Source organism: Chlorocebus sabaeus, chromosome 21, assembly GCF_047675955.1.
Source record: "Chlorocebus sabaeus isolate Y175 chromosome 21, mChlSab1.0.hap1, whole genome shotgun sequence".
NCBI classification, from domain to species: Eukaryota; Metazoa; Chordata; class Mammalia; order Primates; family Cercopithecidae; genus Chlorocebus; species Chlorocebus sabaeus.
Genome location: NC_132924.1, coordinates 110,854,617 through 111,142,974, shown reverse-complemented (window position 1 = coordinate 111,142,974; position 288,358 = coordinate 110,854,617). Strand labels below are relative to the sequence as shown.

Sequence of the window (288,358 nt, the reverse complement as noted above, 5' to 3'; positions counted from 1 at the left end):
CATAAAACTGCCCTTGTGTTGTCTGAGTGTCAAAATGTCATCCAGGGGACCTAGAGACAGAGAGTTTACAGGTGGAAAGTCCAGCTGTAAATTAACTCCATTGTCCATATCCTCTTATTTTTCTGAATTTGGGGCCTAAATTTGGGGAATGCAAAATGAAGAGTTTTCAGAGAAGAAGAGATATAAAACATAAGACAGTCTCTAGAGGCAAGCAATAGTTACCCTAATGTTTGTTCTCTCCAGACAATATTTGAAAATGTACCATAACCATTAACAAGAAACAATAATTAGTAGAAACTTTTAATTCTTTTAAGCTGTGAAAGTTTTTTTTGTTTGTTTTGTTTTGTTAAAACGATTTAAAAGCATGCCCAAAGGAATGAGGGCTAATAGAATATTATAGTGCTAAAAAAGGTATATCTGTGACAAAAAAATAACTGAGTCATTTTACAGAAAAGCACAAATTATAATTTTCTCTTTTTGGTTCACTATTCATGTAACAAATTGTGGTAAATCATTTACTAATACTGCCCTACGTGTAAGAATTTAGACATGAGAGATACATAATACACAAACAGATGATAAACATAAAGGTTTTAACTTTAATCTTAATATATAATTTTATAAATATATAAAATAAAATAATGCTTATTATATTGCATTTACCATTTTAATCTTCTGCACAATTTCCTGAATAGAGAAATCATTTTTGTACCATCTATATATTTATATATTTTACAAATTTTTGTATCTATTGTACCATTTACATTAATTGCCATATTTAACAAAAATAATTCTATTGCCTTCAGATGGAAAAGAAAATTAAAGAACATGAAGCCAAGAATTGTCTTATCTTTTCTTTCAGTGAATACACGTTAGATTATTAACTCAAATATAAAGTGGCAAAAATAAATATATGACATTATTCTAAAAGCATTGACACAAACTTTTAATTTCGCCATTTTAAGAAGTAATGGCAAATTAAAGCTATGTTTAGTGATTAAATTTCTGTATCTTTTTCTTACTAATATACTTTTTGGGCATTCAATGATAACTTATTAATGAGCTAAATTTAACTTTTATCTAAGGTATCAAAGCTAATTAAGGATCTGGAAATTACAATTTTAGCCAGCACATTAAGCCTTTATGATTTGTAGCAGTATAAATATTTCACTATATTAAACCCTTTAAAAAGACATCTGCTATTACCATTTCAATTTGTTGAATACAATTTTATATTTTTGTCATCTTTTTTTAAATTTTCTTTTCTTTATTATTATTATACTTTAAGTTGTAGGGTACATGTGCATAACATGCAGGTTTGTTACATATGTATACTTGTGCCACGTTGGTGTGCTGCACCCATCATCTCATCAGCACCCATCAATTCGTCCTTCACATCAGGTATAACTCCCAATGCAATCCCTCCCCCCTCCTCCCTCCCCATAATAGGCCTCGGTGTGTGATGTTCCCCTTCCCAAGTACAAGTGATCTCATTGTTCAGTTCCCACCTATGAGTGAGAACATGCGGTGTTTGCTTTTCTGTTCTTGCGATAGTTTGCTGAGAATGATGGTTTCCAGCTGCATCCATGTCCCTACAAAGGACACAAACTCATCCTTTTTTATGGCTGCATAGTATTCCATGGTGTATATGTGCCACATTTTCTTAATCCAGTCTGTCACTGATGGACATTTGGGTTGATTCCAAGTCTTTGCTATTGTGAATAGTGCCGCAATGAACATACTGTGCATGTGTCTTTATCGCAGCATGATTTATAATCCTTTAGGTATATACCTGGTAATGGGATGGCTGGGTCATATGGTACTTCCAGTTCTAGATCCTTGAGGAATCGCCATACTGTTTTCCATAATGGTTGAACTAGTTTACAATCCCACCAACAGTGTAAAAGTGTTCCTATTTCTCCACATCCTCTCCAGCACCTGTTGTTTCCTGACTTTTTAATGATTGCCATTCTAACTGGTGTGAGATGGTATCTCATTGTGGTTTTGATTTGCATTTCTCTGATGGCCAGTGATGACCAGCATTTTTTCATGTGTCTGTTGGCTGTATGCATGTCTTCTTTTGAGAAATGTCTGTTCATATCCCTTGCCCACTTTTTGATGGGGTTGTTTGTTTTTTTCTTATACATTTGTTTGAGTTCTTTGTAGGTTCTGGATATCAGCCCTTTGTCAGATGAGTAGATTGCAAAAATTTTCTCCCATTCTGCAGGTTGCCTGTTCACTCTGATGGTAGTTTCTTTTGTTGTGCAGAAGCTCTTTAGTTTAATTAGATCCCATTTGTCAATTTTGGCTTTTGCTGCTGTTGCTTTTGGTGTTTTAGACATGAAGTCCTTGCCCATGCCTATGTCCTGAATGGTATTACCTAGGTTTTCTTCTAGGGTTTTTATGGTATTACGTCTAACATTTAAGTCTCTAATCCATCTTGAATTAATTTTCGTATAAGGAGTAAGGAAAGGATCCAGTTTCAGCTTTCTACTTATGGCTAGCCAATTTTCCCAGCACCATTGATTAAATAGGGAATCCTTTCCCCATTTCTTGTTTTTGTCAGGTTTGTCAAAGATCAGATGGCTGTAGATGTGTGGTATTATTTCTGAGGACTCTGTTCTGTTCCATTGGTGTATATCTCTGTTTTGGTACCAGTACCATGGTGTTTTGGTTACTGTAGCCTTGTAGTATAGTTTGAAGTCAGGTAGCGTGATGCCTCCAGCTTTGTTCTTTTGACTTAGGATTGTCTTGGCAATGTGGGGTCTTTTTTGGTTCCATATGAACTTTAAAGCAGTTTTTTCCAATTCTGTGAAGAAACTCATTGGTAGCTTCATGGGGATGGCATTAAATCTATAAATTACCTTGGGCAGTATGGCCATTTTCATGATATTGATTCTTCCTATCCCTGAGCATGGTATGTTCTTCCATTTGTTTGTGTCTTCTTTTATTTCACTGAGCAGTGGTTTGTAGTTCTCCTTGAAGAGGTCCTTTACATCCCTTGTAAGTGGGATTCCTAGGTATTTTATTCTCTTTGAAGCAATTGTGAATGGAAGTTCATTCATGATTTGGCTCTCTGTTTGTCTGTTACTGGTGTATAAGAATGCTTGTGATTTGTGCAGATTAATTTTGTATCCTGAGACTTTGCTGAAGTTGCTTATCAGCTTAAGGAAATTTTGGCCTGAGATGATGGGGTTTTCTAAATATACAATCATGTAATCTGCAAACAGGGACAATTTGACTTCTTCTTTTCCTAACTGAATACCCTTTATTTCTTTCTCTTGCCCGATTGCCCTAGCCAGAACTTCCAACACTGTGTTGAATAGGAGTGGTAAGAGAGGGCACCCCTGTCTTGTGCCAGTTTTCGAAGGGAATGCTTCCAGTTTTTGCCCATTCAGTATGATATTGGCTGTGGGTTTGTCATAAATAGCTCTTATTATTTTGAGCTATGTTCCATCAATACCGAATTTATCGAGAGTTTTTAGCATGAAGGGCTGTTGAATTTTGTCAAAAGCCTTTTCTGCATCTATTGAGATAATCATGTGGTTTTTGTCTTTGGTTCTGTTTATATGCTGGATTATGTTTATTGATTTGCATATGTTGAACCAGCCTTGCATCCCAGGGATGAAGCCCACTTGATCATGGTGGATAAGCTTTTTGATGTGCTGCTGGATTCGGTTTGCCAATATTTTATTGAGGATTTCTGCATCGATGTTCTCAGGGATATTGGTCTAAAATTCTCTTTTTTGGTTGTGTCTCTGCCAGGCTTTGGTATCAGGATGATGTTGGCCTCATAAAATGAGTTAGGGAGGATTCCCTCTTTTTCTATTGATTGGAATAGTTTCAGAAGGAATGGTACCAGCTCCTCCTTGTACCTCTGGTAGAATTCAGCTGTGAATCCATCTGGTCCTGGACTTTTTTTGGTTGGTAGGCTATTAATTATTGCCTCAATTTCAGAGCCTGCTATTGGTCTATTCAGGGATTCAACTTCTTCCTGGTTTAGTCTTAGGAGAGTGTAAGTGTCCAGGAAATTATCCATTTCTTCTAGATTTTCTAGTTTATTTGTGTAGAGGTGTTTATAGTATTCTCTGATGGTAGTTTGTATTTCTCTGGGGTCAGTGGTGATATCCCCTTTATCATTTTTTATTGCGTCTATTTGATTCTTCTCTTTTCTTCTTTATTAGTCTTGCTAGCGGTCTATCAATTTTGTTGATCTTTTCAAAAAACCAACTCCTGGATTCATTGATTTTTTGGAGGGTTTTTTGTGTCTCTATCTCCTTCAGTTCTGCTCTGATCTTAGTTATTTCTTGATTTCTGCTAGCTTTTGAATATGTTTGCTCTTGCTTCTCTAGTTCTTTTAATTGTGATGTTAGAGTGTCAATTTTAGATCTTTCCTGCTTTCTCTTGTGGGCATTTAGTGCTGTAAATTTCCCTCTACACACTGCTTTAAATGTGTCCCAGAGATTCTGGTATGTTGTATCTTTGTTCTCATTCATTTCAAAGAACATCTTTATTTCTGCCTTCATTTCGTTATGTACCCAGTAGTCATTCAGGAGTAGGTTGTTCAGTTTCCATGTAGTTGGGCGGTTTTGATTGAGTTTCTTGGTCCTGAGTTCTAGTTTGATTGCACTGTGGTCTGAGAGACAGTTTGTTATAATTTCTGTTCTTGCATATTTGCTGAGGAGTGCTTTACTTCCAATTATGTGGTCAGTTTTGGAATAAGTGTGATGTGGGGCTGAGAAGAATGTATATTCTGTTGATTTGGGGTGGAGAGTTCTGTAGATGTCTATTAGGTCTGCTTGGTGCAGAGATGAGTTCAATTCCTGGATATCCTTGTTAACTTTCTGTCTCATTGATCTGTCTAATGTTGACCGTGGGGTGTTGAAGTCTCCCATTATTATTGTATGGGAGTCTAAGTCTCTTTGTAAGTCTCTAAGGACTTGCTTTATGAATCTAGGTGCTCCTGTATTGGGTGCATATATATTTAGGATAGTTAGCTCTTCCTGTTGAATTGATCCCTTTACCATTATGTAATGGCCTTCTTTGTCTCTTTTGATCTTTGATGGTTTAAAGTCTGTTTTATCAGAGACTAGGATTGCAACCCCTGGTCTTGACTCTTTATTCAGTTTGCCAGTCTGTGTCTTTTAATTGGACAATTTAGTCCATTTACATTTAAGGTTAATATTGTTATGTGTGAACTTGATCTTGTCATTATGATATTAACTGGTTATTTTGCTCGTTAGTTGATGCAGTTTCTTCCTAGCATTGATGGTCTTTACATTTTGGCATGTTTTTACAATGGCTGGTACCAGTTGTTCCTTTCCATGTTTAGTGCTTCCTTCAGGGTCTCTTGTAAGGCAGGCCTGGTGGTGACAAAATCTCTAAGCATTTGCTTATCTGTAAAGGATTTATTTCTCCTTCACTTATGAAACATAGTTTGGCTGGATATGAAATTCTGGGTTGAAAATTCTTTTCTTTAAGAATGTTGAATATTGGCCCCCACTCTCTTCTGGCTTGTAGAGTTTCTGCCAAGAGATCTGCTGTTAGTCTGATGGGCTTCTTTTTGTGGGTAACCCGACCTTTCTCTCTGGCTGCCCTTGACAGTTTTTCCTTCATTTCAACTTTGGTGAATCTGACAATTATGTGTCTTGGAGTTGCTCTTCTCGAGGAGTATCTTTGTAGCATTCTCTGTATTTCCTGAATTTGAATGTTGGCCTGCCTTACTAGGTTGGGGAAGTTCTCCTGGATGATATCCTGAAGAGTGTTTTCCAACTTGGTTCCATTTTCCCCCTCACTTTCAGGCACCCCAATCAGACGTAGATTTGGTCTTTTCACATAATCCCATACTTCTTGCAGGCTTTGTTCATTTCTTTTTCCTCTTTTTTCTTTAGACTTCTCTTCTCACTTCATTTCATTCATTTGATCCTCAATCTCTGATACTCTTTCTTCCAGTTGATTGAGTCAGTTACTGAAGCTTGTGCATTTGTCATGTATTTCTCGTGTCATAGTTTTTATCTCTGTCATTTCGTTTATGGCCTTCTCTGCATTGATTATTCTAGTTATCCATTCTTCCATTCTTTTTTCAATATTTTTAGTTTCTTTGCACTGGGTACATAATTCCTCCTTTAGCTCTGAGAAGTTTGATGGACTGAAGCCTTCTTCTCTCAACTCGTCAAAGTTATTCTCCGTCCAGCTTTGATCTGTTGCTGGCAATGAGCTGCCTTCCTTTGTAGGGGGAGATGTGCTCTTATTTTTTGAATTTCCAGCTTTTCTGCCCTGCTTTTTCCCCATCTTTGTGGTTTTATCTGCCTTTGGTCTTTGATAATGGTGACGTACTGATGGGGTTTTGGTGTGGGTGTCCTTCCTGTTTGTTAGTTTTCCTTCTAACAGTCAGGACCCTCAGCTATAGGTCTGTTGGAGATTGCTTGAGGTCCACTCCAGACCCTGTTTGCCTGGGTATCAGCAGCAGAGGCTGCAGAAGATCGAATATTGCTGAACAGCGAGTATACCTGTCTGATTCTTGCTTTGGAAGCTTCGTCTCAGGGGTGTACCCCGCCGTGTGAGGTGTGGGGTGTCAGTCTGCCCCTAGTGGGGGATGTCTCCCAGTTAGGCTACTCAGGGGTCAGGGACCCACTTGAGCAGGCAGTCTGTCCATTCTCAGATCTCAACCTCCGTGTTGGGAGATCCACTGCTCTCTTCAAAGCTGTCAGACAGGGTCATTTGCATCTGCAGAGGTTTCTACTGCTTTTTTTTGTTTGTTTAGCTGTGCCCTGTCCCCAGAGGTGGAGTCTACAGAGACAGGCAGGCCTCCTTGAGCTGCTGTGGGCTTCACCCAGTTCGAGCTTCCCAGCGGCTTTGTTTACCTACTTAAGCCTCAGCAATGGTGGGCACCCCTCCCCCAGCCTCGCTGCTGCCTTGCCGTTAGATTGCAGACTGCTGTGCTAGCAATGAGGGAGGCTCCGTGGGTGTGGGATCCTCCCAGTCAGGTGTGGGATATAATCTCCTGGTGTGCCGTTTGCTAAGACCCTTGGTAAAGTGCAGTATTGGGATGGGAGTTACCCAATTTTCCAGGTGTTGTGTGTCTCAGTTCCCCTGGCTAGGAAAAGGGATTCCCTTCCCCCTTGCGCTTCCCAGGTGAGGCGATGCCCAGCTCTCGCTGGTTGGGCTGCAGCAGCTGACCAGCACTGATTGTCCAGCACTCCCTAGTGAGATGAACCTGGTACCTCAGTTGAAAATGCAGAAATCACCTGTCTTCTGTGTCACTGGCGCTGGGAGCTGGAGACTGGAGCTGTTCCTATTCAGCCATCTTGCTCTGCCCCAACCTATTTTTGTCATCTTATATGTACTTGACCAATGAAAGGAATTTCTAAAATTTTAATCTTGAGAAACTTAACTTCAGTCTTGCACAAACTAAAATATTGTGCTAACAAACTTCTCATATGACAAAACCTGGGGAAAGACAGTGTTATCTCTCAATCAATATTATTTGTCTCTAAACCAATATTAACTCTAGTTTGTTGGAGTTAATAGTGACTCAATCTGAGATTTACCTTTTTAATCAAGAATATTACATAAACCTTTAAAATATAATTTATAAACATCTGTATTAACAACTGAAGTTGAAAGACTCTAAAGTATGCCAAAAGTTCTGTATAGTCAACTTTTTAAATCTTGTAACCCTAACCAATGACATTAGTTTAACTTACAATTAAATCTCTCATTATTTCCTTTAAACGCTGAGCTTCTAGCAAGATGAAATAGTAAAAGACAACACATTTTACAAGTTTAATGTTTTTGCTTTTCCTTTTAGTTAGGATAGGACTGTTAATTTTCCCATAACCTCTTTGTTTAAAATGTTGACAGGTCTCTTTGTTGAAAAAAATTATTAAATTTCCCTTAAAAATTCATTAATTTGTAAATCCTTCTCATGATTTTACTAATTACATTTTTTGCCAAGTTTTTGTATCTTCTGGTCTTATCAAAATATAATTGCAAGTGGTCACAACAGGTCTGAATTCTTCAATATACCTTTTCCTGTCCATCCTGCGGTTTGAGAAGTCTTTTATGAATATATGGCATAGGGATACGAATATGATCAAGGTTTGAAATGCACACACCAGTCAAAATCTGAAGAGAAAAAGGAAAGATACAAACAAGAATGAGGGGAATAAGGCCAGGCGCGGTGGCTCAAGCCTGTAATCCCAGCACTTTGGGAGGCCGAGACGGGCGGATCATGAGGTCAGGAGATTGAGACCATCCTGGCGAACACGGTGAAACCCCGTCTCTACTAAAAAATACAAAAAAAAAAAAATTAGCTGGGTGAGGTCGCAGGTGCCTGTAGTCCCAGCTACTTGGGAGGCTGAGGCAGGAAAATGGCATAAACCCGGGAGGCAGAGCTTGCAGTGAGCTGAGATCCGGCCACTGCACTCCAGCCTGGGCAACAGAGCGAGACTCCGTCTCAAAAAAAAAAAAAAAAAAAAGAAAGAAAAGAATGAAGGGAATAGGATTCAGATGGAAACATACATTATTAACCTGCTTTGATGGTGAAGTTCAATACTTTCTCTCTGAGTTGCACTGGGGAGAAGGTCTCCATTTCCAGTTTACAAGACTGGTGCTTTGATTTATACTACAAGGGCAGGTTCATTTAAGTAGTTTATTTTCAATTAGAGAGGAGTGGTATTAGGGTTAGAATTGTGGTGACGTATATTACTAAGTTCTCGAACTTTTCAATGGACTTAAAGAATTTTTTAGAGAGGTAGTTTTAAAGGGCAAATTGCACTTGGAAGCCTCCTCATCTTAAGTAAAGAAAGCAGACTAGGTGGGGTCAGGAGCAAAAAAGAAAAAAGAAAAAAAGAAAGCAGACCACTGGACAGTTAAAATTGTGTTTTGTTTTCCTTAAGGAGCATCTTGAATGAATAATCTTATTTATACCAAAGATTTCTAAAAGTGGCCACTATAATCCCAGGTTGTCTCTGTAAATTGTGCCAGTTGGAAGGATAGGTGCATGAACATCATGCTGTATACTATAAATAATACCATTTTTATTTGTCACTTCAAATTGATAAATAAAAATCCATTTTACCCCTGCCCTGAAAAAAAAGAAAGAAAAGAAAAAGAAGGAATGATAGCTGCATGAATTGACTCTGAAGCAAGACAGCATGAAGAAAGATAGGTATTTGGCCTGGAGGAGGCAGAATTTTAGAGTCAGGAGACTTTTGAGACTGATTAGAATGCTGCTCATGAAACTACGTGTCTTCCAAACCTGGCCAAAGACAAGTCATCACCAGTGAAACCTCTGGGGAAATGAAACAGAATAAAGATGTTTTCAGAGATACAGAGACAAGATTGCAGAAACAATTCTTGAAGAGTTTTGAAAAAGAGATCTGAGGCAAAGCTTATGTAAAGGGCCCTAGTCTAATGAGACCCTTGGAACTCTTCAGCCCTGGGCCACCTGGAGGATGGACTCACTGGGCCTATGCTCATCCTCTCTCCATAGACTTTTCCTGTTATAGAAAAATGAGACTCAAGATACTGGATAATAACCCAGAATAACAGAAGCAAGTTTTAGAAGACTGGACATCTTTATATCAAAGAACAATAAACTTATAACCAGACAACCCAAAAAGTTCTGGAGATGTTATTTCTAGGAACACAAGATAAACCTTACCTTGAATGGCTTCAATCAAATAATCCGAGTTCAGATTCAGATTCAACTCAACATACACATTGCTGTGTCAGGCGGGTGGTTGGGGGGGACTAACAGATAAAGACGAAAAGGATCTCAGATAATGCATATACATTCTTACTGGGTTAAATATCTGTTTATAGCAGAGACAGTCTCAGGTTTATCCTCCACATCTATTAACACTCACACACTATCAAAGACTACCACAAATACATCTTGTAGTTAATACATTTATTGGGCTTGGTGCAGCAAGGGAGACCGTACTCTGGGGAAATAGGGAGTGTCTTGGCAAGAGGGAGTGAAAAGATGCTCCTTGTAGAATTGAGCCTTTATGTTAAGATTATTTTTATTTTATGTTTTTTAAAAATTTGAGACAGGGTCTCACTCTGTCACCCAGGCTGGAGTGCTCACTGCAGCCTTGACTTCCCTGGGTTCGGGTGATCCTTCCACCTCAGCCTCCTGAGTAGCTGGTACTACAGGCACATGCCACCATGCCTGGCTAATATTTGAGGTCTTTTTTATAGAGATGAGGTCATACTATGTTGCCCGGGCTGGTCTCAAACTCCTCAGCTCAAGCGATCTTCCTGCCTCGGCCTCCCAAAGTGCTGGGATTACAGGCATGAGCCACGCATGCCTGGCGTAAGGTTATTTTTCAAAGAGTTCAAGAATCAGAAGTTTGATCAGGATTGAGCACTGTCAGAAAGTGGGGGTACAATTCAATGATTTAGTATCATAATTTTTATCGATGAAACAAGAGGATTGGAAAGAGGTTAAAACTGTCAGTGGAGATGCAGCAGCAACTCATTTATACCAGGCGTGGGGTGTTTTGGTTGTGTGTGTGTGTGTGTGTGTGTGTGTGTGTGTGTTTCCAAAGTGCCTTAGTTTCTTTTTTTCTTTTTTCCAACTGAATTAGGCTCTTTTTATTCTCTTGGCAATCTCTTCCAGAGTTACTACTTCCGTTTTAGGCGATAAAATGGGTAAGGCTCCACTTCCAATGCTGTCACTGCAAAGAGCATGGTCTTTCTCTTTACTGCAACTCGGAATTAAAACTTTTGATTCTTGTTTTTTAGACCAGGTATGGTGGCTCATGCCTGTAATCCCAACACTTTGGGAAGCCGAAGCAGGAGAATCGCTTGAGTCCAAGAGCTCGAGACCAGCCTTGGCAACATAGGGAGACCCCTGTCTCTACAATAAATAAAAAAATGATTCTTGTTTTTTATATTCTAGCCCCAGAAGTATTTTCCACTGTAGAAGTTATCTGATGACAGTATTACTCTTTCTTGTAGTGGCCTACAGCCAGGTGTCTTCAGGAAGAAGCAGCTACAGGATGAATTTAGTTTAAATACTAAAATGTGTTAAACTAAGAGTCATTCTCTCAAATGAGTTTAAATGCATTATATTTTTAGACAACCTACATAACATGTCATTTCCTTAAAAACAATACCTCTACTTCAAATAAATCAAAATAAATGAAAAGTTCAAGATGACTTCAGTTCCATTTGTCTTAAATCCTGGTGTTATGTGGATGACAAGCAGCAACAATTATGATGACAGGTGATAGATCCAAAGTAATTGCCAAATTAGTTAGCATTTTTCCATTTCTAAACCATCCCTAAAGAAAATCATATATGGGGGTCACACCACCCTCAGGGTAATCCGGTAGAGCAATCATGTCATTTGGAATCATGTGTCACCAATAAAGAACTGGTAGTTTTTGAAATTAGCAAGGATATGTTTGATTTGTTCTGCAGACGCTGCCACAAAAGTTTTTCTGACCCCTGTTCAAGTTTGCCTTTGATTAATTTCATGTACTTTTTTTTTTTTTGTCTTGAGATGGAATCTCACTTTGTCACCCAGGCTGGAGTGCAGTGGCCCCACCTTGGCTCACTGTAACCTCTGCCTCCCAGGTTCAAGCGATTCTCCTGCCTCAGCCTCCTGAGTAGCTGGGACTATAGGCACCCACCACCATGTCCGGCTAATTTTTGTATTTTCAGTAGAGACGGGGTTTCACCATATTGGCCAGTCTTGTCTCAAACTCGTGACCTTGTGATCTGCCCTCCTCAGCCTCCCAAAGTGCTGGGGTTACAGGCGTGAGCCACCATGCCCAGCCTATAGTTTCATTTTGTTTTTTGTTTTTTTTTAGAGATAGGGTCTTGCTCTGTCACCCAGGCTAGAGTGTAGTGGTGCAATCATAGCTCACTACAGCCTTGGACTCCTGGGCTGAAGTGATCCTCCTCCCTCAGCCTGCTGAGTAGCTGGGACTACAGGTGCACACCACCATGCTGGATAAATTTTTAAAGGCTCTTGCTTTGTTGCTTAGGGTGGTCTTGAACTCCTGGGCTTCAGCAATCCTCCTGCCTCAGTCTCCCAAATTGCTAGGATTATAGGAGTGAGTGCTGTGTCTGGCCCAGGATTATTTAATTCTTTAGTACCCTTTACTAGTTGATAAAAATCTTCTTTTTGAATTTACATGTTAATTTGTAGATTTTGTCTGGTAGCAAAGATAACCCCCAAATTATATGTATTACCCTATGGGACAATAATCAGTTTTATATCCAACCCAGCAATTTTTATTTCTAAATTTTTGAAAGGCTGTTCCTGATGGATTACTTAAACCCTTGCTACTAGAATCCTCTTGGAACTAGCTTTACCATCTCTTCTTCTTATCTCCTTCTTTATCTCCTTATCAATAAGTTAAATAAACCTTTGGCATCTTTTGATTTTATATATATGCTTTTGGAGACAGGGTCTTGGTCTGTTGCCCAGGTTGGAGTGCAGTGGCACAGTCATGACTCACTGCAGCCTTGACCCCCTGGGCTCAAGTGATCGTCCTACCTCAACCTTCTGAGTAGCTGAGACTATAGGTGTGCACCACTATATCTGGATAATTTTTGTATTATTTATTTATTTTGTAGAAATGGGGTTTTATCATGTTGCCCAGGTCTCAAATTCCTGGGCTGAAGAGATCCTCCTGCCTTGGCTTCCCAAAGTACTTGGATTGAAGGCATGAACCACTGGACCTGGCCTCTTTGATCAGTCATATTTTCAGTGCTTTGAAAATTATAGCTTGACAGAGGAGGGGGACCAACGTGTAAGTTCCTCTTGGTCCTCCAAAGGTTTGCTGAAAAAAAATCACTGGAAATATGCACATTCATAGGAGAAAAGGCACACAATTTTATTTAATGTACATACATTACCCATCCCCCAATGGGGTGCGGAAGCTTACATACCATCCTGGCAAAACAAGTTACGGGAGGGCAGAGAAGAGGAATTCTGTTGATAAAATTACTAGGGAGCATGAATGGATCAGGGAGCAGAGATCAAGTTGTACATTATCTTGTGAAAGTGCCTGTTCAAATGGGGTTACCCTATTGGTGTTATGTGGAGGGGAATAAAAAGTGGTGGGTCTGGATGTCAGGCAGATAAAGGCTTTGGGAGAGATGGCGGGGGCCATAGTGGGTAGGGGGCCAGGCCAGAGAGATCTTGAGCCTTCTCCAGTTCATCATGTCAAAGAACCATATTTTGGGTTACTGGTTTCTGAGCCCCAACAACAGATAATTGTGGAGAGTAGCCTTGTCCTTAAATAAGGTACCAAACTTTCAGGGTGAGGATAAATTCGTTGTCAGCAATGCATTCCAGGTGATGACTCATTATGTAACTCCTGTCTCTGAACATTGGAAGGACCCCCTTAGCCACTTTGCTTAAGATTTTATAAGAGATCACTAGAAACAGCAAGATTATGATGGCAGAGGAGTTTCTGAATTTTCCCAAATGTCTTTATATAAGAGAGAGGGGAACTAAGAGGGCAGAAGAAAAAAGATGACAGACATCTTCAATACAACTGGGAACAAAGAAAACTCCATGAAACCCTAAACACCAAGAGGTAGGGCTAAATGACCTCCAAAAAAAAAAAAAAAAAAAAAAAAAAAGCAGGATCCTCTAGAACTCACTTAGATTTAAAGTCTATATAAACCTATGTAGAAGTAGTGGATGGAAAGGACAGAGGAATTCTGATCTCCAGAGAAACCTGGAACACAGGGATTTCCCCCAAACACTTTCTTTCTTTCTTTTTTTTATTTTATTTTTTTTATATTTTGGAGACAGAGTCTAGCTCTGTTGCCCAGGCTGGAGTGCAGTGGCACAATCTTCGCTCACTGCAGCCTCCACCTCCTGGGTTCAAGTGATTCTCCAGATTCAGCCTTCCCAGTAGCTGGGATTACAGGTGCATGCCATGATGCCCAGCTACTTTTTGTATGTGTGTGTGTGTTTTTTTTTAATTTAATAGAGATGGGGTTTCGCCATGTTGGCCAGGCTGGTCTCCAACTCCTGGCCTCATGTGATTTTCCTGCCTCTGTGTGCTAGGATTACATGTGTGAGCCACTGTACCTTCCCCCAACCCCCACCCCAAACTCTTGTCATCAAAGAGAAGAAATATGTCTGAGTGGAATCCTCGGACAGCAGATGTGAATGAAAGTATCAGTGAGCAAAATCAATGTGCAAAAATCACAAGCATTCCTCTACATCAATAACAGACAAAAAGAGAACCAAATAATGAGTGAATTCCCATTCACAATTGCTTCAAAGAGAATAAAATACCTGGGAATCCAACTTACATGGGATGTGAAGGACCTCTTCAAGGAGAACTACAAACCACTGCTCAACGAAATAAAAGAGGACACAAACAAATGGAAGAACATTCCATGCTCATGGATAGGAAGAATCAATATTGTGAAAATGGCCATACTGCCCAAGGTAATTTATAGATTCAATGCCATCCCCATCAAGCTACCAATGAGATTCTTCACAGAATTGGACAAAACTACTTTGAAGTTCATAGGGAACCAAAAAAGAGCCCGCATTGCAAAGATAATTCTAAGCCAAAAGAACAAAGCTGGAGGCATCACACTACCTGACTTCAATCTATACTACTACAAGGCTACGGTAACCAAAACAGCATGGTACTGGTACCAAAACAGAGATATACACCAATGGAACAGAACAGAGCCCTCAGAAATAATACCACACATCTATAACCATCTGATCTTTGACAAACCTGACAAAAACAAGAAATGGGGAAAGGATTCCCTATTTAATCAATGGTGCTGGGAAAATTGGCTAGCCATAAGTAGAAAGCTGAAACTGGATCCCTTCCTTACACCTTATACAAAAATTAATTCAAGGTGGATTAAAGACTTAGATGTTAGACCTAAAACCATTAAAAACCCTAGAAGAAAACCTAGGCAATACCATTCAGGACATAGGCATGGGCAAGGACTTCATGACTAAAACACCAAAAGCAATGGCAACAAAAGCCAAAATAGACAAATAGGATCAATTAAACTAAAGAGCTTCTGCACAGCAAAAGCAACTGCCATCAGAGTAAACAGGCAACCTACAGAATGGGAGAAAATTTTTACAATCTACCCATCTGACAAAGGACTAATATCCAGAATCTACAAAGAACTTAAACAAATTTACAAGAAAAAAATCAAGCAACCCCATCAAAAAGTGGGCAAAGGATATGAACAGACATTTCTCAAAAGAAGACATTTATGCAGCCCACAGACACATGAAAAAATGCTCATCATCACTGGCCATCAAACAAATGCAAATCAAAACCACAGTGAGCTACCATCTCACACCAGTTAGAATGGCAATCATTAAAAAGTCAGGAAACAACAGGAGAGGATGTGGAGAAATAGGAATGCTTTTACAGCATTGGTGGGACTGTAAACTAGTTCAATCATTGTGGAAGACAGTGTGGCCATTCCTCAAGGATCTAGAACTAGAAATACCATTTGACCCAGCCATCCCATAACTGGGTATACACCCAAAGGATTATAAATCATGCTGCTATAAAGACACATGCACATGTATGTTTATTGTGGTACTATTCACAATAGCAAAGACTTGGAACCAACCAGATGTCCATCAATGATAGACTGGATTAAGAAAATGTGGCACATATACACCATGGAATACTATGCAGCCATAAAAAAAGATGAGTTCATGTCCTTTGTAGGGACATGGATGAAGGTGGAAACCATCATTCTGAGCAAACTATCGCAAGGACGGAAAACCGAATGCCGCATGTTCTCACTCAGGTGGGAATTGAACAATGAGAACACTTGGACACAGAGTAGGGAACATCACGCACTGGGGCCTATCGGGGGGGTGGGGAGAGGGGGGAGGGATAGCATTAGGATATATACCTAATGTAAATGACGAGTTAATGGGTGCCGCACACCAATATGGCACATGCATAGGTATGTAACAAGCCTGCACGTTGTGCACATGTACCCTTAAGTTAGAACTTAAAGTATAGTTTAAAAAAAAGTCAGCAAATAATAACAGGCAATTTATAGAAAGTAACTGCAAATGGCTCCTAAACCTAGTTAAACATGACCAAGTTCACTCATAAGAGAAAAGCAAATTAAACAAAATGAGTTACTGTTGTTCTACTTCTCAGCTAACTAGAACACATTGTACCAGTGGAATTGTAAATTGGCAGAACTTTCTAGGGAGTGCAGTTTGACAATATGTAGCCAAAATTTAAAGTGCATATACCCTTTGGTCTAATGATTCTAATTTCAGAAAGTTATCCTGTAGAAATAGTCACGTTCGAAATGACACAATTGCATGGTTATTTATTGAGACATTGCTTACAATCCCAAAATATGGAAAATAATTTAAATGTCCATCAATAGGTGAAATAAATTAATGTGCAGCCTGCACGATACCATACATCTCTAGAAAGGAAAGAGGCAGCTTTTCATGTATAGATATGGAAGGATCTCCAACATATACTAAGTATGAAAAAGTAGAATGAGCATAGAATACCTGCTCACTTTGTTGCCCAGGCTGCCTTGCTCCTTCAACAAAGATCATTTGACTATATACTGTGGGTCTATTTTGGGGCTGTGCATTTTGTTTCATTGAACTATTGAACTATTTGTCTGTTATTTTCACCAATATCACACTGTCACTGTACTGATTACCCATGGACTTTTTTTTCCCTTTTTTTTTAAGACAGAGTCTGACTCTGTTGCCCAGGCTGCAGTGTAGTGGTGCAATCTCAGTTCACTGCAACCTCTACTTCCCAGGTTCAAGTGATTCTCATGCCTCAGTCTCACAAGTAGCTGGTGTCAGTAGCTGATTACGAGCATGTGTCACCACACCCACCTAATGTTTGTATTTTTTTAGTAGAGATGAGGTTTCACCATGTTGGCCAGGCTGGTCTCGAACTCCTGACCTCAAATAATACCATTTGTTTTTTGTTTTAAAAAAGATTTATATGGAGTTCTTTGCATAGATTACCTTTAGAAAAAATACAGAAGAAAACTGGTAGTAGTGGTTGCCTTTGAGAAGGGTAACTTTTACAAATATAATTAATATTGAAATATGAACTTATGAATTCAATTTAGAGAAAAATGAGTACACATAGAAAAATCTGAAAGAATATAAACAAGCAACATTATAGGGAATTTTGACTTTTAAGTTATATATTTCTATAATGTTTAATAGTAGATAGATGGTAATTTTTTAAAAATATGATGGAGATAAAAGAGAGCAAAATTTGGTTGGGTGCAGTGGCTCACACCTGTAATCCCAGCACTTTGGGAGGCCGAAGCAGGTGGATCACCTGAGGTCAGGAGTTCAAGACCAGCCTGGACAACATGGTGAAACCCTGTCTCTACTAAAAACACAAAAGTTAGCCAGATATGGTGGCGGGCGCCTGTAATCTCAGCTACTCAGGAGGCTAAGGCAGGAGAATCACTTGAACCAAGGAGGCGAAGTTTGCAGTGAGCTGAGATCGTGCAATTGCACTCCAACCTGGGTGACAGAGCAAGACTCCATCTCAAAAAAAAAAAAAAAAAAAAAAAAAAAAGAGCAAAAATTAGCATGAGGTTTCATTCAGAGATATGGGTAATAGGACTAACCATGACAGCTACTAAAACTACCAAATCATCTAACAAATGTAATCTGGCTTCATGTGTGACATTATTCTCTGGAAATGGTACTCTCTAATGGACTCTGTTTCACTTTATAGGAATCCAAAAGCACTTGGCCATACATAAGTTCCGTTAAAGTGGATAAAAGTTTATTTCATCTGATGCTGCTCTCATCTAAATCTTTAGCACAACAAAAACGCAGTGAGGTCCTAATGAGTTATTTCCGATATCGCTCTGATTACATATATTAACAGGTGTTTTAGGAAATTTAAAAATATCCTTTCTGTTTGTTTTTTGTTTTTGTTTGTTTGTTTTGAGACAGAGTCTTGCTCTGTCGCTCAGGCTGGAGTGCAGTGGTGTGATCTCGGCTCACTGCAAGCTCCACCCCCCGGATTCATGCCATTCTCCTGCCTCAGCCTCCCAAGTAGCTGGGACTACCGGTGCCCACCACTGTGCCCAGCTAATTTTGTTTTTGTATTTTTTGTAGGGATGGGGTTTCACCATGTTAGACAGGATGGTCTTGAACTCCTGACCTCGTGATCCACCCGCCTCAGCCTCCCAAAGTGCTGGGATTACAGGCCTGAGCCACCACGCCCGGCTCCTTTCTGTTTAAGAAAAGTTGTCCAACTTCTTTCTCCATCTATCAAAATACAAAAGTGGCTCCTAAGGACGCTGGAGGAAGACCATGACACTCTCAGTAATGGTAGCTATTTTCTTAAGCATAGGACACATTTCCCTGTAAATGAATGCCAGGCATTTCTTGATTTTGAGTTGGGTCTGTTGTTTTGCATCCTCAAGTTAACATCAGTCCACAGATCAAGACATAAATCCTATATAGTGCCCTGTCTTTGTATTTTCCAGAATTCAGTTGGGTTTGGTGCCAACCCAGAAGATTTTGTGTATTTAAAGTCATTTCTCATATGAAAGACAAGGGTTCTGAGGCAACATAGGGATTGGAGTGAGGGCTTAGAAAGCTCATCAAGTGTGCTGGCAATACCCAGAACAGATATTTATTGGTGTGGATCCATCTATGTTATCCAATACAGTAGCCACTGGCCATGAAATGTGGCAAGACAAATTGAGATGTGCTACAAGTATAAAATACAGACTGGATTTTGAAGATTGGGGGAATAAAAGATAAAATATCTCACTAACAATGTTTTATATTGACTACATGTTGAACACAATTTTGTGATGTACTAGGTTAAACAAAATATATTAATAAAATTAATTTCATCTGTTTCAAAAAAACACAAAGAATCAGTGAGTTGGAAGGAGGATCCAATATGTGGATGAGCACCAAAAGCCCACGAGTACTCTCTAAGAGGCTGCAGGAGACCAGCAAGTCCTGAGGCAGCCTCATTCAAGAAACTCAGAAATACCCAGGAAAAACTCACTTAAAATTGCACAGAAACATATTGTATGGAAAAGACTGCCTAGAGCAGAACAGAGAATAAGGGAGTACTTAGGAGCAGAAAGGGAGAGTGAGAGAGAAAAAAAGTTTCAACTGCTGGTGGAATGGGTCCAGAGGAAGCAGATCTCAAAATTGTGGAAATGGCTTTATGGGGAGCCCACATTTTTGGATTCTGGATGGTAACAACAGAGGAGGAGCCTCCAGCAGCAGAGTTAAGGCAGCTATTCTGGCTTACGTCCATCCCTTACAGAAATACTAAATACAAAAATACTTCTCTGATTAACTATGCAGGAAGACACATCTCATTTAAAGATGAACAACAGAAAAGAATTACATTCAAGTTCCATATAAATATGCTGGAAGGAAAACAAGGCAAGATGAAAAGGAAGTGAATCACATACAACATATGGAAAAGTCACATTAGAAAAAAATTTAGAAAATTAGCACAGGGTCAAGCACCATGGCTCATGCCTGTAATCTCAGCACTTTTGGGAGGTAACCCAGGAGTTCGAGACCAGCCTGTGCAACATGGTGAAACTCGGTCTCTACAAAAGATACAGAAATTAGCCAGATGTGGTGATGTGCACCTGTAGTTCCAGCTATGTGGGAGGCTGAAGTGGGAGAACTACTTGAGCCCAGTAGGTCGAAGTTGCAGTGAACTGTGATTGTGCCACTGCCTGCATCCTAGGCAACAGAGTGAGAAACTATCTCTAAGTAAATAAACAAATAAATAAAACAAAAAGATTGTGTTTCAAATTTTGTATCTTTTAAAACTTGTGTTTGATTATTTGTAGTTTTTCTCTGTGAGCCTCCTGCTCACCAAAACGTATTGAGAGGTGAAGCCAAGCTGGACTTCCTGGGTTGAGTGGGGACTTGAAGAACTTTTCTGTCTAGCTAGAGGATTGTAAATGCAACAATCAGCACTCTGTAAAAATGCACCAATCAGCGCTCTGTGTCTAGCTAGAGGATTGTAAATGCACCAATCAGCACTCTGTAAAAACGCACCAATCAGTGCTCTGTGCCTAGCTAAAAGATTGTAAACGCACAATCAGTACTCTGTAAAAATGCACCAATCAGCACTCTGTGTCTAGCTAAAGGAATGTAAACACACCAATCAGTTCTCTGTAAAAACGCACTAATCAGCACTCTGTGTGTAGCTAAAGGATTGTAAATGTACCAATCAGCACTCTGTAAAATGGACCAGTCAGCACTCTGTAAAATGGACCAATCAGCAGGATGTGGACAGGGCCAAATAAGGGAATAAAAGCTGGCCACCTGAGCCAGCAGCAGCAACCCACTCGAGTCCCCTTCCACACTGTGGAAGCTTTGTTCTTTTGCTCTTCACAGTAAATCTTGCTGCTGCTCACTCTTTGGGTCCCGACTACCTTTATGAACTGTAACACTCACCACAAGGGTCTGCAGCTTCATTCCTGAAATCAGCGAGACCATGAACCCACCGGAAGGGAAAAACTCTGGACACATCTGAACATCTGAAGGAACAAACTCCGGACACACCGTCTTTAAGAACTGTAACACCACGAGAGTCCGCAGCTTCATTCTTGAAGAAGGAATCAATTCCGGACACAGTATGTCCACACGAAGACTTATACACTGATGTTCATAACAGATTTCTTTGTGAGTCCCAAACTGGAAGCAACACAAAAGTCCATCAACAGGTGAATAGAGAAACAAACTGCAGCATATACAAACAAGCAAATGCTACCAGGGAGTAAGAAGGAATATAAAATAGTTGTATGTGCAACAACATGGAGGAGTCTCAAAATCATTAGGCTGAGTGAGAAAGACAGGCACAAAGCATACATAAATTGAAATTCCATTTATTTATTTATTTAAAGTCAAGGTCTCACTTTGTTGCCCAGGCTGCCTTGCTCCTTCAACAAAGATCACTATATTTTCGGGTCTATTTTTGGGCTGTGCGTTTTGTTTTATTGAACTAATTTGCCTGTTATTTTCACTAGTATCACATTGTCACTGTACTGATTACCCATGGACCTTTTTTTTTTTTTTTTTTTTAGACAGTCTCACTCTGTTACCCAGGCTGCAGTGCGGTGGTGCAATCTCAGCTCACTGCAAGCTCCACCTCCCACGTTCAAGTGATTCTCATGCCTCACCCTCACAAGTAGCTGGGATTACAAGCATGTACCACCACACCCAACTAAATTTTTGTATTTTTTTAGTAGAGATGGGGTTTCACCATGTTGGCCAGGCTGGTCTCGAACTCCTGACCTCAAGCGATCCACCCACCTCGGCCTCCCAAAGTGCTGGGAGTACAGGCGTGAGCCACCACGCCCAGCCTCCATGGACTTTTGATATGTAGCAATCTCTTCATTTTTGAGAGGATTACAAAAGGATTGCTACAATCCTTACAAAAGAGGATTGAATTAACCCTCTGCCTTTGATTTTTTTTAACGTACAGTTAGTTTAGAGATCAGACAAAAATCATTAGATTTTATATCATATATCACATGAATTAGTGATTTTAGTAGGTATGTAGTGGTATCTTAATGTTTTAATTTGAAATTCTTTTTTTTTTTTTTTTTTTTTTTAAGACAGAGTCTCACTCTGTCACCCAGGCTGGAGTGCAGTGTCGTGATCTCGGCTCACTGCTAGCTCCACCTCCCAGGTTGACGCCATTCTCCTGCCTCAGCTTCCCGAGTAGCTGGGACCACAGGCACCTGCCACCATGCCCAGCTAATTTTTTGTATTTTTAGTAGAGATGGTGTTTCACCGTGTTAGCCAGGATGGTCTTGATCTCCTGACCTCGTGATCCACCCGCCTCAGCCTCCCAAAGTGCTGGGATCACAGGCATGAGCCACTGCGCCTGGCCTGAAATTCTTTAATGACATACGATGTTGAGCATCTTTTCCTATGCTTATTTACCATCTGTGTATCTTTTTTGGTGAGGTGTCTGTTCAGATCTTTTGTCCATTTTAAAATTGGGGTATTTTCTTATTGTTTAGTTTAAGAGTTCTTTATATATTTTAGATACCAGTCCTTTATCAGATATGTTTTGCAAATATTTTCTGCCAGTTTGTGTTTTTTCAGTCTCTTAACAGTGTCTTTCTTGAAGCAGAAGTTTTAAATTTTACTGAAGTTCTACTTATTGTTTCCTTTCATGGGCCATGCCTTTGGTGTTGTATCAAAAAATTCACTGCCAAACCCAAAGTCACCTAGATTTTTTCTTATTTTATAATCTAGAAGTTTTGTAATTTTGTGTTTTACATTTACAGTTCTATGATCCATTTTGAGTTAATTTTTATGAAAGCTGTAAAGTCCATGTTCAGATCCAGTTTTATTTTGTTTGTTTTGTTTTAAGAGACAAGGTTTTACCCTGTTACCCAGGCTAGAGTTCGGTGGCATGAACATAGCTCACTGCAGCTTCCAACTCTTGGGCTCAAGTGATCTTTCCACCTCAAGCTCTTGAGTAACTAGGGCTATAGTACTTTTTGTTTGTTTGTTTTTGGATTTGTACTTTTGGTTTGTTTGTTTGTTTGTTTTTGGATGTCTGGTTGTTCCAGCACCAGTAGTTGAAAAGACTACCTTTTCCCCATTGAATTGCCTTTGCTCCCTTATCAAAGATCAGTTGACTATATTTATATAGAGCTGTTTCTGGTCTGTTGGTTCTGTTCTACTGATCTATTTGTCTGTTTTTTCACCAATACCACACTGTCTTCATTACAATAGCTTTATAGTAAATCCTGAAGTTAGATAATGTCAGTTTGCTATTCTAGGTCTTCAGCTTTTTATATAAACTTTAGGATTAGTTTGTTGATTTTCACAAAATAAGTTGAGATTTTGATTGAGATTGTGTTGAATGTATAAAGTTGGGAAGAACTTACATGTTGACATTATTGAGTCTTCCTATTCATGTGCATGGAATATATCTCCATTTATTTAAGTCTCCTTCAATTTTTCTTAATCAAGTTTAGGAAATTTTGAAATTGAGCCAATTGTCCCAAAGACTGATGTTCATGCTTTCTTTTGAATAAACGTAGAAACTGATTCTCTCAATTTTGAAACTTGAGAAAGTTACATTTGTCTTATCTAAGCTCCCTTCTCAGGAAATTAATCATCAGACCTCCCATATAATATCAAGGAACTGAAACTCACCAGGTCACTGCATTTGGACAATGAATTGTCAGACCCCTTACCTATCATGATTGTCTAACCAACCACTGGCTTCCCATTGACTAACTTCTCTTCCTTACCCCTCCCTAGTTCCTATTTTCCTGCATGTAGTCACATTTCTACTATATAAACCCCTAATTTTCGTTGGTCAGGAAGCTAGATTTGAGACTGATTCCCCATCTCCTTGGCTGCAGCACCCAAATAAAGTCTTCACTTCTGGCAATACTTGTTGTTTCAGTGATTCACTTTCTGTGCAGCAAGCAGCAGGAGTACACCAAACCTCTAGGTCATTTTGGTAACAGTTTTCCCTATTCCTAGTTTGCTAGAGTTGTTTTTGTTGTTCTTACCATGAATGGGTGTCATAGTTTGTTTGTCAAATGCTTTTTCTGCATCTATTGATATGACTGACCATATGCCTTTTCTTCTTTAGCCTGTTGATGTGAGGTATTACATTAAATGATTTTCAAATATTAAATCAGCCTTGCATACCTGGGATAAATCTCACTTATTTGTGCTGTATTTTTTAATACATTGTTGGATTTGATTTGCTAATGTTTTACTGAGGATATTTACATCTAGGTTCATGAGACATATCAGTCTGTAGTTCTTACTTGTAGTGTCACTCCCTGGTATTAGGGTAATGTGACCTCATAGAATGAGTTAGGAAATTTTCTCCGGTTCTGTTTACTGCAAGAAATTGTAGATAACCAATACAATTTTTTAAAAATATTTGGTGGAATCCACCAGTGAAATCATCTTGGTCTGTATTTCCTGTTTTCGAAGGTTAATTCTTGATTCAATTTTTTAAATACATATAGGTCTTTTCAGATTATCTACTTCATGTATGTTATTTTGGGTTGTGTCCCTTTCTTCCTTCCTTCCTTCCTTTCTTCCTTTCTCTCTTTCTCTCTCTCTTCTTTCTTTCTTTCTTTTCTTTTCTTTTCTTTTCTTTCCTTTCCTTCCTTTCCTTCCTTTCCTTGCCTGCCTTCCCTCCCTCCCTCCCTCCCTCCCTCCCTCCTTCCTTCCTTCCTTCCTTCCTTCCTTCCTTCCTTCCTTCCTTCCTTTCTTTCTTTCTCTCTCTCTCTCTCTCTTCTTTCTTTCTTTCTTTCTTTCTTTCTTTCTTTCTTTCTTTCTTTCTTTCTTTCTTTCTTTCTTTCCTTCTGTGAGAGAAAAGTAGAATTCAGTTTTATTTTGTCCTCTCTGAAACTTACATTTATACCATGTCCTCATCTGTCAAAGAAGAGAAAGGAAAAGCCCTGCCTTACACCATAGAATCCAAGTACTCATATACTTGTTATGGTGGCAGGATGTTTGTTGCTCCAGCTTTTTGGCTTCAAGAGATTACACTTTCAGTACCAGTGTAGTGAGAAACCACTGGCAAACTGCTAGAAATGTCTTCTGAATTTGTCAGTGTACCATTTCATAAAGTGCTCCTGGAATTAAAATCTGCTAGGCTGTCAAGTGTCCACACTTTTGCAACAAAGGATAAAAGAATCCCAGTGGGTATCACTGGGTCCTTCTCAGCTGGGTCTCATTATTGGCACTGCTGCTTTAACCTTTGAGGTGCTGGCCCTCACCACAGGTGAAACCTTCTGGCCATTCTTCAGGTGTGAATTGTAATTTGGATCCTTATCTGGTGTATCAAAAATCGCTTTCAAAATAGATGGTGTTTTCAGAATTCTTATTCCATCAGGCTGACCAGGAAATAGATCTTCCAAGAAAAAAATATATGTATCCAATTGCAATGCCTGGTTAAAAGTTCCTCTGACATGCTCATCCTGTTTGACCTCTAGGCTTGGAAAGTTGTCACAGAAAATGTGCTGTAAAATAAATGGCAGTGCCCTGAAGTGAAAATCTGGAAGTCTACTTTTATCTGTTCAGAATATCTAGTGAATCATGGGAGACAGATGAACAGCTTTAGGAAGAGACAGGGTGTTCTTTAACATTTTCCTGTATGTGTTCTATTTGTTGAAGGATACGGTCATTAAGAATCCACCAGAAAGGAACATAAATACAAAGTCTACTGTCCAACCTTAGAAACAACCTTCTAGCATTTGACAGTAATGATAGAAAAATTATGTCAAATAAAAAATGGAATCCAACTGCCCCTCAAAATAAGAACTTTGTTATTAATCTCCGTATTTGAAAGTGTTTAAAGATTAATTAAGGAATTGAAGTATAACTGAAAAGGTGTGATCACTTCCAGCTGTTGACCCCTCATGAAACAGCACATTGAGAATAAGCATTCTCAATGCCAACTTGAACCCTAGAGTAATTATTTATTTATTTATTTTTGAGACGGAGTTTTGCTCCTGTTGCTCAGACTAGAGTACAATGGCATGATCTTGGCTCACTGCAACCTCTGCCTCCGGGGCTCAAGCAATTCTCCTGCCTTAGCCTCCTGAGTAGCTGGGATTACAGGTATGCACCACCTCGCCCGGCTAATTTTGTATTTTTAGTAGAGATGGGGTTTCTCCACATTGGTCAGGCTGGTCTCGAACTCTCAACCTCAGATGATCCACCCACCTTGGCCTCCCAAAGTTCTGGGTTTACAGGTGTGAGCCACTGCACCCGGCCACCCCAGACTAATCTTTGTATGCTCCCACCAACCCTGTTACCAGCCCCTCTGGGCATCCCCAAGGCTCAATCCTCAGTTTCCTGAAGATTCAGTTATATCCAGCCAGGATAATGAGAAGGTGGCACTGCAGCTGCTTACTACAGCAGTGGTGGTGAGAACTCAGGCGGTTGTGTAGGCTGAGTGGCTGACTGGCAGGATCTAGTTTGTGCCATTCAAGAAACTGGTCTGTTTTATATAGGTTTTCGAATTGGTGGACATAGATTATTCATTGCATTTTTTTAAATGTCCATGGAATTTGTAGTGATGGTCCCTCTTTAATTTCCGATATTGGTAACTGTGGTGAGAAAGCTGGTTGACCACCTCAATCTCACTTTTCCTAGTGTAGAAACTGTAGGTTGAGGAAAGATTTTTCACAAGTAGGTTGCTGGGCACAATGAGGAGATGCAGCATCAGGTATATGAAAGTCTGATTCTGCTATCGGCTTGGAATTTTTTACTTTTTTTGTGGATCTGGTATATCTCTCATCTTCATGTTTGAGTTCTGAATTGTTGCTGGTAAAAATCTCAATGCTCTCTATAGATTTTTTGGTTTTCTGTAGGAGGGCAGTGAAGCCAGCTTGCTTCTATGCTGCCATTTTAAAATCAGAAGTCTTCCTTTTTTTCTGGTGTACACATTCAGTGCTATCAGTGCTATACATTCCTGTCAAAGTATTGCTTTCACTGTATCCTATGCATTTTGATAAGTTGTATTTTCATTTTAATTTATTTCAAAATATTTTACAATGTATCTAGAGACTTTTTAAACCTATGTTTATTTAAAATGGGATTGTTTAAACTGAAGTATTTTGGGGCTTTGGGGGTTTTCCAGCTATCTTTCTGATTTGATTTCTGGTTTAATTCCATTGTAATCTGAGAGGATACTTTATATAATTTCTGATTGCTAAGGTGTGTTTTATGACTCAGAATGTGGTCTTATATCATAGGGAATGTTGTGTGTGAACTTGAGAAGAATATGGATTCCTCTGTTGCTAGATGACATATTCTATAGATGTCAATTAGATCCCGTGGTTTGGTGGTGCTGCTCAGCTCAACTGTGTCCTCACTGATATTCAGACTGCAGGATCCATTCATTACTCCAAAGGGGCATGGAAGTATTCACATATAATAGTGGGTTAATCTGTTTCTCTTTGCAGTTTATCAGTTTTTGCCTTGTATATTTTGATGCTTTGTTGCTAGGTGCACACACATTAGAAATTATGTATTCTTGAAGAACTGATTTCTCTTTCATTATGTAATATCCTTCTTTATTCTGGGTCATTTTCCTTGTTCTGAAGTTGGCTTTGTCTGAAATTAATAACTACTTGACACATCTCATTTAAAGATGAACAACAGAAAAGAATTACATCAAGCCCCATATAAAGATGCTGAAAGGAAAAAAAGGCAAGATGAAAAGGAAGTGAATCACATACAACATATGCAAATGTCACATTAGAAAAAAATTTACAAAATTAGCACAGGGCAAAATAAAGCAAATAAATAAATATCTTAAAGTTATTAGGAATCAAGATTTAAAGTGTCAAAGAGCTATAAACATAAAATCATGCCATGTCATATCAAATTTGAGTTGGATAGATTAACATAAACTCAAGTTAAGAAGATATTCATATATTCTTCACACTGAAGCCACCTAAAAGTAATGATAGCTTATAGTGAACCCTCCTAGAGCTCAGATCTAAGCGTCTAAATACCTTTCTCTAATCCAGGAAATTAAGGCTCTTTAGAGGTATGACTGGATATGGACTGGGGCAGAAAAAGGACAGGGTGAACTTGCCTTTCTGGATGTGCCAAGGGAAGAAAGTGCTCAAAGACATCAAAAGGACATCAAAAGGACACAGACATCAAAAGGACACAGAGATCAGTTTGCTGGAGCAAACTGGAGCTAGTCCAATTTGGGACAATTTAATTATTTTAAAAATAGTGATTATAAAACTTTAAGGAAATAAAAATTCATGAGTCTAGAATCATCGTTTATATATTTACAGACAGGTTCTCATTCTGTTGCCCAGGCTGGAGTGCAGTGGTGTGATCATAGCTCACTGTAGCTTCGAACTCCTAGGCTCAAGTGATCCTCCTGCCTTAGCCTCTTGAGTAACTAGGTCTGCAGATGCATGCCCACCACTCCCAGCTAATACAATTATTTTTAAAAAATTAAGAACTGAAACAAAAAAGAAAAAAAACACTTCGTAGACTACCGCTGCAGGCAATTATTACATCTACTCCCATTCCAAAAACTGATAGTTAAATACGAATGATTACATTTTCATCTCAAATTTTGTAACACAGTTTATTTACACTTGGTGAGAAAAGACTCTTATTTTCTGAAGAATGCAACTGATAAATGTAAGAATTATAATATCACCATTTTGCAATTACCAATAGATAAATTAAGGTGAATATCATAGTCATTGTGAAAATGTCTATTTTCAAGTATATTGGGCAACAAGATTTGCAGTCTGCTAGAATATCACTGAAATGAGAAAAACACACCTGGAAATGAAAATATCTATGTAAACAAAAATTTAAATTCAGGTCAACAACAAGAAAACTGATATAATTCTAATATTTTTAAAAATCAGTTTTTATTCAAAGGAGAAATACAGGATTTCATGCTATTCTTTCTGGTATCACTGTCTTTCATTGTCTAATATTCAGTGTCTTTAAAAAATGTTTTTATATGTTTTGTCTGGTTTGTTAGATTGTTCCAGGGAGAAGGTTTGCTATAGTCCCTGTTATTCTGTCTTGGACAGAAGCAGAAGTCTAAGCATTAGTTCAGTAGGACCAACTTATTTGTAAAGTAAGTTTTAGTCCTATTACATTTGGCTTAATTATTTGCATAAAGTGCAGCAAGAATAATCATTTGCCATATAGGCTCTCTGTCTCTCTTTTCTAAATTTCTTTTTTTTTTTTTTTTTGACCTTAAAGACTTTTATCCCTAACCCTTCTAACAATTTGCTTTGCTAGAACCTTTTTCATAAGAAATCTAAGATTAGACCTTTTTAAAAGCCTGGAGCCTAGCCAAGGATTTACCTGTGTCTGCAAAGTCCTGTATGAATTGGGACAATTCCTCTTTTTAAGGTCCTGAGAAAACTTAGGGTTCCTGGGCCTATCAGAAAGTGTCATTCTTTTTTTTCTTTAACGTGCTTCAGAAAAGGAAGAAAGTGACGTTCTTTGCTTACCCACAGGTCAGGACCCTGTAAAGGACAAAATATCAGGCCAATTTTTCCAAGGGTGTTTTATTGGCTCTATAGGTCAGCCTCATTTTCTTAAGGCAGTATGAAAATGTCATCCCACTCAAAGCCTTGGTAAAATAATCAGTGACTCCAATTATTCTCTGTTATGAAAGAAAACAGACTCTTATTAAAATTATGCAAATAACTATATTATCGTATATTAAGAATACTCACTTAATAGTTCCAAAATTTGTAGAAATTCAGAGAGAGAAAGGAATTATGTTTTAAATTTTGCTCACAAGAGTATACTTTACTCAATTGTTAAGAGCTGTAAATAGCTTAAAAGAAGAAAAAGTTCTCTTAACTGAAAAACAAAAGAATAAGCAAATGTTTTAAACAAAAAGTCACAAAACATTATTTCAGTCTTCTATTAGTTTGGCCCATGCAATTAACTCCTGTTCTTCCTGATACTGGATTAGCAAACCTCATGAATTCATCAGCTCTCCATGAAAGTCCTGTAAGTTTTTCTCTTTATCGTTCTCAATGGAACAATCTCTAAAGTTATCAGAAATCTATATTTAAGAGTTCTCCTCAGAGTTCTATTAGCTGATTATAAACTGCCTTATAAAAGTAGCAGAGTAAAACAACAATTATGAATGACAAAAATCTTAGAACAGCTATGGTTAAAGACACAATTGACAAAGAAATTTGGTTACTTCTGTGGTGTACAAGAACTTTTCATAATAATCATAATTAGTATTAATAATATACACTAAGACATCAGAATCACATAGGAATATCACACAAAAGTACATGTTTTATAACACATACTTTTTTTTTTTTTTTTTTTTTTTTTTTTTGAGACGGAGTCTCGCTCTGTCGCCCGGGCTGGAGTGCAGTGGCCAAATCTCAGCTGACTGCAAGCTCCATCTCCCGGGTTTACGCCATTCTCCTGCCTCAGCCTCCGAAGTAGCTGGGACTACAGGCACCCGCCACCTTGCCCGGCTAGTTTTTTTGTATTTTTTAGTAGAGACGGGGTTTCACCGTGTTAGCCAGGATGGTCTCGATCTCCTGACCTCGTGATCCGCCCGTCTCTGCCTCCCAAAGTGCTGGGATTACAGGCTTGAGCCACCGCGCCCGGCCAACACATACTTTTTTTTAAAATTATACTTTAAGTTCTAGGGTACATGTGCACAATGTGCAGGTTTGTTACATAGCTATACATGTGCCATGTTGGTTTGCTGCACCCATTAAGTCGTCATTTACATTAGGTATTTCTCCTAATGCTATTCCTCCCCCTTCCCCCCACCCCCTGACAGGCCCCAGTGTGTGATGTTCCCCACCCTGTGTCCAAGTGTTCTCATTGTTCAAATCCCACCTATGAGTGAGAACATGCGGCGTTTGGTTTTCTGTCCTTGCGATAGTTTGCTCAGAATGATGGTTTCCACCTTCATCCATGTCCCTACAAAGGACATGAACTCATCCTTTTTTATGGCTGCATAGTATTCCATGGTGTATATGTGCCACATTTTCTTAATCCAGTCTATCATTGAAGATATGATGAGATAATCTGCATCTGTTGAGATAATGTGCATCTGTTGAGATAATCATGTGGTTTTTGTCATTGGTTCTGTTTATGTGATGGAGTACGTTTATTGATTTATGAATGTTGAATCAGCCTTGCATCCCAGGGATGAAGCCAACTTAATCTTGGTAGATAAACTTTTTGATGTGCTGCTGGATTCGGATTGCCAGTATTTTACTGAGGATTTTTGCATTGATGTTCATCAGGGATATTGGTCTAAAATTCTTTTTATTGTGTCTCTGCCAGGCTTTGGTATCAAGATGATGCTGGCCTCATAAAATGAGTTAGGGAGGATTCCCTCTTTTTCTATTGATTGGAATAGTTTCAGATGCAGTGGTACCAGCTTCTCTTTGTACCTCTGGTAGAATTTGGCTGTGAATCCATCTGGTCCTGGACTTTTTTTGGTTGGTCAGCTATTATTTATTGCCTCAATTTCAGAGCCTGTTATTGGTCTATTCAGAGATTCAACTTCTTCCTGGTTTAGTCTTGGGAGGGTGTATGTGTCCAGGAATTTATCCATTTCTTCTAGATTTTCTAGTTTATTTGCGTAGAGGTGTTTATAGTATTCTCTGATGGTAGTTTGTATTTCTGTGGGGCCGGTGGTGATATCCCCTTTATCATTTTTTATTGCATCTATTTGATTCCTCTCTCTTTTCTTCTGTATTAGTCTTGCTAGCGGTCTATCAATTTTGTTGATCTTTTCAAAAAACCAGCTCCTGGATTCATTGAATTTTTTAAAGGGTTTTTTGTATCTCTATCTCCTTCAGTTCTGCTCTGATCTTAGTTATTTCTTGCCTTCTGCTAGCTTTTGAATTTGCTTGCTTTTGCTTCTCTAGTTCTTTTAATTGTGATGTTAGGGTGTCAATTTTAGATCTTTCCTGCTTTCTCTTGTGGGCATTTGGTGCTGTAAATTTCCCTGTACACACTGCTTTAAATGTGTCCCAGAAATTCTGGTACATTGTGTCCTTGTTCTCATTGGTTTCAAAGAACATCTTTATTTCTGCCCTTACTTCATTATATACCCAGTAGTCATTCAGGAGCAGGTTGTTCAGTTTCCATGTAGTTGTGTGATTTTGAGTGAGTTTCTTAACCCTGAGTTCTAATTTGATTGTACTATGGTCTGAGAGACAGTTTGTTGTGATTTCTGTTCTTTTACATTTGCTGAGGAGTGCTTTACTTCCAACCATGTGGTCAATTTTGGAATAAGTGCAGTGTGGTACTGAGAAGAATGTATATTCTGTTGATTTGGGGTGGAGAGTTCTGTAGATGTCTCTTAGGTCTGCTTGGTGCAGAGCTGAGTTCAAGTCCTGGATATCCCTTTTAATCTTGTGTCTCGTTGATCTGGCTAATACTGACAGTGGGGGGAACACATATGTTTAACACATTTATATAAATATAATTCAAAGGTTAAATATCAATTCATATTTGACAATGCTTCCTGTATGATTTTATTATACCAAGTAAGCCAAATATGTCACTTTTGGACTTCAGGGGACTTAATATCAAACAAATTAAATGATGTCAAAAGGACTGAATTTAGAATATGATTTTGGAAACTTTGAAAAATATCAAATGTTTGAAACTCTTGATATCGCTAAATAGGATCACAAGTCATTGTAAAATAAGTCATTCATTTGACCAAAGTGATAACTCAAATATATTTTTAAAAGCAAAACCTTTATTCTTTCAGAGAGGAGACTTAATTTCCCAAACAGTAAGCAAGTCCTAATAAAGATAGCATGAGGCCAGTCAAGTTTGTCTCTCATATGTTATAAACAAATCTATTAAATTGTAATCATCTTGATCATAAGATATAAATTCCATAAGCCTTTTCTTTTTTTTTTTTTTTTTTGAGACTGAGTCTCACTCTGTCACCGAGGCTGGAGTGCAGTGGCAGAATCTTGGCTCACTGCAAGCTCTGCCTCCCAGGTTCACACCATTCTCCTGCCTCAGCCTCCCAAGTAGCTGGGACTATAGGCAACCACCACCACCCCCTGGCTAATTTTTTGTATTTTTAGTAGCGATGAGGTTTCACCGTGTTAGCCAGGATGGTCTTGATCTCCTGACCTCATGATCCACCCACCTCAGCCTCCCAAAGTGCTGGGATTACAGGCGTGAACCACCATGCCTGGCCTCCATAAACCTTTTTTATAACATTTTATAATTTATTTAAATTAGAAAGTGGGCTAATGCTCCAAGAAAACTTTGTTAATTTGACAAGGCCTAGTAACATCAATGTGCCTTTGATATTAATGTTTACAGAGAAAATATGAATTAATTTTATCTCTCAAAAAATGTCTCACCTTTACAATCTCATGCATCCACCTCTTCCATAATAGTCCCTGGGCTTAGAAGGGTTCAGTAGTTTTAATTTCTGGCCCTGGGTCTCATGAACACAGTTTATTTTGATTGTCATCTTTTCCCAGGTTTGAAGATTAAGCTTTAACTGCCATCAGTGTTTAAGATTTAGCAGGACGGCCGGGCGTGGTGGCTCACGCCTGTAATCCCAGCACTTTGGGAGGCCGAGGCGGGCGGATCACAAGGTCAGGAGATCGAGACCATGGTGAAACCCCGTCTCTACTAAAAAATAGAAAAAAATTAGCGGGGCGCAGTGGCGGGCGCCTGTAGTCCCAGCTACTCGGGAGGCTGAGGCAGGAGAATGGCGTGAACCCGGGAGGCGGAGCTTGCAGTGAGCCGAGATTGTGCCACTGTACTCCAGCCTGGGCGACAGAGCGAGACTCCGTCTCAAAAAAAAAGAAAAAAAAAAAAAAAAAAAAAAAAAAAAAAAAAAGATTTAGCAGGACTTGGTGTCCTTTTTAGACCCAAGAGTTACAGTCCTGTAACTTAATGGCATAAGGACTATGAAAGAAATACAGAAAGTTACATGGGTGTAATAACCTTACATTTTAAAAGTTTAATTTCAGTTTTCCTAAGCAAATCAAAACTTAATAAAAATGTCATAGGAATTATTTTGAAGAAACAAAAATCTGTTTGAGGCCAGTTACCAAAAGGCAAAAACAACAACAACAACAACAACAAAAAACAAAAAAACATCTTCAATGTGATTGTTATTCCCTATGAGGAGTCCATTTCGATACTCTGGAAGTCAAAACTCACGAAAAGTGTACTTGAATTAGTTAGACATAGAAAGAGTAGGCCGGGCGCGGTGGCTCACGCCTGTAATCCCAGCACTTTGGGAGGCCGAGGCGGGCGGATCACAAGGTCAGGAGATCGAGACCATCCTGGCTAACACGGTGAAACCCCGTCTCTACTAAAATAGAAAAAATTAGCCGGGCGCAGTGGCGGGCGCCTGTAGTCCCAGCTACTCGGGAGGCTGAGGCAGGAGAATGGCGTGAACCCGGGAGGCGGAGCTTGCAGTGAGCCGAGATTGCGCCACTGCACTCCAGCCTGGGCGACAGAGCGAGACTCCGTCTCAAAAAAAAAAAAAAAAAAAAAAAAAAAGAAAGAGTATGTCCTGGGTCGTAAGTGAACATTTTAAGTTTCATAGAAGAATTTAAAGCCAAGAGCACAGAATGTTATCTTAGAAGACAACATTTCCTTTAAAGTAAAACCTTTTTAGCATCAGGCCGCAACTGCAGTTAGAACCTAGGAAAAAGGTCACAAGAGCTGATGAAAAAGTTGGAGGAGAGAGAGTTATTATCTACAGCCTTCTCAAAATGAAGAGAAAGCTAAAAACAGTGAGAAGCAGTAAAAGTTGAACTTTTGGGTTAAAAAATAAAAATCTCAGCTGGGCATAGTGGCTCACACCTGTAATCCCAGTACTTTGCGAGGCCGAAGTGGGCAGATCATGGGGTCAGGAGTTCGAGACCAGGCTGGCCAACATGATGAAACCCCATCTCTACCAGAAATACGAAAAATCAGCTGGGTGTGGTGGCATGCACCTGTAATCCCAGCTACTTGGGAGGCTGAGGCAGAATTGCTTGAACTCGGGAGGTGGAGTTTGCAGTGAGTGGACCACTGCACTCCAGGCTGGGCAACAGAGCAAGACTCCATCTCAAAAAAATAAATAAAAATAATTTTAAACAAATCTCTTGTAATTTTATTAGGAGAAAATTAATACTTTAAGAAAATGTTGTTATAACTCATTCTTTAGTGTATTCATGGGTTTTATTTCATATCAAAGCCAAATTTTTAGAAAGACTATCATAAATAATTTCCTTTTTTTTTTTTTGAGACGGAGTCTCACTCTGTTGCCCAGGCTGGAGTGCAATGGTGCAATCTCAGCTCACTGCAAGCTCTGCCTCCTGGGTTCACGCCATTCTCCTTCCTCAGCATCTCAAGTAGTCCCAAGTAGCCCCAAGTAGCTGGGACTACAGGCACCTGCCACCGCACTTGGCTAATTTTTTTGTATTTTTTTTAGTAGAGATGGGGTTTCACCATGTTAGCCAGGATGATCTCAATCTCCTGACCTTGTGATCCGCCCGCCTTGGCCTCCCAAAGTGGTGGGATTACAGGCATGAGCCACCGCACCCGACCAATAATTTCCTTTTAATTCTAGCCAACTTGATTACATAAAGTTTTTTTTCTCATAAATCCTCTTTTTACAAACCTTATTACCACTTACACAAAACATTTATGACATGCTTGGGCTTCCCATTTTGCCTTAAACATCGTCTTTCTTAAATAACTAGTCATTGCAGAAAATTTACCATACAAGATTCTTTCTCATATAAAATTATTTTCCTTTTAATCTTTCTTACCAAAAAATGTCTCTTTATAACTATGACTGTCTTTATGTCTCTCTTATTTACTGGTTCCTTTTACCTTGTTTCATAAATAACCTTTGAATTAGACAAAAATTATTTTCCTTTAAATAAGAACACGTTTGATGTGTGTGTGTGTGTGTGTGTGTGTGAGTGAGTGTGTGTGTATGACAGTCAGACCCTGTCTGTCCTCCACAGGCTTGAGTGCAGTGGTACCATCTCAGATCACTGCAACTGCCACCTCCCAGGCTGGACTGGTCCTCCCACCTAGGCCTCCTGAATAGCTGGGACTACAGGTGCATGCCACTATGCCTGGCTAATTTTTGTATTTTTTGTAGAGACAGGGTTTCACCAACTTGGCCAGACTGATCTTGAACTCCTAAGCCTAAGTGATTGCCCTATCATGGCTTCCCAAAATGCTAGGATTATAGGCATGAGCCACTAAACCCAGCCAAGAGCACAATTTTTTAGAAAAATGTTTTCCTACAATTTTCTAAAAAAAAATTGGAAATGACTCAGACATACAATGAATATTATTTAATCCAATGTAATTTTAGATTCTAAATTATATGACAAGTTTATGTATAAGAATTTACTCCACTTACCTAATTATTATTATTATTATTTTTTTGAGGTGGAGTTTTGCTCTTGTTGCCTAGGCTGGAGTGCAGTGGTGCGATCTTGGCTCACTGCAACTTGCACCTCCCATGTTCAAGTGATTCTCTTGTCTCAGCCTACTCCATTTTGGAGCTTTAGAATTTGACTGCCCCACTGGATTTTGGACCTGCATGGGCCCTATAACCCCTGGGTTTTTGCCAATTTCTTCCATTTGGAATGGCTGTATTTACCAAATACCATACCCCCATTGTATGTAGCAAGTAACTAGCTTGCTTTTGATCTTACAGACTCATAGGTAGGAGGGACTTGCCTTGTCTCAGATGAGACTTTGGACTGTGGACTTTTGGGTTAATGTTGAAATGAGTTAAGACATTGGGGGACTGTTGGGAAGGGGACTGATTGGTTTTGAAATATGAGGACAAGAGATTTGGAGGGTCCAAGGGTGGAATGACATGGTTTGGTTCTGTGTCCCCACCCAAATCTCATCTTGAATTGTACTCCTATAATTCCTACATGTTATGGGAGGCACCCAGTGGGAGATAATTTGAATCATCGGGGCAGTTTCCCCCATACTGATTTCGTGGTAGTGAATAAGCCTCACAAAATCTGATGGTTTTATCAGGGATTTCTGGTGTTGCATCTTCCTCATTTTCTCTTGCTGCCACCATGTATGAAGGGCCTTCTGCCTCCTGCCGTGATTCTGAGGCCTCCCCAGCCATAGGGAACTATAAGTCCAATTAAACTTTTTCTTTCCAGTCTCTAGTATGTCTTTATGAGGATTATGAAAACAGACTAACACACCCTTTCTTATGTTAAACACCCTTTCTTATGTAAAACAAGAGTATCCCTGTTGTAATAACTTTTTTTTTTTTTTTTTTTTTTAAGATGGAGTCTCGTTCTGTCACCCAGGCTGGAGTGCAGTGCTGCAATCTCAGCTCACTGCAAATCAGGTAAGGCTGGGTACAGTGTCTCATGCTTGTAATCCCAGCACTTTGGGAGGCCAAGGCAGGAGGATCACATGAGGTCAGGAGTTCAAGAAAAATCTGGCCAACATGGTGAAACCCTGTCTCTATTTAAAAAATACAAAAATCAGCTGGGTGTAGCGGTGCATGCCAGTAATCCCTGCTACTCAGGAGAGTGAGGTGGGAGAATTGCTTGAACCCAGGAGGTGGAGGTTGCAGTGAGCCAAGATCTTGCCACTGCACTCCAGCCTAAGCAACAGAGTGAGCTCTGTCTCAAAAAAAAAAAAAAAAAAAAAAAAAAAAAAAAAAAAAATCAGGTAACACAATACAAAAGCAAGCAGATTATGATATGAGAGGACTTTGTCTGTTTACACTCTTGGGGTCATAAGAAAAGCAGAGGTCTTGCCCCAAAAAGGAGTTTAGCACCTTCTGTTTTCTTCAAGGAAGCCCAGGCTGTTAGAAATTATTTTAGTTTGACTGGGCATGGTGGCTCACACTTGTAATCCCAACACTTTGGGAGGCCAAGGCAGTCAGGAGTTCGAGACCATCCTGGCTAATGTGGTGAAACCCTGTTTCTACTAAAAATAAAAAAAAAAAATGGCCAGGTGTGTTGGCAGCCACCTGTAATCCCAGCTACTTGGGAGGCTGAGGCAGGAGAACTACTTGAACCCAGGAGGCAGAGGTTGCAGTGAGCTGAGATTGCACCATTGCACTCCAGCCTGGGCAACTACGGCAAGACTCCATCTCAGAAAAGAAAAAAAAAGAAATTATTTTAGTTCCCTCAAGCAGCAGAGGGTGGCAAGAGGAAGGAGAGACAGGTAGAAGTAAATGGACAAAACATAATTTAGCAAAAAACAAGACCCTAGAGAGAAAGAAAACATAAAGACCTTTTAAATATATATATACATTGTGTATATTATGTAAATATGAATTAAATATTATAGATAATATATAAATATGAATTACATATTATGTAGGTAATATATAAATATGAAAACGTACACAGACACACATTTGTATCTTGGATATTAGCTTTTAATTAAGGTGACTTTTAACCATTGAGCTCTTAAAAAATCCTTTTAAATCTCAATACCATTTTTTAGCTGGGACAAACTACTGATATTTCAAAAGTAACAGAAATATCAAGCCAGAGAGGACCTGATTTAGGAACCAACCCAGGCTGTCATGGTGAAAAAAAGGGTAGAATCTTAGCTACTGAATTACAATGTGAAGTGACAGTCATTGCTCTATCAGTTTGGCTTAGCTAGCAAAAGGTGGCCTAGTTATGCAAATGCAGTCCCTCAAGTAGTAAATATCTTTCTTTTTTTTGCTGGCCTTTTCCCACCCACCCCCCACCAGCTATGGGAATTTAGCCAATTCAGAGGCTTTGTTCCCCATAATTTGGAACTTTTTTTCAGACTTGATCAAGTTGGGTAGAGTTGGTCAAACCCAATGGAAAAAGACCAAAACAACGACAAAAACAGAAACAAACAAAAACCAGTTAGCAAAACAAGCAATTGCATAATTCATACAATAACTGAATGCTCTAATGGTAAGGAAAAATTAAGATCAGCTGGTTGGTAATGTTAACTTTAGTCATTAAGGAGAATTTCCAAGACAAAACCCAAATTCAGCTACTTATCTAGGAATGGGGCCCAGACTGAAGACTGCTCTCTACCATCTTAGAAGCAGGAAAAATCTCAAACATGCCTTCCCTGTTGGAAGTGAGCTGAAACTTCAGGAAGGAATTGCCTGCTGTCCAACGTCATGGAAGCAAAACAGCTGGCCTTCTTGTTGGAAGTGAGTAAAACTCCAGAAAAAGGAGCTTTACAGCAAAATAAACCTTAAATCTCAACCAAATTTGGGGAGATCAAGGATCCTCTGGAGGGGAGTAGCTCCCAGACCTCAGCAAAATGTCCTGTCGGTTTGAGCATTAAAGATATTCATTCAAGCTGGTACCAAGCACCAATAGGAGATTTGTCAAAGGTAAGGGACACCTCCACTCAGAGCCCCTTACCTGGGTTGCCAATTTATAAACCAAAAAGTATTCAAGAGAGGTCTCAATAGATTAGAGGTTTATTTTGCCAAAGTGAAGGATGTGTGCCTGGGAGACAGGCCTATTCTTTCTCCAAAGATGATTTTGAGGGCTTCAGTACTTAAAGGGGAAAAGCAGGCTGGAGGAGAAAGAGGGAGGATTTGGTCACATTACTGAATCCACATGTTGTAAGAGAAAAAAGTAGGTAGGGGAATAGTCAATTATGTATTCATCCTGTGCTCACTATACCATAAGGCGACCACAGAATAGCTACTTGTGGAGATACTTAACTTACCTGTAGCTTGCTGCTTAGTAACAAAATGGAAAGTAGCTTCTTGCATGACTCAGTTTTCAGGTTAATTTTATTTCTTTTGGCAGAGTGAGTTGGGGTCCCAACGTTTTACTTTCCTTTCACAGATCATATATTTAAATGTGAAAAGTAAAAATATAAAGCTGTTTGCGGCTCAGAAACCAATACCTCCAAGTATGGCATTTTGACTTGCTGAACTGAAAAGGCCTACGGTCTCTTTAACCTTTCCCTATCCTCCACTGTCTCTCCCAAAGAAGCCGAAGTTCCTTTGTCTGCCTAGGATCTGGACCCAGCAAGGAGGACAGCTGTTTTTTCTTCCGCTCCCCGTTATCTCATTGTCTATTGCAGAAAAGAAGACCCAGACGTGACCATACCTGAGAAGACAGTATAATGACTGTCTCCAAGGATCATTGAAATTCCAAAGAAAACGATTTGCAAGTTGATCTCTGCTCCCCAGTCCAGTCATTCTCCCTATCAATTATTTATTGCCCCTCAATGGAATTCCTCTTCTACCTGCTCCCATAATCTATATTACCAGGGTACAAGCCCCCATTTTTTTTTTCATAACTTTAAGATAATATAGCAATTTCTATAACTCGAAAAGTTTCTATTACTCACTGGGAAGTTGGGTCTTCATTCTGAAGGCTCCTATGTAGACACATTGAATTAATTTGTATGTCTTTTCTCCTCTTGATCAGTCTGCTTCACGCCAGTGATTTTTCAATGAACCTATAGTGGGTGAATGGCCATAGCCCCCACAGTATGGCAGTGTAAGCAGGATGGTCAAAGCCATGCTTCTCTCCTGCAAGCTGCACTGAAGACAAAACAGGAACCTGGGTAGAACCTTTTTCAGCAAAGAGGTAAGAATTTCTTACCAGCCAGGGGGCCTCTCTCCCTCTGTGCTCTCCAGCTGATGAGATGGTAAAAGTCACTGGTTGTCTCCTCTACATGGTTTTGATCAATGGGAAAAAAGAATGTGTGTGACAAGTCTTGGGTTGTAGTGACTCTGGTGTACACTTGGTACTTGTGGTATGAATATTCATACTGTTTGACCCACTTCCCCATTTCCTCTCAGAAATAGCTTTTTCTGTTGCTCTTTTCCTTCGTCTTTTTTTTCTGTGTTTTTCTGTCATTAAGAGGGGTACCGTAGGGGAGAACATGAGCCTTTAAACCCACTGTTCAAGGCCCTGCAGACTGATCAGTTTTCACAGTTCTATGTTGGCATCTGTAAAGACAAACTTTGCTGTAGGTTTCAGAAATAAAAATCAGATGAGAGTCCCCTCTCATCTTGTTTTATGGCCTTGAGAGCTTTACCTTGTGACTAGATGAGGATACCCTCTCTTTGTCTCTGCCATTTGGAATGCATGAATTTTTTTTTTTAATTTTAACTTTTATTTTTGACACAAGATCTCATTCTGTCAACCAGGCTGGAGTGCAGTGGTGTGATATTGACTCACTACAGCTTTGACCTCATCGGTTCAAGTGAGCCTTCCACCTCAGCTCCCCAAGTAGTTTCGACTACAGGCACGTCCACAATGCCTGGTTAATTTTTTTGATTTTTGGTGGAGATAGTATCTCATTATGTGGCCCGGGCTGGTCTTGAACTCCTGGGCTCAATGTTGGAGGTGGGGCCTCATGGGAGGTGATTGGATCTTGCCTCAGCCTCCCAAAGTGCTGGGATTACAGGCATTACACTGTGCCCAGGAGGAGGGCATGACTTTTTGGGTTCACATCAGGGGACTAGTCTGAAAGGATTGGGAGTCCAAGACATGTAATATTTTAAGCAGCATACTCTTCACCTCAAGTGTCTCAAGCTCTTAGGGGAGGTTGAAAGGTTCCGTCTTGAAAGGTTCCGTCTTGAAAGGTTTCCATCTTGAAAGGTTCCGTCTCTATGGGGCTTCTGTTGTGTAAAACAAAAAGTATCTGAGATAGGTCTCAATCCATTTAGAAGTTTATTTTGCCAAGGTTAAGGACATCCTTGGAAGAAATAAACATAAAATCACAGAAAGAGTCTGTGATCTGTGCCTTTCTCTAACTGTGAGTTTGAGGGCTTCAGTTTTTAAAAGGGAAAAGTGGGCTGGAGGGGAAAAAGGGAGGGTATGGTAATCCACATGTTGCAAGAGAAAAGGAGCAGGTAGGGGAATTTATGTATTCAATTTATGTATACAACTATGTATTTATCTCATGATCAGTAAATCAGCACTTTACATAAGATAAGGTGAACACAGAGTAGCTGCCTGTGGAGATGATTAACCTTTTATCTGCAGCTATCTGCTTAGGAACAAAAAAGGCAAGGCAACTTCTTACGTGACTCAGCTTTCAGGATAATGTTTTTCTTTTGGCATAATGAATTAGGGCCCCAAGTATTTATTCTCCTTTCACACTGTCTTTTGTTATTTTAAGTCTATTTCTGACAGTAAGTTTTTGATGATCATGGGGACTGTCTCCTCGAAGCCCTCTCCAGGAATACCTCTTGCTTATGTAGAAAAAAACCTGGAAAATTACTACCTGGGCTTTCAAGAGGCTTTTGCATTGAGTTACTATCGGAACTAAGTACACCACTGAAAATAAAAAACATTTTATACATTTCTTATTCTAAATAATTAATGGGAAAAACAGAAATGTTAAAAGGACATATACTAGTATCATGGCTAGCCTTAGAAATTCTCTTGATAAGAGAGTAAAAAAAAAAGTTTTGACCTAAAAGTTAAAATCATTTGCAAGTTCAAAACGGCCTGCTCTAGATTCCTTCCGGGAAGATCAGTGGAGATCACTTGATATGGTTTGGATGTTTGTCCTCTCAAATCTCATGTTGAATGTGATTCTCAATGTTGGAGGTGGGATCTGGTGGGGGGTGATTGGCTTATAGGAGCAGATCCCTCATGAATAGTTTAGCACCATTCCCTTGATGATAAATTAGTTCTTAGTTCATGCAAGATCTGGTTGTTTAAAAGAGTCTAGGACCTCTTTTCTTTCTCTCTCTCTCTCTCTCCCCCCAACTCTTGGCATGTGACACGGCCAAGAGAAGGCTCCCTATCACTTTCTATCATCATTGTAAGTTTCCTGAGGCCTCACCAGAAGTAGATGCCAGCACCATGCTTCCTTTAAAGCCCTCAGAGCCATGAGCCAATCAAACCCCTTTTATTTATAAATTACCCAGGCTCAGGTATTTCTTTATAGCAACGCAAATACAGGCTAACACACCACCCCATGCTATACTGCAGTAGCTAAGTTTCTCCCATTTGACTAATGCTGCATGGGTTCAATACCGATATTTCTGTGGCTTTCGCCATTTATTGATCTTTTTTCCTTCCATGGGCAGTTTCTGATTTCTTGTCCTGCGTTTCCCTTTCTCTGAGCTATCTCTAGGGTGATTCTGGATCATGTAAAAATTGTTTGCCACCTCTTTGGAGATAACTCGTGCACCCATGATTAAGTCATAATTTTGGTTGAGACGCTTAGAAAGATACGTTTGCTAAAGAAACTCAAAAGCCAAAAATATCAGCTGTTGTCCTGGCTAAAATCTGGTAACAGGAGACTTGAAAGAATTGTTTTTTTTAAAGAGCTCTGTGGCTAAAAATCAGCTTAATTAAAAGCTGATATTCAAGTGTTCTCTCTCTCTCTCTCTGTCTCTCTCTTTCTCTATAAACATATACACATATATGTGTGTGTGTGTGTGTGTGTGTGTGTGTGAGAGAGAGAGAGAGAGAGAGACTATTTAAAAGGCCTTATACTTTTCTTCCCTTTTTTTTTATTCTATTTTTGGGAATTTTTTTTTTTCAGATGACTGGAACCTTTTTAAAGAACCCATGTGTTTGGTTTCTATGTTCACTTCTTTTTTTAAGAATTGTTCTTCAAGTTAGTTTTATTTCACCCTATTCTTCATATATTGTAAATTCTAACAGTCCAAGAACCCTTAAGAAAAACATAAAAAGGTGCCACAGACTCCTTTTCAAGAGCAGCTGCTTTTTTTCCTCAGGGAATCCCAAGTTGTAAATGGACGTAGTCCTCTCAGATCTAAAACTGTTCTCTCTGGATTGTGTTATGTAGTCTTTTTGGCTTTTGGGGGTACCAGAAATTACTTTGCATGGTGCAAAAATAACCTTGGTGTGTGTAATAGCTAAGTAAGAGATATACTCTTAGAGATGGCTAGTGGTAGTTACTTATAGTGAATGGTTATTACTCCAAGGTGCTACTTATTTTGTGGCACATTTGGAGGGGAAAAAAGGTGCTTTTGGGTGTTTAAAAGCTATGTAAACACCCTCACTCTCCAATAAGGGATAAGACTCCTGTGGGGGATGGGCTGATCAGAGTGGGCTGATTTGTGTTGAGTTGTCCACCAATCTTGGGAGAATGTCCCTGCAGTGAAGTGTATTGCAAAAGCATTGCACTCTCACATTCCACTGTACTCCCCTCTTTTTGGGGACCCAAGATTCAATGTAAAATGGGATCCTTGATTTTGGGGCATCTGTGCTCTGCCTTCCAGCTTTGCCTACTTGTTGCATATTTAAACATTAAAGCTGCATGCTTTCCTGGCCCTTTCCTTACCAAAAACCAGTTATCTACATAGGGAATAAGTTAAGTTAAAAAGCCAAAATAGAGGCAGAGCACAGTGGCTCACATCTGTAATCCCAGCACTTTGGGAGGTCAAGGTGGGAGAATCACATGAAGCCAGATGTTTGAGACCACCCTGGGCAACATAGTGAGACCCCACCTTTACCAAAAAATATTAAAAGTTAGCTGGGCATGGTGGCATGCCCTGTAGTCTTATAACCAAAATGGAGGCTCAGCTGCTCACTGCCAACAGAGTCCATTTAATAAGGGTGAGGTCTGGTATAAAGAAAGCGATATTTTATTCTGAAGCTAGCTTAGGGGAAGAAGTCATAAGACTTCTTGCCTAAGGGTACCACTTTTCTTTTGGATTAGAAAGCAAGCACTTTTAAAGGGGGCTTAGCATTCATGGCACAAGGGGTGGGGGGAAGTGAGCAGGTGAGGGGTTGGCATGTTAGCTTAGTGCTGTATCTACCAGGTGATCAAGCCAGTGACTGTTGGTGTCTCCATGGGCAGGCATACTCTGGGTTGTAAATTGACTGTTATCTCTCTAGGCAACCTCCTGGTGGGTGAGGTTTCCTTTCTGGAGCTCCTAAGCATATAGTTAGGTGAATTTGCCCTGTAGGGAATGTCTGGTGAAGAGGGGGTAAAAGGCTATTAAAATTTAGAAATTTGCGTTTCTAAAGGACTAAGTAAAAAGTAGGGACAAGGAGGAAAAAGAAAAGAAGAGAGAAAAAAATAATTAAACTATTTCTTAGGAAAATGGGAGTACTTGGTTACAATTCCGCACTACCAAGTTCCCTTCCATCTCTGTGAAATTGGGGTACTGTATTTATTCTGGCTACTTCCTGCTGAAAGACAGTGTAGTTATTGGGTGTTGGTATGGAATTGATCTGTTTGGATTTGGAAATATTTACGAATACCTGGACTTTACAGATGATATTTGTTGGACCATTATGGTGCAAGGTCTGGAAAGTCTCTGGGGAAAGTCCGTCTTGCATTGCCATACAGAGGGTGCAGCAGCATTGAACTCCACAACAGAGGGACATGCTTATCCTTGAAATCAGGGCCAATGTTACAGCCAGCTTTTGCTACCAGGATGGTACTGATCTGAGTCAGGACAATAATCACTGGTCTAGTGACAATGTGGAGTCAGACATAGCTTTGATTTGTTGGGATGTGTCTTGCAGGGCTATCTGAGACATTTCCCAAATTTACTGGGATGTGTACACAGCAGTTAGTCTTAACTATCATATAGGTTGCCCACTGCCCATCATAATTGGATATAATGACAGGTTGGCTAAATATGTATTTAACAGGTTCCAGGAAGAGCTATGAATACTCATGAACGTAGTCATAAGCACTGTCTAGTTCTTGAGAATGGATCAGGTTAGTTAAATAGTTGCGTCCCATCCCGGAAGTGGCATTGCAGATGGGCTAGGCCTCTACATGTGATGAAGATAAACAGATTATTTAATAAGAGGCATTTCTATGGAGACAGAAGAAAAACAAAGGTTAACACTGAGCACAATTTATTCAGATGTTAGACTCAAAGCATCTTTAGTTACAGAGGAGGAAGGCTGTGGTAGTCTGACATGTCTTTCTCATCTATATTACAAGGAATAATGCAGTAGTAATTTCATTGATTCCAAGCCAGAAAAATCTGAAAGCAATAATTTGGGACTTGAAGGCTGGATGGAATTCAGGATTCAGTCCAAATTGCAGAAAATAAAAACTCACAAACAGTGAACACAACTAGACTCTAACAACAGGTGTACTATGGGTTTTTTTCTAAAACATATTTTTTTCTCTCTAGTTATTTTTACTAAAGACAAGTCATTGTAGAACCAATTTATTTGCATAATAAATTTCAGTCTTATGTGTGGCCTGAATATTTGCATAAAGTATAACAAGAATAGTTACTTGCCACGTAGACTCTTTCTAAAATTGGCTTCGCTGGTAGTGTTTGATTCCTTTATTCCATAAGGAATCTCAGATTAGATTTTTAAAGCCTTGAGCCCAGTCATGGAGTTATCTGTACCTGCAAATACCTGTATGAGTTGGGGGAATTCCTCTCCTTAAGACCTTAAGATAATTTGGGGCTCCTGGACCTGTCAGAAGGTGACATTCTTTACTTACCACAGGTGAGGACTCTATACAAGGACTGTGTAGACAAGGTACGAGGCCAATTTTCCCAAGGGGCTTTTATTGGCTCTGTAAGTCAACTTTGATTCCTTAAAGCAGTTTGTTTATACCTGAAAGTATGCCACTCTAGTCAAAGCCTTGGTAAAATAACCAGGGTCTCCAATGGTGTCTTGTTACAAAAGAAAAAAGATTCTTATTGAACTTGTGCAAACAACTATACTGCCATAAATTAAGTATACTTACAAATCGTTTTCAAATTCTAAGGAAACCAGGTAGAGAGAAAGAAATATGCTCTAAATTTCGCTCACAAGAGTGTACTTTACCCAATTGTTAAAAGCTGCAAACAGTACAAAAGACAAAAAGTTTTCTGAACTCTGTAAAACAAAAGAATTAGCATGTTTCAAACAAAAAGTCATAAAAAGACTATTTTGGTCTTCCATGTAATTAACTCCTGTTCTGCTTGACATTTATGAACACATTAACTCTCTATGGGAGTCTTGGAAGTTTTTCCCTCTGTTCTAATTTCACAATTTTCAAAGTTATCAGAAACCTAGATTCCAGGGCACTTTTCAGAGTCATATAGCTGATTATAAAACTGCCTTTGAAAAGAATCAGAGTGAAATAACAATTGGCAACTGCATACAGAGGGGTTTGAGGCTCCCTTTCCTCTGGGGATTGCCAACTCTCTCCCCGAGCCTAACAAATAGCTTGGCTCACTGCCACTCAGGCCTGCAAAGTGAGTGCCAGGCCACCAGGTCCTGAAGAGTACTGGGGCAAGGGGGCTGCTCATGGCAGGGTCAGGGGAGGGGCTGCCCAGGCCAGGTGAGGGGCTAAAGGCTCAGAACAGCTATGGTTAAAGTCTGATCACCTTATGGCACAAAATAATTTAACTTAACAATTATAATTGTTACTGATAATATATAGACATATCAGAATTATAGGGCATATCAGAATTATGGGAATCTTATACAATTTTGGAACATAAGCTAATAATATATTTATATGAATATAACCCAAAGAAAGTTTAAACACCATTTTATATTTGGTAATGTTTTTTGTATGGTTTTAATATGCCAAATAAGCCAAATATAAGTCCCTTTTGGACTTTAGGCTACCTAATATCTAAAAGAGTTAGCCAGATCAAAGAAAAAGCTTAGAATTTGACTTTGGAAAGTTTGTCAAATATCAAAGGTTTAAACACTTGCTATTACAAAATAGAATCCCAGGTCACTATAAGTCATTTAGTTAGCCAAAATGATATCCCTCCTTCTCAGGATGAAGATATAGTCCTATCTTATAAAAGCATTCAAGTAACACCCTGGACGTTTTCATGTTACTCTCTTTTTTAGTACCTCATGATTGGCTTTGGTTAGATTTTCTATTTTAACCAATGCTTCTTCCTGTTCTTTCATTTTTAGCTTCTCTTTCAGTTTCTCTGCTTTGAACAGTTAGGTACAGTCATTAAATAGCTTTTGGTTCATCTCCATGAAGAGCTTCAGGATGCTGGATATCAAGCCATGTATTGTCTTGTTCCAATGGGTCTTTGAATTGCAGTACAAGGATGGAAACATGATGAGCAGAATCTTTGCTGCGTTGTTACTGATCAAGCTCATAAGGTATTCATTATTCCAGTAATAGAGTGCTTGCTCTGCCACCTGCCACCTGGAAGTGTGAGCTGGAGACACATTTGGCTAGCTGCCAGAAGAGAGGCTCCATGATCTTCCAAATCCCAGTGGTTCAATTACATCTAAAATTTCTTCTAATTTGTTTAAGAACATTACTTCTTTTGGACTGTAAGGCTTTGGCCCATATTTGAGAAGTGTCTTCACCACTGATTCAGTGAGGGTGCTATCCTTTTCTAAAAACTGTACTACGTGATATGCCAGCTGGGGATGGCATATCAAAGTGATTTCACTTTGTGCAAAGGTATAGCACCTTGAATGGCATGAACCCGGGCGGCGGAGCTTGCAGTGAGCCGAGATTACAAATTTCAAAGAGATTTCACTTTGTGCAAAGGTATAGCACCTTGAATAAGAAAATCTGCGCTCTTCTTTTAGTGGTAAAACAAATCCATTAATTATACTTCCCAATATATCTAGTAACTCTGCTATACCATCGTGAAGCTGTTTCATAAATAAACCTATGAAATGTAATATTTATCTGTTTTCTTATGTAAGCTCTCAAGCCTAAGAATTTCCAATATATTCTGCAAAGGCTTGTTGAAGGAAAAGCTCTCTCCCAGGTCAGGCACATGGCTTACACCTGTAATCGCAGCACTTTGGGAGAGTAAGGTGGGTAGATCACTTGAGGCCAAGTGTTCAAGACCAGCCTGAGCAACATGGTGAAACCCCGTCTCTATAAAAAATACAAAGATTAGCCAGGTGTGGTGGCACATGGCTGTAGTCCCAGCTACTCAGGAGGCTGAGGTGGGAGAATTGCTTGAACCTGGGAAGCAGAGGTTGCAGTCAGTGAACTGTAATTGTGCCACTGCACTCCAGCCTGGGTGAGAGAGCAAAATTCTGTCTCAAAACAAACAAACAAAAAACTAAACAGCAACAGAAAACTCTTCCCTCAGCATCTTCACTGTCAAAGCACTCTAAAAGCTGCAGTGCAAATTTCTGACCAATATATTACTTTGCTGTTTTAGGTTGGAAACCTGGAGACTCTAAAAATCTTTTTTTTTTTTTTTTTTTTTGAGACGGAGTCTCGCTCTGTGGCCCAGGCTGGACTGCAATAGTGTAATCTCGGCTCACTGCAAGCTCCGCCGCCCGGGTTCATGCCATTCTCCTGCCTCAGCCTCCTAAGTAGCTGGGACTACAGGCTCCCGCCACCATGCCCAGCTAATTTTTTGTATTTTCAGCAGAGACGGGGTTTCACCGTGTTAGCCAGGATGGTCTCGATCTCCTGACCTCGTGATCCACCCGCCTCGGACTCCCAAAGTGCTGGGATTACAGGCATGAGCTACCATGCCCGGCCCCTAAAAATCTTAAGAAAAATTCATAAACAAACTGTAAATGAGGCCACGTTGCTTCTGACATTGGTTTGTTTTTCTCTGGGCCAAATTCAGCTTCTGGACAATAGAAGGTGGTAATGTTTGAAACATGTCAACTTCAAACATATGGACTACCTCTGGGTAAACAGGCTCTGTGATCCAATTCCAATGATGGGTGATAAATTCTTCCATTTCACTTAAAGTAGCTCATTGTACTTCCTTCCACTTTAGGTCATTTTGTGGATCAGAAACAAAGTCAAAGAGGACACAACACTGATGTAACTTCCAAATGAAAAGTGTCTCTGGATCAGCAGGAGGAACATCGTTTAAAGATGGTAGTGTTTGAGTTCTTTATTATTGCTCACGCTAAACCTTGACGAATTTTGCTGTTTGTCTTTCTTCACTATGGGCTGACAGATTGGTCCATTTACTTTAGCAGATACTGTAGATGGGACAGCAACAAGGCTATTCTTCCTGAAGGAAATTTGCTCTGATCTTACTGTGTCTTGTCCTTCTTTTAAACTTTTTCCACTTTTCCCTGCTTTTGATGATTCTTTTTATTCACGTGCTGCCCCCAACACCCCGCCCTGGCCCCACCCCAAACACACCACCCCACCATTGCCTACTCCTCAAAGCCGCAGCACCCCCACCTCGCCATCATGCCTCCCTGGCCACAACCACCACCACTGCCATCGGGGGACTGAGTCATTCACTCTTCTCATTCCCCTTTTCTAGGCACCCAGAGGCTGCAGTAGCTCTGGTGGCAGCTCAGAAATTTTTTAAAAAGCAAAAATGTTACTTGTTGATTGAGAGTAAACTCAACTTTCCATACAAGACTCAGTAAAGACAGCATGAGGCTAACCCAAATCTGACTTTTCTCTCTCTCCCTTCCCTCTTTTTTTTTTTTTGGTTGTTTATTTAAAAGGAGAAAAAAAATCTTTCATTATCTTTTAGCAAATGCATGAAAGTGTTGTTCAAAAGCAAAAGTGAAATTTCATCTTTGCATTAGTGTACTATTCTTAATAAAAGGCCAGGGGTGGTGGCTCCTGTTATCCCAGCACTTTGGGAGGCTGAGGTGTGAATTGCTTGAGCCCAGGAGTTCAAGACCAGCCTGGGCAACATGATGAAATACAAAAAATACAAAAAAACCCCCAAAAAAACAACTAGCTAAGCATGGTGGGGCATGCCTGTGGTCCCAGCTACTTGGGAGGCTGAGGTGGGAGGACCACCTAAGCCTGGGTGGTTGAAGTTGCAGTGAGCTGTGATTTCACCACTGCACTCAGCCTAGGCAAAAGAGGGAGACCCTGTCTCAAAGGAAAAAAAAAAGGAGGCCCAGTGTGGTGGCTCATGTCTGTGATCCCAGCACTTTGGGAGATTGAGGTGGGTGGATTTCTTGAGCTCAGCAGTTTGAGACCCGTCTGGGCAAACGTGGTGAAGTCCCATCTCCAACAAAAACTACAAAAATTAGGTGGTTGTGGTGGCTTGTGCCTTTAGTCCCAGCTGTTCAGGAGGCTGAGGTGGGAGGATTGCTTGAGCTCAGGAGGCGGAGATTGCAGTGATCCAAGCTTGTGTCGCTGCACTCCAGCCTGGGTGACAGGCTGTCCTGCAGAATTGAAGGAAATGATATAGGAAAAGACAGTACAATGGTTTCACTGGTGCCTTTCACTTCAAGGGCATTCTCCAGAGGCCGATGGGCAAACCAAAGCCAATCAGCCCATTTAATAATCGACCCATCCCCCATTCCATGCCTTTTAGGTGCCAATAGAGTGTGCTTTTCTTCCTATTTAAATGCAAGAAAGAAGTACCAGCCTGTACTAATGCCTACACACTGTAAGCAACTGCCATTAACCATCCCTAAAAATATATTTGTTACCTAGCTATTACGCACCAAGGCTAAAAGTTCTACTGTAATGCAAAGTAATTTCTGATGTCCCTAAAAGTCAAAAAGTTCGGGTAACACAATGCAAAACAGAACAGAGCCTTAGATTTTGATAGGGATCTTTCTACTCACAATTCTTGGAGTTCCATGAGGAAAACAGAGGTTTCTCCTGAAATAGTGTCCACGGTGCCTTCTCTGTTTCTCCCAAGGAGTCCCAGGCTATCAGAAATTACCTTAGGCTCTCTCATGTGAGCATTGAGGGTAGCATGAAGACAGACAGAATTCAGTTGACTGGATATATGCATATGTCAATAATATATAAATTATTATCTCATATAAAAATATATTAAAATTATATATGTTGTATTATATGATTATATATTACATATACTTATATAATATGTATATAATACATATCAGCATTTAGTTGGGCTGACTTTTAGTGATAGAGCTTTTTTTTCTTAAAAAAACAAAAAACAAAAATCTTTTAAAATCTCTTATTAGCAGATTCTAGCTGGGAAAAACAGCTGACACCTCTGGCCTTTAAGTTTTGTTTTGTTTTGTTTTGTTTTCCCCCAAAAGTATTCTCCCAAGTGAAACCAATAAGCTTTAATGAAGGTTATGACTTAACCATGGATGTATGAGGTATCTCCTTTAAAAAGATAGCAAGCAGTTTTCACAAGATCTAGAATTCCCAGTGGGGTAGCTCAGAGAAAAGAAAATTCAAGAGAGGAAATCAGAAGCTGTCCATGGAGAGGAAAAAGAATCAACAAATGGTAAGTCCCATGACTACCATGGAAGTAACCAGAAAGGACTTATTTCCAAAGCCAGGAGTTGAACCTAGGCTGCCAATGTGAAAGAGCAAAGCCTTAGCCACTGAGTTAGCACAAGGTGGTTGCTATTGCTTTTTCCAGGAGTCTAGAGCAGTTACTATTGAGCTTGCAAAGGATTTTTAACTATTCAAGAGAATTGAGGCTAGACATGACATTATCATGTGCCCTTTTTAGATCTAAGGAGTCAAAGCCCTATGACTTAATGGCAGAAGTACTTTAAAGGCAATACAGAAAGTTACATGGATACAATAACCTTTTCAAATCCATAATTTGAATTAACTTTTAGATAGCTTTTGAATTAGATGAAAGTATTCTTTTTCTCAATAAGAACACATCTTCTTTGGCACATTTTATATAAACCTGGGAAGTAATAAATTCTGAACTGCCTGTCAGATACTAGCATTTTATAGATGCAATATTAGCATTTTATAGTTCACGATTTTGGAACATATTTCCCATATAATAAAACTTTCTTAATTGGAAATGATCCAAATATTCAATAAGCATCCAAAATAGGTTAGGCACGGTGGCTCACGCCTGTCATCCCAGCACTTTGGGAGGCCAAGGCAGACAGATTGCTTGAGCTCAGGAGTTCAAGACCAGCCTGGGCAACATGGCAAGACCTTGTCTCTTCCAAAAATACAAAAAAAAAAAAAAAAAAAAAAATTGCAGGGTATGGTGATATGCGCCTGTGGTTTCAGCTACTTGGGAGGCTGAGGCAGAAGAATCACTTGAGCTTGGGAAACAGATGTTGCAGTGAACAGAGATCACTCCACTGCACCCCAGCCTGGGTGACAGAGCAAGGCTCTGTCTCAAAAAAAAAAAAAAAAAAAAAAAAAGATTTAAGATTTTAAATTATACAAAAAGTTTATTTTTTCTAAGCATTTGTCTCATTTATTTTCTCATTTTTAACCATTTTCTCATTTTTAACCATTTATTTAGATTACTTCTGAAAACTAGGTTATGACACAAAGGTGGTCATTATTTAAAGTTATTTCTCTATTAACCACTTTTAAAGCTTATGAACATCAGTTGTTTATTTAAGTAAGAACCTTATAGTCAAATACATGGACATTTTGTTGATAACTTAGAACAGGGGTCCCTAACCCTTAGGCTAAGGACTATGGACCAGTCCATAGCCTGTTGGGAGCCAGACTGCACACCAGTAGGTAAGCAGCAGGCAAGCAGGCGAAACTTCATTTGTATTTACAGCCACTCCCCATTGCTTGCATTACTGCCTGAGCTCTGCCTCCTGTCAGAGCAGCAGTGGCATTAGAGTCTCATAGGAGTATGTACCCTATTGTGAACTGTGCATGAGAGGGATCGAGGGTGTGTGCTTCTTTTAAGACTCTAATGCCTAATGATCTCTCACTATCTTCCATCATCCCCAGCTGGGACAGTCTAGTTACAGGAAAACAAGCTCAGGGCTCCCACTGATTCTACATTGTGGTGAGTTGTAGAATTATTTCATTATATATACAATGTAATAATAATAGAAATAAAGGGCACAATATATGTAATGTGCTTGAATCATCCCCAAACTATTACCCTCTTCACAGGGTCCATGGAAAAATTGTCTTCCACGAAACCAGCCCCTGGTGCCAAGAATGTTGAGGAGTGCTGACTTAGAAGATTTAGCTGTCCCTGTTAAACAATATTAAATGTCCTATTTGTCAGGCCTCTGAGCCCAAGCTAAGCCATCATATCCCCGGCGACCTGCCCGTATACATCCAGACAGCCTGAAGCAACTGAAGATCCACAGAAGTGAAAATAGCTTAACTGATGACATTCCACCATTGTGATTGTTTCTGCCCCACCCTCACAGATCGATGTACTTTGTAATCTCCCTCACCCTTAGGAAGTTTCTTTGTAATTCTCCCCACTCTTGAGAATGTACTTGGTGAGCTTCACCCCCTGCCCCCAAAACATTGCTCTTAACTTCACCGGCTATCCCAAAACCTATAAGAACCAATGATAATCCCACCACCCTTTGCTGGCTCCTTTTTCGGACTCAGTCCGCCTGCGCCCAGGTGAAATAAACAGCCGTGTTGCTCACAAAAAGCCCGTTTGGTGATCTCTTCACACAGACACGTGAAATATTTGGTGCTGAAGACCCGGGTCAGCGGGACTCCTTCGGGAGACCAATCTGCTGTCCTCATCCTCACTCCGTGAAGAGATCCACCTTGGGTCCTCAGACCAACCAGCCCAAGGAACATCTCACAGATTTTAAATCCGGTAGGCGACCTCTTTTTACTCTCTTCTCCAACCTCTCTCACTATCCCTCAACCTCTTTCGCCTTTCAATCTTGGCGCCACCCTTCAATCTCTCCCTTCTCTTAATTTTAATTTCTTTCATTTTCTGATAGAGACAAAGGAGACACGTTTTATCCGTGGGCCCAAAACTCCGGCGCCAGTCACGGACTCAGGAAGGCAGCCTTCCCTTGGTGTTTAATCATTGCGGGGATGCCTCTCTGATTATTCACCCATGTTCCATTGGTGTCTGATCTCCATGGGGATGACTGACTTGGCCATTCACCCACGTTCCCTTGGTGGCAAGTCAATTGTGGGGACACCTGCTTTGGCTGCTCTCCCATGTTGCAGTCCAGGGCTGCTCCCCACCCGCTTCTCCGTGTCTCTATCCTTCTCTTTAAACTTGCGTCCTTCACTATGGGCAACCTTCCACCCTCCATTCCTCCTTCTTCTTCCTTACCCTGCGTTCTTAAGAACTTAAAACCTCTTCAACTCTTGCCTGACCTAAAATCTAAGCATCTTATTTTCTTCTACAATGTCGCTTGACCCCAATACAAACTCGACAGTAGTTCCAAATAGCCAGAAAACGGCACTTTCAATTTTTCCATCCTACAAGATCTAAATAATTCTTGTCGTAAAATGGGCAAACGGTCTGAGGTGCCTGATGTCCAAGCATTCTTTTACACATTGGTCCCTCCCTAGTCTCTGTTCCCAATGCAACTCGTCCCAAATTCTCCTCCTTTCCCTCCCGCGTGTCCCCTCAGTCCCAACCCCACGTATTGCTGAGTCTTTCCAATCTTCCTTTTCTACAGACCCATCTGACCTCTCCCCTCCTCGCCAGGCCAAGCTAGGTCCCAATTTTTCCTCAGCCTCCGCTCCCCCACCCTATAATCCTTTTATCTCCCCTCCTTACACCCAGTCTGGCTTACAGTTTCATTCCTTGACTAGCCCTCCCCCACCTGCCCAACAATTTCCTCTTAAAAAAGTGGCTAGAGCTAAAGGCATAGTCAAGGTTAATGCTCCTTTTTCTCTATCAGACCTTTCCCAAATCAGCCAGCGTTTAGGCTCTTTCTCAATCAGACCCCACTAAATATATACAGGAATTCCGTCCTACAATTTAACCTGGAGTGACTTAAATGTCATCCTAACTTCTACCCTCTCCCCAGATGAACGGGAAAGAGTTTTTTCTCTAGCCCAATCTCACACCAGTAACCGCCAGCTTCATGAGCCAGACCTCCAGGAAGACATTACAGCAGTTCCCCAGGAAGATCTCCAATGGAACTATCAGGCAGATTCCCCAGGTATAGCTAGGCGAGATTACATGGTTTCCTGCCTAGTCGAAGGGCTTAAAAAGGCAGCTTACAAAGCTGTTAATTATGACAAACTTAAAGAAACTACCCAAGGTAAAGACGAAAACCCAGCCCAGTTCATGGCACGCTTAGCAGCAACCCTTAGATGCTTCACCGCCCTAGACCCAGAGGGGCCAGAGGGCCGCCTTATTCTTAATATGCATTTTATCACCCAGTCAGCTCCCGACATTAGAAAAAGCTCCAAAAATTAGATTCCGGCCCTCAAACCCCACAACAGGACTTAATTAACCTCACCTTCAAGGTGTACAATAATAGAGAAGAGTTGCAATTACTTGCCTCTGCTGTGAGAGAAACCCCAGCCATATCTCCAGCACACAAGAACTTCAAAACGCCTAAGCCACAGGGGTCAAGCATTCCTTCAGGACTTCCTCTCCCAGGATCTTGCTTCAAGTGCTGGAAATCTGGCCACTGGGCTAAGGAATGCCCATAGCCCCAGATTCCTCCTACGCCATGTCCCATCTGTGCGGGACTCCACTGGAAATTGGACTGTTCCAACTGGTCCAGAGCTCTGACTGACTCCTTCCCAGATCTTCTCGGCTTAGCGGCTGAAGACTGACACTGCCCAACCGCCTCGGAAGCCTACGGGACCATCACAGACACTTTTGGTAACTCTTACAGTGGAGGGTAAGTCCGTCCTCTTCTTAATTAATATGGAGGCTACCAACTCCACATTACCTTCTTTTCAAGGGTCTGTTTTCCTTGCCTCCATAACTGTTGCGTCAATATTTATACTGACTCTAAATATGCCTTCCATATCCTGCACCACCATGCTGTTTTATGGGCTGAAAGGTTTCCTCACTACCCAAGGGTTCTCCATCATTAATGCCTCTTTAATACAAAACTCATCTCCAGGCTGCTTTACTTCCAAAGGAAGCTGGAGTCAGACACTGCAAGGACCATCAAAAGGCATCAGATCCCATCGCTCAGGGCAATGCTTATGCTGATAAGGTAGCTAGAAAAGCAGCTAGCTTTCCAACTTCTATCCCTCATGGCAGCTTTTCTCCTTCTCCTCTGGCCACTCCCACCTACTCCCCGGCTGAAACTTCCACCTATCTCTTCCAACACAAGTCAAAGGGTTCTTGGACCAAGGAAAATACCTCCTTCCATTCTATTCTATCGTCATTTCATAACCTCTTCCATGTAGGTTACAAGCCGCTAGCCCATCTCTTAGAACTTCTCATTTCTTTCCCATCGTGGAAATCTGTCCTCAAGGAAATCACTTCTCAGTTGTTCCATCTGCTCTTCTACTACTCCTCAGGGATTGTTCAGGCCCCCTCCCTTCCCAACACATCAAGCTCGGGGATTTGCCCCTGCCCGGGACTGGCAAATTGACTTTACTCACATGCCCCGAGTCAGAAAACTAAAATACCTGTTAGTCTGGGTAGACACTTTGACTGGATGGGTAGAGGCCTTTCCTGCAAGGTGTGAGAAGGCCACCGCGATCATTTCTTCCCTTCTGTCAGACATAATTCCTCGGTTTGGCCTTCCCACCTCTATACAGTCTGATAACGGACCAGCCTTTATTAGTGAAATCACCCAAGCAGTTTCTCAGGCTCTTGGTATTCAGTGACACCTTTATATCCTTTACCATCCTTAATCTTCAGGAAAGGCAGAATGGACTAATGGTCTTTTAAAAACACACCTCACCAAGCTCAGTCACCAACTTAAAAAGGACTAGACAATACCTTTACCACTTGCCCTTCTTAGAATTCAGGCCTGTCCTTGGAATGCTACAGGGTACAGCCCATTTGAGCTCCTGTGTGGACACTCCTTTTTATTAAGTCCCAGTCTCATTCCAGACACCAGACCAATTTGGACTGCACCCCAAAAAACTTGTCATCCCTACTATCTTCTGTCTAGTCATACTCCTATTCACCATTCTCAACTACTCATAAATGTCCTGCTCGTGTTTACACTGCTGGTTTACACTGTTTCCAAGCCATCACAGCTGATATCTCCTGGTGCTATCCCAAACCACCACTCTAAATTCCCTCTTAAAGTAAATAAATAATCTTTGCTGGCAAGGCTATGCTGAACCTCCTTGGGCACTCGAATTAGTGTTTTAATTTAATTTAATTTAATGTAACTTAATTTAGGAGAGCTAAGTAATTAAACATGAGGCCAAAGTACATAAGAAAGTGGCAGTCTTTTATTGCAAATATGCATACACTCTCGGATGAGGTTCTCTGGTCCTCAGGTGTGGGGGGCCAGGGAAGTCGCGCCGGCGCTCTCAGGTGATGTTCTCCGGTCCACAAATGCGGGGGCGAAGAAGTCACCCCGGCTCCTGCCGGCAGCGGACTTTTATGCATTGGTACTGGAAGGGGGAGGGCAGTGGGCGGGATAAGGGTGTGATAGGGGCGTCTCCGTAGGCGTGGCCGGGTAAGTTTCGATCTCTTCGGATTGACATCACCTGGCGCATGCTCAGTTGATCTGCATCTTCCCGGGGCGGGCTGCATTTTCCCGCCCGCGGGAAAGTTGGTGAGGAAGAACCCGGAAGCAATATGGATTATGCCTTCTTGTTCACCTTCCTCCATCTTGTCCCTTCTCCCTCACCCAAACAATTAGATGTCCTAGGTCCTCCCAATTCTTAGTCCTTCAATACCTGTTTTTTTCTCCTTCTCTTACTCAGACCTTTTATCTTCTGTTTAGGTTTTCAATTCATACAAAACCGCATCCAGGCCACCACCAATCATTCTATACGACAAGTGTTTCTTCTAACAAACTGACAATATCGCCCCTGACCACAAAGTCTCCCTTCAGCTTCATCTCTCCCACTCTAGGTCCCCACACCACCCCTAATCCCGCTTGAAGCAGCCCTGAGAAACATCCCCCATTATCTCTCCATACCACCCCCCAAAAATTTTCACCACCTCGACACTATTTTGTTTTATTTTTCTTATTAATAAGAAAGCAGGAATGTCAGGCCTCTGAGCCCAAGCCAAGCCATTGCATCCCCTGTGACTTGCAGGTATACGCCCAGATGGCCTGAAGTAACTGAAGAACCACAAAATAAGAGAAAATGCCCTGCCCCTGACTTAACTGATGACATTCCACCACAAAAGAAGTGAAAATGCCAGTCCTTGCCTTAAGTGATGACATTACCTTGTGAAATTCCCTTTCCTGGCTCAAAAAGTTCCCCCACTGAGCACCATGTGACTCTCACTCCTGCCCACCAAGAGAACAACGCCCCTGTGACTGTAATTTTCCTTTACCTACCCAAATCCTATAAAACGGCCCTACCCTTATCTCCCTTGGCTGACTCTCTTTTTCTCCCGCCTGCACCCAGGTGATTAAAAAGCTTTATTGCTCACACAAAGCCTGTTTGGTGGTCTCTTCACATGGACATGCATGACACTATTTATCAAAAATTACACAAACAAAGATCATTATTTTTGGGGCTAGGTTTACAGTTTTATAACTTTTATGCCAAATTTTGATGCCTTATAATATCTAGCAGAGATAAATATGAAACCACTTGATCAATAAATCTGAACAAAAGTGTATATTGACAATTCATAAGACATTTCTAATATTATTTCACCAATAATTTTAAAGCCAGCTTATTTATTGAAGATTTTACTTAAGTCTCATGAGTCCTCCTTAACTTTAAGTGAATTTGGTACCTTGTAGCAGCAACATATAACAAAATACATGTGTGTACACATAAACACACATATACATACTCATATAAACAAAGATCCTATAGCTTTTGTTTTTGAACTCTAGCCAAGAGATATCAATGCAGACTCATCCGTTTATTAAAAAACAGTTGAATCCAAATGGTCGTTTTTATTTTAACACCAGTATAACAGCAGATTTAAAGCAGGCAGAAAAGAAAATAGAGGAATATATAGTCTGGCCAGCCTGTGCATAGGAGCCAGGTTTTACAAGCAGGGCATGAGAGAGAGGAGAAGGAAATAAAAAGAAGAAACAGTAAAGTGATAGAAAGGGAGCTCAAGAGCTTCCAGTCACTTACACAGCACAGGGTTGATACTCCCATCACCCTTGTGTATCTCCCATTCAGGAGAGACTCAGACCCAGGGTCCACATGATATGGGATGGGACCCTCCTACCTTCACAAGTCACTGGTCAAGATGAGCTGTTTCAGTCATAGAGAGATAGGGGAGCCTGCAGTTGAGAGGACTAAGGCTGTAGGTGGCTCTCTGAAGATAGAAGAGTGAGATTGGAAGTAGTGAGGAAAGAAAGAAATCAGGGCCCATTCACAAAGTACTTGCAAACAAACAGCATACTTCCAAACGAGTCTCCAATCAAGGAGGCTGAGTGAGGTCCTGAATGCCCCTCCCCAGGTCCAAATGGTTCCATAGGCCCAGCAAAGCTTCTATGGTGCTGCACTTACAAATAGAAATACCCAAAAGGCTCAGATGCTGTCACTAGCAGCCAAGTCTGAGGTAGAACAGGGCCCCAGTGACACCCCAAAAGAAGCAGAAGGTGATCGGGTGCACTTCCAGCTAACTCAGCCACTTTCAAAGTTTGCCAGGTTTTACAGAGGTCACTCACTTTGTACCAGCGGAGAGTTGAAGGCAGCAGGTGTGCCGTGAGGCACAAGGGAGGCTCCCCCAAAACAAAAGCATTTTTGGCAGCTGCTGAGAAGTTCCTGGATGTTCCTGTCATGAGATCTGCTAGCCACGAGCAGCTGGTGCTCACAGGTGACCCCACACCTTGCCCAGTAGCGAAACCTGGCTGTCAGGCACAGACTCACCCAGAGCACGCAGCACTTTCCCTATATGTGCCACCAAAATTGTAACCGAAATGTAGGTTCAGCTATTTGCTGCTTGCAGAGTCCAATTAAGGTCTGGTATAAAGAAAGTGATTCTTTTTTTTTTTTTTAAATTCCAAAGCTAGATAAGGGGAACAAGTACAGGCTTCCTGCCTAAGGGTATCACTTTGCTTTTGGAACAGAAAGGGGAACAAGTACAGGCTTCCTGCCTAAAATATAACTTCGCTTTTGGAGCAGAAAGTGTGCACTTTTAAAGGGGGCTGAACATGAACGGCACATGGGGTGGGGGGAAGTAAGCAAGTGGGACTTCTACATGTTAGCTTGGTACCTTATCTACTAGGTGGTCAAGGCGGTGACTGCCTGTTTCTTTGTGGGCATGTGTACTTTGGGTTGTGAATTGACTGTTATCTCTCAAGGCAACCTCCTGGTGGGTAAGATTTCCTTTCTGGAGCTCCTAAGCAGATAGTTAAATGAACTTGCCCTGTAGGGAATATCTGGTGAAGGGGAGGTAAAAGGCTATACTTACATTTCTAAAGGACTAACTAGAAAGTGGGAAAAGGAGGAAAGATAAAAGAAGATAGAAAAAATAAATAAATTTTCTCTTACAAAAAATGGGAAAGTTGGTTACAGTCCCAGCTACTTGGGAAGCTGAAGCAGGAGGATTGCTTGAGCCTGGGAGGTCAAGGCTGCAGTGAACCATGATCACACCACTGCATTCCAGCCTGGGTGACAGAGTGAGACCCTCTCTCAAAAATGAAAAGTGATATGGTTTTGCTCTGTGTCCCCACCCAAATCTTATCTCGAATTGTAAGTCCCATGCACTGAGGAAGGGACCTGTAGTCTCCACGTGTCGAGAAAGGGAGATAATCGGATCATGGGTGCAGTTTCCTCCATGCTGTTCTCGTGATAGTGAGTGAGTTCTCATGAGATCTGATGGTTTTATAAGTGTTTGGAAGTTCTTCCTTCTCTTTTTTCTGTCCCTCTCACCTCTGCCATGTGAGACATGTCTGCTTCCCCTTCCACCATAATTGTAAGTTTCCTGAGGCCTGCCAGCCATGCACAACTGTGAGCTGATTAAACCTCTTTCCTTCATAAATTACCCAGTCTCAGGTATTTCTTTACAGCAGTGTGAAAACAAACTAATACAAAAAGAAAGAGAGAGAGAGAGAGAGAAGCAGAGAGACAGAAAGAGCAAGTAAGCAAGCAAACTTTTCCTGGCCATCTTAACTGAACTTTTACTTATACCATTTTGTCCTTGGTTTGAGCAAATGATGGTACAATATATAGGACTAATGTCTTAGCTCTGTGCTTTTGAAATAAACATTTTCTATCTCATTTCACCTAAGAATGGTCCCTTTATAAAGACAAATATAGGGTTACCTACATAATAATTGCCTAGGGCAATAAAATAGGCAATTGGAAGAGTGTATGGGGAAAAAAAAACCTATTTAAAAACTGGCTAATGAGACTCGTGTAAACCTTTAAGATCTGCTTCTATCTATGTATCTGTGTCATGTGTATGATGTTTCACTACCAAAATATATAATAGAGCTCCAACTAATTGGCTTAAAGAAAAAAAGTAAGTGCTTAAATCAAATACTTTATCAGAAAAACAGAAACTTTAACTCAAATATCTTTTCGTTCACATGACCTTAATAATCTTTAGTAAATAAAGATAATTTTATAATTACTGGTGAAATAAAATAGAATCATCTTCAGGATTTAATGTAGACATTTGATCTGAATTAGGTAGGTCAGATGCTATCTTTGATAGATGTTTTACGGTTATAAACTGCTTCTGGAATATTTTTGATGCTTGTTTGACTTGCCTGTGTTAGCACCTTTAGATTCTGGGCTCTAAAAGGTGGCATGGTAGGGCCTGGGGACATGTGGAATTCTCTCTGGCCCAACTATGCCGCCTCACTGTGGTAGGAAGGGTCATGTATTATCTGCAGCTCTCTCCTTTTGTCCTGGGCTACACATCTGACACATAACTTAAATTGCTTACCTCCTAGGTTTTTTGTTTAAAAATTATGGAAAGTTAACATTGTAACTAATGTATGTAATTAAAACTACTAGATAGAAGAGAAAAATTCTGTATGTAAAGTATATAAGGAAAGTAGGATGTGTTTTTGGTAAAAGGTCAGAGAAATTTTTTTTTTTTTAAAGGGAAAGTGATTTTTCCTAGCTTAGAGGTTTTTAAGTTGTTTTAAATGGAAGGAAAAATGATAGATAAAATGAAATGGATATAGAAAATTGGAAAAGTAAATTTTTGTCCTAAGATAAAACGATAGGATAAAACTGAAGCTTTAAGTAAGATTTGTGATGAATTGATCTTATGAAAGGAATTTTTTTGTGTGATCAAGTTGGTTACAATTTAAAGGGTATTATTTAGTTTTTCTGTAAATTAAACATTAATATCAAGAGCACACTGATGCAGGGCCAGAGTCAGAAACCCTGTGTTGGAATAAAAGGGTTTTCTTAGAGCACTGATCTGTTCTTTACTAGAAAATTCTAAAAGATTTACAGATATCTTACCTTATAGTCAAAGTGATTGAGATTAAATGGATTTGTTTATAAGATTTTATTTAAAATTAACTATGAAGTAATATACTATGCAAAGGCAAAATTTGGTTTTCTCTTTTAAACAAGATTTTCATGTAATAATTAAGAAACAGTAAAATATGTTTGCTTACTTTTTGAGTAAACTGCCAAAAAAAAAGGAAAAAAGAGGAAAGTAAAGAGACAGATTCAGTTGGCTGCATGCTGTCTTTATTAGGTCTTATTGTTTGGGAAACTGAGTGTCTATCAAAGAGCAAAGATTTTTTTTTCTTTTTGGCAATATTTGAGTTATCACTTTTGGCTAAATGAATAACCTGTGATCCTATTTTGTGATCTCAAGTGTTTTCAACTTTTGAAATTTGACAAACTTTCCAAAATCAAAATTTCAGGTTTGAAATTTAGTCTTTTTGACCTCATTAGCTTTTTTAGATATTAGGATCCCTGAAGTCCAAAAGAGATTTTGGACTTACTTGCCTTATTTGGTGTGTTAAAATCATAAAGGAAGCATTGTCAAATATCAAATGTTTATTTAACTTTGAGTTAAATACATATTAGTATGTGTTCCAAAATCGTATGAGATTCCTGTAATCCTGATATGTCTTAGTATATATTATATTATCAGTAGTAATTATGATTCTGATGTAAATTGCATGTCACAGAAATAAGCAAATTTTCTTGCCAATTGTACCTTCAACCATGACTGTCCTAAGACTTTTTTGTTTTTTAGATAGGAGGCTCACTCTGTCACCCAGGCTGAAGGGCAGTGGCATGATCTCGGCTCACTGAGCAACCTCTGCTTCCCAGGCTCAAGTGATCCACCCACCTCAGCACCCCTGTAGTTGGGACTACAGCCTCATGCCACCATACCCAGCTAATTACTTTATTTTTTGTACAGATAGGATCTCCCTGTGTTGTCCAGGCTGATCTTGAGCTCCTGGACTCAAGTGATCCACCTGCTCAGCCTCCTAAAATGCTGTGATGACAGGTATGAGCCACTGCACCTGGCCTGTCCTAAGACTTCTATCATCCATGGACAGTTATTGTTTTACTTTGATTCGTCTCAAAAAGTAGTTTATGATCAGCTACAGTTCAAAAGTTACTTCTTCTTTAGGGAAGTTCATGGAAAGGACTCTGACGGGTGCTCTTGAATGCAGGTTGCTAGTAAGTTTGGAGGCTGTGTCATTGGACTAGAGAGAAAATTGCCAGATCTTTCATTGAAGAGCTGATATGTCCATGAGGATTACTGTCCCAATCTTGGACAGAACAAAGGTTAATTACATAGAACTGAACTAATATATAACTGAAATAATTTTTTATGCCTTTTTTGTTTGGAACATTGCTATTTTGTTTTGTTTTTCAGAGTCAAGAAAACTTTTTTTCTTTTCCTTTTTTGAAGGGTGGGTTCTTGCTGTGTTGCCCAGGCTGCAGTGCAGTGGCATGATCTCAGCTCACAGAAACCTCGACTGCCCAGGTTCAAGCAATCCTCCCACCTCAGCCTCTCGAGTAACTGGGACTACATGTGTGCACCACCACACCGAGATAATTTTTTTGTATTATTATTTGTAGAGATGAGGTCTCACTATGTTTCCCTGGCTGGTCTTGAACAACTAGGCTCAAGCTACTTTCCCACCCTAACCTCCCAAAGTACTGGGATTACAGGCATGAGCCACTCTGCCCAGCTGAAAACTTTTTGAGTTATTTATAGCTTTTAACTATTGAGTATACTCTTGTGAGTAAAATTTCTCTCTACCTGATTTCTCCAGAATTTGGAAACCATTTGAGTATTCTTAATTTATGGCAGTACAGTTATTTGCATAGGTTCAATAAGAATCTGTTTTTGTTTTTGTTCAGTAACAGGTCACAAGTGGAGACACTGGGTATTTTACCAACGCTTTGACTGGAATGGCATATTTTCAGATATAAGAAGACTGCTTTGAGTAATTGAGATTGACTTTATAGAGCTCATAGCCTGTCGGAAAAACTGGCATGGTGGTGTGCCTGTAGTCCCACCTACTCAGGAGACTGAAGTGGGAGGATTGCTTGAGCCAGGGAGGTCGAGGCTGCAGTGAGCCATGATCCCGCCACTGCACTCCAGTCTTGGTGACACAGTGACAGCCTGTCTCAAAAACAACAACAATAAACTCCACAGACCAAAGTACAAATACAGTTGATCTTTATTTACAGATTCTGTGTTTGAGAATTTGCCTACTTGCTAATATTTATTTGTCACCCTAAAATACTCATGGTATTCTTATGGTCCATATTTTGGACCTGCACAGAACAGTGAAAAATTTGAATCTCCTGGTGTGCCCCACTGCACCCCAAATTTGAGTTATCCCAGTGAGGTAAAACAAGACCAAGTTCTGCCTTCTTGTTCTGGCTGTCATACGGTAAAACAAGTGTCATTTTTGTGGTCAATTTAGTGCTAAGCATAGCATTAAATTCATTTGTGTGCTGCTTTGTTGCTGATTTTGCTGTTTAAAATGGCCCCAAGCATAGGGGTAAAGTGCTGTTTAATGTTCCTAAGTGCAAGAAGGCTGTGAGGTGTTTTTTTGGGTAAAAGACACATAGATAAGTTTTGTTCAGTCATGAATTACAGTGCTGTTGGCCATGAGTTCAACGTTAATGAGTCACCAATACATATTTAACAAGGTGTCTTTAAACAGAAATACACATAAAACCAGGTTATTTGCTTTTATTTTGTTTCTGCATATTTATCAGTTGATACACGTTAAACATAGATTGATACATTTGTCTCTTTATATGTACTGATTGCCTGATGAAATTGTCATGAGCAGAGTCTCCCAGGAACCGAAACCCTATTTTCCCTATGAGCAATGGTTCAGTATTTGTTGATTCAGCGTCTGTGGTGATTTTATAGAACAGAGCTACTGCAAATAACGGGAATAGGCTGTACATGCAACAGCATGGACCCAGCTCACAGACACGTGAGTCAGACAAGGAGTATGTGCCGCAAAATTCTATTTGCATCATGCTCAAGACCAGGCAAATCTGATCTATGGAAGCCAGAAAGGCAATGACCTCAGGAGGCGCACTGACTAGCAGACAGCGTGAGGGCACTCTTTGGGTTGATGGAAATGTTCTCTCTCTCCACCTGAGGGTTGCAAATTAATCTGGACTGTGAGATGTGGTTTTATTTTACCACTGCTGGGGCCGGGAGTGGCGGCTCACACCTATAATCCCAGCACTCTGGGAGTCCGAGGCAGGAGGTTCTCTTGAACCCAGGAACTCGAAACCAGCCTGGGCAACATACTGAAAATAAAAAAATTAGCCAGGCGTGGTGGTTTTACTTACGACAGCCCAGCTCTTGCAATCTTTCCCTTTGGGTTTGCTAGTTGCATTGTTCCTCTACAGCCACTTGGTGGCAGTGTTGGAGAAGTGACCAAAACGGCTGAAATTGAAGTTCCGGTCCTTTCTAGTTCAACTAAAGGGCTGTTTCGCTTCTGGCTGTGTCTTTCGTCCTCCTTTAAGGAAACTCTTGCCTCCACCAACCTTTCTTGTGACACGGTGCCAGCAATGTCCTAAGGGGAGCGCTCTACAGGGGTCGGAGGAAACATTGTGGTGAAGCAGTGTCAATCCTTGAGCCTCTCTATCCCTGCGGCCTAACCATCCCGCAGGCCCTTCACACCATTTCATGCCTGATCCCTTTCTCTGTTCCTCTCCTGCCGTCCTAGCCCCGCTCCTTGGGCACTGGGTGTGCCCCTAGGCTGTCAAATTCAACACCCTGAGGCCGTGTGCGGTGGCTCACGCCTGTAATCCCAGCACTGTGGGAGGCCGAGGCGGGTGGATCACGATGTCAGGAGTTCTAGACCAGCCTGACCTACATGGTGAAACCTCATCGCTACTAAAAATACAAAAATTAGCTGGGCCTGGTGGCGTACGCCTGTAATCCCAGCTACTCAGGAGGCTGAGGCAGAATTCCTTGAATCCAGTAGGTGGAGGTTGCAGTGAGCTGAGATGGTGCCACTGCACTCCAGTCTGGATGACAGCCAGACTCTGTCTCCAAAAAAAAAAAAAAAATCAACACCCTAAGCCTGATCTTCCATCACTGGGAGAAGGTCACATACCAGGAAATTCAGTTGCACAAAGTGTATGATCCCCATGTCACACAACTGATGTTTCTAGAAGTAAAACCTGTTTATCAACAGGGAATGAAAAATGCTTCATCCTTTTCCAGTCAGCTGCTAACAAGAATGAATTAAATCCACACTGGAGAACTGGGGGTATTTTCAAGATCTCTTATTAAGCCGTAAGAGCAAATGCAGAGAAATGAGCGTAATAAAACAATGACCAAACTTCTCTCTGTCTCCGTGTATTTTTATATGATTATATGAGCATAAAGGAAGTATGGAACAATACGTACCAGGCTGTTACCACTGTGTTCTTGGGATGGGATGGCCATGAGCAGATAAACAATGGGGGAAGAAAAAAAAAACCTTCACTGCAAGATGACTCATGCGAACAGCAACATGTATAACATTTTAATCTCTTTTATTTAATTACAAGTTAGATGTATTATCTCTGTATAGCTATGAGTGTGCATACATAGACACACAGACACATATACTTATGTATAAATTAAAGCTGTTTTTTTCCTATTTATTTTCTGCCTTTTACATTATGCCTAGACCTTGGTCACACCAAAATTAAAAGTATAAAAGCATTTTATCTCTGGTTTCTCTGGATAGCTTTGTTTTATTTTACACTAATATCCTTAGTCCATCTGAAGCTTTTTTTCATATAAGTTGTAAGGTAGGGGTTTAATATAATAAAGTTTTATTTTCAAATTTTCTACAATCTTTAAAGCTGTAGTGCATTAGCAGGCACCACACAGTGGCAAGTTAGTACGAGTATAGATTCAGCATGTAATTGTGAAGCCGAGGGGGCGTGGCCCTGGGAAGGTGGAGTCCAAGATCTCCTGAGATCAGTAGAGGTGGAGAAGGACCAATGTATGTGACTCTGGCTACTCGTACCTGTAGCTCTTCCTGTTGTCCCGGGGACTTTGGCCATTTCTGAATTTGCCAAGATGGGAAAAGGTCTGTTTCCAAGGGTAGCCTGCTTTGTAGGTTTTCAGAGTGCCCCCACCCCTTTCAGAAACCGAGAGGCAAACAGACGTGTTTCCTTGACTTCAGGCAGAAAGGTTCCATCCAGGACCCCCATCAGGGGCTATTCTCTATCAATAAGCAATCTGCAGCCAACTGAAGCCAAGGCACCTGTGTCACCCCTTTCCAGCTCATTTTCTACCCCAGGTGGACTTCTCAGCGGTGGGGAGAAGCACTCCTTCTCCCCTCCTTCTGTCTGACTCTTTATCCCAGTACTCAGAGTTCTCATTACCAATTTACTTCATATTCCTGAGGCCTATCTTGATTTCCTGAATTTCCTAGGAAGGTATTAGATTCTTGCAGATATCTTCTCTCCTGTTTGTCCTATATACACTAAAGAGGCCAGGTGCAATGGCTCACACCTGTAATCCCAGCACTTTGGGAAGCTGAGGTGGGAGGATAGCTTGAGCCCAGGAGTTCGAGACCAGCCTGGGCAACAAAGCAGAAAACCTGTCTCTATACAAAATAAAAGATTAGCTGGACATGGTGGCCTACACCCGTAGTCCCAGCTACTCAGGCAGCTGAGGTGGGAGGTTCACTTGAGACTGGGAGGTTGAGGCTGCAGTGAACCATGATCATACCACTGCACTCCAGCCTGGGTTATAAAGCGAGACTCTGTCTCCAAATAAATAAATAAATAAATAAGAAATAGAAATTGAAAGAAAATCCTCAAAGCTGGGACATTTCTATTATACTGAACACTGTTAGAACAGGAAGAATTAAACAAAGGAAGGCCAGAGGGTGATAAAAGTTCGCTCCCATTCCAAATTGGAATAGAATGATAGAACACGTTAAAATAAAAAGAAAAATCTCAACAGATGGTAGAAAGTCAAAAGTGCGGAGGAGCAAAATAAATACATCTTCAGAATTTATTAAAACAATGTCAGAGATGAAATGGGCAGGATTCCGTGGTTTGTTATATTGTTTAAAAAAAAAAAAACTGCCCATGAGGAATGAGATGATCTTAAAAATGCAGCTCTGATTGAGTAATCCCAAATGGTTTCAGTAAGGATGGCAAGGGGGCTGCACTTGGAGAACTCAGTGTGTTGGTTGGGAAAGGGCTGAGATGAGCTCTTGAATGGACAGGTACAAAGGAAAGAGAGGAGGCGGAGAACATTAGAGGGTGACATACACCTTGGAGAGTCATTGCTGTTGTTTGGAGCCTCCCAGGCTGTCGTACTTTGTGATGGGATCCTTGAGAAACCAATAGAGTATGCCTTCCTCTCCCCTTCACATAATCCTCACCATTCGGTGAGGGAGACCTTGATAAGCCAACTGCTGTCTACCCCACACACATTCTTTGGCCGACAATTTCACTTGAGAAGACTGAGTCTTCACAGCTTGTGTCATGTGTGGGTGTCAGGATGTGGCACCAGGGATGCCTTTGCACAGCCTTTTCACAGTGGCTTAGGCAGACTTTCCCAGGCTGGAGGGCAGTGGGGTAATTATAGCTTGCTGCAGCTTTGACCTCCTCGGCTCAAGCCATCCTCCCGCCTCAGCCTCCCAAATAACTGGGACTAAAAGCGTGTGCCACCACATCCAGCTAAGTTTTAAAATTTTTTTGTAGAGACAGCTTGCTATATCATCCAGGCTGGTCTCAAACTCCTGGCTTCAAGCAGTCCTCCCACCTTGGCCTCCCAAAGTGCTGGGATTACAGGAATGAGACACCATGCCTGGCCCCATTTATTTTTTTAAAGAGTTTTAAACCTGGAAAAATTTATACGCAATGGTGTCTGGAATTTAGCAGGTAGTTAACAGTTATCCCTGTGAATAAACTGAAAAAGTACCGGACACAAAAAAGGAAAATTCAATAGATTAATTTTTGTTGAGTAGCCAAAGAAAAAGCATGCTGATGAATGGGGCCATGAGAACTTGGCAGGTGGATTCTATTTTCATGATGTGGAGGATCTGTCAAGTGCCCAATTCTAGATACAATTTGTCTTAATAATTGAGATGAAGGTATAGAAAGCACATAGAACAAATTTATAAATAGATTGACACGTGGAAAGATAGCAAATAATATCAGAAAAAAGAAACAGAAATGTCTTGTTGGCTAATGTATCTGATTTTCATTTTGGGAAAGTATGACTTCCAGTCATGCAAGTGCCATCAATCTATTAATAACAGAGACAGGACAACAAGGATGCCAGAGAAGCTGGAAGGAGAGTCAACTACATTACTAAGTTGTAGTAATGTACATTACTGGAGAAACTCACCATGAGGGATCGTGATGTTATTAATAGATTACAGGTAAGTTTAACCAAACTATTTAGGGTGCCAATGATCATAATACATATTTTACAAAGGAAAAACCTAGTGGCTTAAAACAACATACATTTATTACCTGACAGGTCAAGAAGTTGAGCGTGGCTTGGCTGGGTCCTCTGGCTTAGGGGCTCTCACAAGGCTGCAGTCAAAAGTCTTGGCTGGATCTGTGGACATATGAAGGCTCGCCTGGGGAAGGACCCACTTCTGTGTTCACTTACATGTTTATTAGTGGAATTCAGTTGCTCATAGGTTGTTGGACTGAGGGCCTCAGATCCTTACTGGCTGTTGGCTGGACACATCCTTGCTACATTGGCCTTTTCATATTGCAGTTCATGGCATGGCAGCTGGCTTCTCTTAGAGCAGGCAAGCAAGAGAGGAAGAGGAAAAAAGCAAGTCAGGAGCCATAATCTTTTTGACATCCTCTCACTTTTGGCATATTCTTTCTGTTAGAAGAAAGTCCTCAGGTCTAGCCCAGACTCAAGAGGAGGAATTACACAAGAGTATGAGCACCAGGAAGTGGGATCACTAGATGCCATCTTGGAAACTGGCTACTACATGGGGGCATAAGCAGGATTAGACTTTGTCAAAAGCAGAAATGCTTCACAGATAAATGTTTGTATTCCTACATTAAGGAAGATGTACAGATGGTTCCTGACTTATGACTTATGGTTTTCTGACTTTATGATGGTGTGAAAGAGATATGCATTCAGTAGAAGCTGTACTTTGAGTTTTGAATTTTGATCTTTTCCCAGGCTAGCAATACGCAATATTGTATTCTCTCTTGGTGCAAGGGAGCCATAGCTCCCAGTCAGCCACACAATCATGACAGTAAACTAGTACTGTGTTGCCAGATGATTTGGTCCAACTGTAGGCTCATATAAGTGTTCTGAGCACATGTAGGGTAGACTAGGCTAAGCTATAATGTTTGATAGGTTAGGTATATTAGATGCATTTTTGACTTATGATATTTTCGATTTATGATGGCTTTATGTGGATGTAATCCCATTGTACATTGAGTGCCAGATTAAAAAAATAAGAAAGGCCTCTAAAAATGGAAAGAGCAATCTATGGAAAGAATATGGTGAAAGGGATACCTGGCTGGAAAAGAAAAACCAAGAACCTAAGAGAAAAATGAGAAAACTATTATATAAGGAAGGTGTGTGCCCATAAACTAGAGCTTCTATTTAAGCATTAAAATAATCTCAAAAGTGGGTGTGGTGGCTCATGCCTTAAATCTCAGCACTTTGGGAGACTCAGGAAAGAGGACTGCTTGAGCCCAGGAGTTTGAGGCCACCCCGGGCAACAAAGTGAGCTCTTGTCTCCACAAAAAATTAAAAAATTAGCCGGGTGTGGTGGTGCACATCTGTGGTCCAAGCTACACGGGAGGCTGAGGCAGGAGAACTGCTTGAGCCCAGGAGGTGGAGACTGCAGTGAACTGAGATCGTGCCACTGCACTCTAGCCTGGGTGACTGAGTGAGACTGTCTCAAAAAAAAAAAAAAAAAAAAAAATCTCGAAAGACCCCAGAAGATAGGACCAACCAGACAAATGGAATAGTTTATATGATAAACTGCTCCTTTAAAGACAACATAGAGTTCAAAGACTTTTGTCCCCAACCGCCAAAAAATACTTGCCAAGGAGACAACACGATAGCTAATAACTGAATGTGCCATTGTAAGAAACTTCTAGAGCTAACTGGCAAAGACCTACTTTTATATTTAACACAGGCAAACTGTATTTTCAAGGGCCTCTTTTTTTTTTTTTTTGGAATTAAAAAGGAGGAAGAATCACAGTGTTGGGGGAATTCCTTTAGAACAGGCCATCTCTTCCCTATTCTAGGAGGTGGGCCTGGTGCTCTGGCCCTGGCTCACCTTTCCAGCCTTTCCCACCCCTCCCTGCCAAGCACCTCTGCTGCAGCCACACTGGCCTCCCCAGCAGTCATGGGAACACCAGCTTCTCCCGAAATCTCATTTCCTTTAGGAAGAACTTCCCTGATCAGCACGTAAAATAGCATCGATCTTGACACATCCTGTTTTCCTGCTTTTATTTTTCTTTATAGCAATTTCCACTTTCTGAATTTAAATGTTTATTTCTTTGTTTATTGCCTGACTCCTCTGAGATAAAAGCTCTATGAATTCAAGGACTGGGCTCACTTCTGTAGGACCTGGAAAAGCATGCCATTGACTCTTACCAAGCGGATGAAAGAAAAAAATACAGTAAGTGAAGTCCATAAAAAATAGAAGAACCCAGCAGAAAATGGGCGAAAAAGGTGAAGAACAATGACAATTTGCTAGAGCTGCACTAATATAAATTTATGTGCATGAGGAATATTTGGATTTTTGTATAATATGTAATTCATTTAAAAAATTCCGAGAGATCCAAATGAACTAAAGTACCTGAAAATGTGTTAAGTCCCCCGCGCAGTAACTCTCGCGCCCCCTGTTGGCGCGCTGGCTAATTTCTGAGGATTCTCAGCAAGACTAAGCTCACCCTCCCCGTTTTACAAAATGTATTCTTGTCGCTATTTCATTGGCTGTACCTTTCAGACGCCCCTTTCCCATTAGTCAAGCCTCCAGTCCATCACTTCCGGACCCAAGCCCTCTATTGGTCCGCTGTAGGCGACAGCCGTCAGCGGGCTGCGCTCAGGCAGGAGGAGTTCCTCGGTGACGTCACAGACACTCCCTGGCTACTTTCCAAGGCGTGGGCGGAGACTTCCCGCGGCCTCTGCCTTTGGGGGGCGGGACAAGACCGAGAGTGAGACTTCTGATTGGGTCTGTTGGGCAAGACTGATATCCGATTGGTCAAGCCTGGGAGGGAGGTGCGGCCGCAGCTGGGTCCTGGAGCAGAGCCTAGGAGCCCTGGGGTGTCTCAAAGTTTGTGTCTGGAGCGGTAGCGGCAAGTGGGCTTGCGGCGAAGGGATTTTCCTGGGATGAGAGTGGGTCTCCTGCCTTCATTTTGGATGCACATCCCGCTTTAGCCCCGGCAGCGTTTGGTCCGGCCCGTGTCCCTGGGGATTCTCGGATCTCCGAGGACACCGGACGGGAGCGCTTGGCCATCCTCTCTCCGGCCGACGAGCAGTTTGCCTTCCGAGTGCAAAACTACACACACACGCGCGCACACACGCACGCACACGCGGAGAGAGAGGAACCTCGCCGGTCCGAGGCAGCTCTGCGCGTCCCCTCTGCGCTTAGCATCCTCGGCCCAGCGCGGCCCGCACCGCCATGGAGGTGCTGGAGAGCGGGGAGCAGGGCGTGCTGCAGTGGGACCGCAAGCTGAGCGAGCTGTCAGAGCCCGGGGACGGCGAGGCCCTCATGTACCACACGGTGAGGACCCGGCGGGCGGGGCAGGAGGGCTTTCAAAGCGGGGAAGTGTTGTCACGCGAGGAGGAGCTAGAGTCCTGGGACCCGGGAAGGCAGGGTTTGGGGCAGGGCATGGCCAGAGTCAAGAGGTCCTGGGCGAGGTGTACTTTAATGTCTGGGCAGATGAAGGAGGGCAACTGGCCCCTTTGCACTTCTTGTGAGAGTAATGCCACTTTGTATTCCTTTAACAATTCATGCTTTTTTCCCGAGGCTTTTTCCATCTGTAACATCATTTGCTGTTGCTAACAGTACTGTAATGCGGGAGGAGTGTGTGTTTTGAGAATAACATGCCTCCGCCTAGTTTGCTATTGATTTTTTTTTTTTTTTGAGGTTTTCAAAAACTGGACAAGATTAAGTAGCATTTCCTTTTCATCTGTCTCGTATTCTCTCTCCCTCCCTCTTCTTTCATATTTATGTTTTAAAAAGTACACGTGTGTGTGTGTGTGTGTGTTGAAAGGGCTCCCCTACATTAAGGAGAAAGGCGGCTTTATTTGCCTTCTTAAACTGTACTACCAAGAAGTCTCCTTCCTCCCTCTTCAGAGGAAAAACCAGCAGAGGAGTATGGAAAATCTGAGACAGTTGCATATTTAAGAAAGGCTCTGGGGAAGGTGGGACAGCTCACCAGTTGCTTGTTCACTCTTATACTAATGCCTCAGAGATCTCTTTGGGGGTTAGGCTGTCGCAGAGCACACACATTTCTTTTAAAGTTTTTAATGTCAACTTTTTGGGATTAAGTTTGCAAAATGTTATTTTGCTTCCAGTAGCCAGTACTGATCATAAAACTTTATGCGAAATCTCTTTGTTTGATTCTTATCCATGCAGACGTTTGTAATGGTGGTGGGGCTGGGGTGAGGGGGAACACTAATGAGAAAACCACTAAAGGCTTGGCTGCTTCCCCTTCACGCTTTTTTAATGGGGTCAGTACCAGGATATTTGAAACTTCTGCAAAATGGCCTGCAGGCTCCACCTCTTTGGCCTTTGCCTCTGGCTGACGTTATTTTGGGACAAGGAATGAGGGCCTCCCTGCTGATTCCCACCAAAGTATTTGTGGTGGCTGAGAGTGGCTTGTTTAAAAAAAATGCAGAGTGCAGGGCTGAGAGGGAGTGGTAGTTCATGCTGGGGCAAAAGCCAGATGTTCAGTGTGATCTTCTGGGCTTTGCTTGCTGAGCCTGTCCTGGGGACACCATGCGGGCAGCATGGGGGTTGGGGTCTGAGATGTGCTTCCTGTCCTCAGTAAAGAACTTGGAGTATGTTGGCCCTCAAGTATGTTTTGATGATTGGGTGCTCCAGGAGTTTCTACTGACAGGCTACATTTTATCCATATGCAGAGGGGCAGCCCTTCTCTTTTGTTCTTAAAGTATCAATCTTTTGCTGTGACAGTGTCTCATCCAACAGCTGCAATGCTACAGTTAGGGGGTTGTCTTTCAGCTGGTGGGATGAATTACGCACAGGCATCTACCTTGCTGTTGTTTGAGCCCGTAGCTTGCATTTGTGAGTTCACAGGGAAGGGTGCGAGATGCTACCTGTGACTGTGGCATTCACTCCAGGAAGAACTGCTTGGACTGGCTCTGACTAACATCTTTATGCACAGTTTCAGGGAGTAGAGACCTTACATTTTCCTTGATATTAACAGCCCAGTTTTTCTGTCATTGTGATAAAGCAGGAATGTGTGATTAGTTTTCTTTTAATTCTATTTTTAAAAAATGCTTATTGTGTCCTCCACTTAGGTACATGTCTGTTGTGAACAGCTCATTCCTATAAAATGCTGCTTATCATTGCTGCAAGTCAGTGCAACAAACTGTGCATATGAATTACTGTTGAAAGAGGTATTGGTTTAGCAGTACAGATGATTGGGTTATATTTCTCTCAAACTAAGGGACGTTTGGAGGAGGTAGGGAGATAGATAACTTTCCCATCTGTTTCCTGAACTCTGTTAGATATCCAGGGGCAGAGCTGTTTGTTACTCCAGCTGAATCTTTATGTGGAAAAAGGATGGCCTGATTATGCATTCAGTCAAAGAGATATTTGTTCTTTCGATTAGTATTTGTGGAATATATAAAGCACTTGGGAACATGAGTGAACAGAAGCAGACAGAAATCCCTGACCTCTAGAAGCTCATATTCGCGCGCGCGTGTGTGTGTGTGTGTGTGTGTGTAGGGGAACAACATAATAAAGAAGTGATTATATTGGATGAAATAAATGCTATGGAAAACGTATAAGCAGAACAAGGTGAGGGGGATAGAGAACACAGGGTGGAAGAAGAGCAAAGTATGGGATTGAACTGAGTGATCAGAGCAAGCTTCCCATAGAAAATGGACCTGAACAAAGATTGGAAGGAGGTAAGAGTGTTAGGTGAGCAGGATGAAAAACCTGAGCAAAGGCCTAAGGTAAATGTGCATTTTCATGAGCCTGTGTTAATATCATGTATTTTAGGTTACTCATTTTGGTGAGTTACTTGTCTTATAAACTCCAGGTGCTTCTGAGACACCAGTGCTTGTTTTTGGAATGATTTAGTAAAACTTTCCAAGTGGAGGAGAGCCTGAGGGGAGGGTGGGGTGTGAGGGTGGTAAGAGATGATGACAGCTACCATCTATTGAGTGTTTATCATCTGAAAGGCAGGGCTGACCACATGGCCTGCCACCCATGCAGTGCCACGGGGTCCACACTTGGTTTGATGCTCTGCTGTCACCATCTTGAAAATCTGAATTCTTTTTAAACAGGGGACCTTACATTTTCATTTTGCACTGGGTTTCACACATTCCGTAGCTGGTCCTGCTGACAGACATTGTGTCTAGTGCTTTACAAAGATTATGCCATTTAACCCTTGTAATGACCCAATGACATGAGCCGTTTTTATTACTTTTATTTTACATATGAGAAAAATGAGGCTTAGTGAGTTTAAGCACTTGGCTCAGTTCCCACAGCTCTTTAGTGATAGAACCTGGATTCAAACCTGTTGTCTGCCTGCCTCCAAGTACTTGCCCATCAGGCTGTCTGAATGAAGAATCCTGACTTAAAGAGAAGGAACTGAGTAAGAGGTTGGAAGAGAATGATTGGAATATAGGAACTGCTGAGCCTGAAAGCAGCTCATGTTTAAATGAGGCTGACAGTGGCAGCCACCAAGCCTTCCTAGTGAGATCACTTTTGTTGCTCTTACTAGGGATGTAATTACTACATGCATGATTGCTAATGCTCTGTTTTAGCAAACCTGTCACATACTTGATTTAAACAATTTAGAAGGTTCAAGTTTGTTGCCCAAGGCTGAGATTACAATGTTTCTCAGGAGCCTTCTGTTAGCCATTAGGAGCAGTGTTTTGTTTTGTTTTGTTTTTTTCCATTTGGTTAGTTATGAAGACATCTTGGTCTACAAGGACAAAGGCAGACAGGTTCAAAGTGTACAAAATAATGAAGCATATGGATAGGGCAAAGGTGGATTGATCATTAGATCCTGAATTGCTAAAACTCTGGGCTTCCTCTTGAAGCTTAAAAAATTGTTTCCATACAGATGATGAAATGTTATTTTAATTCAGTGAGTACTGATTTTAGGAGAACTGTTGCTTCAAGGTGGAATACAGGCTAAAATTGGTTCAGAAAAGATGGCAGATCTAAAAATCAGGAGAATGTCTCTTGGGGTTTGGTACCACCGTGAGAAGAAACCTTGCCTCTTTCCCCAAACCTGCCTGTATGTTGGACTTTTCTGCCATTTGTATTGTATTCCTGTAAGATTCTCTGAAAATTACTTTCTGGGAATTATCTGTGCTTTTGTAGTTTATTTTTTACTTTACTTTTATTTTATTTTATATTTTTGAGATGGGTCTTTTTCTGTCACCCAGACTAGAGTGCAGTTGCTCAATCATGGCTCACTGCAAGCTTAACCTTCCAGGCTCAAGTGATCCTCCCACCTCAGCCTCCAGAGTAGCTGGGAGTATCAGTGTGTGCCACCATGCCTAGCTAATTTTTTTTTCTTTTTTTTTTTTTTTTTTGGTAGAAACGGGATCTCAGTATGTTGCCCAGGTTGGTCTCCAACTCCTGGATTTAAGGGACCCTCTTACCTTGGCCTCCCAAAGTGCTGGGATTACAGGTGTGAGCCACTGTGCTCAGCCCCCTTTTGCCATTTAAAGAGCAAAATAATCTATAAATTTTAAAATGTATTTTATATATGTTTGAACTGTATCTGGAAGGATGCTCAAGAAATGGATAATTTTTGGGAAAGCGGCTTGAGGAAGTGGAAGTCAAGAGATGAAGGGAAGCATGTCTACGCACTACACCCGTTGGTATTATTCAAATTTTTATCTCCTGACTATGTCTAGAAAATGGAAGAAGTACAACTTGTGGGCACCATGTAAAACTGAACTAGGGGTAATTTTCAACCAAGTGTTCTTCTGGGGAAAAGGGAGCTTCAGTATGTAGAATATATACTTCAGTATATAGCTTGAGTATATAGAAACTCAATGCCACTCAAGGTCGGTGGAGGCCTTGGGTGAAGAACAGGAGAAGTGGGAAGTCCCTGTGGAAAGAGGCTTTAGGGGGAGAGGTCGGCAGGGGGTTTGCCTATGATAAATGTCAAGATCTTGATAATGTTCTGTCTTTCTTCTATCTCAGTTTAGCCATCTGGAAAATAAAACAATTTTTGCAATTTTTGCCATGATTATATCCTTTTAAAAAAGTGTATAATAAAAACTAAGTTTTTGTGAAAGTAACAACAGAAGTTCTGCTTGTTTAAAATGCAGAATTCCTATAAAGCCAAGTTATTTGTAAAATCATTTGCTGGTTATGCTACTACAGTTTTATATCTGGTTGGTTCTTCAAGTGAAACTACTGGTCCCAGACAGTGGTAGGTAGGGAGTTGGGGGAATATCCGACCTGCCTGGTCCAGATGGAAAGGCTGTCTGGCTTCCATGTCTTACTGAGTGCTGAAAAGGACTTGGCTGATCTCACAGACTGTGTGGTTTCCTCTTCCTCCTGCCTGGCCCGGAGAGTGATATGATTTCAATGCGATCTTGAAGCTTTTGGTTTGATGTTCCACTTTCGAGTCGCCTCCTAGGCTTGGCCCCACGCCAGGTTCTATAGGGGGACCCGGGTCCTTGTGGGCTGAGAATGGCATTACTTATGATCACATGACCTCCACAAGCTGAATAAATGTAATCAGTTCTAACGGGAGACAGAATTGGGAAGTAAGTATAATTTTTCCAGACCCTTGGGGTACCTTTCAACATGCTCACCCCTTTTGTGTTCCCCTCCTTTCTCAGACATCAAGTGTTCACTGTAATGTTCTCTTTCCAATTTCCTCTCTTCAAATTTTGCTGTCAGGAAATATTTGATAAGCTTACACTAGAAATTTAAGTATTAGTAAGATTTGACATGTTACCCCGAAATGGGCATTTATATTTAATAATAATTACTTCAGGTCAAAAGGGTGAATCTCTACTTGGAGAACCTAGGGCGATAGCTAGGTAGTAGTGGGGGACTATTTGGGGAATGGGAGAGGAACCCTCACTGCCCCTCCATTATTTCATAATGTGGCTCTTATTGATAAGGCAGCCTTGTTTATATGTTGCTAATTTGTCTGTGATCTAAAGGATTTCCACTGGCTTAGCAAAAATTCTGTAACAAATGATTTTATTGTCTCTGAAATTGTTCTCATGATAGTAACATTGGTTGGGAGGCGGTAGACATAGGCACAGTCCTGAAAGATGAGAGGGCAGTACAGAGTTTTATATTTGCCCTCCTTCTCGAAAGATCCCTGAGTTATAGTGTTCAGTGGAAATAGGGATCTGTGATGTGACATTGCTTTTGAAGGAGTTATAAGGTATAGAATCTAGATTAATAATTGAATTCATTACAATGCTTGCAGCTGGAAATAACTGAAAATGGATTCAGATTGGCTCATATAGTAAGTAAATTATCTCATGTTGCAAGAGGTTTTTAAATAGAGCCCCTGGCCGGGCGCGGTGGCTGACACCTGTAATCCCAGAACTTTAGGAGGCTGAGGCGGGTGGATCACAAGGTCAGGAGTTCAAGACCAGCCATGCCAAGATGGTGAAACCCTGTCTCTACTAAAAATACAAAAATTAGCCAGGCGCTGTGGCAGGCGCCTGTAATACCAGCTACTCGGGAGGCTGAGGCAGGAGAATCTCTTGAACTTGGAGGGGAGGTTGCGGTGAGCCAAGATCATGCCACTGCACTCCAGCCTAGGTGACAGAGTGAGACTCTGTCTCAAAAACAAAACAAAACAAAACAAACAAAAAAACAAAAACAAATGAGCTCCTTGTTTGGCTGATTCAGCAGTTCCTCAGTGTCCCCATGGACCTTGGTTCCACCCATGTGCAGCTTTCATCCTCAGGTTGGATGTGTGATAGACACAGGAGTTACAGGTGTTATGTTCAAAATGACAACCTCTAGAGGAAGAAGAGAAGTTGTCTCTTTCTTGTGTCTCTTTTTTAGAATGGAAGAAACTTTTCTTAGTAGCCCACTAGCTTCTTTTTCTTAAAGGTTTATTGGTAAGAATTGGGCCACATGACCATTCTTAAGCCAATGGCTGGAAAGGAGAATGGGATTTATGTAATCAGCTTAGATTAATCATATGGGGATGGAAGAGATATTAGAGACTCAACCAACATGACCATTGGGATCATTAGTAAAACAGTCTGAGGTAACAGTTCTTTCCTTAGTCAAAAGGTATGTTTCTTTTCTCATGAACCTGGGCTAGCAACTAGAAAATTTAAAATTCACAGTAATTTGCCCTGGGCGTAAAACAGTAAACCCAAGTACTGGGCCATTTGCAAAGTTCTTTTGTTTTTTGTTTTTAAATAGAGACAGGATCTCCTTATGTTGCCTAGGCTGGTCTTGAACTCCTCGGCTCAAGGGATCCTCTGCCTCGGCCCCCCAAAGTGCTAGGATTATAGGCATGAGCTATCATGTCCAGCCCAGCAAAGTTCTAAGAATGTTATTTAGCTATGCTACCAGTGCCCAGTGAAGGAAGACTATAAATGTAGAAATAGCCTCTTGAAAGTCCAGGCAAAGGCTGTTCAGGGAGGGGTGGGAGCCAGGAGGAGATTATGGCTACGTCTTGACTCACTAACTAGGAGATGTAGAATTAACTGCATTATCTGGACTCTTGGCAGCAGAGTAGAATACCAGGGCTGGAGGTAGCTAGCTGAGCCTGTAATCATGCTTACCATGCGGGACAAGAATGATTTGTTCTGTTTGGGATCGACAGCAGGTAGAAAGCTAAATACCATTTTTCAAATAAGCTATTTTTCCAGTTGCATATGGTTGTTCAAATATTGATGAGGCCACATGTGCCCGTCTGCAGCTTAAACTGCTGGCCTCAGCCTGACATGGCTCCACCCTGTCTGGTGACTCTCCTGGGGCAAATAGCCTTAAGCCTTAGCTGGGCATTTGGTAGGGTTGAGGCCTATGGTTGCAGGGCATCTGAATTGTTCAAGTGAGTGATCTCATGAATGAGGGAGTGCTGCCCATGTTTTCTGCCCCTGTGGAATCAGGATGGAAAGGAAATGATGAGACCCACTGTCTCTGGATCAACCTTGAGCCTATTTCTCCTTTTCCCTGCTCAGTAGATGCTCTCTGGCCCTTCCCAATGAAGTGCTAAGGGATCTTGATTTTTCCCTGAATTGAATTATATAGGTTATTCATGAGACACATGGGAGAAGACGGGCCATTTTATCTATGGGAAATGTGAGACGTAGAGCAGTAGAGAGATTTGCTCAGCACAAGTTCCTTGAGGACAGGAGACATGACTGTCTCTTCTATACCCTCAGGGTCCTTAGTCAAGTGCAGGATGCCCAATCATAAGTGCTTGATGCATAGTTAAGTAGAGTGAGGCAGTCCTGGAAAATGGATAAGCTGGGTGGCTCTGGCCTCTTTTTATATATTTTTAAAACTCTGGGCAGGACGTGGTGGCCCATGCTTGTAATCCTAGCGCTTTCAAGAGGCTGAGGCAAGAGGATTGCTTGAGCCCAGGAGGTTGAGCTTACAGTGAGCTGTGATCACGCCACTACACTCTGGATTGGGCAACAGAGCGAGACCCTGTCTCAAAAAAAATAAATAAATGAACAAACAAATAAATTCTGGATTCTTGTAAATGGTTTTGCAAATGTGAAAATTCAGTATAATAGTGACTTGGGTAATTCAGTGTCGATTTCTTTTTTTGTTTTGATTAGAGAACAAGATGGGCATGGGGTGATTGAGTGACAGTCCCTGTTTCCAGTGGGAGTCGAGTTGATGGCATAGTGGAAAGGATGGGCTCTCAAGGCAGACCATTTTGGTGTTGAGGGACATAGGCTCTCTGGTGACCTTGGGTACATTACTTCACCTATGTGGATTCCAGTTTCTTTGCATGTCACTGCCTGACCCGTAATAGAAGTACTTTTCCAACCTATCCCCTAAGTCACATGTCTTCTCTTTGGGAACGAAGTGTCCCAACCTTGGGAGTCTGACATCATTCAGAAAGTGGAGAGAGCCTGTCATTATTCTCTCTCATGCATCTTTATTTCCTCTCCTCTTCTGCTGTAAACACAGGCCTCTGCCTTGAACACATGTTTGCCAGATGCTCCCTCTTACTCATTTCTTTTCTCTTGTTTACTGCCAGGTTTTCTCAAGTGCCTGGTCACCAGCTATGGCCTCCATTTCCTTAGTCTCTACCCTGTATCCTCTGCCCCCTGGGTCCTACTGCTCAACCTCTCCCTAGCTGCTAAATCCAATAGTCATTTCTCTGTCGTTACCTGCAGGGCCTCATGGGATTATTTGGCAATACTGACCACAGGATTGCCTCATAACTCGTTTTTGCTTTGGCTTCCATGACACTCTGGCAAGCTTAGTTCTTCCTCCTCTGGCTTCCATACCACCTGTTAAATGTGAGTGTTTGGTACTTGGCCTTCTCTTCTCTCTGTATGTTCCCCTGGCCTCCGCTATAAACTTCGGTGCAACTGGTTCTCAGTTTTTTATACTTGCTATTTGTCTTTTGATGAAAAGCAGATCTTTGGAGTCTGACTCAAACCTGCTAGGTCCACATGAACAGCAGCACAGCTCTGGCCGGGTAACCATTGAATTTTCGTATGTTTCTTGATGTGTTTCAAAGAAGAGCTGGGACGTTGATCCTTCTTATCGCTGCACCCATTTATCTCAGGGAATGTTTAGTGACTCAGCTCTCTTGCAGTATAAACCCAAGAGGAGCTCATGGGTCATTCCTGGGATTCAGCTGCTTCCACAGTCAGTGTCACTCGGTAGAGACAGGCTGTGTTTTGCTTGTACTTTGGCTTGGGAAACCCTCTGTGGCATCCTGTGGGGATAGGTCTAATCTTTTCGACTGTGTGGAAGGCCAATTCGAAAGTGAGACATAACTTTTTAGATAACGTACCATATTTTCATCTTGTGTGTACAGCAGCTCTGGGACTCAGCTACAGTTGCCTCATGTTGAATTGCCTGCTTTTGAGTTGCTGTGTTCTGGTGTAGGTGTCTGATATTACTTTGGGGATTTTTTTTTTAAAAGAATTGAGATGAGTTATTCTGAACCATCCATATTTTATTGCCTGATTTTTGTTAGAATTATCAGTGGTAGTTCTTGGAAGAGAGATTTTCTTTGGAGGATAAAGCCTTTTTTTTTTTTTTTTTTTTTTTTGAGACAAGAGTCTTGCTCTATTGCCCAGGCTGGAGTGCAGTGGCATGATCTTGGCTCACTGCAACCTCCACGTCCCGGGTTCGAGTGATTCTTGTGCCTTAGCCTCCCGAGTAGCTGGGATTACAGGTGCCCACCACCACACCTGGCTAATTTTTTGTATTTTTAGTAAAGGCAGAGTTTCGCCATGTTGGCCAGGCTGGTCTGAAACTCCTAGCCTCAAGTGATCCACCCACCTTGGCCTCCCAAAATGCTGGGATTCCAGGCGTGAGCCACTGCACTCGGCCATGCCTTTTGATGTATGAACTCATCACAGTACAATTTACTTCATATCTTTGGTGATCACTTTGTAAATTCTACATTTTTATTACATGATCTCAAAATCCCAAAGGTATTACATGTGTTATGCCCCTACCACTGAAGATTCTTTAAAAAATAAGCTGTTTAAGGACGGGCGTGGTGGCTCACGCCTGTAATCCCAGCACTTCGAGAGGCTGGGGCTGGCAGATCACGAGGTCAGGAGATCGAGACCATCCTGGCTGACATGGTGAAACTCTGTGTCTACTGAAAATACAAAAAAAAAAAAAAAATTAGCTGAGCGTGGTAGCGGGTGCCTGTAGTTCCAGCTACTCAAGAGGCTGAGGGAGAATGGCGTGAACCCAGGAGGCGGAGCTTGCCATGAACCAAGATCGCGCCACTGCACTCTAGCCTGGGAGACAGCGAGACTCTGTGTCAAAAAAACAAAACCAAAAAAAAGCAAAAAGCAAAAACAAACAAACAAACAGAAAGCTATTTAAAACAACAACAGCGACGACGACAGCGGCACCAGCAGCATTCAGTGGATTGTGTATTTCGTTTGGGCAACTCAACGGGCAGGTGTAGTTTTGCATTTTGTGGTCTCTGTTTTCTGACTTAAAACTTTGTTTAAGTGAAACCCAGACAAAATAAAGAATGGAAAAACAGAGAGACACAGAGGTAGGAAACTTTTTTTTAACATTAGAAAATCTCTTCAGACTCCTTGGCAAATAAAAGGAGTCTGGGGAAAAAAAAATTTGCAAACAGTTTCCTAGTTGTCTGAGTGGAAAATCCTGGTTTTTCACATTTCGTATCTTGGAAATGTCTGAACAGTTTTTGTTTAAAGGGAAATTCCTTTTGGCTGAGAAAGAGCTTGCAGGATTCAAACTGATAGGGTGACGTTTTTAGAAAACTTGGAGGAAATAGGATTTGTGATGAAAATGCTTTCTCAGTGGCCAATTGTGTTAAAACGAAATTTAAATCCAAGGTTACCAATCACAGAGTTTTAAAGGTTCAGCCATTAACTCCTTCCTTCCCCTCGCATCCTGTCTGCGTGCATCCTGGGGAAACCTCTCGCATAGCTGGTCCTTCCTCCAATTCGAGGAACCTAACGAGCTGCTTGTCTAAACATGTGCATGTTCTAGGCAGGGGATAAGCATTCTTGACCTGTGGCTTTCCAAGTAGAGTAGGAAGGAAGATGTATAAACACGTCATTGAATTATAAGGCATTAAATGCCTGATATATGTTTTGCATGAGAGCTGTGTTCAAAGTATATCTGTAGCAAAGAGGATGGAATGACAAATCTGAAAGGGGTGAAGAGTTGGGGAGCACTTCATGGAGGAGCAAGTGATATTTACAAAGGGTTCTGAAGTATGCATAGGAGTTCACCAGGCAGTGGGAACAGCAGGTACAGAATAGGAACGTGTAAAAAGTCATGACTGATCCTGGGAATCTGAAGTCGTTTTATGCAGTTTGAGAGTAGGGTGCTCTATGGGGAGTCTTGGGAGATATCACAAGATCATGAGAGGTTTGCGTGCTTGGCAAATGACTTGGACATTCTTTTGTAAGCAGGAAGGTGAGAGGCTTTTAACAAGAGAGACTGGACAGGAGCAGAAATGTATTTTAGAAAGGATGGACTGGACGGCAGAATTGATAGTGGCAAGTTGATGTTCTGGCTGGCTATTTCATCCATGAAGTAGAACAGGATGCCATGAGGGCCTGAACCCAACAGGGAGGAGTAGATGAATTCAAGAGAGGATAGGGGAGGCTAGACTGGAGATGTGATCACAGGGCGTGAGGGCTATGGGAGACTTCTTGTTTTCTGGCTTGGCAGGCTGAGTTGACGGTGTTGCCATTGACCTCGAATGGGAATATTTGGAGGGAGGATGAGTTTGGCAGGGAAGATAATGAGTTCACTTTCAGGCACAGTAATTCTGATGTACTTGCAGAACATTCACAGGAGCGACACCTAAAAGGCATTTGGAAACTTGGGTCTGGAGTTCTGGAGAAATGTCTGGACTGGAGATATAGATTTGAGTGTTAGGATCCTGGTGAGGGATTAGTGAAGCCAATAATCCATATAAGATAGTCCAGAAAGGTTAGAGTGAGAGGGAGGAGTGTGAGAGAAGGGCTGAGTGTGGAACCCTGGGGGCACCGGAAGGATTGGCCAGGGAGAAGACCCTACAGATAGAACCCAGAAAGAATAATAATAATAAAAAAAAAAGTCGAGAAAAGCCAGGAAAATTCCATCATAGGCTCCAAAATAGGGAAGAGTTGCTACAGAGTGGTCAGTACAAATAAAGGTTGAGTGTGCTATTCAACTGACCGCTGAGTCCCCCAAGAACTTACTAGCATGTTAGCTCAGGGTGGTGTCTGTGTCTCCGCAGCCACAGGTCTTCTCTGTAGCAGACCTGTGTGCATGGGATGTGGCATTCTGCTGGGAAGGAGAGGCCTGGTTTCCAGGTAACAGCACGAACTGCAGGCCAGGAGGTCAGAGTAAATGGACAAAGTGTAGAACACAGCACTGCCTTTTTTGATTTTTTTGGAACAAGATTAATATCAGTCCTCAAAATTGGCATTGGGGACCATCACTGGTTCATTGGTGCCTGTGTAGTTTTATGAGGGTCCTTTCTTTCTCTCTTTCTTTTCTTCTTTCTTTCTTTCTCCCTTCCCTTCCCTTCTTCCTTCCTTCCTTTTTTTCCTTCCTTTCTTCTCTCTCTGTTTCTCTTGCTTTCTTGCTGTGTTGCCCAGGCTGATCTCGAACTCCTGAGCTCAAGCCATCCTGCTCCCTCCGCCCCTCAAAGTGTTGGGATTATGGGCATGAGCCACTGAGCCTGGCCTCTGAGGGTCCTTTCTTCATTCTTCTCTCCAGATAGGTCCATCTATCTCTGGATGTCCTTCCCATCGGCTGGATGGAGTTGGTGCCTGTGTCTGTTTTGTGACTGTGTCATTTGCAGTTCTTAGTTTTGGGGCTTTGCAAAAGGATAGCCTTCGTTCTCATTACACCTGCTCAAGAGTGTTGGGATTCACCACAGGACTCCAAGGTGTGAGTCTTTTCCTCTCTTTATTCTTTTGCCTCTTCCACCAAGGAAGTATCAGGTGGATCCACTGAATGCTGAAGATGAGTTTGATCACAGAGCATCAACAATACTCAAGTGGTAGAAACATAGAAACAAGCCCTAATTGGTTCCATTTTTGTATGACATAATAATAAGGACAGGTGAGGACAAATGGCTTTGTAATAAGAATATGAGCCTGTAAAAAGGAACATTAAGTAAATAATTGTAGCTTCAAAGAAAATGAGCAGCTGCTAGCAATGCCCAGGTTTCAGGACCCGCAAAGGTGCTCTGGCTGGACACATCCCTGCTCCCTTCCTGTGTCTCCCATGTGCCATGGCTGGATTCTGGATTCTGCCCTTGCACTCTGCTTCACTGAATCTCTGTTCCTGTCCTGACCCTCGGGCCTCCCAGGGACATGAGGAACAGGGGTGGGAGGAGGAAGCCCTTCAGCTGGGCCTGAGGTCGGGCATGTGAGTACTGAAGACAGAGGTGGGTGGAGAGGAGGGAGAATCCTGCCTCGGACTGCACAGGGAGGAAAGGGCCACCCTTTACCGCCCAGAGCAGAGCAGGCTCTTGGAAGGAGACACAGAGTTTAGGATTCACTCCACAGTTTAGCTCTGTGGTGAATTAAGCGGGTTTCTGAAGCCTGACTGGGAAACAGATGATTTTTTAAATCACATTATGTCAATGAGAAAATGTCTTGTGAGTTTGAACCACCTGTGTTAAAAACTTTTAACAAAAGATGGAGAAAGGTGTGGTGGCTTACGCCTATAGTCCCAGCTACTTGCGGGAGGCTGGGGTGGGAGGATCGCCTGAGCCCAGGAGGTTGAGGCTGCAGTGAGCCATGATTGTGCCACCGTACACCACCCTGGACAACAGAGCCAGATCCTGTCTCTCCAAAAACAGAAAGCATTTTAGAGCAGTTTTATGTTCACAGCAAAATTGAGCAGAAATACAAAAAGTTCCCATAGATCTCTTGTGCCCCTCAACACACAAAACCTGTCCCACCATCCACATCCTGCTATTACAGACTTTTGGCATGTGAATTCATAAGCTGGGGTCACCTGGGGCAGCTTTTGATTTTAACTTAATTTTTTAAGATTAGTCACAGGTAAGCCTCCCTTTATAGTCTAGCAAGAAGCCAGATTGGCCACAAGAGCCTTGAACACCAAAGGTTGTATCCTGTTTTTTGTTTTTTGCTACTGAAAACTTATTCACATGACTAGGTACATACCTATAGATTTCAGTACCATTAAAAAGTCAAACTATGGTGCCGCGTTTCCCTCCCTCTCTCCATTTACAGATGACTTAGGCAGTAGATGTTATTCTTTGAAAAGACATGGGATCTAGTGAGGAAACAGTATATATTTTTTGTAACCAAAGAACCTGACTCCGATCTGATCTTCGTAGTTTTGACTTTTAACTTCCTATCCCTGAATGGTATTTGTTTCTGAGGCACTGCCAGGAATTGTGTTTCTGGTTCTGCACTGGGTTTGCAAGCTTGCTCTCCAGGCTCTCCTGCAGCCCATGACCCACGTTGGAGCCGCTGGGAGAGCTGGGGCAGGGGGCTGAGGAGGTCAAGGCCCAAACCAGCTGCAGGCGAACAACTGCTGTACAGCTGTGATGATATCTGCATGGTGCAGTGTGGTCGCCCTTGGGCTTGGGGCATCATGTTCTAACGAAGGCACCCAGTGACCCTGGCAATCTTCACAGACACGTTTTCTTGTGTGGTAAGAGAGGGACAGAAACGGAGCTGCCAGAAAAACCATTTGGTTTCTCAGCTGTGTTTACAAGCTGAGGAACACGAGGCACGTCGAAACCCAGTGTTTCATTTTGACTGAAATACAGACTTCTAGGAAGACACTGAAAGGAGGGTGGGATGGCTGGGTGGATGGAGCATGAGGATGTTTCAGCTTCTTATTCCTACCCTCCCAGTTTCAGTGGTGGGGTTCTGAATGTCTTCGTGTCTGCAGATTGCTCAACCTCTGGAAAAGTCAGCTGGTAGGAGGAGCAGGGATTTTGAGTCAGCACAACTGCATAGCCCTTATCACCACTGGCAAATGATTTCTTTAGTGCCCCCGAGCCCTGCTGACATGGCACTCATGGAAAATGATGATATGTGCATGGTGCTGTGTGTCAGAGTAACGGATGAGGCTAATCATTGTGGGTGGAATCCATCTCAGGGGTGCAGTCGCTCCAGCCTCTGCTACTCTCTTGCCCTCCTTCCCAGTCCCACGGAGTGGGGCCCTCCCTGGTATACCTGTTGGGAAGTCCTGATAAGTGTGCTTGTCTGTTTTCTCCTCTAACAAAATGGAAACACCGTGAAAGCAAAGACTTTGTTTTATGCACTGCTGTTTATCCCCAGCTAACGGAACAGTGCTGGGCGCATGGTAGGTGTCCAGGAAAATGTTTGGTGAATGAATGGACGAACAAGCGAATGAGTCTAGGCTTATAATCTGGTTCTGGCTCTCCCTACAGTGAGCACCTTTCTGAGACTGTTTCACAAGGCCCTGGTGGAGGAAGATAAATGACAAGACATAAGTAAAGTGTCACTGTGTCTGATATGTGGCCACTAGATGGGTGATATTTGGTTCCTTTCCTCCATTTTTTTTTTTTGCTCCAATAATTTCTGAGAGGCCTAGGAAGAAGAAAATGTTTGCTGCATTCTGAACTCATGGATAACATGCATAAATAGAATAAGACCTCTGAATTGTGGCCTGATTGTGAAAAGGTATTTAGGGAAAAAGACCTGAAATATTTCTTCAGTTCTTACCTGAGTCCTCTTAGGTTCAACGCCTGGTATTGATTTGCATGACTGAATTAACACTTCAAATTTTCAGGCACCTGCTTCTGAGGAACTGAAATTTTTTGGGTCAGTTTTGAGGGAGTGGGTTGGCGGCAGGTGTTAGCACTCTGAGTTACAAGAAGGAAGATGAGAAGGGGACAGCTTGTTCCATGCCCCTTCCATTTCCTGAAACACCATCTATCACTGGACATTGAGGTCACTTACATTATTTTTTCCAAATGAAAATAGTTTTTCTGAGGCTGATTGTGACCTGTTTAGGTGTCTGTTAACAGCAGGAAGGTGAGTAAGGGACAGCAGGATGGCACTGAGCAGCCCTGGCGGGGCTGCTGCCTGTAGCATCAGGGACCAGCTGAAGCGCTCTCCATCCACGAGGCCTGGGGCTTCCTGGCAGAGCACCTTTGGAGTGCTGTTGATACGCTACTGCAAAGGCATTTAAGCCACATGCTCCCTCCAACCCCTGGCCTGAACTGCATCTAGCCTTGGCTGTTCCCAAGCAGTCCATATACATATTGTTGAGTGAGAGAACCTCTCTGAGTCCTGCTTTCTTGGGAATCAGGTTCTAAGTTGCTCTCCCGTGCCTTCCTTTTATCTGGACCAACCAGCATTTTATCAAACAGAGGTTATATGGAGATTCTGACATGTGAATGGGCCCCCTTCCTCCTTTTCATAATGTCTTATTATTACTTTGGCAGTTTCAGTAGGTCTTTGAAGAGGGAGCTGACCAAAACCTGTGCCCAAATCTCAATCTCTCTTGGAAGTTAAGTTACACATTTGTATTTTAAGCAAAAGCAAAAGAAAACAAACAAAGCCCCCAACTCCCCACAGAACTTATTGCTGATAATGGAGTTCAATGAGAAAGAAAGAAAATCTTAGCTATTGAGGCCAACAAGCTTTAATGAGGTACCTGATGGTTCTTCTCTATTGGGCTATGTTACTATAAAGTTTGGGAGACTTCAAGACCTTTGATCTTTCATGAAACGTAGACTTCTTTCATGGAGAAGTTTGTTCTTTGGTATTTGCCAACTGAAAGAAAAATATCCTGGTAGGTAGATGTTTTCTTCCCCCCATAGCTTTTTTTGAGGAACTATTACTTGAGCCAAGTTTGCTTTTAGAAAAACCAAACAAAAAGCTGCAGCAGCAACAAAATAACAAGAATGAAAGTATGAAGATGATAAGATTATCTGTCCCTTGGCTTTAGCATTTGGTAATTTAAACATGTAAGGGCCTATTTATGTCGTGGACCGAACAGTCCTGAGCTAGGCCCTCCGGGGCTGGTGTAGTGCTTGATCAGGGCCAACGGGGCCCCTCCGTGAGGCTGTTTGTCACCTTTGTCCTCATGACTACAAGATGACTGCTTCACTTCCAGCCTGTCATCAGCCTCACTGGTGGAAGAAAGTGGCGGGGCAAAGCAGAAAGGGTAGTACCCGTATTAGCACAAGCCGGGGCTTTCTCTGAGGCCTCCAGCAGAATTCCCTTAGATTTCACTGGCCATCGCTAGCTGCAGAAGAGGCCAGGAAGGTGTGAGTGTGTTAGCTTAATACTTGCCACCCTGAAGAAGATTGGTGTCTGATAGTAAGGAGGACGGGTAGGATGGATATTGAGTGGTCAAGCAGCAGTGTCCACCACATCCCAAAATAACATTTTCCCAAATTAATAGAATGCAGGGTCTGGTCGGGACCTGTGAGATGGCTGAGAATGACGCCTGCATCTCACAGATAAAGGAACTACTTTATTTCCTTCTACTTCTACTCAGCGTGCCAAAAACCTCAGTGGCACTTTTTGGCACTTCTGGGTGTGGCTGCTCTTCCCCTGATCCCTAAACTGTGCCTGGATTGTGAGTGGGCCGAGAAGTTCCTTCACTGGACAGCAGAGTGGCTGGGAGCGGGCAGTGTGCGTGTGGGAATCAAAAGGCCTGATTGTGCTTTCTCAGGAAAAGCAGCCGGCCAACAATAATGACTGGGCCGCCCCTGAGTGCAGAACCTGGAATCCAGCCTTCTGGAATGAAAAAGCCATACAAGACTCAGTCCCTGCCCCTGAGGAGTGAAGGCCTAGCAGGGCGGACAGAACAACCACAGGGGAGAGAGAAAGCAGAGAGGTATGCGAACAATGAAGAAAGCCCATAGCAAATGGAGTGACCAGGCCGGGAAGGTGGCTTGGAGGAGCTGGCATTGACTCGGGATTTGTAAAGGTCTATTATTTGGTGGCTCACAATGGTGTATAAAAATACTAATTGAGAGTCAGCAGCTTTGCCTGGTTGGAGCAATTTAACAACACCTGCCTGAAGCCTGCTGTGTTTTCTTTAGAAGAACAGCCTGAGTCAATAGTGCTTACGGACTCCTTGATGGATGTAGAGGGAGTATTAAGTTAGCCAGATTTATTGGAACATGTCTAAAAGACCGCTAGCTCTGTACCAGCGTTTCCTCTGAACTTTCAATCTCCATCCTTTCTTCCCTTCCCCACTGCCTGGTGGCTCTGATGCTGCATTTCTGCCCTTGCTTCTGCTGTTTAAGATTCCTTCTTCGAGGGCCCAGCCAGTCTCCTCTGTCCTGGGGCTGTGTGGTAGATAGTCCTCTGGAAGGCATTCACCGCCTTGTCATAGGGCCATGTGGTTGGTGGAGGGGGCAGAAATTGGGGGACTAGTGTTTTAGAGGCTCTTAGGGCACACATGGGAACAGGTGGACTGTATTTTGGCATTGAGAGTATCTGGGCATATTAGTCTGCTCAGACTGCTATAACAAAATACTACAGATGGGTGACTTAAACAACAGGCATTTATTTCTTATAGTTCTGGAGACTGGGAAGTCTAGGATCAAGGTGCTGGCTCATTCTGCTCCTGGTTAGGGCTCTCTTCCTGGCTTGCAGATGGCCACCTTCTCACTATGTCCTCATGTGGTAGAGAGAGCATCTTCTTTCTTCCTTTTTGCTATGTCCTCTTCCGATGAAGTTGCTAATCCCACCATGAGGGCACCATCCTTTCAGCCCATTTAACCCTCAGGCCCAGTCTCCAGATACTGTCATGTTGGTGGTTAGGGCTTCAGTGTATGAATTTGCAGGTGTATTAGCCCGTTCTCATGCTGCTAATAAAGACATACCCAGAACTGAGTGATTTATAAAGGAAAGAGGTTTAATTGACTCACAGTTCATATGGCTGGGGAGTCCTCATAGTCTTGGTGGAAGGCAAAAGGCACATCTTACATGGTGGCAGGCAAGAGACAGCTTGTGCAAGGGAACTCCTCTTTATACAACCATCAGATCTCATGAGACTTATTCGCTATCATGAGAATGATACAGGAAAGACGCATTCCTGTGATTCAATGACTTCCCACCAGGTCCCTCCCATGACACATGGGAACTGTGGGAGCCACAATTCAAGATGAGATTTGGGTGGGGACACAGCCAAATCACATTAGCAGGGGACACAATTCAACCCATAGCACTGGGGGTTAACTGGAGTTTCATAAGTTTCCCAAGGACTCATGGTGGTGACCAGAGCAGTGTGTTTTCTACTGAAAGAAACCTGTGAGAGTTGAAAACCTACATACTGAAGGTTCTTAAGCTGAGTTCATGACCTCAAGAGGGTCTGGGAATTTCCAGAAATGCCCTTCAGGGTATCGTATGTGTAGTGCATATGTGCATCTGTCATCACGTTTTCAAAAGGTTTGCTGACCTGACAGTGGTAAAAGCTACTGTCCCAGAGACTGTACCTCTAAAGTAGAGGCTGCGAGGGAGCAGGTCTGTGCACAGTGATGTCCACCACCAGCATCCCGTGTGCACCGGCCAGGACCCCCACCTCATTGTGCAGCCCCATCCCCTCGGAGCATTCCAGAGAAGCTCTGTTCCCTCTTGCTGCTAGACACTAATTAGACCTTGACTGCTGGCAGGTGAGCTTACTGCCCAAGAACTAAAGAGAGAGAGCTCTTCCCCCAAAAGCTACCCTGTGCCTCTGTACTTGAAACCTAACCCTTTGTTGACTTCTTTTACTCTTTATTTTTGGAGCAAACTCTATTTTTGGAGAATACATGAAACAAGTGACTGTCTGACATCATAAACCAGAAAAACCACTGTGCTTATTAAAGACATTTCACAGTATTCTCAAGATTCGGACTCAAAGCAGGCAACAGTAGAAGCTGGCTTTTCTGCCTCTCAGTGGAGATTTCTGGCCCCCACATTCATTCATCCCTGCTTGAGCTCAACCACTGCCTGCCTGGCTAACAGATCTCAGGAGCAGGGCTGGGACTCATGGGCATACATTTTTTGTCTGTGACTTTTTTCCTAGTTAATTTCTGTGGGATCTGGACTGTTTTCTAGCCCCATACTTATTTTTTTTCTCATTCTCTACTTCCTGGTTCTCCCACATGACTAATCCTTCTCTACACCCATGTTGAATTTTATTTGACCTCATTTGATATGTTTTCTCTAAGTCACTTCAGTCCTTTTTAAAACTTGGTAAACATGAATCCATTTTACAAGCACAGGCCCTCAGAGAATCTGGGTTTATCCTCAGGCTAGGTCACTGCTACCCCTGACCCCAAAGGACGCTGGAGGCCTTTGCCAATGCTCCACCTTCCCATTCTCCACCCAGGCTCCCTTTTCCTCCTCTCCTTTCTCTCCTTCTCTTTCCCTTTTTGTCTCCTTTGCTCTCTTCTTTCTTTTGTTCATGCAGGTCTTCCCCTCCTCCTCTGGGCTTTAACTCTGCCAGTGTTCCTAGAGCTTTGCTCAGTCCTGATAGATGTGAGGACCTGAACTCAGGGCTCGGGATCTTGTCTCAGGTTCTCTTACCTTATTGCAAGGACTCGGAGCCTTCAGCAGACCGTGCCATTCTGGACGGTGTCACATTATTTGTGTGCATTGTTAAGAGTCTTTGGAGGGGATTTCTATCTGGCATTTGGAAATTGCAGAATTGACTTTGTAAATGTCTGGAGTAGCTGGCTACAAAGGGGGGTCACATTGTGGAGGAACAGGGACCAGTGCATCAATAAAGAGCAGGAGATGTGAAGAGAGGAGCTGGTCACTCTTAGAGATTAATGAGGAATTTTGTTGGTGGCCAGTGGAAAATTGTTTCCTAGTTTGCCCTTCCCACCTCCTCCCTCTCAGTAGAAATCCTGAGGACCTTCAGCCTATAGCTCTAGTAGCTTTGGAGCCTATACAGAGAAATCCCATGTCATGTATTTTAGGAGCCTGGACCACTGGTTGGGGAAGTCTGAAAGCAGGCCTGCTTTTTACAGGTGTCTGCAATGCTTGGGGTAAGCCCTGGGCACCAGCAAGTGCCTCCCCCTTTCTCTGATTGTGTTTGTCCAGACCTGGGGTTGCTGCCCACCAATTTGGAACCTTTTTAACTGAGCCTGTGGTCACCTGCGCAACTCAGCCTGGGTGACCACTCCCCTGAGCTGCCCCAGGCCAGGTGAACCCAATGGAACGATGAAGCTCCGGCTCTGCCCATCCCCACGGTCTAGAGCAAAGAGTCTCAGTCTTGGCTGCATATCACACTTACCTGGGAGCCTAAACAGTTTTCATGCCTGGCTCCCAACCCAGGAGATTCTGATCTAATTGGTTCTGGGATGTGGCCTGGGCATCAGGCATTTTAAAAACTTTCCTAGTGCTTCCAAAGTGAAACCAAGGTTGAGAACCACTGGCTTGGAGCGTGACTGCTCAAAGCATTGTCCATGGTCTGGCAACATTCATCTCCTGGGAGTTTGTCACGAATTCAGAATCTCAGGCCCTACTCTAGACTTCCTGAATTATAATCTGAAGATCACCACATGATCCATGTGCATGTAAAATTTGAGCACTGCTGGCTGGAATATTCTGCTGCCCCTCCTGTGAGGCTGATTGAACTCACCCATCATCCGCAGGTACAGTACCACCAGGTACTGATGCCAGATCAAGCTAGATGGAGCCCAAGAAACTGACGTGGCCTCCCCAGGATCCCTTCTTGGGGGTCCATTCTATATCTGAGTTAGGCTCCCTGCTCTCTCCATTTCTGACTGATCCCTTTTATACCTGCCCACTCAGAAGTCTCAGTGTGTCTCAAGGCCAGGGATTGAAAGAGCCAGGCAGTGTTCTTTTTTTTGTTTGTTTGAGATAGAGTCTCACTTTGTCGCCCAGGCTGGAGTGCAGTGGCGCCATCTCGGCTTACTGCAGGCTCCGCCTCCCAGGTTCACGCCATTCTCCTGCCTCATCCTCCCGAGTAGCTGGGACTACAGGCACCCGCCACCACACCTGGCTAATTTTTTTGTATTTTTAGTAGAGACAGGATTTCTCCATGTTAGCCAGGATGGTCTCGATCTCCTGACCTCGTTATCCGCCCGTCTCCGCCTCCCAAAGTGCTAGGATTGCGGGTGTGAGCCACCACACCCGGCCGGCAGTGTTCTTATTTTAAAATAAGGACTGGTAGGACCAATTGCAGCCTGTGCTTTTTGATGTCTTGGCCTCATGACCCATCCTTGCTGTGCTTTACTTAGTCAGCCTGGCAGAGCCTGCCATCCTGACCCTGGAGGGTAGGAACAGGAAAATCAGGCTAAAAGGAAACGTTTCATGAAAGAAAATGGGTACAATACACTAGAGCTGGGATCTATTAGAACAGAGATGACAGGCACAAAGCACTGGTGTTCTTCCCTCCCCGTGTGTCCTGAACATGCTTCTTTTCTTTTTTTTTTTTTTTTTTTTTTTTTTTTGAGGCGGAGTCTCGCTCTGTCGCCCAGGCTGGAGTGCAGTGGCCGGATCTCAGCTCACTGCAAGCTCCGCCTCCCGGGTTTACGCCATTTTCCTGCCTCAGCCTCCCGAGTAGCTGGGACTACAGGCGTCCGCCATCTCGCCCGGCTAGTTTTCTGTATTTTTTAGTAGAGACGGGGTTTCACTGTGTTAGCCAGTATGGTCTCGATCTCCTGACCTCGTGATCCGCCCGTCTCGGCCTCCCAAAGTGCTAGGATTACAGGCTTGAGCCACCGCGCCCGGCCAACATGCTTATTTTCAACACAGATCTTTCCCCTACTGAGCTCAGACTTAATGCTAGTTCCTCTGTCAATAGGGCACACCAGGCAGACATATTCAATTACTTATGATGCAACTATTTTGAAATTTCTTTTTCCCAGAGTAGCATCATTTACCGCTCTCGTTGTGAGTCTTGAGTTTTGTCCCACAGCTTCCAAGTTCTCAGATCACATCTTTGAGGTGCCATCAGACCTTCGCCTCATCCCACCATGCATGGGGCCACTCTAGGCCCTCACAGGCAGTTGGTGAAATGAGTATGTGTTTCTCGTTGAGGTTTTCATCCACAGCTGTCTTCCACAGATGTTTCCTGAGCAGCTCTGTGCCCAGTGCTGCAGTGGGCTATGTGTTGGAAGAACACAAACTTAGTGGAGACCCAGCAGCCTGCCTCAGCTGCGTCACTTACTGCCCGAGTCAGGACAGCCCCAGTCGTCTCATTTCTCATCACCCAGGGGGAATGACAGCACACTGAGTCACTCAGCTTCTTGACCCCTGTGTCACTGCCTGACCAGTGTCTTACGTTCTTTTCCCACTCACCACTATTTGAAAACAATATGACATGACTTCCTAACCTTTACATCATACCAGGGCTGCCATTGCCACCTTCCAGAACCACCTCAAATCACCATCTCGGTTGATTTGAGCTCAGGAGTCAGGCACATGAAGGAGTGAAGCTGGTCAGGGACATCATAGGGAGGAGGAGGGACAGAGGGGATAGGGAAGTTCAGGACCTGCTTAAAGGAAGCAGCTGCCACTCAGCTCCAACGGACCCTTACCATTTTTAATTTGGACCCAGTGTTTTCAGATGATCTGACTTCAAAAGATGTTAGAAATACAGATTTTATATGTGTGTAAAATCTCTTGCTTTATATATAGAAACAGATGATCTCTTGAGAGATATAGAGTTATCTCTGTATATAGAGATATGTATAGAAATAATCTCTCTATATATAAATAGAGAAAGTATAAACTTGCATGCATTAATCTTGCAGTGTATTTTCTCATTGTGTATGTATATATCGCTTTTCTCTACAGCATAATTCCTCTTTGATAATGCCCTTTAGGGCACAACTAGTTATCGGTAACTGAGTGTATCTTAATCATTATGGCCGCTTCTGTTTTTTCATGAATAAAGGTTATTCAAATGTTATCATATAGTTTCTTTGCACCCAGTATTTATTTCTGAATCATTTGTCACAAGAGAGAGTGTGCTGATGAAATTCTAAGTGTGTGTATTTAAACATTTTTTTTTTTTTGAGCGAGGGGAGAAAAAGCTATATGCATTTCATTGCCGTCTACAAGTTTCTTTCAGGTTATGTTCATCGGTTTGTGTATATACAATATGAAGAATGATCTGAAGTAATTGTGCTGTATTTGTGCTGTATTTATGTTTATCCACCAGTCTTTAATTAAATGTATATAATAATATATATAAACATATATAGTATATATTACATGTAAATATATATTTTATGTATTTATATATAGAGAGAGAATGAGAGAGAGAGAGAGAGAGAGAGATTGTTGCCCTGGCTGGTCTTGAACTCCTTGGCTCAAGTGATCCTCCTGCCTTGGCCTCCCAAAATGCTGGGATTATAGGTATGAACCACCATGCCTGGCCAAATCTCTTGCTTTTAAAAAGTTGCCCACTATATTCTGCCAACAAATGCAGGGGGAAAAAAAAAACTACAAAAAACATAAAGTAGGTGTCTTATGGGCCACTCAGAGATAAATTGTGGACTTTCCCAAAATTCAGACAGATTTAACAGATACTCACCTGTGTAAACTGCACTGAGATAGTCTAGGTCTAGGCATGCACTGTATTTTACCTGTGTTTTATAAACAGACAGCTATTTCTGCAACCCTCTGAAATGCCTGTGGAATTAGACCCGGGACATTCTATTTTCTTTTTTTCTGCTTTTCAAGCTCATCTTTTCTATCATAAAGTCTATTTTAAGAGTAATTATTCTATATGGCCTTGACTTCAAGTTTTCTTAAAATGCTTTGAGATTAGAAGAAGTTGTCCAGAAGTCAAGATACTTGCATTTTTGGATTCCTTGTTCTCCATGGTCTCTGATTTGTTTTTGTTTATCTTGGTCTCTTCTGCTTCATTTGTAAGGTAAAATGATAATACCTATTGATTTCACAAAGCTGATATGATTACTAAGATTGTGAGGAATCTCTTCAGAAAAGGCTAATTGTAAGGCATCAAGTTTGAACTATAAGGCAGTGTTGGAAACTGCTTCTACATTTCTTCTCCTTTTTTTTTTTTTTTTTTGAGACAGAGTCTTGCTTTCTCACCCAGGCTGAAGGGCAGTGGCATGATCTTGGTTCACTACAACCTCCACCTCCCAGGTTCAAACAATTCTCATGCCTCAGCCTTCCAAGTAACTGGGACTACAGGTGTGCACCACCACACCCAGCTAATTTTTCTGTTTTTAGTAGAGTCAGGGTTTCCCCATGTTGACCAGGCTGGCCTCAAACTCCTGACCTCAAGTGATCCACCCACCTCAGCCTCCCAAAGTGCTGGGATTACAGGTGTGAGCCACTGTGCCCAGCCCTACATTTCTTTTTAAACAAAACAAGATTTGTTGTTACATATGGTTATCTGTCTGTCTATCTATCTATCTATCTATCTATCTATCTATCTATCTATAATTTACTGCCTTCAAAATGAAATTAATTTTCCAGGTCTTTTGGAAATGGCTACTAATGATGTAGTTAGATGCCCAGTGGGTTATACCAAGATTCTTTCCTGAGTCATTATTTGTCATTCCTTTTTCCAAGCCCCTGTAAGTATTAACTGTCCCCACAGTCTTATTTTGTAATCGTTGTGTTGTTGCATAACCATTTCACTTGTGTGCTCTGGGTCTCTTAGAGGACAGAAGTGGAGATGCTGCTTACCAGTAGCTTCTGCCACCTTGGCGCTTTGGTTTTGAACTGTCTGGACTAGAAAATCTAGGCAGGGTTTATTGCTAATCCCATTTGCTTCCTTTTGCTGGATTTTGAGAGGCCCTGCAACCCCATTTCCATGCAGGCTTCCACTGTAGTTGGGAGGCAGAATAATGGGGGAGGAACCCGGGAAGGATGGTTGGAGGTGCAGGTGCAGGGGCAGGGGCTGTGTTTAAGTGTGGAAGCTCAGGGGGTGTCTGTTTTTAGACCTGGATTTCCCCTTCTGCAGCCTCATTTCTAAAGGAATGAAGGGAATTTTCTCTTTCCACCTCCCACCCCATTCCTTGGCCTTTGCTTCATTTGTCGATGGTTGGTGTCATGTGTGGGTGCGTACGTGCAAGAAGATGGCAGGCTGCTGGCTGCGTACCCTGTATAGCTTATGATGTTCCTCAGGCTCCACCCACTGGCCTCTCCCACCCTCTCTGGGCAGGGCTCATGGGAGGCAGAAGCATTCTCCCCTATTCCTTGGGTTGCACATTTGAATTACTTGGGGAGATTTTTAAAAAAAATACTAATGCCTGAGCCCCACTCAAAACTGACTAAATTAAAATTTCTGGAGATGGGGCGTAAGATTTTTAAAAATAATCTCCAGATGGGATTTGTATTTATACTGAGGTCTGCCATTTACTCTGTAATGCATAAAAAATAAAGTGGGGTGATGGATGAATATATCAACCGGTAGGTTTGTGATAAGCAGGAACAATGAAATATTAATGGTGTTATTTAGGAGGTAGGCATATGGTATTCATTATAAAGTTCTTTCAACTTTGCTCCGATTTGCATATTTTAAATTAGAATGCAGGGAAAAAACCAAACATAACCACTTCTCCAGATGATTGTAATATGCAGCCAGGTTTGAGGCTCACTGGACAAAAGGATAAAATAGCGAGTGGCCACTGCATTGAGGTGCTCAGGGCAGGAAATCTGGGGCTGATGCCACCCAAGGCTTGAGTGTGGAGATCAGTGGAGAGAGACTACATTAGTTCTCTGGGTAAGGGGTGTCGAGTAAGCAGATTTTGGCACATGCCTGGTGGCTGGGTGGCCATATATTTAGGAAAGGGACCCAAGGATGCCCAACCGGGAAAGTAGGTAAGAGCAGACTCCTGGCTGATAAAATATCCATGTTGAACCCAATACTTGGTTAATCAGAGTTCTGAGGGCCATTGGGCCACATTATTAGCAAAGAGAAAGAGTTGTTTTTGGAAGATGCTGATTCCCTAATTGGAGATGATGTGTGCGGAACATCTGGTTCCCACTTATGGGATCATACTCTTGGAGCAGAGAAACACTGAGGGTCATCTGGCTCAGCTTCCCACTCGGTGTCTTTCCCAGTGGCCTGAGCTGAATTGTATTGGATTTATGCAGCTGGATGGAATGATTCTAAGGTCAACCTTTTAAGGGCAAAACTACTTTGAATTCCAGAGAATGACTGTAGTTTAAACCTGTTTTCCCAAAAGAAAAATAAAAGTTGTTTTATGCAAAGCTTGATTGTCTCTCTCTTTCCTGCTGTTTAATCAATTTATTTACTTCTTTTCTTTTTTAATTTTTAAATTTAGTTTTGGGCTCTAACTGAATCTTTCCTGCTGTTTTAAAATTGGATGTTGAGGTGCTGGAAGACGCAGAGAGCGTCTAGAAGTGTGTCGTGTGCTACTTGTGTGTTACTTCCTGTGGAGTCATGGGTCCTGGTCCTCCCCGAAGTGTGCAGAATGAAGTCTCTTTCTAATGCTTTTAAGAAGTACAGAAGCAAAGGCTCTTCTGTCCTGCCTGTGAGGCTGGGGAACAAAGGACAAAGGCCCTTTAAAAAAGAGAGAAGGGGCGAGAGTCCTGCAGATGTGAGGTTGCAGTGTGTGTCAGCCCGCCTGGGAGCTGCAGCCAACTGATTGCAGAGGCCCAAATATGGGACTCATTTGTGGGTTCTGCAAGAAGAAATAGCCTGCTGGTTATGAGTAACCGTAAGTCCCCTTCTGAGAGCCTCTTGGGCTCACAGCAAATTTAATCTGTTCTCCTGGACTTTTGGAGCTTTGATATGGATTAAACTCCTCATGAGTTCTATACAACTGATGGCCTTGTTGAGCTTGATCTATAGCTTTTAATGTCAGATAAATATTAATTTCCATGCCCTTTCATCTTTTAGAGTAACCAATATTTTTATAATGCTTTACAGTTTATAAAACATATCCATATACCTTATCTTCCTTGATTCATGCAACTTCCTAAAAGGTCTGAGTATTTCAAGGCTTGATGCTGAAATGTCATCTCTTCTCATTCTGTAACTTTTTCTTGGGCAGCACTTCAGTTGGCATCTCTATCATGATGGGCCCATAATTTTTATCTTTAGAAGACTGGATTATCCAGTTGCCACCTTGTCTCTCCACTGGACTATCTTAAAGGTTCCTCAACTTTCAGAGGCTCTACCCCAAACCTGTTCCCTATCTCCAGCAAATGGTGCAGTCAAACATTCACTGGGGCAGGCCAGGCACCTAGGAGCCATCCTTGATGTCATTCTTTCTCTCCTAACTTGTATCCCATCTGTCACTCAGTCCTGTGGCTCTTCCCTCTTGAATAGCTTGACTCCATTCACTTCTTTCCATCTCCTTGGTCACCTCATTAGGACTGAGCTATCCCTGTCTTTTGCCAGGACTATTGCAGTAGCCTATTAACAACTTCCCTCATATCTATTCTCCCTTCTCTCTCTTTCCTATCATCCCCAAGTTTAGGAGAAATCTTTTCAAAATGCAAATCTGACTATGTCACTGTCATTCCTTAAACCCATCAATGGCTTTATATTGTGGTTATGATAAAAGCACAATTCCTAATAAGGCCTTCACCTCCCTCTATGGTGTGACTATTATAGCTCTTCCCTGACAATCTGTGTTCCATCCATGAGTCTCCTTCCCGTGTTTTTTTTTTTTTTTTTTTTTTTTTTTTGAGACAGAGTCTCTCTCTGTCGCCCAGGCTGGAGTGCAGTGGCGCGATCTTGGCTCACTGCAACTTCCGCCGCCTGGGTTCACGCCATTCACCTGCCTCAGCCTCCCAAGTAGCTGCAACTACAGGTGCCTGCTATCACGCCCGGCTAATTTTTTATGTTTTTAGTAGGGACAGGGTTTCACCATGTCAGCCAGGATGGTCTCGATCTCCTGACCTCGTGATCCACCTGTCTCGGCCTCCCAAAGTGCTGGGATTACAGGCGTGAGCCACCGCGCCCAGCGTCCTTCCCCTTTTTAAGATCTTTAAATACATTTCTTCCTGCCATGGGGCCTTCGTACCTCCAGTTGGTCCTGGCTGGAACACTCTTTTCACCCTTTTCCCTTTGCCTGGTGCTTAGCCTTCAGTTTGTGCTCAAGCCATAAGGAAACTCTTCCTGCTTTTAGAGATCTATGTTCCTTTATTTCAGAGGGGTTATAATGTTTCATATCGTTGATTCATTATTTTGATTGTTTCGCCTCTTCTCTCCCATTATTGTAAGTTCCAGTAGAGCAAGAGTCTATTTGCTTTTCATCACCATCGTACCTCAGTACCCAGCTCTCAGGAATATTTGTTCAATGAATGAAACCAGTGGGGTAGGCAGGACAAGTATTTTTATTCATTTTCTTTTTACACACGGAGGTTGATTTTTTTTAAACAGCAGATGCTTGGCATTATTTTATTTCTAATTTTATAGTATGGATATTTCTGCCTCAGGTAGGTTCTCTGTGCTATCATTTCTCGGTGTTGGCTTGTTCCAGATTCACTACAGCAGAGACAATGATGAGCAGTGATTGGTTTGGGAATACTCCCCAGAACGTGCAATGCCAGCTTATAAAATGTTTTCAGGTTGTTGGAAACCTTGTGAAAACGTGCATACTTAACTACTGGAGAATTTAACTGTGAAGATGAATGGGGGAGCCATTCATCAGAAGCCCTGTAGGGATAATTGATTAAACAATGCCAGGAGGTTTGTAAGAGGAGGATTTGAAGACTGAGTTGTAAAGCTGTGGCTGACTAAGGTCCTTCTGGCCAGTCTGACTTTTTTGCTTTGTGGCATTAGGCATTAGTGTCTCAGATCCATCATATTAAGTCTCTGGGCTTACTCACTGATCTCATGTTGGATGGGCCCTGGGCTGCTACCTTCTTGACTTTAGGACATCTCTTGTTACCTTTTTGCTGCTCTCCCACCGAGGAGCACAGTAGACTCCAACTCACTCTAGGTGAGTTTTCCTCTAGCTCCTGAGGGTCATGTGCCTTTCCATTGTGTTCAAGGAGAATAGGCACTGGTGGGCTATTGTTTGGGAAACTGTGTTCCTTGGTGCAGTACTAAACCTATTTAGTTAAAGTTATCAACTTTAGCACACCCTCACCATGAGTGTATGGATTCCCCTTAGGACCTAAGTCTTCTACACAAGGCAAATAAGTTGGAATAGGGATCTCTGTGATTAAGGTCATCATTAGTTGAAGAATTTCAAACCATTTTAGTTTTTCATGATATGCTATTTCTTCAATTTTCTCATGTGGATTTGGGGTGTGTGTGTCTGTGTTCTCTCATGTGTAAATATTTTCATAGAGGCCCTGAAGCTGCTTTCCTATATCGGGATTTGGGGACATTCCCCCAAACAAGAGGACTTTGTTACCAGGGTGTCCATCCGGGGCCTTGCTGGTATGAAAATGCTCCCTGGGTTGATCCACAGTGTATTTATTCATGCATGTTACAGACGCCTTAGAGTTTAGCTCCCTTAGGTGACTGTGGAATTTAAAATAAGAAATCAACCTTTATCCTAGGTTTATTATTTTTCTTTTCTATATATAAGAGATATATATATATATTTTTCAGAGACAGGGATCTCACTGCATTGCTCAGGCTGGTCTCAAACTCCTGGCCTCAAACTATCCTCCTATCTCAGCTTCCCAAATAGCTGGGATTACAGATGTGAGCCACTAGACCTGGCTTCCTTTTACTTATTAAGAAAAAAATACTGTTCTTATCGTTCATTACAAAAAGAGTATTACCTCATTAAGGAAACTAAAGAACAAGCAAAAAAGACAACGCTCTCTTTTTTTGTTTGAGATAGAGTCTTGCTCTGTTGCCCAGGCTGGAATGCAGTGGCATGATCTTGGCTCACTGCAATCTCTACCTCCTGGGTTCAAGCAATTCTCCTGCCTCAGCCTCCCAAGTAGCTGGGATTACAGGCGTGCACCCCACTCCCGGCTAAGTTTTGTATTTTCAGTAGAGCCGGGTTTCACCATGTTGGCCTGGTCTCAAACTCCTGACCTTGTGATCCGCCTACCTCAGCTTCCCAAAGTGCTGGGATTACAGGCCTCCCAAAGTGTTGGGATTACAGGCATGAGCCACTGTGCCCAACCAAGACATCTGTCAAAAGCTCATTATGCACTCCCCAAACTGCTGTTAATGTCTCTTGTGTTAGAGTTCAGATTTTTGTTTATGAATACTTCTTTTACATAGCTATTAATATAACTTATATTCATATAACTATTGTGACATGCTCCTTTGTATTTAATAATGGACATTTTCCTATTTTAATACTTAACCATTACTTTTTTTTTTTAAGAAAGTAAATAAATGAACGAATGGTTACTCCATAGACAGAGCAGCCCATCCATCACTTTTTAATGGCTGTGTATTATTCATTGAGTGTATGTTTTGTAGGTTCTTAAGTGACATTCAGTTGTTAGGATTTTAGGTTATTTCCCATTTTTCCCTCTTTTAAATAGGTTGGCTTAATGTTTAATTAATAGTTTTAGAAAAATGGAAAGAGCAAGAATATACATTAGAAACAGTCCGTGGCTTTTTTGTTTTTGGACCATCCAGAGAAGTTAATGATTAAGGTAAGAACATATGATAAGGTTCTTTACAATGGGAAAAGAGATCCAGGGGATTAGGGTTGCAGGGAGCAAGGACCGGTGTTTTGTGCGCACTCACACATCACAGCATAGCCGCAAAAAGATCGAGTTCTGCGGTGTCTGCAGTATGCCTTAGTGTCCTTCATAACAACTTGTATGTCTCCCCGGATCCAATTTTTTTTTTTTTTTTTTTTGAGACAGAGTCTCGCTGTGTCTCCCAGGCTGGAGTGCAGTGGCGCCATCTCGGCTCACTGCAAGCTCCGCCTCCCGGGTTCACGCCATTCTCCTGCCTCAGCCTCCCAAGTAGCTGGGACTACAGGTGCCTGCCACCACGCCTGGCTAATTTTTTGTGTTTTTAGTAGAGACGGGTTTCACCATGTTAGCCAGGATGGTCTCCATCTCCTGAACTCGTGATCTGCCCGTCTCGGCCTCCCAAAGTGCTGGGATTACAGGCGTGAGCCACTGCGCCCGGCCCCAATTTTTTTTTTAAACATAATTCTGACTCTGGAAATAAATAGGCACCTTTAAGCTCTGTGTAGACGTGATTTTGTTTTTTCTTTAAGTTTGTGTGTATCTCTTAATATGTGTGCTAACTTTATTTAGGGACTAGGTTCATCCTGATGTTGGAAGCATGCCATTCTCCAGGCTTTTTAAAAATAGGGATATTCTTAAGTATCTCACACTGAGGCACCCAGCTATAAAGTAACTGTAGTGTGGGTAGGTGCACACTGCATAAACACTTCTTCTGTAAGCTGGAGAAGTAGCTGGAGGAGGAATCTGTTCTTCGAACAAGGCACATGCTGTTGGTTCCAGACATTCTTTTTGCTGGAGGATACAAAAGTGTGTTTAACGGTTGCTGGCCCCACGCCCGCTCTCCAGCCCTATGGAATGTGCTCTGTCTGGGCCACACTCCCAGTCATCAAGGCAGTTACTGTGGAAAGGAAGAAGCCAGCTCTTCAGTTCCTTGACCTGAGCTTTTCCTGCCAAAAGAAGGAATCTGTTTTGAAGATTGGGTTTCCCACCTGGACCCTGCCCACCCCACCCACCCCCTTCTGTGAACTGTCCGGCTTATTGAAGAAGATCCATTTCTTCTTCTTACAGTTGCTGTTTCTTCACTGCAAGTGATTCGCCCTGAACATAAAGTTAAGAAACAGAGTTTATAAGAAACTTTATTTGGTAGAGAAATGTCACCCCATTCTCTCGTTAAAAGATACGATATCTGGATTGATTCCAGTATGTGTGGTTTTTGGCACACACCATCTTTCTGAAATTGCTTCTCTGTGTTTTATGTAAGAGGAAGAAAGAAAAAGAAAGTTCTAAAATGAAATGGTCAGCTTATTGTTTGGAATTCTATTTGGGCAGTTTTAGTGAAGATAGTACTATACATCCTGTCTTTTCTCATATCAGTAATAATAATAACTTCTGTGACTTATTACATTTAACTCTCATAATCAACCCTTTGTATTCCATACCATTTTGGGCACCATTTTACAGATGAGGAGACTGAGGCTTGAAGAGGTTAAGAAACTTGCTCTTTATATGGTATCCCAGTGTAGGCAGCCTGACTCCAGAGCTGGATGATCTTCTAACCGCCCATGGCAGTGCTTTCAAGTCAGTTGGAAGAACTTATTATGCAAATTAAAATACCCTGGGCCTCTGGGAAACATTTGCTTCTTAGATTGTATTTCTTTTCTTTTTTATTTTGAAAAAGTTTAAACCTGAGAAAAGTTGTAAAAATAATACAGTCAAGACATACATCCTTTGACTAAATTCATCAATTGCTAGTATTTTACCATATTAACTTATTTTTCTGTCTTTCTGCATATGTGTATGTTGTGTGTGTGTGTGTGTGTGTATGTGTGTGTGTTTGATGACCCTTGAAAGTTAGTTGAGACATTATGGCATTTCATCTCTAAATACTTCAGCTGGTATCTTGGAAGAAAGAAGACATTCTGCTAAACAACCTCAATGAAAATCATAATGCTCAAAAAAATTTTACATTAATACAGTGCTATTATCTAAGGCATTCATGTTCAAATTGCCCTAGTTGTCCCCAAAATGTCCTTTATAGCCTTGTCTTTTTCTGATCCAATTTATTAAAAAGCAAACTTTGCTTTTATGATTTGTAATCTTGATAATCATTACACACATTCTCTTCTCAGACTAGGAACAGTTTTCTTTGGCTTAACTAGGAGACCAGGGATCTTGCTAGAGTTCCAGAGTTGAGCTCTCTGCCCCTCCTGACTAAGCAGCCCCACAGTGTCCTTACTTGACACATGCTGTTTTATGGGGTGCCACATCTTCGTTCCTTCTCTCTTCTCTGATCCACTTTTTTCCTTGACCCTATTCTTCTCCTTCCTTTCTCTTTTTTCTTCCTAATTTTTTTTTTTTTGCCTCTTCTCACCTTTCTTCTTTTCTCCGACCCCCTAGGACACACACAAGACTTGTTCTTATGTGCTATAATTGGAAATTGGAAATCGATGGGGTTGTAGGTGGGGCCTCCCAAATTGGATTCATTTATGGATTGGGACAGAGACTTGGTGGTGGGCCTGAGCTGGTGCTGTACTAGGGACTGATCCAGCTGTACACCCCATTGGAGGACGTTCAGCTGGCTTGAAACAGTGTGAGGTTGAGAGGATATAAGAGTGGCCAGCTCCACTATTCATAATAGCAAAGACTTGGAACCAACCCAGATGTCCATCAGTGATAGACTAGATTAAGAAAATGTGGCACATATACACCATGGAATACTATGCAGCCGTATAAGAGGATGAGTTCATGTCCTTTGCAGGGACATGCATGAAACTGGAAACCATCATTCTCAATAAACTATCACAAGGACAGAAAACCAAACACCGCATGTTCTCACTCGTAAGTGGGAGTTGAACATTGAGAACACATAGACAAAGGGAGAAGAACATCACATACCGGGGCCTGGTGGGGAGTGGAGGGCTGGGGGACGGATAGCATTAGGAAAAAATACCTAATGTAAATGACAGGTTGATGGGTGCAGCAAACCAACATGGCACCTGTATACCTATGTAACAAACCTGCATGTTGTGCACATGTACCCGAGAACTTAAAGTATAATAATAAGAAAAAAAAAGAGTGGCCAGCTCCAGTCCAGGGCAACATCAGCTGTAGAGGACAAGGAAGGGATGGGGTGTGCCAAAATGGGGTAGAAATGACACTGTGTTGTATTGGAAAGAAAATAGGCTTTAAAGTCAGACAGAAAGGTGAAGATAGCAAACTTTTACTGACTGGCTGTGTGATCTTGGGAAAGTTATTTAACTCTCTAAGTCTTGTGTGCTTCAGCTGCAAATGGGACAAGTATTACCTACCTTACAGCATTGTGTTGAGGATTAGGGATAATGCGTATTAAAGCAGAGATTCTGGCACACGGTGGTGCTCAGTCAACAGTAGCTGTTAGGTATTTACACGGTGTCCCAGCAAGTGGATGGGGCATCACAGCAAGGGGGGGTGTTGGTTGGAAGTTCATGCAGGTGGCCAACATGAGGCTGAGCTGCCAGTGGTTAGAAGGATCTTAGGAATGCAGTGCAGGGCAGGCTTCCTGTTCCTGGGAGGGAAACTTGTGAGTCAGTTTCCAGTGATCAGGAGCAGGGGCCACAGGAACACTCCCGTTCAAAGGCATGGGACTTGGTGTCTGGGAAAGAATCGAAGAGCCAGAACCATACTGTCCGATCAAGTTCAAATCAATAGCAAGGGCACTTGTGGCTGAGTCATCTGGAGTATCTCTTGTTTTGGGTTAGCATTAGGGAGAAGCTAGGGTTGGGGGAGTGACTGTGGGAGGAGGGCTGGGACTCAAGCTAAGCCTGGTGTTTGTTCTTTTAGATCCGCTAGTAGTGTGGTGACCGTGATAACATTCCAGAGGCTCTTTTCTTCCTGAGTCCTTGGCCCAAAGTTAGATAAATTGTCTCTAGGTAGATAATGATGTCCTGATTATGAGCTCAGAGTCCAAACTGCTGGGCTGATCGAGATTCACTCCCCTTTTGCCTTGGTCTGCTCAGGCTGCCTTAACAAAGTACCATAGACTGGGTGGCTTAAACAGCAGACGTTTATTTCTTACAGCTCTGGAGACTGAAAGTCTGAGATCAGTGTGCCAGCATAGTTGAGCTCTGGTGAGCGGCCGCTTCCTGACTTGCAGACAGCTGCCTTCTTTCTGTATCCTCACAGGGCAAAAGCGTGGGGAGGGAGAGGAAGGGAGAACGAGAGAAGACTGAGAGAGAGAGAGCTCTCTGGGCTGTTCTTATAAGGGCACTAATCCCATCATGGGAACCCCACCGCATGACCTCATGTAAACCTCCCGGAGGCCCCATCTCCAAATACTATCACATTGGGGGTTAGGGATTCAATATATGAATTTTGTGGGGACACACTTTCAGTTCATAACACCCTCCTTCCATGCCCTGATTCCCAGACACTTGAGAATCCATATGTAATGAGAGTGTTACCTTGAGGAGGATGCGGTTCCTGCATATTATATGGAGGCAGAGACAGGATTCAGAAGCACAGTTTTACAGCTTGTCAGTAAGCCACTCCAGGGGAGCTTTGATGAACTCTCATATGGCATAGGTCCTTCCTTTCTACCTACAATTTTTCTTTTTATAATTTCCTTATTATAAAAAGGCATGAAAATGAGGCAAAATATGTTATTTCTTGTTCTCTGTAAAATCTCCAAATTGAGCTGTCTGTAGTCAAAAGTGAGGTAGTCTTCTTCTTTTATCCAAAAGAGTAACTTATTCTGAGCTTTCCTTCTATCTGAGTTGTGGCTAGGATCACCATACACTTCTTAAATATTCCAGTTCCGTATCAAGGACAGCGCTCCTCCTTCTCCCTGAACCACTGGAGGGAGCGCCAATGCATTAACAGTTTTCTTTGCTGACTGAATTTGCTTTTTTTAACCTGCTTTCTGAAAGTGCATCACATTACCATCCAAATTTAGTGGACATAATTTTTAAAAGTACATAAGCAAGTAACATATAATCTGTTTTACAAATTATGCAGTAAGACATAGTCAGATATAATTTAAGAAGATGCAACTCATCCTTATTTTTCCACTTTCTGGAAGAATTTCATGACTTTTCACATGTTTGCACCTCCTGTCTCTGATCTGTATCTTCTTTGGCTCCTCTGTCTTGATGCCCCTCCCACCTTCTGTTCCCTTAAGTCCTTGATGCCATCAGTGAACATCATTTTCCTTCCTTGGAGACCAGTGGTTCTCAGAGTGAGCTTTATGGACCAGCTGAGCATACGAGAACTTGTTAGAAAGACATATTCTTGGGTCTGCAGACCTACTGAATTAGAAACTCTAGGGTGAGATGCACCCATCTGTGTTTTAATAAACTCTCCAGGTAATTGTGATATACCCTCAGGTTTAAGCATTCCTGCCCTAGATGAGGAGACTGCATTCAGTGGGTGTTTCTCCCAATTGCCCATTTTTGCATAAATAATAGCACTTCGTTTTGCTCCTCCTCAGGCATACAATCCCATAGTTTTAAGTGGAGTAGGATTTTGAGTGGATATCACCCTGGTCAACTCACTTTACCATAGAAGAGAGAGCTTTGCAGATAGTTGCAGTGTTTGGCTGGAGAAGCCAGGGCTTTCTGTCTCCTTGCTTATAACATGGGCTGTGTCACTTCCCTGAGACTTTAATCAGTACTTCCTGAGACCAGGGTTCTTTGTAAAATAACTTAAGGAAATATTCCAGAAGAACCAATAGCATTGGTCTAATCACCTGTGGGTTCTCTTAACATTTTAATATTAACAATATTCTGATATTTCAGATGTAGATTGCAAAGCCTCACAATCAAGGGACTTTTGTCATTGGTTTGATTTAATTATCCTAAGGGAGAAAATGAAATGCTTAAACTAACAAAAGTTCACATTTCTGTCTTTTTGGCCGTGTTTTCCTTGATGAGTGTAAATATATTTGTGCACATGTGTGTTGATACTACATGTTTGAAAGACAGAAAGAGACAGACTAAATTTCTGTTTATAGAAAAACTGTAAGTAATCTAAGGAAGGAGTGATTACTGGAGTTGGCAACAGTTTGAGCACTATCCTGTCCCTTGATCTAACTCTGGCTTTAGAGATAGCTGAATTTAGAATGTTACCTTATGGGCAGTTTCTTTATCTTTTGTTTCCCCTATCGAATAATCTCTGTAGTCACTACGTGTATTAGTCTGTTCTCATGCTGCTGATAAAGACATACCCGAGTCTGGGTAATATATAAAGAAAAAGAGGTTCCATGGACTCACAGTTCCATGTGGTTGGGGAGGCCTCACGATCATGGTGGAAGGCGAAAGGCACATCTTACATGGTGGCAGACAAGAGAGAATTGAGAGCCAAGCAAAAGAGGTTTCCCCTTATAAAACCATCAGATCTCATGAGATGTATTCACTACCATGAGAACAGTATGGGGGAAAACTCCTCCATGATTCAATTATCTCCTTCCATGTTCCTCCCACAACATGTGGGAATTATGGGAGCTACAGTTCAAGGTGAGATTTGGGTGGAAACACAACCAAACCATATCACTACTGGATTATGACTCTCTATAATTTGAAAAGAATGGTAGAATTTGAAGAATTTGAAAGCAGTCTGTTTGTCCAGATTGTTTAATATCCGATTACCTTGCATATCACACTTGTCCCCTCCCCATGCAGGGGACACAAAGAAAGTCTTTAACTCAATGATCTGGTTTTTCTAGATGACTTAACATTTTTGTATTTGATGGGTCAATAGCCTTGGGTGCTTTAGTCTAGATGCCGAGTGCTCAAAAGGCTAAACACGTGAGGAAAACATTCCCCTGTTGAAACACATGATTGATTTGGTAGTGACAAGTGTTTTGGGAGCCAGAGACATGCTGGTGGGTTAAGCAAGGGTTTTTCTTTGTTTGTTTGTTTTGTTTTGTTTGTTTTGAGACGAAGTCTTGCTCTTGTCCCCCAGGCTGGAGTGTAATGGCATGATCTTGGCTCACTGCAACCTCCGTCTCCTGGGTTCAAGTGATTCTCCTGCCTCAGCCTCCTGAATAGCTGGGATTGCAGGCTCCTGCCACCACGCCCGGCTAATTTTTTTAGTTTTAATAGAGACAGGGTTTCACCATGTTGGCCAGGCTGGCCTACGAACTCCTGACCTCAGGTGATCTGCCCACCTTGACCTCCCAAAATGCTGAGATTACAGGTGTGAGCCGCCGCGCCCGGCCACAAGGGTTTCTTTAACATGGCCATCTTAAAAGGGATAAAGGATCTTCTAGGAATTTATGTCAGCTGAAAACAGATTGTGATACGTTCTTACTTTGGTGTTGTCATCATTTGTTCATTTCTATTTTTTCTTTCTTTCCTCAACAGATATGTCAAATACTATCCTAACATTGAACAAAATAAGTTGTTTTTTTTTTTTTTAAAGAAACACCAAAATAAAAAGGGCAATAACTATTTTTAAGCTTATAAAAACAAATCAAGCAATGGCTGGACATAATTATCCCTGCTTTGGCAATTTAGGGAAGAGGATTTCAAGATTTCAAAAGATCCTGGGGGAAAATTAGGTAAGCTGCATGACCACAGACTCTAATATAAATACAGTTTGTGAAGGAGGAAGTTAGGAAAACATTTAAATTTAATCTATTAAAAATGAACAATAAAAACAAAGATGGGGGGGTGGATCATGATACCAGAGAGTGACTAGAGACTCTTCTGTTAAGCTCAGAATTTAAAAAAATGTATTCAGAAGATAGAGAGATTGATGTTTACCTTAGGATAAATATAAAATGGCATTAATTAGAAATCAGTTTAAGGACTAACAAAGTCAAGTATGAGGTGCCTGAAAACTAGAAAGAAGTGAATACTGTACTGGTTTTTGAAAAGGGAAAAGCTTGACATTAATACCTGGAAAACTGGTAGAGCTAGTTATTAAACAGATCCTTTGTGAATAGGAAGAAAGCAGTGCTGACTAAGTGGGAACATGGATTTGCCTAAGAGGTCCTGAGAAGCAGGTAAATTCTGGCTTAGAGCCTCTGGAGAGGGGCATCTTTAAACGTGCTCTGTTTGCTCAGCCTTCTTATCAGCATATCTGAGGATGACATAGACCATAACCCTTATCTAGACTTTCAGGGAGTTGCAGGCTTGGGATCTGGAAGGAACGTGAAGGAGGGGGGCTGGTGTGAATGAGATGAAGAGGGAGGGAGACATCTTTATGAAGATCCAAGGGCCCCAAAGCTGAGAGGAACTGCTGGGATGTCAGATGTCAGATCAGTATCCAAAATCATCTTGTTTAGGAAAGCTGGATATGCAGGCCAGTGAATGCAGAGAGAAAGCAAAGAGGTTTGTGTGTGCTGGGGGATGAGTGCGAGGATGGAAGGGAGTGGGAATTCATTTATTGATATATACGTGCAGAGCACTGCACCCACGTTGTGCCAGGTACTGTGTTCTGGGTGCTATTGTAGCAGTGAATCAAGCAGACAAGCGTTCAGCCCCCATGGAGCTCATGTGTAGTGCAGGAGATCGGACACAAACATACATGTAATTTCTTAGGGGGTAATTCATGTTATGGAGAACAATAAACCACCATGGGGTAAGAGAATGCTGCCGGGGGGCGGGAGGCTGTGACTGGCTTACGCAGGGTTGTGGGGAGTCCTGCCTGATGTTGTGGTATTTGAGCCTGAGGGCAGTGAAGGTGCAGTCAGCCAGATGGCTGGGAAAAGTGGTTCCCCAGTGTGTGTGCTAGAGCTGGGAGAGGCAAGTGTGCCTGCAGCAGAAAGCCCTCAGGGAAGGGGAAGGAGGATGGTGCGGGAAGAAGCTCCAGGTGAGAGGGCCGAGAAAGGGGGCCTAGAAACCCGCTGTTCATCCTGATGAGATTCAGGATTTGAGTAGAGGAGGGACAAGATCTGGGAATACACACTCAGGATCCTTCTTGATGACAGCCTTCCAATGCTTAGAGGGAACAGTTCCAAAGTCAGAGCCATGGCCATCTAGTGAAAGCTACCAAGAGACAGCTTTTAGTTCAGTGTATGGCAGCTTTAGAATTCAAGTTGCCCAAGCAATGGTCTGTACTGCTTCATGAGTTTAGCGTCCCTGGGTTTGAGCTTAAAAACCACCAGGGTCCGTTTCGATGTGAACATTCACGGAGTCTTCCGCCTTGGAGAACAGGTGTTTCCTGACATTGGTCCTGACTTTGGTGGGGTCGCAGATGGGGAAGAGCAGAGCAGGCGCGTGGAGGGGCAGGGGATGCTAGGGGGGGAAGTGGAGGCTGGGTTCATAGAGACACAGGGGAGCCGTGTGAGTTCCTAGAAGAACTTCCTAGAATTTCCCATGGTTCAGAAAAGCGAGGGGGCCTGCCACAGAGAGACTGAGCAGTGGGCATGAAGAGGGCATGGGTCCTGAGGTCATGGAGGAGAGGCCTGGGGTAGGCTAGAGGTCTTTCAGGAAGCAGCAGAGGATGAATGGAAGAGTTGCCAGGGACAGAGCTTCGAGCTCAGTGACCAAGGTGATAATCAGAGGCTTGTGAGGTGTGCCCCTGGGTGGGAAAAGGAAAGCTTTTGTTTCCTAGGGATCACAGGTACCTGCGTGAAAGACAGAGGACTGTCTGGTGTAGAAATGGGGAGGGGAGGGCAAGAGATGCCACAGGGGAGGGACCCCCAAGATGACAGGAAGAATTGAGGCCTAGAGGTTGGATCCACAGAAGACGCATTCTGTCTGTATCCCGTGATGGCAAAGGTGGGATAAAGGGCCTCTGCCTGAGAGGGTGACGTAGGAGAAAGCCTGAGATTATTCCAGGTTTGGGTTGCCTGGGTGTGGGGAGCAACAGCTGACCCAAGCAGAGAGAGCCTGATTCAGCCTGTGTTTTGGCTGTGCAGGGGGAGGGCCCCCATGTTCCTTCCCCAATTTCAATTCAGAGACATACGCACTGTCCTCCAAACTGCCACTTAATTATATGCTGGCCTGATTGCAAGGACACTTAGCGAATTCATTTAAATTGAGAAAATTGGGCACAAATGAAAAATTTTAATATTCTCGTCTCCCCCGCTCCCCACCCCCCAGTTTATAATTTGGAGGAAGGAAGTAAATTTAATGCAGAATGTAAACATTTAACAATTTAAGCTTCTTCCTAAAATAATAGTTTGACTTTTTAAGCCCACATTTCTTTCTGAGTAAAAGAAATAATTCTTGGAGGACGAGGTCTTTGCCTGAAGTTGGGAGTTCGAGACCAGCCTGGCCAACATAGTGAAACCCCGTCTCTACTAACAATACAAAAAACTAGCTGGATGTGGTGGCATGCACCTCTAATCCCAGCTACTCGGGAGGCTGAGGTAGGAGAATCGCTTGAAACCGGGAGGTGGAGGTTGCAGTGAGCTGAGATCGTGCCATCGCACTCCGGCCTGGGCTACAAGAGTGAAACTCCATCTCAAAAAAAAAAAAAAAAGGAAATTATTTAGTTTTAAGTTTAAAATAATTGACAAATAAGATTATGTTTATTTGTTAATTTAAATGAAATAAAACACATGCTTCTGTAGTGGTTATATTATGGGAAAACTGTTCACAATATGCACAATTAATTATTTGAATTTCAGATGGTTCCCCTGTGGATGTCTTTACATGTGTATGCTTTAGAGCCAGAGGTAATTGATCCAATGTTGTCTTTTATTAGATATTTCCAGGCTAATATGCCACTGACCCTGTTACATATTCCTGATTCTCTCTCTAAGCCTTGGAAGGGTTTTGGACAAAATCACTAATATTCTAACTCTTTTGGTGAAATTTCAGTTTTCACAATTACTTTTTTCTGTCTTTTATTTTCTCTCCCCGCCCCCCGTGTGTGTGCATGTGTATGTGTATAAATACACACATATGTATTTATTTTGCATTTACTTATAGTCACTGTATTTTAAGCTTGCATTCTCATGGAAAGTCTATGTTATGAACTTAGCACTTATTCCTCAGAGGCAGTTTAGATAATGGAAAATTCATGAGCTATGTAACCAGACAGAGGGTGGCTTAAATTCTAGCTCCAGCACATTCAAACCACATGTTCTTGGCAAGTTACTTCACCTCTCTGAGCCTTGGTTTACTGCCCTATGAAATGGGTCTAATTATTACTTATCTAATGGGATAGTTATGAGAATTCACTATATAATGAGAATTATATATTTTTTACTAGGTGTTAAAAGCACCTAGTAAAATCTCTCCATTAGTGGACACTACTGCTGCTTCTGTTTTTGCTAGAGGACTACAATGGGGATATAAAGCAATGAGAATTCTAAAAACTAGGGAATGGGAACGTGGAAAGTAGACCTCTGAGAAATAAAGGGAAGAGAGTGAAAGTGAAAAGTTACTGAGGTAAATAAGTATTTTATTACTCAACTTTCTGTTGTACTGGTGAACCAGTAATTAAATTACCTTACATTTTCTAAATATTGCATGTACTTTTCTCACTGGATGGCAAAGGATGCAGTTTACTTAGGGTAATTTAATTTGGTTGATTACACTTTGATTCTCATCATGCTTTCTTTCACCCTGGTTTGTAGAATATTTGAGAAATCATTGATTGGGCTCCCTGTCTTCACGAAGTTGAATGTCATTTCAACATATGGTCATGTCTTGTCTCCCAGAACGTTTTTGGGAATGGTGTTCGAGGTGTTGCTACATAACAAATCACCATACAACTTAGTGGCTTGAAACCACCATCATTTATTCAGCCTGCAGTTCTGTGAACCAGCAATTTGGACTGGGCTCAGCTGGACTCCTCTTCTGCTGGTCTCAGCTGGGTTCACCTATGAGTCTGTGGTCAGGTGCTGGCCAGCCAACTCTGCTTCTAGGGGATGGGTGGTGATCAGCTGGGGTGATAGAGAAAGGGAATGGTGGGGAATATGGACCTTGGGGTTCACTCATTACCCAGAGACTAGTCCTGTCTTGTTCAGATGGCAGCTCAAGTTTCCAGGAGGGAGATTGGAAGGGCCAAAGACTCTTGGGGCCCAGTTTCAGAACTTAGACATTTATACTTCCACTTCATTGTGTTGGCCAAAGCAACTCGAAATGCCATTGCAGAGTCAAAGAGCAGAGAAATAGACATCACCTCTTCCTGGGAGGGCCTGCCAAGCCTTGAGGCCATTTTCACAATCCTCCTTAGGTGGGGTCTCTACAGTCCTCATTAACAAGTCAATTCTGGTCTCTTGGAGTCAATAGGTTCCTTCTCAGATGTGAGACAGACTACACACATACTGTAGTAACTTCTGCTTTCATGTTAGTCTCTTAAAAAATGACTTGGCATTTTGGAGACTGAAAAGAAGTACTTGTTTTTACATCCCTTATGTTGCAGACAGATTGCAAGTGTGTGAAGTGTTGGCACCAGAGGATTGACCCTGACCGCACTGGGCCTTCCTTGGATTTAATCCTGACCAGATCCACTCACCCGTGTCTAAGCAGTGGTCAGGCAGAATGGGGAAGTGTCAGCTGGTGACCTCACTAGAGGCTCTTCAGGTGGCCCTGGATTAAGAGCAGCTTATTCATTGTCTTTGATGCAGAAAGTGAGACACAGGAGAAAGGGCCGCCCCTTAACTCACTGGATTTCTTGAAACATTTAAACATTGCATTGTACCAAATGCCAAGCAGATAAGTGAGTTCCTCAAATGCAGCTTTTAAAAACTCTTGTCACCCATCAGATGATCTCAAGCTGTTTGACTTGTTTGAAGCAGCCAAGGATTTCTTTTCTTTCTTTCTTTCTTTTTTTTTTAAACAGGCAGGGTCTCACTCTGTTGCCCAGGCTGGTCTTGAACTCCTGAGCTCAATTGATCCTCCTGCCTTGCCTCCCAGAGTGTTGGGATACAGATGTGAACCACTGTCCCTGTCCAAAGTTTTATTTTCTGATCATTGTGGGGAAAAGTAAATTCCAAGATTTTTCCCAAGACAGTAGACTTAGGATCTTAGTGGTTTGTCTCCAAGTCACAAACTTAGTGGGTTCTTTTTTGACATGAATTTTACCTGAGTTCTCACTTGTGTTGGGCCATCCAGTTTGTTATGCATAGCCTTGGGCTTGTGTGCCTTGAGTAATGTGAACTGTTTGAATTGACTTCTGGCCTGTAAACTCTACTCTCTTCCCACTGAGGACTGACCCCAGGGAACTGCATGAGTCAGGGAGCTGCGTGTTTCCCTTGGTGACCATGGAAATTAGGAACAGTGATGACCTGGATTTAGGGGAAAACTGGAAAGTGACTGATTCAGTTGAACAGCTCCTGGGACTTCAGTGGGCCAGGCCTGGGACAGAACACGCCAGACACAATGTTCCTGCCTTCTGGGAGGAGGTCCTATATTGTAGCCATTGTTCCCTTGGGATCAAACAGTCTTCCACCCTGTGATACAGCAAAAATTAGTAAGAACGCATCTGAAGTGTTTTTGCTTATTGATGAATTAATACCTTGGCAGAGGAAAGAGATAAATGTCATTGCATTTACCACTCTTCTTATACACCCAGCTTTCTTACAGGTGCGTTCTTTGAAGAAAACTTGTGAAGCCTGTAAATTGAATGGAAGGAGTAGGAATTATTTGGGTTATTAAAATATTCTTCGCTTTTTAAAAATGAAGAAAAATTATCCATCTTCTCAAGTTTAAGAGTTCTTTACTAGTTGAGGGGCTGGGCCTAGTTGCTGAGGTTGGAGTTACGGTATTTTTCTCTGATGCGAAGTAGTCTGGGCCCAATGGAGATTCCACGGTGAAGGAGGACTTGGGATTGTATAATTAGGCATCCCTGTGGACGGTCAGGATGCTGTACAGATGGTGGGGAAAGCAATGAGGTTGTGACATTAATGGATTTCCCAAGTGTTTATTTGGCTTCTGTTATGTCTAGGCATTGTAGATTCCTGTAGTCACATCCTTGAAGAGAGAGAAATAAGTAAAAAAAAAAAAAAAAAAAAAAAAAAAAAAAATGCAAAAAGTAAGTGGTAAATGTGTTAAGAGAAGGAAATCTTCAGGTGCACTTTGGGTGCCTAGTGACATGACTTCCTGGGTGAGTAGAAGAAGGCTAGTTTGTGGAAGTAGCAGTTTTCCAGGTGGAGAAGGGAGGGAAGTGGAATTCCAGGCTGTAGGAACCTGTGTTCAAGACGGGGAGGAGCGATGAGCACTGTGTGTTCAGGGAACTCCATGTCATCGTTACATCTGACTAGACCAGAGCGGGAACCGAGTGGAGAGGCAGAAGAAGAAAAGACAAAACATCTTATGAATTTTAATATTCACTGGGGGGTGGGGGGCACTGGATTAAATCCACACACACTGCTTTTTAAAAAGGCCTCTGTTTGACAAAATGAAATGCTGTTCAGCTCTAAAAGTAGCTCTTCACTACTGGGTTAATTGAATTTGGCTACTTTCCTGTAAGTGACAAATCCCTTTTTCTAGAAAAAGGTGAACAGATTCACCTAGCTCAGTGCGGAATGTTGTTTCACCTGTCTGAATGGTCTCTTTTAGGTGGGGCCTTATGCTGTAGGCTAGCAATCGCAAATCTTTGCCCAACTCGAAGAATTCAGAACCTGGATTGTGAAATACAAGTAAAAGTAAAATAACTATCATTGTTATTTTCTACTGTTTCAAGATGGCTCATCTGGGCTGTGGCTTCTCGAGAAATATTTGGCACGAAAGGACAAATATTTACAGGACCCGAAAGATGGAAGGTAGAGAGTGCAATGGCAGTTTGAAATCAGCTCAGGTGGGCTTAGGAGCTTTTGTGAATAAGAGAGAGCTCAGGTTTGATTTAGTGGAAATTGATTTCAAAATTAATTCTATTACTGGAAACTTGCACTGGGGGGGAAACCTGGGTATTACTGTCCACTGCTAACACTGCGAAACGATTTTCTTCTGGCAGGAGTGGTAGTTGGAATTTAAACCAGACACTGACCTGAGATGCTCTCTAAAGTAAATTGACTAAACACTTATTTGCAAATGCTCTATAATGAAAATGTCCAATTAGACTGAAATTGTATTCTACTCCTTATAGCTTATTCATCTCACTTGGTGAGTGCTTTTTAATTTTATTTCCACTTATAAGTGGGAAACAACTGTTTATAAATAATTAGAAGGCCTTTGGGTCTTCTCTGATTCAAAGTCTTACATTCCTGAGACAAACTGATGGTTCTGTCTTGCCACCAAATACCTGGTGCCTGGTAACACAAGCGGCAGCAAAATCTGAGACCTGAAATCAAGTGCCTTAGCTAGTGTTTTAAACATCAAAGTATGAGTGATTTCAATTGGATTGAAAAGTACCCAGTGAGAGAAATTTTACTTGCAACAAGGAAGACTAGGATTTGAATGTGTCCAATGACTGTCCCCATATATCCTGGGGGAAGTTATTTAACCCATTAATGCCTTAGGTTGCAATTTTTTGAATTTTTGCGTGAATGAAAAATCAGACCTTGGCGATGACCTTGAGTGGTAGGATATAAATAACTCCCACATGCTTAGCATTCCAATAATGGAACACTAGGCATATTAATCTTTCCAAGCTTCAGTTTCTGCCTTTATGAAAAGGAGATGACGGTGCTCAGATCTGCCTCTTTGAGGTGGGTTTTAATTTTATTGGTAATATTTCAGTTCTTTTTCAAAAATTTGAGGCCAAGATCGCAGATTTACATTTGAAAAGTGTAGGTGGTGGATTTCAGGGGTACCTGTTAAATTATTTTCTGAGTTATGTTTGTTTCAGATTGTTTTCCAATTAGACCAAAAATTTAATCACAAATTAGAAGTGAAAATGTCAAGTGCCCTCACACATATTTCTAGACTCCATGAGTATTTTTGAACCGGACGTGTATGTTTGGCTTGTGGGGATTAAGGGGAGAGCAGTGAGGTGGCAGTGCTGAAGAACTAATCATAAGACTGCCATCTTCACCCTCCCCCATTCTGTGGTGCTTCCCAAACCAGGATGTGACCAGCTGCAATCCACCCGGGCTTTGCTGCTTGCTCCAGAAACTAACTGTGAACACGTGCTCTTTCTATACCTGTTGAATGGGTTCTTACTGTACTCATTGAAGACGGAAATAAATGGGCAAGGATTTCTGATGGAGTAGTAGTGTATCTGTAACCACTTACAAAAGGTCAGCCTGGTGAGAATTAGGGGTCAGGAGAGGGATTGGTTTATCATGATCATTCATTGTTTACTTCTAAATGTAGGTTAACGTGGTTGAAGAATGGTGTCTCTACCAGTGGCTCTGTCCAGGGAACTTTAGAGTTTTATGTTAAATAAGAACCCAGACTCTGGTAGTAGGGCCTGGTTCTTGGATCTGGGTTTTCAATCACTGGGAGTCTTGAGTGACTAATTACACTAGTGCTTAGGCAACATTTGTAGTCTTCTTTCTATTCCTTTATAGGTTGGGCAGTTGTTCCGGCTTCTCTGGGACTGACAGGTATCCCAGGATGTGGAACTTTACAACCAGAAAAGTCTGAGGCAACTGGGGCAGCTGGTCTTCCTACTTTCTAGCCTCCATGCCTTCCTCTTCTCTTGCCTGCCTCCTCTCTCATGGCCAGACAATTCCATGAGCATTCCAAACTCTTTAGGCTGCTGTTACAGATAAACTTTACATGTGGTGGATCTGGGGAGTTTGGCAACACAAAGTTATTCATTTTAAAAAATAGGAGTGCTCTTAGGGTAGTTTGGATGCAAGCATGACCTGCCTTTATAGAGGTTACATGTGCGCTGCCTGCAGTGCTCCTGATGATTTCTTTGTGGTTCTTTCCTTTTTGCTGAAAGTGTTCTGAAGATAGAGAGCTGTGGCCATTACAGTTAGAACAGGGAGCAGACAGACACCTCTGAGATGATCCCTAGCCCCCTGCGCCCTGCCTGGGTCCACCCCTACTTCTAGGTAGGTATCTGCTGTCACCACCTGCAAGAGCAGGAGTGTTTGTAAGCTGTGGATTATGTTCCTAGGATTACTAGTTTTTCTTTTTCAGGAAAAATAATACACAATTCAAGCCAAATGTAAACAAGCACTAAGATCCTACACTTTTGTTCCCGGTAATCATTAAATGCTGTGGGTCATTTCACAATTTCAGTTGTCATTTCAGTTATCCCTCATATGTAGACAGGACAGGTCCAACCTGTATCTCAAGGTCAAAGGGCTGGACTCTACTTATGTGTGTGGAGCTTCGGAATGCCAGACAGAAACCCATGCAGAGAGGTTGCCTCTCAAGATTTTGATCTTGTCTCCTCCGTGAAGAATGACACGAAGAATTTCTCTTTCCTTATGATTCATCAGGAGAGTGCCATTTATTCTTCCAGGTTTCCAGCTCACACACCCCTGCTACTTTTTCCTCCTGGAGAGGTTACAGGACCTTGTGATCTTACTGGGCTGTGTGAAAACCCCATGATGATGCCTTTCCCTTCTGCAGGTCTTTGACCGTCTGTTGTAAGTGCTCTTTTTTCTCTTGGTTATCTAGCTGCCAGCTGTTTACAAACTAGTTTGCATCAAGTGGTTGCCTAGAAACCGTTATGAAAACAGGATTAGGCAAAGCATTTTTTCTATATTACAGCTGCTTTCTGATGAAGGCTTGGCATTAGAAAGAGCTCAGTGTGTACCCCTTGCCAGCCTTAAAACACAATGCAAGTGAAACAAGGACTTTCCAACAGAGATGACATGATTTCTCTATAGTCACATTTCGAGACAGTCATCACCCACCCAACTCTCCCCTCCTCTGCAAACCCACATACCCTTCCCTTTCAGGAGAGCCATGTGTTGGGGAGGGTTGACCCTTTTTAAAGAACATTTAACATAAACCAACAGCAGGTCTCAGATACTGTTATTTACCCATCCATTCTTCGGGCCTTAGCTAGACTGGAGTGGGTGCAGAGAAGTTAGAAGGCTCTGGCAGTAATTTGGTCATAAAGAAGGAATGTGTTATGTGGAGTAGCAGTTAATCAACTAAGCGGTAAGCAGGTTTTCAGTGAAACACCACTGGGAGCTAATCCCACTTAACATCAACTGCAGTGACTTAGAGGGAACAAGCTCTCTAACCCTGAGCTCTCTTGTTTCCCAGGAAATAAATCAGGATGAAGTCAAGAGACATCAAGGAGTTTACATTAAAAGGTCTTAGTAAGTGATTGAAATATTCTTAAACTGGCTGGGCGCAGCGGCTCATACCTGTAATCCCAGTACTTTGGAAGGCTGAGGCAGGCAGATCACTTGAGGTCAGGAGTTCGAGACCAGCCTGGCCAACATGGTGAAACCCTGTCTCTTCTAAAAATACAAAAATTAGCCAGGCGTGGTGGCAGGCATCTGTAATCCCAGCTGAGGCAGGCAGATCGCTGGAACCCTGGAGGCGGAGGTTGTAGTAAGCCAAGATCACACCACTGCACTCCAGCCTGGTTGACAGAGTGAGAGAGTGAGACCCCATCTGAAAAAAAAAAAAGGAAAGAAAGAAAGATTCTTAAACTCCTCCTGGAATAGGATAGGTAGGTAAATAAGTGATGATGTCTGGATTTGGGGTCAGAGGAGAAAGAGGAATCAGGAAAAACTTAGTAAGTCAGCAAATACTGAGCATTTGCAGATATGGTAGAGTGGGGTGGGGTAGTAGGGTGTCAGTCAAACACTGAGCAAGACAGACAGTCTCTGTATATTCTAGTGCAAAGGTGGGGAAGCAGGGGCCACATGATAAAAACTGGAGCAGATAAATCGGTAAGCTTATTTCAGATACTGGCAAATGCAGTGAAGATGACAAAATGGGACCTGTGGCTCCTGTAGGGGACACGGACACTGCTTTTCTAAGGTGACATTTGAGTTGAAAGACTAAGAGCCTGAGGGCTGGGTGGGGATATCCTCTCAGCCGTGGGGAGGATGGGAAGGAGGCTGAGTATGTGGAAGAGATAGTTAATAGAAATCAAACACAACGAGAACCTTCAATGTTAGATGACAAATCAGGTCCATACTAGGAAGATCTTTTCCAGGTTTCCCAGAAAAGTAAATCAAACCTCACCAGGCCTCCAGATGGTTTTAATTACCTTTTCGTAGGGCTGCCGCACAGGGTATTAGTCATAGACTTGACAATAAGGACTTGTGGGTTTTTCTCAGAGATATTAATGGATGGGAGTAATTTTGCATTTGAAACTTTATTTTTAAACTATGAAAATAACATATTACCGAAGTTAGAGAAATCAGAAAAATCTCTTATGTTCCCACTATCCTAACAGCCCTGTTATCTATTTTGTATATTTCTTTTTCTTTCTTTTTTCTTTTTTTTTTTTTGAAGACTAGGTCTCGCTCTGTCACCCCGGTTGTAGTGCAGTGGCGTGATCCTGACTCACTAGAGCCTCCACCTCCTGGGCTTAAGGGATCCTCCCACCTCAGCCTCCTAAGTAGCTGGGACTGCAGCTGTGCACCACCACGCTCAGCTAATTAAAACATTTGTTTTTGTTAGAGACAGAGGCTCCCTATGTTGCCTAGACTGGTCTCGAACTCCTGGGTTCAAGCAGTCCTTGGGCCTCACCTCCCAGAGTGCTGGGATTGCAGGCATGAGCCACCACGTCTGGCCTGTTTTGTGTATTTCTTACAGTCTTTTTCATGTATATGATTTTAGATAGTTAATATATTGCCCTTTGAATGCATAACAGGCATTTCCCCAATACTTCCTTAAGCTTATACACCATACTTATACATTTTAATAAGTACAATCAATTCTTGTTATTTGCAGTGGTTAGGGTCTGTTAAGTCACTGTGAACACTGAACTAGCAAATAGTAAACCATTGCTGCTAAGGGAAATAGAGGATTAGGTTCCTGCGGTGTCTGATTACATTTTTATCACTAACCAGTATATAACCTTGTTTTATGTGTGCTTCTGTTTAAGGACACCATACTTAATGTATTAGTATATCGTTGGTTTATTAACATTGAACTACGGCCAAGAGTGCTATCACCCATACCTGAACAAAGCTTATCGAACACGTGGATTTTTTTCTGTGAGGCACATCACAGCCGTCTTGTACTTAGGACACTAGAGAGCACTTAGCACTGTGCTTGGGAGGTGTGTTAGACAGCAACGTCACCAACAAAAAGCACAAAGATGTGAAAAACAACATGGCACTAAATAGACCATGAAAAGGACCCTGCGTAGAAGCCTGAGAGCTAAATCAAGAAGGCAGAGCGTGCCCTGCTTCAACCTTAGCTGGGCATGTGCATGTCAGTGACTCAAATTTTTTGCCACACTACGTGGATTCTCAAATGACCATGAAAGTGCCACACGTATTGATTTTTGAGGTTACAAATCAATTTTATCAATTAGACACAATTCATAAATATGGAATCTGTGAATAATGAGGATCAGTGTATTATTCTTCAGACTGTACCATGGCTGTACCATGAAACTAGGGATCCTGAAACTAGGGAGAGCCTCCCCAAGCCTTTGAATTACTAGAGTGGAGAAATAAAAAGGTTCCTTTCTCTCGATAATTTTGTAATTAAATGAGAATATGTGAGTCCTTTATAAAGTGTGTTTTGAGATCTAGGTTACACCTTACAATGACGCGGTTTCTGACATGTCCTTTTTGTTTGTTTGTTTGTTTTGCCATGAAACTGAATCATAAATGGCTCACCTTCAGATGCATACACAGACACACTGCTACTCTGGTGTTTGTGGAGCCTTCGTAATACCTCCTCACTCCCCACCCCAAACAAACCAAATTCCTGAAGAAAGCACTACTGCGGAGTAGCTCAGAAGCATGGGGTAGGGGAGAAACAGCCCTCTGTGTCTCAGAAGGGAACGGTGGTGATAATATCACCTTACATGTATGAGGGGCTTTAGCATTTGTGAGCTTCTTTGATATGGTCTAGTTTCCCCAGAAAAAGACATAAATGTGAACTGATGGTAATCATATCTGCCCTTACCTGAAATGACTATCAGACATTTTGCCCTCCGGAGAAATCCAGGGTGTGAGTCTTGATCCTTTCTTTAACCAACGCCTGTTTGGTGAGAATAGCTATCCCGTTGGAAAACACAGTACCCCTCATATGACCCACAATTCCATGACAAAACCACTCACATTTTCACCATCAAAGATCAAGAAGCATATGGTGTAGTGGAAAGAGTGTGGCTTTTGCAGTCAGAGGAACTGATTTTGATTTCCTAGTTCTACCCCTTCCTTAGCTGTGCAACTTTGGACAAGTTGTAAAGCCTCTCAGAGCTTGCATTTTCTCGTTGGGCTAATGGGATAATAATGACCCCACTCATGTGTCTGTTGTGAAGATTAAATAAAATAATATACTTAGCCACTTTCCTTATTATACTTCTGATAGTACCTCTCTTGACAAGGAGCTTATCAATAGATCCTTAGAGAAAATCAGTGAGTCATCTTGATGGTGACCTTTGTTTCCCAGCAACTCGACCTGAAGTTGATCATTCTCAATAACACCATTATCAAATAACCAGTGTGGACTGGGTTTTGCATCCATGAGTGTCTAAGCAAATGTCACTATTTAATTTTATTCTTCCAAAACATGTTATTTTTTCCCTGGTGTGAGAAACACAAATGTTCCAAAGTAAACATTCATGAAATATCCCTTAGATTTTTTTTTTCTAATCTTGATTGGGGTGTTGACAAGCTTTATGTCTGTGTTAGCTGTTGAATAAAGCCATAGAAGAGACTTGCTGAATATAACAGACCCAGGTCAAAGGGGTGTGGGAAGAGGCTACTGCAACACTGGTGCCTATTTAATCCATGAGAAAAGTGAAATATAAGGAAGTAACTTGCACAGAAGGATCTTGAAACCAGGGAAAGCCTCCCCAAGCCTTTGAATTACTGGAGAAACAAAAAGATTCCCTCTCTCCTGATAATTTTGCAATTAAATGAGAATATGTGAGCCCTTTATAAAGCGTGTTTTGAGATCTAGCTTCCATCTTACAATGACATAGTTTCTGACATGTCCTTTTTTAAACATCTGTGGGAAGTTAGCAAGTGTATCCCAACTGCTGGATTGCCCATCACGGGTCAGTATCAGCCTCACTATGGCAGAGATGATAGGGTCAGCAGTCTGAATGCTGAACTCCAGGTCCAAGTGGCTATTTCCTTTTGCACTTTGATAGCTGGCATTTGCCTAAGAGAAAATGATACTTCTTTGGGCTGACTTGGCCTTTGAGATTGCCCTGAGACCAGTGATCTCTGTACCCTGATGTGAGGTATAGACTTATTTCTCAACTAGGAAGAGGTACACCTTCATGTAAACATGTTTGGAACTTTGTTCCATTCTTGTGTGAATGTCCTGTATATTTCTGTTGACTCCTGTGGTGTAAGTTGGTAACAGACAGCCATCCTTAAGCCTGGGATTGTCACAAAACTGATGATTTCATCGTCATCACTAAAACCCATTTGAATGGCCAGTTGTTCATTATTTTGTGCAGGTCACAGAACAAGGACAACAAAATGCATCTGATATACCTTCTTGGAGTTTGCAGTCTATAACAGATAACTGAATAGGAATGGTCAATTCGTTTTCATGAGGCTATTCTTTAGTTATGTACTAATACTCATGCTGTGGATTCAGTAGGAAAATTGAAACTAGAGAAGTCTTGTGGTGAGCCCAGCACACTTTTGAATAGCCAGGACGATCCTCTTAAATGTTAATATTTACCTTGGCCCAGGTAAATCAGTGTCCTGTTTCCTTCTGTTAACTTGCAGTGGATATCTGCAAGTAAGTAAACAGTCTTAATAGTGAGAAATTTAGTAGGGACATGGAACTGAGACATCAAAATTCCAATATATTTGTTTTATTCCAGCTTCGTAGAGTTGGAGAGTTGGAGGAGATAGAGAAATTACAGGTAAGTTTTGGTCCCTACCGTAATGTTCCCCTGGCTACTAGCAAGATGAAGCTTGGGCACTAGTTGAGAAAAACAGTTTAATCGTGAACTGAGTTTCAGCATGATGTAATACCAGCTTCAATAATGAACTAGTGAGCATGTTTTAGGTAGGCCTAGTAGGCTTTGAGCTGCAAGACAGCATCTTTGCATCTCCAGAATTTAGCACAGTTGACTGACACATCATGAATTCTGAATGTCTTAGCTGAATTGAAGCCAAGGTGGTCAGAGAACAAGGGTAAGACATAAGAGCGAAGAGGCCTGGAGACAGGGAGTCATGGGAAAGCACTGTCTTGTGAGATCCTCACTATTAGATCCAGGGGAGGAATTGTTGAGGTCAGGTATGGAAGTACCTCGTTCATCCAGGGAGCCAGAAACAGAGCAGGAGGACTTGGTGGGGTAGCTACAGAGTGGCAGGGCCCGGGGCTCCAGGCTAGTGAGGGAGCCAACTCAAATGAAGGTCGGGCTGGAGGAGGCCTGGCACAGTTATAAACCTCCTGCAGAGACAGGGCAGGGGAAGGAAGTGAATGTGGAGGTGGATATTCCAGGCGTGACACCAGCCAAGCCAGGCTGTGACTGGTCTTCAGTTAAGAAATGTGTCTTATGTAAATGTGTCTACTTTGAGCATTTCAAAAATTCCTCTTCCTCCCTCCCCTCAGTTTTCCTGTAAAAGTTTCTTTAAAAAACTCAACTTGTTCTTGGCTAGACCATCAGGAAAAAAGAGATTTACCTAAACCTAGGCCAGGGCAGAACAACTGACCTGTGATCTGGGAGCCCACGTATGAAGTCGCGGGTGCCATCTTAGTCTGACTTCCTTCTCTAAAGGAGTGAGCTGAGGGGGGCAAATGGCGGGATCAAGACACAGGTGTGGAGAGGCTCAGGGGAGCCCAGGAGGGCACAGGCCAGGGCCACACCCCCAGTTTGAGGCTGCCTGAAAGTGTCACAGGTTCTCCAGCTCTCCCATTTCTCTTCAGGATTCATTTTTCCTCCTCATGAATGTCTTCAGATAGTAGACACAGAGAAGTGAGGGTGTAGGCGAGGGAGTGGACAGAGATGTAGCCAGTCAGTGGTATATTAGTTTTCTCTTGCTACAAGTATTGGTCGGGTGTGGCTGCCATAACAAAATACCACAACCGGGAGACTTAAACGACAGAAATGTATATCTCATGATTCTGGAGGCTGGGAAGTCTGAGATCAGGGTGCCAGCATGGTTGGTTTCTGGTGAGGGCTGTCTTCCTGACTTGTAAATAGCCACCTTCTTGCTGTGTCCTTACTGGGTAGAGGGAAGAGAGAGAGAGAGGGAGCTAGGGCTTCAACATTTAGATTTTGCGGGGGACACAGTTCGATCCAGAGCACTACACCTAACAAATTACCACAAACATTGTGGCTTAAAATAACCACATTTATTATCTCATGTTTTCCACGGGTCAGGAGTCTGGGCATGGCTTCACTGGGTCCTGTCCTCAGTGGCTCACCAACCTGCAGTTAGGTGTCAACTGGAGCTGCAGTCTCATTTGAGGCTCGAGGTCCTCGTTCAGGATTACATGGTTGGAGACAGAATTCAGGGTTTTTATTTGTTTTTGTTTTTGTTTTTTTAAATACATCTTCTAGTGGTTTGCCTCTTCCAGGCCAGCAGGAAGAAAATTTTTCTCATTTCTAGACCTTCTTTTAAAGGGATTGCCTTATTAGGTCAGACGCACTCAGGATAATCTCCATTTTGATGAACTCAGAGTCAACTGATTTGGAACCTTAATGACACCTACAAAATTGCCTTCACCATTGTAACCCGGCACTCACAGGACGGCCATCTGTCATAATCACAGGTTGCACAGGCCACACTCAGGGGAAGGGGGTTATACCAAGCATGTTACAGCAGGGAGCAGGAATCTTGGGGGTCATCTTAGAATTTCAGCCTACTACAGTGGGCAGGAGAGAGTGTGTGGCCAGTGCCTGTTTATTCTTTCCATAAAAGCAGAGGGATTTAACAGACTGTAATTTGGGGGAGGGTGCATTTGGACAGCAGGATCAAAAATATTATTTTAAGTATTTGTGGCTGGTAGCTCAAGTCATGAGAGAGAACAGAAGTGGCCACTAAATGCAATCTAAAGATAAAAGCTTAATTGTAGCAGCTCAGGGTGGAAATTTGGATTTATGAAAGGAAAAGTGTTTTTATAGGACAATTTGTTGGGAGTCATTTCGGAACCCACCCTCGTGAGGAGGGGAGTGAATGAAGAGGAGCTCCTTTCTAGCATTTAAGGTTCTAATACAAAACCTGCGCGTTCACCTGTAGGTAGTCATGCTTGTCGGAGACAGGCCCAGTTATTCTTAGTCCAGATTGCTGTCAACATGGAGGGCAAAATTAGAGAGCAGATTTCTGTCTATGTGACATTTAAAGTGTCAGAGGAAAAAGTGTCTGTGATTTGGGGTATTATCGTCCTGCAGAAAAAGTCTGTCTTTTAGGCCTGTGCCTGCCAGTGGGTTTGCTTGTTTATTTTTTAACATGCGTAAAATATAGAGTATCTTTTGGGCAGAAAATGTCGTCTCTAGTCAGTTGTCTTCCCTGGTTTTTGTTCCCTGAGGACTATTTAAACCAGGTCTCACTTAATTCAGTTAAACAGAGTCTGTTTTGAAAAAACAAATGCTTTTTTCCTCCCATTGTAAACTAGAGGTCTTCGTTGTCAGAAATATAGATAAGAATAAAAAGACCCTGTTAGCACTACACAGAAGTGCGTCAATATTTTGCTAAAAGGCTGTCCATACATTTTTATATTCTAGCACTTATAATTTATACTTTCAATTAAAAGTTATAAATTCTAAAATAAATTTATGAAATAGATAAAAATACATTAATGTATAAAGTATGTAACAAAAATGTATACATATATAAAGACAATTATAAATTAGGGAATTCAGTTTTCACAATATATTTTTCATTTAGATATATGATGTGGACATTTCTGTATATTAACAGATAGTTTTCTACAATAGCAATTTTTTTTCAATAACCACTTAGACATACCTTAATTTATTTAAATACTCTTACATGGGCTATTTTAAATTTTACAGATCAATGGATCACGATTCAGGGACATCTACCTTTGATCAGTAAGCTGTTCTTTCTGATTGTGATCTTGTTGCCTTCACTCAAATGGTCTAATGTTCATTGATTCAGTGCTTGCTGCTTGCAAAGGCAAAACTTGTGCTTTAGGTTTACTTTTTCCATGGTTGGTTCCCAAGGCTACATGCAGAGTTTTTAAATACCTCTTTTGTGAGCTAGAAGACCTAATAAACAAACCACTTTGTTGAGACTGGGAATATTAGCACTGGCACAATTTCTTAATTTTACTGTGCGTTTGCAGACATCATGAGGCAGAGAGGTGGTCCAGCTGCACCTTCGTTCCACACACGGACTCTGTGTACAGCTTTGTGAATTGCTATTTTTCTTTCCTTTCTAAATGGGCTGCTGGTGGCAAAAATCTATTTAAATAAAGGTAAGCAAAAGATCAGTTTAAAGCCCAAACTTCAAAAGTTAGAGGTTTAACCTATTAGACACCCAGACTTTGCAAATGTGAAGAGTATTCGGATTAATGGGGACAGGGGCTCTTGGATATTGGTGGGTCTTTAGACAGTGAAGAGAATACAATTTCCTGCCAGAGACAGTCATGAAGAGAAGTTTTTGACACAGTGCTGCATTTTGCATGAATGCTGAAAACAGACCCTTGGAAAGAACCTAAATCAACGTTATCAGTCCCTCTTAGTTGGGTCTACATTTTGAAAGCTCCTTTTTTGACTTTTGGAAATAATATGGTGGCAGTTTTGGTTGTTATCACAATGGGAAGGGGGATGTTACTAGCACTGAGTGCCCAGGGGCCCTGGAATGTGCAGGAAAATCTTGATCAATGAAGAATCATCCTATCGACAATATCAACATGGCCTGGTTGAACATCTCTAACCACTTTAGAAATTGTTAGTTTCTTCTGAGGAATGGGGCAGAAAACATGAAACTATGGCCCTGAATTTTTTTCGAGGCTTCCCAGAAATTGTCTAGTGCCATTTCCCTCCCCCATTTCTCATGGAGGTTCTGCATAACTGAGGCTAGAAGACATTGGTAGATGGAAAGAGGTTTGGTTCAGGGGAAAGTAGTACTGTAGTTTTAAGTCTGATACTGCTCTCCATCTATGCTTGGTCTCCACAAGTTGAGTCATTTTTTCTGATAAAGCCTGTCTGGTTGTTTGTCTCAGAGACCAGCTGTTGAAAGGGCGGAAATCATCCAGTACTGCCCAGCTGTTAGCTCAGCCATCCTCAAGGGAACCCATTCTTTGCCAAAAGGAGTCTCAGAAAAGGCCAGAGAGGGGGAGTTGCAGGGAACATTGACTCAGGCTTAAGATTTATTTTCAGGCTGTTTTATTCCTTTAGGTGTGAGGGGAAGCAGAAGCTACCTACATCATAGATGGTCTCAGAATACCAGAGCTGCAGGGGGCCTGGGAGACCGCCTGGTCCCACCTCTTATTTTATTTCCTAAGAAATAAGAGACCCAGAGGGGTTCAGTGACTTGTCCGAGGTCACAGAACCAAGTAGTGACAGAGCTAGGTCTAAAACCCAAGCATTTTGATTCCAAACAAGGCGTTCTTTCTGCTATGCCAGCAACTACCCCTTTGACTTCTTACTTCTTAATGAAGCTGTGCTGACTTTCTTTCTAGAATATCTCCGCACTGCCCCCCACCCTGAGGCATTGCATCATTATTACATTCAAACCTTGTGTACTTTCTGATACCATTGGCTTTATAGGTAACAGAAAATAATCTTTTGTGACTAGAAGGCAAATGTGTCCTATTCATGATCCAATAAGCAGCTATCCACCATTGTTCAATCATGAAAAAAATATTCAGAAGCATTGCTCTACTTCATCTTTTGGGAGAAAAATACTCAAACTGTTTGGGAATAACTTTTAACATATGGTGGTTGCATGTGTTTTCCAGCAGGACTGCAGACTATCTCTATTTGCTTGTTCTCATAATAACCTGCTGAGATCACTAGATTCTATTTATGGTCTTTCTTAGAAAGAGAATATTATGGCCTCGTGGTTTTTTTTTTCCCCCTTCTTAGAAATTCTTCAACTCTACCAAGTTGAAGAATTGAAGCTCCATTGTTTTCAATAAAGAACCTGAAGTTAAGGTACACTAAACCACTACCACTACCCCCAAAGAAGTGGAGTTTGATGTTTCCCTATTCATTGAGAATGGTTCCTTTCTATTCCAAAAGGTATGACAGGACTGTGGCTCAGTGACGGGGAGATCCGCCTGAGGGCAGAAGGATTTAGAGGGACACTTTTAGGAGAACCCAGACCCCACTTCCAGAGAAAGATTTGAGAACCTGAAAATATTCGTCTGATTTTCAGCAGTGCCACCAAAGCAGGAACTTGATAGTGCAGTTCAGCTTTAAACAGTTCCTTCATAAAAGTTTGAATGAGAGGTTTGCCTGAAAATTATAATTGCTGGTTAAGATGAAAGGGCGCTAAAGAAGCATATGGATGTGAGCACAGTGTGGCTGGTGATCTGTGGAGAAATTGCAGGGAATGAGAGAGATGCTTTGAGACTGGAGATATGGGCCTAGTTTTCAAAAGAGGGGAAAGGAAGATCGATCAGTTATGAATTGATGAACTGAAAATGAGCCCCCTGGTAAGCTAATGGGCAAACTAGAATCTGCTGAGTTCACTAAAGAAAAATGGTATTTTATGACCCTCATCATTTTTTATGGTGTTAATAGACTGATAAGTCAGAGAAATGCTTAAGAATTTTGTCCTGGTTTTAGCGAGGCATGTAATACAAACAACAATAAAACAGCTAACATTTATTAAGCTCTTATGCAAAAGTAACTCTTCTAAATGAATAGAGAAACATCAAACTCTGCTTCTTTGGGGGTAGTGGTTTAGTGTACCTTAACCTCAGGTTCTTCATTTAAAATAATGGAGCTTTCCTTTCTGATCTGTCTTGTTTCTAGAAATGAGGTTGGAATGAATAACCTGGCTGGGGCTAGCAATGTGGGATAACAGAGAGCCAACCAGAGCCCTTTACTTCCCACTGCTCCAAGATAGTCTGTCCTGAGCAGGCCTTAAAGCTCTTGGATTCTGGTAGCACTTAGAGATAGAAAAGGGTTCATTGCCTCAGCTGGTTGAGGTTCACGAGAGGAAGGAACATGCAGAAGCAGACAGCCAATGGCTGCTGTGTTCCCAGTAACTGCTGTTGCTAACTGGCTGGCCACGATGGAGATAAGAAATAACTCTGTGGATGTCTGGGAAGTCACTTTCGTGTTCATAGCCTGCACATGTTTTTCTTGGCCAGTTTTCACTTACCATAATATAGCACCATCTTGTATCTGGATTAGACTTGTATCGATGAATTCATTTTTATCTTCACTGCAGTTTTGGAAGGCAGATTGGATTTCTCATTTTCTAGTGGTGTAGAGAGCGTGAGTGATTTGACCCAAGGTTCCTGCTAGGATCTACAGAGTTGATGTAGACTATATGCGTTCTGTCTCATGAGTCCAGTGCATAACACAAGGGCTCCAAAGGCTAAGATCCCCTGGTATATTTCAACACGCATCATTCCAGAGAGGTGGGGCATACATGTGAGGTCTCACAGAGCAGGAGCCAAAGTGGCTAGAAGCCAGAACCTTCCTGGTCTCCCATTTGCCGACCTGCGGGATTCCCTTAGCTCTTATCTTGGGGTAGAGGGGTACGTCCTGGCAGAGTCATGCCTGAGAATTTAAGCAACACAAATAGTACTTTGTACCTCTCAGGCACTTTCCCTTTACCCCAGTGTGGTCCTCTAGGGATGAGATTATCTCAGTAATGCTTATGACATATTTGGCTCATAAATAAAGCATAGGTTTCTAGGAAGTATGCATACCGTTCGTTTTTTCCCACAAACTTCATTGCCCTGTTAGTGCTTCATACCTGATGTTTTTGGCATTGGATCTTGACTTGGAGTTGGAATTGTTCCATTGCAACATGCACATTCTGTTCAGAGAATTCGGTGGGGGTTGTCTGTGGAAGCCTTTTCAGTCACGCATTTGGGGATCTTTATGTCTGGTCACCGTTTCTCTTGTTAGAGAGTCTGTAGTGTAGATTTCAATTCTCAACTATTTGATTTCATGTGCCATTTTGGACCTCAGTTTTCTCAAGTTAGAGTGACCAGGTCAGGCCAGATGATACCCAATGTTTTCTCAAGCTTCATAAGTCTGTAATTCGGAGCCTGCTGTAAACTAAAGATTTTCTGGAATGAATGGCAAAGTGCCAGATTGTATTATTTTAGGGTAGGACGCAAGAGCGTAGGAAGAGTAAATACCTTAGCTTGTGCCTTCACTGAAGGATATGAGGGGATGCCCTGGGTGTTCCCTGGTGAGGTAAAGACCGAATTGTTGCAGATGGAAGGTGTGTACTGTGGGAGAGGGAATGGGGATGGCTTCTGTTTAAGAGAGTGGAAGATACCAGAGAGGAGAAGCTTATGACTACAGAGAGGGCAAGAACCTCATTAGAACAGTCTGACCAAAAAACCCTCCAAATTTCCTTATATAATGAGCATGTAAAAGGGTTGAAAACTGCAAATTGAAGGGTAAGGGACAGAAGGAGGGATATCAACAAGGAATAGAACATCAATTAGGAAGAGTATCTAGAGAATTTAACTGGGTAGTAAGAAATTTAAGTCTACTTTAACTCTCACTATGGGGAATTTGGACATAGATTGAGTTATGTGGGAGGCTCTTAAGTGTGGGAGGGTTAAAAGCAAATATTTTTTGGCCTTGGCATGTGGGATAGACCAGGCGAAAAGCCCTGCTGGGCCTCCAGCACTCCCGTCCAAGAGTGCGGGGTAGAGTCTAGACTCGGGGATAGAAGTGGGGAAAAGGGGGAGGGAAGAATTGGTGGTCCTGATGGCAGCTGCTCTCAGCATCCCAGTCTCCATGGCTTCCCCACCACAGATGATGAGAACAGAATCACAGGTTCTGTACTGCCTCAGCCTTGAACAGTTGGCTTGATCATGGCTTTGATGGTCTTTTACTTGTTGGTGAGATTCAGCTGTCTGTTGTGGCAGAAGGAAGGGGCAAGAGGACTCAGGGATGGTTTGAGTTTCTTGAAGCAAATCAGAGGACTTCTCCACCTGATACGGGTATTTCTGGAACAGCTCTGCGTGTTCTAAAAGGATCCTGAGGGTTTCCTCCATTCACATGAGGAGATCGCCCTTTTCTCAGGCCCAAGTTACAATTTAAAAAGCATTTTTGGGGAACAATTAGAAATCTGAGCTCCGAGTTCTCTGTGTTAGTGATTGGGAGACAGCAGGGACTATGCTGAATGTGCCTGGGAAGGGGAGAGCAAAAAGGAGTCCTGCCCTACTCCGGGCTGCCCCACTGCCTCCACCCTCGGGATAATTCTCCATCTTGTGAGGATCACATACAGTCACAGTGTGCAAGTGTTTTGTTGTATGTAAATACTATGCATTGAACATGGAAGGTGCCATTATTATTATATTTTCTTCGCATTATTTTTATTCCTGTTGGTACTTGTTGGATACTCTTGGGCCTTGGAAGGACAGGTCCTACCAGGCCAGAGGCTCGTTTGGGTTCAGAAAGAATGAAGAGGTGCATTTTGGGGGTATTTGCGGCTATATGTGTAAATAAGCCAAGAAGGAGGCAGATTGAATTTTTGTGTGCTAGCTAATTCTGAATCTTGCAGCTCTCCTTGGTCATCAGGAGCCACCTATGGGATATTTCTGCCTTCATCTCATTAACTGATTTATTTGTATTGTGGGCAGATGCTCTTAAAATGAAACAGTGGATTTTTTTTTTCCATCTCAAATTCTAGTAACTGCTGTAGGCCATTCAGGATTGGCATGCATTTGGGAAAGTGGATCATTACTTGTTTTAATGATGAACAACTATATAGTTTAAAAGGAATTAGTATGGTGCATGACCCTTGAAGCAAACCTCATATGTAAAAATTCATTTTTACATAACATATACATCAGGAATGAGTTTTAAAAAATAAACCATTTCTGGCCGGGCACGGTGGCTCATGCCTGTAATCCCAGCACTTTGGGATGCTGAGGCGGGCAGATCACAAGGTCAGGAGTTCGAGACCAGCCTGACCAACATGGTGAAACCCTGTCTCTACTAAAAATACCAAAATTAGCTGGGTGTGGTGGCACACTCCTGTAATCCCAGCTACTCAGAAGGCTGAGGCAAGATAATCGCTTGAACCCGGTAGGCGGAGGTTGCAGTGAGTCGAGATCACGCTGCTGCATCCCCCGCCTAGGCAACAGAGTGATCCTCTGTCCCCAAAAAAACAAACTCCCATTTCTGAGAGCAGTTTGAGGTTCAGAGCAAAATCGAGCAGAAGGTACAAAGATTTCCCATATGCCCTCTGCCCCACGCATTCATAGCCTCCCCATTGTCAGCATCTACCATCATATTGGTAGACATGATGGTAGATACATTGACACATTGTTATCACTCAAAGTCCATAGTTCACATTAGGGTTCACTCTCATGTACATTCTGTAGATTTGGACAAATGTATAAAAACGTATCTCCACCATTGTAATGTCCGTGTCAGAGTTTCACTGCCCTAAAAATCATCTGTGGTCCACTTATTTATTCCTTCTTCTCCCAGGATGACTTCTTTTACAAAATATCGAATATACCCTACCAATAGCATACCAATATACCCTACCAATGGATTTATAATAGGTTTCCTTTCAATATCATCTCTCAATGCCTTTATTGCTTAATCTGTTTCACATACTCCATTTATTCATCTGGATACTACCAAGCAAGGTGTTTGTTTGTTTGTTTATTTATTTATTTATTTATTGTAATAAGGCCCTTTAAATTTAACACAGCTTTTGTTACTGCTAGTGAAATTTCGGTAAAGGAAATATCACTTCAGAACAAAACAACCCTCCCTAAAATAACCCCTGCCACAAACCTCCAAACCTCTGGTGTAATAAGGAGTTCCAAACTCAGCCCCCATTTTTTTAAATTTAAAGAAATAATGTAATATGCCTACATTTTTGTACTAGAAAAGAATTGGGTATCCTTGAAATTTTACTGTCATGGGGTTTGACTTGTGAGCCATTTTTTTCCTTGGGACTTTGACAAGGTCACCTTTTTACTCCTGGTTGGCATCTGGCCCTTTGCTGTGTGTTGTGTGCAGGGTACTTGTGTGAGAGCCACTCAGGTCTATGGTGCACTGGTTTTGAAGGCAGTTCCCTTCTTTCCCTGCAAGGGGAGGAGGGAGGGTGGCCTAGGGGATGCCAGGAGCCCAGGGCAGCCCCTCCCTGCCTGAGCAATACAGTCAATCTGTGTTTTGCTGCAAGGGGCCTTGGTTTCTAATGTGAATTTGAGGTGTGTCCTCCGAATCTTTTGTGGAGAGAGTCAGCTTGCTCCCGCCACACTCAATACTTCTATGGCTCCAGTCTTTGGGAGGCATTCCGTGCTCTAGGCAAGGCTCCTAGCCACGATTTTTAAGTACAAGGCTTCTTCTGCCTGCCTGAGAACTGTCTTTTCAGCCAGAGACTGGCTGCAAAGCATCCCTGTTTCCCAGGGGGCAGGGCTGGGAATTGCATTCTTGGGGAGCTCAGACAGAGCCCAGGCAGGCCTTGGGCCTCTTGCTGCCAGCCCAGCTTCTGCTTTCTGAATCCTATTACCTGCCGTGCCTACCTGCTTCACTGCCTCTGGGCAGGTGTTACAGGGGCAAATCTAAACAAACCCGTGAGGCAGAAAGAGGGTGTTCTCCGTCCTCCTTTTCCCAAGTTGAAAAACCTTTGTAGCTCCATTTTATGTTGCCTGCAACATTTTAGAAAATGATAGGGTAGTAGAGCTGAATAGGTTGTTAGCAATGACCTATAAATATCCCTCTGTTATTACTGCTTTCGCTGCTGGCAGGGTTTAACCCGGGATCCATGGAATCCCCCGGCTGTCTGCAGACAGACTTCAGGGGCGGGTCAACCTCCTGAAATGCTGGGCTGTGTTTGTGTGTATGTGACTGTGAGCATTTCTCAGGCAGGACTGTCATTAGATTCCCAAAAGGAACATTAGATTCTCAGGCAGGAGCATTCATTAGATTCCCAAAAGGGTCCAAGAATTTTAAAAAAGGTGAGAAAAGGTGACAAACTACTGAGCAGGTTTAAAACCCCAGTACACATACACTCACACACTCTCACGCGCGCGCACACACACACACAGAGGTTTACAGATAAGGAAACAATCTAGAAGAGGCAGAGTGACCCCCAGGGAAGTGCAAGGCTAGGACTAGAACTCCTGTCCCTCACTGGTCCAGTGCAGCGCTCTTCTGTTAGCCTGTGCACAGAAGAGGCCTGTTGGGCTGACTATGGGATGGCAAAACTGCTTTAGAACACGCTCTACAAGTTCTCTGGGACATACATTCTGGATAACTCCTTTTGCAGCTTGGGACAATTCTCTCTTTATAAGACCTTTATTCATCTTTCTGCCCATGCTCCCACTGTATTTGTTGAGTGGGTGAACCTCAGTGGAGAGTGCTGTATGGAAGACAGGTTGGTAGCTTTACGTAGCCAGTTATTTGAACTAAAGAATCATGAATCCTTCCTTTTCCTCCCACCTCATTCCCCTTTCCTCACCCTCGTGACCTCAGATCTTAGGGCAGTTGTTAGCAGCAGGAGGTGACCCAGATCATAAACCACTCCATCCTTGCAAGCTACTTTGGCAGTTCATTAGTGACCTGAAAACTCAAAGCGTAAATGCTTCAGAGCCAAGGTAATTTTTTATAAAATAAGTAATTCTTGTAAGGGTAAAAATTTCTCCTAATTTATCTGATTTTCAAATTTGGATATACATTTTAAATGTTTGAAGGCACTTATTTATAACTGTTGGGAGATCTAGCCCTAATTTGGATTTATCTTCTATTTTGTTAAGATGTTATAGAATGATACTAGATCCAGATGAGATGGTTGTTGAATGCAGCAACTATCTACGATCTATGATCTCTGATCTGGGCTAGGTCCAGAGAGAGGGGTGGGTAAATGGTTTATATCTGGTCCATAGAGTTTGGAAGGCCTACTGATAAGATATTTAAGTAACTTGGCAATGAAAGGAACATCAAAGAAAAGGAAAAAAATGTGTCAAATTAAGAGATACTTAAAGAGCTTTACTTGTTTAGCGAAATGAAAGATCAATTCAAGGTGTATCTGTCTAGGGATGACTTTCTAAAAGAAGTACATTTGTTCTGTCTTAGGTAGTTTACTGATTGGTAAAGATGAAAATGAAAGCATATTCTAGGAAGAACAATGTGAGAAGCTGGTGTACAAGTAAAAAATGCCAACATTTTATTGTTTTAATTATGCTAGTTTTTTAAAGGAGCTTTTTAAAAGATTGCTATGCAGTGGAGTGTTAGGTGTATTACATGCATTATTTAGTTTAATTCTCATGACACAAGGCCAGAACTATTGTCAACTTCACTTTACCGGCATTATTGTTAACTTCATAAACCAAGGTTTGGAGTATGGAAATATCTTGCTCAGGCTTGCACAGCCAGGATTCAAATTCAGGCCTGACTGACTCCAAAGCTATATTGCCACAATGCCATACACTGACCATTAGGAATGGAATGAAGGTGTTGTGTTTATAAGAATAAAGGGAGACAAAACTTTATGGGATAGTTGGAGGATGTTTAATGCAGAATCTTTAGATAATGGGGAGATAAAACCTGACACAAATGGGGCAGATAATACTTGACACAATTTTTAAGGGAAGTTGCCATGTGTATTCTCTGAACTGGGTGAAGAACATTTATGTTGTGAGGCAGGGGTTCGATCCTTTTAGGAGATTTCTTCCAACTCTGAGATTCTGTGATGTTGCCTGAACCCTTTGGCAGAAACATGCATTAAGTCCGAATAACTATCTCCATCCTTATTGCTGATGTATCACAGCAAGTGATACCAGGAGCCTGTCCTTCTAACAAACTCTTGGCATGTTTGTACAGGTTTAGTGCAGGAGACCGTGTGTTCATAGTGGATGACCGTCTGTGAGCCTATCTTTATCTAGTTTTTGAGGCTGATGCAAATGAGGCAGCATGCTATAGTAGAAAGTGCCTGGGATTTGGAACTGGCTGAACATGGGATGGAATGTCAGTTTCACCTTTAATCAGCTGTGCATCTCAGGGCAAAATAGCTAAGTATCCTGAGCCCCAGTTTTCTCATCTGTAAATGGGGACATGTTTACCTTATATTAGGAAAACACCCAGCTCATTTTCTGAAAATCTAATATGTCAAGTACTTAGTCCATCAGACAAGTCTAGCACCTAATCCTGTCAACATCGTCATCCATGATCATCACCATGATGGGTTTACACTTGTTACAACCTCTCCATACAGTTGGATTGTGAGGCTCAAATACCTCTTTCCTAGGAGAAACAATAAGGAAAAAAATTCAGTGAATTTAAAATAAGAGTACCCTAGTTCAAGGTCTCTCAGTAGGGGACAGAGATCTTGGACAATGGACTAAAAGCCAATTTACAGGATTGTCATGAGTACTGAGTGAGGAAAAGGCTATGAAATTACTTTGTAAACCCATAAAGTTTGATTCAAATATTAGACAGAATGGTAAAATGTTGTTATGCCATTGCCTTTTGAAGGAATTAAACTAAAATCCCATAACCCTTGGGTTCACATGAGTAGTACTTTGCTAAAGCGTTTGCAGGATCCAGAAAGGCTTCCTCTTTGAGGCTCACTTTGCTCCTCTCTCTGGTTTTTGGCCTTCAGGACCATAAGGCCCCTCTCCAACTGGCTGGCATTAAAGATGGGCCCACTCTGGCCCAATCCGGCACCAGCAATGGGATGTTGACCTGTCCGTTGAGTCTTGGAGCCCACCACTGCCAAGGAGACCCAGCTGGAGCTAATTTGCTGGGCTGAGTCATAGCATGTGGTTGGAACTGGTTTCTTTTCCATCACAAGGATCTCCCTGAGCCTACTGAGAGCTCACCACTTTGCTAAATTCCTGGGTGTGGGTGGGTGTTTAGGCACAGTTAGGCTTCTGAGGAGGATCCTTTTCCAGAGGGGAGGTTATAATACACTTGATAACAACTGTGAACGCTTCAAAACTGTCTATCATTAGGGCTAAATGGTTTGTAATATGAGAATTACTGCATAATCCAAAGTAGGGGGAGTTCAGGGAAAGTTAGCAGAGTTAGAGAACATTTATTATTGGTTATCCAGGGGATGTTCATGAAAACATTCATTAGTGCTGCTCAGAAGAAAGAAAACAGAGTGTCCGCAGAGAGGGCCAACCTGGGCAACTTCCATGGGAAAGCCTGGCCAATCAAAGAGAGCCTTGCCTCGGGATAGAATGGGATTCCAGAGCTTTAGTGGCCAGCACAGCAGATCGGGACTTGACCTTGTAATTCAGGGAACAAAACTGTAGCTTGGAAATACAGGGACTGTGGGTTTACCTCTTGCATTTGCATGTTGCATTCGGTTATTTATTTCTCTTTTTGTTAACTTAGTTTTGTCTTGAAAGGATCTCTGTCAAACAGTTGCAGAGTAGTCACCATCAGGCAACCAGGAAATTTGTCCTTGGGGAGCTACTTAGGCAATCAAATGCTGACTTAGATTGTTGTATAATCAGGAAGTCTGGTTCTAATCTTAGCCTTGCCACTGCTCTGCGCCTTGCTGCCCAGAGTGTGGTCTGTGGAGTCACAGCTTTACCTGGGAGCTGATTAAAAATGCAGAGTCTTGGGCCTGCTTAGACCTGTGAATCAGAAGCGATGGCTTAGGAGCCCCAGGTAATTTATCTGCACATAAAACTTTGAGCACTGACCTAAGTGGTAAACTCTGGTAGGGCATGGGCATTTTCTAGTTTCTTATTTATTATTTTGTATCCCCAGTGTCTATCTGAAGTTTAACACACAGTAGCTGCAAAATCCTGGAATCTTCGTCTTACCTTGGGCATATTTGAACTTCTAGGATCTTTGTAAGCTTCTAGGGACTTAACTGTAAAGTGGCGTAGGGAGAGGAGTGTTGAGTGGAAATGGAGCCAGTGATTGAGAAACTGAGGTGAGCATAGAAGGACTGGTGTTGTGAGTTTTTTTGTTGTTTTTGTTATTTTTTGTAGAGATGGGGTCTTGCCATGCTGTCCAGGCTGACCTTGAACTCCTAGGCTCAAGCCATTTGCCTACCTCTACCTCCCAAAGTGTGGGAATTACAGGCATAAGCCACCGCACCTGGCCTAGGTGGTAGTTTTAATATAGATGTTTTTAACCTACTAAGTCAAAGTTTATGAGGGTGGATCATCAAATTTGTATGTTTTTATTTATTTATGCCTTTAAACCACATTCTGAAAGCAAAACTTTTGTGTTTTAAAAGTTCCTTTCATGTTAAGGAATATTTTTTACAATATTACATATAGTAAAGAAAATGTAAGAGTTCCTCAAGAGGAAATGGAGAAATACAATGGAATAGAATTCAGATGTTTAAATCAATGAAATAGGGCTACATGTATAGACATGAATAACTCTAAAAAAATTTTTTTTATAAAATAGCAGAGGATATATGAGATATGGTACCATTTACTTAACGTTTTAAAGAAGCCTATGTGTAACGGATACATGCATATGTAGTAAAAGGATAAAGACCTGGATGGGAAAGATAAACACTAAGTCTGGCTAATGGTTAACTTTGAGACGGATGAAGGGAATGGATGGGAGCTTTAACAGTCCTTCATGTTTTATTTTTTGAGAAAAAGAAAAAGCAAAAAAAGAAAGATTACAGCAACAAACATGTAAAAATAAGATTTTTAAATTTTGTATTTAAATTTTTAAAAATTGTATTTATTTATTTTTAAGACAGAGTCTCACTCTGTTACCCAGGCTGGAGTACAGTGGTGTGATCTCGGCTCACTGCAACCTCTGCCTTCTAGGTTCAAGTGATTCTCCTGCCTCAGCCTCCTGAGTAGCTCGGACTATAGGTGTGCACCACCGGCTAATTTTTGTATTTTTAGTAGAGATGGAGTTTCACCATGTTGGCCAGGCCAGCCTCGAACTCCTGACCTCAAGTGATCTGCCTTCCTTGGCCTCCCAAAGTGCTGGGATTACAGGCAAGAGCCACCAAGCAAGCCCGGCCAATTTTTTTTTTTTTTTTTTTGAGATAGAGTCTTGCTCTGTCACCCAGGCTGGAGTGCAGTGGCGTGATCTTGGCTCACTGCAAGCTCCGCCTCCCAGGTTCACGCCATTCTCCTGCCTGGGCCTCCTGAGTATCTGGGACTACAGGCGCCGCCACCACACCCAGCTAATTTTTTGTATTTTTAGCAGAGATAGGGTTTCACCATGTTAGCCAGGATGGTCTCAATCTCCTGACCTTGCAATCCGCCCGTCTCGGCCTCCCAATGTGCTGGGATTACAGGCGTGAGCCACCATGCCTGGCCTTTTCTTTAAAGACAGGTTCTCACTCCATTGCCTGGGCTGGAGTGCAGTGGTACAATCATGGTTCACTACAGTCTTGACCTACTGGTCTCAAGGAATCTTCCTGCCTCACCCTCTGGAGTAGCTAGGACTACAGGCATGCACCACCATGCCTGGCTAATTTTTGTATTTTTTTGTAGAGACTGTGTCTCATGTTGCCCAGGCTGGTTTCGAATTTCTGGGCTCAAGTGATCCTCTTGCCTCAGCCTCCCAAAGTACTGAGATTACGGGCATGAGCCACCTCACCCTGCCCAGTTTTTTGTTGTTTTTTTTTTAAAGGAATGACTACATAATTGTTCATAATATGTATAATCTTTCTGAATGCTTAAAATATTTCATTATGAAATGACTAACCCAAATTTCCCCAGTTTCACAACTGGGGGAGTGCTACTGGCATCTAGTGGGTGGACACTGAGAATGCTACTAAATATCCTGCAATGCACAAAACAATGCCTACCCTTCACAACAAATAATCCAGTCCAAAATGTTATTAGTGCCAAGGTTGAGAAACCCTGCTCGGAAGATCCTCATACCATGAATATAGACCCATCAAGGAGGGAGAGTGGACGGGGCTGCAGCTCCTTTAGCGTAGGACAGTGTCACAATGGGTATGGGAATCCCAGGGAATTTATATGGGCTAGTTCTAGATTATGTCCAAAGCGTGATGGGGACTGGAAAGTTCATTGTATTAGAGATGAGGGATGGGAGGATATTAAGGAAAAACCAGAGAGGAACAAAGTCCAGGCCATGGGGAGACTAGAGAGAAGCCACCTCTAATATTTTTGGGCATGGCACCTTAGTGTAACCTGCACCTTCCTGCTATAGAAATAGAGGATCGCTTATTTAAACATATTATCAGTGCAAAATGTGGTAGGTCGTGACAGCAAGGACCCCCAGTGAATTGTGCCCCCCGCACCGTCCACACTCATCTGCATTGTGACTCTGCCATTCCTCTCATCAAGCAGTGGAGTCTGTTTTCCTGCCCCATGGGCGTGAGCTGGCCTTGTCCCTTGCCTTGACCAAAAGAATGTGGAGGGTGTAATGGTACGTGATGTCTGGGGCCACTCAGCTTTGGCTTTTCTCCCTCATGAAAGATTTCTGCCATCATGGGAGGAAGTCCAGCCGGATCTTTCCTTTTGAGAAAGAGGCCCAGGTGTCCGGGGGTCCCAGCCCAGCGCATTCGCAGCCAGCCTTCCCACTAATGTGCTGTGTCAGGGAACCCAGATGAAATCAGCTCACCCATCCAGCCCAACCCACTGAAGAGTGAGAAGTAATATATTAATATTATGGTTACCTTCAGCCACTAAACGTTGGGGTGGTTTGCTACACAGCATGCGCTAACTGGACATTGTGTGTGTAGAAGGGACTTCATATCGAGCAGTGGACGAGGTATTTGCCTTAGAATATGTGTGTAGGGTAACTATCACATCATGGTTAAGAGAAACTGAGTTCTTCCTCCTTTGTTTCTTGTAGCACTTCTCGGAACTTCTGGATGAGTTTTCCCAGAACGTCTTGGGTCAGCTCCTGAATGACCCTTTCCTCTCAGAGAAGAGTGTGTCAATGGAGGTGGAACCTTCCCCGACGTCCCCGGCACCTCTCATCCAGGCTGAGCACAGCTACTCCCTGTGCGAGGAGCCTCGGGCCCAGTCGCCCTTCACCCACGTTACCACCAGTGACAGCTTCAATGACGGTAAACTCAGAGGAGGAGGAAGACCTGGACCTTACCCCCTTTGGTTCTGAGCTCTTGAGGGTGCTGAGTGTGTATTATCTTAAAGAGGGTGTCAGCACCCTTGTTAGTGAGATACTTACAGTGTGTAAGGCCTTGTGCTTGGGCTCTGGGGAAAAGCAAAGAGGCACAGGACCCATTTCTCTACACTGCTCAGGTCCCCTGGGGACTTGCCGTAGCTGAAGGATAGTCATTACTCTCTCGTCCTGTGGCTTCAGCAGCAGAGCAGCCTTTTGCAAATCAGCCCAGCCTATCTGGCTGGTCATTCCTGCCAGTACAGTAAGTCCATTGTTTCAAGGGGTCATGCCTTTTTTTTTTTTTTTTTTTTTTTATGAAAAAGAACCATTCCTCTATAGAAGTTTCTTGGGCATCCTCCTAACCCACTTCCATCATGTTCTATTGACCCCATGTCCCCCACTCCAGATCTTAGTGGACATTCCTAGACTTTCTTGTTGGTTACCCTTTCATGCCCATCATCAATGCCATGAGTGTGGTATTTGTTGAAGGTCTAGTTTTTCTGACCTTGGAGATGTTAAGATGTTTTCACCATTACTCTACAGCCTGTAATTGGTAAAAACTGTATCTTGTTCCAAACTCTCCAAGGCATATATATCTTTTAAGTGTAATTTTCTTCTTTTCTTTTCTTTCTTCTTCTTTTTCTCTGTCCCTTCCTCCTTCCCTCCCTCTTCCTCCCTCCCTGCCTCCCTTCCCTTCCTCCCTTCCTTCTTTTCTTTTCTTTCTTCTTCTTTTTCTCTCTCCGTTCCTCCTTCCCTCCCTCTCGCTCCCTCCCTGTCTCCCTTCCCCTCCCACCCCTCCTTCCTTCTTCCTTTCCTTTCCTTTCCTCTCCTCTCCTCTCCTCTCCTCTCCTCTCCTCTCCTCTCCTCTCCTCTCCTCTCCTTTCCTCTCCTTTCCTTTCCCTCCCTTCTTTCTTTATTTTCTCTCCTTCCTCACTTTCCTTCCTTCCTCTCTTCCTTCTTTCCTTCTTTCTTTTTTACACAGGGTCTTGCTCTGTCATCCAGGCTAGAGTACAGTGGTATGATCTCAGTTCACCATAGCCTTGACCTCCCGGGCTCTCATGTAGTCATTCAACCTCAGCCTCCCAAGTAGCTGGGGCTACAGGCATGTGCCACCACACATGGCTAATTTTTTTATTTTTTATTTTTTTGTAGAAATGGGGGTCCACTATGTTGCCCAGGCTGGTTTCAAACTCCTGGGCTAAAGTGATTTTTCCTCCACAGCCTCCCCAAGTACTGGGATTACAGGCATGAGCCACCATGCCCAGCTTTAAATTTAATTTTCTATGTTTTGTTTTCTTAGAGGGATAGCCAGCTATTTTAGTACTGTAAATTTTTAAAATTACATTTTGTACTGCCAGTCCAGCATATGCCTTCTTCTTTACAGGAAGATGACATGGTGAGGAATACTCACTAACTTGACCTTCTCGATGTTAGTGTTGACCTCTTGTTCTTGTACCACTGTACGTATGGCAGCATCTTTTGAAGATGGCTGCACCTATCAACCCATCCTCTAGGGATCTGTGCTAATGCTGTCCCTCCCCTTGCCCCCCCACCCCCCGACAGGGTCTGGTGTGTGATGTTCCCCTCCCTGTGTCCATGTGTTCTCATTGTTCAGCTCCCACTTATGAGTGAGAACATGTGGTTCCTGTTCTGTTCCTGTGTTAGTTTGCTGAGGATGATGGTTTTCAACGTCATCCATGTCCCTGCAAAGGACATGAACTCATTCTTTTTTATGGCTGTGTAGTATTCTGTGGTGTATATGTGTTACGTTTTCTTTATCCAGTCTAGCATTGATAGGCATTTGGGTTGTAAATAGTGCTGCAATAAACATACATGTGCATGTGTCTTTATAGTAGAATGATTTATAATCCTGTGGGTACATACTCACTAATGGGATTGCAGGTCAAATGGTATTTCTGGTTTTAGGTCCTTAAGGAATTGCCACACTATCTTCCACAATGGTTGAACTAATTTACACTCCCACCAACAGTGTAAAAGTGTCCCTGTTTCTCCGCATCCTCACCAGCATCTGTTGTTTCCTGACTTTTTAATGATCGCCATTCTAAATGGCATGAGATGCCCTTTTATTGTGAGGCCAAAGCATTCACCATTCAGTTCCCCCAGCTGGGGCTTTGTTTTCTTTATAGCCCTTAGGCTGTGACAGGCCATGCTGGTAATTTGCTGAGAACAGGTACGGTGGGTCAGATATATTTTACAAAGGGTTTCTGATCCACAGCTCATCTTTTTTGAAGTACCAATGTCTTCTCTGAGTAAAAGTCACTTTCCTAGGCCAGCAAAAGCACTTTTCTGAGACAGCAAACACGGGATACACTTTGGGAGGCCAAGATGGGCGGATCATGAGGTCAGGAGATTGAGACCATCCTGGCTAACATGGTGAAACCGTGTCTCTACTAAAAATACAAAAGAAATTAGCTGGGCATGGTGACAGGTGCCTGTAGTCCTAGCTACTCGGGAGGCTTTTTTTGGTCACCAACTTTTTTGTGAGGATACTAGTTTTTTGAGGATACTAGTCATTTAAGATGTGTGAAATCAGAGTGAAGCAGTGTGGATGAGTGGATGGGGAACTTGCCCAGCAAAGCTTTGTCTGGATCTATTTTTCTGAGTTGTGTAGATGGGCAGATGTTTGGGAACATAATTATTTTATTCATGTGAACCCCAGTTTGCATCCCCCTTAAGGTGGCGATCCGTGGGGTGGGGGAATCAATCCACGAGTATTTCTCCCAAATCCAAGTGCTCTGTTAGAGCAGATAACCACCCTGATGGAGAAGGATGGTTATTTTTAGGCAATACATAAATATGTAGCATGTATAGACAGCTGTATACCTTAAATTTAATATTCTTTGTCTGCTATATGGGGATAATAGCTTAAGCAAAACTAGGAGTCCTTGTGTTCAGTGATGGATGGGGAATTCATATTTCATTATACCTGGGAAAACCAATGATTCAGCTCTCCCTGTCCAGTTGTACTTAGATTAAATACAGTTCTTCTGCAATTGCTTCTAAGCCTGGAAAAAGAGTGATGACACACAGTTAAGTGGAAACTCCTTCCTAATTTATTAGAGTTTTTCTCCTTTTTTCTCCCTCTGCCTGCTGCTTCCCCCTCTCTCCTTCTCCTTCCCACTAGAACTCTTCTCTTTCCCTCTTCCTCCTTTGCCCTTTTTCCCCTAACTTTCCCTTCCTCCCTCCATCCTCCACCTGAACCCCAGGGCAACTGAAAACGGCATGCGCAGATGTTCTTATCCTATCATTGTATCACGGACTTCAGATGGACTGCGGACCCCTAAAACTGTATATAAAAATTTGGGCTATCTACATTTGTTAATTTTTTGAGAGTTATTGCATCTTTTCTTAGATTCTCAAAAGAGTTTGTGACCAAAAAAGTTAAAAATAACTGTTCCAGGATTCCACAGGAGTCATCTATCTCAGGGGGACTTTGAGTGTGGACTTCTGAAACACTAGAGCTAAGGAACTTCACGTGGCCCAGCAACCACAGGAGCCAATCCTAGAAATGTAGGTGCAGGCTTCAAAACCAGCAGAAAGACATCCTACATCCAACTCAGCCATTTCTCCCTGTGATTAAGGCTGTGAACCAGACGCTAAGCAGGGTTTTCTGTTCTACAAAAAAGGCAACAACAACAACGAAACACCAAAAAAAAAAGGAAGAAAGAAAAAGAAAAAAACGTGTAATGAGGTTAAGGGAAAAAAGCAGAAGCATCCAAGCAAAATATTTGTGATACTTTTATGCTTTGAGAAACAAAAGCTTGCATTTGAATGACCAAGTCTTGTACCTCACCACATGGAGGCTGTCTTTATGAGTTACTGTATTTCAGTCATGTTCCTTTGTGTAATTCAATTGGGATGCTAGGTATGCATTTGCATTGTCCTTTAATATTGGTGTTCTTCCTAAAGAAGAAACTCTGTGGTGCTGGATGAGGGCTGTTCAGAGAGAACCAGACATGGGCCCTATCCTCTAAGATGATACGAGAACAGAGCTAAAGATTATATAGACTATCAACAGACCTTAGCATAAAATATGCTATTACAGAAGTGGTCTAATACTCCCTTTGCATCACAAATGTAGTTAAGGGTGGAACAAAGGATCATAACTATGGCTGTCCCAGGTCTACAGGGACATGGTAAGAATCATCTTCCTCCTGATGAATTTAGTAGGGCTCTCAGTGGCAAGGGATGGTTGGATAGGCTGGTTCACTATGGATACCTTAAATTTATGGAGCTGTGTTCTCACGTGGGAATGAACACAGTTGTCTGTGAGGTAAAGGTGAGCAGATATTGCTGGGGCAAAGTCACATGGGGTAAGTGAGACAGCCTGGAGGAGGGCAAGGACTAGGGTTTGATCTCTGCCTGATGGGAAGCAGGGACTGAGAAATATAGGATGACGTTTTCTGGAGCTTAGAAGAAACACAAAAGATCTCATGGCTGCCATGTGAGAGCAGGGAAAGTGTGCACAGATACGGTTATCCAGGGAGAAGAGGAAAGGTATATATAACATGATGGCAAAGAAAAAATGGGTTTTGAAATGATTTGATGAAACCTGCCCCAGGAAAAGCACAGGATCGAATATGCTGAGGAAGGGGCAGAGGTGAGTCAGAGATGTCTTAGGTTTTTGCTTTGCAGTGTTGAAGAGATCTTGATGTTGACATGGTCCATGGAAGCGAGACTTGAAAATCACAGAAATGAGGTGCATAGCGGTGTCTTCATCACATGTAGTGTGAGCTGATGACAAGAACATCAGTCTGAATCATCGTAGAGTAGCCAGACTCAGGGGTAGAAGAGGAAGGTGTGTGTATCTACCGAGAGAGTCACCGGGTCCTCTGTCCTGCACGGCCAAAGAGAGAACCTGACGGTGATTGGGGAGGACAGGCAGAGGACCAGTTGACCTCTTCCGTCTGAAGCTTGGGTTTGTAATACACGCCATTTTGCTGTTCCTCCCCTTTTTTGGTGTTACCTTTTACTTTTTTCCAAACAGATAAAAACAATAATGACGTTTCCCCTTTTTATTTTTTGAGAAAAAGTAAAATAATGACTTCTCTGCCTAGCCATTGCAATGCTAGATTAGTATAAGAAAGCAACGTTCACATTCATCTAGCGATTACAGTTACTTTGGATATTCATGAATGAGAGTCATGACTTCTTCAATGAAGAAGAAAGGATGTAGTAAATATTTTCTGTTTTTACTATTATCACCGCCTCTTCATGCCATTCAATAGTGAAAGTTATTTCAGGGTTAAGATACTCAGGAACGGGGCCAGGGGGAGATAGTCCTCTAACTTCCACTGGAGCATGTAGTGGGCTGTAGTTTAATATGATTCTGACACATTTAACTGAATTCTTGCCCCTTTCCCCAGCTTCCAGAGCCCAGCCATTAGATTTTTCCTTTAAGAGAATTTTACATAAAAAAATTGGTCGAGATGTGCCAACTCCTTTGAAAATTTTCAAAGGGCAAACAAATGAAATGCTAAAGGATTTAGATGAGGCGTATTTATTTAATTTAAACAATTTTCTTTTCACTTTAGATATGTTACGTAAATAGTAAATGGATGTACAGTCAGCCCTCACTGTTCTTGGGTTTTGCATCCTGTGAATACTGTATTTTCAATCAATGTTTGTTTAAAAAAAATCTGCTTGTGAGTGGACCCGCACGGTTCAAACCTGTGTTGTTCAAGGACCAACTGTATATGTGTTTTTCTCACGTAAGTGGTAGTACGTCATCTGATTTCTCTTTTTAAGAATAAATGCCCATTCTCTCTATGTTCACATGTGTATGTGTGTGTGTGTGTGTGTGTATTGTAAACCAAAAAGTATCTGATACAGGTCTCAATCAATTTAGGAGTTTACTTTGCCAAGGTTAAAGACATGCCCAGAACAAATAAACACAGAATCACAGAAATAATCTGTGGTCTGTGCCTTTCTGCAAAGATGACTTTGAGGACTTCAGTATTTAAAGGAAAAGTGGCTGAACAGGAAAGAGGGAGAGTGTGGTAATCCATGTGTTGCAAGAGAGAAAAGGAGCAGGTGGGGAATAGTCCATTATGCATTCATCTCGTGCTCAGTAAATCAACACTTTTCGTTAAGATAAGATGAATGTTAAGCTGGGTGCTCATGACTGTGATCCCAGCACTTTGGGTGGCCGAAGCAGGAGGATTACTGGAGCCCAGGAGTTTGAGACCAGCCTGTGCAACGACACAGTGAGACCTCTTCTCTACAAAAAATAAATTAAAAAAAAAAATTAGCTGGGCGTGGTGACGTATGCCTGTAGTCCCAGCTACTTGGGAGGCTGAGGCGACAGGATCCCTTGGGCCTGGGAGGTCAAGGCTACAGTGACAGAGCAAGACTGTCTAAAAAAAAGAAAAAAAAAGGTCAACATGGAGTGTCTACTTGTGGAGATCTTTAACCTTTTATCTACAGTTGTGCTTAGGAACAAAAGGAAAGGTAGTTTCTTGCATGACTCAGCTTTCAGCTTGATTTTTCCCCTTGGCATAGTGGATTGGGGTCCTGAGTTTTTATTTTCCTTTCATTATATATCAAGATAATGCCAATTCCCAATTTAGGGTTTTTTGTTTGTTTGTTTGTTTTTTCCTTTCTTTCCTAGGAACCTGTATCCGTTCGTGCTTATCTGCGTGGCACATATGGAAAGGATGGAACATCTGCATTTTGGTGTTGCTGTTACCTTGGCTTTGAGTTCATGTCTTTTTCAGTCTCTCTGTCCATCTCGATGATTTGATAACTTGGCATCTAGCCCCATTGATCATGGCTGCTCCATTTTGTCTTTGGATGTAAAGGACTTGCTTCTCACCACGATCGGTGGCTTGTTTTTATTTTCTTGGTGACAGCTAAGTGGTGAAGCTAAGGAAATGTGCCAGTTTGACCTTTGACAGGAAGCTGTTTGAATCAGCTGATATGGGGGGGCGGGGGTTGTTCTTACTCTTCACACTGTGGACTGCTAAACTTTACCAGGGATGTTTTTTGTCTAAAATGACACTTAAAAGACGTATAAACACAATGCAGAAAGAGCATTTTTATTTTTTCCACTCGGTATCTCAGTTTCAAGTTTTAGAAATTAGAGGGTGTAGAGTGTGAACTGACTCTTATGTTTGTAGTTTAGCCAATAACTAAGACATCCAAGGACAATTCCAGTTCTAAGCCAGGGTGGCCCTACTGTTCTTTTTGCCAATAAAGTAAAACTACAAAAATAAGGTCATGGAGAAACATTGTGATACATATTCTGCTCCTTCTCCTAGACTCTGTCCTTCCTTAACCCTCACTTCATAGATTACATTTGTCATTTTGTTTTCTGTGATTTGGTATTTATTTCCATTGAGTAAGAAAGTACAAGCCAACCTCCAGTAGTTCAGAATAAAAGCTCTTTTCTTTCATTTCAGCTACCACTGGAATGCTGTTCTCACCAAACTACTTACTGGCTGACTTTCTTCATATGAAGTCATTTCATATTTTATGATGTAACTAGTAGGTCCGATCAGCCAGTCTACAAATATTTATTGATATGATCCATAGTTGATGGTTCAGAGGAATTATTTTGGAAATGAATGTAATAATTTCATTGTAATAGATTCTAATGTAATGAAGAATCTTTTTTGTAAAGAAGACATCTCTTTTGTAAAGAAGAAAAATAATTCTTATTTTTCATACATTCGGCTATATTGTATCGGCCAGCTCTGTTGCGGCATAACAAACCACCCCCAAACACAGTCACTCAGTCATTTATTATGGTAATCCACATGTCTGTTTCTGTGTGGGGGTCAGCAGAGTGGTTCTGCGAGTTTCAGCTAGATTCACTGGCATCTCTGAGGTCAGCTGACAATTGGCTAGTCTTGGCTCAGCTCCTCTGGGGGTGACTGTTCTCTGTGGCTGTCATCTTTCTCCTGAGATAACTAGATTATCCCAGCTCATTCTTCTCATGCTGATGGCAAAACTGCAGCAACATTAGTTCCATCCTGCAAGCACATTCCAAAACTCTGCTTGTATTAAAAAGCTCACATACTATTGGTACATCAAGCCACAGTACCAAGCTGTAGGTGGGGATCAGCCCACGGTAGGAGGGCACTGCAAAATTCTAAGACAAAAGACCTGGAAGGAGGGAGGAGGAAGACCTGGAGCCAGGAATGCAACGTGTTTACATAATAAGGGACTCATTGACTCTTACTGAGTCAAGGGCTTCTAAATGGCCCCTTGGGCAACTGGAGCCTCTATCCAATAATTACCATCCCAAGCCATGAAGTAGAGCAGGCCATGTCCCTGTGTGTTCATCCAAAGACAATAGTGTCCCAAGATTGGAAATCCAGAAGTACTATAAAATTTAAAGAAAAAGTCATGCATGTTCTGAACAATTATCCAGAGATGCTTACTATTTGACGTATTTCTTTTGACTCTTCTCTGTCACTTTCTTCTTTAATAGTATACAAATTTATATAGGGAGTTTTTGTCTTAATATTTTATTATGTCTTTCGTTTGTAATTAAAAAGGCTGTATACATGTAATATTAATGTCTGCATAAATATTCCATTGTATGGATGCACCATAATTGACTTAACCTTTCTCTTGCTTTTTAATGTTTTGGTTATTTTCAGTGTTTTGTCATTATACACAATGCCATAGTGAGCATTATTTATGCATAATCTTTATCCACATAGAAAGTTTTCTGGTTAATGGGAAGATTACTGGCCAGAGTGCAGAGATCTGGGTTCTGTCACAAATTTGCCATGTGACCTAGGCCCAGGTGTCATTTTCCTCATCTAGAAATGATAGGCTGGACGTGGTGGTTCATACCTGTAATCCCAGCACTTTGGGAGGCTGAGGCGGGTGGGTCACCTAAGGTCAGGATTTCGAGACCAGCCTAGCCAACATGGTGAAACCCCATCTCTACTAAAAATACAAAAATTAGCCAGGTGTGCTGGCATACACCTGTAATCTCAGCTACTTGGGAGGCTGAGGCAGGAGAATCGCTTGAACCCAGGAGGCAGAGATTGCAGTGAGTTGAGATCCCGCCACTGCACTGCAGCCTGCGTGACACAGCAAGACTCTGTCTTAAAAAAAAAAAAAAAGGTATATTTGAGCTTGATGGCCTTAAATCTCTTTATAACTCAGGATCAAGGACGAAATTGCTGTATTGGAGTGGAAGCACGAAAGCAACACCAGTTGTTTGTCCTCAAACAAGCTCAGGGGAGGAGAGCCCACTTCATTGGGCTTCTCCCTTGGAAATGTAGTTGTCCTTGAGAGAGAAGGTTTCCTTTTACAGTTCAGGTACCATCGCTTGCCCTGTGGTTTCCATTGCCTGAGGCAGCAATGATGATATTTGCACATTTGTAAAGAAGGCTATAGAACACTGGGCATTAAGAATATAAATGGTCTTGACTTGTTTTACGAATGTGCATGCTTTGAGAATGGCTCACTAGATTGGAAGAACTGATTCTATCACCCATCTTCGTTTTGTCTCATAATTTTTTGTATTCCCTTTTTTTTTTTTTTTTTTTTTTAAACGTTTGCCTCTTCTTTTGTTTGCCTTGTGAATTAAGTTTCATCGCAGTCGCCTTCACTGCACAGTCAAGGGACCTGGGCTTATCTCACAATTTCCTGGTAATTGTGTGTGACCTTTTTCTCAGGGTTGCTTCCTTAGCATCCATTTCAGCCTGTACTGAGGCTATATTTCATCTTACCGTCTTTCTTCCAGCCTCTGCCAGGGATAAATATTGCTCAATGTGGGCGGGCTTTAAGTGTTGACTTCAAAAAGCAAAAGCATGGCTGTGCAGGGTGGCTCACACCTGTAATCCCAGCACTTTGGGAGGCCGATCACCTGAGGTCAGGAGTTCAAGACCAGCCTGACCAACATGGCAAAACCCCATCTCTACTAAAAATACAAAAATTAGCTGGGTGTCGTGGTGCACACCTGTAATTCCAGCTACTCAGGAGGCCGAGGCAGGAGAATCTCCTGAATCCGGGAGGTGGAGTTTGCAGCGAGCCAAGATAGCGCCACTGCACTCCAGCCTGGGTGACAGAGCAAGAATGTCTCAAAACAAAACAAAAAACAAAACAAAAAAAGCAAAAGCATCACCATGTCATTGCTGAATGGAAAAAATGAAATCTATGATGTCTCTGTCTCCCCAACCCTTCCCTGACTTTCCTAAGTGGGTATTCTTTGCAGCAGACAGTGTCTTCTAGCTCCTAAACTCCTTTGGGGAGAATCAACAGAATCTTTTGGCTCGCGGTCCAGTTGCTTCTTCTCTGGGCTGAGCTGGGGCACGGTCTGAGTCTGGTACAGAGTGGTCTCCCTCCTCTGGCCGCCATCAGAAGGCCTTTTGTTCCCCCGCCCTCCCCTTCCACCAGGATGTGGCCCACACCCCATGAAGGATGGGAATCCCCGTCACACCATAGCACTCAGCAGCGCCACTCTAAAAGCAAAACGTCATCCGCCACCAGAAGGCCTGCCCATCCCGTCTTTATTTCACCTCGGGAAATAAATTGAGGCTGGGATAATTCATCAATTATAAGCTGGATTTAGGGGGGAAATAATTTTCTTCAAATATGAACCTGTTTTTGTACTTGAAGGAAGTTGCTTATGAAACACAATTTTAATAATCTTAGATTTTAGTTCTTAGTTTCTGCGTCTACCCTTCCCTTCCTGCTAGCGGTTCTGAATGATTGTACCGTTTCATAAGAAAACTGGAGTCACATTCTTGAATGTAAAATAAATTTATTGTGTGAACGACTTGGCTCTCCTAACAGTCATGGGTCACTAAGTATGTGAAATGTGGTGTATGTGTTTAAGCATTTTGATAAAGGAGCATGTCTTTGCTTAATTTTAGCCTCATTTTAGTAAAACTGGTATCAGCTAAGGAGTGTGGCCTTTAGCTTGCTTTGTCTTGTTCTGTGGCTGTTTCCAACCCTCTCGTCTTTTCCTTTCCTTCCCTCCTCCCTGCTTTTCCAGGCAGTGCTGAGGCGCTAGCCCCAAAGTAATTTGTTAAGAAATACAGGGTACCTCTTAGACTCTGAGAAGAATGTGCATTAAGTGGCAGAGGCACTCTGTCTGTTCTAGTCTTGTCTCTCGGTTGTTAGCTATCTCCAGGCCTGGTGATGATCAGGAAAGTCCAGACAAGACCCAGACTCACCAAGATGCAGCTGTTTTCTCTGGAAGAGTATTTAGTCCATTTCAGCAAAGGGCAGATGGTTATTGCAAACCAGAGTCTCCCAAAGGGCTGAACAAAGTCTCTGGAAGTCTAAGTTAAGGTTTAAGGCCTAGGTGGGATCACAGTGAAAACAGAAGGGAACAAAAACAAACAAAAAAAATGGAGTGAGAAGAAAAAATATGAAAAAAACAAATATCTTCCCTTTGGGCAGAAGGAGAGAGAGACCTACTCACCATGCTCTCTCATCGTCTCCCCTTGGTTGCCAACCATTTGCTTGCTTCTCTCTCTCTCTCTCTCTCTCACTCGCTGGCTTGCTCTCACTCTCACCCTCGCTCTTTTTCCCTCCCCCTCTCTCTCTCCCTCCCCCTCCCTCTCCCCTTTTTCTCTCTCTCTTTCTTGACAGGGTCTCACTCCGTTGCCCAGGCTCTGGAGTACATTGACGTGATCACGGCTCACTGAAGCCTGGACTTCCTGGCTTAAGCAATCCTCCTGCCTCAGCCTCCCAAGTAGCTGGGACCACAGATGCTCACCCCTGCACCTAGCTAATTAAAAAAATTTTTTTTTTCTGTAGAGACAGGGTCTTTCATTGTAGCCCAGGCTGGTGTTGAACTCATGGGCTCAAGCAATTCTCTTGCCTTGGCTTCCCAAAGTGCTGGGATTATTTGTGTGGGCCACTGTGCCCAGCTGCTTCTTTAATGTTTTTAAATTTGCTTATTTATATGTTATTGATTAGATAACACATTTACATGATTTGACAACCAAAAAGAGTAGCTCATTACATATTCAAAATCCTCCCTCCTATTCTATTCCCCATCAACCCAGGCTTCTTCCTGAGAAACGCAGTTTCTCTTTTCTATGGATTCCTTCCAGAGTTTCTTTAGGCATACTCACATGCAAGTGAATACAAGTATCAATTCTTACTTTACTGTTCACATCTATCGATCTTTTCTCTCACATACTTCATTTTCTTTTATTCCACTCTCAGTAATCCTTCACTGGGCTTTTTTGGGGAGAAAGACCAGTGGTTGGTTGTTTTGCTCATGCCTGATGCCCTGAACAAGTTCACATGTGTGCTTGTCTTTTTCCTGCAGATGAGGTGGAAAGTGAGAAATGGTACCTGTCTACAGACTTCCCTTCAACAACCATCAAGACAGAGCCAATTACAGACGAACCACCCCCAGGACTCGTTCCGTCTGTCACTCTGACGATCACAGCCATCTCCACCCCGTTTGAAAAGGAGGAACCTCCTCTGGAAATGAATACTGGGGTATGCTCAGTTTTCTTCTGTATAAACAGGTTGGATTAAAAGATATAGATAGATCATTCTCCAATAAGGTGTTTAATCTGTTTGGAGTTAGTGGCTGTGTACATTTAAGGACATGCAACTTTGTATGTGTGTATATACATACATATACATTTAATAAGGGTATGTTGATTTGGTGCCAGATTCCTTTAAAGCCATTGTTCGGAAAAAGATAGGTAAGCGGATTTCATTCTCTTTTTGATTACTGTTACGAAATAAAAAACACAGAAAATATCTATGGTAAAAAAAAATTCTCTATGGCACTGATTTTTAAGCAGTGGAAAGGGAGTGATTGAGGTGATGACGCAATCTGTGGCTTACAGTGCGTGGCTCCTGGGAATGTGAGCTCCTGTGTAGTATTTTACTTTCCTAGTGAGATGCTGAGTTGTCCTTACTCAAGTCCGGAACCTCCCACCTATTGATTCATATAATAATATGAATATAATAACAATATTAATAACATTATAATAATATTAATAGTAATAATAACACCTATTATTATGTTACCCGTGGAAAGCATAAGAAATCAGGATTTTTTCCTTACTGGATTCCATGCCTACCACAAATAGAATTTAATTCTACTCTACCTTCTTTCTGGGTATTTCCAGTGTCCGGCCATGGACCAGCATCATATTTGTACATCTTCTTGCAAGTGTTGGAAGCCTGTCTTAGCTTCCCTTAAGTTCAAAGCCTCGGGTTATAAACAAAAACTTCATTAACATTCCTTAAGTCAGATTTCTTATGAGCAAGACAGTGTCTACCTGCAGCCAGTTATGGTGACTTATGCCTATAATCCCAGCACTTTGGGAGGCGGAAGCTGCAGTGAGCCGAGATTGCACCACTGCACTCCAGCCTGGGCGACAGAGCAAGCCTGGGCAACAGAGCAAGACTTGTCTCAAAAAAAAAAAAAAAAGAAAAAAAGATACAATGTCTGCCTCTTCAGAATAAGGTAACACTGAATCAGTAGACTCATAAAATGTCACTGCATACTCACTTGTTAGTCCATCTGTGTAAATGATGAAGGGTTATAGACAGAGGCCTCTGCAAGTGTGCTAGGATTCCTTTCTCAGTAGCTACCTGAGTCTCTTTTATTAGACTAGGCTGTCTGGGTCTATAATAGTCTCCTTGCTCCACAGGATTTTAGTTATTTTATTTATTACTTTTTTTTTTTTTTTTTTTGAGACAGAAGTCTCACTCTGTCGCCCAAGCTGGAGTGCAGTGGCACGATCTCAGCTCACTGCAACCTCCGCCCCCCGGGTTCAGTGATTCTTGTGCCTCAGCCTCCCGAGTAGCTGGGATTACAGGCACCTGCCACCACTTCTGGCTCATTTTTGTATTTTTAGTCGAGATGGGGTTTTACCATGTTGGCTAGGTTGGTCTCGAACTCCTGACCTCAAGTGATCTGCCCACTTCGGCCTCCCAAAGTGTTGGGATTACAGGCGTGAGCCACACGCCTGGCCTAGTTGAATTATTGTAAAGCATGTAACTAGCAAAGCTCGGAGGCATGGCCTTGCTCCCGTGTATGGGCCAGGTAACTTTTCTCCTTTCCCTACCAGGCATTTCATGATTAGATATAATCAGTCATTAAGAAGCCTTAATAATAACATTATTAATTATTAATATTAATTATATATTATAAACATTATTAATAATCAATATTAATAAAGTTATATAAGAGAAAGGATGTAGTTTGGTGCACAGTCCCTACCCCAGGGCAAGCTGGTGGACGCCTGTGACTTTTTAAAAATTTAGTTCCCGTTTTCCATGGTGATTGACTCGATTTAAGTGCATTGTGGCTATATGTAATTTACAGGCTGCTTTACATTGCAGGCAGGGAAAACTCCCAGGCTGGTGTGAGGCTGAACTGGGATAACAGACTCCCTGGCTCCTCCTCATTCTGCTAAGGTCACCACCTCTTAGAAGGTCTCTTATTTTCTTTCAGAGATCAAATGCACAGTTATGCTCTACAGCTAAATTCTGCAGTCTTGGGAATCCTGACCCGTATCAACTATTAGTCGCTTTTTAAAGCCCCAAAGTGGAGTGAGGATAGGGGGAGTGGAAGCAGTTTTGGTTCTTACTTAACCCAAACTGTGTATAAAGAATAAAGTTAGCAGAATGATGCCACACAAAAAAAGTACCAGAATATTTTGTAATAAAATACCTTTATAGTACTACAAAAACTTAGAAAAGAATATTGATATAGTCTTGGGCTTGAGCATTTGACTTTCAACTTTAGAGTTCTGAGCGTTCTTTTCTTTTTCTTTTTTTTTTTTTTTTTTGAGATAGGATCTCATTCTGTTACCTAGGCTGGAGTGCAATGGTATGATCACAGCTCACTGCAGCCTCAAATTCCTGGGCTCAAGTGATTCTCCCGCCTCAGCCTCCCAAGTAGCTGGAACTACAGGTGCACGCCATCACGACTGGCTAATTTTTATATTTTTGGGGGAGATGGTGTCTCACTTGATGTTACCCAGGGTGGTCTCAAGTAAGTTTGGAGGGTCCTGTCAGCTGTAATGCCAAGTCTGGTGATGAGAAAAAGGTTAAGAACTAAAATGACTCCCTGTTGAGGAAGCTGCGTACACTCAGCTATTCTCCGGGATAGGCAGGGCTGTCCCGAGAGGTAGACACGGGTGACAAATAGCTCTCCTACGTGTGTCTTCAAGGCTGTGATTGGTTTTTAAAACTTGTGTTTGAAATTCTTCCTCCAGGTTGATTCCTCGTGCCAGACCATTATACCTAAAATTAAGCTGGAGCCTCATGAAGTGGATCAGTTTCTAAACTTCTCTCCTAAAGAAGGTCTGTCTGCCCTCCCTGTGTCCCTTTGGGTGTGGATATGGTCTCTGAGTCTACAGAGAGGGAATATGGTGAGAGAGCTGGGATGAGTTTGTACCACAGATGTAGCTGGCTTTATGAAATAGCTCTGTTCTTAAAAAATAAAAATTTTGCTTCCAAATAAAAATTTTGCAAGCTAAATATTATTTTCCCATATATGCACTTAATTAAGTTTCAGCTAAGTGTTACCATATTTTACTTCTAGCCAGGGTGATATTTTTCAAAACCTTTATGGACTGCTACTACAAACACTATCAAACAAGAGAACTGCAGCTCTTATTCATCCAGGTGTGAACCCTGTAGAACCCCACAAATCAACAACCATCTACAAAGGCACCTTGCTTATTTTAAACAACTCTAGTCTCAAGTCTTTGTGAAGTAAATTCATAATTAATTATGCGGCCAATTCATTGTTTGTAAACATTGAGTTTGGATGACAGCTATTGCAAGGAGCCCCCTCTCTATTTGGTCATGTTCATAGTTTACAGTTGTGCATCTTTTTGGGCTTCTTGACATCCAGCCATCTAGAATTAACACGTCCTTGAGAGGTGGTCACACTTTTTGTTTTTTTTTTTGAGACAGAGTCTCACTCTGTTACCCAGGCTGGAGTGCAGTGGCACCATCTTGGCTCACAGCAACCTCTGCCTTCCAGGTTCTTTTTTTTTTTCTTTGAGATGGAGTCTCGCTCTGTCGCCCAGGCTGGAGTGCAGTGGCTGGATCTCAGCTCACTGCAAGCTCCACCTCCCGGGTTCACGCCATTCTCCTGCCTCAGCCTCCCGAGTAGCTGGGACTACAGGTGCCCGCCACCACGCCCGGCTAGTTTTTTGTAATTTTTAGTAGAGACAGGGTTTCACCATATTAGCCAGGATGGTCTCCATCTCCTGACCTCGTGATTTGCCCGTCTCGGCCTCCCAAAGTGCTGGGATTACAGGCTTGAGCCACTGCGCCCGGCCCCTGCCTTCCAGCTTCAAGCGATTCCTGTGCCTCAGCCTCCTGAGAAGCTGGGATTACAGGCGTGCACCACCACACCCAGCTAATTTTGGTATTTTTAGTAGAGACGAGGTTTCGCCACGTTGGTCAGGCTGGTCTTGAACTCCCAGCCTTAGGCAATCTGCTCGCCTCGGCCTCCTAAAGTCGTGGTATTACAGGCATAAGCCACCGTGCCTGGCCAAGGTTGTTATATGTCTATATTTCTCTTTCTCTATGTCAGTTTCTTTCTGAGTTTCTACCTCTTTGTTCTCCTGTGAAGCCCATAGCTAGGAATCCTGGATGCAGACCCCTGAGCCTCATAAAGTCTAATGAAACTCTCTCTGCCGCCTTGTTAATGCAGATTCTCCTGTATAGGTCCTGTTCTTCTCACTTCTGTGCCTTCAGTCATGCCATCACTTCCCTTTTCATTCCTACTTTTTATTTATTTATTTTTTCTGTGAAACAGGGTCTCATTCTGTTGTCCAGGCTGGAGTGCAGTAGTGCAGTCCTGGCTCGCGGCAACCTCAACCTCATGGGCTCAAGCGATTCTCCCACCTCGGCCTCCCAAGTAGCTGGGACTACAGGCATGCACCACCATGCCCAGCTGAATTTTGTATTTTCTTTAGAGACAGAGTTTCACCGTGTTGCCCAGGCTGGTCTGAAACTCCTGAGCTCAAGTGACCCTCGCACCTTGGCCCACCAAAGTGACAGGATTATAGGCATGTGCCACCTCATCCGGTCCCATTCATACTTTCAGGACAAATTTTGTAGTACAGTTCATTACTTTGGTCAACAAATAAGAAATTGGCTTATACAGTTGTCACCAAAAAGGTATATGTGCTACAGTATATAAACGTGAGGATATTTACATGTGAGCACTTCTCATGAAAATATCAGCTATCTTCTTTCCATTAGAAACTAACTCAGGATTTGGTTTGTAACAATGTAGTCAGGGCTGGCCCTTTATTTGCCTTTATTATCAATAAAGACATGATTAAATTTTAAAAGTTAACAGTACTGAGTAGAATCCACATCGAGACACTGTTTCTTTGCACTGAGTGACAGACAGCAGTGCCTTGCAGCTTTATATACTGCTTCAAAGTAATTGCTTTCATTTGTATAACACCAGTTATTACTATCAAATGTATCTTACTCTTTTAATTTATGCTTCGATGTGGTTCAGAAGTGTCATCACCATAACAATGAATCCCATAGTGGCTTCTGAATCCAGGGTTATTGGAGGAGAAATGTTTCAAGAATAAAGTAAAGGACAGCCCTTCCTTATTATCCTGGATAAACAGAGATAAGGAAATTCTATATCCTTGACTGCAGCAATTTCTAGGCAAAGTAGCTTGTTGTCCCCAGACCTTGCAGTAACCCAAAAGCAGCATTTCAAATGATATTTAGAAATCTGATCCTGAGATGCCTCTGGCCAGCCCTGTAGCTCTTTCATAGGTAGGAAAGACAAGATTTAAGTTGCTTCACTTGCTTTTCTCATCATTCTCTTTCTGTCTTTTGTGAGGGGCCCTCTGCTTGGACGGGAGAACACTATTAGAATAATTTGGCCCCTACCAAGTGAAAGGGACAGGGTGGCTTTAGGTACTTTAGGTACATTCTTGGGAATGTAACAGCACAGAGCCCCTATTAGGTTCGTCTGCTTCCTGTTTTTTTTTTTTTTTTAAACCATGAAGTGCCATAATATTCATGGCATTCAAGAAACCTTGATTAACACGCTTAGGACTCCTCCTTCTTAGCCAGGCACCTGCATATTTAAGGCATGTGGTTCCCTTCCTGGGCTACCCGCACCCGTGGCAGGAGTAGTGGGAATAGTGCGACAAGGATTATTTTAGCATATTGTTTAGCTTTAAGAGTGCCCACAGAGACTAAAAACCCCAGGGACCTCTTTGGCAAGACTGGCAGAGAAAAAGGGAAAGAGGAAACATCTAGAGAAAAGCTGTATGTGGCAGAAAGAGAAAGAAAGGGTGGGAGAGAGACAGGGAATGGCAATGAGAGAGAGAGAGAGAAGAAAAAATAGCATGCCAGGGCTGGGAGACCGGGCATCGCCTGTTGTGGCCTCGGCTATTCAGGTATTCCTGCAGGAGAGAGCTGCTGATTGCTGCTCATCCTCTCTGAGGGCAGTGTATTAGTCCGTTTTCATGCTACTAATGAAGTACCCGAGACTGGGCAATTTATAAAGAAAAAGAGGTGTCATGGACTCACAGTTCCACATGGATAGGGAGGCCTCACAATCATGGCGGAAAGCGAAAGGCACATTTTACAAGGCGGCAGGCGAGAGAGAAAATGAGAACCAAGTAAAAGGGGTTTCCCCTTATAAAACCATCAGCTCTCATGAGGCTTATTCACTACCACGAGAACAGCATGGGGGAAACTGCCCCCGCGATTCAGTGATCTCCCACTGGGTCCCTCCCACCACACATGGGAGTTGTGGGAGCTACAATTCAAGATGAGATTTGGGTGGGGACACAGCCATACTGTATCAGGCAGCTATGAATGAGGTCATCTTTCTTGGGTCAGTTGTTGTGTCTCAGGAGGGCCCTTCCCGTCCATAGCATGTTGGGTAATCTCCATCGGAAGAAGGGACGAAGAGGTGATGCGTTGAGGCTTCTCATGGCCTTCAGCAGTTAGTTCCCTGGCCGAGCAGACCCAGCTGTGTGGGCCATGCCCACCGGGGGGCTGCCGTACAGAGGACTCATTGTCCTGGGGGCTCCAGGAATGAAGTGTTTACCTGCAGTTATCTCCCTTGGCTCAGTAGCAGTGGCTGGTACAACAGAAATATGCACTGTTCAGAAAGAACAGTGAGAACCAAGAGTGCTTTCATTTCAAGGAATCCTGGTTGGATTCCTCCTTCAGAAGCCCATCTCTGCTGCCCTGGAGATGCCTGAGGGACACTGGCCAAGGCCCCATAGGCCCTGGCAGAGAGGGTGTTGTGCCTCCCTGAGGAAGGGCGGAGACTTTACAGGAGAAAGTCTCCCCACTGAACTCTCACTTACTTTTCCTGTGCCCACTCCCCCATCTGAAGATGGGTTTCATGTTTTCTGAATGAAGAATGCCTGGCGTCTTGCCTGCAGGCATGACCACGCACATTGCTCTAGAAACAAACCGGCTTTTTTCAAAGCAGCCACTGACTTTTTGAGATGGAGTCTCGCTCTGTCGCCCAGGCTGGAGTGCAGTGGCGTGATCTTGACTCACTGCAGCCTCCGCCTCCTGGGTTCAAGCAGTTCTCCTGCCTCAGCCTCCCAAGTAGCTGGGACTACAGGCGTGTGCCACCACACTCAACTAATTTTTGTACTTTTAGTAGAGACGGAGTTTCAGCATGTTGGTCAGGCTGGTCACAAACTCCTGACCTCATTTGATCTGCCCGCCCGAGCCTCACAAAGTGCTGGGATTATAGCCATGAGCCACTTCGCCTGGCCCCTGGTTGCACGTTTATTGGTTTCTTGTATACACTTCCAGTGTTTCTTTTTGCCAATACAAGCAAATATGGGGTCCATATCCTCTTTGTCTCTGTTTTCATGCAAAAGGAGGACTCCTGTATCCAGCCTCTGCACTTTGGAGATCTGTCCGTGTCAGCTCATGGAGGCCCCTTGTGCTTTAGTTCACTGTCCCACAGATCAGTTGTATCCTGATTTGTGGCTCTGGGATGGATGAGATGTGCTTCCTTTTTTGCAGCCCCAGTGGACCACCTGCATTTGCCACCCACCCCCCCGAGCAGTCACGGCAGTGACTCAGAGGGCAGCCTGAGTCCCAACCCACGCCTGCACCCCTTCAGCCTGCCTCAGACCCACAGCCCCTCCAGAGCTGCACCCCGGGCCCCCTCCGCCCTCTCCAGCTCCCCTCTCCTCACGGCTCCTCATGTAAGTATGCAGCGGGCATTCCCGGACCAAAAGGAACCCTCTCCATTCATTCCCATGGGGCTGTATCTAGAGCAGGACCACTCAAGGCTGTTTGTTTTTCACTTTTGTCAAGAAGTTTCTGTTTAATGGCGAAAGCGGAGTGATGTCAACCCTAAAGAACACTTTCTAAGAACTGCCCGCACACCTCACCTTTTACTACCACAATTCTCTTCCTTTTCACATGCACACTTCCGGTTTTTATTCGTATGTTTATTTTACAGAGCTATAGGCAAGAAGAATAAAGATTTGGGGTTTTTCTCCTCAAAGTTCATAAATATTTGTGTTAATTTAATGATCCTCATGACCTATGTCATAGGAAATACCTTTTATATTTTAAATAAGCAATTTTTGGTGAACTTAAAAATTACTATGAGATTAATGTCTTTGATGCTTAAAGGTCAAAAACAGTTTAAGCCTTTTCTGTGTGTCATATGACTCTTAACCCAGAAACTCAGATCAGACATCAAGACCCATCATTCATCCCTCACATACATGAGGATACCATAATAAAGAAGAATAGATCATTAACTTCTTATTGTTCTAGGAGTGAATTGATTTCTATGAAATTGTAAAAATTATAACCAGCTATTTTGAATTTACAGTGTCACAACTAGAAAATTTAAATGAAATGAGATGTTTAAAAATTCTGTAAGAACCATCCATCCATTAATTAACATAACTTTGAAAGTTTGTATTGATTCCATCCCTGAAAGTTCTTGATCTGTAACCACATTCTTATATTTCACTGTTACTGAGGACAAGGGAATTCACCTTTCCACTCTTTCTTCACCTTTTCAACTGGAACCTGACTTCACTCCTTGGATTAGTAGAATAGCTTGTATCCTATATACCTGTGTGTAGTACTGTGATCTGTCCATTCTACATGTTGATGGAGGAACTCTTCCCCATGTCAGATGCTTGCCCAACAACTATGTTGTGTTTCCCTATTATCTATTGGCACCAAGCCGTGACACCTTTACTCATTATCAGGTGTCTAACCCTCCACTGCTTCAAGAACTCCTTACCCACACTAGGCAGAGTGGCTTCTTCAGTGACTTTTCAAAATACTGCCTTTTGCTTAGAATGCACTCCTCTCTCTTATGTAAATCATCCCCTTTCTTTCAGGAGACCCAATTCAAATCTCATCTCCTGCCCTAAACCTTTCCTGATCACACAGCTCATAGCACTGTACTCTTACTTCAAATTTTTAGTGCACCTTTAGCTAATGTATTAGTTCATTTTCATGCTGCTGATAAAGACATACCTGAGACTGGGCAATTTACAAAAGAAAGAGGTTTAATTGGACTTACAGTTCCATGTGGCTAGAGAAGCCTCACAATCATGGTGGCAGGCAAAGAGGAGCAAGTAAGTAAGGAGCATGTAAGCATGGATGGCAGCAGGGAAAGAGAGAGCTTATACAGTGCAATTCCGGTTTTTTAAAACCATCAGATCTTGTGAGATTCATTCACTCTCACAAGAACAGCATGGGAAAGACTCACCCCATAATTCAGTCATCTCCCACTGGGTCCCTCTCACAACACGTGGGAATTATGGGAGCTATAAAATGAGATTTGGGTGGGGACACAGAGCCAAACCCTATCCGCTAAGAGTACAGTTTAGCATTTAATTACTCTTATCCTTTCATGGGTATCAATTCAGTCTCACAGTCTTGATCGCAAGCTACTTGAGAGATAGTCCTCCATGGCATTTAGTATGGAGCTAAAATGCAATAGGGTCTCTGATTAATTATAAACACGCCATTCTACTGTGGGGTCCATGAGATGGGCTACTGTTCTTGTCTTCATTGCTGATGGACAGTCTGAGACTGCTAAAGCCAGAGGCTTCTATGGAAAGAGTCTGCAGGTGTGTCCCTGGGTGCTCTGCACCCTTAGCTAAAAGTGGAGGAGAGAAGTGACTCCTGGTGTGTAGAGAGCACCTTATAAAATTGCATTTTCAGAAGGAGAACAACAAAACTCTTGTACAAAGCAGGGCTGCAAATGAATCCTTCATCACTCCAAGGCCAGGAAATCTCTAGGGATGTGGGAAATGACTTCTCTACTTTTTCTTTTCATGTTTTAGCGAGCGGGGTGCTTCCTGGGAAATAATGGGTGGAGGTTTCTTTATTCTTTTCCTTGAATTATAACCCCTAAGTTGTAACACTCACATGGGAGTGTCTTCCCTATCTTCCCATGCCCTTCAAAATACCCATCTATCACCCAAAGCAGGTGGGGCATCCTTGTCCCAGAGCCTTCTGTAAGACATTGTAACAGATTCTCGTCACCCCATCGGGAGGCTATTCTTCAGTGGTCCCAGTTCTTTTTCTTTGACCCTTTTCTGCTCCTTGGTCTGCACAGAAACTGCAGGGATCAGGCCCTCTGGTCCTGACAGAGGAGGAAAAGAGGACCCTGATCGCTGAGGGCTATCCCATCCCCACCAAATTGCCCCTGTCAAAATCAGAGGAGAAGGCCCTGAAGAAAATTCGGAGGAAGATCAAGAATAAGGTGAGCCTTTCAAATCTAGGCACTTCTAGAGCAGAGACACGAGCAGAATCGATTCAGCATCCCCTTCCCTGCCTTCCCAGTGACCAGCACTACCCCATCCCATGGCAGAGACCAAGGCCAAGCCCTTCCCTTCCCTAGGCCCTGGGAGGAGCATCCTCACCACGTGCCCCTCTCTTCCTCCAGCCCATCCCATCCCATCCCTCTTGAGGCCAGCGGACTCCCGAATCAGTGTCTACCTCCTTGGTGCCCACGATGATACATTCAGGGGTGGGAGGAAGCTATTAGAATTTCCATCTAGTTTTTCTTTAAAATCTCAGCCTTTTAAATTTTGGGCTTATGATATATACAATAGTTTCCTCTAGTAGACATATATATGTATTATATATATTATATATGTATTTATGTTATATATATTATATATTATATATGTATTATATATTATATATGTATTATATGTTATATATTATATATGTATTACATATTATATATGTATTATATATGTATTGTATATTATACATGTATTATAATATATGTATTATATGTATTACATATTATATATGTATTGTATATTATATATGTGTTATATAAAAAATACAGCATATATGTGTATTATATATATAATACAAATACATTGAGAGTGCTTGGTTAATTTTTTTTTTCTTGTAGGGTTTAGTGATTACAAAACTTCTGCAGTTTGCTGGTCTGTATTTGGACTCAGTAGTGTCCTACCCCTGGGCCGCTCAGTGCTGAGCAGGGCTGATGAAAACCAGGGGGATGGCTGAGGCACAAGCCTACCGGGAGGGTGGGGGCAAAGAGGGAAGGAAGACAAGAGCTTAGTGTCACTCTATCCATGCGCGGAACCAGCAGCAAGTTGATGTATGACCAAGCCCCAGCTGTCTTATTTTATAGATGTAGTTCAACCAGCAGAGGTCCGGGAGTTAAACTCACTTATCTGAGACCACACTGATCATTTGTGAGCCACATGTTCTGGCCTGGCTCCTTACTCAGTGTCCATTTTTTTCTCTTCTTTTCTTTTCTTTCTTTCTTTCTTTTTTTTTTTTGATACAGAGTCTCACTCTGTCACCCAGGCTAGAGTGTAGTGACGTGATCTCAGCTCACTGCAACCTCTGCCTCGCAAGAAGGTTCAAGTGATTCTTCTACCTCAGTTTCCCACGCAGCTGGAACCACAGAAGTGCGCCACCATGCCTGGCTAATTTTTTTGTTTTTGTTTTTTGTTTTGAGACGGAGTCTCACTCTGTCACCTAGGCTGGAGTGCAATGGCACAATCTCGGCTCTCTGCAACCTCTGCCTCCCGGGCTCAAGCGATTCTCTTGCCTCAGCCTCCCAAGTAGCTGGGATTACAAGCATGCACCACCGCACCCAGCTAAATTTTGTATTTTCAGTAGAGATGAGTTTTACCATGTTGCCCAGACTGGTCTTAAACTCCTGACCTCAGGTGATCTACCCACCTTGGCCTCCCAAAGTGCTGGGATTACAGGCGTGAACCACTGCGCCCAGCCATTTTTTTGTATTTTTAATGGAGACGGGGTTTCACCATATTGGCCAGGCTGGTCTTGAACTCCTGACCTCAAGGGATCCACCCACCTCAGCCTCCCAAAGTGTTGGGATTACAGGCGTGAGCCACCGCGCCCGGCCACTCAGTGTCCATTTTACTGGGGGCCTACTTTGTAGGAAAGTAGGTGTGAGTTTGGCAGCTGGAAACCCAGGAGGACAGAATAGGTGACTAGTCGATGAACCAGCAGCTTAAACAAATGGCAAGCAGCTTGCAGAAGTGAGCAGGGCTTTAGTGATGTCTACGGTAACCACCTCCTGTCTTAATTGATTTACTCACAGAGCTGGAAATTAATCATTCTCCTCCCACCCCTCTCTCTCAGATTTCTGCCCAAGAAAGTAGGAGAAAGAAGAAAGAATACATGGACAGCCTGGAGAAAAAGTAAGCCTGCTGGCAAACTGTTGCGTTCATCAGGCAGTACGGGCAATATGCACAGAGAAATGTGGGTGTGTGGAGAATCGGGGAGAAGCAGTTCAATTCCTCTTTCTGGCCACCTTGGAAACCCGGTGGTTTATCAGCTATAGTTTGCCTGCCACCTAGTGGTTATTTGGAGGAGATGTCTATAATAAAGCAAGAAAGAAGTAAAGGCACCTTAGTAGGTGTTTGAATCACACCACTGCCAGCCAGGACCCCAGAGTCCTCAGAGACTTCCTTTCTAACACGTACAAATATTAACATTCCTGCACATTCCTGGAACTCCTAGCAGGAGAAATCCTGTTTTAGCCGAAAGGAGCAGTGCTACTTAATCAGCACCCATTGGCCAAATTCCCTCACGCTCTAGAGAGGGCATACAGGGAAAGAAAGATGTCAGGTTGGCGGCCTTTTTTTCCCAGCCACTACAATTCATGTTTTTTTGCAAAAACACTTGAAGGCAATCTTTGTTCTTTTAAAACGTCTGTAATATCAGGCGGACTGTTAGAAAAAGAGGAATTAAATACAGTTTTGTCTTAGCCCTAGAAGTTAGTTCTTCAGCTAACAAACTTAAGATCTTTTTAAGATGAGCATGAGGCCCCAGACCCAGGAATGAACTTCATGTGGATCCGGGGAAAGGAGTGGCTGGTGGTTCCTGGCTGTTTCTCGAAGTTACTGTTTAAAGTCTAGTGCTTCTATCGCCTGACTTAAGTACTGGTAATGTAGCATTAAGCATAGTCAGCTTTCCGTATCTGGGGGTTCAGTGTCCTCAGATTCAACCAACCATGGGTCTAAAATAGTCAGAAAAAAACCTCAATAGGCTGGGTGTGATGACTCATTCTTGTAATCCCAGTGCTTTGGGAGGCCAAGGTGAGAGGATTGCTTGAGTTCAGGAGTTCAAGACCAGCCTGGGCAATGTAGCCAGACCCCCTAAAAAATAAAAAAAAAATTAGCCAGGCATGGTGGTGCACATCTGTGGTCCCAGCTACCCAGGAGGCTGAGAGGGGAGAATCACTTGAGCCCAGGAAGTTGAGGCTGCAGTGAGCTGTGATTGTACCACTGCACTGTAGCCTTGATGATAGAGTGAGACTCTATCTCAAAAAACCAAAACCAAACAACTCAATAATAATAATAAAAAACACTTCAACAAAAATTAATACAACTATAAATGCAAGATAACACATATTTACATAGTATTTATATTGTGTTTGGTATTATAAATAACCTAGAGATGATTAACATATACTGGAGGATATGTAAAGGTTATGTACAAATACTACACCATTGTATATCAGGGACTTGAGCATTGGAGATTTTGATACCTATGGGGAGTTCTGGAACTAATCCCCTCTGAATACAATGGGATGACTGTAGTTCCAGGCTGTCCCCCATTTTCTATGGGCATCCAGGGTTAAGATGTTTCTATGAAAATCTCTTTACTGTCTCTTTTGGGCATGGGTGCCCCAGCACCGGGATTCCTTGTCCTGGGCTCTTGTCCTCCCTCTTGTCCTGCCCTTTGCTTAAGTCTCTTCACTTCTTATCAGTCCTGGTAAGAGTGTAGCCGGGAGTATCCAGATCATTGTAGTATAGAGGGAGAAGTATGACGGGCATTGAGAACACTAGGGAGGAGGTGAGAGGAAAGAGGGTTGTAACACCCTAAAAGAGGGTCATATTTTATACCGTCCCTATTCATCTTTCATTATTCAGGCACTTATCACTCAGCTCCCTCTTTTTTTTTTTTTTTTTTTTTTTAAGACGGAGTCTCACTCTGTGGCCCAGGCTGGAGTGTGATCTTGGCTCACTGCAACCTGCCTCCCAGGTTCAGGTGATTCTTCTGCCTCAGCCTTCCAAGTAGCTGGGATTACAGGCACATACCACCATGCCCAGCTAATTTTTGCATTTTTAGTGAGATGGGGTTTCACCATGTTGGCCAGGCTGGTCTTGAGCTCCTGACCTCAAGTGATCTGCCTGCCTCAGCCTCCCAAAATGCTGAGATTACAGGCATGAGGCACTATGCCTGGCCCCAGCTCCTTTCTTTTCTTTTCTTCTTTCTTTTCCTCCCTCCCTCTCTCTCTCTCTCCTTCCTTTTCCTCCCTCCCTCCCTCCCTCTCTCCCTCCCTCCCTCCCTCCCTCCCTCCCTTCCTTCCTTCCTTCCTTTCCTTCCTTCCTTCCTCTTTCTTTCCTTCCTTTCTTGTCTCTCTCTGTCACCAGGCTGGAGTGCAGTGGCTATCTTGCCTCACTGCAACCTCCGACTCCCAGGTTCAAGCAATTCTCCTGCCTTAGCCTCCTGAGTAGCTGGGCATGCCACCATGCCCAGCTAATTTTTGTATTTTTAGTAGAGACAGGGTTTCACCGTGTTGGCCAGGATGGTCTCGATCTCCTGACCTCGTGATCCACCTGCCTCGGTCTCCCAAAGTGCTGGGATTATAGGTGTGAGCCACTGCGCCCGGCCTATTTTTTTTTCCTTAAGTCTCTTCATCCTTCTTTCCATACTTTCTCACACTTCCATGGAGTAGCAGATCCCCCCAACCCTCATTTTCCTCATCCCCACCTACCCTAGCTCCTGGCTTAGTGTTTGCTCTATGGATAATAATTTTCTTCTTTCTCTCTCCTTTGTAGAGTGGAGTCTTGTTCAACTGAGAACTTGGAGCTTCGGAAGAAGGTGGAGGTTCTAGAGAACACTAACAGGTAAGTGTTACTGGACTGAGAGCTGATCGTGCTGCCAAATGGAAGGTGGGGAAGGAAGAGGATAGAATCCAGAACCAGGGATGGAAGAAAAGTGAAGGAGGTCACAGTGAAAGTGCAGATGTGCTGAGATGCTCAGCATGGCCAAACTCTACCCACCTGCTCCTGCCACACACACACATATGCACACACGCATGCACACGTGCTACTCTCGCACACACACAAACACATATGCACACATGCTGTCATATTCACATCCTCAATACACATGGACATACTCTCATATGTACACACATGTACACACGTGTACACATACATGCATATTCTTTACTTTTCCTAAATGATATAGCATTGAAGAAGAAAGTGATCATGACAAGAACTATTACTAGGGGGTTAAAAAAGAGGCTTGGAGGAGAATAAGATCAACAAGCCTGATTCTCCTGAAAATGACATCAAAATTTAGAGGTGAACAAGGAGGCACTGGCCACTTCATTATAATCCAATTTTAGTAGCAAATGATACTTAGTAGTTAAAAAAAAGAGAAAATCATTGGTACTTTTTTTCTTTTTTTTGAGATGGAGTCTTGCTCTGTCACCCAGGCTAGAGTGCAGTGGCATGATCTCGGCTCACTGCAAGCTCTGCCTCCCAGGTTCAAGTGATTCTCCTGCCTCAGCCTCCCAAGCAGCTGGGACTACAGGCGTGTGCCACCACGCCCGGCTAATTTTTGTATTTTTTTTAGTAGAGATGGGGTTTCACCATGTTGGCCAGGATGGTCTCAATCTCCTGACCTCATGATCCGTCCCCCTTGGCCTCCCAAAATGCTGGGATTACAGGTCAGAGCCACTGTGCCCAGCTGAAAATTGTTTGTTAAATTTGTTTTTTAAAATTCACTAGTTTGTTCCTTAATTGCATTTCAAACCCGTTTTACAAAAATTATAATGGTACCAAGTTGATAAATTCCTCTAGCACTTACTGTGCCAAGTGCTGTTTTAAGCACTTTACAGCTGTGAACTCATTTAGCCCTATGAGGTGCCATTATTATCATCCTCACATATAGAGGAGGTAACTGAAACTCAGAAAGTTTAGGTGATTTGTCCAAGGTCACACAGTAGATGCTAAAGCTGCGTTTGAACCCAGGTGGTCTGGCTGTGGAGTCTCAGTATAAGAGGCGTATATGGAGGTTTATGTCTGGGTCATATGCAAGAGGAACGGGTGAAAGTGCAGGGTTAAGAAACTGGCTTTTGGGGAGTTTCATCCAGAATGTACGTGTTCATGTGCACACGTGATACGTACCTGTGCTGTGACAATTATTTCTTAGTCAGAGACTCCTGTCACCCTGAGTGTTAGAGATCCAACAAATTAAGCAGAGAAAAATGAATTTACTGGGTAAACAAAAATTTAATCAGATTAAGGGTCAGCATTAATGCCCAGTAACAGTTGTGCAAATATTAAGGGATCAGTTTAAATCTCTTTGCATGTTATTTGATAATAACAAATGAATTTAATTCCCATTTCCTGATTCTTTATGGTTTGTTGCTCAAAAAGCTGGCTAATATAGACATAAGCTAAAACTACCATCACTGGGATCCCCCTGAAATTTTCTCTGCATTTCTGGGAACGTGTGCTCAGAGAGCAGTCAGGGACAGTTCACCGCAGGTGTTCTGTAAGACAGACTGCCCAAAGGGAGGAAGCGCCACCAACTTAGCGTGGCGTTACCTTGATCTCAGGAGGCCAGGGAGCTGGTTTCACTGCTTTCCTTTGGCCGTTGGTCTCCAGGGGCTTCCTCTCTTTTTGTCTCCGCTTCCTCTCCCCTGGGGGGATTGCCTGAGGCGGCTCTGGTTCTCTGGATCCTGCCCAGCCAGCATCTGTATCCAAGTTTTTAGCATTCTGAGCAGATATCCCGGCACCCATCCTGGCACGTGCTCCCGCAGCAGTCCCATGTTCCTGAGTGGGTGGGACAAATCCTGGCCAGAAATTCGTGAAAAGGGAAGAGCAATCTGTCAAAGACCTCCTTGGAGTTCGTGTTCAGGTTTCGTCCTCTACAGCCTCAGTGTCAGGCCTTCCCTCGGCCACATGGGGGCAGCAGAGGCACAGCAGGGATGTGCTGGGGGCAAAGTCGGGCTGTGTGAGGGAGAAGGACCCATCCACCACCTTGCCTGGGAAGTCTCTGCTCTCCTCTGCAGGTGGACTGTGCTGCTTGTTCGTTCGTCCCTCCCTCCCTCCCTCCCTTCCTTCCTTCCTTCCTTCCTCTTTTCTTTCTCTTTCTTTCTTTTTTGTTTCTTTCTTTTTTTCTTCTTTTTCTTCATTTCTTCTTTCCCTTCCTTCCTTCCTTTTTTCCTTCCTTTCCTTTCCTCTTTCCTTCCTCCCTCCTTCCCCCCTCCCTCCTTTCCTCCCTCCTTGCACATTTTCATTTTTGTTTGCTTGTTTGAGTCAGATATCCAAATAAGGGCCATGTGTTCAAACTGTTTGATCCGTCCATTATATCTTTTTGTCTGTACGTTCTCTTGAATGTCTTTGCTGTTATCTAGTAAAGGCCGAGTCAGTTGTCCTATAGAGTCTTCCGTGGTCTTCATTTACTTGTAATATCCTTGTGGTGTCTGTTAGCACAGTCCTACGCCCACTACAGACTCTACTTTGTTTGGTTTCAGTTTTCGGTAAGAATTCGTCATAGGTTCCACTACGTACCTCCATCAGAAGGAACATAAAATTTGCCTATTTGGTTCTCAACAATGTACACTTATTGACTAGAGAGATCAATACATTAGGGGTTTGAAAGTAGCCTTATAGAATTCTATCATTTCTCCTCCAGTTATTAGCGGAATATTTTGGTAAAGCAAGACTCTTCATCATTAACGAACATGGGTGCACAGGTAACTCTATTAGATGCTGATTTCATTGTCTTTGGGTATATACCAGCAGAGGGATTGCTGGCTTATATGCGAGTTCTGTTTTTAATATTTTGAGGAACCTCTACACTGTTTTTCATAATGGTTTTACTAATTTACATTACCACCAACAGTGTGGAAGGGTCCCTTTTCTCCACACCCTTTCCAATACTTGTCACGCCTAGTCTTTTTATGATGATTGTACTAACAGATGTGAAGTGATATCATGTAGGGTTTTGATTTGTGTTTCTCTGATGACTAGTGTCAGTGAGCACCTTTTCATATACCAGTTGACCATTTTTGTGTTTTCTTTAGAGATGTGTCTATTCAGGTTCTTTGCCCATTTTTTAAAATTGGGTTTTGTTTTTGTTTTTGCTGTTGAGTTGTATGAATTCCTTATGTATTTTTAATATTAACCCCTCATGGTTTATGTGGTTTGCAAACATTTTCTCCCAATCCGTGGGGTGCCTTTTCGTTTTGTTAATTGTTTTTTGTTGTTGTTGTGCAAAAGCTTCTTAGTTTGATATAGTTTTACTTGTTTATCATATGTTTCAGACTTAAGGAAGATGCATACATAGTATGTGCTCCTTGTAAAAATAGTGTAGAAAAAAAATAGAATCCTTTCACTCAGAACTATCTTTACATTTTGGAGTATTTTATGTGTACATATTTATATTGTGCATACTTCTTTGTTAAGAACTATTTCCACATAACAAAACACTGGACATATTCTCATACATTTCTACAGGATCTTTGACTCACCATTAAAAATAATCTACCTTGGTCAGGTGCAGTGGCTCACCACTGTAATCCCAGCAGTTTGGGAGGCCGAGGCAGGTGGATCACCTGTTGGTCAGAGATCACCTGACCAACATGGTGAAACCCCATCTTTACTAAAAATACAAAAATTATCCAGGCATGGTGGCAGATGCCTATAATCCCAGCTACTCGGGAGACCAAGGCAGGAGAATCGCTTGAACCTGGGAGGCAGAGGTTGCAGTGAGCCGAGATTGTGCCATTGCACTCCAGTCTGGGTGACAGAGCAAGACTCCATCTCAAATAATAATAATAATCATCATCATCATCATCATCTCATCTGCTTCATGCTATTAAGATCTTTAGCCTTCCCTGACAGGCTGCTGTTACCAAATGTGACCAGGGCTAGTTTAGCCACCTGTTAAAGCAGGGAAAGTTTTTTGTTTGTTTGTGTGTTGTCAGCGTTATTAAGGTATAATTGACAAAATTGCATATTTTTACAGTATACAATGTAACGAGTTGATATATGTGTATATTGTGAAATGATTATCACAATCAGGCTAATTAACACATCCATCACTTCACATAGTTACCTTTCTTTTTTCTTTTTGGTGCAAATGCTTAAGAGCTACTCTCTTAGCACATTTCAAGTATATGATATGGCATTTTTAATTCTAGTCACCATGCTGTACAGTAGATCCTCAGAATGTATTTACCTTATAACTGAAACTTTGTACTCTTTGACCAGTTCTTCCACTCCTAGCCCCTGGTGACCACCTTTCTATTCTCTTGTTTCTGTGAGTTTGACTTAATTTTTTTTTTTTTAGGTGTAAGTGATACCATACAGCATTTGTCTTTGTCTGGCTTACTTTACTTACAAAGCAGGACAAGTGTGTTGATGTTCCTCTTCCCCTTGGTCTCCTTCCCTGTACTCTGTGCCTTCCCTTGACTCTAGGAGCGCAGTGGCTCCGTTTAGCTTCTTCTCCCATTTCTTCTGCCTCTTCAAGACTCACCTCTCCTCGTGGACAAAACTTTTATGGTAGTAATGGCTGGCAATGGATTCATCTGTGATCTTCCCACAGATAATTGTAGCAGGGACCTCCTAAGGTCATATAAGACCAGTAGCTTTTAAGGCTGGGCGCGGTGGCTCACGCCTGTAATCCCGGCATTTTGGGAGGCTGTGGCTGGTGGATCACCTGAGGTTGGGAGTTCGAGACCAGCCTGATCAACATGGAGAAACCCCGTATCTACTAAAGATACAAAATTAGCTGGGCATAGTGGCGTGTGCCTGTAATCCCAGCTACTCAGGAGGCTGAGGCGGGAGAATCACTTGAACCTGGGAGGCAGAGGTTGCGGTGAGCCGAGATTGCGCCATTGCACTCTAGCCTGGGCAACAAGAGCAAAACTCCATCTCAAAACAAACAGACAAACAAAATCAGTAGCTTTTAATGTATTTTGGCTTGAGAGGGAAGTAAATAAAAGCAGGGCTGCCTCACTCAAACAGGGGGAATGGACCTACAGTTCTCTGACTGCTCTTCCCCCTTTCTCTTTGTTTTCTGCCAAGGGCCTCTGTGGTACTCAGAGAACACCACGCTAACCAGAATGACTGATGTAAGCATTGGCAATGCCCTGCCCTAGAGCCAGCCATGGGGAGTTGGTGATTGGGGCGCTGGGCAAGGGAAGACGTCGGGACCCCTTTACTCACATCACCCCATGCAGGTGACCGGTGTTTGAGCTGTGTGCAGGGCTGGGCTGGGGAATGCACACCTGTGTGTGTGTTCCTGTTGGTGCTCCTCATATTATCATCCTTCAGAGGCAGCTCTCTGGAAGTAGAACAACTTTGATAAGTGAACAGGATCCTGGGTCACCAGAAATGGGGGGTGGAGAGGCCTTGGGGGCCATTGTTTCATGTGGCGTGGCATAGCATGGCAGGGAAGGGGAGTGGCTGTTTCATCACTGACCAAATGGAAGAAAATGATACCTCTTTACTTTTTTTCCACTCCTATACAATACCCCACAGGGGACTTTCCCATCTACCCAGATGAAAATTTGTGCTCCGATTATGAGTCAATCCTGAGTTAGTTTTTCTTTCTTTTTTTTTTTGTACTGGACTCAGCAGCAGCCACCTAGCCTATTACTGATTTCTAGGTGAAAAGACCTTTTATCTGAGCCATGGAAACTGGAAGAGGACAGGGCTGGGAGAGATGAAGAAGTCCTCTTCATCTTTCTTCGGTTTTTCTCTGGGAGCCTCTCGGAACAGAGCTGAAGCGGTGTGAAAGCACCTTCACACTTCCTTTGCTGAGGTGATCCGCTAATTGCATGCTATCAGGAAATGTGTAAGATGGGAGTGAGATGGTTTCCCAGGGGGCCCTCCTTCCTGTGCTCCATCAAGAAATACATTTTCACTTGCCAGTGTCTGGGCAGTGCTCGTGTGTGGCTGCTAGAGAATCCTTCTGGCTTTTCTAAGTGAATGCACCTCTCTAAGCTGCAAGCTCTCTGGATAGCCCCACCCTGGTCTCATCCCTGAGAAATCTTGTCATTTTTTCCCACTGGGATAGTTTTCTTCTGCACGAGTGATGCACAGACACTGGCCGGCCCATCACTTGTAGGCGTTTGTGGCTCAGTTTGCTCCATGTATTACTTATTTTGTTCTCAGGCTTCTTTAGGGCTGTGAGCTGCAGCCTCTCTCCTTGAGCATGGATTTGTAGAGTCGTAGGAGCTTAGACTTGAGATACACCTTAAACATCATTGTATTGAACTGCTAATCACTTTATTTTACAGAAGGAGAAACTGAGGCCTGGTGGGGTTAAAGTCATCTAAACATTTAGAGCTAGAAGGGGGTGAGAACTTGGTCACTTAACTTTTGAACTGGCCCTTACTTTGGTTTCTCTTGCTGCTGTGCCTCTTGCTCCTTCAAGGACCTTGCCCCAGCAAGAGCCAACTTTAGACCTGGACACAAGAGCCCTTGATTTGGACTCAGTGTTCTAGAGGGCCCTGTGCTGGCTGTCCTTTAGCCATGTCCCCCTCCATGGGATGCGTAGTTGGCAGGACCAAAGGGATGCGTCCATCTGGAGCTCTCACCTTAGCCCTCTAGAACTTACCCTACTACCTAGGATCTTGGAATTCCCTGTCCAAAGGGAATTTTGATGATCTTAGCTCATTTCCAGGGCCTATGTGGACTTCTACTCCAAATCTGTTCTCTGAAGGGCAAACCTGGTGACCAGCGGGCACCAGTGAAGCCAATGGGGTAGACAGAGACAGCTCTTTGTGAGGGCTGCATATGGAGTTTGAACCAGGGCTGGTGTGTGCATGACATCCTTCACAATATGGCAGCTCTGGGATTCAATTTAGCCTTATTTATGGAAGACATGCGATTCCTGGGTCAGAGACAAAGGACTCTATTGCTCAGCAGGCAGTTTGAGCATAAGCATGTATGTATCAGTTCTCCTTGCCCCCAGGTGCCAGGACAGATCCAGGTGGATGCTGTGCTCTCAGTGGGGATTGTGTCACAGCTAAGGAAGCCTGAGCTTGGAGAATCCACTACTTTTATAGCAAGCAATCAATAAGCCTGCTTCTTGCCCAGAGAGAGACCTTACCTTATCTGTCCAGGTTACCAGCTTCATAACAACCTTGAGAGGTGGCCCATCATAAAAGAGCAGTGAGAGCCTTTCCATCGTGGCATCCCCAGCAGAATGTATAGGAACACAAGAAGACCCAAGAGACTGTCTCTCTCCAATGGAGTGGAGCAGGCTGAGGCCTCGGGTAATTCTGCTTGTACTACCGCATTTTGGCAAGCAGCCCTGGGAAGTCCAAGAATTCTAGTTCAAACCTGGCCATAGAGGGAGCTGGAAGGAGCAGGTGTTGGGTTGTTTGGCTTGGAGTAAGGCAAGGAGAAACCTTAAGATGTGTGGCATTGGGACTTCATTTGTACACTTTCCTCGGACCTCGCAGAAGTAAGGGACATGCTTGCCTGACATTTATCTCTATTGTTATCAGAAATAAGAATTCTTTAATCTTTCTCTTTGATCTTCCTCTTAACTATAGTCTTTCTAACTCTACTTTTCTCGTTCTTGAAAATCTCTATATGGTTCCTGTTAAAGGTCTTTCCAGCCAAGTTTGCTGGGCTTTAACTGGATTCTGGCTCTCCTGGTCTGTTTGTTTAGCCCACACAGCTGTGTCTGTTTGCACTAATTTTGTGTATTTGTTCCCTACACACTATTACGGTTTTCTGTGTGTGGGTTCATCTCTTCTCTCTTAGACTGACAATAACTGGCTGAACCCACCCCCAGCTGCACACAGAGAAGCTATTTGAGGACTGATAAATGAGCCAAGTTACTCTACTGTACACTTTTACCTTGGTTTTAATTCACTTTTCGTTTCTCCATTATCTCTAACTTCTGGTTGTGCGAAGAGTATGAACTTTCTTTTCACGTGGAAATATTTCAAACTTCAAAGGATTATTGGGCACTAAACTGTGTTCCCCAGAGAGATGAGAAAGGCGTTTTAGTGTAATTCAGTGTAAAGTTCAAAATTCCACAGCCTCAGGTTTTGTTCCTTGGCCAGTGTTTGTTCCTGGGTTGGTAGGTAATTTAGCGTTTCAGAAATGCCCCCTGCTTCCTGCAAAATCAAGAAGCCTCTTGTAATGTAGCAATTAACACAGGAAGAAAAAGGAGAAAATTTATACCCCCTTTTTTTCTTTTAGGCCAGAGCCCCATGAACAACCTTCAAAACTTAAGTAAAAGGCCGTAAACATAGGTATTTACTCAAGGTTTAGGAGTTTGAGCTGATATGGTTGTCTTTTGTGTATGACACACTTTAGTATTTAAAAGTCTTTGAGATTGTTCATGATTTTCCTTAAATATCCTTATGAAATGTGTAGAACTTGTAATTATTAACATTGCATCAAGCCACCTCCCTGCCATCCATCCTAGGACTTTGAGGTAGAAGTTTCAGCTGTTGGACACGCCCTCTTCACCTCAGAACCTCCCAGGCACTAACTCTACATGTGACTCAGGCAGGGTGGGAAGGGATTCAGGGGGGATTTTGCCTCAGAAGGACATGGATGCTCACCTCTTCCATCATTAGGCCACCTGATCGTCGCTTGAGTTTTGTTTTTTTTGAGATGGAGCCTCACTCTGTCACTCAGGCTGGAGTGCAGTGGCATCATCTTGGTCCACTGCAACCTCCGCCTTCCGGGTTCAAGCGATTCTTGTTCCTCAGACTCCCAGGTAGCTGGGACTACAGGCACACACCACCACGCCTGGCTGATTTTTGTATTTTAGTAGAGACGGGGTTTTGCCATGTTGGCCAGGCTGGTCTCGAATGCCTGACCTCAAGTGATCCGCTCACCTCAGCCTCCCAAAGTGCTGGGATTACAGGCATGAGCCACCATGCCTGGCCAAGTTCTGTGGGTTTTTTTTGTTTGTTTGTTTTTTTATTGTGTGCTCTAGATAAGTGACACTCAAGCTTTTTGGATTGTACAATTATTTTAGTTTATGCAGTGTCAATGGCACACCAGACATACCACACGAACATGTGCGTATACATCATACACCTCACTAATATGAATGCTGCACAAATCGATAGTTCTTTACGGCATACAGTGCCCTCTGATACTGTGTATTCTGTTTGATTCCATTTCATTAAAAACATATACCAGTCACAACCCAATTGATTTCACAAAGTCACGAATGGTTCATGGTTTGGAATTTGGAAGTTACTGCTCTAGGTGCTTCCATAAGGCTGTGAAAAAGTTCCTTCATCTCAGAAGGTGGGTGATATACCCAGGGAATAGTTTACACACACATATGTGCACCTGCACACACCACTTCCCAGAGAGTTCCATTTCTAAGCTGTGTTACAAGATTTGACGAAAGTATGTCTACAGAGAGGGCCTAAGTTGAAGCTCCCAACACAGCAAATAATTGGGAACCACCACTTTTTGTTTTTTTTCCCTGGTCCTGGTTTCTGACTCCAGTGAGAAATTAGGTTCCTGAATGTTCAAAGTCCAACATTCAATACCTGTATGACTGTTCTCATTCTTTCTTTCGTAAATAAGGAAACACACACAAAAAGCAAAATTAAACCAAAGACAAAGGAAACACGAGACTGTCGATGCATTTCCCAGTTATTGTAAGATTGTGTCTCCCACTCTTGGATGCTTCTGAATGTTTTGCCCCATTTCCTTTGATGCCTCCCAAGATATAGGGTGATGGTTTATTTTGGGCAAGGCTGGCAGCTGCTTTCGACTGCTCTTTTGCAAGGAACTGCATGAGGATAGCCACTGAGTTTATTTTTACATCTCACCACAGGACAGAATCCACATTTTCAATCAAGTGTTGGACACTCCAATTTAACAAGTTGTGAAAAATCTGTTGGCCCAGATAAACGTATGCTAAGAGTATTCCTTTCTCTAAATTAAGATTTTGTTCCCGGAAGCCCAAGAATTCATTAAGGCCATAATTAGTCATGATCACTGATGATTTAAAATACAATAATAAAGAGGAAGTTTATACTGAGCTTCGTAGGCACCATTGGATCTGTCCTGCGGTTGACTTTTTATAGCTGTTGTTTAAAAATAACTTTTCCATTTCATCTGCTGGCTGCCTTTTCTCCACCCAGCCCTTCATGTAAGTAGGGTGGGGGTTGTCATCCAAGCTCCCATTGCCGCAGGCAATGACATCTGTTTCGGTGACATCAGAGAAAGTGCCACATCATCTCAAACCAACATATCAGTTATGAGGTCACAGGCTTTCCCATAAAAAGGGCTGGCCTCATCTGTCATCAGTGAAAAGAGACAGCAAGCACCCTTCAAAGATGTATCTGCTTCAGCAAACCCGGAGTTACCCTGGGAGGGGGCATACTCTCATGATTCCATTAGCTGGTGTGGTCAAGGGAATTCATCTGAGTAGCTGCCTGAGCTTAGAACTTAACTTGATTAAAGGCACATATCTGGCGTCCTCTGATTGAAACTCAGGTGTCTTTGCTTTAGAGCCAATCCTCCTGTTTTGATATATATGCATCAGCTTAGCAATTCTAAAGCCATCTCATCAGCTTTTTTGGTGCTTGACAGAGGGACAGGTTTTATATTTTCCATTTTTCTAAATAAAGCCCAGGCTTGTCTTCCTGACACCTTAACTAGGCAAGGAGTACCCTTGATTCTTTTATCTATTATCTGCATTTTATCTTTGGTGTACCCAGAGAAAATACCACGCAATAGTCATTTGCCTTGATGGGTTCTGTGTCGTTGTTACTGAAATTTTGTTAGTATGCATCTTCTTGCCATTGGAATGGGTTTTATTGTGGCTCTTCCATCTAAGGCTTAGTCTCTTTTAATAGTAATATTTTCATATTTAATGGTGGACATATCTTCCAGTTGGGCTGGTGTCAATATAATGTCACTGGAGTTAAGAAAAATCTACTTAAGATATGCTTTATTATTAATTTGAGTAGGTTATTGATTAGGGTACCATGCTGTGCCACATTGGAATGTACACAAGCTATGGGGTCAGATAGGTTTTGGTTTACATCTTAGGTCCTCTACTTATTAGTTGCGTGACTTTGAGATGATTGCTTAATATTTTAGTGTATGTAGTTCCTGGAACTCAAGTAGTAGGCACTCAGTACTCTGTCATTGTTCATTTTCTTTTTTATGATGAAAAGCAGTGTTTCTGTTGTATGGATGTGTATGAATTTCCCAAACTTTATTGGATCATCGAAGTCTGTTTGGATTTTGGTTGAATCCAAAATCCAACACTGCATGAAATGCCTCAGTGTTGCTGATTGACGGGGCCTTGCGCGTGTTGTCATTTCCACCATCAGTTCCGTTTACTTTCTCCAGCACCAGTAGGAGAAGCAATGGCAAACAGTACATTATTAGTCACTGTCGCGCTTTCCACCAACATTTCACACTAAAAATGTGCATTTTAAACTACATGTTTGCTCATCTTAAAGAGTTAGATTATAAACTGTTAGAAATCAGGGACTATTAAACAACCATTTTCATTTGCAGTGGATTCAGAATATAATCATCTGGAGTTGGGAAAGGATGTGTCTGCGAATGCCCGTGAATGCCAACCAAAGTGCTGTGCAGTCAGGAAACGCCAGCCCTCCCTGCTCTCCCCAGCCCGTCTGAAAGGGTCCTTCTTCCTAACTTGTAGCACTTCACACCTGTAACTGGGAAAAGGGGGATTCCAATTTGAGCCTAAGATGTTCTTTCAGGGGGCTTTGGATATATCTGGCCTGCCATAAGTCTGTTTTCAGGAGGCACTGGGGAGCCTCCTGGGAGACTATTCTTCCTAGGGGAAAGGGGTACCAGGCCCAGAGATCTCAACCAGAAATTGGAAGGCAGGACTGATTCCAAGTATTGTGTGGATTTTTTTTAAAGCTATTCATGCTCTAAGGACCAGGCAAGGGGTAGGGGATGGGTAGGGAGGAAGTATGGGCTGGCTGCAGGTCAGTAGGGATTGTTGGTAAAAAATGGAGTGGTCATTCCCCTTTCAGAACAGCTTAAGACTTTAGAGCAAAAGTAACATCCTTTGGTACCATCTGGAAAGGTACTGACTGAAGCCTGGATGGAGAAACGTTACCCACTCATGCCCGGAGCATAGCTAAACTTCAGCACCTTGAGGCCACCAGCTTACGGGGCAGCATGAGTGCCCAGTGGAAAACTGAGGTGCCAGGAAAAGTGGCAGCCATCACTTAAAGAAGGAGCTCTTGAGCAGGCCAGGGGAACAGGAGACCGCTTTTCATAGCTTAGCAGGAAGGAGAGACCCGCTCCTACGATGGAGAGTGGTCAGCAGTAAGAGGAAAGGGTTTGTGCCGTGTGGTCTTATCTGTGGGCTTAGCTGTAAATTTGCCCGAAGACTTGAAGAGATATCAGCAGGGAGCACCCAGCGAGGGCTTTGGGGCTGGCATTACAGGTGGTAGACAGTCAAATATATGCTCCGGCCAGTGCAATCTCACTGTGAGAATGAATGCACACTCGGGAAGTGGCTGTGCAGAAGGAAAAGGCAGCTGTGCTGTTGGGTAGAAAGGGAATTTTCTGGGGAAGTCCTGGGAGAACAGAGAAAACGCTTCATGAAGAAGGAAAGGCGCTGCATCATAGAACCATTTAGCTGCAAACTTTCTTTAAGTAGAATTTAAAGTAATTATGCTGTTGAGTATTTCTCAGCATTAAGTAAACATACAAAATGCTTTTAAAGAAAATGGTGCTGGGCGCAAGTGGCTCATGCCTGTAATTCCAGCACTTTGGGAGGCAGAGGTGAGAGGATCTTTTGAGCTCAGAAGTTCCAGACGAGCTGGGCAACAAAGTGAGACCTGTCTCTACAAAAAATAAAAAATACAAAAACTTAGCTGGGCATGATGACTCATGCCTGTATTCCCTCCCAGCTACTCAGGAGGCTGAGGCAGGAGGATTGCTAGAGCCCAGGAGGTTGAGGCTGCAGTGAGCTGTGATCGCACCACTGCACTCCAGCCTGTGTGACAGAGCAAGACTTTGTCTCCAGAAGAAAAAAAAAAAAAAAAATTGTACCTGACTACATTTAAATATAAACTAGGTCTAAACTACATTCAGTCATACTTCTATATAACCAGAAACAAACAAAAATGTACAATTAAGTACAAAAAAAATCTTCACATTATATAGAACTTAATTTAGTGATATTAACTCATAGAATGAATGATCTTTTTGTTGCTTAAGTTAAAATCACTATACCTGGGAAAAATGTCATGTAGATGGAACTGTATAGGAGAATTTTTTTTTTTTTTTGGAGATGGAGTCTCGCAGTGTTGCTGGGCTGGAGTGCAGTGATGCAATCCCAGCTCACTACAGCCTCTGCCTCCTGAGTTCAAGTGATTCTGCCTCAGCCTTCCGAGTAACTGAGATTACAGACGCCCGCCACCATGCCCAGCTAATTTTTGTATTTTTAGTAGAGATGGGGTTTCACTATGTTGGCCAGGCTGGTCTCAAACTCCTGACCTCATGATCTGGCCACTTCGGCCTCCCAAAGTGCTGGGATTACAGGCGTGAGCCACAGCACCTGGCCCGCAAAGGCGTTTTGAGTCCAGGAAGCTTCTACTCCGTGTGCTGAGGGTTGCTCCAATTCACCCACCACTCCTAGCCATTTGAACTGCTGAAAGCAAAACCATTCTTGTGGCCAACCTGTCCTTAATTTGCTTAAATTGGGAGAACTTGTTTCATTGGTACTAGCTGGGGGCGAAGATGCAAGCCCAGGAAAAATCTGCTTGTCCTTCTAGCACCTGAATGCTATTCGGGGGTAGACTGTGATGAGAAGCAAGTTATCTGCGAAAGCCCACAGTGTTCTGTGAATAAATGATTTGATGATGTTTTCCAATGAACTTATGTGGCTGTCTAACATTGTTACATCACAGCACGCATTTTCTGAAAATCCTTGAGACCCAAGAGAGAGCATCTGCTCATCAAATCTTTCCACTTTGCCATATGCACTGGGTTTGGGGGTGGGGGATGAGGGTAAGGAGGAGCTTCAACTCTTTACACCACTCACACGGAACTCATCCCGGGTGCTGTAACTCAGGAGGGTGTGTTGTCAGATCCTTTTCTACGCCTTGCAGTGTTCAGAATTTGCAAAGAATTTTACCATCTGCTCTTTCTGTGTGCTGATGTCACACAGAGCAGAGTATATAAGACTGTTCTTATCCCTCAAACTTTGCCTTTTAAGGAGAGGCACGGTTGTCCAATTTTAGGGATAAAATGTCTCCTTTTTTTTTTTTTTATTCTCTGCTCTTGCTCTCTTGTCATTTTCCTGGAGAAAGGCTAGAGTCTGTTTCAAAGGATGGTTTTAAAGACCCCTGGCTCTGGGCATGAGGGTCCAGTTGAGCAGGCATCTCTGTTCTTTCATATGTTGGCTTCGTTTCTGACTCTGGAGTTGCTGTGAGCCTTTAAGAACCATAGGCTTGAGCTGCAGGTGGCTGTTTGCCTCTCTGCCCTAAACAGAGCTGTGCTTGTTTTTCCTCTCCTTTCTCTCTCTCTTCCAACCTGCCTCTGAATGCCTCTTACTCTGAGTTGGCATTTCCAATTACAGCCACCACCTCTGGCCACTCCTTCTGTTGCTCTCTGCTGGTCATTTTTAATTTTTCCTTCTCTTTGCCTTTGTTCTTTTTTTATGTTTTTGTCAAAGTTTCTCATCTCTTGGTTAAATGAGTTCTTCTTTTAGTCAACATTTTCTTAGTCTGTTCAGGTTGCTATAACAAAATATCATAAACGAGGTCACTTATAAACAACAGAAATGGATCTCTTACAGTTCTGGAGGCTGGGAAGTCCAAGATAAAAGTGTTGGGAGATTCAGTGTTGGGCGAGGGCCTGCTTTCTGGTTCACAGGAGGCAGCTTCTTGCCGTGTCCTCTCATAGTGGAAGGGAAGCACTCTAGTCTTTTCAGCTCCTTATAAGGGCACAAATCCCATCAACGAGGCCTCCATTTCTAACTTAATCATCTCCCAAAGGTGCTGTGTCTTAATACCATCACGTAGGGGACTGGGTTACAGCATAGGGATTTAGGAGAGACACAACCATTCAGACTTCAGCCACCATCCAAAGTGTTCCTTTTCCTTTGTTCTCAATCACTGAGAAACAAGCCACAGCCTGTCAGGGGTAATGTGGAGGCAGTTACCTCTAACTCAGGGCAGTGCAAGGACAGGACCTTCAAGTGTGAAGGCTGATTCTGAGCCCCAGTGAGCTCTGTGACAACAGTGCTAGAAGGCACTGGTGTTCCTATATTCTTCCAGAGGAAACTGTCCCTTGGGGCTCTGTTGAAATGCAGGCATGAAGCCACGGCGACCTTCCTGGGTCACATGGGGAGATCAAAAAGCATCTCTTCTCTGTCAGACTCCCCTCACGGCTGTTGTTATCATTGGCAGGACTCTCCTTCAGCAACTCCAGAAGCTTCAGACTTTGGTGATGGGCAAGGTTTCTCGAACCTGCAAGTTAGCCGGCACGCAGACTGGCACCTGCCTCATGGTGAGCTTCCCAGCCGGGTAGTGCAGTGACCGCCCCTGGCCTGGCCCCTGTCACCCCTCTACCTCTGCTTACCAAGGCCAAGTGCTGTGCAGTAGGAGAAACCACACAGAGGAACTCCACTCCGAGGCTGTTCCTCGGTGAGGCCTTCCGGTGATGTCACCCGTGGGTGCAGTCCACTGGCCTGAAGAGGAGCGTCTGTGTCCCTGGCCCTCCCAGGGTATAAAGCTGTGCTGTCCAGGGCCTGGAGTCCGCAGCCCCTCGTGTTCTCTCTCTCCCCACAGGTTGTGGTGCTGTGCTTTGCGGTTGCATTCGGCAGCTTCTTTCAAGGCTACGGTCCCTATCCTTCTGCCACCAAGATGGCTCTGCCCAGCCAGCATTCCCTGCAGGAGCCCTACACAGCCTCTGTGGGTAAGACAGCACGTGGCAGCTTGGGCAGGATCTTGTTTTATTTCCCTAGAGCTGGGTTTCTCAGCCTTCCAAAAGGAATCTTCTGTGAAAGTTCAATGTTTAAAAAGTGGTAAAAGTGGAGCTTCTCCCTTAGAAGAAGCAAGTGGGGGTTCCCCTGGGGCCCCTCATCCGCTGAACTGAGGCATCACTGGGAATTTTCTAGAGCTGGACAGAGCACAATTTGCAAACTACTATTCTAGACTGTGCTCCCTGATCCATTCTGACATCTAATTTTTGAGTTCTGATAAGGGAGAGGGAAGTAGATGAGGGACAGAGTCTGTCGCTTTCTGTGACGTTTTAAGAGACCTGCTGTGTTTCTGCCTCCACTGAGTGGGATTGTATGAGTAATGTAATGTAATGTATATGGTAAGGGCTTGTAAAGTGAAGTTAAAGAATCAGCAAGGTCAGGGCCAGGCGTGGTGGCTCACGCCTGTAATCCCAGCACTTTGGGAGGCTGAGGCGGGAAGATCATGAGGTCAGGAGATCAAGACCATTCTAGCTAACATGGTAAAACCCTGTCTCTACTAAAAAATACAAAAAATTAGCCAGGCATGGTGGCGGGTGCCTGTAGTCCCAGCTACTGGGGAGGCTGAGGCAGGAGAATGGTGTGAACCTGGGAGGTAGAGCTTGCAGTGAGCCAAGATCACACCACTGCACTTCAGCCTGGATGACAGAGCGAGACTCCATCTAAAAAAAAAAAAAAAAAGAATCAGCAAGGTCAGGAGTTCAAGACCAGCCTGGCCAATATGCTGAAACCCCGTCTCTACTAAAAATACAAAAATTAACTGGGCGTGGTGGCACACGCACCTATAGTCCCAGCTGCTTGGGAGGCTGAGGCAGGAGAATCACTGGAACCTGAGAGACAGAGGTTGCAGTGAGCGGAGATTGCACCACTGCACTCCAGCCTGAGCGACAGAGCAAGACTCCATCTCAAACAAAAATAATCAGCCTGCCTTACAAAACCTTAGGCCCAAGATCTAGAGAATTTGGGGACTCAGGTGTCAGATAAGAAGTGTATGGTGTTCTCATCTAGAAATAAAGGGATGGTGAGTAAGGAATACACACACAAATTCACACATACACCTATAGGAAGAAGCGTGGGGTTAGGTGGTACAGTAGGAGGTTTTGCATTCTAAGGTTTCGGTTATCTGTAGCCAGTGAACATACCTGCAGTTCCCTTAAAATAGCTGAATACACTATAATAAGAAACGCTACCTGCAGCCAATAAAAATACCTGTGGTTCCCTTAAAATAGCTGAATACACTACAATAAGAAACATTACCTGCAGTCAATGAAAATACCTGCAGTTATGTGAAAATAGCTGACTACACCACAATAAGAAATTTTGAGAGAGAGAGGCCACATTCATGTAACTTTTATTGGAAGATATGGTTAGAGTTGTTCTATTTTATTATTATTGTTGTTAATTGCTTACTGGGCCTAATTTCTAAATCAAACTTTATCATAGGTACATATGTATAGGAAAAGGCATATAAACCCTATATGCTATATGCCCATATATAAACCCGATATGGCTTTTCCTGTAATATATACCTTATACCATATACATAGGGTTCAGTTCTATCTTTGGTTTCAACCATCCACTGGGGTTCTTGAAACGTATACCCCATGGATAAGGGACTACTGTATTATATTTGGGATAGGGAAAATTTTGCCATTTTGAAACATCTGTGGCCTTCACCAGGCAGGTGTATCTCTGCCAGGTATGACAGAAGTGCTGGCATTCCAATTAAATAATTTCAGTGGCCTGTTGGGAATTTTTCCCCCTAAGGAACTATCTCTCTAAATTTAATAGGAAGCATAGTTTCTATGTCGTGGAAAATTGCTACAGAGCCATCTAGCTGTGTGACTGTCCTATAAAACAAAGGAGATTGTCTCTCCTTTGATTTATGGCTTTGGCTTTGTGTCTCCTCTTCACTTTCTAAATGAAATGCCCTGTACCTCATCCCCCTGCCAGACCTACTCACTGGGGATGCTTCTTTTAGCTGGGTCTGGACATCTGCAAGTATTCCATTCCCATTCTCCACGAATCATGTTCCCTAGATGGTGATGGCTGGTAAGGAGAGGAGTTTTATATTTTCAAAGCAGTGGGGGTGGTAGTTTGCCTTGTGTTTATTTGCTTTTCTATTGTTCTTCCAGTACCGTATAATTGGTATAATTTTTCAATGCACAAACTCCAAAGCTCTAAAGTCTTTAGAGAAAGCCAAATCCTGTTGGCACCCATAGTTCTGAGCAACAAGAACACACACATTGTCATCTGCCACCAGCCCTGAGTACCTGGTGTGAGGAGATGTGTTGGACCCCTGTGGTCTTTTGCTAACACCTTGTAATTCTGCTCTGTCCTCAGTGAGATCCAGGAACCTGCTGATCTATGAGGAACATTCTCCCCCAGAAGAGCCGTCCAGCCCAGTCTCGGCTGGGGAGCTGGGGGGCTGGGACAGAGGTTCCTCCCTGCTCAGGGTTTCAACGCTGGAGTCCAGGCCGGATGTGGCTCTTCCCCATTTCATTATCTCGAATGAGACCAGCCTGGAGAAGTCAGTGCTCTTGGAGCTGCAGCAGCACCTGTGAGTCATAGAGACACAGAGCCAACTCCTCTAGTGCACTGATGGTGGGTTATGAGTCACCAACCTGGAATGTGAGGTCAAGACTCTCCATAGGCCTGGTTCAGTCCCTCAGCTCTCTCAGGACCTATTTCCGGGACCTGGGACTGCAGAGAGTCTGTTGCTGGCCAACAGCTGCCCTGAGTAGAGATGGGGAAAAAACCCAGCATGAGCTCCTCTATGTCTGCTGCATCAGTGGGTAGCTGGCGTGATGGCATCAAGAAGTGGGGGAAGGGCTTGAACCCCTTCCCCCACTGTCTCCATCCTCCCTTCCAAACCACACGAGTGAATGCACAGTCCAGGTAACCACAATGTGTTTACTGTGCAAATCCAACTTTAAGACATGTTCTGTGGCTTCAACTACGGAGTGGATGTATATTGGGCTGTATGTCAATATATGTTTATGATTTATATGTAAATATACATGTGTTAAAGCTATAGCTATTATAGTTTTATACTTATAAATGTATGTTGAGGTACCATTTAAGAGGCGCTGGGCATGCATTTCCATATTGAAAACAACCTCTATTTGGCTCCAATTCTACATGAGTTGTTTCTCTTAGGTAGTTTCTGGGAAAAATCCCTTTGTAAACATAAAGGCTTATGCGACGACAAGGTATTGTTATTGTGGTAGGGGAGGTCCCTGGGCTTGCACGCACGCTCCTGGTTACGTGTGGCATGGTTGGTGATTTAGCTCAACTCTGCTCCTGTGCTTCCCAGAAATGAGGCCATTCCAATGTAAATGTGAAAGATTTTGTTTCAGATTCTTCAGCTGTCATCCCCTAATTCTGCAGGGGATGCTTTATAATTAAGTACTTTTATGTGTGTACATTATACATACGTATTTAACATTTACTAGCACTTACTATTTTAAGCACTTTACAGATGTGAGGCAGGTTGAGTATCCCTTATCTGAAATGCCTGGGACCAGCAGTGTTGTAGATTTCAGATTTTGGAATATTTGCATTATACTTAACAGTTAAGCATCCCTGATCCAAAAATCCAAAATGCTTCAGTGAGCATTTCCTTTGAGCATCATGTCAATGCTCAAAAATGTCTAGATTTTGGAGAATTTTAGATTTTAGATTTTTGGATGAGGGCTAACAGTATCATACAAATCCTTTTAGCTATCCCAGGTGGTAAGGCATCATTATTATTCCCATCATAGAGAAACTTCCCAGTGTAGCCACCACTGGGATCTCTGGAAGAAAGACCCAACTGCCTTCTTACTTGGCTCTGGACACAGTTTCTCTCCTCTTAGCTAAGCTGTTCAAGGCCCCGTTCAAATCCCATTTGTTCTGTGATGTCTCCTAGATAACAGAGCCTCCTCGCCCTCCTCTGAATGCCTACCGATTTTCCATGTTGTTACACAGTTTAATAATGTATTGATTTTCTGTTATGGATTTATTATTATTTCAAATTAGCTCATTGTTAAAAATCTTTGTCTGGATTATTAACTCTTCTAGGCCAAGGATCAGCTCTTATTTTATTTTCTCCTTCCCTGAGTTTAGCATAGGGCTAAACATCCTAAGTAAATAGAATAATTTAATGCATCTCATAACAGGTGATTATCAAGCCACCATGCTTATCCTTAGTAGGACTGGGATGCCTTGGGTGGGGATAAAGGTAAGAATGTGGACCAGTGGAGAGGCTGGTAGCAGGGGACTTTGGAAATAGAGAATTGCTACTAGGAGAGAAGAGGACAAGAAACATGCCCAGGCCATCTCACCAAGTTACAACCCCTGAATGATTGCATCACACTACAAAGCATGAGAATTGTAGCTAACAGCTGGTGACTAATACTTCTTTTTCCTTTTAATGCCTTCACAGGGTCAGCGCCAAACTGGAGGGAAATGAAACACTAAAAGTTGTAGAACTCGACAGAAGAGTGAACACCACTTTCTAAAGAGGCTGCCTGCACCCCGTCCTTTCCCTTAACTCTACTTTTACATCCCCAAACCACCTTTGTCATCAGCTTTTCCTCTTTGCCACCGGATCTTCATGAAGACATGGGCAAGCATTAGTGGCTTCAGATGGGAGGCCAGCCTGGGACTTCCCCTGCAGTGAGAGAGCATCTCCCCCTGGTCCATGCCCCTCCTGTGCAGAAGGAAGCCTGCATCCCTCCCTTCCTTTTTCTTACTGCCATAGGAAATTATTTTAGGGGCTGGAGGTGGGACAAGCAGGCTTGTTTCCACCAACAGTGCCAAAAAGATACTGCCTAATGTGCACCTGTGAGGTGTGATCCGCTCCCGCTTTGGAGACGAGATGGCTCTTGTTCAGTCAAGACCCCAGACTCTGGCCACAAAAATGCCATGAAGCCTGTTGGTATTTGGCAAAGCACTGACCCCTGTCCTCCCTTGCTCGCACTGGGGTCTCCCGTGTGAACGTACCCGATGACAGCCCTGCACCCACTCTGCCCTCTGGGAGCCCTCGCTGGATCGTCTCCTGCACCAGCACTGGCGGACGAGGGCTCCCGTTCATATTCTCAGGCCGCAAGTGCAATGCCTGAGGGGATCAGGCTTTTCTACTCCAGGCAAACCTGCCCCATCTTGTCGCTTTTAGGACCTCCCACAACCTGGTTCCCCACACATCCATAGTTCTGCCTCCCCGGCTTCTCCTCCCCACTTGTAAATAGTATTTATTAGCTTGCCGAGGCTTCCTGCTAGCAACCACACTGAAGAGATCAATGCCTCCCTTCAAGCTAGCCAAGTTTTCTGCTGGCCTTCAGAGCAAGGAGGGCACCTTAGGCTCTGGGATCCCCTGTCTTTCCAGACAATGTGTTGTTTCCTTTCCTTTTTTTTTTTTTTTTTTCTTTTAACTGGAATAATAACCATTGAAAAAGAAGTTCCCTTAAGCATGTATATGTCTGCCTCTAGGATGAGCTCAGAGCGAGAGATGGCACAATGCCTCGCTCAGGCCCGGGGCTCCCTGGCCATAAGCTTTTTCTATCCTGTTTTCGTGACAGAGAAGGAAAGCCCTGTTCCTGACAACAGACTTTTCAGACAGCCTTGCTGGCTTGTCTTTCCACACCTGCCTGGCCCCCTCCTCCCTCCACACTTCCACTTTGTCCTCCTCGTCCCCTGTCCCCTGCCTCAACAAAGCACGGTGGGGTGGGTGACATTTGTGTATCCACATTCTTACCTTTGATAGTCATGTTTGGCTACTTTGCAGCTGGCCCAAAGAGATACAACGTAACCCCCAACCTACTTTTAGTTGTTTTTTTTTTTTTTTTTTTAATGATTAAAAGTAACTTTTGTAGTTTAAAAAAATCTTTCCTCTTTCATACAAATAAGAAATGGAAATTGCCTTTTTATTGTATAATGTAGAAGACCCTCAAGTGTTTTTTTCCCAGCTTAGGAAAGATTTTGTGTAAGAAACATGCCTAGAGTTTGTATTTGATTTTTAGGAGCAGCTGAAATGCCTTTGGTTTTGGCTTCTCTCTCTCTCTCACTCACTCGCTCTCTCTCTCTCCCCTTCTCTCTCTCTCTCCCCTCCACCACACACACGTCATCTGCATTGTTATTGGAGCCTGTACTTAGAGGGATTAAGCCCGCAACCTGGCTTCCATTCCGTATCAGGTACAGGATTTGATGTTATTAACAGTTGTCATCGTATCTCATAAGCGGGGCCCTGCCTTGTCTGTCTAGGCCCATTTGGGGCTCCCTGTGAGTGATTCCCCTCTCTCTGCTATGCTGGAGAGGCTTCCAGCCTGGAACATGGCCAAGTTCATCTTCTCACTGTGAGTGGAAGCTGGATTGGGCCCCTGTAGTCCTGGCAGCCCTGTTGTCTGGAGGGTTCTTGTTGTCCCTCACATTAGCCAGGGTGGAGACTGTCTGGGCTGTGCAGGAGGAGGGTTGCCAGCAGGTTCTGCTTCTGCTTCTCTCTGCTCCACTGTCTGCAGCCCAGATGCTGTTGGGCCTGGCTGGTGTCTGGTAGCCATGGGCCTCCACTGACCCATCCCTCTCTTTTAAACTGTCAGGTCATTATCAGGCATAGGCAGCCTATAGGGCCCAAAGAAGGCAAAAAGATAAGATTTACTTAAGTAGATTTGGGCAATGAGGAAGGAAAGGTTTCAAATTTAAGAGCAGAAGTGAGAGAATGAGCCAGCTCATGTACCTGCTGCAACTGAACCAGAGTGGGTTTTCAAGGCTCCCAGGCGTAGAGTAGAAAACATGCTCTTCTGAATGAGGAAGGAGAAGGTAAAGGAAACTTCTAGCCCCTGTCCTTAGTGCTTTGAGGATTTTATTTTCTCCCTTACCTACCCTTGCTTGACATCACTCTCTCTAGACCTCCAAACAGCGGGACTCTTTCTCTGGGAAACTGTCCTTCCAAAACGGAATCTATGTAGAAACATGGGACATTAGCCAGAGAGCTCAGATGGCCCTTTTAAGGGGGCTCCAAGAACCAACATCACTGCTCTTTTAGATAAACCTCTGCCCTCCACTCCTTGCTTGAGTGAGTTAAAGGAACTAACAATTGGCCCTTTAGGAGGACAAAATGGGGTCAAGAGGACACAGAAGAGTTGTATAGCACCAGATTGGTTCCAAATAATTAATGGATGTGTGCGCATTTTCTGTTCAGGAATTAAGACCAGAATATCAGTGGATTTGTTTTCCCCATCAAGTGGCCTCTTAGACTAGTCATTAACTTATGATTAGCTCTAAAGATTTCAAATAGTGGCAGACATTGGCTCCTGAATGTAAGTTTTGAGAAGTACGAGTCTGTCAGAGCGACCATAAGCCATAAAGAGTAAATCTCTTAATTATATTTTTCATCATGTAAACAGGTTTCCCATTTCCCTTTCTTAGATTGCACCAGTGAAAGAGCTGTCTTGCAAAGATTCAGAGAACTAATTTTTCACTGGATAAGACCTGCGTAACCCAGACCCCCCGGTGTGGTTCTTTTCGCAGCTCTCGACTTTGCACTTAAAAAGGGATATTGTAAATGAAAGGCTGCAGTGCCAGTTTTAAGAAAGAATTTCTGTGAAGTGTGAGGACTCTGGAGTCTAGCTCACATAAAGAGAGTGTTATATAAAAATCCGACAGCTGAACTAGGTTGCTCTTTTTTGGCAGGGAGTGGGGATGAGATTTGACACCAATATGGGCAAAATTAGATAACCTTTTGGTTAATATAAATGATTTTGATTTGGAGCCCTGATTTGTAGATTGTGAAAGCAGCTTTTAGTTCAACTTATTCACAAACCCCCTATAATTACCATGTTTTTTTTCCTTCCTAAATCTCTCGGTTCAGCTTGTGAATCTTACGTACCCATAAAGTTGGGATGTTGAATTGGCTCTTCTTTATTCTGGCAGTGAGTCAATGTCCAGCATTTTTTCATAAGTGTTTTATTAAAATTGTTTTCCAGCATTTTATGACTCCTCCCTCCCATGTCCTCAGACCCAGCAAAAGCATAGAGGCAGAATCAGAGGCCCCTCCAGGCCAGCTCCTCTGCACACATTTCATACGAGGTGTGAATTTGAGCACAGTCCAGAAATGGAGACATCCCACCCCCAGTTGAATAATGACCCATTCATGCTGACCTTGCCAACACAGAGAGGGCAGAGATGCACGAGAAGACCTTCATCCTCCCCTTCATCTGCCCCAAGTCACTACAGTTGGTTCTGTTAAAGCCAGTCTTTACGAAACCTGGGTTAAAGACACCAGCACTTCTGCTTGCTGGGCTGGCTGGACCTGTGAAGCCATGGGCAGGTAGTGCCCTCTTGAGAGTCATTTTGTTTGGCCACCTTCAACTGAGGCTGTCCGTAGACACATGCTAGGATAGGCCCCACTGGGAGGACAGTTACAGGAGTGAGTAGGTGGTGGTGTCGTGGGGGCTGTGAAGGATCCGGAGACAAGTCTTAGATGTTTCATTCATTCATTCATTCAGTTACTCCTAAGACTTTTCAGTTTCATAAGGAAGAGTGTTGCCTGAGGCCCTGGGGAATATCGGGGAATAGAAGGGATTGAGGAAACATTAATAGTAGTTATTCAAAAGACCCAAATGCCTATGCTTCTCTCTCCCTCCTTCTCTCTCTGACACACACATACACATACACACACACACACACACATGCACATTCCTCCCTTACATGCTCTTTTGTGCCTTAAATGTGCCTTATATGTAAATCCCGGATGACTGCGGAATCCCTTGTCGCTGGGAGATTTTGTATATATTCTTCCATTACTAGATTGAGGTGGGTGTTGGGGAAAGAATTTTTTCCAAAGGCTGAAAAGTGGTTTCCTAAAAGTGAGCCACTATCAGATTTGCACATCAGGAGAAAAGAAATAGGGTTACATCCATTAGGAAAATCCCAGTTTGCAGGAGTGCAATCACATCAGAAAAACAACCAGCCAGGATTAAAGGTATTATAAATCCTCATAGCGGAATATTTCTCAGGGCAAAGGAACCTGGCCCATTTGAAGATTAATGTTCCATGCCTTTTGGTCAAAGGGTCGGTACTTAGCACAGGAAAAAACTCGGTGTTGTTTTGTTTTGTTACTTTGGACAACATAAAATTCAGGAATGTTTTATTTAGTCTTGGTTTCTAGAAGGAAGGGAAATAATATTTCTTGAGCATTTACTAAGGTGTTGGGAGCTATGCTAAGTAAGTGTTAAGTCTTTCAGTTTTATAGATACAGAAAACAAGGGTGACTCTTTACCACAGGATGAATAAAGAACTAAGTAATATGAGAAATGCAACAATTTCCGGACTAGCTGAGCCGATTCCTTCCTGTTATCACACTGTAAGCTTTCAAGTTCTCTGGGCAGGAATTATAGCACCTGTCCCCTGCAATGGCCCTGCTGTGCAATGCTCATTGCTTCCCTTCATGCTGGAGCAGCCCCCCAGGTGTCCATCTCCTACCTTTTTGTTCCAATCTTCTGTGAGTTCCAGCTAGCAGGCTTTACATCTGGGGAAAGGAAAACCAGGGGTTTTAGCTCTGTTCTCTGCTCCCATCCTTTGCTCACCAGCTGAGTGAGAACATGAACTTTTTGCACCATGTACCCATGGCTTACACTACTTAGAAAATCACCTTTTCGGATAAAACACTTTCTGAGTTCATGGAGAACACCGGCACTCTTTGACAAAACTGTGAGTGACCCTTTTTAAACAATGCTGAGCAGACCCTGGGCTATAATCAACGGTGAGCTTTAATGTCTATGCTGACAGTTAGGTTTTGCTCTTTTTTGTAACAGGTTACGTAGACCAGCAGTGTTTAAATCTAAATAGGTTGTGAGTCTGTTATCTGTCCTATCGCGTTTTTTAAATGACTTTTTATTCTTTATTATAGCTAAGTAAATACCAAAAAAAAAAAAAAAAAATAGGCTAGCTTTGTAGGACACTTGTACTTAGTTTGGAGAAAAAAATAAATTGAAATTGTTATGCTTTTGTATTTCCATTTCTTGCAAATAAATATTTTTTCTTAAATAGTAAGATGTTGCCCAGTCTTTACAATCTTGGTACTATTTTGAAAAGCTTTTTTTTTTTTTTTTTTATGAGCATGGGTTTGTGTATGTGTGCCGAACGAACCATTCTTTCCTGGATATCTACTTGGCCTGAAAGAAGAGCCTCAAACCAGCAATCGGTATGTTATATAGGACTGAATCCAAGCCTTAGTTGGAGGAATATTGCGAATGTAATTGTTTTTTTCAGGCAGCCACGGGAAGAAAAACAGTATCCTCTAGAGACTTCTGCAGCCTGACTGTTATTTTTGTTGTCTCCTCTAACCATTCCCTAACTAGATTTCAACTGTCTGTGGATTTGATTTTGCGTTCCCCATCTCTGGTTGCTTGAGAAAGATCCTTTGGACTTGAGCCAGAAAGGAATGATCCTTCTTCCTACGAACAGTTGCAGAGGATGTCTAACAGATTCATGCTCCAGAAATTCTGATGAAATGGTTGATAAAGGTCAATGCACTCAAGCAGAGTAATTTTCATTCCATTACAATGTCTGGATCCAAATGTAGCTTTCTTCACTCAGAGAGTGGGGGCTTCGTTTAGTCTCAGACTGACTTGGGATGTTAGAAACTAAGGCCAGGGACTGTGCTTACTTGGAAAAACAAAACAAAATGTGGGATTTTTTTGTTTGTTTCTTTTGTGTTTTTTTTTCCTTAGCAGCATGCCCAACCCTGCCCTGGCCTTGAGGGTACATTAATCTGCTCTATCTTGTCCTCACCAGAGCACCTTGACTTTCTGTTGTCACACCAGGGGACCTTTCCCTTCAGAGGCTTTGATTATCATGCCCTACTCTTTCTTTTATGGGGAGCCTGTTTCTGAAGCCCCCCCCACCCCCCAATATGCTGATATCTTTTCAGTGGTGTGTGGAGAGGGCAAATACTCACTGATTTGAGAATGTTCTGTATTAATCATGCCTTTCCATTTTCTGAGTTTCTAATGCTTTGACATCTAGGGTCTTGCTGACCCTGGAGGGACCGCCCCTGCCAGGGCTAGCCCATTCCTAGCTTAGGAGCATGCCTTTCATATACAAACCGACCTGGAGCCCATAGCCCAGCCACCTCATCTGTGGCCTCTCATACTCTGGGCCACCCTCCCCCTGCCCTAGGTACCCTAGGGCCAGGTACCAGACAACTAGAGCCAGTCTCTAACCCCGCAGCCTACTGAAATTACTCAAACTAGCCAATCCAAAGCCTGTGTACCCTGCCTGGCCTGTTTTTTCCTGTGTAAACCACAATAAAAGCCCTTGCTTGCATTTTCCCTTCGTTCCTCCTGCTTCTTGACCCACGCTGGTGCTTCCCCATGTGGCCTTGCGTGACATCCCCTCTCCTCTTGGGAACTATGAGTAACAAGCTGTCTCTTCAATGGCCTCACCATCCCCAAATAATCGTATCATAAAAATCTGCCGGCCTCGCCATACCCGAATAATCATACCATCAAACCTGCATTTTAAAATGAATACCAAATGAGAGGCTGATCCCAGACTCATGGGCATCTGGGGCTTCACAGATGGGCCTGCTGTGATTTAGCTTGAGGGAATACAGATCTATTATCTCTTTGCACACTGGTTGTCACTTTTGTTCTGGAGAGGAAAAGTGAGATCTCCAGGGAGTAGTGTGGCTTGTTCATGGGAAGAGAAAGCAGTGTCTAAAACCCTAGTCCTGTGCTCAGGTGCCAAGTTAAGTCATACTTGATATCTCTGACAATGAGTGCCATAGAGGCAAGGGAACACCTGGATACAGTGGGGGGAAGAAACAAGTGGGACTCAGAAGATAGAGGTGTATGGGTTATTGCACTAGTTATACCATTAACTTGCTGGCCTGGAAAAGGAGACACTTATTGAGTGCCTACCATGTACCAGGAAGTTCTCATGAATTATCTCGAACTTCTGGGTTCAGGTGATCTTCCCACCTCAGCCTGCCGAAGTGTTGGGATTATAGGCTTGAGCCACTGCACCAGGCCAGTTTTCATGAATTATCTATGATCTTATTTAATTCCTCCAAAATCACCCCCTTCGTGGGGATACATATACCGCCTTTTACAGTTGAGGAAACCGGAGTTCCAAAAGAGTAAGAAACTTACTCAAGACCATCCAACAAAGCAGCTGCAGATGAGAGGTTGAGACCTGGGCTGACACCAAGTCTACAGTCTTCGAACTACATTCCACAAGGTTGTAGGGCATTTAAAAATTATAGGTTAACTTTTCAACATTCAAAGGATTTTCATAGAACTCCAGATTTCCATCTTCTCTTGAAAGACTGGGAGACACAGCAACTTCCAGAGCTGAAAGGTATCGGCCCCCGGGACGGCGTTGTCATTTCTAGTGGCCACATTAACCCGCACCCAAGCTGGTTCACTCATTCATGGTCCTTAGCTGGTCCTTCTGTCATCTGAATTCACTGCCTCTGGTTTAGATGGTGGCTGAATTCTGGGGAGTGGCGACAGGGAATAAAAGGAAAGATCCTGTGTTGGTGATGGAACTAAGAGGTGGGGAGGGCAGCTAGTTTCACCCTCAGAGGCCTGAGCAGGAAGGCAGCTCGGCTGTGAGCTGTGGGGTAATCTGCACATTGGAGACCTCTCTTCTCACTACCTGAAAGAAAAACTGAAGCTTGTGGTCTGGTCTGGTCTGGTCTTCCTATTCTCAACGATGAATCTTCTTTAATCTCAAAAATTATATCAAATAGATAAACTACATGCGTATGTATAAAACAATTCCCTGACCCATAGATAACTCACATGGATACATTGGTGCGTATTTCCAGACTCCCAATAAAAACATGAATATGAATATCAATGAGTTTTTTCATATTTAGTTTTTGTATAAAAGCAAAATCATTTTGGACCTATTGGTTTTATGTCTTATTTTTCTCCACCAAACAGTGTATCATAAAATCATTCTATGAGAATCAGTATTAATCTACAGCAACATTTGTATTGTCTGAATACTATATTATTTTATATAAATTATTATAATTTAACTATTAAATAACATTGGGAATTCGGGGTTGCTGTTTCTTTTTTTTATTATAAACATGCTGAAAAGAGAAACACAGTATACTAAAAAATCCTAATGATGTCACATGTCTAGGACCTTGTGCCTTACAGCAAGTCTGTCTACATGTTCTCTGCTGGACTGGCTGATCTTCCATGGGGAGGGTGGAGCAATCACTGTTGTCCCTGTTGCTCAGCTGAGAAATAGAGGCTGTCGAAATGTGGCTGGCTCCACAGTAGGTCACACAGTGAACGAGTGCAGAGCAGATCAGGAATCGGCTGTCCTGACTTCCATCCTTGTGCCATTTCCATCAGCCATGCCTCATCTGGGCAGGGAACACTCGCTGTCCAAGTCATCCGTGACCTTCCATGGAGTTTCATTTATCCATGAAGTGAACCTGCTTTGCAAGGTGCCAGTGCCATGCTGTTTTTCTTAGCATCCTCAGGATTGAGTTGTGACCCCGGATTTGAGATACACCCGAAGGAGTCTGTCTCTACAGAGGGAAGAAGAAGGAAAGTGGTTCATCTCAGTCATTTCCTGCAAACTAGCCCACGTCACCGTCTGAGAGTCTGATTCCACGTGATCCCTCAAGTTGATGTTGTCTTCCAATGGTCACAGCTGTTGCTAGATAGTTTGGCAATTTTAAAGACAAGTTCTGGCCCCATGAGGAGCCCATGTGTTCTCCTCCTCCCTCTATGCTGTTGTTTTTAGATGGAGGGACAAAAATATCCATTGAGGAATACCATAAAAGCTGCCAGAGAGGCTGTTGTACTGTTCTCTGAGAAGTCTGTTTCAAAATGTTTAATGTTTCTCAAGTGAAAAGAATTTGGGAATTGAGGCTGCCAGTTCATAACTAATGTCCTCCCCAGTATCACTGCAAAACAGATGGCAAGTTCAGCTTCCTAATGGGTACATGACAGCTTCTGTATGCCTGGGCTAGTTCAAAGACAATATCTCCTTGAAAAGGAAAATTCTAAATGTAAAGCAACCTACATAGTATTTAGAGATCCCTGGGACAGGAAAGGGATCCTCAATTCCCACAGTGTTTCCTTTCTTGGGTTATTTATTGTTTAAATTAAACTTTCAGTGGTTGATACAGCTTTTTATCATGGGTTGAGATAGTTTATATTGTAACTGAACACAGAAAATACAGTTTAGATGTATTTTTGCTATTGCACAAATAATTTCATGCGACTGCACTCCAGGGGCAATACTTGACTGGGGGATGTACGTTGAATTAGGACAGATGCTGTAGAGATAGTCAGCATTAGAGAGTGCCATTTACGGAATAATCGGAAAATACTGAGGTAGAAACAATGCCATTGGGACCAATGACAAAATTTTCCTGTAATACAACTAAATGAAAAACATTATTGTGATATTGTACATAGCTTAAAATATTAGAGAATTAAAAAGCTCTTATTGAAAAACAGAGGTACATTGTTTTATCTCTTTTCCATCCAAAGTCCTACTGCTTGGAAGTAACCAATTTCAATTTATTTTCACATTGATCTCTATATTTCTAAGTAACATGTTTATGTTGCTAACAGTTGATATATCAATTTTAGACATTTACTATTAGCTTCTTATCATGGTACATAAAAAGTTGACCACACACACACATTTCTGTGTCCTATTTTCCCAATAGTGTGTTTGCATTAATATAATGACATAAATGTTGTTCTCCACTGAGTGATGTATTATTTTATTAGAATTATGTTGCCTCCCTTGTATACATTTGCATCTTTCCTGGGATTAATAGTTGCCTCATTTTTCCATTTGGTTAGTGTGTATATGGCTCATATTTAATATATAGAAATGATTATTTTTAAAAACTCATTTATCTTATATAAGTATTTATTATATTATATAAATAATATAGTAAATATATACCAGCTATGTCAAGAGTTTTAGTGCTTATTTATTATATGTTCTTGATAGTTAAATGAATTAGATAATCTATCAACATTCTTTTTTTTTCTTTTTGAGAAACTCCTCCAAGAAGTCTCGAGTCACCTGGTTTAATCCATTTGCTTTGTAGTCAGATTTTACAGCTGTTATTCTAGGATTCCCCTTCACAACGGTAGTGGGAAAACCCTTTCCCATTTGCCCTGTTGGAGTCCCTGTGTCCTGGATCACATGTCTTGTCTTTTCTTGGTTGCTTCCCTTGTTTAGTCGGAGTATGTTCTGTATTAGCTGTCTACAAAAAGCTTCATTGGTGGTAAATTACTTGATTCTTGCAAGGCTCATAATATCTTATTCATTCTTACATAGTTGATAGTTTGGCTGGGTCTAGCATATTTGGCTGAAAAAATCTTCCTTCAGAATTTTGAAGGAATTGCCCTATAATTTTCTATCTTGCAATGCTCTCATGGAGAAGTCCAATGCTATTTTGATTCTTGTTTCTTATGATTTTTTTTCCTCTATTTCTGTTGTCACAAAATGATGATCTACCATATGGAGGGTCTTTTTCGTTTGCTGTATTGGATCTCTCATTCTGAAGACTCATGTCTTCTGGGAACATTTTCGAATAATTTCTTTGATAAATTTCCTTTCCTTATTTTTAGAATTACTGAATTGAGCCCTTATATTTCTTATATTTTTCTCCTGATTTTCTATCTATTCTTTTTCTTTTTTAGATTATCATTTCTTCTACTTTAACTACCAGTTTTTTAATTAAAATTTTGTTCTTCATTTGTTTTTAATTTCAAAACTCTTTTTTCTTTCTACGGTTTTTCCTGTTTCTAGCCCTCTGTTCTGAATTTTAGAAGCAATGTCTTTTACCTAAGTGTATTAATTATAATGTATTAAAATTTTTCTGATTCCTGCTTTTTTTGTTGTTGTTTTGTTTTTTTGGGTTTTTTTGTTTGTTTGTTTTTGAGACAGAGTCTCACTCTGTCACCCAGGCTGGAGTGCAGTGGCATGATCTCAGCTCACTGCAAGCTCTGTCTCCCAGGTTCATGCCATTCTCCTGCGTCAGCCTCCCGAGTAGCTGGGACTACAGGCGCCCACCACCATGTGTGGCTAATTTTTTTGTATTTTTTGTAGAGACGGGGTTTCACTGTATTAGCCAGCATGGTCTCAATCTCCTGACCTCATGATCTGCCCGCCTCAGCCTCCCAAAGTGCTGGTACTACAAGTGTGAGCCTCCGTGCCCGGCCGATTCCTGCTTTGTTCTAATTTTATTTCCCTGTGTGTTTGTTTGTTTTGGTCCCTATTTTGTATTATCAGTCTTCCTCAAATATCTGAATAGATGGATATTGCTGTCCATTCACAGGCATCAAATAACATTAATGATGCGCAGTGACTAACTGTCTTAAATTTGTGTCAGGGTAAGTGGATTTTTTTATTCTTTTAGTCTAGTGTTTTTCAAATTGAGGGTCAAAAGTTTGAGAAATCAATTTAGTATGTTTTGAATAACAATTTGAAAAGGAGAAACTAAATGAAATGAGATGGAATGGGATGGGATGGGATAGTATGGCCTGGAATTACACAGAATAAATAGAAATACCAGAGTACATCTAAAAGAGGTTAATATTGTTTCATGTAACTTTCATTTCAGTCCTGTATGTGTATGTGTAAATGTTGTTCTGGTTCACAATGTAAAATTTATGTCTTTCTGATGGTCACAATAAAAAGGCTCAAAGTTCTCAAAAAAAAAAAAAAAAAAAAGAGTATTAACGAACTGATTGAACTCTCTGTAAAGGGATAGGATGATAAGTTAACTTTTGTTAGGGTTCTCAAATGGTAGTATATGAGTACCTGGGGCCATTTAGTTTTTCAAGAGGAGAATGTTTCATGTCCTAACTGGGGAAGGTGCAGGTATTCTGGGATCACAGTGAGCAATAGAGCCAGTGGGAGTGAGTCTAATCATTCAGTATACAATTTATTTAATCCTATCTTTGTCCCATACTTCACTTTTGCCCTCTTTTGTCTCTGGTGGCCTGAATTCTGTTCATTTGGATTGCCTCCATTAAAGAACCTCCAAGAATTTTCAAGATGATTCAATACTTGCTTTTACTGTTGCCTAGTTGATGTAATCAATGAGGAACACCAAGGACAAGCAGTGATTGAGTCTCCCCTGCTCAAACTCCATCTCCCTTGGACATTACTGAGCCAGCAGTTGTCTTGGATGCTGTTTTCATGGCTCCAGAGGTGCCTGAGTTTTTGCATAAATGAGAGTAAAGTAGCTCTGCATGTCTAAAAGAGCAAATGTTACTAACAATTAAGAGCTCAAATTTTTGTTAAAGTTTTAAAATACAATTTTCAAGCTAGGATCAAAAGTGAATGAGAAGCTGAACATATCCTGGGGTAAAAGGGAGAGATGATAACATGGCAAAAAGAGCCCTCCCAGCAGGACTCCCTGGCACACCTGACATTCCCTTATACTTTCCTGGATGCCTGATTACAGCAGCTATGCAGCCAAACCTGGGGGTAAAGTAGGTGGTAGCAGATAGACTCAGAGTGTGGGGAATCTCTATATTTAGGTCCAAAACCTTACCTTCCCAATAATAGATTGAGGAAGCTCTGGCTTGGCAATGTATCTGGAAGTTTGTGTCGACATGTTGGAATGTGACTGTCCTCAAGTGACCGCAAACTTAGAATCTGTCTCAAGTCATTGGAAGCAAGAATGTGACCCCACCTTGAATTAATCGATTCCCATATGTGGTATTTCATCCTGTTCTGGGCACCACATTTTAAAATGCATATGATGACATTTCTTAGGTACTGACAAACTCTTATCAAAATGGTTGTATCAATTTACACTTCCACCAGTAATATATGTTCCTATTTCCTAAAACGCACACCAACGTTTGTTGCTGGATTTTAATTCTTGCCAGTTTGATGGGCATAAAATGACATCTGGTGGTTGTCATTTTTATTTAAAGTAAAACCCACTCTTTTTAGTCTTTGGAAACACATGATTTTTATCATTTTAATGCATATTCTACTTAAACATCTAAAATTGATCAGTACATCTCCTCCCCCGAATAGCTTAAGGGTCTTAGAATGCTTTAATACTGAGCAACTCTCCCAGTTTCATGCAATTTCTGTGCAATATTTTAGTTGTACAGTTGACCCTCATTATTCACAGATACCTTATTTGTGATCCCATGTAGTCATTAAAACTTACTTATAACCCTAAAATCAATACTGGCAGTGCTGTCATTGAAAGTCACGGGCATGAACAGAATGGCAAAAAAATTGAGTTGCCTGACACACGTGTTCTCAGTTGAGGTTGAACAAGGTGATGCCTTGGCTTCTTGTTTTAGCTCTTTATAACTGTAAGCAAGTGTCCTTTTCATAGTTTATTTAGTTGCCACATATTTCCCAATTTTGTGCCTTTTGTTGGTGATTTTGTTATTTCGAATGGTTCCCAGGCATAGTGCTGAAGTGTTGTCTAGTGTTTCTAAGTGCAAAATGGCTACAATGTACCTTATGGAGAAAATAGTGTGTTAGAGAAGCTTCCCTCAGGCATGAGTTAGAGTGCTGCTGGCCATGAGTTCGATGCTAATGAATCAAGAGTATGATACATCCAGACAAAGGTATAGGAAATGCCAATCTGTTCGTGAGGCCACTCTGGAAAGTGTTAAAATAACATCTATAGTGAGTGATGAAGCTACATAAAAATTTTAAAAGTGGCTGTATTTGTGGATTCATGAGATGAAGATTGATTTTTAAAAAAATCGTAATGGACAATATTGTTGTGACACTGAAGGCCAAAACAAAATGTACGGTTGCATCACCCAGGGTCAGGAAAATGTCAAAGTCTTCTCAGCTGGCTGACTGCCTTACAGATTTCAAAAGTGATAAGGCAGGAAAAAATGTTAAACTTGCAGGCAAATTAGCTACTTATAGATCAGGAGGCAGCAGAAGAATTTTTAAAATACCTGCCAAGTGTTATAAGGGAAAAGGGCTAAGTGAGGGTCTTGTTCTAAGCCTTAATTTGTCTATAATTGTCTTTTATTCTTCCCAGTTCTTAAAAGATAGTTTTGCTGGGTATACAACTGTAAGTTGACAGGTATTCTCACTCAATGCTTTGATTGCACTGTCTTCAGGGTTTCAATTTTGCTGTTGAAAAGGCAGTTTTTCTAGTTCTTAATTATCTGAAGTTAATCTGGCATTTTCTCTGGCTTCCTTATAATCTTTTCTTTGTCTAATAATGGACTCAATGATGTGTTCATTAACCTCTAAAACTTGAGATTCATTGCATTTCCTTAATCTGAGGATTGGTATATTTCATCAATTTTGGAAGTCCTCTGCCATTATCTTTTCCAATATGACTTTCCTTTTCCTTCTGTTACACTTGTATAACTCTGATTGCTCTTATTGCGGACCTCATTCTATCAGTAACATCTCTTAACTTTTATATTTGTTTCCCTGTGGGCTATTGCTTTAAATCTATTGAACTGCGAGGAGTATGGTCAACTGACAGGCTGTCAGTTCCTTCAGGCTCTTCTTTAGAAGACACAAGTTGCCTTTCTCAAGGTCACTGGAAAAGTTAATATCCTGTTTCTGAGCAATGAGAGGATATAAAGACCCTGACTGTTTCTTCCCTATGCAGGACAGTTCTGCTAGGAAATACTCACTTCAGATGTCTCTACTGGATTGGCCAAAGTTTGTTAGGACTCTATTTCAGTCTGACTGTCTGCCAAATCTTGCTTCTTTCTCTATCCTGCCATAGATTTGAATCCTCAATAAACTGTATACACCAGGCTCAAATTCAGCATCTTATTCCAGAGAATGCAACCTGTGTCACAGCAGACTAGACACAATCATAAGAAGACCTAGTAAATTGGAAACACTCCTATAAATGCAGAGGCAATGCTGGTTGATTTATGAAGCCCTTTCTAGCCCTAACATTCTAAAATCCTAGATATATAAGGGTCCTTCATTATAAGAAACAGACTTGTCTTCAAAAGCAAGAGTGGAAGTCATAGATAGAGATGGAAAAGAGAAAATGTTTAGATCAGTGTAAGGATTCATAGATGAATGAAATGGTACCACAGTGGAATTCTGACCTAGAGACATACTACTATTCTAGAGTTTTTAAGGCACAGATCCTGGAGCCAGATGCCTAAAGTTCAAAATTCTGACTTTGCAATGTACTACCTTTATGATCTTAGGAAAGTCTTATCACTTCTCTGCTTAGTTCCTTCATGTGTAAAATGGTAATAAAAATGATATCTACTTTACAGGGTTATTGTGAGTTTAGAGTGAGTGAATATAAGTAATATATTAATAATTGGCACATAGTATTTATGACATATGTGTTAGTTATAATTATTATTGTTTGTGTAAAATTTCTAGATAGAAATCCTCATGGAATAGAAATATATCTATAATTTAAAACTTTCTATGAATCCCACTAATACCACAAAACTTTTACAAATGACCCAACCCACTGCACAGAAATATCTCCCCTCTGGAAACTACTTTAACACCTATTATTTATATTGCAAGCGCCTTGGGGAACCATGCTACTTTAATATTTGTTCTATTGTTCTATTTTTTATTTATTTTTATTTTTTTGAGATGGAGTGTCACTCTGTCACCCAGGCTAGAGTTCAGTGACATGATCATGGCTCACTGCAACCTCCACCTCCTGGGTTCAAGTGATTCTCCCGTCTCAGTCTCCCCAGTAGCTAGGACTACAGGCACACACCACCATGCTCGACTAATTTTTGGATTTTTTGTAGAAGTGAGGTTTCAACATGTTGGCCAGGCTGATCTCAAACTCCTGACCTCAAGTGATCCACCTGTCTTGGCCTCCCAAAGTGCTGGGATTGCAGGCATGAGCCACCAAGCCAGGCCCAGTGCTATTTTATCAGGTTCCTAACACTTCGTGACTGGTACCCAGAGTGTTGGGGCCAGAAGAAACCAACAAGCTTTCATGTCAAAGGTTTTCAGACCTGGCTATACGTTAGAATTATCCGGAATGTTTTTATCAAAACGTTGATGCCTGGGCCCCACTCCAAGAGATTCTAAATAATTTGTTCTGGGGTAAAGTTCAGACATCAGTATTTATGACATGCTTCTGTTGAGACATTCACTCACATTTTGACTCATGTAAGCATTCCCGTCCAGCTTAATGGATATGCATGTACAAAAAAACAACAAAAAAAAGGCAGGTAGGAAGGAGGAAATGAATTTGTAGATTTTTTTGACATGTAAAAATGGTTAGTTGAATAGACAGGTAGACAGGTATGTAGCAGAAGACAAGTACCAGGAAATAAAAATGGGTCAGTAAAATTGTGGGTGGAATGGAGAATGAGAGAGAAACCAGTGAATTCACTAGAGGTTCCAAGAATTCCTCAAAACCAATTATGATTTTTTTCTGCTGTTAGTTTCAAGTAATGCCCTGAATGATTTGGGGACCTCATAAGTTGAGCACAGATTTTAGGCCCCCCGATTTTTCTACTTTTTGCATAAGCCAGTGGACCACTGAAATAACTGTGGCCAAACCTTGGAACTTGGTGGACAGTTAATATAAGATGATACCCAGACTAGGAACTTGGTGAACAGTCCAGATAGCCACACCAGAAACGATGATCCTAGTACTGAAAGCTGCAAAGGAGGCATGCCTTTTAGTCAAGGCCCTGAGACAAACGCCGCCATCTGCGCGGGTGCCTTGAGCAATCAGCTAGCTGAGCTAGTGGACCTTTTCAGAGCAGGGGCTGAAGAGCTTTGCCAACTGGAAGAGAGGCTGCTTGTCTGTGCTTAATCTGGCAGGAACTCTTAGCAGCAGAGGGATATTTGGAGGTCTCCCCTCCTGACCAGACTTTTTGCTGCAGACCCACTGAAGAGAGGAATGATACCTTCCTTACCTTCACTTCTTGACTATCCACATCTGCCTGGGAAGCCCAACAGTCTGACTGCACTGGTGCTTAGGAAATCACAGGCTGGTTGGCCCACGTAGGTGAAGAAACATCACAAGCTATATTAGGAGGCAAGAGATATTAGAAAAGGGGAGCTCAGGTGAAACAATCAGATTAGGTGCTTCTGTGGAAGCAGAACTAATGGAAGAACTGAACACAATGTTAATAAAAATGTAATTGGGGATCAAGAGAAGATGTTTGCTTGAAGAACAAATTAGAGTTTCTGGAATCAAAAGAAATTCTGAATTAAAAAATTTATTGGAGGATACAGAAAGTTTATTTTCTTTTGCTTTGTCCCATAACAAATCTACTGACATTCCCATAAGATGGTAATTAAGTCAGCCATTAGCTTTTTCCTTTTCAAACTCAAAAAACATCTCTCATTCCTTTCCTTTTCCCCATTTTAATTTTTTTTCAGTAATCTTCATTACTTGTCTCTTAACGCTTTTAAATCTCTCCATATCCTTTTTAAAAAAGTAATAATGATTTGAGCAGTACAGGGAAGCCACTGTGTTCCATGTGATTACATGTTCCTACAAGAGGTCAGAGGCTTCCACATCAGCAAATGTCAGAGTAGCATTCAAAACTCAGTCAGCATTCGCAGATACAAAGCAAAACGCAAAGTCATTTTGGCAGCTCCAGCGCTGTGGGGAACAAACACGTCTCCTTTTATGTGAGTTACAACTTTCTGCATAATGTCTTCCCTCCTCTTCCTTCCTACTTTCTTCCCTCTCAACGAACTGAGACAGAGTGATTTTAATAGTATCTTTTCTGCTATTGTTATTTAATGTTTATTCAGTAATGGAGCAGGAAATACATCAATGAGCTCTTGACTATCAGACCACAGTCATCCATTAGCTTTGATGAAGCGATCATTTGGAAGGAGTTCAATGTTCAGATTGGCAAGCACACCCGTGAATTTACTTTCTGTGATGGAAAAACATCAGAAGGATCCATATCTATTCCTGAGAGCAAGGGAACACAATGGTATCTTTAAGAAGTCCTGCCGTTACTCCCTGTGAAAGTGCTCCTGATACCATTGCTTTTCTTCCTTTATGGTAGTCACAACCTGGAGAGAAAAGGGAGGAATAAGAGAAGGAGGGATAACACAGAGAAAGAGAGAGAGAGACTTTTGTTTGTTTCTCAGGAGAAAAAAATGGAGCAGTTGAGTTGTAAGGGCCTCTTTCAGGATGTTTAGGGCAGCAAAGTACATGATAAGGTAGAGTCAGCCTCAAGTCTCCAGTTCCCGCCTCATTCATATTTATTAGATTCTTGGAGCAAGGACGAATCTTGGAGAACCTCTCTTTCAACTTTCATTTTAAAAATAAAAGAACTAAATATTAGAAAAGTTAGATGACCTGCTTGAAGCCACACAACTTCTTGGTGATAAAGATAGAGCAGCTAGGGCTCTAAATTCTCATCAGCATCCTTTCCACGACCAAGTCCTTCTGAGATAGATTGTTGACTACGACACATTTGGTTTAGGTTTTCCTGTACTTGCTTTGTTTTATTTTAATTTTTAAAATTTAATTTATTTATTTTGAGACAGAGTCTTACTCTGTCTCCCAGGCTGAAGTGCAATGGCGCCATCTCGGCTCACTGCAACCTCTGCCTCCCAGGTTCAAGTGATTCTCATGCCTCAGCCTCCCCAGAAGCTGGGATTATAGACGTGCACCACCACACCCGACCAGTCTCCATTCTCTAGCTCAGGGCTCCAGCAGGAGGTGTGAGTGCTCAGGGGTTATGATCTGAATACAGGTGGCAGCAAATGGAGCACTACTTGTGGTGAGCCGACAGAACCTCCCTTCATGTCTCAAAATGGCCCATATTTGGCCTGAACCCATTTTCTGTAATCTGCAATAATAATATCCTCTCTAAACCAATGAACTGACTGGTACAGACTCCGAAGTATTAACACTCAGGAAGCCTTAATCAGTCATTCAATTCAGCAACCTCTGAAGCAAGCAACCAATTGATTACTCATAATTTACTATCCTGGGCAGAGCGTTATTGGGTACTGACGGGGAAGCAATAGAACCGTAAGGCTTCTTGCTCTCAAGGAGCTGACACTCTAACTGGTAGAGACAAACAGAAAGCAATGAAATGTTGTATTTAAGTATTAAATAGATAGTAAGGGCAGCGTGGTATAGAGTAGTGTTCCTCAACCAATCCCAAGAACCTCTGCTATTTCTCTTCAAAAGTAAAAGTTTTGTTTTAATTTATATGGTCATTTTAAAATTAATAGAGTAGAGATATATTCTGTATCACTTAGACTATTCCTTCCAAAAAAATTGCTCTGTGATTTCAGGGACCACATTTGCACTGATCACCAAACAGCACTGTTTGTGACTGCGGGCTAATGAGTAAAGGATAGAAATGGAATTATTATGTAAATGTTGCCTTTGTGCTAAGAAAGGCCAAATGACATGACAGCCTGTGTGAGCAGAGGCTCCACTGTAATTGCCGCATAGAAATATGACAGGACAACTGAGTGTTCTCACAGCACCTATCTAAAAAGAACCTGCTCTGGGGCAAACAGGTGAAGGTGGTGATACAATTCAAGGTAAAACAACACTATCTATCATACAACATTAATATCAGGATTTCAAGTGTTTGGGTTATATACTCACATTGTATTTGAATGTTATTTGGTTTTTATTATTGTATAATTAGGATTGTGACTTTTAGGCTTATTTTTGTAAAACATACTTGATTAAAATTATCATTAAAAGAATTTAAATGAATCTGTGAGAGTCTGTAAGAATTTCTTTTTCCTTTTAGAGAGTTCGGTGTATGACCGAAGATTGAGAACCAGAGGTATAAAGTATGAATCAAATAAAAGTTCAAATAAATGCAACGAGAGCTGCTTTTGAGTCCTTTGGGCAGCTAAAGCAGTGTTGTAATAGGAAGGTTCAATTACCACAATCCAGTTAAAGACCTGACTCGCTTGAAACAAAGTGGGAAATGTAAATGTTTCCATGTGGGGCTCCCTAATGGTGAGTTGGCCTGGATGAGTATCGCTGATTGCACTGGGCTCACCAGAGCCTCTGAGAATAATAATAATGAAAGCACACCTCTAAGCATTCTGTTTTTGCTACAAGCAAACTCTGGTCCTAAGAGCATGAGCATTCGTCCTCAGAAAACTTTTCTCACTCCCATCAGCATCATCTCAGGGACAGAAAATGGAAAACTGGCAAGTAATTCCATCCTGTAATTCTGCATTACCTTTGATTAATGAACAGGGGAGGGCAAGCTCCAGCGAAATCTGGTGCAGGGATTGGCATCACAGTGTAGATGACTCCATCAAGAAATTATTTCTTTCCTTGGTTTGCAATTGCTTCTACCTGGCTCTTAGTCGGTTGGGCCCATCTTCTTAGGATAATTTATTTTCCTTGCTCATGGTCTGAGACTTAAAGTCAGAGATGAATTTCAATAATGTGTGGCCTCAGCATAAATGTATTTTCATTATTTCCCATAACATAGTTTGTTACTCTTCTTTCAGAGGCTTTCCGCCACTAGTATTCCTTTTTCAAAAATTCGATTGTAGTTAAGAATACATGTAAAATTTACCATCTTAACAATTTCTAATTGTATAATTCAGGAGTAACAAGTATATGCACGTTGCCACACAACCAATCTCCAGAACTTTTTCATTCGCAAAACAGAAACTCTGTACCCATTAAATAACAACTGTTTGTTTCACCTTCCTCTGGTGCCTGGCAACCACCATTCTACTTTCCATTTCTAAGAATTTGACAATTCTAGATATCTCTTAGATGGGGAATCATACAGTGTTTGTCTTTTTGTGACTGGCTTATTTCACTTAGCATGATGTTTTCCAAAATCATACAACTTGTAGAATGTGTCAGAGTTTTCTTCCTTTTGAAGGCTAATTAATATTGCATTGTATGAATAGATCGCATTTTGCTTATCTGTTCATCCATTAATGGACGCTTGGGTTGGTTTTACCTCTTGGCTATTGTGAATAGTGCAGCTATGAATATGAGTATGTAACTATCTCTTTGAAATCTTGCCTTCAATTCTTTTGCATATATATGCAACAGTGGAATTGTTGGATCGTATAGAAACTGCCACACTGTTTTCCTAGTGTCTGCACCATTTTACGTTCCCAACAACGCACTACAGTTCCAATTTCTCCTTATCTTTATTAACTCTTTTCTTTCTTTTCTTTCCTTCTTTCTTTTCTTTCTTTCTTTTTCTTCATTCTTTCTCTCTCTCCTTCCTTCCTTCCTTCCTTCCTTCCTTCCTTCCTTCCTTCCTTCCTTCTGTCCTTCTTTTTTCTTCATTCTAATGGGTGTGAGTGATATCTCATTGTTGGTTTTGATTTGCATTTCCCTAATGATTAACAAAGTTGAATATCTTTTCATATGCTTCTTGGCCATTTATATCCATTTATATATCACTTTTGAGAAATGTCTGTTCAGATTTTTTTTTCCATTTTTAAATCAGGCTATTTATTGTTTTGTTGTTGAGTTGTAGGAGTTCTTAATATATTCTGGATATTAATTCCTTATCAGATGTATTTACAAATATTCTCTTTAATTCCATAGTTTGCCTTTTTACTCTGTTGCTTGTGTCCTCTGATGCATGGAAGTTTTTAAATTTTGATATATTTCAATTTGTCTACTTTTACTTTTGTTGCCTGTGTTTTTGGTGTCATGTCCAGGAAATCTTTCCCAAATTCAATGTCGTAAAACTTTTCCTCTATATTTTCTGGTAAGCGTTTTATAGTTTCAGGTCTTCAGTTTAGATCTTTGATCCATTTTGACTTGATTTTTTTTTATGTGGTATAAGATAGAGGTCCAAATTCATTCTTTTGCGTATGGATGTCCAATTTTCCCAGCATCATTTGTTGAGGAGACACTGTTTCCCCATTGAACAGTTTTGACACTCTTTCCAAAAATCATTTGACCCTGTGTATGAGAGCTGATTTCTGAGCTCTCTTATTCTATTCCATTGGTCTATATGCATGTCTTTATGCCAGCACCACATAGTTTTGATTAATACAGCATTTTAATAAGTTTTGAAATCAGGAAATGTAAAACCTCCATCTTTTTTCTTTTTTTTTGAAGATTGTTTTGGCTATTCAGGGTCCCCTGTGATTTCATATGAATCTGAAGATGAATGTTTCTATTTCTGCAAAAAATGCCACTGATATTTTGATAGGAATTGTGTAAATGTGTAGATTGCTTGGGTAATATTGACATTTTAACAATATTAAGTCTCTTAACTAATAAACAAAAATGTATTTACATTTATTTGTGTCTTCTTTTATTTCCTTAAACATTGTTTTGTAGATTTCAGTATACAATTTTTTGACCACTTTGGTTAAGTTACTCCTAACTATTTTATTCTTTTTGATGCTATTGTAAATGGGATTGGCTTCTTCTTATTATTTTTTTGGATTGTTCATTGTTAGTGTATAGAAATATACCTGATTTTTTTGTGTTGAGTTTGTATCCTGCAACTTTGCTGAATTTGTTAGTTTGAGTAATTAAAAAAAAAAATTGGTGAAACCTTTAAAGTGTTCAACACTTAAGATTATGTCTTCAGACAGAGATAATTTTACCTCTTCCCTTCAGTGTGTAGCCTTTTACTGATTTTTCTTGCCTAATAGTGCTGGCTTGAGCTTCCAGGACTGTGTTGAATAGAAATGGCAAAAGTGGGCATCATTGTCTTGTTTCTGATATTAGAGGAAGAGCTTTCAGTCTTTCACCATTGAGTATGATGTGAGCTGTGAATTTTTCATATATGGCTTTTATTATGTTAGGGTAGTTTCCATCTATCCTTAGTTTATTGAGTTATTTTATTGTATTATTCAAGGTTGTTGAATTTTGTCAAGTTCTTTTTTATATCAATTGAGATGACCAAGTTTTTTCCCTTCATTTTGTTAATGTGATATACTTACTACATTGATTGATTTGTTAATGTGATATATTACATTGATTGATTTTCATGTGTGAATCATCCTTGCATTCCAGAAATAAATCTCACACAGTCCTTGTATAGAATCTTTTTAATATGCTGTTGAATTCTGTTTGGTAGCACTTTGTTGAGGATTCTCTGTCAATATTCATCAGAGATATTAGTCTATAGTTTTCTTGAAGTGTTTTTGTCTGGGTTTGGTGTAAAGTTAATGCTGGCCTTATAGAATGAGTTTGGAACTCTTTAATTTTCTGGAAGAGTCTGAGGATAATCAGTATAAATTCTTCTTTAAATGTTTAGCAGAATTCCCCAGTGAAACCCTTTTGGTCCTGGGCTTGCTTTCTTTGACAGTTGATTAATAATTCAATCTCATTACTAGTTATAGATCTGATTCATATTTCTATGTCTTTCTGATTCAGTCTTGGTAAGTATGATATATATTCTTAATTCAAGATCACCCTTGCAAAACTTGTATTTGATTACCAAGAGATTTGATGTGCTAGTTATGGAAGTTTTGAGCATCACTTTACAACATACAGATAGGAACAAATTAAATTCTATTAGGGTTTTTGTGTTATTTAAATTTGCCTAAAATTTCTAGAGCTACTTATGATTAAACTACTTCAGGATGGTTGGATTTAACTCTTATCCCACCATTTCCCTATTTACAACCAATTTGTTAAAATTTTAAAAATTATACCTCAGCAATATCTTTCAAATATTTATTCCCTTTCCTAGCCCACTGTCGCTTCTTTATATCAGGTCCTTAGTATATCTTGCACAGACTACCTCCATAGCCTCATAACTTGTCTTCCTGCTTCTTCCTGTCCAGCTTTGTCCTCCACACCTTGATACTTTTCTGAAACTTATATATGATCATATCATTTTTCATGCCTAGGAATAATCCATGTATTTTATCTTCCTATTCCACAAAGTTCAAAATCTTCAGAATAGAAGACTCTCTCCAAGTGTCTGTAACTTGCCCCACTCTAGCCTCATCTACCTCCACTTCTTCCTTGCCACCTACCCCCATTCCAAATTTGTTCCATCTCAATGTATTCCACATTCTATAGAACACTCGAGTTTTTCATTTTTCTGTACTTTTGCAATGTGCTGTTTCTGAGTGGTAAAGTTTCACTCAAACCTTTAGAGATAAGGCAAAAATCATTTCTTTACTGAGACTTCTTAGATGCCAAATGTTATGTCCTTCAAGGTCATGCCCCAAGGCACTTGTAACTTAGTAGAATGCAAGTACTTATGTCAATATGTCTTAAAATTATTATCCTAATGCTCACCCCATAAAACTCTGACCCTTTAAGGGTGGGATATGTCCCCAAATTATCTTTGTATAGAGTGCCAAACACAGTGTCCAGTATATCCAGTGTCCAACCACAACTAGCACAGAGTACCTAGTAGCTAGCTACTTAATGAATGCTTTTTTTTTTTTTTTTTTTTTTTTAATATACAGAGTCTCACTCTGTTGCTCAGGCTGGAGTGCAGTGGCGCAATCTCGGCTCACTGCAAGCTCTGCCTCCTGGGTTCATGCCATTCTCCTGCCTTGGCCTCCCGAGTAGCTGGGACTACAGGCGCCCACCACTGCGCCTGGCTAATTTTTGTATTTTTAGTACAGATGGGGTTTTACCGTGGTCTCTATCTCCTGACCTCGTGATCCACCTGCCTCAGCCTCCCAAAGTGCTGGATTACAGGCGTGAGCCACCGCGCCCAGCCATGAATGCTTATTTAATGAATGTTTATTCTGGGGGATGAATAACATTGAGAAAGACCTGAACTTTATTGCTCCTTCTCCACTGACTACTTATGTGACCTTGGGTGAGTCATTTATCTTCTCAAGGTCTGTTTCTTCATTTGTGAGTGAAAGATGATGACAGATAATCTCCAACATCCCTTACAGTTCTGACATTTTATTATTGTCTTTTGTATTTATGCAAAAGACAAACTTAATTATTAAAATAACTTCATTGTCCATGACACTCAAGGAAAACAAAACCAAAACCAAATGTCTTTACCTTATTTGACTTTACATTTCACATTTATTCTTGAGTGGAAGCATTCTAATCTCCACGAGCATGCCCCATTTTACATCTGTATAATTAATTAAAATGTTATATGTCATTTGTCTAAATCTATAGCTCTGTTTAAATTTTTCCAGTGTTCCAAACCATAGGTTTATAATACCTCTGTCCCTGGTGGAGGCACAAGAGAAGATATATTTTTAAATAATACAGTATTTAATAAAATAATATTTATCATTTAAAATGTCTTACAAGTATATAATAACACTATAAATAATTTAAAAATTAAGAGTTATCTTTAAAGTCAACTAATTTCCTGTTTTGTGCTCCTTTTCTTTGTTGATTCAGATTTTATGTAGTTTCAAGGATGGTATCACTTAATTTTATATCCTACTGTTTTCATTTGGCACATCATTAGCAATTTGTACTATTTCTACTTAGACCCATAACTGTTATTTTGGAAGTCTGCATAAGATTCCTTCACTGGACATTGAAAAATTTACTTAATTATTTTCCTATTGTTGACCAGTTAGGTCACTTTCTTTTATTTAACATTATAAATGATTCTATAACAAATATCTTTCTATACTCAGAATCTTCTTTACTTGAGATTTTTTTCTTAACATGCATTTCTAGAAATGAGATTATTTGATTAAAGAGTAATATTGCTAATTTTATAGTTAAGTTTGGAAATTATCCACACAAGTATAATTTTAGGGGCAATATAGTCCAAATATCTTATTTTATATAGATTATGAATATTTCAATCAATATATTAATTATTTTTCTGAATTTATTGTGTCATGTAATAAGAATGCATTTGGCTGCAAGTAGAGAAAAAAATAAATCCACTCAACAGTGGCTTATACAGATCAGAGTTTAATTTCCTTACATAATAAAAAGTCTAGCAGTAGGTGGACTGTATTGGGCTGGCAACTGCTCAAAGAAGTCATCAAGGACTAAGGCCTGTTACATTTTCTGACTCTTCCATGCTTAGTGAATGGTTTTCATCTTCACGGTTGCAAGATGGTTATTATACTTGTGGGCACTGAGCTCCTCTCTAAGCACGAAGAAGGAAAAGGGCAAAGGACTGAGAGGGCATATTATCTTTCTGTACTAATAAAACACATCTCTAGAAGAAGCTCCATTTGATTATTTAGGCTTTGATCTCCTTGTTCAGAACCAGGTCACATAGTCACACTTCACTTAAGGGCAGTGGAAAAGAAAGCATTTCATCTTGTACATCTCTATATTCTAGGAAGATGAAGAAAGGGAATGTGAATGACTTTTAAGTTAAAAGGTCATGGCGTTTGCCACTTGACTTTCATTACTCTATGTAAAAAGAAGTGTAGAAGAAAGGAAATGGTTTTCATTTATTACAATTAAATGGTAATCTCTTTCAGGGAAGTTATCTAATTGTATCCATCTTTGAATCCTTAGCATTAGCAGAATGTTCATATAGAAAAGCCTCAAAAAGTTTTGTAATGTGTTGAAACAGTAAATATATGTTCCCTGCAAATCTAAATGGATTAATTAAAAAGTCATATTAGATTAGCATCATTTTCCTTGATAGCATTTCTTGTCTGATAACTTAGGGAAATGCAACAGAAAGAATATTAGGCATAGTTTGCCAACAAAACTTTGTACACAAATACAGGAATCCAGATTCAATGAGAGTCCAGTTGAATGTTTTAATATGGATTTTAATAACTATACACAAAAGTTATTAAATAGTGGAACATTAGAATGTTTAGCACCAAAAGAGTAGGGTCTTTAGTTTTTTCTCAGTGAATTACTGGTACTTAGAACAGTATATTACAATTACAAGTAGACATTTACTAACTGCCTGTAAAACAAATGACTATCAGAATGAATTAGGTTTCTAGGAGTGCATTGCACATTCTGATGCCAACTTTATCCTTTTTGGGAGGAAATTTATTGGTGACTTCATTGAGTTTGTTGCAGATCAGGTCTGCTCTTGATAAGTAACCAAGAAAAATAGTGAATGCAATGAATGACAGACTCTGGATCCCGAATACTTTTCTGTGAGAGAGTGAGAGTCAGAACACAGCAAGAGGAAATTTAGTGGGAATGCAAGCTAATTCCTCAATTTGCCCCCCACAAACTAGCTGCTCAAGTACAGAATCATTGTAAATTATATATATGGTTTTTGGTACACCAGCAGTTCGAATGAGGAATAATGATAAAAACATGGAAAGCACTTTATGACAGAAACTGTTGAAAATGACTAGGTTGTCTTAGAAAGTAGTGACTCTTCTGTAACTTCAATTGTTTAAGTCTAAAAAAAAAAATCACATGAAGAGATGCTGTGGGAGCATCATGCATGAGAGAGGGCTGGACTGGGTAATCTAAAGATCTCTTCCCTCCTAGCAATATAATAGTTCTATTTTTAGTTAAATCTGGCTTAGACACTGCCTGTTGAAATCAATTCCTATCAATAGAACCTAAAATATTTTTCTCCATACTAATTCAGCAAGCTCTCACTGTAGCTTCATATTTTTTTATGGCCATGATGTAAGTCTGACAATCTTCAACTCTAGGTTTAACACAGGCATAGTTTAACACAGACACAGTTATATGTCAGCTAATAACTGAGAACGGCAGTTTAGGGAGCAAGAGCCTTCTCTGACATGTTGACATGAGAAGTAAGACCTGAATGATAAGAAGAATCAGAGTGTATAAGACACGACTTATGTCCCCAGAATGGCTGGCCTCCATCTATTCTCTCACACCCTTGTGTCTTTGCTTGTTCAATGGCCAGCCCAAGCCACCATTGCCATTGCCATTACCCTGTATCCCATCTGTGCCAGTGACCTCAGCCTCCCCCAGTGACTGGATTCCACTGAGATTGCATTAGAAGGAGACTCACAAGTTTGGTGTTCAGGTGCAATCAGTCTGTATCCTTAGAGGTTCCTCCAATTACTAGGGGATCTAGGTTCCCTAGTAGTTGCCATAAAGAGCCAGTAACACAACCTGGAGGTGAGGGTGAATTAATTAGTTCTCTAAGGGACAAACTTCAGCCAGTTTTAACAGGAGACAGGAAGACACTGGCAGAGAATCTCCACTCTCTTCTGTGGACAGAATGTTTCTAGGTATGATGACGTAGGTCCTGTCTGGAAGAAGTGCTGGTGACCAAGAAAGCAGGTATGTTGTTTTGTGATGCTGTAGTCATTCATAACTCACCACCTTGAATTTACTTTCCCCTTCTTTTAAGCCTTGATTCTCTTTTTCCTTCATTCTTGAGTCCTGGAATTACAACTTCACATAAAGCCTTGGCTTGTAAGTTTTGCCTCAGGATCTGCTTTCTAGACAACTCAGGCAAAAACAAACAAATATATTTTCACAATGCAAAAATATGAACCATAGTTCAGGAACTGTGCTCAGGTTCACAGAGGTGCTCAGGTTTCTGCAGTACATTCCCAGGGACACCGCAGGATATATTAAAATTTTGAAGGAAACTCAGAGATACTTATTTGTTAGACACCATGCATACTACTGGCTCAATGTAGTTGATAGTTTCAACACTAGATTACACTACATTCTTTCAGTGACATCATTACATTTGCAAAGCTAGGTTTTGGTGGTTGCAATTTAATGTGGTATTAAAGAGCAATACCACATGAAAATTAGTGTGGAACAGGAAATGAAGGTGGTGGTGACTAATATAATCCTAAGATGTGAGAGGTTGTGTCATGCCCATTACTATCCCATTGGTGACTGTGGCTGCTTACAAATGAAATACAAACCTTTTTTCTTTCAATTTATGTTTTTTTCAAATAGTTACTAATGTTGTCAAGAAGTAAATGTTTATTGGATTGTTAGCACCTGAATACTTAATAAACATAAGTGTTAGGTTCATCTTCATAAATCTCAGCCTAGAAGTGCCATGAAAAATAATTACTGAGACATTCAGTAAGGGTGGTGTGAACTCAGAAAGTTTGGGAACCTCTGAGGTGGAGCTTTATGGGGAGGCAGAAATAAGCTTAGCATGTGATATGGTTTGGCTCTGTGTCCCCACCCAAATCTCATCTCGAAGTGTAATCCCCATATGTCAAGGGAGAGACGTGGTGGGAAGTTATTGGATCATGGAGTTGGTTCCCCATGCTGTTTTCATGATAGTGAGTTAGTTCTCATGAGATCTGATGGTTTTATGAGGGGCTCTTTTCCCTTCATTCTCTGCTCTCTCTTTCCTACGGCCATGCGAAGAAGGTGTTTGCTTTCCCTTCACCTTCCGCCATGATTGTAAGTTTCCTAAAGGTTCCCCAGCCATGCAGAACTGTGAGTCAATTAAGTCTCTTTCCTTTATAAATTACCCAGTCTCAGGGAGTTCTTTATAGCAGTGTGAAAATGGAGTAATACAGCATGTATGAGAAAAGGGATGTTAGGAGAACTGAGTGAGAAGGTGAGTGACTGCAGGGATGGAGGAGGCACAGGAGAGACCAAGTAGGGCCTTGTAGGCTTTGACAAGGAAGCTCAGTTATCATTTCCGTAAAACATGATACATGCAAGCTTAATTCTGGAAACTACTACTTCTTTTTTTCCTCAGTGACAACATTTTCAAAAGCTCTATTATCTTTCCCTGGTTTTATACATAACTGAGGTCTCCAAAGTGTGCATATGCATATTTAAATGTGTCACTTGCTTTTTAAAAAACATGACTATGTGTTATTTCTGGAAAATTCCTGAAGTTCCTGAAAACTACATACACTTAAAAATGTTAGATATAATGTTCTCATTATTATTGGTCTTGCAGTCTTATCTAGACTTAAGTTTTTTTTCTTCTTTCTTTCAAACTTCACATTGAGGCCCTTTCATCAAGTCTAGCATTTAGGAGACTCAAGTTTGGTACTTAAGACTAGGATGATACCTCTTTTAGATTGAACAGTAATTAATAATAGAAAGGTGAGTTAAGAAGCTCACCAAATGGAGCATGGCTTTGGGCCCAGTGATGGAAACACTGTCCATCGGAGGTCTGAGATTATACTTTCAGGTCCAGACACTAGGTGTTTCAATACACCCAGAGATGCTCATTTTCTTGGTTATATACTTATGTTACTCAAAATCACATGCAATGCAGTTTCAAAGCAGAATGTCAATTTATTTTTGTGATTAGAATGCTTTTGACCCATTTTCAAGGATTCCACTTTTTAGTGTCAAGGAAACTAAGAAGCAGGATGAATAATTACAAGGTTACTTAGCATCATTGAAAAATAGAAAGGAAAATAAATTGTCCAAGAGAATGACTAATATTTTAAGTAACTTCTCAGGAGGCCACCCCACAACAGAATTCATTTGTCTTTTGCTGGAATTATTTGTGCTTCCCAAATGTCTCTCCGTCTTAAGTTAGAGTTAATGTTCAATGTCTGTCTTTTTTAAAAACCCAATATTCCTCTGATTAGCAACCCATTAATACACTATTTAAACATACAAATACACACTTGACAGGTCAAGCTGGCTTTTCTGATAGGCTGGGAGACATTCTGTTGGTATGTATTTATTGAATCAGGCAAAATCTCAAGATTCTAGCTAGAGCCCTTCAACTGCACTTCACTGTGACCATTTTCTTACATATCTTTCCAGAAATATTATATTTCTATAGATCTTATTTTCTCCATAAATGATAGCATACTACTAAACACTCTGAGCATGGTTTTTCTTTTTTTGTTAGCGTCATATATTCGAGATTGTTTTATCTAATGAATATTAACTTGCCTTATTTATCTTGACAGCTCCAGAGAATTCCATCGTTTGGATGAATAACAATTTAGGTGGTTTTCACTCTTAAATTCCTTGCGTATACCTACAAGTATATCAGAGGATGAATTTTCAGAAGCGAAATTGCTTGGTTAATTAGATTATGCATTTCAAAAATGGACAGATACTGTAAAATTTACCATCAGAGAGATTTTACTAAAGTACATCAACAATTGCAGAAAACATTTGTTTTCATACCCCCCTCATCAATACCATCTATTATCAAACTGTTCTGAAAAATGACATCGTTTCATTATGTTCACAATGATGTATATTTCTTTTCTCAGTCAATAAACACTTCATGATGGTCTATAATATACACACTTAAGCTATTATGTTATCTGTTTATTATTATTGAGAATATAGTGATAAACACATATAGCCTTTATATACATGTGGGAGAAGTGCACACAGGACAGTTGCAGTGGTCCAAGTTTAGTACAATGGTGCAGTGGGAGCTATGGGAGGTACGTCCATCACAGTCTAGAAAGGAATCATCAATGGAGGCTTCTAGTGGGGAAAAACATGGGGCGAGACATGTAAACTAAAATCCGATGGAGGTATAGAGTAGTTGGCTTGGCAAATCTTAGGAATAGGAGAAGCAAAGAAGAGGAGACAGCAGACTCACACGTGCAAAAATGGGAATGGAGAGAGCAGAGAGCATGTGGGGTTTGCACACAGAACAGTTCAGAATCTCACTGTCATGACAGTATGAAGGGAAAGTGGGCAGTACTCCACCACCCATCAATGTAGCCCTCAAAATCAGTTGAGTTGTTTGAACTTTACCCTAATGGCAATATGACATAATCAGAAGATTTTTAAGTGGAGGCGTGAAAAAGCAGAAGTATCTTGGGGCTCACACTTGAGATTGGATTGGGGAAGATACGGCTGAAAGTAAGTGGGAGTAGTGAGGGGGCTGTCCCAGTAATTGGGTTCAGATGACATTTCCCTGATTTTAGGGATGTGCTAGATATTCATGGATCTTGCTGTTGAAGCACCTAATACACCATATTCTTTCCGAAGACGGGTGCACTAAACCGGGGTGAAGCACAAAGACCACTGAGCAGCCTGGCTTGACTATTGGCTTTGCCAGTTTGTCCTCACACGTGTCCAAACCCTTGAGAGGTGCTGTGAAAACGTAGAGGTGGATGAGGGAAGTGCTTATACAGCACTTACCGTATAAAAAGGAGGGCTTCATACTTGTTAGCTGTTTTTAATTTTTATTACTTTTCCTCGTTGCACACGGAAATGTCTTTACCTTTATCTTACTATAAGGTACATACAAGGAGAATTACAGAACATGGGTGTTAGAAGAGGTTTGTCGTATCTGTTCATTTTCCTAATTTTAGCGATGACAAAATAAAGGGAAAGAAAGCAATTTAGATTTTTGCCAGTCTTAAACTTCTTTGTTCATGGGCACACCACGCCAACCTGAAACTGTTCACTGGTCCGGTTCTCTTACCACCACATACGTGTAGGTTTATAGTTTGGTTACGAACACCACCTTGTCTTAACCGTAGATCGTTTCTGTGTTTGCCGACAGCAGCGATTTCTTGTGTGGAAACCCCTAATTTGGGAAACAATCTGTTTTAAACACTGTGTAACACATCACTCAAACCGCACAGTTTTCGATAATCTTAGAAACAAAAACTGGGGTTGAGGCGGACAGTTAAATTCTGCAGACACCACAGGCTTGGATTCGTTTCAGCAGTCGGTCCTAGTGGTTTGAAGCCCCTCCTGGGATGCCTCTTCTCCTTATCGGAACACCGCAGCGGCGCCAGGCGCTCGGTTCCTCAGGACTTCTGCCTCCTGGATTTCCTCCGCCTTTCTGCTTCACCGAGGGCCCTGTGATCCTATCCCATCGAATTAACCGCTGTTTAGCGAGCTTCTGCTGCGCGTAAGGAAGGCGCCGGGCGAGGAGCAAGGCGGGAACGCGGTTCCGGGACGCAGGGGTCCCGGCCCCAGTCCTGAGACCGGAGGTCGGCGCTTCGACTTGGCACCCGCCGACGAATTCGCTCTAAGGTTCCCACCGGCGGCGCTCCTGCTACCTCCCCCCTCCTCTAAATGCAGCTCCCACTACCTTCCCGCGCCCGGGGGCTGCTGCCTGGCCCCAGCTCTGCTCACTGGAGGGCGGCGGTGGAGGGGGTGCCGGCCCAGCGTCGGCAGCCGGGCTCAGGACCAAGGTGGGCGCCCGCCGGTCCTGGTCCTAGCCTCGCGGTGCAGGACACAGGGCGCGGCCACTCGAGTTCCCCGGACCCTCTCCTTCCTGATGCTCGCTGTCCTTGCCCTGGCGTCCCCAGCCCGGGGGCCCAGCCTCTCCTCCTCTCTCTCCCCCTCCGCCGCAGCCCGTCGCCTCTGGGCAGAGTTCAGGTTCAGCTCGGGATTTCGCTCGGGATTTAGGAAGGGGCCAGCGGGGCTGGAGGGCTCGGGCCGGCGCGGGAGGGCGCGGGAGGCGGGGAGCGGCGGCCTCTGATTGGCCGGGGCGGGGGAGTGAGCGGAGTTTCCCACAATGCCCTGGTGCGGTGCAGCCGCGGATGGATGCTGCGGGAAGGGGCTGCCATTTGCTGCCCCTGCCAGCAGCGCGCGGACCTGCCCGCGCTCCTGCAGCCGCCGCCGCCGCCAGCGCCGCCAGCCCGCCCGGCCTCTGCAGCGGGGCCGCCTGCGCTCCCTCCGCGGCCGCCGGAGTGGGCGCCATGAACCCCAGCTCCTCGGCGGGAGAGGAGAAGGGGGCGACGGGCGGCAGCAGCAGCAGCGGAAGCGGCGCCGGGAGCTGCTGCCTGGGCGCTGAGGGCGGCGCGGACCCGCGGGGCGCAGGGGCAGCAGCGGCGGCGGGGGCCGCTGCCCTGGACGAGCCCGCGGCCGCCGGCCAGAAGGAGAAGGACGAGGCGCTGGAGGAGAAGCTGAGGAACTTAACTTTCCGGAAGCAGGTCTCGTACAGGTAGGCGCGGGGAGCCGGCAGCCGAGACAGGTGCGCCGCGGCGGGAGACCTACTCTTCCCCCAGCAAGGGGCGCTTCCGCGGAGTTGGGCACCTCTCTGTTTCCAAGCCTCTCTTTCCCCCTTTTCCCCTCTCCTCCCGGGGATGTCTGTCCTCTCCCCATCCTATCATTCCAGGCTGGAGGGAAGCAACGCCGGCTTTGCCCTGTGGCAGGAGAGAAGCACTGGGTCCCTAAGGTCAGAACAACAGAAATTTGTGTGTGTGTGTGTGTGTGTGTGTGTGTGTGTGTGTCTATTTCTCTCTCTCTTTCTTTTCTCTCTCTCTCTCTCTCTCTCTTTCTCTTTCTCTCTCTCTCTCTCTGTGTGTGTGTGTGTGTGAGAGAGAGAGAGAGAGAGAAGAGAGAGAGAAAGGGTTGCAGACTCAGTGATGCTTAGTTTTCTTAAGAGAAGTCGTCAAAGTTGCCCCTAAGCAGGTGTCATCTTCAACCACCCTTCCCCCACCTTCCAGATTTCGCTGGATGAACCTTTGGCACTAACTTGATAGCTGAGATCACTCCGACAGGCAGAAAAGAATAGCACTATACTGAAGAGAAATCCTTATGGAAGTTGGACCTGCCTCGAAATCCCTCATGAAGGAAGAGTGGGTTTATGTCTGTAGATGCGCCACTGGTTATGGGGGTTCTATGCCTGCATGCTCCTTGCTTCTCTCCTGGCTGGAGGAGAGTGTGGGGAGCCCGCTGGCAAGCTAGGGGTGAAGGTGAGAGTAGGGACCATATTTGCACCTAAGGATGAGTGTGAGAGCCCTTTACACAAGGACAGTGTGGGATCAATGGCCTCTAAATTAGGATAAAAGATAACCCCACATTGCATTAGAATCCAACAACGAGGAATTAGGATTTATTAAGGTCTCTCACCCACCTCCCTTTCGCAGGCAAGAATAAAGATATTGACAGGTCTGGAGAGTTGTCGACACTGACCCTACTGCTTGTTGATGTTAAAGGTCGAGGTGATATGCAAGCACAGGTTTACAAAGATGTACACTTGCTGGAGCTCAGAAGGTTTCTGGAAAAGGGGTCAGTGAAAACATTCTTGTAATCCTACTCTTTCTGAGTTTGTGTTCCCTTCCCAAAAACCATATAAAGTATTAAGCCTGTCACACCATGGGCTGTTATGTAAGCAAACGCAGATGACAGAGGTGTGGGTTTGGGAGGGTGTGTTTTATTTATGGGGGCAGATGTGTGAATCATTGGGATCCCCACAGACATCGCCTGGCCTGGAGGCCACAGTCACTAGGGCATGTGCTCTGTGTCTAAGTGTTGACTTCTGATGACTCCTAAAACGCCTTCCTGGTGAGGTTGTTGCTTCTGCGTTGCTCGCATGCATTTTGTTCGCTGTGCGCTGAGGGAGTTCCCCACCTGAGTTGTTCTCTTAGTTACTCACACAGATCAGGTCCAAATTGATCTTTCTTTTTATACTTTGGTTTCTAAAAATAGACAGATGATGGGGAGGGGGTAGCTCTAGGGATGTATGCTAGGACACTGACAGTTCTACTTCCTAGTTATGATGGCCTGTCTGGCCCTTGGGGGAACAGGGACTACATTCAGCCTAATTTAGGAGCAGGGAGTTGGAAGGGGGTGGTGATTACGTGAAGCACAGTGTGGGCTGCTCCTGGCTCATTGGTATTCATCAGAGTCCTCATTGGGTAGGAATACAAAGCCAGAGTTTGCAAGGGAAATCATTTCAGCTTGCCTCTTGGCAGGGGTCATTCTCTGAGCCTCTTTTTTCAAAATGTATGTTGTGTGGGGTTTTGGCTTCCTGAGTTGCATGCTCACACATGCACATGTAAGTGTGTACACACACAAGCATAGACATGGACACAGATGCAGCATGTTTCTATAGAAGAAGAACAACATTGCGTCTGCTTGACAATCCATACATAGAAGTGGATTCTACTTCATGAACATCATTTCCTTTTAAATAAAGCTTTACAGTCTCCAATTCCTGCATCAGTGTCACCTCAGGTGGCTGGTTAAAAGTGCTCACCACCCTAGACTTACAGAGTCAAACTGTCTGTGGGTGGGAATTCTTAACAGGCTCCTCAGGCGGTGTTTATGCAGACTAATATCTGGGGTTTGCCACCCTATTTTGCCCCCAAGACTAAACAATTGATCTTTGAACTCATAAACCCTCCCCAGCCAAAGCAGGCCAGTCAGTCTCAAAGTCAGAGGAAAAGATGGTGAAAAGGAGATGCTTCCATCTGGAGCATATTTGTCCCTGGGTAACAGGAAAGTGTGTCCATTTTGATTACTGTTACTTATTTGTTTTGGAGTCATGGTGAGTGGCCTGCCCACTCATCATGGCGGCCATTGGTGCTGGACTCCTGCAGCTGGGCTGGCTGTTTTACTGTGGGATGGACAAAGGGTGTGTAAAAAACGAGCAACTTTGTCAGGAACTGAGGGTGGGCTCCTCAGTGAGGACCACACCACCTCGCTTTTGGGGGCACCTGAGGACGCTGTCTGGTGGGAGCTTATGGAGAGAAGGCAGGAAGACACACAGAATGGAGTCTGAGTGAAAGGGCTCAGTTAGGGTATGGAGCATGGCTGCTTGTGTAAGGGGGATCATTTGAGGTGGAGGAGTGGAGATTTGCAGGTAGACAAAAAATATCTTTTGAAGAACATGGATATTTTTGGAATGAAACTTGACAGGCAAAAAGAAGGGGGCTTTGGGAGAGAGGGTGTGTGTGTGTGTGTGTGTGTGTGTGTGTGTGTGTAGGGGGTCTCATCTGCTCCTTCTGTTGCTAAGGAACATATAAGCTAGGGTTTAAAAATAAATGAGGAGTGGGTGGGCATATGCAGTGACTCCTGTCTTTTTAGGAACCAGAGCCCTTTACAAAAAGCCTTTAAATAACCATTTCTGGAGGCAGATTATTCATTTTGCTTGACTTTTACTTTGTTAAGTAAAATAAACTCCTTTCTATACTCCTAGATTTCCCCTCATTATCTTTTCTTTGTTGGCTTTTTTTGAGAACCATTTTTCCCATGAGAATTTTTTCCTTTATTTCAGAATCTGCACCCCCAGAGCAAATAGTTTCTGTCGACTGTAAAGCTGAAGGTTTGAAAAGGCAGTGCAAGTGAGCTGGTACTTTTCTTTTAAAATTACTACTTCGTTTTTCTTTGCAAATTATGGTGCTGCAACAGATACATATGTGTAAATGACTATATAATGTGTAGGAACTGTTTTTTTTTTTAACTGCTGTAAGAATTCCCATTTAAGTCAGTAAAATAAAAAGCCTTCAGAAGCACATAAGGGAGGGGAAGGAGAAGGTAGCTGAAGTTTATTGTCTTCCATGCAACAGGCACTGGGCTAAGCCTTATTGTATATTCTGTCTTAATTAATCTTCGTGACAGTCCTATGATGTGATTATGACTATTTCCATTTTATTGAAAATGAACTTGAGGCATAGAGCTTGAGCAGGAGGCAGAATTTAAACACAGATGACTCCAAAGGACTTTCTCTTTAGACCGCATCATGCTGCTTCCCTAAACATTTATTTTAGGTTTGAACTCTCTCTCCATGTGTGCATATGTGTATGCACGCATGTGTGCAGTGTGAGTTATCTTCCCCCTCATCCATAATACATGACAGCTCATTATCTATTATTATTATTATATATTATTGCATACCTTTTTTGGATTGTGGTCTTTTGCCTATATAATTTTAGGGAACTCTTCTACTATCTCAGAAATATAAATGAATATAAATTCATGATTGCAAATATATTGGTTTTTCTTCTGAGAACAAAACCACCTCCATGTACCTGCTATGAAGATATCCATGTTAGAGGTTTATATGCCTTTAAAAAAATGTACACAGGGTTGTGTAGGTGAACCTAGGTCCAGTGAAGAGCTGGTCCATTGGTACCTCTTTGGGCAGCCCAGAATGAGGGATGAAGTACAATTTTGCTTGTCAGTAGGTCTGGGCAGACCATGACTTACGAGATGTTGATGCCTGTGATTTAGTTTCTCTACTCATAAGCCATTTTGGTAATACCAAACCTTTCTTAAAGGAAGTTTTTGGTATGAGATAGAAATAGGAGCAAGGAGTATTAAATGCCTTAGTTTGGGCAACCATGGAAAAAAATGATCTATTATTATTTATAGGTTGATGATTAGAATGTAGTATTTTTGTTTTGTGTTTTGTCCCACAAAGTAAGGTTATGTTATTGCAAGAAAGCTATCTGAGGAGTTGGAAGCTATGTAGGATAAAATGGATATTGTTCTTCCTTGCATTGTAATCAATAGTGTATGGGGGAACCTTTCTTCTCCTGAATATCAGTATGTAGCGTCCTCTTTTGTAAATTCATTTTATTTTGTTTTTATCTGTGCTTTGCACATCTGTTAGATTTTTAAAGACTTTAGGATCAGATTAAAATCTTGGTTCTAATTTAATTCCTTTCTCAGTAATTACTTACGTACTGACTGTTACTTCCTCAGTTTGGATACACACTGGGGAAGATTTCAATTCAACCACTGTCCAGAGTACTTATTCTGTTCTAAGTGATCTTTTAGAGGCTCGGTTTTTACCTGGGAGATTGATACTATTGGGTCCTGTGGAATCCGGGGATAGGGAAGTTGAAGAGAGGTCTTTGCTGGTGTTCAGTTCTGCTGTGGCAACAAACAAGAGCGTTGCCTCATGGGGCCAAGTTAAATTAGACTAGAGCTAGCTCTTTCCAACACTGCACTTTCTAATCTGAGGAAATGAGGGTTCCCAGTGAGAGCCCAGGGTGTCTACACCCTGTATGTTCGTCTGGCCTGGGATCTGAGAACATGTTCCCTCCACAACCCGAAGTTATCCTTGAAGCTGAGTACCTTGAAGTGACACCAGAAGCATCTGGAAGATTGTTGCCTACACGTTGGGCTGTGACATTTGCTTTCTTCCATGGGTATGCATTAGTAACACTGATCCTGTGGAGACTAATTATTTTTCCTGAGGCCCTATAACTGTAGTTTTGGGACAGTAGTTACTGCAAATAAATGATGGCATGTAAGCTTTTCTTACAGTGGATAACTTTGAAGGAAAGGTCAGAAGTAAAATGAAATCTAAGCCATAAAACTTTTTGTCATTAAAATTTAATTTGCTCAAAATGCCTATAAAAATGGGCTAATTCTAATTGTTGGAACTGATTGAAACCTATTTCAAGGCACAACAAACAATGCAGATAATTGGATAAATAAAAATACCAAGCTAAGTCTGTTTGCCCATAATGCTTCCACAACTCATTGCTGGCTTGTTCACCAGGAAAGCTCCTCGATTGGTATGAGCTCAAAAGCATCCACTTGGGGTGATAGGTGGCTAGTCTTCCCCTGTCCTCATATGGCACTTTCAAATAGCTTTGTTAGGACTGAAGTGTCATTTTCTGGTCTGGGCCTTAGACTAGGGTTTGAACTTGGCATCTGTCTGCTAATCTCAGACAAGCTATGTAACTCCTTTGAGGCTCAGCCAATGTATTTCTAAAATGAGATAATAGTAATACCTAACTTACAGGTTTGTTAGGAAGATTAAATGAGTTACTTTATTTAAAGGACATGGCATAGTGCCCTGCACAGAGTTAACTTGTGTACTTATTACCATTCCCCAAACTAAGTTGTTAGCTCCTTTGAAGGCAGAACTTGCACCTGATCATTTGAATCGATGACTCGGATTTTTCTTGCTCGGCAGGTGTTGAATAAGTATTTATTGAATAAATACATTTCATTGGCATTTTAAAATAAATTATTACTGTTATTCATTCTTGGTTCATCTCAATTGCGAGTTTCTTTTCTACAAAGAAACCTCTGCCTTTTTCTTATTTACACTTTGTCCAGCAGCTCAGGACTGTCTTTCTGTTTACAGCTTCCTGTTTGCATACCTGCATCAGCCATTTAGCCAGCTGTTGGAGGCTGGAGAGGGGTGGCAGAAACTCTTACTTAACCAGCTATTTGCAGCTTGTCAAAGAAAAGGCCTTAATTTGCTTTCTGAGTAGCACTAATTAGCTCTCCGGTTCTCTTTCTGTCTGTCTCATCCCTTTCCAAGGGGCAGCATTGATTTTCTCCTCAGGGAAATTTCTGTTGACTTTTCCTTCAGTGATTAAAACGTAAAAATGCAGAAAAGGGCTACCCAGCATTCCTGGAGTCCTGACCATTGTCCAGCCAGCCGGAGGTCACTCCAGCCACCTCTGTTCTATATTACTTCACTCCCCCTTTCCTTCCAACTCATCTGATTGACTTTGGTGAAGAAGTTATTTTAGGAAGAGTGCATTCATCTGCTCAGTGACTCTAAGCTTTTGCTTTGTTTTTAACCCACTTAATGAAATCTTTGGAAAAGCACCAGCTACTTTTTATTCATGTACCATACAGAGCACTTGAAGAATGGCTCCCGAATGTCCTGACTCCCATAATGTTTGGGGAGAGGCGGTATGAGCACTGCTTGGGTTACTTTAGAGAAAATTTAATCATCTTGTGTGTGCCTATTAGCTGAAGGAGGGGGCTGTGATTGGGTAGAGGTGGGAAGAAAGGTCTTTGCATATGAATGTTAATGTTCTTTCCTTCCAGCCCTGAGTTTTGTGAGCCTTTGAAATAAAGCAAACAGGTTTTTTTCTTTCTTTCTTTTTTTTTTTTATAAAGCAACAGCTTTCTAACAGGGGCTTCTGTCATTCTTGTATCCAACCTGAGTTTTGCTGAAATGGAAATTTGCCTTTAGTTTTCTAGACTCATAAATAATGTTCTGATAAAAGAACCAATTCTGGTTTAAGCTGTAATATTTATAGCCTGACTTTTGTTAGATGTTTGGAACAGCATTCAAAACAGTAATATTTAAACCACAATTAAATTTCATTTTTCTTACCTTTCAATTACTTGAGAGGTAGAGGATAGTAGTGGTGAAGAGCCCTGCCACCTGGGTCTAAAGCTCCACCTCTGCCTGCTGTGTGCCTGCACAAGTTACTTAACCTCTCTGTGTCTTAATTTCCCCATCTACAAAATAGTAATGATAGTGGTACTCATCCTGTAGAATTATTTGACATTTAAATGAGTCACAAAGTACATGCTATATGTGTGTTTGTTAAGGTGGTGTTATCTATACTTAAGTCCGGTTAAGGAGCAGATTTGTGTATTATTCTTCAAAATACAGAACATCAGTCAAATGTCAGCAGCTGGTGATAAAATTATTCAGGTAATATGAAAATGAGAGAGACATAGACTTAAGAAATGTAGCTGACAGGTTTTGGCATTCTTTAAGATAGAGAATATGTAATTTTTATTTCGTAACTTATTAAAACACAGTTCACTGTTACTAGGGGATGTGAAAAGGAGAAAGCTGCTTCTTAGTGCTTTGGAAATTGGAGCGGACAGAAGGCAGAGGTCGGAGGAGACAGGCACAGTCAGTGTGCAGAGGAGTCAGGTAGCAGCAACCCGAACTGCCAGCTGGTCATCTGAGAGCAGGAAGCCAGACGTGGAGGGTTGGGTGAGAGGGGTCTCAGAGCTTTGCAGTGTCAGGAATGGATAAGCTGATAAAGACCGAGGTACTAGAAACAGAGTTGTCCCCTGTGATTCCAGGACAGAGGTTATTTCTCTTCTGGCCTGTCTTGATGATGTTTGCTTTGTACATGCAGACAATGGCCGGCTGGCATGCCCTGGCAATCACAGAAAGAAGCTTCGCAGATGCTACCTGCCCTGGATTATTTCAGAAATGGAAGGCACAGCCTTCTGGGATGTTCCATCAGTGATTTCAACCAGGCCAAACAGCAGAATATATTTTAAAAGATGTAGATGGTTATTAAATATTTGTTAGACAAGTAAAACTGCTCAGGACTGTGAAATAAATGTTAAGGAAGTGAATTCATTTTTGTTTTCCTTAAAAAAGGCAAAGATAAGACAGTTGGACTGCTTTTGTGTATCATGTAGTCTTTCAGGAAATAGCTGGAAAATAGATTCCTTGAAAGGACCAAAGTACATTTTTAAAATGTGTCATTCCTTTGTACATGAGAAAGATGTCAGGCTTGTAGGGAAAAATACATTTTTGCTTTTTTAAAAAAAAACTTGAAAGCAATTTGTTGAAAGATAAAAAGAGCTTTACATAAGCTTATGTGGAAGCGGTGGGAAAGGGTTCCATGTATCATTTACAGACAAACTTCTGGAACATTCCTCAGGCTGAAAGGCCTGAGATCTCATCATTGTCCTAATGGATGTGTCAGAGTTTGAGACAATCTCTTTCAGACTGAAAGCATTCTCTTTAAGAGTTTTGAAGGAAGAGCCTGTAATCCCAGCACTTTGGGAGGCTGAGGCGGGCGGATCACAAGGTCAGGAGATCGAGACCATCCTGGCCAACGTGGTGAAACCTTGTCTTTACTAAAATACAAAAAAAATTAGCCAGATATGGTGGCGCATGCTTGTAGTCCCAGCTACTCAGGTGGCTGAGGCAGGGGAATCACTTGAACCTGGGAGGCGGAGGTTGCAGCGAGCTGAGATCAAGCCGCTGCACTCCAGCCTGGCAACAGAGTGAGACCCCGTCTCAAAAAAAAAAAAAAAGGTTTCTCCCTTTTAAATCGGCCCCCTCTCAATGCAAAGACTAAGGTGTGGCATGTTTCTTTTCCTTTGTAATTGAAGCACCGTCCTCAGCATCTGAAGTTACACAGGAAGCTGCCAAGCATGGGCTTCCCTGACAGCGCACAGCCTCGGGACTGCTTGGCTTTCATGGCTGTCTTCATCAGCTTGGGCTGTTGTAACAAAGTCCCATACGGGCGGCTTCTAAACAACAGACATTTCTTTCTCATCGTTCCGGAGACTGGAAGTCCGAGATCAGGGCACCAACATGGTCAGGTTCTGGGGAGGGCCCGCTTTGGGGCTGCAGACAGATCTCTTCTCATGGTGTCCTCACAGGGTGGAGGTAGTGAGGCTCCTGGGGGCCTCTTTTTAGAGGGGCACTCATCCCATTCATTAGCACCCCACCCTCGTGACTGAATCACCCCCAGTGGCCCTACCTTCTAGAACCGTCACACTGGGGGTGAGAATTTCAACACGTGACTTTTGGGAGGACATAAACACCAGGCCCCCCCCCCCCCCCCCCGCCGCCTTTTTCTCACAATATCCCAGGAAGCCACAGACACTACTCCTCTTGTCCTTCCCAGTGGCCTCTGAAGGCCATTCCCAGAGGCAGCGAAGGCCATCCGTGCACTTCCAAGCTTTTTGTAAGTGCAGCTCAGAGAAGGAAGAAGCTTTTCTTGGTTCAAATACTGACTGCAATGATTAACTTACTTCCCTACCTGTGAATATTAATCATTATAACTTACTGATTTTGCCAAATGCTTACACTGTATCAAGAGTTGCTAAATATTTTACATTCGGGATTTCATTGAACCCTCAATCAAGTAGGGACTATTATCATTTCCATTTTACAGAGAAGGACATTGAGGCTTAGCGTTTAAGTAACTTGCCTGCAAGTCACAGAGCCAGTTAAGTGGCAGAGTTAAGATCTGTGCCCATATTTGCATATTGCTTATTACTTCCCGATTGCAGCTTTTCTTGTCCTCTTTTCACCCTTTCCCATTACCCTCTCTGTGTGCAAATAGCCATATTTTCACAATCTAGTGGTTTATTAGACCAAACTCTCTTGAGGAGAGAGACCCATGTGTTTCATCTTCATGGACCCAGCCAGACCTCACACAGGACATAGAGAAAGGCCTTGACAAAGGTTGATTGACTGAGTGGATGAACATTCTTTTTACGTCTAAGCATAAAACTTAGCTCTGTGAATAATCATGTGCTACTGTCAGTTGTAGGGAGGCCAAGATTGAGCTTTCCATGGTGTTTTTTGTAAAAACTATATGAATTTTCCATTGCACGAGACGGGGGAATAAATCCAGTTTCCTGGGGCCAAGAAATGATTATGGGGATTATAGACTGGATTGCTCCTTCTAAATTCTACCTTCAGTACAAGACCTTGTGATTTGTTGTAATCATAGTGGAACTTGAAGGGAGGTGATGGTACCATGCGTTGGGGTCCAGTGAAGAAGCTCGGTTTAACTTATGTGCACTTGACATGTCTGAAATGGTGTAGTCAGCCCCATTTGATTTTTACAAAAGATATTCTTTGAAGAGTCTGGTCTTTTACCTTTAGCTCAAGGACCTGTTTGAGCTGCAAGTCTTTGCAATATGAGTTTTTCCATAACAACATCCTTCAGAATTCATAAGTATGTTCATGAGTGCAGTTAGAGACACCTAGAAAGTTCCAAAGGAACATTTTGAAAACCTGAGTCATTCTTTCTCATTTGAAGAAAACTTTCAGAATTTCTTAGGAAAATAAACCTCTACTTCAAAAATAAATGCCCAAGCTATTTAAAGATTAAAACAGAAGCTTTCTATGAGCCAGCGTGGAATTACTTATAACAAAGTCTAAGGGATTTTTTTAAAGACAAATTTCTGGAGATTTCTTAAACTGTTATACTGACTAAATTTAGGCACTTAATAATAATAAAAATGTGTGCGGTGCTTTCACGGCTTACCATTTATAAACTCCTTTCACATAATTAATCTAACTTTACTCACAAAACAATCTTAGGCAACCCCGTATTGTTTTCATAGGCATTGTACGTTTAAGGAAACAGTGACAGTAGCTAAGCGACTTTCCCAAGGCCACGTGCCATGAGGGACATTGCCAGGTTCAGGCTGGTTTTCGGATCTGAAGTCTCATACTCTTTTCACTGCAGGATGCTGTTTCCACACATGAATCTATGGAAAGACAGCACCATTTCCCTCTCATTAATTTTACTTACTTGAATTAATCTCACTGGTTAATCACAATGGACAAAGTTGGCATCAATCACTAGCTGGCATTCTAAATCCATATCGCATCGACAACGAGGATGACCTCATTGCATTGTCATTACCCTTCCTGTACACATGAAAACATGACACTGCAAGTGTGATGGTATATGTTTAACACTCCTCTTACCGGAGAAAAAGAAAAAAAACAGGTAGAGATAGAGTTAGGCTTTCTTTGCATTAGTTGCTAAGCAGCAGCCATTTCATTGTAAAGGAGATTCAGTTCAAGTAATGGCACAGGTATTCCAAGAATAGTATTTCATTTTTATAGCAATCGCATTTCAGGCCTCCAGAAAGCATATGCTTCTGTGGCTCGGTGATTTTTAGGGGAAGAGATAGCCACCTTAACATATTTGTTGAACGTATGGAGAAAATTCAATATAGCTGATCACCTAATAACCAGACTTCCATGAGGCGCATGCAGTTCACAGGGGCAGCAGGTTCAGGCTACCCGCAGTTTGAAGGATTTGGAAGTCTCCAGAAAATACTGTTGACAAACAAGTACATTTTGAGGCTATGTTTGACATTCACCGATACCATCTCAATGAAATACTCTGGGTAATTTAGAATTCTAAGGGTATTGAAATAATATGGTATAGAACAAAATTTTGTTGTTGCAGCCAAGGGGTTGGATGGTGCCAAGATTTCATTGTATTGAGCTTTTGCTGGCAGCTGAAAGCTCTTCAAAATGAAGATAGAAAATACGGTACAAGTCTGTTTTACCAGAGACTAGGATTGCAACCCCTGCCTTTTTTTTGTTTTCCATTTGCTTGGTAGATCTTCCTCCATCCCTTTATTTTGAGCCTATGTATGTCTCTGTATGTGAGATGGATCTCCTGAATACAGCAAACTGATGGGTCTTGACTCTATCCAATTTGCCAGTCTGTGTCTTTTAATTGGAGCATTTAGCCCATTTACATTTAAGGTTAAGATTGTTATATGTGAACTTGATCCTGTCATTATGATGTTAGCTGGTTATTTTGCTTGCTAGTTGATGCAGTTTCTTCCTAGCATCGATGGTCTTTACATTTTGGCATGTTTTTGCAATGGCTGGTACCGGTTGTTCCTTTCCATGTTTAGTGCTTCCTTCAGGGGCTCTTGTAGGGCAGGCCTGGTGGTGACAAAATCTCTCAGCATTTGCTTGTCTGTAAAGATTTTATTTCTCCTTCACTTATGAAACTTAGTTTGGCTGGATATGAAATTCTGGGTTGAAAATTCTTTTCTTTAAGAATGTTGAATATTGGCCCCCACTCTCTTCTGGCTTGTAGAGTTTCTGCTGAGAGATCTGCTGTTAGTCTGATGGGCTTCCCTTTGTGGGTAATCCGACCTTTCTCTCTGGCTGCCCTTAATATTTTTTCCTTCATTTCAACTTTGGTAAATCTGACAATTATGTGTCTTGGGGTTGCTCTTCTCGAGGAGTATCTTTGTGGCGTTCTCTGTATTTCCTGAATTTGAATGTTGGCTTGCCTTGCTAGGTTGGGGAAGATCTTCTGGATAATATCCTGCAGAGTGTTTTCCGACTTGGTTCCATTCTCCTCCTCACTTTCAGGTACACCAATCAGACGTAAATTTGGTCTTTTCACATAGTCCCATATTTCTTGGAGGCTTTGTTCATTTCTTTTTACTCTTTTTTCTCTGAACTTCTCTTCTCACTTCATTTCATTCATTTGATCTTCAATCACTGATACCCTTTCTTCCAGTTGATCGAGTCAGTTACTGAAGCTTGTGCATTTGTCACGTAGTTCTTGTGTCATGGTTTTCATCTCTATAGGTCGTTTAAGGACTTCTCTGCATTGATTATTCTAGTTAGCCATTCATCAAATCTTTTTTCAAGGTTTTTAGTTTCTCTGTGCATGCACACGTATGTTTATTACGACACTATTCACAATAGCAAAGACTTGGAACCTACCCAAATGTCCATCAATGACAGACTGGATTAAGAAAATGTGGCACATATACACCACAGAATACTATGCAGTCATAAAAAAGGATGAGTTCATGTCCTTTGTGGAGACATGGATGCAGCTGGAAACTATCATTCTCTGCAAACTATTGCAAGAACAGAAAACCAAACACTGTATGTTCTCACTCATAGGTGGGAATTGAACAATGAGAGCACTTGGACACAAGAAGGGGAACATCACACACCGGGGCCTGTTGCGGGGTGGGGGAAGTGGGGAGGGATAGCATTAGGAGATATACCTAATGTAAATGATAAGTTAATGGGTGCAGCACACCGACATGGCACATGTATACATATGTAACAAACCTGCACATTGTGCACATGTACCCTAGAACTTAAAGTATAATAAAAAAGAAAAAAATTTCAATAAAAAAAAAGGAGTAATAATAATAAAAAAGAAAATATAGTGCAAGACGAGCATAATTCATGGAGCTCAGTTTATCAGAAGGATCTGAGCGCAGAGGAGGATGTATAATACTTAATGTCCCAATGGGTACATGTGTGAAGGGGTGATGTCAACATACAAAGCTGTCAGGTGCTATATTTTTCTGATTGAAATACTACTATTAATTTTGAAGGCAGATTGATCTGTGTGTGGAAGCCTGGAAGCTTGGAAGCCCTTGGCCCTGCCTTTTAAGGCATTTCTGCCATCTCTGTTGTAATTTGCCAAACTATTGTGAAACTTCTGTGTATCTATACAAACGTATTTTCTTCAGATAACTGCTTCATGGGAGTTGTCAAGGGAGCAAACTTTGTTGTTTTCTAAGAGTGTGCTGCATAATACTCCTCCTCACAATTCCCCTCAAGATATTTGAGAGAAAATGCCCTTTTCTGGGAGCAGCTGGGATGCCTGGAAGCTTGTTTTTAATTTCCAGTAAGTTGCCCTCCCATTTAAGGCAAAGTACTTCTTCCAGGAACTAAAAGTCGGACTCAGAAGAAGTAATACATGGATGAATTCACAAATGGTGAATGGTTATTCCCACTGTGGTGATGAGTTCATTAGTATGATTGGTTTTAGCATCTCTCGAACAATTAATGCCTCTCGTATATGTTTCATCACGCACTTTTACAATGACTCAAAACAGCTTTAGCAAAACAGCACTTGTGTTATATGAACCCATTATATAGATGGTGAAATCAAGACAAGGAAGACTGGGGAGGAGAGAACTAAAACGTTGACTTCCCAGCCTGGTATGAAACCTACAGAAGTGCAAGATTCTAAGTGTCTTTCAGAAAAAGCATATCTGGGAGGTGCTTGATAATATACCTTCAACATTAATATGAGGTCTTACTTGCCAGGAACTGTGAAGTGCTTTACATGTATGGTTTCAGTTAATTCTTATCACAACTTTATAAGGTAGATGCTTTTACTATCCATAGCTTTACAGGAAAGGAAACTGAGGCACAGGATAATGAAATAATATGTCAGGGCCTCACTACCAGCCAATGGTGGAGCCAGGGTTTGAATTCCAGAACTCCCTATCTAGTGCACTTAACCATTATTCTGTGCTATATTCCTATATGCATCCAAAACCCTGTTTTTCCTTTTAGGAATGACCTCTGTCCTCTTGTGTGTAGCCTTGTGGAGCTGTACATCAAGGTGCCTGGCTCTCCACCATGGTAACCAATAAGGTCTTTGGAAGCTGTTGTAGGGGGCTTCCTTTTACCACCCTGATAATACCTTAGGGCAAGTGTATGACTTGAGCTTGGACAACCAGCCTCTCTTAGACTTGGACTCTTAAAGGATTGTCAGAGGGATTGCCAATTTGTTCATATCCACTGGCAGTGCCCTGGTAGGACAATTCCTGCTGCTCTGGTTCCTGTCTTTATTCTAAGCATGGGTCGTGATATGGTTTGGCTTTGTGTCCCAACCCAGATCTCATCTTGAATAGTAAGTACTCCCATAATTTCCACATGTTGTGGGAGGGACCCAGTGGGAGGTAATTGAAGTATGAGGATGTGTCTTTCCCCTAATGATCTTGTGATAGTGAATAAGTCTCATGAGATCTGATGGTTTTATCAGGGGGGTTTCCCTGCGCAAGTTGCCTGCTGCCATCCATGTAAGACATGATTTGTTCCTCCTTGCCTTCCCCCATGACTGTGAGGCCTCCCCAGTCATGTGAAACTGTAAGTCTAATAAACCTCTTTCTTCTGTAAATTGCCCAGTCTCGGGTATGTCTTTATCAGCAGTATGAAAACAGGCTAATATAGTAAATTGGTACCAGGAGTGGGGTGCTACTGAAAAGATACCTGAAAATGTGGAAGCGACTTTGGAACTGGGTAACAGGCAGAGGTTGAAACAGTTTGGGGAGCTCAGAGAAGACAGGAAAATGTGGGAAAGTTTGGAACTTCCTAGAGACTTGTTGAATGGCTTTGACAAAAATGCTGATAGTGATATGAACAATAAGATCCAGGCTGAGGTAGTCTCAGATGGAGATGAGGAACTTGTTGGGAACTGGAGCAAAGGTGACTCTTGCTATGTTTTAGCAATGACTAGTGGCATTTTGCCCCTGCCCTAGAGATTTGTGGAACTTTGAACTTGAGAGAGATGATTTATGGTATCTGGTAAAAGAAATTTCTAAGCAGCAAAGCAATCAAGAGGTAACTTGGATGCTGTTAAAGGCATTCAGTTTTATAAGGCAAGCTGAGCATAAAAGTTCAGAAAATTTTCAGCCTGACAATGCAATGGGAAATAAAATCCCATTATTCAAGCTGGCTGTAGAAATTTGCATAAGTAATGAGAAGCTGAATGTTAATCACCAAGACAATGGGGAAAATGTCTTCAGGGCATGTCAGAGGTCTTTGTGGCAGCCCTTCCCATCTCAGGTCCAGAGCCCATGTGAAGATGGTTTCATGGGCTGAGCCCAGGGACCTCTTGCTTTGTGCAGCCTATGGACTTGGTGTCCTGTGTCCCAGTGACTCCAGCCATGGCTAAAAGGGGCCAAGGTGTATCTCGAGCCATTGCTTCAGAGGGTTCAAGTCTTAAGCCTTGGAAACTTTCACATGGTGTTGAGCCTCCAGGTGCATGGAAATCAAGAATTGAAGTTTGGAAACTTCCACCTTGATTTCAGAGGATGTATGGAAACACCTGGATGCCCAGGCAGAAGTTCACTACAGGAGCAGGGCCCTCATGGAGAACCTCTGCTAGGGCAATGCAGAAGAGAAATGTGAGGTTAGAGCCCCCACACAGAGTCCCTCCTGGAGCATCACATAGTGGAGCTATGAGAAGAGGGCCACTGTCCTCCAGACCCCAGAATGGTAGTTCCACCAACAGCTTGCACAATGCACCTGGAAAAGCCACAGACACTCAGTGCCAGCCTGTGGAAGCAGCCAGGAGGGGGGCTATACCCTGTGAAGCCACAAGAGTGGAGCTGCCCAAGACCATGGGAACCCATCTCTTGTATCAGCGTGACCTGAATGTGAGACAAGAAGTCAAAGGTGATCATTCTGGAGCTTTAAGATTTGACTGCCCTGTTGAATTTCAGGCTTGCATGGGGCCTGTTGCCCCTCTGTTTTGGCCAGTCTCTCCCATTTGGAATGGCTGTATTTACCCAAGGTCTGTGTTCCCATTGTACCTAGGAAGTAACTAGCTTACTTTTGATTTTACAGGCTCATAGGCAGAAGGGACTTGCTTTGTCTCAGATGAAACTTTGGACTGTAGACTTTTGAGTTAATGCTGAAATGAGTTCAGACTTTGGGGGGACTCTTGGGAAGGCACAATTGGTTTTGAAATGTGAGGACGTGAGATTTGGCAGGGGCCAGCAGTGGAATGATATAGTTTGGCTCTGTGTCCCTACCCAGTCTCATCTTGAATTGTACTCCCATAACTCCCACATGTTGTGGAATGAGCCCAATGGGAAGTAATTGAATTATGGGGCGTGTCTTTCCTGTGCTGTTCTCGTAATAGTAAATAAGTCTCACAAGATCTGATGGTTTTATAAGGGGGAGTTTCCCTGCACAAGCTCTCTCTTTGCCTGCTGCCATCCATGTAAGATGTGACTAGTTCCTCCTTGCCTTCTGCCATGATTGTGAGGCCTTCCCAACCACGTGGAACTATAAGTCCGTTAAACTTGTTTTTCTTCCCAGTCCTGGGTATGTCTTTATTAGCAGCATGAAAACGGACTAATACAGATCATCAATCTTTCTATTCATTGTGAACTATCCAACATCTTCCCGATAAAATTCCTTTTGCTTAAGTTAACTAGGTGGTTTAAAAAAAAGTCTAACTGATAAAATATCATTGGCAAATAGCCCACCAGCCTCTGCTTGTGAATGTCCTCAGTGCCAGAGAGCTCTTGGATACATTAGGGGGATAGTTACACCATTGGTCAGTTCTAATTGTTAGAAAGTTTTTGTTATAGGATAAATTAACATATTATCGTTTAGTGAATACTTAGTATGTGTTAGGCGCTTTGTTGCTTCCTTCTTGTCGTTCTCTTGTTTAATTCTCACAACAACTATGAGTAGTTATCACTATTGTACAGATGAGAAAACTGTGTCTCACAGAGGGGAAATAATTTGTTTTAAGTCAAAGGGCTATTAATTGATGGAGTCAATTAATTTGATTCAGACTCAGTTCTAAGTCACCCAAAGCCCCTATTTTTTCCCATTACATTCTGCTGTCTTCATGTTGAGTCCGAAACTCACTCCTTAATTTTTTTTACCTACTTAATATTACATTGTACTTCTGGAGGACATTCAGGATAACACCCTTTCCTTTTCTGTATAACAGGTTGAATATTTGAAGTCAAATATTACATGCCTCTTTAGCTCTTGTTTCTTTAGACTGAACCATCTCCACTTTCATTCTATCCCTTATCCAAAAGTGATTTTCAATCAACTTCATTTTTCTGGCTCTTTCTAATTTGACAGCATCCTGGGTTATCCATGGCTTTCTTCATAAAAATGGAGCACTAAAGTAGAAATGTGGTTCAACCAAGGTCACCATTAGCACATATGGTGCCTTTGTTCAAATTAGAAACAGGTTAAAAATCTGAGATGCATGAATTTACAAAAGTTCTCCTGCACTCCAGAGCATAGTCATATCCAGTTAGGACCTCTCCTGTGGTGGGGGGCACTGAGGCTGGGTTTCTGTCCCCATCTGCTCCTCCTTTGGATTCCCTGGTGCAGGATACACCTATACACCATAGGCATAGCTTTGGGGATGTCATTAGCTTGCTGTGGCTGTTGGTTGTGGATATGGATTAGTATGGGTGTGGACCAATTGCTGTGAAATTCATTCCAAAAGTTGAATATCCAGACTTCCAGTTCAACAAGTTGCTGATAATATTTCCAAAGTTTTGCTTAGGTTGCAACCATTTCACTTAAGACTGGCCATTTTAACTTGGCTAAATGTTTACTTGGCTTGTTTCCTACTTTTTTCAGATGCCAAGCCCTTCTAGAATGTTCCACATCCATCCCTTCCTCTGTCCATCCATCTGTCCTTCCTTCCCTCTCTTTCTCTCATTTTTCCTAAATAAGAAGGGGCAAGCTCTCTCTTAAGTTCTATTTACTATTATCTCTATTTTTCAGACTTATGTCTGCATCGTCCTCCTTTTGACCCTGCTGCTAGTGGAGAAATGCCTGTGAGGAACTCTTCCAAAAACTGGCTTAAGCTATTTGAGAGGTTTTGGCGAACTTTCTTTCAGTGAGTTGACACAAAGCCAATAAAGAAATCCCTGTGGACTTCGGCTAAAATTATATTTGGTGGCCAAGAAGATTACTTATTTTATCCAGAGGACAGCATTTTACTATTTCAAGTACAAAGGCTGTGCCATTCAATACAGTAGGCACTAATCCCATGGGCCTACCAAAACTAATTAAGTAAACTAAATTTGAAATCCGGTTCCTCCTTCACACTAATCGCACATTGAGTGCTTAAGGGCCATATGTAGCTAGTAGTTGCGGTGCTGGACAGCACAGATAGAGAACATTTTCATCATTGTGGAAAGTTCTATTAAACAGCACAGCGTTGTGGGCTTAGTGTCAAGATACTAATTTATCAAAATTACAGAAGCCTCAAGCCAGCCATCCTTGAATGATAACTTTGAATGATAAAGTTCTTGAATTATGAAGTCAAGTTCCCCAAGTTAAGAAGTTGTACTTTCTTTTTTTTTCTTTTTTCTTTTTTTGGTTGAGATGGAGTCTCGCTCTGTCGCCCAGGCTGGAGTGCAGTGGCACGATCTTGGCTCACTGCAAGCTCCGCCTCCCAGGTCCACGCCATTCTCCTGCCTCAGTCTCTGGAGGGCTGGGACTATAGGTGCCCACTACCACGCCTGGCTAATTTTTTGTATTTTTTAGTAGAGATGGGGTTTCACTGTGTTAGCCAGGATGGTCTCGATCTCCTGATCTCGTGATCCGCCTGCCTTGGTCTCCCAAAGTGCTGGGATCACAGGCGTGAGCCACCGCGCCCGGCCAGAAATTATACTTTCAGGGTGTAACTAGGAAGGAGAGAGAACTGTAGACAGGAAATGGAGGGAGAGTCCTCTTTGGTGTTCCGCATCATCCTGCCTGTCCTGTGTTCCTCTCCTCACCACAGCAGTGACTGAGGATAAGGGTAAAGACAGAGAGTTTGTCTTCTCTTTCCTTTGCAAACTGTGTCTTTCTCTGCTTTGCCAGACGTATTGAGCATTAGATGTAAGAGAATGTGTTCTGTAGCTTTTGGGTGGCCTAGCTGTTTTGCCATCTAAAATAGTTCATCTTGTGGTGGCTGCACTTGGAGGTAGAATAAAGTTTATGGGAAGAGCGTTATGGCTTCTCTAGCAATTAATTCCTAAAATTTGGGTAAGAGGATCATTCAAGATGAAGGATATTAACTTGGAATGTGGACTTGTAGCTTCAAGTTATGTCTGTGTCACAGAAATTGTTTCTTATGCTCTTATATTATTCTTAACATCAGTTCCCATCATGTTCAATAAATATTTATTGTAAATTCACTAGGGAGGCATAGAAGTAAATGCATGGACTTATACTTTTACTGTGGCTCCCCTGGTTCCTAGGGGAGAGACCTTAGGAAGCTGTGAAAAGAGCTTCAAGGACAGAGCAAAAGCCCCAGGAGAATCTGTTTGTGTTTGTGTGGATTCTATCTGGTGCTTTGAACTGCCAATATTGCACACAAGGGTGTTCTAAAAATAACTCAAGTAATGGGCATTCTCTGCTGAAGGGAGTGAGATAATTTGTGAGGATGATGAGAAATGAAAAAAGGAGAGAAGCTTTAGAAGATGAGAAATGAAATACATGCATCTCAATGGTCTCTGAGGCTCTTCCATGCACTAAATGCTTTCCTTGAAGTCTTGGTATTGAAAGCTGGGAAAAAGTACTTTAAAAAGCACCACTTGGAGAACATTGGGGTTTTCTCACCTGTTTTATAGCATGAGAATTCCTCTCGATAAAAACTTACCTATGTTGTAAGAATAGATATGGAATACTAATTTGTTATATGTGTGAAACACTACTTCAAGCCCTTGGTGAGGAATACAAAATTGAATAATAAATGATTTTTACCTTAAAGTTGTTTCAAGTTGCTTATTGGAGAAATAAATAAAAAAAATACAGCCCACTGTGTACCAAGTACTATGCTAAGTGCTAGAAATAAAAGAGAAATAAGAATCTCTGTTATCAAGAATTTATGGCTTGGTGATAGAGAGAAGTAAGACACTGACCTGTCTCCAGGGTGATAAATACAAAGATAGCAGGCAGTCAGCAGGCAGGATGGGGGAGCCCTGAGAGAGGGCACTTATGTCTGAGTGGAGAGTGGAGGATCTGCAGCCAGTGATGGTTTAATGTGCCTCGAAGGAGAAAGAGAAGATAACCAGATGGAGAGAGGAATTAAAGGACTTGTTCATGTCGTTGATTCAATGGAGAAAACATACTCTGGGTTCTAAATGGCAAACAAGAAACAGATTTTTAGGACATGGTCCATTTGCTCCTAATCTCTCCTGAAAAGTTCTCAGAGTAGATCATTTGAATATTTGAAGGAATGAAGGGTTTTAACAGGTTCCACTAACTTAGAATTCCACACATAAATGACCTTTACTAGAAGTTATATCTGTTCTGTGCTTGGTAGACATCAGCAGCTTGAACAAAGGTAAAGCAGCAGGCATAGCACGATGCACATGATTGTATCTGGATCTGGGTGATAGGAACACAAAAGTGGGAGAGGTTAGCTCTGTTTGGGAGAAGTTTTCTTGGAGCACTGACTTTAAAGGGTTGGTGGGATTTCAATAGGAGGAGATAGGGATACAAGGAGGGAGAGTATGGAAAGTGTTCCAGGCAGCAGGAATTGTATGAGAAAGGACACAGTGGTAGAAATGTATGACATATTTGTGCAGCAGTGTGAATGGTGATGAAGTAGTTTGGGTTGAGCATAAGGATAGAGTGGAAGATAAGGCAGGGAAGGTTAGTTAAATGCTCATTGTGGAGGACTTTGAATGCCATCAGAATAATTTGGATTTTGTAGTTAATAGGGAGCCATTGGAGGTTTTCGAGCCTATAAGTGATGCTCCATACTCAACTGTGGGGAGGTCCTTGTTTTCTCTGAAGCCATTGCTGGTTACCCTGCAGCCAGAGTCGCTGTTATAGCTGCAAATCATTCCTGTGCAAGTGACACCTCTACCCTGCCCTGCCTCCAGACACGCCAGTACAGACAAGAACTTTTCTTTCTCCTCTAGCACATGAAGAAGGAAGGGGGACCCCTGTTCTCTCTGCAGGGGCCATGGTGGCTGAGAACCAGGCTCTTCTCATGCTGTAGGAACAACAGGAAGTAGGGTGAGTTTCTAGTCTCAGATGAGACTAGAGTTTGAACGTGAAACTCATTTTTACATAAAGGAATGTAATAAATGGTGTTTAGATTTGATGCCATTCATTAACACTTTAGCAAAATAACATTGTCCTAAGTTCTATACATGTAAATACACAGAAAATTCTGGAACATGGCTTGCTTCTGAGCTGGACACTTTCCCTGTAAACTGTTTGGATAAACTCCCCTGCGTCCCCCTCCCCCCACCAAATCACATCATTGGACTTAAAAAAAAAATGAAGTGGATAGGTTTTTTTCTCCAGATTCCAATACCTAGAAATTATTGAACAAATGAATAGGAGAAATGTGTGTTCTGAATTTATTAGAAAATAGTAGTCAAGCAGCTTAAACATTGTTCACTGTCAGAGGGCTGTGTTACTGTCTAACACTGTTACATGAATAGAGATTGGCTGGACCAGTTAATAGAAATACAGATAATTTTGCAGCTAAGAAAGATTTGCTTTTAGCTGCAAACCACACACTCTTTTCAGACATAATCTTCAGTAAATGGAGTGCAACATTGTGGAGGAAAGTCAGTGTGACCAATTCTGACTGCTGGCTTTCAGGTCTGTTCTGGAAGGATTAGGACGATGGCCGGCTTATTCTCTGCATTATGTACATGCGTTGCAATGCCTGAGAGCTGGCTCACCCTCTGTATTTTGGAGAAATCATCTTTTTTTCTCATATAAATGGAAAATAGAGAAACATAGAAGAGAGAGCAACTTTGAGATCCAAGTATTATTAATAGGCAGGAAGAACCAGAGTCTTGGTTTAAGGCCACCCAGAGTGGTCTTAGACCCCCAGGCCCACATGACCTGCCTGACTTGGAGATACAACCTACAAACTGATTTCATGATTAAGAAGTTAAAAACTTGATTTTTCAACTAAATCCATTGTTGATAATTTGAAGACTACTAAGCAATGTCATAATTCTAGTCAATAATACTAAATTCAAAGATGTAAAACTTCATATTTTTTCTTGTTACTTAATAAGGGCAGTTTTATTTTAAATGAAAAAAAAAAGTGTGTCCCACAATTTTCTTTCTTGATAGCCTTCATTCAAAAAGGTTTAGTTTTCATTGCCCTAGATTGACAAGGACATAAACAAATTCAGAAAACAAGTCTGTTAATGGGTCACCATCCGTCCATGTTAGAAAATACTACTACCTACCACTGAGTGTGTGTGTGCGTGTGTATGTGTGTTGGGGGGGTGCATGCCTGTGTAAATGGGCATTATTCGTGTCACTTGCTAATCCTCAGATAGGTCTCGTTCTCTCTGAGCCCCAGTGTCCTCATCTGAAAAATGAGGCTAATGATACCTATTTCCCAGCATGGCTGTTGGTGCTGAATGGAATAATGTGTGCACATTGTAAATTTTATAGCCCTATAGTCATACAAGATATTGCTGTCACCACCACTGTGCTTCATCACATGTATGCCATCTGCCATGGGATAATGTGAAGACCCTATAAACTTCTCAGGATAATGAAATTTCTTCACACCAGCTCTGGAGCATAGGTTTATAAATGGTACAGATGGTTTTGGAGATGTGCAAGTGTAGTTATGTGAGGGTTGGCCAGCTTTTGGGTTTCATTTTTAAATATAATATTTATTTAGCCAAAGTAATGTATAAGCAAGACTTAAGGCATAGCTTATAGTTAGAACTACAGAGCTTTATTGTGGAAGACAGTGGGGCAATTCCTCAAAGACCTAAAGACAGAAATACCATTCAATCCAGCAATCCCATTACTGGGTATATACTCAGAGGAATATAAATCATTCTGTTATAAAGACACATGCATGCATATGTTCATTGAAGCACTATTCACAATAGCAAAGACATGGAGTCAACCTAAATGCCCATAAATGATAGACTGGATAAAGAAAATGTGGTGCATATACACCATGGAATACTATGCAGCCATAAAAAAGAATGAGATCATGTCCTTTGCAGGCATGTGGATGAAGCTGGAGGCCATTGTCCTTAGCAAACTAACACAGGAACAGAAAACCACATACTGCCTGTTCTCACTTATAACTGGGAGATAAATGATGAAAACACATGGACATGTGGAGGGAAACCACACACACTGGGGCCTTTTGGAGGGTGGTGGTGGGGAGGAGGGAGAGGATCAGGAAAAACAACTAACGGGTACTAGGGTTAATACCTGGGTGAGAAAATAATCTGTACAACAAACCGCCTATGTAACAAACCAGCGCATGTACCCCTGAACTTAAAATAAAAGTAAAAAAGAACGTCAGGGCTTTAAATAAAACTCCATAGTTCCATTTTCTCTTTTTTATTTTTATTTATTTATTTTTTTGACAGAGTCTTGCTCTGTCCCCCAGGCTGGAGTGCAGTGGCACCATCTTGGCTCACGCAACCTCTGCCTCCCGGGTTCAAGCGATTCTCCTGCCTCAGTCCCCCAAGTAGCTGGGATTACAGGCATGTGCCACCACGCCCGGTTAATTTTGTATTTTTAGTAGAGACAGGGTTTCTCCGTGTTGGTCAGGCTGGTCTTGAACTCCTGACCTCAGGTGATCCACCTGCCTTGGCCTCCCAAAGTGCTGAGATTACAGGTGTGAGCCACTGTACCCGGCCAGTAGTTCCATTTTCGATGTCTCTCCTATACTCTCATTTCTTCAGAGTTGCTATGATATATTAACTGTTTCTTCTGGATTCTGCGTTTCTATTTATACGTCACATGCTACTAGCCACTAAGTGCTGTTTGGTAATTTTTCTTAACTGTCCCTTCTAAGGTGACGATTTAGTAGTTCTCTTTTTATGCCACCTTTATGTATCTCTTCTTCTATCCTTCCAATACATTCATATTACAATTTTATTTAAATCGTTAATAAATGCTTATATTATCGTGACTTTGTAAATCTTATGCATAGCTGAATCACCCAATGTGCTATCAAACTTTTTCTTTCTTGTATTATTGGTCTCATTTTAAAACTTATTTTCATATGGACTTACTCATGATTCTTCCACAAAGTTAACAGAATAAGAAATGTTTTATTGCATTTAATTGTATCAAATAATGAGTCAGTTTCATGGTTTTTCTTGTAGACGGCGCTTCTGGTTCCTTCTATTATCTTGCCCTGTCTGCACTGGTTTTTTACATAGCTTCCGTTCTTCTCCAATACCTTGACATTCTTCTGCCATTTTCCTTAGGCTGATTCTCTGACTTCCAGATTTTCTAAGCTCACCTCTTTTCTGACTTATGCCTTGTTTGATGGAACAAACCATTTTAAGAAGGAGAAGAACAACACCGGCCTCCTCGATGAGGCTTTTCCCCAGAAACTTTCTTCCTATTTTTAGGTGACCAAGTTGAAAAAGTTTTTCAGGATGTGAAACATCCCGCGGGAGCTTCTTTGCAGAGGGTACATGGGAGTTAGATATTTAGAGTCCTTTTATGTCTGAGAATATATATACATTTTACCTTCACACTTGACTGAGAGTTTTTCAGGTTATGGAGTTCTAGATGGGAAATAATTTTACCTCAGAATTGCGAAAGCATTTCTGTGTTGCTGCTGTGCTTACAGAGCCACAACTGAGAAAAATTGCATCCTAATTCTCAATAACTTTACATCTTTTTCTTTTTCTCTGGTTTATTTTTAACATTTTTCTCCCTTTATATATATTGTTTAGGAATTTCAAAACTGGTGTACTTTATATACGTACATCTATTCATGGTTTGGGGACCTTTTTAGATCTCTTTGCTTTACAATTTTTTAATGCCAAGAAATTTTCTGGTATTTTTTTTTTGGGAGGGTTGGGGGAGAATATTTTCCTCCTCCTCAATTTACCAGTTGCTTTTTTCCTGGAATTTATATTAAATAGCTAATATATCTACTGAACTATTCCTCTGAATTTTTTTTCTATTAAAGTTCTCCTTTACTTTTTATTCTGCTTTCTGGGGGATTTCCTCATTTGTTTGCCATCCTTTCAATGGATTTTTAAATTTTTTGTGATCATACTTTTTATTTCTACAAGCTCTTTCTTGTTTTCTGAGGTTCCTTTTTGTTTTATTTTATTTTTGTTTCATAGCTTTAATATCTTCTTTTATTCATTGAGGGTATTAATAATAATTTTTGGATGTTGTATTCACCCTACATTAACTCTGTTTTCTTCAAAAATTTTCTTCTCTTCATGCTGATAGCTTCTTTTTACATTGGAGACTATTCAAATGTCTGATGATCCAGTAATATTTAAGAGAGAGGCCCCAAAAGGCTGAATGGAAGCTCGGTGTGCATGTCTGTGACTTATGCTTCACTGTGGGGTCCTGGTTTGTTTTACTGAAAAAACCCTAAACTTTAAGGATTTTCTGTTTAGTTTCCTCAGAGAAGAATCCTCTACTTTCCTTATAAGAGTTCTATGTCTAACTCTCTTTTTTCTGAGGCTGAATAATAATAATAATAATTATTATTATTATTATTATTATTATTTTGGAGACAGGGTCTTGCTCTGTCCTCCAGGCTGGAGTGCAGGGGCATGAGCTTGACTCACTGCAACCTTCACCTCCTGGGTTCAAGTGATTCTCCTGCCTCAGCCTCCCAAGTAGCTGGGATTACAGGCACCCACCGCCATGCCTGACCAATTTTTGTATTTTTAGTAGAGACAGGGTTTTGCCATGGTGGCCAGGCTGGTCTCGAGCTCATGACCTCAGGTGATCCACCTACCTCAGCCTCCCAAAGTGCTGGAATTCCAGGTGTGAGCCACCACTCCACGCCCTGAGGCTGAATTATTATTATTCAGTGGATAGACTTCATCTGGCTCTCTCTGCTTTTAGTGGAGGGTCTCACACTCAAACCCAGCTGTGGTTGTATTTTCTAGTTCTCTCTGGTGTAGCTTTTTTAGAAATTAAATCTCCAGTCTCATAGCTGTGTGTGTTACATGGGAGTAGCCACAGCTGCTCAGAATGGGGGTTGAATTACTCTCTAGAAAGGATTTTTCCTGTTTTTGGCTCCTCCTCACATTGGCACCTTCAGCAGTACCTGATGCCTCCAGTTCCTGAGCTTTGCTGGATCTCTGTGAGGTGAGCCCACCTCTTTTTGTTTGCTGCTCCCTCCTTAACACATTTGATTTCAGGATTTCTCTACTCTGCCTGTGTTCAGCTCACTTCTCCACTTCCAAAAAGGTTGTCATCTGTCTCTTTTATTGTCATCTCTTGTTTTCTTTCTTTTTTTTTCTGATGTATGTCTTTTATTTCCTTGACTTTCATCTTAGTGGGAGTTTCTGGAGAGAGCTGGGCTAAAAGTACGTGTCCAACTCACCATAATGACCTGGAAGTTGCTTATTCTGTTTTGCTTTACAGCAATAGAAGAGTTAACATAGTCGTATATTTCTTCAGAATTTTTAAACAGACAATGTTGTTCTTAGTTCTAGTTACTTCTAAAGGATTTTTAAGAGTTTTTTAGGTATTTCATCTTTCCCAATTCTCTGTGACTAGGGGCGAATTGGTAATTTTACATCTTCTTTTTCAAGTATTCCAAGTAGAGGAGGCACCCCCTGTGACTTCCAGTGGCATTCTGCAGCAATTAAGTTGCATTCATTCAGCTCATCATTTACCTTGCAGTCATCAACTCCTTTCAAAATATCGCTTTGATTGTCAGTAACTACGAAGGTGGAGCCGTTGGTTTCTTCCAGGAACAATGCTCTTCTCTGTAGCCCATGTTCTCCCAGTTTTCTGGGAAGCCCTGAGACTTGTCATTCTCCTAGCAGCTCAGATGTCATTCTCCTCAAATACCCAGAGTTCATTTAGCACCAACGAGGTGCTCAGTGTGGGGTTTCTGAGGGACTGTCACTGGGGAGAGGCTGTTGCTAATGAGGTGCAAATTGGCAGCAGCTGGGGAGGAGCCGCTCTCTCCCGCTAGGGCTGCGCCCCAGGGGAGGAGGGGAGGGTTGTTCTGACATTTTCAGAGGAGGTTGGTGAGGGGCTGGAACTGGAGACTCCTCACCCTTTAGCAAGGCCTGATGCCTGGCTGGGGGAGGCCCTCGCACCTTGCTGGGAGGCTGGTCTGTTCTCACACAACCCCACCTCCAGAGCTGCTGCCAGCTGGCTAATTTCTTGGCTGGCTTTTCTGGCTGGCTTTACTTGCAAGCAGGAGAGGCCATGATCAGACACTGGGTTTTCCCAGACATTGGAGAGACAGCCAGGAAGACCCACAGCCCCCAGAGACACTGTCCTTGGGATTGGTATGCTAGAAGGTTATGAGGTTGGGGTTTGCTGGTGGAAGAGAGATTACTGTAGCAACTGTTGAAACAAGAACGCCCATCCGTCTCCCCCAAGCATTTGTCCACCTGTTCTGCCTGGAAGAGCCTCTTATGCTTTAAACTGTTCACCTGAGTGCTCCCACAAGCCGTGCTTCTCTGCTTCTGCAAGGTGCAGCGCGCTCACAACCATTTTCATCTGCAAGGGTCTCTGCCAGAGCTGTGGCAGAGTTGTCTGTGGGATGAATCAGAAACTATGTTCTGATGGAGAGAAAATGGAGGGCAGTGGGTGGATGTGGAATGTTCAGTAAGTAGTTAAATGGCTTTATGTCTCCTGGTCTGTCTGACAAAGTGTGCTGACTGGGGCCTCCTGCTGTGAGACTCGTTTGGGTGATCTTGACCAAATCTCTTAGTTTCTCTGACTTTAGCATCCTTCATCTTTTTTCTCTTTATCTCATTTTCTCTAACTTTTTAAGGAGCACACTGAGTGCTAGCTTAGACACAAGGATGAGCGAAATGAATAAAATGCAGTCCCTGTCCTCACAGAACTCACCTTCTGGTGGAAGAAGGTGGACATATAAATAACATAGACTTACACATGATGAGAAATGCACTATGTCAAAGGCATGCAAGAAGTGTCATGGGATGATGAAGGAAGGGGCAGTGATGCTCTCTGAGAGGGTCAGAGAATGCCCTACAGTGGTAGTGACATTTGAACTAGTTGTTGAAGACTGATTCCATAGGGGGACAAAGAATAGTAATGGAGGTTTGAAGAAAACATGGTGTATTCTAGAAAAGGCGAGTTTGTTTGTTGACACTAGCATGCATGTGCAGGAGGAACTGGCAGGCTGTGAGGCTGGCAGTGGACGTAGAGTGCTTGCCATACAATGAGTTTAGATCTCACTTTGTTGGGGGTGGGGAGTTGTGCTCGGCTGTGCAGAGAACCATGATCATTTGCTAAATAAGTAGGCTGGGCTATATGATCTTTTAAGATCCCTTGTAGTCTAAAGTTCTTGGATTTTCTGTGTGGGTACAAAGCTGTGGGTCTGGGAACACAGCTTCGTTGAGGAGTGTTATCTGGTGTAACGTCTGTGAGTAGGTGTTTAAATGTGGGCTGTACTCAATAGCTATATTAAGAGGTAGCATCAAGCAGAGAGTGGAGCACCAGGTTCCCAGTTAAGCTGTAGTTTAAATATGCAAGTCTTGTTTCAGCCTTTGATCATGCTTTTGACCATGGCTAAAGCACTTGATCTGTCAAAGAGCCTTAGGATCATCACCTGTAAAATGGAAATTTCCACTTCTATGCAGTTGGGAGGGCTTTTTTTTAGAAGCTTTATTTGATAATGATTTTTCTGTTGCTTGGGTCATTTGAGGGGAAAAGCATTATTTTAAAGTTTAACATTATTTCTAATTGTCTTATGAACTATCAACATACATGGAAATAGAAGTTATCTGTGTATTGATTTGTGTGTAATACACTTATGTTGAGTTTTTCCTGAGTTTTTGATCCATAGATGGAGCAGGAATCTGGTGGGAGTAGGAAATATGGGCAAAAAATCGTGGGAGGGCTGGGCGCAGTGGCTAACGCCTGTAATCCCAGAACTTTGGGAGGCTGAGGCAGGTGGATCACCTGAGGTCTGGAGTTCGAGACCAGCTGACCAACATGGTGAAACCCCATCTCTACTAAAAATACAAAAAAATTAGCTGGGCATGGTGGTGCATGCCTTTAATCCTAGCTACTTGGGAGACTGAGGTAGGAGAATCGCTTAAACCTGGGAGGTGGAGGTTGCAGTGAGGTGAGATTGCGCCATTGCACTCCAGCCTGGGCAAAAAGAGCAAAACTCCATCTCAAAAAACAAAAAAAAAATTCTGGGAGGTAGGAATATGTGCAAAAAACGGTGTCTCAGGAGCTCACTTCATGAACGTACAGATATACAAAGCTTTACTGAATGGTCCACTTGAGCCATCTGAGGGGTACACTTGTGTGGTTGATGACACATTTCTGGACTCCTAAGTATTAGTTGATGCTTATTGAACTTTTGACCTAGAGGATTATTATGGAATGGAATCATGTGATGAGCAGTTTGGGCCAACTTCAGAGCAATTCTAAATCTCTGAGTTGCCTGTTTGCTTTTGGGTTGAGTATATTTTCTTCAATTTTGTCTTAGAAGGTTTTTAGCTTGGTAGCCTGCCAGCTTCTCAAAATATTCCCAGTTAGCTCATCTTTGTAACCAAATGGAATAAACATTTTCTATATGATTCTCATGCTGTAAGACAATGTCATTGATAGTGTGTAGCCAAGTAAGGGTGAAGCCAAGAAGAATATTCAAAATATGGAGTAACAGGTAAGGTATGAGCATGGACACTGGTTGTGGATGACTGATAAATTCATACTAGTACATAGTGTCTGATGTTAGCCCCTGCTGTGGCTAAAAAGGCCTGGGACACACATGCATAGGAGTAAAACAGATGTGACATATTAAAGACAAGGCAAGTAAGGATAAGAAATGCATGGGAAGGTACCTTTTAGCATTGGCCTCACTCAGATACAGTTTGCATTCCCTACATTCATAGGACTCTTATCACTGAAATAATCCACTAGTGTCTGCAGATTGGTTTTCCAGTAGGAGCGATAGTCAGTGTGACCTACCAAATATCTTCACATCTGGTCTGCAAGGGTTTTATTGATCACTAGTGAAATTATGACCTTGGTCTATGACTATAGGACTATATTGGAAGGTGAGTCACAATTTGACGGCAACAGTCTTTACTTTGTTCTGTACACATAAGAAAAGTACTCATTGAAGAGTACTTTTTTCTGATTCTGAACTCAAACATTTTGTTGTTATTGAACATATGTCGCTTATCACCTTTAGTATTATTTGAGAGTTATATGTATATATGTCTTGTGGCCTCTAAACAATTGTTAAATCCTGAGGGCAAAGTAGTTAATTTATTCAATAAATATTTATTAAGCACCCAGTATGTGTCAGGCACCTGCTGTATGTTATAGGCACTGAATACAAATGAATTAGACAGTGAGGCACTTTGAATTGATGACACTTTGAATTGAATTGATGAAAGGGAACTGTTCAGTTGAAGAGGGATGTGAAAGGTCTTCTACAAAGGTCAAGAAGTAAGCATAAGCAAAGGTATGGCCATGGGAAATGACTTGGCTGTAAGGGAAATGAAAAGCAAGTTGGTAACCCAGAAATATAACATGAACAATTGGGTCAAGAAGTGAGACCAGAATGATAACAGTGTTTATTACTTAAATTGTCATTTAGTGTTACTATTCAGTGAGGGAGATTTTGTCACAACTCCCAGGATGCTACTGGCATCTAGTGGTTAGAGGTCAGGCTACTGATAAACATCCTACAATGCACAGGATGGCCCCTCACAACAAATAACTCTCTGGTCTAAAATGTCAGTAGTGCCAAGGTTGAGACTCCCTTCTTCAGATCTTTTTACATTTGGATTGCATCATTCAGGTCTTAAAAGTTCCTCCTTCAGCAGCTTCCTTACCCCCAATTGTCATGTAAAAATTTGCCTCTCCCTCTCTGTCACTCTCTATTACAAAACCATGTTTTTTGTCTTTATACCTTTTGATACCATCTAATGTTATATTATACATTTGTTTATTTTTATTATCTGTCTCTCTTCTTTTAAAATATAAGCACCACAAGGTCTTTGATTGGTTCACTGCTGTATCTCTATGACTTAGAATAGTGTGAGGCACATTGGAAAATGCTTGGAAAAGTTCAATATATGGGTATTCTGAGTGGAAGAATGACATAGATTCTGAGTTGCTGGAATAATAATAGTAGTTAACATTCATTTTTACCACTGATACTAGGCACTGTTCCAAGTATTTTGCATGTATTAACTCAATCCCCAAAACAACCTCCGGGGGTAGGTATATGATTATTTCCGTTCTACATATGAACCAACTGAGAAACAGGTTATTTTCCCAAGATGTACAGCTAACAAGGGGCAGTGTTCAAGAGGGAAAATGCCCAAGATGATCTTGTGTATTTATTCGCACATGCTTTTTGTGGCTATTAGTCTGAGAATGCTACGGGAAGTTGGGGGTTAAGGGACTTGAGAATTGGATTTGAGGGGTTTCAAACAATGCATCCCAAAACATAGATGGATGGGAAAAGTAATGAACTAAATGTTGGTCATATCGCACTCAAGGGACTTGTGAGCCATCAAGGTGAAGGCTAACATGAAAAGGATTCTCTCATTCAAGGGAATGGTCTCAGATGAAGTGCGGAATTTGTAATGGGAACTGAAATCATGAGAGCAGACTTGATTATTTAGGGACAGGTTGATGATGGGAAGAGAACCAAGGAACACCCCGACATCACATTAATATGTAAGGGTACCCATAATGAAAATAGAAAGAGCAGTAGAGTCACATTTCAAGTTCTGCTTTGGGCACAGGCTTCTGTCTAAAGTCTCTTTTCTCCCTTGTAGAACTAATCTTTTCTCTCTCTGTTCTACCTACAGTATTTTATATTTTCAATGTGTTAAGTGACATAAGGGAGGTGTTAGATAATAGCTAGTACTGTGAGTGTCACCTAAGCCCGCAAACTTCCACAAGCCTGGATTTTCATCTATGTTCACATCCGTGTCCCTAGCATGAACATCCATGGCTGACATTAGTAGGCTTTCAATATTAATAAATAGATGATGTTAAATATGTGAATTAGAAAATGTTTATTGGGAGAATGAATGTATCATTTCATTAGAAAATTTGTTTGTAACCCACATCAAAAGAAGAAGAAGAAATCTGTAGAACAGTGAACTTCTCTGTTGTTTTTTCTATTTCAAAATAAACTCAACCCCCAACTTCTTAGGCAAGCCATTTAGCTAATTTCTGAAAGGGAGCAGCTAATCCAGCACCAAACCCTGTGCAGAAGCTGGGCCAGCCACTCAAATTCTCATTCTGAGAATGACCAGATGTGTTGGCTGCACATATGGAAGACAAGGCTCTTGAATTCTCTCTCCTCTCGGGTGGCACATGGTGTCTTCTCTTTCTAGCTGCTCCAGGACGAAAGAGGGGGGATGAATTTTTAAAAGATGCAGGGGAAGGAATCCAGATTCTGGAAATATCCAAGAAAAGTAATAATAAAACCAATAATTCTACTTTTGTGAACCAAAGGTCAATGTTATTTAGTGCTTTTTTATTTTTTACTGGGAAGCAAAAAGAGAGCCGATCTTTTGGGTAATTATTGGTATTTCCGTGTTTGCAGCAGGATTCAAGTTAGCCAAAGAGAAGCATAATCTTTCATTCCCCAAACTGGAGATGTCTTGAGTAATCCAGTGGCAGGAATTGCTGCTGAAGGAGTGTATTTTCTTTTAGTTGATCTGCCTTTTTGACCTAAAACCAGTGTACCATTTTTTTTTTGTTTTAAAATATATGTGATGTACGTGCATGGTTTGTCTACGTCTGGAATATTTATAGGCTCATATTCCTTTCTATACTCATTCTCTGGCAGGGGTGCTTATAACATTTAATAATACCTACAGAGTCTGGGGTGTCTTAGTCTCATTTCAAACCTCAATGTTTGTGCCAGGTTGCTTGGAGCAGCTCTAGTCTCTGAGGTTATTTTCCCAAGATGTACATCTGTCAAGGGGCAGTGTTCAGGAGGTATAATACCCAAGGTGATCTTATGTATTTATTCACACATGCCCTTTTTGGCTATTAGTCTGAGAATACTATGGGGAGTGGGGGGTTAGCGGCCTTGGGAATTGGATTTGAGGGGTTTCAAACAATACACCCCCAAACATAGATGGGTGGGAAAAATAATGAACTAAGTGTCAGTAATTTAGTTCATTATTAGCCTCAGAGAAGCCAGAAGCTGTCAGATACTCAAGAGTATGAGAGATTCACCCCTTCGAAGAGAAGGGGAGTGGATGATGGAATTTGAATCCTTTTTTGGCATTTCTCTGCTTTATAAGAACACATGACGGTGTTCCATTCCAGTGCAGAGGAGCTGTTCTTAACTCTTAAACAGAAAGCCCTGCTGTTAGAGAACAGGCTTCGTGAAGGCTCCTGTGAGTGGGGTCATCCTACTCTCTGGGTGGTTTCCTCCCCCCATTCCTCACCTTCACCCATCACTGTACTTGCACATCCATCCCTTCATTCTGCTCTGGAGATCCTTTGGAAAGGGAGAATAGAAAGGGCAAACCATCGATCGATAGAGGCAGTAAAGCTGTCCTTTGGGGTTTCACAGTATGTCCTGTACTATTTTTGTGTTTAGCAAAAATCCATTTTGCCTCATTATGAGCCTGTTTTCCCTTGGGCTTTCACTTCTGAGATTATTTCAAGGGAAATTATGTCTATATATTAGTCTCATTTGCCCACATCTCACTCAATAACTATTAGCATTATTAGATATCCTGAACCAGGAAGTTGCATTTTGCCAGCACTAAATGCAGCTTGAAATTCTAAGATTCAATTTGGAGAAAAATCACTACATTTGAGTGGGTTAGAATCTTGCCAAAAATGCATTTTTCCATCTGTCTCATGGCAAAAGCTCTTTTAGGATTTGAAATTTATAGCTAAGGACTTCCAGTCATCTTTGCAAAGTGGTCTGGAACTAGAGAATATAATCAGACTGGAGGTACTTGGGAGCAATCCTCTGAGGTGGAGGAAGAAGTTGACATCAGTTTCTTTCTGTTTTAAGTTTGTTGAATGGTAGATATCCTCAGTATCAAATGCTGTGAAGTCAGCACCAGCACACTCAACACCCAAGGGAGTGGTTCACAAAGTGCATCCACAGCCCTGCCACGCCCAGTGTGACATGACTCGACGTGATGATTATGGTCACTTTCACTCTTTCCTCTTGACCTGAATCTGCCTGGGAATATGAACATTGGGTTCATCCTTACTGACCTACTTTAATATATAGGAAGAAGGCTGTCAGCTTGCCAAACCCAAACAAGAAATCAGAGGCCAAGTCAGGAGCTGGTTTTCAGCCTCTTCATGGATGTGACCTGGGAGAAGTGATGCTCCGGAGAGTGACTGTCTGCACTTCGTGTTAGCAGTGCCGATACCTGTGAGCTCTAGCGCCATCACCAGTGAGCACCGTACCTGGTCCCCCTAAGTCTGTTCCTGTGTGGGTGGACCCTGCCTCTTAGGGTTGTTCTTGGTCTTTACTTTCTTTAAACAGAGGAGCTCCCTTCCTTCTGATTGCATATCAGCTTGTGTCCCTGGCATACTTTCTCAGGGTATTGTTTGGGGCTCTGCTTTATTGACTTCTTAACCATTTCTGCTGTTCTTGCAACTGATGCTTACTGTACTTTGGTGCATTGTGCAGCAATGATTTGAGACGTGCAGTCTTCTTTTTTACACATATAAGACATCCTGTATTGTTATTGCCTCAGATATGACTGTACACCTAATTAACATTACACAAAGGTGCAACATAGCTTAGTGGGTAGAGCACAGGCTTTAAAATGTCAACCTTCTTGGGTCTAAATATTTACCACTTTCTAGGTCTGCGGAGTCGGGCAAGTGATTTGAAATCTCTTGGTCTCAACTTCCTTCTTTGTAAAATAGATATATTAGTATAATCTGTCACTTTGTTTTATTGTGAGCGATGATTAAATGAATTAATATATGGAAAGGGCTTGGAATACTGCCGTTTATGCTTAAAATATCAAATTTTAGTTACAGTGATGATGCTAGGGGCTCAGCATAATGACCTCAAATTGCTCCTGAAAGAGCAGGGTTTCTTCATCAGTCGTCCTGCCCTGGCACCTTCCTGTCCACTAAGACTTTAGAGAAATATAAAACAGAACTAATTAAGAGGTTGGGTGTAAGCTTTGCTACAGTTAAATGCCTCCCAACTTTATAGGACATAGAACCTAAATGACGATGATGATAGTCAACATTTATTGAGCAATTGCCATGTACCAGGCCTGTCCTAAGCCAAATATGTAATCATATTTATTCCTCATAAAAACCATATATGATGAGAAGCTTATCTCTGTTTTTTAGTTGAGGAAGCTGCAACTCAAAGACTTGGAGCTAGGTTTACACCCAGGTCTAACTATGAATAATCATTATGAACTTCCTACTTTACAATAGACTGGTTCTCCTCAAAACAGGGAGCCTGAGGGAATGGAAAGTGAAGGGCATCTCCCTGGGATCTAGTCCTTCTGAGATGTTGGACTTTGAGCAAGCCACATAACTTCCTCAAAGTTCAGAATTTTAATCTGTAAACTAAGATAACAGTTACTTCACAGGTGGTTGTGAGGGAGACAAAACAAGCTAAAATATATAACAAAGCAGGCAAAGATGTATACTTCGAGAGTCACTACCTACCTAGCTTTGTCTGGGGCAATTAGAAATTCTAAATATTCTGTTTTATATACGTAAGTATTTAGCACAGATGATAAAGGTTGGGCAATTCATTCTGAGATTAGGCTGCAGTTCTTCTTCAGTATGGAATCAGAGCTCAATTATCTTTAACCATTGTGATTTGGGGAATAGTTTTGGTCCTAATTGGTTGTACATGATGCCTTTGTCTTCAGAAGTCTGATCAATCAGGGGATGCTGCACCACAACCCTTATACTACGTTTTAGTGTTTCTCAATGTCAAGAGACTTCTGCAACAGATTTCAGTTCTTTCTGATGGCTTTGAAAAATGCTAGTAATTCTCTGTCTTTCTAACAGAGTATTTTGTGTTTGTTTTCTCCTGAGGTCAGAAAATTACTTTGGGGAAGTTGACTTTTGTGAGCTGTGAGTATGGTGTGTGTGTGTGTGTGTGAGAGAGAGAGAGAGAGAGAGAGAGACACACACAGAGAGAGAGAGAATTAAATCTGTATTGTTAGTTCTTGGTCGGAATAGAGCTTAATGGATCTTCCCATTTGTGAAAACCCCATAACTCTTCCTGTGTAATATCATTAAAGAGCCTCCTGACAGCAGTAGGTAAGGAGTAGCTCTGGGGTGTTACTTTTTAATCACTTTAAGCCCATTTTCATGTGTTATTACAGAACCATCCCTCTTCTTTATCACTGCATCTTCCAATAGCACGCCATTGCTCCAGGACCAGAATTCAGCAACAATTTTAGTTTTTCTGTTGACAATAAATATGTTAGCCTGTCTGATCAAGGCTGAAGCATGAGTTTGATATTTGGGATTATTTCCATTCTACATCCAAGTACGTATGTAGAATATACTACATAAGATAGAGCCAGCTCTGCCAACTGTCTGTGGTCATCATAGGTATGCTTCATCAAATATTCTGGCTCATGGTAGGTGTACTTCCTGCCTTTGTATATTTGAGTGGGGCCACCTAACCAGTTCTGGACAATATGTTGTGATTGGAAGTGATGTGTGTCACTCGTGGGATGGAATGTTTACTTGCCACAAATAAATAACTAAAAAAAAAAAAAGCTTCTCCAGGGATCTCTTTTCCTTCTGCCACAGTTACAGCTTCTTGATTGTCAGCCTGGGTCCAGAAAGCCCCAGCCAATTCTTTATAGACAGGCAGTGCTAGATAGACATAAACTGTTGTTATTTTAACAAGTGAGATATGTCTTATGTTCCTACAGTATAACCTACTTCATGAACATTGGGTTCCTACAGTATAACCTACTTCATCTCGACTAACACAATGATCCATAGTCAGGGACATGTGCTTTTTGGTGAGCAGTCAAGGTGTGACCTTGATGTCTCTTGTTTTCTCTACTTTGTCTTTACTGTGAAGTCTGTCTAGCAGACTGAGAAAATTTAAGACCCTAATAATAGATGTCTTGGGGGCAATGAAACTTAGTACCTTTCATAGTTTCATTTTCTTTTCCTTAATTTTTTTTTTCTGTGTCTCCTTGTACCAGCCATTAATGTTTTGCCTGGCACGTAGCAGCCACTCAATAAGTGAGTGATGAATGAATTTGTACAAAAATCCGTTGATTGGTAGGGAACAATTAGCATTAGCATTTTGGAAGTATTTTGATTCTTCCTGAACTTATTGTTGTCAATTACTCTTTTACTGAATTCAACCCTAAATCGTACTATTTTCTATTTCCAAAGCTGCCGTGATGAGAGGTAGCTTTGGCGTATCAGTAGGTGCATTGGCCTCTGTGAGATAGCAGCACAGGGGACCTCAGCCTTCTACTGCCTACACACTCAGCAAATAGGAAATATATGGGGCTCTTGGAGGTGAAAGCAGAAGAACCTGTTACTCCTGCACCATTTTATGGCCAAGGCCATAGCAGTCAAACTGCTGCTGATTCCGGAGAATTTTTTCACCTTTTTTTTTTCTTTTTTTATAACTTATGTGGATTTTTTTTTTTCCAACTGGGTTTTGCTCTGTTGCTCAGGCTAGAGTGCAGTGGTGCGATCATGGCTCATTGCAGCCTTGACCTCCTCAGCTCAAGTTATCCTCTCACCTCAGCCTCCTGAGTAGCTGGAACCACAGGCACATGTCCTCATGCCTGGCTAATTTTTGTATTTTTTATAGAGACAAGGTTTTGCCGTGTTGCCCAGGCTGGTCTTGAACTGAGCTTAAGCAATCTGCCTGCCTTGGCCTCCAAGAATGCTAGGATTACAGGCATGAGCCACAGTGCCTGGCTTGTAGTTTTAACTAAACTAAAACTTCTCTGACCCTGGAGAATTTCCCTGTCTCTAAACTTACACATATCAGGACTTGCCAAAGTGTCTATTTTATGATAAAGTGATAAGAAGGAAAGAGACAAGGGTTAGGACAGCCTGAGACTGCAGGCTGATACCCAGTGGCAAAATACTAGTCTCTTAAACACTAGGCACGTATCCTGCCCAATTAGAGATCTCCCTGGAATCAATTCCTTCTCTCCATTCCTCCTGTCATTGCTTCAGATCAGGCTTTCAAATCTGTTGATTACATTATTAAATTAGAACTGTGTCTGAGACATCAATAAGTATGAGCTATTATTATCTTTATTATTGCTATTCTGCAGCCTCTTGTTCCTGTCTCTAGTTTTTCTTCATTCCAATCCATACTGTGTATCTTTTAAAAATAGATCAGTTTCTGTCATTTCCCTGTTTATAAAGCTCTCTTGCCTTCGCTGCCTAGAGGATAAAGCCCCAAAGTCTGAGCTCATTGTACCTCTTCAGCCGTGTTCTCACCCATGTTAGCTGTATCTGAATCATCAAGGAAGCTTGTCAAACTCTTTATGCCCCAATGCTCTTCTCCAAGAGATTCTGGGAAACTTTTGGGTGATGGGGAAGGGAGATATGACACACTCCTGGGTGGGGATGTGTGGAGTTTGAGAAAGCTCCCCTGATGATTCTGAAACCACTTCTTCCTTACTTAGCCATCCCCATGTCCACAGCTAGAAGCTCTAATGTTACCATGTGTAATGTTGGTTCCAGCCACGCCAGGCTTCTGGACCTCCTTAGTCTCACCATGATCTTTGACATCTTCATGGTTTGCAAGTGTATTCTCATCACCTTTTATGTTCTTCTTCCTTTTTCTGCTCGGGTCTCTCCTATGGTTTTTAAAGATTTCATTTAAATGTTAGTTCTTTGGCCTTTCCTGACATTCCCAGATGACTGTTTTTCTCCTCTCATGGCATGCTGCGTTGACCTACATCATTATCCTTGTTATATTGCAGCCTCATTATTTGTGCCTGCTACTACCTGGACAGTGGGGGCTAGGGGAGGCAGGTGCCTGGTTCTGTAATCTTCTGCCAGATTTGGACCGAGTTTGGTGCATATTAGGCACTTAATGAGAAGCACACTTTATGAGGCAGCACTGTGTGATGGTTGAGTCTGGGCTTTGGAGCCTTCCCTCCTGGGTTCCTTGTGACAAGTAAATGAAACACTGTAAACAAGGCACTTAGCCTAGTGTCTGGCTCTTAATAAATGCACAATAAATCGCACCTACCATTTTTATGAAATAAATATTTGATGATTAGTAAGTCTGTATAATTATCTCATTTATATGCTGTATTAATTACACTAATTTCCAGGATGCATAGATTTTTCATCCAGATAGTTTATATACCAGCAAAATGGGGAATAACAACACCTGACTTATTTACTGGAAAAATATTGGTTGCTGTGGAGATTATTTACTACGTTGTCCTTGCTCTCAAGGAGATTACAGTTAAAACACACCAATATCAACATGAACAACTATGAAATAGCAATGAGCCAATCACAGCAGAGATTTTAATTGGCTTCGTAACAAAGTGTGGTCTGTAAGCCAATGGGAATGAAGGGAGAATCATTGACTCCCAAGAGACGAGAGTTGCCTTTTTGCGGGACACAGTCATACACACACATATGTTCACTCTGGAGGAAAAATGGTGGCAAGAGGGTGTATGACTTGATGAGTGGGGGAAGACACTGGTCAAGGGGAGAGGCAGGCAGGTGAGAGTCTGGGCTGAGTCTGGGTTGGTCCTAGTGTTAGGGCCATGCCACTCAAAGTGTGTTTATGGACAGCAGCAGCAGCAGCACCACCTGGGAGCCTGCTGGAAATGCAGAATCTCAGGCTGGCCCCATTATTTTTTCCAGTTTCTAGTTTCAGGGCTTGCCTTGATAGCCTTGGCCTATCAATAGCTGCAGTGGCTTCTCTGAAAAAGCAGCACAGGGAACGCTGATGGATTATAATCTGCTTTTTAACAGGGTCCCCAGATGATTTGTGAGCACATGAAAGTTTGAGAAGTGCTGGCCCAGGGATGTGCAGTGACTTGGATGGGGCCCCTATTTAGGGCTCTCCTGTGAGCTGCTGGAACAAAATAGAGGGTCCTTAAAAGCATATGCACTTCCACTGTAGGCTTAAAACTGCAGAAACGAGGTAGCTCATGCATAAATGTAATAATTCTTTGTTCCAAATGTACCTAGATGTCATTATGAAAAAACATAAAATCCATTTGGAACTGTTACTGATTCCTAGTAGCTTTTTGCCATTAGACATTTTCCAGGCATCCAAACCTAAAGTAACATGGATATTGGATGAAGGTTTTGAAATGCTTTATATTAAAAAGTGCTTGTATTTGAAAACTGGTAAACAACTATTTGGGAACCAGTATATGTTCTTTTAGTATTGCATATGCAGAATATTTTAGGTCTTCACAGATAGACTTGTGACTCAAAAGTAAAATAAACTGTCTCATAATCACACAGAACAGATCACTGACATATATGGCAAGCCGTTGCAGTGACCCAGGATTGAAAGTTTAGCATAGTTCTTAAATGTGTGCCTCATACTGCGTCAGCTCCTTATTCCTAGGGCTCATAGTGGATGAAGCAATTACCTGGATGGTCCTATTTCTTGCCCTTTCCCTGGTCTTCTGCCATTTAGGTTGGTGGTGATGGTTGGGAAATGGGGGTGGCAAAAGGGCTATCTATGGATTTTATACAGTTCTTATTCGACTTCTTGGTGGGTCACTGGCCTGGATGCTGTCATGCATGGTGGGGAGGTGGGCAGATGAGAAGCCCAGCTCTATTGCCAATTTCAGTCCTGAGCATAGAAGCAAAGGTTCCGTTTCTGATATATTTTTTTTCCAATCATGTAGCATTGACACTGGAATCAGCTAGACCTGCATTCAGATCCTGACTCCATCACTTAAGCTGTTGTGTAACTTTGGACTGGTTACCTCACTAACCTCTCTCAGACCTCTGAGTTTCTTCATTTGCAAAGTGGGGAAGCAACACCTGACTTAGATGCAATGCAAGTTGCAAGTCATTCAGCATTTACTCATGATCAGTGAGAGTCACTGATACCTGGGTTGTTCTCATTTCCCCCGCCTTCTAAAGCCATCAGGTGGGGACCTCCATCTACCAAACAGATGTTAAAGAAGGATGGGCACGGTGAGTGGAAAAAGGAGGTTGAACAGTTGTTTTTGCTCCCAAGTGTTTCATAATAAATGAGGTTGAGAAGAGAAAATAAAATACCCTGTCCCCTTGCTCGTGCTCTTATCCGGCTCAAATGCAGCCTGTATTATTTAGCGTCAGAGAAATTATCTTCTCATGCTTTGTTCAGACCACTCCAACTCGTGGCCACAGTTCTGACACTGATTTAGCCTTGGCTGACCTGTACGAAGTCAAATAAATTCCTTTGCCTTTCTTAACCTCAGTTTCTTTATCTTGAAAATGAGAGCATGAACCTTTGTGATCTCTAAGGTGTTTCCAATTATTCAGTTCTAAGAGATTATGCCCATCTGAGAACAAGTGGAATTAATGTAATGAAGGGAGCCTTCAAAGGAGAAATGCTTGAGATGGGAGTAAGAATAGATGCAAGTCATGCCTGTTTTTGAGCTCGGGAAAGCTTTCATATGGCAGGGTTTTATATTCATCTGCCTGGTTGCATGCTTATGCACTGCCCTTGTTTGGCCTTGAAGAACATGGTTTTTTCCATTGTTTCTGGTGGAGATAATCACAATGACTATGTCACGTCTGCTTGGGAAACCAACCACGGCTACTTATCTTTGGATTCTTGTCTGGGAAGCTCTCAAGCCAGTAGTAGTTTGCCTCAACCATTCAGGGGTAGCTCCTCTCTGGCCAGGACCTTGTTATGCCCTCCCCACCGACAGTGTAAGGAATGGTAGGCATTCTTTCTCCATTTGCTCCCATGCCAGAATCAGCACTGGTGATTGTCAGGCAGGTAAGGAGAACGCTGTCATGCTCAATAGAGATGTCAGACTAACGTGAGTCAGCTCTAGCTTCCCTCAAGCACAGCTGGAAGACAAAGAAACAGATTTACTGGAGATGTGCACAAACTAGTGCCTATTATGTTAAAAAACATAAATAAAACGATGGAGAAGCATACAGAGAGAAATTATCTTTTAAAAACATCTTGGCAAAATAGCACTCAATACACATCAGTACAATAGTGGAGTCATCCATGTGTGTCAACCTGTAGTTCTTAATGACAGGGATGTGTAAACAAGTAGGTAATAAGCAGCCCAGCTGCTTCTGGGGTTTCTCTTAACTTACTTTCTTTGAAAATGAGTTGGTGGAAATACAGCTGAAAACAGACTCAGAAAATGAATGAGTCATTTAAGTTGAACATAAAAAAGGAGACCTGGATGAGGTTTTAGAAGATCCATTCAACTCCGTAAACCTATGAAGTAAGATTAGACTAAATAGATTGAAATTTTACTCTACCCTCAAAGGATAAACATCATTTTCCATTTCTTTTTGTAGATAGGCAAAGCTCTGCTGTGAATCATGGTTTTAATGCGGACTTCTTTACAGAAAAAGAAATATATCCATTTCCTTTCCTTTCCTGTGCCCACCCAAGCTTGTTATCGAAATGAGTGCCTCTGTACCCTCTGTCAGCTAGAATCAATGTTTGCACAAACACCAAAAAAGTTTCAATCTTTTTATGTTTCTTCAAAGACTTCAAAACTGCTTTGCCTTTGTTCTTACAGATAATTTATAATAGCTGGTCTAGTTTTATTTATGTTAAATGGAGGCACAGGGGTCAAAGACTTATTAAAAGGATAGAATGAGTGAAGGACTTCTCTTCTGAAGAAGAAACAGGGCATCAAGCCAGTAATTAAATCTTATTGAAGCAGAGAAAACTAGCCTATCTGTATATGCCTAGAATGTTCTGAGTGCTTTCTTGTAGGATCTCTTTACAATAACTGTAAAGTGGTAATTTTCTTCATTTTCCTGAAGAGAAAACTGATGCTCAGAGAGGCTAAATAACTGCCCAAGCTCACATATCCAGTAGAGAGTGGGGAAGAGACGGAAGTCCAAAGGCAATGCCACACTGCTTCCTATTTAACAATATCAAACTCAAGCATTAAGCGCCTGCTCTATGCCAGGTGTTTGCTGCGTACTGGAGACGTGAGGATAGAATGGGCCAAGCACTTACTGTTGAGTGCTTCCCATAGCATGCGCTCAGTATTTGCTGGTTGTCACTTATTCTCACAAAGGAGCTCCCTCAGTCTAGCCTCGGAGAAGATAATTGTGCAAAGTGGGCATACTTGTTAGCTTATTTTTTCAGATAATGAAAAATGCATGCCGGGACTATTTACCTCACAAAGCTAAGATGATATAGTGAGCGAGTGTTAGGGATGGGACCTGGGTCCTATCAAAATAGGGTGTGCATTTAGCCCTCAAATCCTTGCTGTGTTCTAATGTCCATTTAAAGCTTGTTAAATTCTCCAGGATATTTGATACACACTTACTTAATATGCTACATCTGCAGAAACAGTTGTATTTTAATTGAAGCTCCTGGAGGTGAAACTGCACTTTTGTAAGAAATTCTTAAATAAGTGGAGGAAATCATTGTGCTCAGGAAAAGTTATCCAGAGACTTCAAAATGACATTACATGTTAAGGCTGTGTCCAGTTAACATGCCTGTCTGTAAATGTGAAAGGTGGATTATCTTAGTAGACAACATAAAGAAAAATAACATCAAAAAGAAAGAAAATATACAGATAACAGGTGATCTGAATAATATACATAACTTTAAAAATGTGAAATCAGTGGATAGGATTCATATGAGGGTCTTTTTAACATGCTTCCTGATATCAGAATCATAAAATACAGTTCCAGTCTCATTACTTTCTTGTTTGAAAATCTTTTTTAGCTCTTTGTTACTGACTCTGTAATTTGTCTAAACTGTATATTGGAATGTAAGGCCTCTGAAGAGTGATCACAGCCCCCTTTTTCAGACTTACCTCAATCTTCTCTACAACCCAGCAAAACTGGTCTCCTCACTGTGTCCTGAATTTCCTTGTTTTGTCTCACCTGCGTTCTTCTCTCAGCCTGCGCCCCTCTATCCCTTGTCTCCAAATGTAGAAACATTTAATTGCTCACTTATTTCTCTAGGATGCGTTTATGGATCTTTCCTTAATGCAAGCGACCTGCCCTGGCCTTTCCTCTCGATTCCCTTTTGTAGTGTTAATATTTGCATAGTGATTCTTACTTTGCTTTGCTTTTTATTCATTATTTTTAGTGCTTGTCTTATTTTACCTCCTAAACTATAATTTTCTTGAGAGTTTTTCTCATCTATTTTTTTTAATCTTTGTAGCATTTGGCATAGTGCTTCACGCATTGTATTAATGAACCTCAGTAGATATTAGTTAAATAAAACTCAATTAAATAAAGGCCAGAGGAAGATATGCAGTTGGAAGAGCCAGGTGTTAGACTTTCTCAGACTCAGAGGTGAACTGCTTGCCAGCAAGGGAAGAGGTTGGAGGAGAGAGGCCGGTAGGAGAGGAAGGCTATCCTATAATTTGGCACTAATAAAACATTTATTCTGGAAAATCTCAGTTTTTTCACAAACCATCTTTCACTTTTCTCATCATGGACAATATCCCTTTATTAGTCAGGACCTTCTGCAAATTAATGGGCAATTCTCATGTCCCCATAAAGCCATAACCCCACTTATGACATCACAATTGGTTACTTAGTGATAATTATAATGTCCAAATAGAGGATTATTATGATTTGAGGTGCAAAACAGCTGGAGCAAAGAAAGTCAGCAACAAGTGGACATGATGTAGTAAATTTGCAGCTGGAAAAGAATTATTCCCAGAAAGACATTAAAAATTATTTTAATAGTTTTGGGGGAACAGGTGGTTTTAGGTTACATGGACACATTCTTTAGTGGTGATTTCTGAGATTTTGGTGCACCTGTCACCCAAGCAGTGTTCTCTCTCTCTCTCTCTCTCTCTCTCTTTTTGAGACAGAGTCTCGCTCTGTTGCCCAGGCTGGAGTGCAGTGGCCAGATCTCAGCTCACTGCAAGCTCCGCCTCCTGGGTTTACATCATTCTCCTGCCTCAGCCTCCCGAGTAGCTGGGACTACAGGCGCCTGCCACCTCACCTGGCTAGTTTTTTTGTATTTTTTTTAGTAGAGACGGGGTTTCACTGTGTAGCCAGGATGTTCTCCATCTCTTGACCTTGTGATCTGCCCGTCTCAGCCTCCCAAAGTGCTGGGATTACAGGCTTGAGCCACCGCGCCTGGCCACAAACCCATATTGATTTCTTCCAGAACATTTACTAATCCTCTCTCCCCTGCTGTCACCCCCTTGGGTGCAAGCCTGTGCATATAAACACACTCCCTTCTTTCCCATTCAGGATATGGAATCTTATACATCATAAAAGAGACTAATCTCCATCCTGATTCATAGGACTGTCAGCAGATGGCAGAGAGAGTGATAATGCCACTCACTATCAGGTCATTCAGAATTATTATTTATTCTGTGGAGAGTGAGACTGAAGACTGAAACCTAATGTTTAACTTTTCGAAATCACGTGGTTAGAAACAAGAGGGTCCCAAGCTTTCTAGTCCTACATCTAATGAACTAATGCTTTTGTTGTTTATTTTTGCACTATACTTTATGGCCATATAATGATGTAAAGGACACAGTTGTTTTATGAAATCCATTTCCCCTTACTCTTTCCTTTCGAAACCTTGATCTTTTTTCCCCTCTTTCTAGCAGCTCCTGAGATTCAGGAAAGCTGATGCTATTTCCAACTCCAGGGAGCAAGAAAGTATAATATTTGACCTTCCAGCCTCTTAGTATCAGCTGGTACTTCCTTCTCTTCTCTTCCTGAGCCATGAGTCATGCCTCATCAAAAGTTTCCCAGGCTCCTGAAGTGGAAATGACAACTCAGTGGATAAGAGTGATTGGAAGAGAAGTACAAGATTTTATTAGACAGTATAGAACAAAACACTTTGCAGAATGAAAAATTGCAGAGTGCTGACACTTGTTCTACAGAAAGGGCATCAGCACTTAGATCACTGCTGAACAACATTCATTTTGGGATGAAGCTCTAGGAGAATATTGTCTAAGGCGAGGCCGAAATATTTGCTTCAAATTCTACAAAATTCTTGCTCTACAGAATGATGGATTATTTAACTACCAAACTTTACTGAGTATGTAGTTATTGAGGATCAACTGGGAGATGCACAATTGGGCATTATGAGCATTGGATGGAGCCTCGGGTGGGGGCAGAAAATGTTAAAGTCATACATGAAATATCAAAGTGCACAACCCAGGAATAGACTTCAATATCAACAAGATTTGGCTCAGCTGAATCTCTGTTTTGCCAGTCTTTTCTGATCTAGTTTTATACCTGTTAAACATGAACATTCAAACATTTCACTCTCTGTTAGTTCTTGCATTGCTGTAAAGAAAACCTGAGACTAGGTAATTTGTAAGAGTAGAGGTTTAATGGGCTCATGGTTCTGAAGCCTGTACAGAAAGCATAGCACTGGCATCTGCTTCCGGTGAGGCCTGAGGAAGCTTCCAGTCATGGTGGAAATCGAAGAGGGAGCAGGTGTCTCACATGGCAGGAGAAGGAGTAAAACTGAGAGTTGGGGGGAGGTAGCACACACTTTTAAACAACCAGATCTCGAGAACTCACTCACTATTCTGAGCATCAAGCCATGAGGAATCTGCCCCCGTGACCCAAACACCTCCCACCAGGCCCCACCTCCAACACTGGGGATTACATTTCAACAGGATATTTGGGTGGGGACAAACATCGCAACCATATTACACTCCTTGCCTGTAACCAGTGAGAACCCACTTGGCTGGTATATCACTCCAGTTTGTTCTAAGGATGTAGTAGGAATTTGCCAATTCTGTTGAGCAACAATCTCACCTCCAACCTTGCCATATTCTATAGGGGGGAAACTAGAATCCCCAAATCTCTTGGGTACCTGAGATTTATCATTCTCCTTAAAAGGTCCTGGTTGGCCTAAAGCAACCATGCCTCCTATCCCTGCGACCTCTGGTATTTTCTTCCTGTTTTATTTCTAACAGTTGTCTAGAGAGAACCGTACTGAAAAACAGAATCAGGTGATTTCTAATGCCATTAAATACTTAAAATTAGCATTGAGCTAATCATTATAGAGGAAAATTTCAAAAACTTCAATACGTGGTTCGTAATCTCATTGAATTAAAAAGCTGGCTAAAGATTCAAAATGGATGCACCTAATGGGACAGCAAACAATATCTGAGTTGTATGGGAGATGTTATAACTAATCTCTCATTTGATCATTCTTTCATTCAAGCGTTTCTTTGATTGGCTGGCTTATGTCAGAAACAGATTTTGATCAGTTTTCCTTAGGAAAGCATGTGATTGACTTTTTAACCAATCCAGCTGAAAATGGATGAACTGTAATATCAAAATAATCACTTTTAAAGGAGTAAATTCTAGGCAGAATAACTGTACTCAGTATGTTCTTATGAGGAGTTGGACTGATTTTGTTAATAATGGCATTATGAGATACAATTTATATACCATAAAATTCATCCTTGTAAAGTGTACACTTTTGTATATTTTAGTGTGTTCACAGAGTTGGACTATCATCACTACTTTCTTGGCAATCTTTTAATCATCCTCAGAAGAAATTCTGTACCCCTTAAGAGTCACTTCCCCATTCCCCACAGTCCCTGGCAAACACTAATCTACTTTCTATCTATATATTTGCCTTTTCTGGGCATTTCAAATAAGTGGAATTATGCAAATGTGAGTTTTTGTGACTGTCTTCTTTCATTGAACATAATAATTTCAAGGTTCATCTATGTTATCAGATGTATCAGGCCTTCCTTCCTTGTAATTGCTGGATATTATTCAATTGTATGAATATACTAATATTGTGTTGAATAGAAGTGATGAAAGAAGACACCTTCTTTTCCTTATCTAAGAGAGAAAACGTTAAGTCTTTCACTATTAAGTGTGATGTTGGCAGTGAGTTTTTTTAAAAAAATAGATGTTCTTTATTAGGTTGAGGAAGTTCCCTTATATTCCTAGTTTTGTTGAGTGTTTTTTAATCATTGACAGATGTTGGGTTTTTAGAAAAATGCTATTTTTATGTCTATTGAGATGATCATGTGGGTTTTGTCACTAAGTCTATTAATATGGTATATTATATCAATTGATTTTACTGGGCTAAACTAACCTTGCACTCCTAGGGTAAAATCTCCTTGAGCATAGGTATAATCCTTTTTATATGTTGCTGGGTTGGGTTTGATAATATTTTGTTGAGGATTTTTGCATTGATATAGAGTCTGAACACAGTGGCTCATGCCTATAATCACGGCACTTTGGGAGGCTGAAGTGGGTGGATTGCTTGAGCTCGGGAGTTCGAGACTAGCCTGAGCAACATGATAAAACACCCTCTCTACAAAAAATACAAACATTAGCTAGGCGTAATGGTGCACACCTGTGGCCAGCTACTCAGGAGGCTGAGGTGGGAGGATCACAGGAGCCCAGGAAGTTGAGGCTGTAGTGAGCCATGATTGCGCCAGTGCACTCCAGCCTGGGTGATGGACTGAGATTCTATCGGAAAAAAAAAAAAAAAAAAAAAGCGGATATCAGCCTGCTCTTTTCTTTTTTGCGATGCTTTAGTTTGGTTGTCAGATCATGATAACACTGGTCACATAGAGTAGGTTGAAAGGTTTTCCTTCCTCTTTCAGTTCTCACAAGACTTTGTGAATGAGTGGTGTGAATGCTTTAGATGGCTGGTAGAATTCCCCGGTGGAGCCATCTGGGTCTGGGCTTTCCATTGTGAGAACTTTTAAAATTACTAATTCAATCTCTTTGCTTATTATAGGTCTCTTCAAATTTTCTATTTTTTTCTTTAGTCAGTCTCAGTCGTTTATGTCTTTATAGGAATTTTAAAATTTAATCTAGTTTATCTAATTAGTTGGCATATAGTTGTTTATAGTATTCCTTCATATTTCAGTAAGATCAGTACTGATGTTCCCCCATTTAGTGATTTGAGTCTTCCTTCTTTTTTTCTTGGTCAGCCTAGCTGAGAGTTTTTCAATTTTATTTATTATACTTTTCAAATAATCAACTTTTGATTTTGCTGATTTTCTCTGTTATTTGACTCCTATTTCATTTATTTAGGCTCTAAGTTTTATTATTTTCTTCCTTCTGTTTGCTTTGGGTTTAGTTTTTCTTCTTCTAGTTTCTTAAGGTGCGAGGATATATTATTTGCTTGAAATCTTTCTTTATATTTTTTCTCCATTCTTTCATTACTGTCTCCTTTGTGTTAAACATGTATTTCCTAATGTATCATTTTAATTATCTCTTCCATTTATTTTTGAGTTACTTTATTAGTGCTTTTTTCTGCTGATTACATTTGAAATCCTAAAACAATCTAGTTCAGGTTAATATCAGCTTAATTTTAAGAGTATTCAAAAACTGCTCATATATAGCTCTGTTTCCTTCCTTCTCTTTTGTGTAATCATTGTCATACTAATGACCTCTTTACACATTATAGCTATATCAACTTTATCTTATAATTATTGGTTTATGCTGTTTCTATTTAAGTCTGATAGAAGAGTTACAAACAAAACTTATTAATACTGTCCTTCATATTTACCTATGTGGTTACCTTTATTGGTAGTCTTTATTTCTCCATGGATATTCAAGTTACTGTAAAGTGTTTTTAGCAGAAGGGCTCTTTTTAGTATTTCTTGTAGGATGGATCTTCTTATGATGGGTTCTCTCAGTGTTTGATTATCTGGGAATATCTTAATTTCTCATAAAATTTGAAGAATAGTTTTGCTAGATTTGGTCTTCTTGCTGACAGTCTCTTTCTACCAGCCTTTTAAATATGTCATTCCTACTGACTCTGGCTTCCATGTTTTAGGATAAGTCAGCTGTTAGTGTTATTGAAGATTGCTTGCATGTCATTTTTCTCTTGCTGATCTCAAGATTCTGTCTGGTTTGGTTTTTGACAGTTTATGTTAAATATATAGGTATGAATTTCTGAGTTTATCCTACTTGGAATTCATTGAGCTTCTTAGATGTATAGACTGATACTTTTTATTATTTAGGAAATTTTCAGACTTTATTTTGTCAAATACACTCTGTCCCTTTCTTTCTTTTCTCTCCTTCTGGAACTCTCCTTGCATGTATGTTGGTATGCTGGCTCATGTCCCACAAGTCTCTGAGGCTTTGTTTATTTTTCTTCATTCTTTTATGTTTCTCAAACTGGATGATCTCAATTGCCCTATCTCCAAGTCTGTTAATTCTTTCTTCTGTCTGCACAGTTGTGCTGTTGACCTCCTTCAGTGAATTTTTCATTTATGTGATTTCACTTTTGAACTCTAGAATTTCTATTTGGCTCTTTTTAAAATGATTTCTATTTCTGTTGAAATTGTCTATTTGGTGAGACATCATTCTCATATTTTCCTTTAACTGTCTAGGCAAGATGTACTTTAGTTCTTTGAACATACGAAAAGCTTTTCTTTTGAAATGGATTTTTGCTCTGTCGCCCAGGCTAGAGTGCAGTGGTGCAATCTTGACTCACTACAATCTCCGCCTTGTGGGTTCAAGTGATTCTTCTGCCTCAGCCTCCTGAGTAGTGAAGATTACAGGCATCCACCACCACACCCAGCTAATTTTTTGTATCTTTTAGTAGAGATGGGGTTTTGCCATGCTGGTCAGGCTGGTCTTGAACTCCTGACCTCAGGTGACCCACCTGCCTTGGCCTCCCAAAGTGTTGCGGTTAAAAGGCATGAGCCACCACACCTGACCTTAAAGCTTTTTATTTAAAACTTTGTGCCGGGTGCGGTGGCTCAAGCCTGTAATCCCAGCACTTTGGGAGGCTGAGACGGGCGGATCACAAGATCAGGAGATTGAGACCATCCTGGCTAACATGGTGAAACCCCGTCTCTACTAAAAAATACAAAAAACTGGCTGGGCGAGGTGGCGGACGCCTGTAGTCCCAGCTACTCGGGAGGCTGAAGCAGGACAATGGCATAAACCCGGGAGGCGGAGCTTGCAGTGCGCTGAGATCACGCCACTGCACTCCAGCCTGGGCAACAGAGCGAGACTCTGTCTAAAAAATAAAATAAAATAAAATAAAAAGTAAAACTTTGTGTAACCCCAATATCTAGGCTTTCTCAGGGGCAGTTTCTATTGGCTGTATTTCCTCCACGTGTATGGACCATGCTTTCCTATTTTATTATGTATCTTATGTTTTGTTGTTGTTGAAAACTGGACTTTTAAAGTAATATAATAGAGCATCTTTGGAAATTATATCCTTACCTTTTGTTTTTGTTGCTACTCCTTGTAGTAGTAGTAGTTGTTGTTGATTTTGTGTGTTTGTATGTTTTTTAGTGACTTTTAAAATTCTGTAAATTCTGTGTTCTTTGTTGTGTGCAGCATCTAAAATCTCTACTTGGTTAGCTTCATGGTCAGCTAATAATTGGACAGACATTTCCTTAAATTTATTCAACCAATAAGTTTCCCACTACTTTTTTGTGGAACTATATGTGTGAGTTAGAGGATGCAATACTTTGGTAAGTTGATAACTCTACCTTAGCCTTTACTTCCTGCTTTGTCAGCCAAAAGTGAGAGATTGGGGTCTTCTCAGGTCCTTCCTGGGAATACGCACAGCTTGCACATACGCATGACTTTCCAGATTCCCAAGAATATGTCAGAACTTTCCAAAGCTCCTGTGGACCTCTCATTTCCCATATTTTGATTTTTAAGTTTTTTGATCAACTTCTTATTTGCCCCAACAGATAGGGCCACCTCAGGCAGCTGTGATGTTAAACAATTCCTGATTATTTTGGAAAAATCCCCTGGGTACAGGGATTTCCTCACTGAGTAATAGCTGACTTAGGTCGAATAAAGATAATCCCATGTGAATGAGGCTTTCCCAGGGAGCTTCCAGATAATTACAATAGTGATAATTCTCTGAGGATGGGCCTTTTGTGGGAGATCCAAACCTATTCTCCTCTCTCCAATAGCTACTAGACCACTGTTTTCACAGCTACCATGTTTCTAAAGCTGCTGGTTTTCAAGGGTACTGCAGAGATAGGGAAAGGGAGATGGGAATAGGAATAGGGTAGGTTTAAGTATCACAGAGCTCACTGTTCTGCAGAATAAGCCATTTTTATTTCAACCTTTTGATTAATTTTTAGAATTTTGAAAATGTTGATTTTGACAGTTTTTGCAACTGCTCTCATACTTTTAGGGAGCACCATTCTGTCTAGAGTGCTTCTTTTTCCTAGGTAGTTTTCATGTCAGGACTGACTTCTTTTGAGACATAAATATCAGACTAAAAAGTTGTTTCGTGAGTACAGAATCAGAAAAATGGAAATGGATGTGTTAAAAAGGATGTAGCTGGATGATGAAGTCTGGTGCTTGTCTCCTCTTTAGGAAGATTGATATCTGTGTCTCCAGGGGGAATGGTATATCTAATATTTCTGTGAACAATAACCACCACTAAATATTTATCTTAAGCCTTGAGATCATGAAATGAGGATGCTGGTGGTATTTGCTGCTGATAAAAGTGGAGATATCTGTCTCAACTTAGAAACCTGATAAAGCCAGCAGAACACAACTGAGGCAATAGAGCTTTGGGATTGACTGGGGACTCTTGAGATACACTTGCTATCCACTTGCTACTTGAAATATGGCTCAAAAAATACAGCATCAGCATCACCTGAGAACTTGTTAGAAATGTACAATCTCAGGTCCCACTCCAGACTTTAGTTCTTCATTTCAACAAGGTGATTTATGCGCACATTAAAGTTTGATAAATACATGCCTGTAGCATATTTACATCTTTATGTGGTTGTCCTGGGAGGATTCCTGCAATTTGCTAGCTTCATCTATTTAATGTTCATTTGTATCAACTTAAATTTCAGAAGGATCTGCTCCTAAAGTCTTGGAGAATATCAATCTTTGTAGTCTTGTCCTTCTTGTAGCTCTTTATGGTAAAAATAAATAGTTGAGCTTCAATAATATCAGAGAGGGAGAAAATCTGTGCAGGCTGGAATGGTTCAAAGGGCATTATTTGAATTGGGCTTTGAGGAAAGGATGGGAAAAAAGTGAATGCATGTCATGCAGATGAAAGAATATGGGCCAGCCTACAGAGGTGGGAATTATTTATCATGTGCGGTAGAGGTCTAAACTGTAACGTTTTTGAGAACATGCATTATGTCTTGCTTATATATATATATCCTCAGTGACTGGCATTTCATAGATGCTCTATAAATTGTTTTCAAAATGAATAGTCGGAAGATTAGTTTGACTCAAGGTGAGGGTTTATATAAGAGTTATGGGAATTGATACAAATTTATTAGCATATGGCTAGATGATGGTGACCTTGAAAACTTGGTAGGAGTTTGTAAATTTAAATTTGTTGAGTAATCTTCAGTAAGGTACGTGGGAATGGGAGGGGACTAATTTATGATTGTTAGAAAATTATTAACAGATTACATAACTTTGTTCAAACTCCAGAAAATAAAGCCCTTCAAAATCTTCTTGGCTCTTCCAGATATGTGGATCTTTGAATGAGAACATATAGTAAGAATCACATTAAGGAGAAAAAAGGTTGAAGAAATATGGTAAACATTAGTAGCCCATTTTAATGTTTTAGATAAGTTCTTAAGCAGGGGAATGACATGTGAAAATGGTGTTTGTAAGTGATTAAAATGCAGCCCGGGTGCGGTGGCTCATGCCTGTAATCCCAGCACTTTGGGAGGTCAAGGCGGGTGTTCAAGGTCAAGTCAGGAGTTCAATACCAGCCTGGTCAACATGGTGAAACCCTGTCTCTACTAAAAATACAAAAATTAGCCAGGCATGGTGGCGTGTGCCTGTGATCCCAGCTGCTCAGGAGGCTGAGGCAGGAGGCTCTCTTGAATGCAGGAGGTGGAGGTTACGTGAGCCGAGATCACACCACTGCACTCCAGCCTGGGTGACAGAGTGAGACTCAGTCTCAAAAAAAAAAAAAAAAAAAAAGGGGGGGCAGGAAAATGCTAGATGCATTGGAAGGGGAAGAGAATGAGTCAAGTAGACCAACTAGGGCTTTTTTTCATTATCTGGGGATGAAGGCAGATGGACAGAGACCAAGGTAATGTCAGGACAGAGGAACATTGCTCCTTGATGTCCCTGGTATTATAAAGGAGAGATGTGTAATTAAGCAGTTTAGCTCTTACCCTAAAAAGAAAAAAGAAAAGAGGAAAGAGATAAACTATCTGATGTAATAGCAATAATAGCAACTATTCTTTACCATCCTCATAAGACAATGGTGAGAATTAAATGAGTAAATACTTTAAGTTGCTATATTAGTCTGTTTTGCATTGCTATAAAAATACCTGAGACTGGGTAATTTATAATGAAAAGAGGTTTATTTGGTTCATGGTTCTGCAGGCCATACAAGCATGGCACCAGCCTCTGCTAGGCTTCTGGTGAGGCCCTCAGGGGACTTTTACTCATGGCAGAAGCAAAGGGAGATCAGACATGTCACATGGTGAAAGAGGGAGATGCCAAGTTCCTTTAAACAACCAGCTCCCAGGTAAACGAATAGAGTGACAAGTAACTCATCAGCAAGGGGATGGCACCAAGCCATTCATGAGGGATCCAGCCCCATGACCCAAAGACCCAAACACCTCCTGCCAGGCCCCACCTCCAACAATGAGGATCACATTTCAACATGAGATTTGGAAGGAACAAATCTCCAAACCATATTAGTTGCCTAGAAAAATGCCTGGCACATGGCAAGCACTCATAAATGTTAGTGATAAGCTACTGTTAACTGGAAGAAAGAACCTCCTGGTGCTATCGAGCAGCACTTCTGTTTCTCAAAATCAGCATCCAACACAGTGCTTATTTGTAATAGATGCTTAATAAATGTTTAATGAATGGATGAAGGGGAAATAAAATATCCCTCGATGTAGGAATGAAATATGTTGATTATAGGGTCACATTTTGCTGTTGATTTCTATTATACATATAATCCCCCAGTGGAGGATTGGGGGAAAGTAGTTATTGATTTCTCCTATTCTGTTCTCCAAACTAACTTTATCTCTATCTCATTCTCTTTCTCTCTTTGTCTACGCCCATCCTAAGGGATTTCCATCTCTATGCTCATGATTCCTGGAAGCTAGCTCCCCCATCTGTGTTTCACAGCAGGTGATCAGTCAATATTTGTGTTAATTGTTAAACCAATATATTCTAGACCTATGGCTCATGCCTCAGAGCAGTGCTCTCAGGGAAAAAGACACTCTCTTTTCTCTGCTATATTTAATTCAGTCCTTTTCAATAGTTCGTCCTTTCTGAATGGCCACTGAGATGTTTGTTACAGCCAACTTGATGAGTTGTGGCTAAACTGCTTTATTTCATGTGGCTGAAATGTATTCAACTGCACATGTGTACAGAAGACTTAATCTCTAGACATTTCATGATAATTTGACAGCATAATTGAAGTGAGGGGGAAAGGATTGAGTGGTTTGTTTCGCTTACATTTCTTCACCCACCATTAAAATAAAATATTCTCTGAAGCAAATGTCAGGAACTTCTTCCACCACTGTCACCATGTGACAGTAAGTTAGGGAATGGAATTAAATTCATTATCTAGCATCTGTTTCCAAAGAGCTAAAAGGTTTTTTTGTTCATTACCAGAGCATCTCTGCAACAGAATAGAGACCTTCCCATATACAGCTGCAGCTGAATTTCATACTAAAGAAATCTTGTAGGATCTGACAAATTTTAAGGGACATAGCTCTGCTTGAAAAAGTCTGTAGAAACCTGAAGTCCAGCTCTTCTAATTGCCTTGGGTCCTTTTATTTAAAGTTGGCTTGCCTTTTGTAACGAAACAAGTGTTTTCTTTTGGAGAAGATATGCTACAAAGATTTTGAGCAGGGGTAGAGAATCATCCTATGTCAGGACCACTGACCCACCAAAATAATTAATCAGGCACATTTAAGAAAGGACAACCTTGGTGGCTCAAGCCTGTAATCCCAGCACTTTGGGAGGCCGAGACGGGCGGATCATGAGGTCAGGAGATCGAGACCATCCTGGCTAACGCGGTGAAACCCCGTCTCTACTAAAAATACAAAAAACTAGCCGGGCGAGGTGGCGGGCGCCTGTAGTCCCAGCTACTCGGGAGGCTGAGGCAGGAGAATGGCGTAAACCCGGGAGGCGGAGCTTGCAGTGAGCTGAGATCGGGCCACTGCACTCCAGCCTGGGCGACAGAGCAAGACTCCGTCTCAAAAAAATAAAAATAAAAATAAATAAAAAAAAAAATAAGAAAGGACAACCTAATTTGGGTCACTTGCAAGAGAATGCAAAACCATTAAATAAGTATTCTTCTAGTTCATATGATGGCCAATTGAGGAAGATGAGAGAAGATATAGAGGGGGAGAAATAGAGTAGATAAGAACGAAAGAGAGAAAAATAGGAGAGGTAGACATACACACATAGAAATCAAGAGGGATAGAGAGGAGGAAATTTGTGAGTACCGAGGCGAGAGTTACTGAGGTGTGGTGCTTGTCACATGCCATTGCTCACTTGGGCTGGTTTCCTTGCTAATGAGTTGCTTAAACCTTGCTCACAGCTCCTTCTACAGCAGTTTTTCAGGCAAAAAAAATTATCCTTTGGACTATAGCAACACTGACCCCAGGGGTGCCTCTCTGAGAGAACAGAGAAAATTAAGCCAAATGCTGAAGGTTGCCTAATCCTTTGAGGGGAATGCAACTCATATTAATGGAATTATTATTCTGTGGGAAGTGCTTTATATAGGTTATCTAGTTAATCTTCAACAAATCTAACGACAGGCACTGTTATACCCATTTTCCAGGTGATACTACAGTCATTGAGTGCTTTGTCAGGTAACACCACTAGTTACAGAGAGAGAACGGGATTCATGCGCCAGCCATCTTCTGAGTCCTGCTCTTTCTGTTTCACCAGCTGCATCCACGTCTCTTTCTAGAACTTAAAGAATTTCAGAAAAATCATCCAAGTTTGCAAATTGGTAGAAATTGCTCCACACCTCAGACTGATAATAATTTGCTTTATTGATTAGTGCGTCATTGGGCCCCATGCCAGACATCTGAGCTTTTTATCTATTTAAAGTAGAGCTAGCAGCCAGTTGGTTGGAAGTATTGTACCTACCCTTCTTTGACAGATGGCTTTCTATTTGGCTTTTGAAATTCTATAAGAAAGAATTTCACAGTTTCTCACAGTAGCTTATTGCAGTCATATCCAGAGTCAGTCTTCAGATCGTGAATACATTGATCCCTTTTCTCTGGCTTTGAATGCAGCATACTGTCATACGCCTGGGCGAAAGAGTGGTTCCAGTGTGTGTGTGTGTGTTTGTGTGTGTGTGTCGGTAATACACAATCTGTGACATAGTCAAAGAAGACTGTCAATAAAGAGTTGGAAAACTATGGCCCATGGACCAGATCTCGCTGGCTGTTTTTGTAAATAAAGTTTTATTGGAACACAGCCATGCTTATTCATTTATGTATTATCTGTGGCTACTTTTGCGCTACAGTGACAGAGTGGAGTAGTTGTGACTGAGACTGTGTGGTCTTCAAAGGCTAAAATATTTATTTTCTTGTTCTTTACTGAGTAAGTTTGCAATCTGTGCTATAGATTAACATATCAACTAGAGAATTCTTGAAAAGAACAGAGCATGAATATAGCAAAACTATGGTGTTACCTAGGTAATAGTACTATGAGGATCTACTACAGATTATATTTTCCAAGTGCCCCTTGTTGTGTTTGGGGGAATACAAAGAGGAGGTTTCTCTTACTTATATGTTGAAAGAACTCCTTAGAATAAGGTTGGAAAGTTTCTGATAGGAATGTTGCTTGTATTAAAATATAGAATTGTGCTTCTCCATTCTGACTGTGGTTCTTGTCCAGGCAAGTTTGGAAATTGTGACTCCTTGAAACCATGCAGGCAGCCAAGTGTTCCAGCTGATGTTTTGTGTGTGTGTTTTTTTCTCCTTCATTTAAAAATACACTTTGTGGAATGTTTTCTTTTTTTCACTGCTCTCTAAATATTCTGTTTTGAAACATTTAATTACCCTGGTTATTTATATGGAAAGGTTTGATAATGTTTCTATGGGAGTCTGTTATTTATTTCTTTTGCTAAATTTTATCTTATATTAGGGGAAGGGCTGAGGTTGGTTACTATGGCAACATTCTCAAAACTGCAACAATCCCATTACGGATGCTAAAACTATAGTCATTCCAGTGGGAGGGTGGCATGGGGAGTGGGTGGTAGTCTTTTTATTTTTATTTTTATTTAAAAAAAAAAAAGCCTCTCCCACTTCCAAATCTTTTGCATTCATTTATTTTAAGCTTTGCAGCTTAGGGTACTAAAATGAGAAACAAAAAGTAAAAAAGAGTGTCATGTCTCTCTCCATTAAATTTCTGTAGTTCTTTATTAGCTCCTTTTGTGGGGATACCCAGTTTTCTGCCTACTCTTTTATTTATTTATGCATTCATTTAATCCCCAAACTTTCAATGAGACCTGTGTTATGGATGAATACGAGAATCCTTGTTCTTGTTTCTCCTTTTAAATTATAAATTCTTTGAAGCCATTAATTCACTTCACTGTAATTCATTTAAACAAATACTTATCGAGCAATTTGCTTGGTATCAAGAATCATGCTGGCATAAGAAGATAAAAAAGAAAAAGGGGATTTTGTTGAACATTAACGTTTTGTTTTGTTGGGCAGCGCAAAGAAGGACACATAGTAAAGTACAGAGATGATCGAAATAAAATTTGATAAATGTTTACACAGAGGCACTTAATCCACTTAACTCCCCAGCCTAGAAAGCATAGAAAAGACTGCAGGGAGGTGACATTTGGGTTACCAGATAGGCATTTTCTGGTTAGGGCCTAGATGTGTGTGTATATGGCAGGGGCATGGAGGTATATGTGTGTGTGTGTGTGTGTGTGTATTTGTGGGTGTGGGTAGGTAGGGCATTCCATCCAATCTAGACCAACAAGAATAGAGATATAGAGGTGAGGAGTCCTTGGCCATGAACAGGAGAACTTAGAAAACACATGGATGATTGGTAGAAGAACAGTCTGGAGACATAGCCGTCAAGAGAAGTCGTATCTGGGAGATTGGATTTGGACATTGGGAACCATTGAAAAGTTCAGAAGCAGGAGCAATTGAGTGTTCCAGTTTAGAAATAGAAGATAGTGAAGGGAAGGGAAGGGGGAAGATGGGATTGGGAAGAGATGTGGAGACTTGTAAACATGTCAAGATTCACCTTGGGACATGATGAGTTTTAGATGAACCCCATCAAGTTGGACTGTCCAATAGGCAACTGGAAATAGGGCTCCAGAACTGACAAGAAGGGTGGATGGGACCCAGAGATCTGGACATGATCAGAGAAGGCTTTGAAGGAGGAGCAGGAACCTGAAGAGAAATTACACATTATCATATCCCTGACAGGCTGTCTCACTTTTAGTAAAATATTAATTATTTCTAAAAAGTAGATTCTGAAGTATTGATGTGACCAAAATATTTTTTTAATTTTTAATTTTTTTATTTCAATAGGTGTTTAGGGAACAGGTGGTGTTTGGTTACATGAATAAGTTCTTTAGGGGTGATTTCTAGGATTTTGATGCACCATCACTTGAGCAGTGCACGCTACACCCAGTGTGTAGTCTTTTATCCCTTGCTACCCCTGACAGTTTCCCCCGAATTCCCAAAGTCCAATGTGTTATTCTTATGCTTTTGTGTCCTCATAGCATAATAGTGTCCAGTTTCATCCAGATTGCTGCAAATGCCATTATTTCATTCCTTTTCATGGCCG

The 288,358-nt window shown here is 41.9% G+C and overlaps 2 protein-coding genes and 1 pseudogene across 6 annotated transcripts in view; 2 read left to right on the top strand and 1 right to left on the bottom strand.

Annotated features, from left to right (window-relative positions):
- Nucleotides 1–47,265: 47,265 nt before the first annotated feature.
- Nucleotides 47,266–49,136, bottom strand: LOC103227402 (serine/threonine-protein phosphatase 2A 56 kDa regulatory subunit gamma isoform-like; annotated as a pseudogene).
- Nucleotides 49,137–72,765: 23,629 nt separating this feature from the next.
- On the top strand, nucleotides 72,766–202,457 carry CREB3L2 (cAMP responsive element binding protein 3 like 2). Of its 4 annotated transcripts, XR_012090437.1 has the most exons (14): nucleotides 72,766–73,272; nucleotides 145,665–145,881; nucleotides 158,206–158,381; nucleotides 161,126–161,213; nucleotides 165,909–166,093; nucleotides 168,487–168,633; nucleotides 170,529–170,587; nucleotides 173,237–173,305; nucleotides 188,839–188,938; nucleotides 189,220–189,346; nucleotides 191,754–191,970; nucleotides 193,837–195,584; nucleotides 199,506–199,590; nucleotides 199,748–202,457. XR_012090437.1 is itself a non-coding variant. In XM_007983065.3 (12 exons), exons 1-12 carry the CDS (start codon nucleotides 73,171–73,173, stop codon nucleotides 193,910–193,912), a joined length of 1,563 nt encoding a protein of 520 aa, XP_007981256.1. In that variant the 5' UTR covers nucleotides 72,766–73,170; the 3' UTR covers nucleotides 193,913–199,327. The 4 variants fall into 4 exon arrangements, 2 of the variants coding, with proteins under 2 accessions (XP_007981256.1, XP_072865479.1); XR_012090436.1 differs by having other exon boundaries at nucleotides 199,506–202,457; XM_007983065.3 differs by lacking the exons at nucleotides 199,506–199,590; nucleotides 199,748–202,457 and having other exon boundaries at nucleotides 193,837–199,327.
- A 23,888-nt stretch (nucleotides 202,458–226,345) lies between these two features.
- DGKI (diacylglycerol kinase iota) overlaps nucleotides 226,346–288,358 on the top strand; it is a 467,928-nt gene continuing 405,915 nt past the window's right edge. The window contains exon 1 of one of the 2 annotated variants that reach the window (XM_007983056.3): nucleotides 226,346–228,022. In XM_007983056.3, the coding sequence (XP_007981247.3) occupies nucleotides 227,619–228,022 (404 nt within the window). In that variant the 5' untranslated portion in view covers nucleotides 226,346–227,618. The remainder of the gene's footprint in view (nucleotides 228,023–288,358) is intronic. The other variant, XM_073009376.1, reaches the window with a different exon arrangement.

Bases quoted from the DNA above. Each gene is read 5' to 3' on its own strand.
- CREB3L2 (XM_007983065.3), top strand. From the start codon at position 73,171: ATGGAGGTGCTGGAGAGCGGGGAGCAGGGCGTGCTGCAGTGGGACCGC. The intron at 145,882-158,205 runs GTAAACTCAGAG...TTTTTCCTGCAG, and splicing joins CAGTGACAGCTTCAATGACG to ATGAGGTGGAAAGTGAGAAA. The intron at 173,306-188,838 runs GTAAGTGTTACT...TATCATTGGCAG, and splicing joins GTTCTAGAGAACACTAACAG to GACTCTCCTTCAGCAACTCC.